At 38.9% G+C, this 239,620-nt stretch overlaps 2 protein-coding genes and 2 long non-coding RNA genes across 4 annotated transcripts; 1 reads left to right on the forward strand and 3 right to left on the reverse strand.

The window, feature by feature from the left end:
- Positions 1-30,217: 30,217 nt before the first annotated feature.
- LOC111195032 (uncharacterized) lies at positions 30,218-41,685 on the reverse strand. Its single transcript, XR_002651424.2, has 3 exons — positions 41,205-41,685; positions 36,631-36,770; positions 30,218-30,524 (listed from the first exon to the last, which is right to left on the reverse strand). It is a non-coding gene; the product is annotated as an uncharacterized LOC111195032 (long non-coding RNA).
- On the forward strand, positions 32,289-226,443 carry nlgn2b (neuroligin 2b). The gene is made up of 10 exons (XM_007231175.4): positions 32,289-32,974; positions 108,518-109,683; positions 144,805-144,858; positions 166,274-166,423; positions 202,979-203,164; positions 207,764-207,861; positions 209,826-209,993; positions 213,736-213,889; positions 215,308-215,674; positions 220,372-226,443. Exons 2-10 carry the CDS (start codon positions 109,212-109,214, stop codon positions 221,306-221,308), a joined length of 2,586 nt encoding a protein of 861 aa, XP_007231237.3. The 5' UTR covers positions 32,289-32,974; positions 108,518-109,211; the 3' UTR covers positions 221,309-226,443.
- LOC103026826 (uncharacterized) lies at positions 209,927-223,433 on the reverse strand. Its single transcript, XR_452860.4, has 3 exons — positions 223,348-223,433; positions 218,655-218,751; positions 209,927-210,010 (listed from the first exon to the last, which is right to left on the reverse strand). It is a non-coding gene; the product is annotated as an uncharacterized LOC103026826 (long non-coding RNA).
- Positions 226,444-231,244: 4,801 nt separating the features above from the next.
- LOC103036348 (gastrula zinc finger protein XlCGF7.1-like) lies at positions 231,245-235,003 on the reverse strand. Its single transcript, XM_049469020.1, has 2 exons — positions 234,879-235,003; positions 231,245-232,568 (listed from the first exon to the last, which is right to left on the reverse strand). Exon 2 carries the CDS (start codon positions 232,404-232,406, stop codon positions 231,480-231,482), a length of 927 nt encoding a protein of 308 aa, XP_049324977.1. The 5' UTR covers positions 232,407-232,568; positions 234,879-235,003; the 3' UTR covers positions 231,245-231,479.
- Positions 235,004-239,620: the final 4,617 nt, after the last annotated feature.

Genomic DNA, 239,620 nt, shown 5'->3' on the forward strand with positions numbered 1-239,620 from the left:
AATCCAATTTACACCAGATTTCTTAGTTAAGCTACGTTTCCTGAGTCCTTTATAATAGATTTACTGACACAGTGAAAAAAATAATGAGTAAAATTTACTTTACAAAAACATTAGAAACTTTCTGCATTTGCTTTTTTTAAGTAAATTTAATTTCAGAAAAAAACTCAGTTTCAAGACTTAATTTATTTGTGCTGAATCAATACTTTCTTTTAGTAACCTTTACTTAATTTATTTTTGCTGAATCAATCCTTTCTTTGAGTAACCTTTACTTAATTTCTGCATACAATATTACCTAATTACAATTACTTAATTTATACAATATTACTCAAATCATTTTTGATACATAATATATTGTAATTCCTGAAATGTAAATATTTTTTAGTTAAAACACACATATTACACTCTCTCAACACATGGATGGCATGTAATACATTCTTTTTACTAAAAAGTTTTTTAACTAAAAGTGTAAAATGTGTAATAAAAATATTTAAATTTCAGAATTATAATATATTACATGAATTAATATATTAGTCAGTTCACTTTTGTATTTACTCTATGTAACATTTAAGTCTTGAAACCGAGCTGAAGTAATTTAAATTATTTAAAATAAAATTTACATAAAAAAAGCAAATGCAGAAAGTTGCAAAACTTTTTTTAAAGTAAAATTTACTCATCATTTTTAGTGTATGACTGTTATCTGTAATATACAGGAAATTTAAAAACATTATTCTGCTATCTCATAAGAAACTGTTTATGGGTAATATAAAAATGTGCCAGTATTAGCACTGAGAAAATAGCTTTTGGAATAAGACACTGAACATAAAAAGACAAATTAGAGGAAAAAAATAAAATTGAAAACTGACTTTTTGCTTTGTCAAACTAACAGGGACATGACACTACAACCAGCCAGCAGACCTGGCTTCACTTTTTTGAGAGACACTGAAATATTTACGCTACTTTACAGTCATTGATTTAAAGACCAAAAGTAGATTAACGAAAATTAATAAAAAATAATGCCACAAATACCAATACCAAATAAATACACTGAATATACCAATGCATTACATTAGTTCCACAGTTCAGAATTACAGAAAGCGTTTAAGATGCTCAGCTACCCAGCTAATGTAGCTAAACACTGCAAGACACACTGGTATCTGTGATCATGTTTAAATTATGTTTTTAGCTACATGTATTTTACTCCATAACATTGAGTTATACAATGTCAGAAATCACAAAAGTAAATCAGAGTCAGAGAGCTAGAGATTACTAAACACTTCCACACAGTTTCAAATAAGTGTGTGATGATTTAGACGTGATTTAGAATTAGCTTTATATGCTAACCAATGCTAAAAGCTATGTACCAGTTATTAGTACAGCTACGTTAGCCTCGTAGCTCCAGTGAAAAGCTGAAGAAGCTATCATTTCAGAAACTGAACATGACTTCGCTGAGGGGGCTTTTTTAAGTGGAAGACGTGGTAAAGTAGTGATTAAAGATGAGTGTGTGTGAAGCTGTTAGGAGACTTTGAGAAGGTGGTTTCTGAGACAGAGTGTGTATGAGTTTATGAGTAGACACAGTTATGTAACTGGGACAGACTGGACCATCCAGCCACGGGGACCATTCCCACAAATCCTGTACGCTTAATCTGCTTATCCACGGCAGATTGAAGCAGTGCACAGTGTGTGTGTGTATGTGTGTGTGTTTTCTGTCTGCAGATTGTTTGTCCTTGCCATCCTTCCAATTCCAAGCCTTCATCTCCCACTTGCTTCTGTTCTTCCATCCATTTTTGTCAGTTTTTCATCTCCTTCACCAAGCCAACTTCATCTACTCACATCTTCACTACTTTATCTTCTGCTTCCTCATCCCTCAGTTCTCCTTATAGTGTTGAGTACTTTTCAATACTCTGTATAGTGTAAGATTTATTAATGTCAGTCTTACAGTGATACTTTTTTTTATTTGCTTAATTTTATTTTTTCTAGCTTTTCAACCACATTGACCTTCAAAGACCATCCAAACCCTGCTATGTGCACAAGCTTCTTTTGAGCTGGATTTTTAGTAGGTACATTTTACCCCATAGTCCCAATGCTAAAACCAAAAACACAAACTTCAAGAGCACAACATGACCCTACTGACCGAGTGAAATGGGCAAATGAATTGAGGTGGTGCCAAGATTGGGAGGAATGAGGTGGATTATGAATGTGTAGGGGAGCACCCAGCATGATTGGCGTTCACACTTGGGGTTGGGGTTTCTCGAGGGGGTTTGTTCATATTTTTATTACTTTAATTTAACTTTTGTTGTTGGTTATTTTTGTCGTAGCTGGTCAGATCTAGCATATTTCTGAGTAAGGGTCCATCAGGGGCCACAATATTCATAAAGGGACCAAACATTCTTTCACCAGTCACACCATATTTAAACTGTCGGGTTCGCATCAGAGAGGCGAGAAGGCAGACATAAGTGTGAGTTAATTTAATGAAAGAAACAGGAAACCAAAATATACACTACACTTGAGAAAACAAACAGATTGGGCTACAAAGACTAAACACGGAAAGAAACCAGGACAGGGAACAGGAAACACCTGGGGACAGGTAACAAGGGGACAGAGCTACAAATGAACACTGAAGGTGGGAGCACTGAAGACAGGGACAACACAGAGCCACGTGCAAGAAAGCACATGGCTTGGAAAACTGACAGGCACAGAGACAGGAAAGACCAGGAAAGACACAGAACAGGATGAGAACATGACACAAACCCTTGAATGTCATTTTAAAAAGCTGTAAAACACTGTAAAAATCTACAGAGTTAATTGTGTGCCAAAGTGTTTAGACAGAAAAAGTTATCTACAATCAAAAATTCAATCAATTTAAGAAGCAAAAGAAAAAAAGTGAATGTTGGTAATTCATAACAAAAACAAATAATATCAAATATCTATGTGTTTAATTCTACTTTTTTGGTTTAATTTTTGTATTTTCTGTTGATTTTGTTTTTCAAAAGTCTTTTGCTTTTGGAATGTCTTGTTTGCTTCTGCTTCATTTTTTTTTTTTTTTTTTTTTTGCTTTTATATGTATATAGTCTGCAATTTTGATTGCAGATTTTATATTTTTGTGCAAAACATTTGGCACAAAATTAACTCCATAAAAATATTGGTAACACTTTATAATAAAGGTACAAGTCATGACATTAATTAAGGGATTCATTAAGGATGAACTCATCAGTAAGTAAGGATGAATTAAGCAGGAACAAACATATTAATAACTGCAAGGTTAAATTCCTCACCATTAACTAATGTGTGTATGAATGAATGAATATTATGAGGGTAATGAAGGCTTTGTACACTATATGAATATACCAGTAATTAATATGTTAATTAAGCATGTGGTTTCCATTTGACATCCCACATTCCCTTACTCATATAATATGTAAAACATCTGCCTTTTTTAATGCACATGGTTTGTTTTTTTAGTTCCATCCTTTCATATTTTATAGAATGAAAACATTTAAAATCATACATACAAAAATACACTTATATTTTTGAGTATACAACACAGACACCTGCATGTCCATTCTGTCATCTTTTCCAGAATGCTGGCACTTCTATTACTACTGTACATACATACCTGTAGATGACTTACTGCTAATTCCAAGAAGATTATTTGGCAGGAGAGTTTAATACTCTTTATTGTTTTATTGTTATGTCATATTTATTTGTAAAAGCAACAAGACATCTGAGGCTGTTACATTGGTAAAAGGTAAAATAGCACATCCATTAGCTTGTTTTTATATGTGAGTGCATTATGTTATTTTCCCCAGTGTATTTGTAATAATTAATAAGTTATATAAACATGATTGAAAGTGACTGTAAATGCATTATATGTTAAGCATTTATTACTGATACTTCATGAGTAATATATCATGTTTGTGGACCCTAGTAAAGTAAAGTAATGAACAATTCCCTCTTTATTACTGATGAAATACTGCCAAATACAGAGTTTCTGTAGCATTCCCATTAGAATAATGGCGTGAGTCTTAACTGATGATTCAGTGACAATTTATTGCTGACAATCTTGAAGACAACTTGAAGAAACAACAACAACAAAAAAGTAAAACCAGAGTAAGAGCTTGTGCCTCAACGAACAAAAATAAAAAATAAACTAACAAAAAACAACATAAGAGCTCCTGCCTCAACAATCAGGGGCTAAACTGAGAGCTGAGCTTAGTGGCTGCTGCTTCCTGTTCCTGCTTTACCCAGTAACACTGTGGGCCTTCAAAATAAAAGTCCCGTTTTTACAAACTAAATAACATGCCTTAAGGTTCTTAGGAAATGCAATGCAACTCAGAAACAATACATTTTAATGAGGATAAACCTATTTATTAACTCAATAAATGGTATTAATACACCTTTAGGGTTATTCACAGTTTATCAGCACAGAGCTTTAAACACTCAGTTATTTATCATTTAATTTACGATTTTCTCCCCAATTTAGAAGGCCATGCTATTACCCAACCCACTCAGTAGAACTCATCCATTTGATCATCTCTCTCTGGCAAAGGACAGATGAGTGACAGGACAGGGGTACTTCAGGAGCCAATCAGATTTCAGCTGAGGCAATTGTCCATGAGGCCCCACCCCTAGAAATGCCAATGGTGCTGGTGGAGGGTGGATACAAGTCTCTGCTGGTGAGCCACCATCTTAATGCAGAACATCTGCTTAGTGGCAGTCATTTCATACTCTATCTCTGTTTAAATAAAGTTGCTTTACAGAAGTATGGCTTGGCCTCATTACTCTGTGCCCAGTGATGTTACAAACTATGTGATAAATATATATTGTTAAATAAAGTCAAATGTATTCATTTAGAGCTTTTTAAAACTGATGTTGTCACAAAGCAGCTTTACAGAAATATGTTCGCAGGACAGATAATCAGCGTAAACATTGAACATACATCTCAGGACCTACAGTGAACAACAGAGGCAAGGAAAACTCCTTCAGAGCTGGAGGAGGACAAAAACTTGGGTGAAACTAAGGCTCACATGTACCTTAAATTATCATATGTATCATATCTCTAACTGCAAGACTGCAACTAGGTTCTTTCTGAGATTATTTCCCATCATGCTTCTGGTGGAGTTTACATACAATATATATTACATATTAGGTTACAAATAATCAATCAATAATCAATACTATTCTTTATTAGAGACTCAGTTTATTTTTCTGTCACACTGTTAGTTCTTGATATTTTTTAATAAGAATACATTTTGTGTTCAGCTCTGATTATAAGCTTTTTCCCTCTTTTTTTGCTACACTCTTGTATAGCAAAGAATCACAGCAGTGTTTTAGACAGAATGAATGCATTAAAGAACATCATTCTTGCAAAACTTGTATTTATTAAACTTGTTTATTAAAAATAACACTGCACAATAAAGCAAAGTAGTGCAAAATAAAATAACTATAAATATAATGACTTTAAAGTGCTACCTGTGTTTAAATACTGTACATATTAAAGTAAGAACCATATAAGACATATTAACTGCAAAATGTGTTCTTTTTTAAATCGTTTGTACGTAAACAGTCAAGTGAAATAAGTTCTGGCCTCTTTCTGTAGCTCTTCTCCTATTGCCTGTTGACATTGTTCACATCACTATTTGCGTGAGTCGAGTCTCAAGACTTGCAATAATATTAAACAAGGTGGATTTTATCGCAGCTTCAGGATGCAAACTCGACTGACTAAAACTTTCAGTCGTAACCAACTCACACTGAACGATTGAGATGATGCGATCTCAGCTTGACTGCAGCTCGACTCTAGCCAGACTCTCGTGATTTTATCCTGACTCTGGAAATTTGTCTGCGACAGAGAAATCGCTTGAAAATTGTTAGGTGTAAGGTTGGCATTAGACAACTGGTTACATTAACACATATTTAACACATTCAGCCACACCAGAAGTGGAAGCAATTAGAAAATTCCTAGCTAGTGTTCATGTAAACTTTGAAAGGAAGAAAGATGGAATTAGTTTTGAGCTTATTATGACTCAAGCAGATCTGAATAAAACAGCCTAACTAAAGGGAGAGTGTCAGAAGGTAACATAGACACGGGGGCACCCTGAAACACTGGCACCACCCACTTCATCATCAGAAAATCCAACCATCAGAGTGATCTAGTACAGTGGGCAGGACAACAGCGCCAGCATCTCAGTTCACCACAATTCCCTATGTCCATGAACCTCTGGATCTGCAGTCTTTATTACAAACATCTGTTCAGATTTGTAGATATGCTAAAATGCTTCAATATAAATATGTACCTAATAATCAAAGTCAAGTCAAAGTCAAAGTGGTTTTTATTGTCATTTCAGCTATATACAGGGTACACAGTGAAATGAAACAACGTTCCTCCAGGGACCATGGTGCACATAAACACAGTGTAGACAGAACAATAAGTGCAACAGTACAAAAGTGCAGACAGACAATACAACACCATACAGACAAAGAATAATAAATAACAAGACAGTGTGCAAATTATGCAGTGTGCAAAAAAAGACCAGTGAGGTAGTAATTAACTCTATTACACAGTGTGCAATAGAGTCCAGTGAGGTAGTAGGGTTTTTAGTGCTTTCCATTTTCTGGGGTAAGTGGGGTAAGAGTGACAGTGTGTGCATGTACAGAAAAACTAGCAGTTCAGTCTCTGCAGTTGAGGAGTCTGATGGCTTGGGGGTAGAAGCTGTTGCAGAATCTGGTCGTGCTGGACCGGATGCTGTGGTACCTTCTTCCCGAAGGCAGGAGGGAGAACAGTTCGTGTGAGGGATGAGTGGGGTCATTCACAATGCTGGTTGCTTTGCGGATGCTGCGGGTGGTGTAAATGTCCGTGATGGAGGGGAGAGAGACGCCGATGATCCTCTCAGCTGTCCTCACAATACACTGGAGGGTCTTGCGGTCAGAGGCGGTGCAGGTCCCAAACCAGGCAGTGATGCAGCTGCTCAGGATGCTCTCAATGGTCCCTCTATAGAAGAGTGTGAGGATGGGTGGAGGGAGACGGGCCTTTCTCAGCTTCCGGAGGAAGTAGAGACGCTGCTGGGCTTTCTTGGCTGTAGAGCTGGTGTTCAGGGTCCAGGTGAGGTTATCTGCTAAGTGGACACCAAGGAACTTGGTGCTCTTAACAATCTCCACAGAGGACCCGTCGATGTTGAGTGGAGAGTGGGTGTGTTGTGCTCTCCTGAAGTCAACAACCATTTCCTTTGTCTTGTCCACATTCAGGTGAAGGTTGTTGACTGTACACCAGTCTGTCAGCCGCTGCACCTCCTCTCTGTATGCTGACTCGTCGCCTTTGGTGATGAGACCCAGCACGGTTGTATCATCGGCGAACTTGATAAAGCTGTTAGAACTGTGTTTTGCAGCACAGTCATGAGTCAGCAGGGTGAACAGCAGAGGACTCAGGACACTGCCCTGGGGGGCCCCAGTGTTCAGTGTGATGGTGCTGGAGGTGCTGCCCCCGAACCGGACTGACTGGGGTCTCCCCGTCAGAAAGTCCAGGATCCAGTTGCAGAGGGGTGTGTTGAGGCCGAGTGAGCTTAGCTTCCTGATGAGGTTCTGTGGGATGATGGTATTGAATGCTGAACTGAAGTCTATAAACAGCATTCTGACGTAAGTGTCCTTCTTCTCCAGGTGGGTGAGGGAGAGATGAAGGGTGGTGGTGATGGCATCGTCCGTGGAGCGATTGGGACGATACACAAACTGCAGGGGGTCCAGTGAAGAGGGCAGTTGTGTCTTGATGTTCCTCATGACTAGCCTCTCGAAGCACTTCATGATGATGGGTGTAAGTGCAACGGGACGGTAGTCATTGAGGCAGGACACTGTGGACTTCTTCGGCACGGGGACGATGGTGGTGGACTTGAGGCACGTTGGGACAGTGGCGCTGCACAAGAAGATGTCCGTGAGGACATCTGTCAGCTGGTCTGCGCGCTCCCTGAGCACTCTGCCGGGGATGTTGTCTGGTCCTGCAGCTTTCCGTGGATGACTCTGCGCAGAGTGTTCCTCACGTCCACTGCAGTCAGGCACAACACCTGCTCGTCCGGCTTGGGCATGGTCTTTCTCACCAACGTGTTGTTTTGTGCCTCAAACCATGCATAAAAGTTATTCAGGGCATCAGGGAGGGAGGCATCACATTCACAGGACATTGGCATTGTCCTGTAGTTGGTGATTGCCTGGATGCCCTGCCACATGCGCCGTGCGTCACCCGTGTCCTTGAAGTGGCTGTGGATTCTCTGGGCGTGTGCGCGCTTTGCCTCTCTGATGGCTCGTGACAGGTCGGCTCTCGCTTTCCTCAGGGCCACCTTGTCACCCACTCTGAAGGCGGAGTCGCGGGTCCTCAGCAGCGCACGTACCTCAGCAGTCATCCAAGGCTTCTGGTTTGGGCATGTGGTGATGGTCTTGGAGACAGTGACATCATCAATACACTGATGTAGCCAGTGACTGATGCTGCATACTCCTCGAAATCAACAGAATCGCCTTCAGTAGCAGCCTCCCTAAACATGTCCCATGCAGTGCACTCAAAACAGTCCTGAAGGGCAGAGATGGAGCCTGCCGGCCAGGTTTTCACCTGCTTCTGAACTGGTCTGGAGCGTCTGATGAGTGGCGTGTATGTTGGAGTCAGCCACACACACATGTGGTCCGAGAAAGCGAGGTGGGGGTGGGGCTCCGCCCGGTACGCGCTGGGGATGTTTGTGTAAACAAGATCCAGCGCGCTCGCTCCTCTCGTTGCAAAGTCCACATGTTGATGGAATTTAGGGAGCACTGACTTGAGATTTGCGTGGTTGAAATCTCCGGCGATAATAAACAGTCCGTCTCGGTGTTTGTTCTGCAGATCGCTGATAGTCTGATAGAGTTCACACAGAGCCTCTTTAGCATTAGCACCAATGCTAGCGCTAGGTGGGATGTAAACAGCAGCTATTACCAACGGAGAGCAGTGTTTGGCGACAGTCACAGCGTTGTTACACCATTCCGTGTTGATGTAAACACACACGCCTCCACCGCGGGTCTTCCCGGATAGAGCCGTGCTCCTATCCGCTCTGAACGCGGTTAGCCCGGCTAGCTGAATGGCGCTGTCCGGAATGTTGTCGTTCAGCCACGATTCCACAAAAACCAAAACACAGCAGTCTCTGAACTCACGCTGGGTAGTTCGCTGGAGTCGGATGTAGTCCAGTTTATTGTCGAGGGAACAGACGTTTGCCAGAAAGAGCGATGGTATAGCCGGCCGGCTAGGACTAGCCTTTAGCCTTGCGCGGATCCCGGCTCTCTTTCCACGCTTCCGCTTATGCTCGCACCGCTTGCGATGGCACTTCCGCTGGGCTCCGGCGTCAGGAAAAACCGCGGGCTGGCGGCCTGGGTCTCTTAGCAGGCTAAGCTCAAGTAGCGTCTGCAGAACCTCGTTCGGTAGTGTGTTTTCTGGCTGATTTCTCCACTGTAGTAGGGTCTGGCGGTGGTAGAACATGTGCACGGGTGTTCCGATGCACATATTTGCAGGAAATAAACGGAAAAAACGACAAATAGTAACACAAAAGCACCATTTAACGGACCCGGAGCGGCCGCTGCGTGTTAACGCGCCGCCATCTTGGGTGGGTTTCTTTATTATTGATACAGTTCTGTTTCTACAGTCTGTCTCTCTATCTCTCTCTCTCAGTTTCAGGTTCAGCTGCAGAGTGAAGATGAGCTCAGTAACGTCTCTAGGCAGCAGCAAGGACGACTGGACTCATTCAGAGATGCTGCAGGGAGATGTGTGTGTGTGTGTGTGGTTCTGGCCGGACCTGGTTTGTGCTGATTGTGTGAAATAGCATCCCCACACCTCCGCACGCCCAGCAGCGTCCCAGACCGGATCAAAGCCAGGAGAGCCAGGAGCTGCAAGCAGGAGGGCAGCCATGTCCTTAAGGAAAAGTCTCTCCATCACTTTCTCTCTCTCTTTCAATCTTTCTCTCTCTGTCTCTCGCTCTCTCGTTGTGCCTCTCTTGTTCTTTCTGTATCTCTTTCTCTTCTTGTGCTCTCTCTCTTTCTCTCTCTCTCTCTGATGGTCTTACTCACACCGTGACTATCACCCACCAACAGAGCAGCTGTGAATTAGCACACACACTCTGTAGTGCTGTGTGCACACACTGCCCTCTGCTTTTCACGGACGGTATCTGTCGTAGAGCTGTCTAGAAATCTTCATTCTGAGATCGCTCATTCTGTTAGGTCAGAGTCATCACCTAACAAGGAACTCTGGGTCTAAAACATCATCTTATTATCTATTAGAACAGTATCAAAGCATCTGTTAAAAAGTAGGGATGGGACGATCCACTTTTTTCGGCTCTGATTCCGATTCTGATATAAAACTAACCTTAAACTGACATAAAACCAATACTGATACAAATACCGATATTATTAGTTTATTATATTCATTTATTTGACACACTTTATGTACAAACACACAGTAGTTTTCTTTCAAATTAAATATTTAAATTTTTATTAAATATAAAAAAAAGTTAAATATTAAATATGTTAAATATTAAATACAGGGCTCTATACAATTTTTTTGCACTTGTTGCGCAGGAGACATTAAGAAGGTTAAGCTGCCATAGTTCAGTATTAATCCAGTCATGATTCAAAGGTGAAAGATTTCAGGAAGACAGGTTTTTCTAGTATACTTAGCCTCTTTAGCCTGATAAAGAATAATTTATAATACATTTATAAAAGCACTGCAATACTTCAGCCTGTAGATGTCACAATAGTACAGCAACATTATAGACTGAAACAGATGCCTAGTAGCATTGTAGCGGTTCAAAAAGAGTGTGTTGTTGCTAATCACCAGTGATGGGAGGGAATGAACAGTAGCAGCTAAATCGGTGGGTAAACTGGCCTAGCTAAAATGGAAAACAAAAAAAAAGAAGGTCTTTACTAAAGTCTTTTGTTATCGACAACAGTAATTTCAAACTTTTGATACTGATTGGAGAATTGGCTGCTGGTTCAGGAAGCTGCAGGTGTGTGTGTGCAGGAGCCAGCAGAGCTGTGTGTAATTAGTCTGCTGTGATTTTTCCAGCCATTGTCATCAGTGTTTATAGTCACTCCCATTACACTGCTGTGAGTAAAGCAAGAGAATGAATAGCCTCGGGATGATTAATCAACAGACAAGAGACAATAGAGAAGAGAGATGGCTCTCTGGGGCTTGTGAGAAATGTGTGTGTGTGCGTGTGTATGTGTGTGTATACACCATATGGACAAAAGTTTGGGGAGACCTCATTCATCAACAGTATTAAAAAAAAGAATTCAGCTTTTGTTGGTCTCTACTCTCCAAAGAGACTTTCTACAAGATTGTTGAGGATTGTTGTGAGTGTTTGATTGCATTCAGCGAGGTCAGGATTGACTAATCACCAGCCTACATCATCCCCAATACCCCAACTCATCCCAAACAGATGGGACATGTTTTTTTTTTATATACAGTACTTGATTTCTAGATTGACTTAAGTTTTAGTGCTGTCAATTATCATCAAATGGGATAATCACAACAGAATTCTATGATCACACCATTTTCTTTTTAAGAATAAGCTTTTATTCATGTGTATTTAAATGTAAATCTAACATAAAATGTAAATCTAACTTAAAAAATGCTCCAAAATAAAGTCAAAACATTAGTTTTGCCTGCCTAATACTGTGTAGCCCCCAAAATAGCAGTTTGTTTGTAATACACCTATTGAGTCCTGTAGGTTGTGAGGTTCTGCCTCCATGTATTGCATCAATGACTCTTAAGTGACCCACCTAATGTTTCAGACATTTTCTGACCCAGTTAGTCTAGCCATTACAGTTTGATCATTTTTGTCTATGTTGATATTAGCCACTGGGTTTCTGTGTGGGTTTGTGTACATGAGAATAAACGGCAGCTAGATTTCAGCGAGTCGCGCCGTGCTGCTCTCTCGCCGGCTCTCTGTCTGAGGTGAAAACGAATCTGTCAGACAGTGATATCTATTGGTTAGGATATCAGTGTAGTGCATGCTGAGTGGCAGTGTGTTAGCTGGTGAACCTATTCGAGGCTAATAGGACTTTCTCAAAACTAAACAGCTTTAGAGAACGTTTAGAAGGTTTAGAGTAGTCCAGTCCGGATAGACTTTGTTTCCATGGCTCCGGTGTGAGAGTATTTTGGCTTCAAGCCAAATGAGTGAGAAGAACCCATAGACTGTGTATAGCTGGAGAGATCATCGTCTCTCAAAAGTTCAAAAGTCTGAGCCACCACAGGTCAGACGCCCCCTGCTGTTCGGTTTCAGAAAGCTGTGTAAACCCACCCATCCCCATAGGTTTCAATGGAAAAACAGACAACTTTCAATCACGTTTTTTTCCCAATATACTGTATTTCTACCGCCATTATTTAAATGCAGCAGCTAGTGTAGCCTCTGCTTATATTGTAAAATTTTTATATACCCATAGAATTTGTTTTTTAAAATGTTATTCAGCTCTATTCAAAAAGGTGTGGTTATTATAAAAGGGCTGGGTTACATCTAGCCGGGGCGGGGCGGGACCAATGACCTTATGGGCGGGAGCATAGACTGTGTGAGCTCTGTGGAGGCAACCCTCAGGGGTGGGGTTATTTAAATGAGTAGGCTGTCTCTCCACAGTCTCTCTCCCTCCTCTGGTCTCTACTGAGCAGACTCGAGTTTCGGGATCGCCAACATGGTGGAAGATTTTGGCTTCATTTTCATTGAATGGGAACGGTGACACGGAGTCCATCTTTTTTACAGTCTCTAGAAGAACCCATCAACGCGAATGAGCCGGTATGTTGACTTGGTTTCAAAACAGTGGCATCAAAAGCTGAGATCTCAATTAAAGCACAACCATGCAGCCTAATTTTCTGAGCTGAGTATTGAATATGAATCTTGTTATCCCAGAAAGATACTGCCTTAAGCCCCACACGGTAAACATGCTGGTGTTCCTTGCTCTGAATTTGTCTGACAGTTACATTAAAAAATACATTTTTAGCAAGAGCTCTGGGCAAGAATTGAGGCAGTGCTGGAAAATAATGGTGGATTCACAATTTGGCCATTTTCAAGGGTGTACTCACCTTTGTTGCCAGCAGTTTAGACATTAATGAATGTATTTTTTTTTTACTGTTTAAAATTTTCACTGCTATACAAACTGTACACTGATTACTTTACATTGTATCAAAGTGTCATATCTTCATTTTGTCTCATGAAAAGATATAATATTTACATCAATGTAAGACAGGGGTGTCCAAACCTTTTTTGTTGGGGGCCAGAAGGAAAAATATATTTGAAGTCACGGGCCACAGACTCTGTAATAAAACAAATAATTAAATATACCACTTATAATAATACATTTTCCTGATTACTTTCAGCACACCATCTCTGCTTCTCTTTGGCCCGTTTTTATGCACTATAACTGCGCACTCTCTCCGCTTTTGGACTATTTTGCACGTTTTCCTGTGCTATAACTGTGCACCCTCTCCGCTTTTAGACTCTTTGGCCCGTTTTCCTGAGCTATAACTGCGCACTCTCTCCACTTTTAGACTCTTTGTCCCGTTTTCCTGTGCTATAACTGCGCACTCTCTCCGCTTTAGACTCTTTGGCCCGTTTTTCTGCGCTACAACTGCACACTCTCTCCGCTTTAGACTCTTTGGCCCGCGCTACAACTTCACTCTCACCGCTTTTAGACTCTTTGGCCCGTTTCTGACACCTAGCGTTCAAAATTTGAATCCCACATTATAAAAACCTGCTTATCAGCGGGCCAACTTTCATTTTATTTCTAAAATACCTCACGGGTTGCTCCAAAAAAGGAAACGGGCTGCAAATGGCCCGCGGGCCATAGCTTGGACACCCCTGATGTAAGAGATGTACTCCCTTTGTGAGATGTGTGAGTATATGTGTTTGTATCAGTAATGAGAGAAGTTCTAAAGAAAAAGCTCTTATTGCAGAGACAATAAGCCGAATGTAAAAATGTAATCAGCAGATGAAAATGTTCTGAAAATTGAAGTTTCTTTCTTGGCCAGTGCCCGTGGCTGTTAATTAAGACTCCCGTATTTTAAAGACTTTGCGTCACTGGTCGGCCCATTAGAACCGCTCAACCGTCTCTGTAGAGCCACACTTAAGCTCCTCTTTATCCCCTCCAGTCACAACAGATGTATTGAGTCTTTCTGAAAGCTGGATTGTTTTGGCTGAACTGAAGCCAGTTCTCACTAACACAGACTGCTCTGTAATAGACTTCCAAACAACACATACTAACAGCTCCTTCACTGATTCACTTGCTCGTACAGATGGCTGGATTTATACGCATGAGCTGTAATTGTCTGATGTCGTTTTGTAGTATATGGTGCATCTAATAAAGCATTCTGGTTCTAGATTTGCAGTCCATTTAAACTGGAATGTCGGATATTTTTACTTCCAAGTAAGAGATTTCTGGAACTGGAATGCCACCACAGGTCAACTTTCTTATTCAGAAAGTCAGGAAAGTCTCTCAAACCACAAGCTTTTACCGCAAAAAAAAAGAAAGAAAATAGAGCTCTTCAAAGAGCACTTACTCTCCTAACACCTCTAACAAACTAACTACTTAATCTTAACCTTATTCCCTTATATCCCTGTATAAAATTGTACCTATTATTAAATGCACATCATTATTGTAAGTTGCTTTGGATAAAAACATTTGCCAAATATAATGTAAAAAACTAAATATTAGCAACTAAAATGATCTAATTTCAAGGCAAGAAATCCTAATTTTCCCTTTAAGCCTTTTGTCTTACTAAGCATTTGTAAGTGTAAGATTGTTTTACTTATTTTTAGAAATAATGGTCTTACTTAGAATTTTCACCTTATTTTAAGTCATTTGAACTCAAAATAACAACAGATATTCACTGGTCAAATTATTCTAATTATTGTATACAAATTTAGCCTCAAAATAAGAGATTTTTGCTTGATTTAAGTCTTACTTCACTCATTTTGAGACTTTGTATTCTCTTTTTTTTTTTTTTTACTTTTTATTATTTAGCAATAACTATTAGCTAATTTCACATGTTATTAGTATATAATTGGCAGCAGTTTCATCTATGTGAGTTTGGTAAGGTCATGGCTGTGCTGGAGTTTATTGAGTTAATAAAAGCTTAATAAGTCACAAATAAATCAAGATGTGCACCATATTCTGAAGTGAGGTTCTGTTCATCACTAATTAGACACTAAAAAGAACTGAATAAATATTTAATCAATCACAGACCCCTAATTAAGCACCAATAACACTAACACAGAATAAAGCCTAAGTAGCATAAATAGTGAATAAATCATTTACAAATGTCTAATTAAGGATTTATTAAGCAAATAATAAGACATTAATAAGCACCTAATTTGTGTTCCTTAAAATAAAGTGTTACAGAAACAGGTTGATTGCAGTGTGACATGTGTACTGTTAGATAGATAGAGTTAGATAGAGCGCAAAAAAGAGACAATGGATTAAAAACATTTATTTAACATTGCGTAGGAAACTCAGATCATAAATGATCAAATACAAAACAAAATCACGTCCACAAATAACCCCTCTAACTGGCCATGCAGCAGTTAAATTGTCCAAATCATCAGTAAAACTGTAATAAACATGTACCAAACAAAGTCATCTAAGCACAAAACACATCACCATCAGAGCAGAACTAATTCTCTCAGCCAATTTGGCTACCCCATAGAAAAACTTTTTCCCTCTCAGAAACTGAGTCATCTCCTTTGTAAATAAATAAGCCTTGGTCAATAAAAACCTAAAATCTGCTTCCAAATGCAAGACAGCACCCCTGGAAAGGAAATCCATCAGCCTGTGTCCACCCTCCTGCACAGAAACAAACAGCACTGCAGTGCTTAGCCAATGCTGGCCTCTCCAAAAAAAAAAAAGTCAACCAGTGTCCTTGGTATTTCAATCAGTTCAGCTCTGTATGATAACTTGGGGAGCAACTGTAACTATTTAACAACTTGGCACTAACTTTCCAAACTAACCCATCCCAGTTTCTAGTTACAACTTTGCCAGTACCTAACTACACCCCTAAAAATGTTAGACCCATCCTACCCCCCCTGGAAGTGGTGTTAGAAGATTGATTCCAATAGTACCACACCAGAGAGCCTCATGTCTTGCCCCAATTTAGTCTAGAGTGAGTAAAATGTCAAAGGACCCTCCTTCATTTCAAAATTTCAAGATGGCGGCCAAAGACAGGCCCGCTCACCCATCACCCATTACCTGCTTGGTCAGATATGTAATTTTCCCTTTTGTTTCTGAAATAAAAGTGTGTCCCTTGTCCTCTTTTATTTTTTTGTGATCAACTCTTTATTGAAAGCATACAGTTAATCCTCATGTACAATTTGTAAATTAACATTTTTTCCCTTTTCAAAAAAAGGAAATAAAAATAAAACCCATACACAAACCTACAACTTAAAATGCCTTCGACCCCTTAAAACCCTCCTCAAAGCGACACGAATACCCCACCAACCCTTCCCCCCCACCAACCCGGATCGCTTGTCCTCTTTTATTAAATATGATTATTTTATTAAGCTTTTTAAACAAATAACTCAATCAACAGAATCAAAATACTTTCTTGATTTTGTAACCGAAGCCAAAACTCACAACCACACACTTTTTCAAAACACAACATATCCCTATGTCACAATATCAAGTACAGGTATTGATGCTGATACTGATCCAGGTGCAGTTACATTTACAGGTACAGACATAAGCAGACATGTGTAAAGTACTAGAGACTCAGACTTGAGTAAAAGAACAGGTGCTCTGTCAAAAAAGTGACTTGAGTAAAAGATGAAGTGTTCTTTAAACACCACACTTATGTGGAACTACTAAAGTATTCAACATCTTCTGTACTTATATATTGCAGCATTACTTGCTATTACTTATATAGTTTACTGTAAAATGTACTATAGTATGGTCTTATTTATAAGATCAGTAAAGAACCTAAAAATGAATGGTTGTGAAGTAAATGTGGACGTAGGAGAAATATATAAATAATACTTCAGTACACTTTAGTACAGTAGAGAATAGATATTTCTTACTATACATCTTTGGATACAGGTAGAGGTACAGCTTCAGATACGTGTATAGATAAAGGGACAGATACAGATACATAACCAGATACAGTTAAATTTACACATACAGATATAGGAACAGGTACAGCTACAGATAAAGGTAGAGGTACAAGTACAGCTACAGGTACTGTACATTTATAGATACAGGAAAAGGTACATTTACAGGTATATTTACAGGTAAGAGAGAGAGAGGGAGATTGAGGGAGACAGAGAGAGAAGAAGAGACAGGAAGAGGCCTAGCGGATGTTTTTCTGCAGAAGTTTAAATTCTTTAACAGGATTTCTTTTCGCATGGTTGTGGGAAGTGTGTGTGTGTGTGTATGTGTTTTCCTGGCTTGTTGTCTAAGGTTTTGCATATTTTAATGGATTGTATATCTAGCGCTGAGACAAATGCTGCACTGAATTAACTTAATTTAAACGTGCAAATTTTATCTTATGAATAACGGCTTACATACAGACATAAAGTAATTAATATAATAAACTGCACTCGTATCATTAACTATATTATTGCAAATGATGCATGGAAAAGGTAAGCGACTAAATGGTAAGGTAAAGTAAAGAAAGACAAATGATCAGATTGGATTTGCATGTCTCTACGTTTCATAGGTATTTTTGGCAGCAGTTAATATGAACGTTAAATAACCCAAACCCTCTTAGTCTGTTAGCAGAACAAGACATTACCCAGAAGCCCTTTTATTGCAGTATATTGTCATTATTGCGATTCATTGCTCTCATCACTGACCTCGCTTGTAAAGCCGCTGTTGTGCCGAATTCAGCACCCCTGCCAGGAAAAGCACCCCCTCTCGGGAGAGTGGGGACCCACATCTTCTTGGCTTTAACTTTACTTAGAAAATGGAAATACCCAAGATACTGTTCTAAGCTATGCTGACTCGTAAGAAATAACAAAAAAGAAACATCACCTGCAGTCTGCAGGGGGGCTCTTCCTGGGGGTTTGAATTCAGCACCATAGTAGTGGCTGAATTTGCACCCCCGCCATGAAGCACCCACTCTTGGCAGCGTGTACGCAACGTTTACTCGATAAAGGCGGAGAAGTAATAATTTTTTAGCTAACTTTACTAAGAAACGCATTCCCAAGAGGGGGTGCTTTTCATGGCGGGGGTGCAGATTTCGGCGTGCTTTTAAAATAAAAGTTTATTTTAAAACAATTTCGGCAAGTCAATTTAGGGAGGGGGATAAATCCACCTGTTTCTGATCTCACACCACCACCCAATGGGTGGAGCCCAGCCACAGCGCATAAGAGCACATGGTCTGTGCACATTTAACCCTCACTGAGGCCAGCAGAGGGAGACATTACAGAGTGGAAGAGTAAGTACATGCAGTACCACTGAGTAGACACACAAGTTTGGTGTTTCCAATAAAGTCGGGGCGATAAAGGCGGGGGTTTCTTAAATGGTGAACATTATTAAATATGGTTATCCAATCAAAAGCTCTCTAAACAGCTTATCTCGTTTTGTAGCTGTGCAGGATTACAGATGTATATAAAATGCATAGTACATGTATGCTTTTCGGGAATTAACATGGTGTGTCCCAATCTGTCACTTTAACACTCTCCACCAATAATAATTCCATCCTGAGGCTTTACAGAGTGACTGGGGTGTTTTACCTGCCAATTACTCCAGAGAGAAAGAAAGAGAGAGAGAGGGAGAGAGAGAGAGAAAAGAAATGACAGATTGGGAAATGAAGAGAAAGTCTCTCTCCACTGGAAGCATCTTCTTTTCACTTCCTTTGTGAAGAGAAGCCTCAGCATGGAGCTGTAAGAGAGCCTGAGAGGCTTAAAACTGTCACTCCTGATAGAGAGAGAGAGGGTGTGAGAGAGAGAAAGAAAGAATAAAGAGCTATAAGCCTCTCACACTCTTTGTCTTTCTCTTAGAAGTGATAGAATAACTTATGCTTTCACTCACTGGCACAGGAGGAGGAGTTACCTAAGGTAATTTGGCTCAATAATGCAACAGAAAATGTGATTTTTTTTTTTTTTTGCCTTGTTCTGGCTACTACCGCCCTTGTGCAGATCTCCGAATATGTGAGAGCTTCCCCTCTAAGTTCTCTGACAAAAATGTAGCTTCATGTAACCTCCTGTGGGACAGTGATGATCCGCACCTGCCACCTATCAATTCACACCCCCATCTACCCACAGCAACCTCTTAAAACAATACCCCTGCCCCACCCGCATGCATCAGGCCACACCCCACTTTAAACTACCACCCATCTGTAAAAACTACACTCTTGCTCCACCCACCCCTTATAAACGGGCCAAAGAGTCTAAAAGCAGCAAGAATGCGCAGTTGTAGCGCGGGAAACAAACCAAAGAGTGTATATGCGGCGAGAAAGTGCAGTTGTAGCGCAGAAAACGGGCCAAAGAGTCTAAAAGCGTCGAGAATGTGCAGTTGTAGCACAGGAAACAGACCAAAGAGTATATATGCGTCGAGAATGCCCAGTTGTAGCGCAGAAAACGGGCCAAAGAGTCTAAAAGCGGAGAGAATTCGCAGTTGTAGTGCAGAGAACGGGCCAAAGGGTCTAAAAGCGGCGAGAATGGGCAGTTGTAGCGCAGAAAACCAGCCAAAGAGTCTAAAAGCGGTGAGAATGCGCAGTTGTAGCACGGGAAACAGACCAAAGAGTCTATATGCGTGGTCAGTTGCAGGGCAGAAAACAGGCCAAAGACTGTAAAAGCGGCGAGAATGCACCGTTGTAGCGCAGAAAGCGGGCCATTTCATTGAGAACATTTCAGGCATGTTGGAAAAATTACTATTTTTTAACTGAGTTCAGAAGTGTATATGTTTAATTTGTGTGGAATCAGTTGCCTAATTAGTAGTATATTATTAGGAGACATTATGAAACAAAACATCAATTTAAATATCTTAGTTTACACAACACTGTCAAAAATAAATAAAGATAGTAATCAATAAAATGTATTATTATAAGTAGTATATTTAATTATTTGTTTTATTACAGAGTCTGTGGCCCGTGACTGCACATATATTTCTCCTTTTGGCCCCCAACAAAAAAAGTTTGGACACCCCTGCACTACACCCTTACACCATCCCACCCTCTATGAATCCCCTACCATTTTTAAAACTTCATCCCATCAACCCATTATTTATCCAATAAAACCACACCCTTTTCCCAACCTAGCCTCTAACAAACCATCACTTACCCCATAAACCTACTCCTTTACCCCAACAACCACCTAACAACACCCACCTACCCCATCAAAACACTACCCATCCCTGTAAAAGCACACTCTTTCCCAACCCATCACCAATCAAGCCATAACCAACCTTAAAAAATGACACCTTTATCCAACCCACCCCTTTTTACCCATCACCCCATGAATACCTCACCCACTTATGTAAGTCTACAACCATATCTCACCCAGATCTCATAATGCAGCACTGTTGCTATTAGCAACTCGCTACTGACTTAGCCCATAGCCTGCTCCGACTGGAAACTGGAGCTGTGGGCTGAAGCACAGTGTGAGCACAGTCGCTTTTCAGTGTGAATGCAGGGTTAGGCGCTCGTACTATCTCCCTCTCGCTTACTCGGTCTCCTTCACTCGCACGGTCGCGATCTCTCTCTCGCTCTCTCTCTCTCTCTAATGCTGATATTTCTTAAAAATAACTCAAACACTGAAATGCATCCAGTAATATATAAATATTTGTAGTTTAATCAGTTAAATAATGCTGTTGTTTTTGTCAAGCTCATTTTTTGCTTGTTCCAACAAGATCTAAAAGATGGAGCCTCTCATGATGACAGTAGGAGAGAACTCTGGGTTAAAGCATTTAATAAAAGAGCTTGAGCCCCGTTACAACATCCCATCCTAAAAAACAAAGCATGATTATAATGAAGATTCATTGCTATTATAAAGTTAACAAAGGTGAGGCTATAAAGAATGCCCAGTCTCTTTATTTTTTCCACCAACTGTACCGAAAATTAAATTTTCTATACCGTTACACCCCTACTAAACCCCCACCCAATTCCAACCCATCAACCCTCCAACCCAATCTCCTATCAGACCCAGCCACTCCTAAAAATCTACACCTTACACCCATCCTATTAAATATACACCCTACACCCACCCTATAAAACAACCTACCCAGTCCTATAAAACCCACTTTATCTCTATTTTATCATTTAACACTCTATAAACCTGATCATTTAGTACATATAATAACAGATGGCACATATGCTTTAGACTTGATGGCTTGAAGTGTATGAAAACAGTGCCACCATGTGGTCATTCGCTGTCAGTGCAGTGTGTGGCAGGCAGATTAAAATGCAGAGGTTGTGCTTTGGCTCAGTGTGTGTCCTTCAATAACCTCTAATCTTACCTAGCACATCCAGCCTGCAGCCTCTACAGCATCCACAGCAACATCCAGTCCATTCCTCCTCCTGCAGGAGAGAGAAAAGCAGCACACTGACTTTATACAGCCTTCATTCTTACAGCCTGGTAACTGAGAGACCAACCTGATATATTGATTTACTGATTAAATCAGTCGCTAAGGTTAAGCTTCCACAAATGACGGCATGACACTATGAGAAAGAGAGAGAGAGAGAGAGAGAGAGAGAGAGAGAGGTTAAGAATGAGAGAATGTAAGGCAAAAAATAATTCCAGTTAAATTTCAGTTTAAAAGCACTTAAAGGCAGTGGCATGCAGTTAATATAGTGGGTACCCCTTCTGCAACACCCACCGTAAACACCTATAACTACACATTCTCTGTCTTAACTTAATTATAGGAACCTAGTACACATTAACAGCCCACAAATACAACTACAAACTACAAAAGTATACAATAGACCCAACAATCAATGCTTAATTTCCCTACAAGCACAGCCGTTCAACAAAGATCACTCTTTTGCATGTCTACAGTACACCACAGCAGCCGAAACATTAAGTACACAAAAAACTCTCCAGTCAGGCGGCCTATTATTGTGATTTAGTTTTACATTGAAGGACAGCCTTTAAAAAGGCTATTTAATATAGTGTGGCACAATATCTGTCTGATTTGCAGTTGCAATTTCATTATCCAGCATGAGCGCCGTTTATGACTAACCAACGCGTAACACCTTCAGCACAGCGCTGAGAAGGGGTTAGACAGCCATGGCCCCGCCCCCGTAGTGAAAACCATGAATCTGATAGGTTAGATTGTCCTGTGACTTTGCTAACAGACTCATTACTACACCCTTCAAAAAATCTGCAGAAGGGTCACGCAGACACAAGGAGGCAGAAGCCATTTTAAAAAGCTTTGAATGGTTAGAACCGCTGTCAGTCAGATAAGAGTCCTGTAGCAACTGAAAAACACAGACTAATGCTTTGTATTAGTTGCTGTTTTTTATTTTATTTTAGGTAATTCATAAAATATATGATTATAGTTTAAAATAACTGTAATATATATTTCCTTATTAAATATTATGTAATAATTTATATGCACCTTTTGTTACCCCGTCTCTGAAAGGTTAGAAGAGCCTCACTGCACACCACTGCTTAAAGGAGAACCTCACTGTCACGATCGACCCTGGCAGTTCACCTCCAAGACACAGGAGGTCGCTCTCTCCCCAGTTTTAATTTGCTCTCCTGTTTTTAATCTGGTTCATTGCTTGCACTATTTAAGTACAGCGCACCTGAACAGTGGTGCAACATCTTGTTGGTATCTTTACTGCATTTCGAAGCATGTATAGTTGTCTCTGTTTGTTCTGGTATTTCTGACCCTGATCTGTTATTTTTTGACTACGATTTTTATATTTGCCCTTGCCTGTTTTGGTTGCCTGTTTTTTCAGAATTTGGATTCAATAAACTTGCGTTTGGATCCCACCGTCTGTTCTTGTGTGACACTCACTAACATTTCAGAATTGCTGCAGAGTGGGGTTTTATATGAATTTTTTGTTCTTTTATAGCAACATACAAACAAATCTGATTTAATTTTTGTTTAAAATTTTATCTGGTTTTGCATAGATGTAAACATAAGAAAAAAATTAAATAAATGAGCAAAAAGAAATATAGTAATAAATCTTAAATCTGGCAAACAAATGGCAAAAAAAAAACTAAATATTGACCAAACATACAAAAAAGAATGAAGCTTTAGCTTATTTTGCCTACACTTTTTCGACACTTTTAATGTACAATTGAATATATAATGCAGTGACAAATATAGTGATTGTCCACTTTTTTGATAGTAGGAGTAAATGAGGCATCACCATGACCTACAAATGCAGCTAATTTATTTACTATGAAAAACACCTAGTGAACTACATACGTCTTCTGATTTTTATATGGAATGTGGATGAGAATGGTAAAATAACAACAGCAGAAACAATGCTTTTTGGGGGGATTTTTTGTCAAAACAGTGTGTTCATAATCATGTTGTGTATTAAAAATTCTGTAAGATAGTTTTAAGGGCATATTTACAGTCCAGAGCATAAACCATAGTCTAAACTAAAGTTCATGTGCTTTAGTAACATTGTACTGCATATATTTAGTCTGGTGAGTTTTGGTTTCACTGAATCTGACTCCCTGATGGAATCTGACTCCCTTTGTGTGCACGCTCATTAGTGCAGCAGAATAAGTGTAAGAGATTTCTCTCCAATTCCTTTCATTTCTGTTTAGAAATGAAGGTTAATCTACAGATACAGTAGATACGGGAAAGACAAACTCATACTGTGCTGAGTTTGAGGGGAGTCAGCTATTGACACAGTACTGGTTCTTTTTCTTCTTCTGTTGCCGAACGGTTGATGATTGCCTGCCTGAATCTCTGGTAAGTGGTCAAAAAGTCAGAAACATCCTCGGAAACTTGGGGGGGGGGGGGTTGACGATAGGATTTCGGCTCTTGCTCATTAATATTCATACATGCAAAAATAGGAGGCTGCGAGACGGTTTTATAATGATGACTTTTACACTAATAACAGTCTCTGCAATGTTATATGTTACTTTACAACATGTGTAATGCCCTGCTAAGTACAGTTCAGCCGCTGAACTGACATAGTCTTAGAGTCTCTGTAAAATGCAAAATCCACCGGAGATCCAATGTAAACTACAATTACACAAAGCGGTGGGTAGCCCAGGTCCGTAAAGTACAAATCTACCCTGGAGTTTTGTTGGCTAAGCCACAGCAAAGCCTGGGGTGGATTTTTGCTTTTAACTAACTGTTCTGTAAACAGAACTGTTCTAAACATAAACCTACCAATATCAGTTATACTTAGCTGGTGGTGTTCCATAGACAGATTCTAACCATTTGTTTCTTAGCTCTGAATTACTGGGCAAAGCATATAAACAATGTGTTATTTGCCCAAAAAAACAGAAACGAACGACCATGTTGTTCCTAGCGCTGTTAGATCCTGACTGACAAGATGTGTCGGCTTCAGTTCTTTCTGTGGCGCGAGCCAAGGTGGGCGGGTCCATGAATACTAATTCACGATGTAGACACAGTGCTTTCTTCTAAATATTTTCTTTTACTAGCTACTGCAGACAAAGGAAGTTGAGGAAAAGTTTCATGTGCAGCATCATATACAACTTAGAGAGACTTATTGTATTTTACAAAGAACAAGAAAAAGTGGATTTTAGCGGAATGAGACCTTCAATGCTGAACTGTTTATCATTCAATTACAAAAGAAAAACACTGGAATTGACCTACATTCTGCAGCTTTATTTTATATTATTAACAACAAATACATAGTTTCATGAAAAACTCCACAAAAAAATAAATAAATAAATAAATAAACTGGAGTGTGAGCATGTGTGTGGACATGAAGAGCCGTGGTGAGTGGGTGTGTTATTGATTGTAAATAAAAAAAAAGCTCTGTGCTATGACAGCTGGAGTTACTCGTGTAAGGTGATAATTCCCAAATCAATTAATCCTGTTCACTCATCCTGTCAGCTGAATATTTACAAGCATCTGCTGATCTAAACACACGGCGCAGGACACACACTCTGATCTCATCTGTGTGAGCTTTCCTCAGCACATCATTCTTCAGGCCTGGCGGTGTCTGGACATCCCTACTAATGAATGTGCTCAGATGCTTAAAGTTGCACTTATTGCTGGCACAGATGTGCAAATGCAAACTACTGAGTGCAAAAGATTTTGGCACCATGCCTAATGCTAATTGTGGGCTAGATATATGGGTATAACCCCTAAAACCCCACTCCCTTCCTGCTCTTAGAAGTGGAGGAGTGATAACTATATAATCTGGAATAATGGCGCTCCATCCATTATTTTTGGCCTGAATTGGGATGATGGTTGTGGGGTGGGGTACACAATATCCGTGGACATTAGAGACAGTTACTGTCCAAAAGTCCCACTGCATGCGATCACTCAGATTTGTGGATGGTGGAGTGGGTGAATGCCAGTGTTTCAGGGTGCCTCCATGACTATGTTACCTTCTGGCTCTCTCCCATTAGTTAGACTGTTATATTCAGATCTGCTGGAGTCATTAGCCACATTCTGATAATGCTTCATATTGTCTTTCTCCATAAATCCAGTCAACGCTAATTCCATGTTTCTGCCTTTCTCCGAATTATTGACTGTGCACCAATGGATGTTCCACCCTCAGGTTCCCCTGTCAACTGTCCGGACAGACCAGAGACTGTAAAAAAGATGGACGCCATGTCGCCGTTCCCATTCATTCATTGAAAATGAATGACGCACATCTTCCGCCATGTTGGCGATCCTGAAACCAGAGTTTGCGCAGTAGAGACCAGAGGAGGGAGAAAGGCTGTGGAGAGACAGCCTACTCATTTGAATAAACCCGCCCCTGAGGGCTGATTGCTGCCTCAACAGAGCTATACACAGTCTATGGTCCCACTTATAAAGTCATTGATCCCACCCCGGCTAGGTGTAACCCAGCCCTTTTACAATAACCACACCTTTTTGAATAGAGATGAATAACGTTTTAAAAAACAAATTCTGTGAGGATATAAAAATTGGACAATATAAGCAGAGGTTACACTAGCTGCTGGATTTAAATAATGGAGGTAGAATTACAGTATATTGGAAAAAAACGTGATTGAAAGTTGTCTGTTTTGCCATTGAAACCTATGGGGATGGGTGGGGTTACACAGCTTTCTGCAACCGAACAGAAGGGGGTGCCCGACCTGTGGTGGCTTCACTTTTGACAGACGATGCTCTGTCCAGCTATACAGAGTCTATGGGTAAGACTGATGGAAGTCTCTGGAAGTCAGGCTTCCTCATCACCAACCACAGATCAGCTGCCCACTGTCCAGTTTTTGCCAACAGCCTCAGACTAGTTGCTCATTCTCCACTACCAATTACGTAATATATTAGATATATGTGGATGTATAATGATTTTTTTAACATTAATTTAAAAGTTGCCTGACCAGAGGAGGAAGGGTCCCCCCTACATATTAGCCTTGATAGTACATGTGATGTCCCATGTTTTTTTTTCCTCCTCCAGTTTTGAGGGAGTTTTTTCTTGTCTCTGTTGTTCACTGGAGGTTCTGGGTTGCATGTTTAATGTTTTGTCTGATTCTCTGTCCTACGACCACATTTCTCTAAAGCTGCTTTGAGACAAAATCAGTTGTAAAAAGCACTATATAAATAAGTTTGATTTGATTTGAAATGAAATTGATCATGCTGTCTTACTTCATGTATATCTTAAGTTATATATCCTCACCACACACATTTCTTTGTACCGTACCGGTACTGCACTGTCCTGTCTGTTAACTTGTCTCTTGTCTGCTGTTTTTATGGTATTTATTGTAGTGTTATAGTTTTATGTTGCACATTCGTTACACGTTTGCACTTTATGTTGCACCATGGTTTCAGACTAGCATAATTTTGTTGTTTTTTTCTTTTGTTCACAAATAGTTCACAAATAGTTTACCTTTACTCAGATTTAATGACAATAAAAGACTGTTGACTCTTGATGTATATATTAGTTAATTTATTTAACATTATATTATTATAAATCATTAATTTATATATTAAGTTGTTATGAGCTCATATCTTTAAATGAGACTAAACGCTGGTCAGAATGCTCATGAAAGCTGACGTGAATTATCAAATTGAGTTTGAGCAAGGCCTGATGATGGGTACCAGATCCATTTTTTAATTTTTGGGGAGTATTTAACATATATTTGATCCACACTGTCATGTTGTGTCCTGGGAATATGTCATATGTCAACAGTGCAGTGCAGTGATCGTGACCAGCTGCATCTGGCTAGAATTGCCCAAAATTGTCCAAAAAACAAGACTCTAGCAGAAATCACCTCCACATTAAATGCAGGTGATAGCACCACCCACTCCGCCGCCCTCCACACACACACACATATATCCCAAAAATCAGTGCAGTGTTTTTAAGTTTCCATGGGAAATGACAAAAGTAATAGGGCACAATATTAGTCCCATGTTCTATGACCGTTGGCATGTCCTTGTATGCCTTTACATTATGTAAATATGATTTTATGTCCTTTATGTAAAAATTGTAATCTTTAATCCTTTATTGTTCTCATTTTCTGTGTAAATCACTGACTAAAATAAAAATATATATTTACATTAAAGAAAGAATAGTTTATTTTGTTTATTTGTTTGTAAAATTCAGCTCCGGAAACAAATAAGAGACCACTTAAAAAATAACGAGTTTCTTTGATTTTACCAAATTAAAAACCTCTGGAATATAATCAAGAGGATGTTTGATGATCACAAGCCATCAAACCAAACTTAACTGCTTGTATTGTTTCACCAGGAGTGGCATAAAGTTATCCCAAAGCAGTGTGTAAGACTGGTGGAGGAGAATATTCCAAAATACATGAAAACTGTGTTTACAAAACAGGGCTATTCCACCAAATATTGATTTCTGAACTATTTATGAATAATTATGAATATGAACTTGTTTTCCTTGCCTTATTTGAGGTCTGAAAGCTCTGCATCTTCTTTTTTTGCTGTTATTTCAGCCATTTCTCATTTTCTGCAAATAAATGCTCTAAATGACAATATCTTTATTTGTAATTTGGGAGAAATGTTGTCTGTAGTTTATAGAATAAAACAACAATGTTCATGTTACTCAAACATAAACCTATAAATAGCTAAATCAGATGCAGAAACTGAAGTTGTCTCTTACTTTTTTCCAGAGCAGTATATAACTGTGCACATGCAATAGCCATCATTTTCCAGTAGATGGTGATATTAAATTGTGTTCTTTCTTTCTCTAGTGGCGCCTGTCCTGAAGAACCAGTGTTGCTATGAGTGAGAAACTACACTGTGTAAACCACCAGCCTAATACTGTGTAGGTCCCCTTTATGCTGTCAAAACAGATTTGATTTTAAATCCTATCAAGGACTTAATGGACATCACAAGACCTCTGAAGGTATCTGGTGGTATCTGATGCTCAGGTGTAAGCAGCAGATACTTGAAGTCCTATAGGTGGTGAGGTGGGGCCTTTATGTGAACATTATTGAGACTTTGGTCACCCAAATCACTGATTCAGCGATTCAACTGGTCTCTCTTTAGGGGTCTTTTGGTAGGTACCCTGAACATCTCACAAAAAAAAGATCACACACTCATTGGAGTGTGTGCAGTTCCCTGCATTGCAGTTCCCTGGGAAGATCGGCTGGAGGAGGCCCACGAACGGAAGAAGGCCAAGTATCTGGAGCTGGTAGAGTCCTGCAGAGACAATGGCTGGAGGACCCGCTGTGAGCCAATTGAGGTGGGCTGTAGGGGATTCCTAGGACAGTCTGTGCACCGTGCATTCAAGCTCCTTGGTATCAGAGGGTTGCTAGAGAAAAGAGCCACCAGAAACATCAGTGAAGTGGCTGAAAAAGCCTCAAGGTGGCTGTGGATCAAGAGGGGAGATGGATGGAGTAGCGCCCTGCTTGGACACAAACCGGGGATTGATCACCCTCGGTTGGGTCACCCAGGTGAGGGTGTCTGATGATTTAAGACCCGAAACACCCTATGACCCAGGGTTCATCACTGACGATGTGTCCAAGCTGCACCGGAAAGGTGTATTAATGAACTGGACCGCCTTTATTTTTGATTGTTTCACGCATTCACTGTGGCATTGTTTCAATAAGCTTCTGCAACATAACATAACAAGCTTTATTTCAATCCAGTGCGGCATTCATTTTTCACCAAGATGTTGCAGCAGCATTGATGATGGTAGAGTCTGACCAACCACTGCACAAAGCCTTCTCCAGCACATCCCAAATATTCTCAATGAGGTTAAGATCTGAACTCTGTGGTGAACAATCCATGTGTGAAAATTATGATCTCATGCTTCCTGAATCACTCTTTCACAATTCCAGCCCCATGAATCCTGCACTGCCATCTTGGAATATGGCCATGTCATCAGGGAAGAAAAAATCCATTGATGAAATAACCTGGTCTATATTCAGTATATTCAGGTAGTCAGCTGACCTCATTCTTTCAGCACATACTGTTGCTGAACAGAAAAGGGTTTGTGCATTGCATGGTTGAAAGTAAATCATGCAATCAGAAAAAAATCTAACCCTCATAGGGTTTAGGTATAGGTATAGTAAACGCTAGTTTAGACAGACACACTACTTTTTTCGAGTTTTATGACAGAAAACATGACTAGATCTTGTATCTGTGTTGTAAAAGACACTTCCAAACAAATCTGCACCAAATAATGGGCTGATTAGTAAAGTAAATACACATACCTGCACTAAAGTTTGCCAAAAGGCAATTGTGATAGAAAGGCAGATAAAAAATAAGAGATCACTTCCGTTTTTGAATCAGTTTCTCTGATTTTGCCATTTATAGGTTTATGTTTGAGTGAAATTAACATTGTCGTTTTATTCTATAAACTATGGACAACATTTCTCCCAAATTCCAAATTAAAAATATTGTCATTTATATATATATTTTTAATTTTTTTCCCATTTTTTTCCTAATTTACACGGCCAATTACCCAACCCACTCATTAGGGCTCTCCCATCACTAGTGATGCACCAATACCAGGAGAGTTTAGACTAGCACAAGCCTCCTCTGATACATGTGAAGTCAGCAACCGCTTCTTTTTAATCTGTCCACACTTGGAGCCCGGAACAAAAAAAATACATACATATATTATAATATGTAAATATTAGAAACATCTATACAGTCCATTACTTTATTATTCAATTAATCCTAAATCTAGAAGAAATATTGAACATTTGTTGTAAAACTGTAATAGCATTTTTTTATTATAGAATTAAAAAAAAAAAAGAATATGGGTATGAGGGCAAAGTATGTAAATTTGATAGTAAACTATTACTCTACTCAGTTTAGTGCGCCCATGTTCACCTAGGAAGGCAGTGCAGAGATGGGTTTGATGACTTTAGGCCCGAGGGAGGAACCTGGTGAAAGGTTTCTATCACTTTAACACTTCATCGCCATCCTGTCGTCATCCTGATGCAGTTCCCCCAAGCTGAATATATCACACCCTCTACATGCAGCCGAGTTCAGTGAGGACATTCCAGGAAATACTGTAAAAAAGTGAATTTTGACTGAATACATTTTAAGAAAACCATTTCTGAGGCAAGTCACACTTGTCTTTGTACTCCACTCCATGTTCATCTGGTTGCCGCCACACACGCTTGACACCATCTCAACAAAATAAGTTTATCTTGGTCTCATGAGACCAAAGGACATGGATCCATGGACCATGGTATAGTCTGAGCATTGAGAGGCTGACCCCCACCTGTTTAACCTCTGCAGCAATGGTGGCAGCACTCATACATCTATTTTCTTTACGTGGCCTAGGCCATTTTTATGTAGAGCAACAATTATTTTTCCAGGTCCTCTGAGAGTTCTTTGCAATGAGGTGCCATGTGACCAGTATGAGAGACCTGCTTCCCTTTTACACCTGAGACCTTTTAACACTAATGAGTCTACACTGACACTGGCTAATAATGCAATTTGGACATTTTCACTTAGGGATAACTTTTGTTGCCAGCGGTTTAGACATTAATGGCTGTGTTAATATCATGTCAGCAAACTCATTGCAGCTGGAAGTCTTCTGGGTAGGCTTTTCAGAAGTGCACTTCTAATGTCAGACACTGATGTTCCACAACAAATTCCTAGTTTGCAGTCTCCAAACAAATTTATCCTATGAAGTTGAGGTTAGGACTCGGCCATTCATGTCCATTCATTATGGACATTGCTTTGTGCAATAATGCACAATCCTGTTGGAACAATTATGGACCGTCCCCAAACTGTTCTGACATAGTTGAAAGCGTGAAATTGTCAAAAATCTCTTGGCATGCTGAAGCAATAAGAGTAACCAAAACACAACGCAAAATTAACAACAACACATCATAATCCCCCCTCCACCAAACTTTACAATTGGCACAGTAATGTCAGACAAGTATTGTTCTTCTGGAAACCACCAAATCTAGAATCGTTCAGCACAGTGCCAGACAGCGAAGCATGATCCATTACTCCAGAGAACAAACTAGATCTTGAGCATCTCCACTGCTCTAGAGTCCAGTGGTGGCATGCTTTACACCACTGCATCCAACAGTTGCATTGCTTTTGTTATTGTAAGCCCTGGGTGCATCTGCTCAGCAATGGAAATCCATTCCATGAAGATCTTGACACATGTTCTTGAGATAAGCTGAACACCAAATGCCCACTACGTGCTTCAGTATCTGCTAACCCTGCTCTGTCAGTGACGTGGCCTATACCACTTTGTGGCTGAGTTGCTGTCGTTCCCAATTGTGTCCAGTTTGTTATAATTCCACTGACAGTTCACTATGGATTACTTATAAGTGAGGAAATTTCACGACTGGACTTGTTGCACAGGTGCTGCATCCTATCACGGTACCACGCTGGAATTCACTGAGCTCCTGAGAGAGACTGTTGGTAGAAGCAGTCTGGTCTGCATGTGTAGGTGCTTGGTTTTATACACCTGTGGCATGGAAGTGACTGGTACACCTGACTTAAATGATTTTGTATATCTATAAGGACAGACAAATGGACTGACCGTCTGTCGGTCTACCTACTTGTCTGTCTATCTTTCTTTGATGAAGATAGACCAAGATAGACCAACAACCCATACTCAACTGGACCACCAGTGAGCTCCTCAAGCCCATCCTTATATGATGAAGAATCATTATTCTGCAGGAAAAGCAGTCACAAGGTGAAGAATCCAGCACTGCTTCCATCCACTATATGATAATGTAGAGGAGGAGTCACACAGAGAGAGAGAGAGAGAGAGAGAGAGAGAGAGAGAGAGAGAGAGTCAGTCAGTGATCTAGAGAGAGAGAGTCAGTGAGCTACAGAGATAGACAGAGAGAGAGAGAGAATCACTGAGCTACAGAGAGAGAGAGAGAGAGTCAGTGAGCTAGAGAGAGAGAGAGAGCGTGTCAGTGAGCTAGAGAGAGAGAGAGAGAGAGAGGTGATGGTGGATCGTGCTCTCGGTCTGTCTTTATTTTGCTGTGATTTTTTTTGCTCTCCGGATCTGAGGAGGAGCTGATGCAGCGGCTCTGAGCCACATCAGGAGGAAGAGGAGGAGGAGGAGGCTGAGGAGGAAGAGCATGGAGGAGAGAGGAGAAACGGAGGAATAAACGGGGATACACAGCCCACCCATTACCCCCTCCTCGCTACAGAGCACGGATGTCTCGCGCTATGTTGTGTTGATGTTATGGTTTTTGGAGGGGGGTTGGAGGTGATTGCTGCGCGCGGGCTGTAGATCAGTGGCGCGCGCGGTCGAGGCTCGCAGGAGGGAGCTGTCAGAACCGGAGAGAGATAGAGAGAAACGGTCAGGAGGGACGAGAAACGAGAAGAGGAGAGGAAGAGGAGGAAGGAGACAGAGGGACAGACACTGGGAGAATAAAGGTGAAGCGACGCAGGCAGGCAGGCACGAGCGCGCGTGCACGAGAGCAAGAGTCTGCAGCAGCTCCCCTGCATTATCCCCGGAAAGCCTCGCGCTCAGGTAAGGCTCTCGAAAACCAGTATATCTGTCCGGCATATGTGTGTGTGTGCGTGCGCGCGCGCGTGTGTATGTGCTTGTGCGCGCGCGGGTATGCACGATCTGTTGCTCAACACCAGCAGCAGCAGCAGCAGCTCGTGGATCGATCTGTGGTGTGCATCGTCACCGTCGCGAGGAACAGTGTTGTGATGAATCGAATAATCGACACGTTTTTGAATCGGCGTTTGCATCTGCCGCGTTCACTCCTGTTCAGTTTAAATCGAGTCGAATCGAAAAATGCATTGATTGCATTGGCATTAAATACATTGGTGGTTATAATGACATGTATTACAGTGGCCTGTATTGTATGCATTAGTTGCGTTCGTATTTAAATACAGTGGTGGTAATGGTCTGTATTAAATGCATTGGTTTCACTGCTAATTAAATACATTAGCTATACTGGGTCTGTATTCAATGCATTGGTTAGTTTGATATTTAAATACATTGGCTATACTGGATATGTATTCAGTGCATTGGTTGATTTGGTATTTAAATACATTGGCTATACTTAATCTGCATTCAGTGCATTAGTTGCATTGGCATTTAAATACATTGACTGTACCAGCGTAAATTAATTGTATTAGTTACATTGGTATTTAAATACTTTGCATATACAGGTCTGCATTAAATAAATGCATTGGTGGCACACGCTTGTGTCGGGGCACACTTGGCCACCGTCTTCAAATCATGCCGGCACACTCCTTGTGTTCGCTCTTTAAAAGCCCTATAACCTGAGAACATGACAAGCATGGCATTAGCATCTTAGCCACTGAGATGCATTGATGCCCCCTGCAGCCATTTATTAGACATTCAGGGCCCCAGTCAGTGCTTTTGCACTAGAAAGTCAAAAGACGATGAGCCACAGCCTCCCACCTCACTGCTCAATCTTTAATGCCATTTACGTAAGTGTGAAAGAAGCTAGAGCAACGCATGGAGAAGCTAGCAGCCCACCTCCAATGGTCCATCTGTCAGAGAGAGCACCGCAGGAGCCACTCCGCTGTTCACACTGAGGGATTTATCTGCGATGGACGCTGTGGACTCTGTGGACTCGTCATAGCCCAGCTAGCTCGCTCCGTTCCCTTGTTCAGCCACAGGGACATTTATATGCTAGGCTGGTTGGGCCACTGCTCAGTCAATGGCAGAATTCAGCGCAGACAAGGAAAGCTCTGTTCTGCCAGAGTGTGCTTCAGTGCGCAGTACTTCACTAGCCTTTCATATTTTGCTGTTTGCCCTGCGCTAACACACCTGAGCCTGCTAATCACCTAATTAAAGCACTCTTTTGGACAAGCAAATCTCATTTCAAACATCACACTCTTACCCAAAATCCCAACTGGCCCTAATCTAGACTTACTGATTTTTGACCCTGACATTTCTATAAACGTGGAGAAATCCAGGCTGCACGAGGGCCGCAGCTACTGTTTTAGCTATGCTAGCTAGCATACTTATTAAGTCCATGTTTGTAAATAACAGTGTGTTATACAGTGTATACACAAGTCTAAACAATTTGTGTACCGAACAAAGAGTTTGTATGATAATTAGGTGTGCAGTTAGCAGAATGCTAACCATACTAAAGTAAAAGTCCCATTACTGTTAATGTTATTGAGGATGAAGCTAATTAAGTAGTCTGTACGTCTGCATTTGGGAAAGAAAGTCTGCATGCATAATGTAGTAGTTAATACTGTAATTAGAGGGGTTGTTGGGAAATTGTGGCTTGTTGTAGAGAAACTTGTGCTGTATCCTGTTCGAGCTCGAATGTTGAACGTTTCTAGTAGAAAATTAAGAAATTTCACCTGAAGCGATTCCACAGGTCGTATTTTCTACTCGAAAAGTTGTGAGAGCATCAGCAACCCCAGTGTTCAGAATCCAAGATGTTTGTAAATAACAGTGTGTCACAAACCACATAAGTTAGCTATTTCTAGCTACTGTTTTAGATAACGGTGTGTTATACATTATCACAAACCACGTAATTCACACAAGTCTATTAAAGATTGTTAAACAATTTGTGGGATGAACAAAGAATTTGTATAATATTTAGGCGTGCAGTTAGCAGCATGCTAACTTCCATGCTAGCATCCTGAGTTCAATTACTGTTAATGTTGAGAAATTTCACCTGGAAAGATTCCACAGGTTGGATTTTCTACTCGAAATGTCAGGAGAGCATCAGCAACCCCTGAGTTCAGAATCCAAGATGGCTGCACTGCAAATTAACATTAGAAAAAGCAGTGGTATGATACTGTTTCTTAGCACCCTGCTAAAAATCTATCTGTTTATCCAGAGAAAACGTACCCTCTGCGCCTACCAGGATACAGTATGCTTTAGCTATGTATTATATAGTGTTGCAGACAACATAAAACAATTATGTAAGAGATTACTGTACAATTTGCAATGGTTTAATTTGTGTGATGAATTAAGTGGTGTGCAGTTAGCAGTATGCTAACCTAGTGATCAAAAGATACCGAGCCACATGTTTCTACCCCCACACATTCAGGGCTTTGTGGTTTAAACTGCAAAGTGACACAAACACACATACAGTATAAACGTGGATAGTGGCGTAAGGCACTCATGTAGGGCATGCAATAATATCGCCAACATTTTTGAATATCGTGAATGATATTACAACATAAAATGTCGTGCCATATCACCCACCACTATTTTTTTGCTGTTTTTAGTAAAAGAAAACCTCACAATGTTCTCATTTCCCATTATATATCTACTAGAAACAGATTGTGATATTCTGGATCATTGACTTCTGTTACAATCTGATGAAAATTCTTGTATGTTTTAATATCTCAGTAAGGGATGGGCCATATTATATTGTATGCAACAATAAAACTGAATTTTCATTTTGTTGCAGTAGTGTATTCTTAAAATTCAGTGTTTTGGTTATATTGCCAACTGTATCATAATAGGTTTTTGATTTGCACAAAATGAACAAAAATGCAAGATTCCATAACACTGTTGGATATTCTAATATTAACGTAAATCTCAATAGATGAAATTTACCAAAGAGAAGGCTTTACTGCAGCTTTACCAAAGCTTTACTGCAGTAAATGCAGTAAGTCATGAGTTTATACAGCTACAACAACTTGGTGTTTTTTCTCTGGTGTTGGGTTCTGAAGCTAAATTGCTAAGCTGTCCTCCAGTATATATACACAGAGTATTAGACAGCTCTGTAAATCTGTTTTTGATTAATTAACCTAAGTACAGATGACAAAAACATTAGCTCACAAGCTAGGCTATTGCTCTATATTAGCCACAGAACAGATATTTGGCATGTCAGACACATTATATTCATTAAATGCTGTTCTCCTTTGTAGATACTGTTAAAATGTTGTAAAAACAGATTTAATATCGTGGTATATGGTATTACCACCATACTGTCCAATCATATTATTTCGTAAAGTCATTACCATGCCTCAAAAGTTTAAGAGTAAGGCCTCAGCAGCCACTGTAAGGTCAGTCCATAGAATCTGATATGGGAGCCCTGCTGTAGTGTTAACTGATCATTAGTCAATCCACTGCATTTAAGTATTGAAGAGTTGCTGGCTGTACCTGGAGGTTTTTGTTAATGTGAGATGTGTTGCGGTCTGGTAACAATCAATGGAGCTTGTGGATCCTACCTGTGACATATTAGAACAAAGAGCTCGAGCCTGCTCGATATAGGACCACGCCAGCTTGTGCACACATCTCGGGGGATTCTGAGACAGCTGAAGGTGGTGCAGGAGACCCTGGTTGTGCTCTAGAGGCCTGAAGAGAAGAACTGTGAACAGATGAAATATCTCATGATACAACATGCCTTGGTGCCTCACAGTTTTATTAGTTTGGACTAGCTTAAATCCAGGCCTGTCTGAGAATAGAGAGAATCCCCTTCCTCAGGTGACTCCACCTTGCTGGTGTCAGTTAGAGACAGTAGATCATCTGGTGATGTACATAATGTGTTAGCTGTCCTGTAGCTCAGTGGTCAGTTTCTGACTTATGAGCCAGTGCCACATTGCTGCGCCTAGTACACTCATATACTCAACACCACACACACACACACACACACACACTATCATAGCACACTAATACTGTATCTGGACAGCAATGGCCCTTTGGAGAGAAACTGACCACTGATAACGGTTTCTAGTGTTTCTAATATAGTGGCCATTGAGTGGAAGCGTTGGGGTTTCCTAAAGGAAAGAAAAACAAAAAAGGTTTTCTCCTAAATATCTCTGTAGTTTCAAATATCCCACGTGTTTCCTCTTGAGGTTTAGTACAGATCTTAATGATAGAGGCAGTTTAGCAGTTAGAGCAGTGGTGGCTCAGTGGTTAGAGCATCAGGCCATCAATGATATGGTTTGATGGGTTCAATGCCCATGTTTGGTGGGGTTGCCAATGTGGGGAATAGGACACAATCATTTAATAAAGACAGGACTCTTAATACAAAGTTATCCTAAAACTAAGAGTCTTTTTAGATTTGATTTTTTTGCATACTACTGCATATTGCATTGTAAAATATTTGCTACTGTTTGAATTTTTATTTTTTTTTAACCAGGCATGTGATTCAGTTGTACATTGTACATTCAGTTATTTTAGTATGTGAAATTGTACTTACACTTCCAGTGTTATTTCTGCAATATGATTTGTTTTACTATGCAAAATAAGAATGAGGTAAAATAGATTGGACAGTTATTTGTGTTGTTTAAATCAAATGTGTTTAATTAGGGTTACAAAGGTTTGGTTCCAACCTTATGAATGACCTTAGGGCAGTGGCGGCTTAGTGGTTGGAGCACTGAGCTATTGATGACAAGGTTGTGGGTTCTAAAGAACCAATAGATCTTTCTAGATCTCATGTTTGTCTAAACCAGATTGTCTCTTTTAACCTCAGGTTAATCATGTGTCATTTTTGTCTAATGTTATTTCTCCTAAGTAATTTTAGGAGAAACATCTGTGACAACGCTAATCTCTAAATTAAATCTAAGTGAGAATCAGAAAGTCAGTTCTGATACAGTACCCAGTGTTCGGAAGCACAAATACAAAGAGGTTTCTAATGATGTGGCAAGTGAGTGGAAGCACAAGGTAGATGTTTACAATAATAAGTAACAATACAGGGCAGCCAGACTAAAGCTTTTTACAAACCCTATTTAAAAAAAAGTGTTTGCCCCCTAAATCTAATAACATGGCAAAAACTGGTAACAAGTCTTTCACATCTCTGTGGAGGAATTTTGTTACTCTCTTCTTTACAGAATTGTTTTATTCAGACTCATTGGATGATTTTCCACCATAAGCCTCATGCCACAGCCTTTTAATCAGACTTTGACTAGGCCACCCCAAAACCTTAAATTTGATTTTTTGAGCCATTCAGCCATTTTGTCGAGGTCAGATCATTGTCCTGCTGCAGAACCCAAGTACTGGGTATCTGAGCTTAAGGTGACAAACTAACCAGATAATTTAATGGTTACAACAATTACAGGACGTTTTCCAGGTCCTGAAGCAGCAAAGCAGGCCCAGACCATCATACTACCACCACCATGTTTTACTTTAAATATAAAATTATTTTCTGAAATGCTGCATTAGTTTTACGCCAGATGTTTTACTTTTTCACGACACTGTAACAGAAATATTTAAAAAAATTAATTATGGCTGTTTTGAGGATGTCATTTTACAATAATCAAATAAAATAAAAGGAAATACACAAAATAAGTCCTTTATGTCATGTGACCTGTAGTAGCCTAGATTAGCCCCCCCTCTTCAAAGCCCCTCTCCCAGATGGGCAGCCACTATACAGGTGTGTAATTTAGGGCTGCTGCTGAGTCATGCAGTGAAATCAGGCCAACCTGTCTTTATTAATCTTGGTAAACGCACCACGGGGCTTTTAAACGTACGGCCCAAAATGGCTCCAGCTTGGAGCGGTTGAGGGGGCCGTTAGGGGGATTTATGTCGTAAGCTGGAGAGGCGCTGGGAGAGGCCGCGGATAAGACTGGCCTCGGAACAGATAAATAATGCAGAGTAACGCAGTGTTAACTCGCTGATAACCCCTTACATGCACTTCTTCTGTACTGTGTCGTATGTACGTGTGTGTGTACGTGCATGTGTTCGAGTAAAAGAAAGTCTTGTGAGTTTGTGTGTGTGTGTGTGTTGAGGAGGACTTGCGTGGACTGCAGGCTGATTAAAGTTTAAAGTGTTTGAGCGGAGTGGGAGTTCTGCAGAGGGATGAGTTCTGCTCTGTGCCTCCGCTCTCTCAAACGTCGCAAACAGATTTCCTCACATCCCTTCTTCTCGGGCTTTTCATGTGGAGGACATCGAGTACGACCTGGTTTCTCTGAAACACATCCATCGTGAGGTGCTGCAGCGTCATGTTCTACTGGGACTGTCACGAGTACTAGATAAAACTCGATTAAACTTGATCAAACTCAATCAAACACGATTAAACCCTGATTATTAACTAATCACTGCTGACCCAGAGGGAACAGCAGTTATCATTACTGTGCTTTTCTAGGGACTCTTTAGTAAAGATGCTGGGTCTACCATGACAATTAAAATATGCATAAATGAAGTTCTTTCAGCACATACTGTTGCTGAACCTAGACCTGACCAACTGCAGCAATTCCAGATCATTTACTTGCTTAAATTCAGGTGGAGTATTTTTTTTGGCCAGGAAGTGTATCTACTAGAGACAGATTATATAGCTTGGATCCAGTATCATTTATTTTACTTCAGTCCTGGATATATGGAGATATATGGAGTGAATTATTAGTATTATGGCATGCTGGATCATTGATTCTGTTACAGTATCTGAAAATATTAATTAGATATCTTAAATACCTTAATCTCATTGTAAGTATATTCTGTGAAATAATATCACAAAAATAAAAAGAAATATTTTTATTTTGTTGCAATAGTGTATTCTTAAAATATATATATTTTTTAAATCAATGTTTTGTCATATCGCCAAAAAATATTGTTATCTCAGAAATACAGAAATACTGATATGATATACTAAACAGTATGGGTGGGCACTATGGCCCTAATATATCATCACAATATTTCTGAGTATTTTCGCATAATAATACTCTTGGCAATACATTTATTAAAGAAAATGAATGGAATTAAACAAACAATAGCAAATGGCAATTTTGTATACATTATAACTGCTCTAATTAAATTTAGCCATAGCAAAAAAATAAATGGAAGCTGAATTACATTTAGGGCACATATTTAGTTTACATATATATATTTTTAACTATGAATAAAAGTGCAATTTGTAACTTAAATTATCTGATTGCAGCAAACCTTTTTTTTTTTAACAAATGCCCTTCAATCCTTAATTTGTATATTTAGTTTTCAGTGACTTGATTTTTGTGATACTTTCACTTTATATATTATTAAACAACAAAACAAACAAAATCTGTAAAAAAAAAAATACTTTTTTACACCACTGTACTTGTTCCTAAACAAATGGAAGTAGCATTTAGTATGTAGCATTTCAATGATGAAATTAACCCACCTGTAAATGCCCACAGCAAGCTATTAATTCCTCATTAAATAAATACTTTTTTTTGGCATTGGTACAATTACTCAAATATACCATATTATACCAAATATACCAAATAAACTGCTGTGCTCTTAATTTAGCAGTTAAAACTGTTTAAGTGTTTTGATGCTTTTGACATTTATTGGAAGCTAGTATTTTGGACATTCCCACGCCAGTTTAGCCAGTTATATGCACGCACCAAAAAACAAAAGCATTTTGGGATTTACAGATGTTAAATACAGATGCTAAAAGACCAGTTTTCAGATAGCAGAGTTAAAAAAAAAACAAGTTCTAATTTGGTGTTGTTCTGTGCATATTTAATGTTTATATCTGAATTGCTGTAATGCTAATGCTAGTCAGTAGCATGAGTAGTATGCTACGCTAACAGTAGCGTAATGGAGTTTGCTGTACTGTAAACACAAGGCTGTTGAAGATTTAGCCATTAGCCGTTGTTGTTAACCCAACCACGTCAATACAGTAACATTTTAGCATTCAGGTTCATTTTTATGATCTTAATTACATCAAAACAGTGAAGCTGAGTCTTAGTGCACTCACGTTTCCATCCGCTATCACACCATAGGGAACTCCCTTACAGATATACCTGTGTCAGATAGTTCTGTGTGTGTGTGTGTGTGTGTGTGTGTGTGTATGAGTGTGTTTGTGGGAGAATTAGAGCTGCACCTGGAGTCTGTTGTCCCTGTAGTCAGTGTATCGCTGCTCCGCTGTGTGAGTAAGCAGAAACGACGTCAGCAGACGTGTGGATGGAGCTTTTCAGAGCTTTGCGGGATAATGCCTCACGTTTTTAAAACTCTGGAATCCTGAGATATGCCGAGCTGAATGCCACGGCCGCCACCGGCTATCTTGGTGGAGGAGAGAAAAGGCCAGAACACTGACTGATCCCGGGTTTTGCTCGGGTCGAAACGAGCCGCTAATCCTTCAATAAGATGCAGAGCCAGGCTTTATTGGGCTCATATAGCGGAAAAACAAATTTTCCTGTTTTTTTATTTTGTGTGTAAACACGGTTCAAGTTCACTCCTAAGTCTGTACCAATGACTTTAGAAAAGTATGGACAGCATAACATCTTTCAAAACTAAACCCACCACAGGTCTTGATCCTACAATTTCTGGCTGGTTGCAATAAATGGATGTATAACTCCACCCATCTCCATATATTTCAATTACAAACAACATTACAAGCAACTAGTGGTGGGCGGTATATTGGTTTTAATTTCAACCTCCGGTATGCATTTTTCACTCACCTTCATACCACTAGAGGTGCTATGGAGCACTATGTAGAACAGCACCAACAAAGAAGCATACTGGTATAGCTTACTAACTAACGCTAGCCAGTTAGCATAACAAGCTAACACACTTGTATTGGTGGTAACTCAGCTCTGTGGAGTCAAACGCTCGCCTCGCTCTGTCCTACCTGGAGAAAAATGAGAACAGCACTTTATCTGAGGAGCTCCTGCACAGTTTTGAGTAGCTTTTCACTTTATCTATTTAAATTAGACCAGATAAGGAACCTTCAGGAGTTTTTTTTTGGTAGACTTTTTTACAAATATTTTATCTCTTTATCTGCTGAAAATATATTTAAAAAGTCATTTTTAAACAAATGCCCTTCAATCCTTAATTTCTATCTTTAGTTTTCAGTGACTTGATTTTTGTGATACACTTTTCAGAATATTAAACAACAAAACAAATCTGTAGAAATACTTTTTCACACCACAGTATTTGTTTCTCAACAAGTGGAAGAAGTGCTTTAGCATGTGCCATTTCAATGATGGAATAAACCCACCTATAAATGCCCACAGCAAGCTATTAATTCCTCATTAAATAAATCATTTTTTGGACATTATCTGGTCTAATTTAAATAGATAAAGTGAAAAGCTACTCAAAACTCTGCAGGAGCTCCTCAGATAAAGTGCTGTTCTCATTTATCTGCTGAAAATATATTTAAAAAGTAACACACCTGCCCCAACACACCTGCTCCTTTTACATCATAGTTTGTGTGTCTGATTTTATTCGACGTGTGCTGAACACCCCTAAACCTCCGGTCCTTGAATCCCCCCTGCTTATTAAAATTATAAAAAAAATTATGAATCATGTCAAACTCACATAATCACTAAAGAGAGAGCGTTAGATGCTCTGAACTGTCACTGGGTTTGATGAAGGTGCTCTAATCCTTTGGCCTTTGACAGCTTTAGTTAATATTATAATAGTTATAGACCAACTAGTGATATTTTATGCTGAATTTGTTAAAATTGCTGTTTAGAATTTATTTTGGGTTTGTTTTGTGAGTTAATTTAATACTTCATGTAAATGTACTCTATCCTGTACATTCATGTTCATGTGTTTTTTTGCTACAGCCAAAGGAATTGAGAGGGTCCTTAATATGATAGAACATTTTCAAAAATAAACTACTTGCAATACTTAAATACAAAAAAATGGAATTCTTTAGTGTGAAGCTTAAAGACTGCTTAAACTTCTACTCAAAGTCACTTTTTTTGACAGAGTGCTTGTACTTTCACTCAAGTCTGGATCTCTAGTACTTTATACATGTCTGCCCGCCTGAAAATAAAATAAAATCTGCATCCACGCATGCATAAAGAGTAAAAGAAGGACGCATCGCAATGAGGCCAGATAGCAGCATCTGTTGGTTAATTATGTTACTAAGCCATCTTTTACTTATCTATTATTTTTATAGGAAAGACACTAATTATCTGCCAACTGGATAGCATACAACAACCCTCAATGGTAAATCACCAGCGTCACTACCACAATAATCCAAGCTGCTTGAGGTCTACTGTAAATTTTCTTCAATCAGTGATGGTTTGGGGAGCCATATCATCTGACATTTTGGTCCAGTTTTTATATAAAGTCTGATATCAGTGCATCTTTGTACTAAGATATTTTACAGTCATTCATGCTTACCTCTGGTGACAAGCTTTATGGAGATGCAGATTTCATTTTCCAGCAGGGCTTGGTACCTGCCTACACTGCCAAAAGTACCAATTGGTCTTACATAATATAACATTTTTTAGAGAGACCCATTTTAGGTTTTCATTAGCTGTACACCATAATCATTAGCATTAAAATGAATAAACACTTGATTTTCTCATTTTTTTGCACACCTATAGATCTCAAGCACTGGAGGAGCTCCATCCAGTACTTGTGGGTTGTGAGTAAGGTGGGGTAATTATCATCCAACCATCCATCCTGACCTCCTGACATCCAGGATCCTCACAGCCTCACGGCAGGTGTCAGATTGCAGCAGATTAGTTCCACTTACTCACTTTATGAGCAGTTGTAAGAAGTGTTTTAGCCTGAACTGCGCTTTTAACGAGACACAACATAAAAGCAGCCAATCAGAACAGAGAACATTTACTGTACATACTGTATGTGAGTCTTAATGGCGCAGTAACAAAGTAAAAGAGAGGGTGGGTTGTGTAAAACCACACAGAGGTTAGGAGTGGACATACAGGGAAAATTAAAATGCAATAGAAATGTCAGATATGAAGCATTTAATGTTCTACAAAAAGCACAGTAGTGCTCCCCTACTCCTCATCCAATCAAAACTAGCGAGTGAAGAATCGGCGGCATGTAGAGTCAGTGGTATGGAGTAAAAGTGTGGTTTTCAGGGAGTGAGCGCAGAACGGTGGGTTTGAGGGAAGAGAGTGATTCTGAGGCCTGAGAGCAGAGACAGTGATGCTCTGCTGCTCCTGCTGTTCTGAAAGCAGCTTTAATAATTCATTTGTTTAGAAACTCAGATCACAGCTGGACTTCACTGCAGCTGCACTTCACAAGTTGAGTGACTAGACTTGTCAGGGCTTTCAAACTAAACAAACATACAATCACACACACACACACACAGAGCACACTCATACACACACACACCAGCAACTGCAGTCATACAGACTTGCAGACTGACAGATGACAAATCGTCTCGAAATTACGGTTACTGAGTTTGTCTAATGGTCTGTCAGTCCATCCGTCTGTGTACCTATAGATCTCTATAGATTTGTTTGTCGTTATATGTGTCTATAGATCGATTTGTCTTCCTGTCATTCTATAGATCTAGCTTTCTGTTTAACTATATACAGGGGTTGGACAATGAAACTGAAACACCTGATTTTAGACCACAATAATTTATTGTCCCGATGGACAGTTCTCGTGGAAACAGGAGAGTTGAGGTGCACATTGAATTCTGTCGTGATTTGATCAGCCGTGGTTTTATGTTTTTTGGATACAATCCGGGTTAGCACCCGAACATCATTTTTAAGACAGCTTCTTCTTGCGTCCACAGTTAATCCTGTTGGATGTGGTTCCACCTTCTTGGTGGTATGCTGACATTACCCTGGATAGCATGGATCTTGATGCATCACAAAGACTTGCTGTCTTGGTCACCAGCAAGACGTGCACCAACAATTTGTCCTCTTTTGAACTCTTGTATGCCACCCATAATGTTGTGTGCATTGCAATATTTTGAGCAAAACTGTGCTCTTACCCTGCTAATTGAACCTTCACACTCTGCTCTTACTGGTGCAATGTGCAGTTAATGAAGATTGGCCACCAGGCTGCTCCAATTTAGCCATGAAACCTGCCACACTAAAATGACAGGTGTTTCAGTTTCATTGTCCAACCCCTGTATCTATCCATTCATCCATCCATCCATCCATTGATATACCTGTCTATCTGTATGTCTGTAACTAAATCAGTCCATCTATCTCTCTACCATCTATCTATGCTGATGGGTGTGGTTGTCTGAAAATAAGGTGTGTGCATCTGTCTGTCTGTCTTTAGATGAATCAGTCCATCTTTCTTTCTGTCTACCTAATTGTCTGTCTGCCTGTCTGTCTATATATCTATCTGTATGTCTCTTGCTCACTAGACCTATCTATCTCTATATCCATCCATCTATCTATCTATCCATCCATCCATTCAGCTATTCCCTTAAATGAGCTGGTTAGTATCCTCTGCTGAGACGCACTGTTAAGATATCAATGCGCCAAAGTCAGAGCGCGTCTAGCTCTCAAAGGGAATGACAAGAGGCACACTGATTGGTTTATTTCACATTGTGCCTTAAACACACCGCGTTTCGAGCTTACAATACCAAAAACATGCTGACACACCTTAAATCCAGCTGTGTGGTGTGCAATAGGGCTAAAATAGGGCTAAAATAGAGATATTAGATATTTAGATATTATAATTTACAGTTTTAAAATGGGCACAACATTATTATTGCTAAATAATCTGTAAAGACCTGGGTGTCCACCTCAACAACAAGCTGGACTGGACCGACAACACGGCTGCTCTCTACAGGAAAGGTCAGAGCAGACTGCATCTCCTGAGGAGACTCCGGTCCTTTGGCGTGCAGGGGAAACTCCTGATGACCTTCTTTGATGCTGTGGTGGCATCAGCCATCTTTTATGGAGTGGTCTGCTGGGGCAGCAGCATCTCCACCACCGACAGGAAGAGACTGAACAGAATCATCAGGAAGTCCAGCTCTGTCCTGGGGTGTCCTCTGGACCCAGTGGAGGTGGTGGGAGACAGGAGAATGAGGACTAAGCTTAAGAACATGCTGAAGAACCTGTCTCACCCCATGCACCACTCTCTGAAAGCACTGAACAGCTCCTTCAGTGTCCGGCTGCTGCACCCGCGCTGTGTGAAGGAGAGATACCGCAGGTCCTTCCTTCCACACGCCATCAGACTTTACAACACACCACACTCAAACTAAACACTAGTTTATTATCTCAGTACTTCATACAAACTTACATACTACTCAGTATAGCTGTAATGCTTACCGTGTGCAATATCTACCTCACTACATGTCACCTTATCTACCTTCACCATCTGTGCAATATGTTTAACGTGCAATATTTCTCTCACCTTTTTATCTACTATTTATTTGATATTTATTTACTGCTACTCTTTGTGCAATAATACTGGTCACACCCTACCATAATTATATCTCTATGCACTAGATGTATATATATATATATATATATATATATATATATTTCCTTTACTATATATAATTTTTTTAAAGTAGCTTTTATATATTTCCTGTAATTGTTTTTGTATATATAGATTTATCATTATTTGTTTTTATATATCTTTTTTTCCTGGCATGTTTCTCTGTCCTTTCCTCTGTACTGCTGTAACATTGTAAATTTCCCCATTGCGGGATTAATAAAGGATTATCTTATCTTATCTTATCTTATCTTATCTTAAGACAGAACACAGACAGAACAGTTCTTTATCCATGTTAAATAATGCATGTATTTGAATCCAGTACAGTATACGTACATATATAAATACACATACAGTATATTTCAGTGCGGATTTGGTAAGCCCCCTTTTCGTACCCACTGAGATAGTGCCAGTCTTCATTATTTCACCCTAATGGCATAAATTCAGTGTTATGAATTAATTACAGAATGTGTAATGTGTTCTATTTCGAGCACAGTAAGTCTCCCTGAAGGTGAGCATCTGGCTTAGTGAATTATTTTTCATGGTGGAACGAGCCCTCAGAATAATAACCCGGTGTCAGGAGAGCGCCAGCGCCGGGGCTCCTGACCGCCCTGCCAGACGCGCTGCAGAGAGGCCGCGTGTACAGAGGCCGTCCTGACGCCGTATTGACGTTCCGGCGAGTTCATTTCAAGCCAATTATGGATGAGGTGATGATTGTAAAATTGCATATCGATCTCTAATTTCAGCCCCCCTCTTACCCCCCACCCCAGAGACATGTGTTTAACATCTCACCGGGCCGCCCAGTAATCACATCAACCAGCCCCACTCTAATAAACCCTCACTCTCCCTTCATTACTGCATCTGTTTACTCTCTCTCTCTCTCTTTCTCTCTCTCTCTGTTCCTTTCTCGCTCTGTTTCTCTTTTTATCTCTCTGTCTCTCTGTCTCTCTCTCTCTCTCTCTCTCAGTTATGAGTGGGCTCAAGGATTGACGCATTGCCTGTATGGAATTAGTGCTCAAAATATTGGTGTCAGTATTTTCCAAAGAAGGCCTGTGATTGGTCAGATTGCTTCAGCGAGTTTAGAATTGTTTAGTTTATTGGATGTGTGTTTAAAGCTGAGCTGTAAGTGCTGCTGAAATAAAGAGATATCTGAAAGAGTTTGTTAGAATAATTTTGTGTTGATTCAATAGAATAAATTATTCATTTCCCACTGTAAATTATTTGATATATAGTATGAGTTATTCCTAAATTTCCTTCGCGATAAATAAAGTATCTATCTGTCTATCTATCTTATTCAGTTACTGCTATGTTTTATTTAGTATCCTCTAAATTATTTACCATATAAAATGCATTATTCATTATATTTTCCTAAAATATTTGGTGTCAAGCATGAATTATTGTGTGTCTACTATAATTTATTTAGTATCTCGTGTGAATTATTAATCATCTAGTATGAAATATTCAGTATCTTGTATGAATTATTAAGCATCTTGTATGAATTATTCAGCATTGATTATGATTTATTCATTTTCTAGTATGAATTATTCAGTTTCTAGTATAAATTAATCAATATCTAGTATGAATTATTAAAGATCTAGTAATTATTTAGTATTTAGTATGAATTATTAAGCATCTAATATGAATTAGTATCTAATATGAATTGGTGAGCCTCTAGTATGAATTATTCAGTATCTACTATGAAATATATAACATCTATTATGAAATATTTAGTATCTAGTATGAATTATACAGTATATAGTATTAATTATTGAGCATCTAGTATTAATTACTCAGTATCTACTGTGATCTAGCCAACATCGACTATAAAATATGTCTAGTATGAATTATTCATAATCTAGTGTCATGGCAATGTTGGGATAATAGGAAAAAACAGACATTGCAATATATTTCTTTTTGCAATGTTTTGCAATGGTTTTAAAAAATACAGGGCATTTTGTCAGATTTTGTCTGTGATCTAACATTTTATGGTATTAATATGCACTCTGTCTATGAAAGATTAGAGTAAAATAATTTTAGATAGGAATGAAGGAATTTATTTTTGCAGAAACTGAACGGGACAAAGGCTGAATAACACTTTTTTTTATTTTTCATTACTTTTTCCACTTTTTTACCATTGCATTAATCAAATAAGCCTAAATGTATTTTTTCTTGTTTTTTAAAGTAATTTTTATTGTTTAGTATAAATTAATCAAGGCTTTTACTTTACTTTGTTTTTGGCAAATATATCTGTGCATCTCTATTACTGGGTAAATATAATCTGCCTCTGGTAGAGAAATGAGAATAGTTTTTCATCTTTTTCCTTTTTTTAACAGCAAAAAATTGTAGTAAGATAAATATGAGTTATTTTACTGCACACCTTGTGATGTGACTATTGCATGTGCCGCCCAAATAAGGGGAAAAGGGGAACTAATGGAATGTGTTTGTAAGATTATATTTCCTAATAATATACACAGTAAATGTAATACTGAAGCTACAGAGAACACATGCAGAGAATAAATAGTGTTAAACAAACCGGAATATGTTTTGTACATTAGATTCTTCTCATTATCCACATTTTTCTCAATCTTAAAAAAAAGATTTGCGTCTTAAAGGGGTTCCTTGGGGTGCTGAACAATAGCTGCTGCTTTTTCTTCATGCTGTGAAGCTCCAGCTCATCCCCAAACACCTCAAATCATCATCTCAGTTCATCAGGTTTAGATCAGGGGATTGTGGAGAAAACACATTTTTTACAGGTTGATATGTAATTCCATATCTCTTATTTTTTTCATGTATTTAATATTAATCTACAAAGTAGAAATTAACTTAAATAAGGAAATAAATAAAGAAACACATTTATGAGAAGGTGTGTCCAGGCTTTTAATTGGTACTGTATGTCTACATAAATAATGTTAAATAATTCTGAAAAAATGTATCTGAGTTTTTATCTGTATTGGGAATTGTGTATCAGAAACAGATCGGGACTGAAATCGGCCCTTCACTAGTCATATATGTGTATATATGAATTGTTCGGTATTTACTATTCTACTATGAATAGTTAATTATAATTAATTCTAACGACTGTCTCTTATCTATTATTATCAGTATCTATTTTGAATTAGTCAAGATATAGTATAGTATAATATAGTATAGTATAGTATAGTATAGTATAGTTCTTTGCATCTGCTTTTGATTGTATTAATACTTTATTGTTTAGTTCATTAAGAGCATAGACCACAAAGCATTATATCTAGAACTGTTTTATTCATTATGGAATATTAATATATATATTAAATTGCGAAGGTATTCTCGTAACAGTAAGCTATCTCTGTAATGCAGAGTCCTAGTGAGGACTGAAGGATTGGGACGTGTCCCTGAAGGTTTGTGTCTGTTAGGGTGCTGTCATGCCTCTTTTGCTCTGAAAGCGTTTGACTGCTCTCCTGGGGCTGTAATGGTCATGTCCAGGCATCGAGCGGTCATGCATGTCTGACCGGCTGCTTTAAAGAGCCTCTATCTCCATTTCTATCGATCCAGGGACACTTAAGAAAGCCGAATGGATGTTGAGTCAACAGAGACTTTGGTTTACCCTGCCCTCAGACTCACAGCGCTGCATGCAGATCACTCTGTTTACTAGAGCTGGACGCTGCTGATACAATTCAGACACACAATATAATGGATTGGATTATATATTATTAACCGTATTTTTCGTACTATATGGTGCACCGGATTATAAGGCGCACTACGAATAAATGTCTATTTTCTGGTGTATTTTCATGCATAAGGCGCACCGGATTATAAGGCACATTTTATGCAATACTATTAAGAAACAGGTGTGTCGCCATTTTTTCCTTCTATTTCAGCAGGTCTCGTCCGACAGCGTTAAACTGACTAACCCTGAGTGTTGCGGTAAACCAGGGTGACGTTAGCTAGCGCTTTGTACCACGTAGATTGTTTTAACTCGGTAAACACACAGACTACAGGCTGATAATACTCACTTCTGCCTGGTGAAAGAGCACTTAGCGTGGTTAAGGCTAAGGGTAATGCTGCTGCAGCAGTCTAGCCAGGGTTAGCAGCAGGCTGCAGGCTGAAATACTCACCTCTGAATGGCGAAAGAGCGCTTAGTGCGATTTGCGGCTAATGCTAATGCTGCTCCAGCAGTGCTGTCCGGGGTTAAAAGCAGGTTACAGGCCGATGATACTCTCCTCTCAATGGCAAAAGAGCTAGCACTTAATGGCTGTTGCTAATACTGCTCCAGTCTCGTGCTGGAGAACTAAACCGAAACTCCTTTATATCGCTGTACTTCTCCTTACAACCTGACTGGTAAAATTCATATACAGCTCTGGAAAAAAAAAAGACTCCACTTCAGTTTCGCATTTTTTGGTATTTATAGGTATATATTTGATTAAAATTCATGCTGTCGTTTTATTCTATAAACTACAGACAACATTTCTCCCAAATTTCAAATGAAAATATTGTCATTTAGAGCATTTATTTTCAGAAAACAAGAAATAACAAAAATAACTGACTGAAATAACAAAAAAGATGCAGAGCTTTCAGACCTCAAATAATGCAAAGAAAACAAGTTTATATTCATATTTTAAGAGTTCAGAAATCAATATTTGGTGGAATAACCCTGGTTTTTAATCACAGTTTTTATGCATCTTGGCATGTTCTCCTCCACCAGTCAAACACACTGCTTTTGGATAAGTTTATGCCACTCTTGGTGCAAAAATTCAAGCTTGTTTTGATGGCTTGTGATCATCCATATTCCTTTTGATTATATTTCATAGGTTTCTACTTTGGTAAAATCAAAGAAACTCATAATTTTAGATGGTCTCTTATTTTTTTCCAGAGCTGTATAGGCACACTGGATTATAAAGCGCACTGACGACTTTTGGGAAAATTAAAGGATTTAAGTGCGCCTTATAGTGCGAAAAATATGGTGTAATTAGTAAAGCTGAAGAGTGTGCACTCAATAAATGCTACTAAAAGAATGCCACAACTGACACAGCTGACCGCAGTGTTAAATTATTAATATTATTATTCAGTAATCACTATAAATTATTCTTCAACTACAGTGAATTAAGCTGTATTCTAGGGTTGCAACGGTATGAGATTTTCACGGTATGATAACCGTCTCAGAAAATACCGCGGTATCACGGTATCACAGTTTGTTACATATATTATTAAGCTGACCCTTAAAGAAATTACAACAAAGGTTCTTTGTTCAATTAACTATTTATTGTAGAAACCTGGAACAATTATAATTTTAATGTCTCCTTAAAAAAAATAAACTGTACACCATCAGGTGAAGGAAACCAGTTTTTTCCACTACTCTTAAGGGCATTAAGAGTGTATATAAAAAAATATATATAAATATATATATATATATATATATATATATATATATATATTACACACATACACACACACGTTACACACATTACATGTCCTCTAAGAAGTAAAGATCCTGTGTTTAAACTATTCAGTACAATTATTTAAGTTTAAATTATTTAATATCTGATAAACTGAGCCTGGGTCAGTGTCTGATCAACAACTGTTTTAAACGTCCGTTTTACTGCCAAGTTGGTATATAACCAGATACTGCAGAAAGAGGGGATTTATTTCTGACATGATCCTCACAATAGAGATTTCTATTTTAAGGCTTTCACAGCGAGTCTGGTTTTAACATATGAAAAACAGGCACGTCAGAATTTGAAAATTAACGCATGTAAATGAATGGCGTCTTTCACATCCAGTCCGGCCAGGACCTTTACACGGACACGTGAATCCATCGTAGCACGCACTTCACGCCTGTACCTGGGTGCCCAAATTTTGGATAACTCAGCGCTTTTGCGGGCGCTTACTGCATGGGTAGTGCACGACTACAAAGAGGTTTTATTTATGTTCAGATTAAAATTATAAACTAAACACGTACTTTGCGCTGCACAGCGGGGTGGTGTTCTCGGAGCAGGTTTGACGTATGTCCACCTTTAGCTGTGACTTTACGGCCACATTGATTACAAATCGGATAACCATCCTCGGGTGCGTTCGGCGGGTATCCGAAATAGTCCCACACTGCTGATTTTAGTTTAGCCTTTTTTTAGGTGGACGGAGATTTGTTTATTCTGATGCACGTTCTGCTGTTCTCACCGCTGTGTGCTGAGCAGCTGAAGCGGAGCAGAGTTGCGCATGCGCGGGTGAGTTTCTCCGCTGGCTTGCGTTTTACCGGTAATAAGCAAACACACACGGTATGATAACCGTGCATTTTAATACCATGGTATACCGTGAAACCGGTTACCGCTGCAACCCTACTGTATTCACTATGACTTTTTTTCCTAAATGGCTTTAAACAGTTTAGTATCCACTGTGTACTACAATACACTTTAGTCTACTATTCACTATTTACTATTTATGTAGCTACTATGAATTAATTAGCATCTGCTAAGTATTAGTTAGTGTCTGCTATAAATAATTGATTACTATGCAAGAATGATATTTAATTATTAATATATGCTTTGAATCAGTCTGTAAATTCTATTATTTATTTACAATCTACTATGAAATTATGCAGTATCCACCATGAATTGTTCAGTATCTGCTATGAATGTTTCAGTAACAATGCATTATTTAGTATCCACTATGATTTATTCAGCATCCACTCTCAGTACATGCACAACCTACAGTACAGGAGTAGAGTGATGGTGTACAGATGTTTAACAGGTAATTTTTTTTTCTGTTAAATGAAATTCAGAACCTGATTGGTTGATTCCTAATTATGTTGACGTGATAGACCCTCAGTTCTACCTGTAAAGTCCTGACCAATAGGAGAGCTTGGTTTGGTGCATCTGCCCGGCTACCACTAAGGAAACAATCCTGATTGGACAATTTTTCCCCCATTTGTTTCGAGCAGAACTCAACAATGGAGTCAGACTTGTTCTATAAATCTGCAGAGTTTAAATAGTAATCTCTGAAAATACTGTATTATACTGATTAAAAAAATAAATTAAAACTAAAACTACACACACCATTTTTTTTTAATTCCCAGAATTCAGGAGATCTTCTCCGAAGGCCTAGAAAGCCCTGAGGCTTCTCCTCTGGATGTTTGGTTATGTAATGTATTTTAAGAAGATGATGTTGTTCCCCTGTCCTACAATGGCTCCCATCACTCTGCAGTTTGGTTCTCTGAATGTTAATGCGCTCTGGCGTACAGCAGGAACGAACATGTAGGTAAAACTGTCCCGGGACAAGAGAACACAGGGCATCGCTCTGTTCAGCCGCTGCCTCCAAAACGCCTGCTAAATATTACAGAGAAAGTTAAAAAGAGGCGCAGGTGCACCTCACGCTGTGATGAGACTCGTACTTCATTTTAACTCGCTTCCCTGAAGATGCAGCTCATAGGAATGTGGAGGAAAATCATTGCATAAGGCCAAATATCTGCAGTTTAAGTAAAGCCAATAAAGAGTGAGGTTATCTGTGTAGAGTTTCTCATAATGGTTCTAATGGATCCATATAATGGAGAAGCAGAGACTCTAATGGAGTTTGTAAGTAAACACACTCACTGTTTCATATGTGCTGAAAAACAGACTGCTGATATAATCCAGACACAGAATAGAATGGATCAGATGATGTTTTAGTTAGTATTAAAAAAGCTGATTAGAGTGTTCTTTATAAATGCTACTAAAATAATCTCAGAACTAGCTGGTTTTAACCATTATAATAATAACAATAATAATAATAATAATAATAATAATAATAATAATTATTATTATTATTATTATTTTTATTGTTATTGTTATTATTCAGTAATTACCCTCAATTATTCTCAAACCACAGTGAATTAGGCTGTAGCCCCTTTGATCTTTTCAATAATGACTTTGAACTACAATCTTCTATGTATATACTATTTACTATGCTTATTTATCAATCAATCAATTAATCAGTCAACCTAATCAGTCATTAAATGAAAACATTTAATAATAAATTAGAAATAATAAGGAATACAATAGTAAAAAATAATAAATAAAAGAAATACTACTTTTAAATAAAAATGTAATAGATATGAATAAAATATTTGTGTAAAAATAAGAACATTCTAATAGACCATAAAACAAATTGACACATAAAAAGCAAAGAATTTATAGAAATAAATGATAAAATAAAGAAAAAGATAATAATAGTAAAAGTAAACTAAAATGATAAGAATGATAAGAAATAAGGTAGCTACTATTAATTTTTACCATATGATAAATTCCAACATTTATTCAAAATCACCTATGAAATCTACTAATTCAATATTCAGTTATATTTTACAGATGAAATGTGTCCTGTCCACTGAAAATTAGAACCTGATTGATTCCTAATTATATTGATGTGTTTAGGTGCTTTTTTATGTTGCCTCTACTGAGTATTGATATTGATTGGGCTGAATACTTTTGCATGTTACACTTTTCATATTTTTATTTGTTTAAAAATGTAAAAAACGCATATTATTTTTGTTTCACTTCACATCTATCACTTCTTAATAAAAATGTCAATAAAATATAAGTTTGTGGTTGTAAGGCGACAAAATGGGAAAAGTTCAAGGAGTATAAATACTTTTGCAAGTCACTGTATATCTTAAGGATTCTGTTTGCTTGTATTCAAGACTGTTTAAAGCCTAATGGTTTATGTCCACTGACACTTAAGCTTTCTGTTTATTTCAATAGAAAGAGCCACCGCATGCATGCTGGGTTGCTTGCGTTGAGCACGGCCCCGCCCTCCGGCAAAAGAGTTCAGCAGAGCTCAACTTTATTTAAATGAATCTGGCGGCCACACTGCGTCCAGCCAATCAGGGAACAGCAGGCTGAGACGCCACACACATACAAGCCTCACACACACAGAAGAGCCGCCTTTCAACCAAGGAAGAGAAGTGGCAAAAATATGGATTTATAGAAAAAATCTGTTGCTTCCTTTGAATTCAAAAACCTCATAGACACGCCGACACGCCGACATGCGTTGAAGAAAAGTGCCAATGGACGTGTACCATAATAGTGCATACTATGAATTCTAATAGTATTAGAAGAAGAGGAGTATAAAAGCTCATCTTTGAGATGTAGAGTAGTAGAACTGTGTTCTGTGTTCTGAATTTATGGTGCTTCATTTAATTCTTTTTCAGGGATGAGTTTTAAAGTTGGGCATGAGGAAGGTCATTCCAACATGCTGACCTCAATAACTATCTGACAAAAACACAGAAAACTTTAAAATCACACAAATGTACGGTTGAAATGCAAGGAAAAATTTGAATATTTGGCCCTTTAATGTGCCTTTATACATAAAAAGTTGCAACATGTGCTTCAGTCTGTTGTCATCTGGGCAAACCTTCACTTTATTCCATACCAAGTAATGGAATGGAATGATACAATTATTACAGTCTATTATTCTGCACGTCATTAAAAAAAGTAGCGATATAATTCAGAAAAAAAAGACAAAGCATCCTCAAACTTTTGATGCAGGATGTGACGAGGTCCCGGGAGAAGCACGCAAGGTTCTTTCGGCCGCTCATCTTTCGGCAGCTCTCCCTGGTGGGCAGCGACAGATTGAGAGCGGACGTGTGGGCGTTCGAGCTCCAAAAATGAAATTAAACTTTCTTTCCTCCTCTTTATTCTCGCGGCCTGCGCGGCTGCCAGTCTTCCCCGAGCCGTGTGAGACCGTTACACAACACTCGGAGCCAGGAAACCAGCAAATGCCAAGCGCTTGTGTATGTCTGCTCTCAGATCCGAGCGGCGAGAGCGATGCACAGCCTGATTGTTTGACTTCTCCTTTCTATCTATCTGCGCTTCATCGCTTTGTCAACAAGCATGTCCGAGTTCCACTGGAAGATGTTCACGAGGAGTCGAAATCCCAAAATGCTGCTTCTCTGATCTTCTAATCTCATTTCCATATGCAATAGCATGATGTTCCGGATAGGCTTGGGCGATATACCGATATTATCGATACTGTCTTAGCATGAGCTTATTTTAAATATGCTATTTTCATTTTAGGCTGTAATTGGGCTGTAGGTGGTGTTAGTGAATTTAGAAGAACCTACTGTATACAGTATACACAATATCACCTCTACATTTTTGGCGACAGAAAACCACAGAATCGAAACACTGAGTACCACAGAATACTGGATACCACTAAAACACTGCATACCCAAGAAACAAAGGATACCACGGAGACACAGATATAGTATCATAGGAAGACTGGATGCCACAGAAACATGGGATATCATACAGACAGGATACCACATAAACACTGGGTACCACATAAACACAGTATATTATTCAAACCATGGATAATGTAGTACCAAAGAAACACATTTACCATAGAAACCCAGATACCCCAGAAACACAGGATACCAAATAAACACTGAGTACTACATAAACACAAATGTAGTACCTAAGAAAAACAGATACCACCAATACCACATAAACACTAATGTAGTACCAAATAAACACATACCACAGAAACACAGATACCACCGATACCACATAAACACCAGAAACAATAATGTAGTACTAAAGAAATACATACACCATAGAAGCACACATACCACAGAAACACGAAACCACAGGAACACAAATGTAGTACCAAATAAACACAAATACCACAGAAACACAAAACCACAGAAACACTAATGTAGTACCAAAGAAACACAGATACCACAGAAACACACAACCACAGAAACACTAATATCACATAAACACTAATGAAGTACCAAAGAAACACACATACCTCAGAAACACGAAACCACAGAAACACTAATGTAGTACCAAAGAAACACAGATACCACAGAAACACAGGATTACCACTTATACACTAATTTTGTACCATAGAAACACATATGGAACACAGGATACCACAGATACTGCCGAAACACATATACCATAGAAACACAGATACCACAGAAACACTAATGTAGTACCAAAGAAACACAGATACCATAGAAACACAGATACCCCAGAAACACAGGATACCAAATAAACACTGAGTACTACATAAACACAAATGTAGTACCTAAGAAAAACAGATACCACCAATACCACATAAACACTAATGTAGTACCAAATGAACACATATACCACAGAAACACAGATACCACCGATACCACATAAACACCAGAAACACTAATGTAGTACCAAAAAAACACAGATACCACCGATACCACATACGCACTAATGTAGTACCAAAGAAATACATACACCCTAGAAGCACACATACCACAGAAACACGAAACCACAGGAACACAAATGTAGTACCAAATAAACACATATAACACAGAAACCACAGAAACACAAAACCACAGAAACACTAATGTAGTACCAAAGAAACACAGATACCACCAATACCACATAAACACACATGTAGTACCAAAGAAACACAGATGCCACCAATACCACATAAACACTAATTCAGTACCAAAGAAACACATACCACAGAAACACACATACCACAGAAACATGAAACCACAAAAACACTAATACCACATAAACACTAATGCAGTACCAAAGAAACACATATACCATAGAAACACACATACCACAGAAACATGAAACCACAGAAAGACTAATACCACATAAACACTAATGAAGTACCAAAGAAACACAGATACCTCAGAAACACGAAACCACAGAAACACTAAAGTAGTACCAAAGAAACACAGATACCACAGAAACACAGGATTACCACTTATAAACTAATTTTGTACCATAGAAACACATATGGAACACAGGATACCACAGATACTGCCGAAACACATATACCATAGAAACACAGATATCATAGAAACACTAATGAAGTACCAAAGAAACACACATACCACAGAAACACGAAACCACAGAAACACAGGATTACCACTTAAACACTAATGTTGTACCATAGAAACACATATGCCATAGAAACACACATACCACAGGAACACAGGATACCACAGATACAGCTGAAACACATATACCATAGAAACACAGATACCACAGAAACACTAATGTAGTACCAAAGAAACACAGATACCACAGAAACACGTATACCACAGAAACACAGATATCATAGAAACACATATACCACAGAAACACTAATGTAGTATCAAAGGGACACATATACCATTGAAACACAGAAACACTTATACGAAAGTGACACAGGATACCACAGAAACACTGCGTACCACATAAACACAGGATTACCCATAACGCTAATGTTGTACCAGGAAAACATACCATAGAAACCCAGGAACACAAATATGACAGCTACACAGATACCACAGAAACACTAATGTAGTACCAAAGAAACACATATACCATAGAAACTCTGGACACTATAGAAAAACGTTCTGTAAATAATCATCTATAAGAGGTAATTGAAGAACAGGTAAATCGGGCGTGCTGCTGCTTCTTTAAGCTTTCATGGGGCCTCATGAAGCAGGATTTCTTGCTTAGCCAGCTGACCTCACGCTCTGTATGAGCTAAGACCGGATTTTCTGTCTCACATTGGTGGATCGCTTTTGTACTGAGATGTGTCGTCATGGCAACTGATGATGCACACCTAGCTCACTGCATCACTTTATGAGGAACACTGTCTTGTCGGCAGATCAGGTTATAACTTGTGCTTCTACAGCAAAAATAAAAATAGAATAGAAAAAAAAACCCTTCAAATTAATCAAAAACAGCTGATCAGCAGAAATGTAGTGAAATTATTTTGCTGCTGAAACTAAATATGATGCATTAGGCAGAACACAGAATATCAAAATTGGCACCTTATTTTAGCATTGAATAAATGACAAAACTACAATTTACAAATGTATTTATTAAACACACAAATCAACAAAGTATAAAACATTTTCCTGAACTGTGCTATTCTAGTCACACATTTACTTAGCAAAATGAACAGTGCTTTAAACAATGCACCTCAGTTTTACAATTTTAATCACAACATTACCTCAGTAGTGCCATTCTAATAAAAAAATGTTATACTAGTAACACATTCAGCTAGCTCCATACCTAGCAGTAATATCCTAATACCTTAGTAGTGCAATATTATTCATTTTCCTCAGTAATTCTTCTACATTTAACTAGCTACTGCAGCAGTGTTATTTTAGACATACATTTACCTTAGCAGTGCTATTTTAGTCATACATTTACCTCAGCGCTGCTATTTTTTGATGTACATTTACCTCAGCAGTGCTATTTTTTGACGTACATTTACCTCAGCAGTGGTATTTTTGACATACATTTACATCAGCAGTGCTATTTTAGTCATACATTTACCGCAGCAGTGCTATTTTAGACATACATTTACTGCAGCAGTGCTATTTTAGACATACATTTACCTGAGCCGTGGTATTTTTGACATACATGTACATCAGCAGTGTTTTTTTTGACATACATTTACCTTAGCGGTGCTAATTTTCGACATACATTTACATCAACAGTGGTATTTTAGACATACATTTACCTCAGCAGTGATATTTTTGACATACATTTACATCAGCAGTGTTTTTTTTTACATACATTTACCTCAGCGGTGCTATTTTTTAACATACATTTACCTCAGCAGTGGTATTTTTGACATACATTTACATCAGCCGTGCTATTTTTGACATACATTTACCTCAGCAATGCTATTTTTGACATATATTTACCTCAACAGTGGTATTTGTGACATACATTTACCTCAACAGTGTTCTTTTTGACATACATTTACCTCAGCAGTGCTATTTTACAGTTATCTCAGCTGTGCTATTCTGCCACTGCCTTTTGCTGCTGCTGAAAAATTCCTAAAATTAAAGTAAACACTGCAGGGTTTTTAAAAAAGTATATTTGTCTGGTATAAATTGTTGGGTCTTTTCAGTTATGTAACCTGAACAGCAAAAGTGCTTTTTTTGCCATTTTTGTCCAAAATATTTTAATTTGACAAATATTCAGTGGATCTGAGCAGCATTGGTCTAGGAAATATGATCTTTTATTTCTTTTTATCTACCATTAAATAGCCAAATTAGCATTAGCTCTTTAGCACACAGGCAGTTCCATTGCAAAAGACCACAGTAAAATATGAAGACTTCCTGCTGAGAGCCTTTAATGTTTATTTAATTAAACCTTTATTCAACCAGGAGATTGAGATTAAAATCTCTTTTTTCGAGGTAGAGCTGGCCAAGAGGGCCTTTACGAACTTTATGTACGACTATGTCAAACGCTACTAAACAGTGCAGAGTTGACTGTTGCTCTAATAGAGAGCGACTGTGGGAATGGCTGAGTTCCATGTTTTATGGACCTGAAAGCGTCCAAGTGCCACCAGATGGTCACATGTTTATCTTTGAGGGAACACATATTTGCATATTTGCATATTTTGCATATTTGACCACCACAGAGAATTACAACTGACACTGTAATACATGAGTAATTCACTGTGGTTGTGTTCCAATTGTGTATTACACTAATACTAATACTAATAAATACTATGTACTAATCTTAAAAATGTCAAGTTGGCAGGTTAATCCACAAATGGTAACATATTAATCTTTGGTTGTGTCCCAATTACATACTAATTGGTAATACTACCTTTTTTTTTTTTTTTCTTGAGTATGTAAATTGGATACAGTGTTGAAAGTGGGAATACTCTTATTTAACTGATTTTGAGTGTGGTTATGATAAAGACTATATTCCCACACTCAACTTTGGCACTTTTTTGTATACTACATACTTCAAAACTAGTAAGAGTTAGGGTAGTTTTTCTTTGGGTAGACTTATTGTTGTCGTCTTTTAAAAGTCTTAAAAAGGATTCCAATTATTATTATTATTATTGTTATTATTATTAACTTTATGTTTTATACAGATATTTGGCCGTAGTTAAAATAAACGTTAGATAAACCAAACCCTCATAGTCTGTTAGCAGAACAAGACATTATCCAGAAGTCGTTTTTATTGCAATATATTTTTTTATTGTTGTGATTCATTGCTTTTATTACTGATCTCGCATGTAAAGCTGGCGTCCAGTAAAGTGAAAGCTTGGGTCAGTGAAGCTGTTGACTGCAGGACATTTCTGAACAGGCATCTGAACTCAAGCCTAAACAAAGTGAAGGACCACATAACAACCAGAGCCAGTTGCTAACAACAAACAGCACGTGAAACCTGCTTTCAAAATAAAAGTTTATTTTAAAACCATTTCTGCTTTTTCTGATGTATCATTTTTGGTGGGGACCAATCTACCTATTTCTGATATGGGTCTCACCCATCTACCCCGGTTTCTACGCCAATAGCTGTAGTAATAATCTGGATAATAAATCAGATAAACTGCACCTGAACAGCCGTTTAGCTCCAATCTGAGAAGTAAATTTGATAGTTGGGTTGGATCGCCATCTGCCGAAAAAGGGCGCAAAGGTGCAAACAATCCAGAGTCTGTTTTAACTACAATAATTAGTGCTGGAGTAAAAACACCTTTAGAAATCAGCTCAACTGTGAAGAGTAGATGACTAGAGCAGATCATCTCTAAACCATGAGGTGGGTCTTGTTTGGAGTTAGTGATATCTAGTGGTCAATAACTACCAAATGAACAAAAGAACAGAAGGACAACCAGTGAACCCAGTACACTCAACTTCAAGGATTAAAAGGATCTGCTGCTGTTGTCTAATAGCCAAATATCACAGGACCTACCTTCACAGGTCTTGTGGAGTACAAGTCTCCATCAGTCACAGCGCCAGTCAGTGATCTACAAGTGAGAAATGACTTCTATAACATTTACTTTTGTTATCTCTGGTGAGAACTGTGACTTCCACAGATGAATGACATCAGTCCAGTTGACGATTTTGTCTCTGAGGGGGGTGTATCAGTTCAGCCCGACCTCACACCCCTCCGATCAATATGGACAGCCGTTCTGGTCAGGAGACACTCATCATCTCAGTGCGTGGGGCCTGTGGGAGCACTTTGCTCGGTGTGTGTTCCCATACGCGCCCGTGTCCCTCTTAACAGTGCTGAAAGACAAACACGGTGGAGAAGGCGTCGGAACATTCCCAGTAGATCCGTGTGTGATGTGAGGAGACTGTAGACTTCCGCACTGCACTGACACATACACACACACACACACACACACACACACACAAGCACACACACAAAGGAGGAGAGATTTCCCTTTTGCCGGGGGGAAGGGAGGAGGATGGTGTGTGGCTGTGTGTCTTACTTTTTGTGTGTTTGGCTGTTGGAATATTGCATGTATAATCTTTATTATTTATTTATTTATTATTTAAAATACTGCAGTGAGTATGTCTGAACCTACAAACATAACATACAGTGGAAAAATCACGATATGGAATTTTTTATATCATGATAACGATATATCATATATATCACGTTTTCAGTTATTCTTCAGTTATTCTATTAAAAATATGACAAAATAATATAATTGCTTACTTTTTTCCAACTTTATTTCAAAAAGTGCAGCAAAAGTGAAGCAATATGTATCTATAAAATGAAAACAGATGAGGTAGATTGTCACGACTGGCTCTAGGCCGTGACAAATAAATGGAGGACACACAGTGTTTAAATGGCAAAAAATATAAATTTAATGAAGAAATTAGAAAGAAGGTACATGTCCAGACATTTATAAACAAAATAGTGGCCAAAGAAAATCTAAGGATCAACAAAAACAACTAAAGCATAAAACCAAACAAAACTAAAGCAAGCAGGCCCAGAAACTCAGCTGCCTTCAGCAAACAACAGAACAAAAGGAAGTCCTTCACAGCACACCTACACAGGTGCATATATTGATTAGGTCTGTAGCCCCACCCCCTAACACCCAATCAGGGGAAAGGCACGTCACATAGATGAAGTAGCTAATTTAAAAAAAAAAAAAAAAACAAAGTGTCTCCATTGTTCAGCTCTCATGAGAACATTGGAGAACCAAGGAAATTGTGATAAACTGATAAACAGCTGCTTAAAAACTTTAATGCCTCTAATGGCTTCCGTAATAATATATTTTAAACTGATATTAAACTTATTCTGTCTCATTCAGAGCTTTTGAGAAATGTCAAAATATTTAAAATATTTAGTTTAGTAAAGGAAGTCGTGTTAAAGTTGTTGGCGTATCTCTTTTTAAGGTCTATTGTTTATATTCTTCAGCTGTTTTTCTGCTAATAAAGTCTGATTTCTTTATATATTGTGTAATTTTGTGAGCCAAAGTAAAGCCAATAATAATCAAAGCCTTAATGTAAAGTCTTACTGGTTTATATTATATGAACTACTAACAGTACAGTCACAAACTGTCACAAACCTATACTAAAGCCCAGTCATATAAAAAACTATAAATAAATAATAATAATAAAAAATACTGTAATATACCGTGAAACCGTCAGAATCATGCAAAATGCTGTGATAAGCATCATTGGTCATACTGTCCAGCACTAATGGCAGTTTAACTCCACCTCTTCAGCCTGCGACAGTTTAGCCCCACCCATTAAGCAGACAGCAGTTTAGCTTTGCCTATTTAGCCTATAGCAGTTTATCCCCATTCACTCATAGTAGAACAGTATAGCCTTGCACATTCAGCAAATGGCTATTTAGCCCCGCCCATTTTGCATACAGAAGTTTGTCCCCACTGAATTCAGCAAAAGGTTGGTAAGCTCTCACATATTTAACATATTCAGATTTGCCCCACCCATACATCATACAACAGATTAGCTCTGCCTGTTTAGCCTATAGCAGTTTATCCCCACCCACTAATCCAAGATCAGTCTGTAGCAATTTAGGCCCAAACATTAAGTATACAGCTGCTTAGTCCCCATCAATTTAGTCTACAGCAGTTTATCCTCACCTACTCAATCTAGAGCACTACACTCACCAAACTAAATAGCAGCACAGTTTAGCCCCACCCTTTCAAAACAATAATTCATCCCTCCCCATTTACCTGACAGCAGTTTATCCTCACCAGTTCATTTTACAGCAGTTCACCACACTATCTTAACCTATAGAAGCTTAGCTCTACCCATTTAACACTTAGCAGTTTAGCTCCACCCATTTATACAATAGCACTTCAGCCCCTCTTTAGCCAATAGCACTTTAGCCCCACTTTAGCCAATAGCACTTTAGCCCCACCCATTCATCATATAGCAGTTTAACCCTGCCCACTTAGCCTACAGCAGTTCAGCCTGACTCTCTCAGCCTATAACAGCACAGCCCAAACATTTCAACCTATTGTACTATAGATTACCGTATTTTTCGGACTATAAGGCGCACCGTATTATAAGACGCACTATCAAAGAACGCCTATTTTCTGCTATTTTTCCATACATAGGGCGTATCGCATTATAAGGCGCGTTAAGTGACACTAGAAAGGGTGCCTATATCAAAGTGAACAGGGGTGGCGCCATGTTTCCCTTCCCCCACCGGGGGTGGTCGCTTGCCGGTGGAGCGTCTCCGTATACAAATCTAGCTCTTTCAAAGTCAAACGAGTGCTGGATATTAATCTACACAGATTCCTCTCCTGAAAACTGTTTATTTGGGTGAGTAACGTGCTTCAGTTTATTTACAGTAAGCTTAGATTTCCAGATGTCCACTAAGGCTTGCTGCACCAGCGTTAGCATAGCTATCCGCTAGCACGCTAGCTAGTCACCTAAACTAGTAAAGTTAACCCAAACTTAAACGACAGCGTTACACTGAGTAATCCTGCGTGTTCTGGTAAGACAGTGAGATATTAGCTAGCGATTCGTCCCCCGTAGCTTGTTTTAACACGGTAAACAAGCAGATTACAGGCTGATAAAACTCACCTCTGAGAGAGTTAGCGCTTAGCATCTAGCTAATGCTAGCCAGGCAAAGCAGCACAGACTTACAGGCCGATAACTCACCTCTCAACGGTGAACGCTAATTCTAATAATACTGCTCCAGCAGTATTAAAAGTGCTAAATTTAGAAAATACTGATCTCTGAACAGTGAAAAAGCTAGCTAGCTAAGCGGTTAGCATCTAGCTAATGCTATTGCTGCTCCAGCCTCGGAGCGGCACGGCTCTGCACGGAGTGTGTGTTTACTGCTCCTTACACCTGACGGGTAAAATTTAGATAATACTGATCTCTGAACAGTGAATAAGCTAGCTAATGCTATTTGCTGCTCCAGCCTCGGAGCTGCACGGCTCTGGACTCTGTATAGCACTGAAACTCTCTATAACGCTGCACGGAGTGTGTGTTTACTGCTCCTTACAACCTGACGAGTAAAATTTAGATAATACTGATCTCAGTGAATAAGCTAGCTAGCTTAGCGGTTAGCATCTAGCTAATGCTATTGCTGCTCAGCCTCGGAGCTGCACGGCTCTGGACTCTGTATAGCACTGAAACTCTCTATAACGCTGCACGGAGTGTGTGTTTACTGCTCCTTACAACCTGACGAGTAAAATCCATACAAAAGGCGCACCGTCAATTTTTGTGAAAATTAAAAGTTTTTAAGTGCGCCTTATAGTCCGAAAAATACGGTAACTATTCACCATGGATCAGTTTAGCACCACCCACTCAAAACTTTTACAAAATTTTATCCCAACCAGAGTTGCCAGGGTCGTGCTTTTCCCACCAAAGTGAACTTGAAGGGGGCGCCGAGTGGTCCAGCGGTGTAATGTGCTGCCACTATGAGCGAGAGGTTGCAGTTCGAACCCCAGCTCATGCAGCTTTGCCATCAGCCGCTGGCGCTCAGAGGGAGCAAAATTGGCCCTGCACCCTCCGGGTGGGTAGATGGCGCTCTCTCCCCATCACACTTAAAGGTGGTGCCGGGTAGCTGACTGACTTCACATGTGTCGGAGGAGGCGTGTGCTCACCCGCATCCTCCGAGGGTCGCAGATACCACCGGTGATGGGGACGCACAAAAGGAGTGGGACCAGTGGATAACCAAATTGGGAGAAAATGGGGAAAAATCAGAAATAAAATTATATAAAAAAAAAAGTGAGCTTGAAAATCCAGTCGCGGGTTAAAATTCAGGGCTACTTTTAAAAATTATCACGGTCGCCAAAAAAACCCCCAAAAAGTGGGTGTTGCCTTTGATGTTTTGTCAACACGGCGGACAAACATGTAGAAGTCGACGCTGAAATCAGTCTTTCTTGATTACAACAAGCACCAGGAGAACATAACGACATAAAGCAGGAAAGAAAGAGAGAGAGAGAGAATCACAATGTACCCAGAAATCACAAGGCGATGAAAAAAAAATGTTAAGGAGGAGAGAAGAGAGTTCAGGAGGGGCAAGAACAAAAACAAAAAAGTAAAAGTCTGTTACTATTAAATGTTCTTGACTGGGATAAAAAAAAGTATAGTATAAAAGAACTAATAAAACACAAACGTTACAATATTTTTAATAATTTTTTAAGATAAATATTAATACTGATAATGAATCCCTTATAAACTCGTAGTTGTTTTGCCATTTGCTTCAAACTTGTGACAGACATATACAGCTCTGAAAAAAAAATTGGAGACCACTAAAAAATTTAGAGATTCTTTAATTTTACCAAATTGAAAACCTTTGGAACATAATTTAGAGGAATATAGATGATCACAAGCCATAAAACCAAGCTGAACTGCTTGCATTTTCCACCAGGAGTGGCATAAAGTTATCCATAAGCAGTGTGTAAGACTGGTGGAGGAGAACATGCCAAGATGTATGAAAACTGTGATTAAAAAACAGGGTTTTTCCATCAAATATTAATTTCTGAAATCTTAAAAAGTTATGAATATGAACTTTTCTTTGCATTAATTAAGGTCTGAAAACTTTGCATATTTTTGTTATTCCGGCCATTTCTCGTTTTCTACAAATATATGCTCTAAATGTCAATATTTTTATTGGGACTTTGGGAGAAATGTTGTCTGTAGTTTGTAGAATAAAACCTAAATGTTTATTATACTCAAACATAAAACTATAAATAGCAAAATCAGAGTAACTGATTCAGAAACTGAAGTTTAAGCTTTTAAAGGGCAGGTTTTAGACTGACTTCGAGCTGGATATTTTTTTTGTTGGTCCTGGCAACCCTGATCCTAACCACAGACTGTATATAGGAGTACAAAAGAAGTGTTCCATTCACTTAAATGGGATTGGGCAGGGTTAAATTGATCCATGTTTTCTCTTAACTTTTCCTAATAGATTCCTATGGCTTGATAATGGAATGTCATGAATGTAATGTGTAGGTGTCCCAATACTTTTGACCATATAGTGTTCATAATGTTCATTACAAATATCAATCATCAGCAAGGGACCACAGTTCCCACATCAGCACAGGCCTGATATAAAAGACGAGTCGACACGACAGAGGTAATGATGAAGACCAGGCTTTAACCTTTTTCAGTATAAAAGCGTGGCAGCACGCTGTAGGCTTGTGTCACTCTCTGGCCTGGTGTGAGTTAGAGAGCGAGTGATTTATAAAGGTTCTGAGGGACGAGTGCGGACCCCCGCCCCTCCTATTCTCCAATGAAGAGCGTCAATGCGTAATTACTTCAGAAGATGAATGAGCCCCATCCACGTTGGCCTGGACCTCCAGCTAAATCACCCTCCTCTTTCCTCTGTGTTCACACACACACACACACACACACACACAAACACACACTTAGCAGAGAGGCTGCCATATCAGGAAAGAGTGTGTACCCCATCCAGTGACTCGTGTAGCAGCTCTGAGATACACACACTCCTTCACTTACCTTTCTGACTCTGTATAACTCTGCTGTCTAATTCAGGCTTGCTAATTCTGCTACAATAAAGATTGTGGTAAACTAGAAAATTTGTATTTTAACCCATGATTTTAGATAAATAGGAGTCATACAGTGTAAGAAAGCATATATTCGAGCAGTGATGGTATAGTTAATTTGAAAAAGTAATCCGATTACTGATTACTCCTTTAAAAAGTAACTTAGTTACTTTATGGATTACTTGATTTTAAAAGTAACTAAGTTACTTTACAAGTTACTTTATTAGTTACTTTCAGCAGCTGCAGACACCACCTCCCGCCGCCTTAACATAAACATTATAACCAGTTTTGCCAATACTCCCTTTATTGGAAAATGCATTTTTAACAGCAACAATGTATCTCTAGACATTTAAAGTTGAACTATTACCTGAAAAAATAAGTTTTTTTTTTATAAAAATAAAAGACCATTTCTCTTGAACTACCTAACATATATATATTTTTATAAAAAATAAAATATGGTCTTTCTTGATTTCACTTAACATAAATACTTGTTTTTATAAAAAAATATATAAAATAAAGAAAGTCTTTCTTCACCTGACATATTTAACACTGTAAAACTGAATATTGAACCTGTTGTTCTCTGCAGGGCAGCAAGGAGTGGTTTTATAAAACAAAACCGTGTATATGGTCGAGGCCAGGGATCACATATAGGCGGATTGCGGTCCGGGTCCGGACCCAGACGTTGTCCAATGCGGACCCAAACCGATAAACTACTGAGAAGGATTTAATTTTGACAGCGTTCATTTAAAGCATCAGAACTTTTCTTGTCTTTATGGTATACGCGCTCTGCGGCACAGTAAACTTGCAGACCAATCACGTGTGGTGTAAAATCTTCAAAAACTCTCCTCTGCCAATCAGGTCTGTGCAGACCGCTGCCCTGGCTAGTGAATTGGGCAAGAGATAGGGAGATAGGGAGCCCGAGAACTGGTGGAAAAACGAGAGCGGACAGAAACTAAAGACACGCCGAGCGCGAGAGAGAGAGAGACAGGGGAGGAATGTAAAGTTAAGAGTGAAACAGGGGAGCGCGGTGAGTAAACCAATGGTTGTACCTCATTAACAGAAGAGAGACGCGTGTGATTGGGGGAAAGCGGAGGGGGGTGGGGAAGGGAGCGGTGTGTGTGTGTGTGTGTGTGTGTGTGTGTGTGTGTGTGTGAGAGTGAGTGAGTGAGGTGGAGAGAGAGAGAGAGTAACGCACAGTGACTTGGATGAGTAACTTTAATCTTATTACTGGATTGGAAATAGTAACGCGTTAGATTACTCGTTACTGAAAAAAAAGGTCAGATTAGAGTCGCGTTGTGTTACTAAGTAATGTGTTACTGACATCACTGATCAAAACTATGAATTAACACATGTGGAGTTTTGTTCTTAACAAAAAAATGAGCTGGCCTCCAGTGTCATCGGACCTGAACCCATTCCAGATGGTTTGGGGTGAGCTGGAGCACAGAGTGAAGAAGGCAAAGAGGCAACAAGTGCTAAAATACACCTCTGGTAACTCCTTCAAGACTGTTGAAAAACCATTTCAGGAGACCACCTCTTGAAGAGAATGATGCCAAGAGTGTGCAAAGCAGTAATCAGAGCAAAGGGTGGCTATTTTGAAGAAACTAGAAACTTTTTTTTTTGTTTTGTTTAGTAAAAAACTCCATGTGTTCATTCATAGTTTTGGTGCCTTCAGTGAGAATCTACAATGTAAATTGTCATAAAAAAGAAACATTGAAAAAAAAGGTGTGTCCAAACTTTTAGCCTGTACTGTACGTTACCTTCAGTTTGCTAATGTATAATTCCAGTCAAATGTTTTGACTTTCTCTGTCAATTTGTTTTTCCTACATTGTAAATACTGAATATATACTGAAGTCATCCAAAAATTTCAAGGAACACATAAAGAATCAAGTAGTGACTTAAAAGTGTTAAACAAACCAAAATACTCTTTTAAGTATTTAGGTGCTCTTATCTGGGGAGCTGTAAACTTGTGGTTTCTGAAGCTGGTATCTCTGATTATCTTATCCTGTGCAACAGAGGCATATTTTGGTCTTTATATCTTTTCTGGGGTGGTCCTGATGAGAGCCAGTTTCATCATAATGTTTTTAATGGTCCTTGCGACTGCACTTGAGGATACTTTCAAAATTCTTGAAGTTTTTTTTTGTTTTTTGTTTTATTTTGTTTTAGCAAGTCTTTATTATTGTTTAGTTATACTTTATTATTAATCTACAATGCAGAAAATGGAGGTAGTCACCTGGAATAGCCTTCAGTTAACAGCTGTGCTGAACTTGTCAAGATTTAATTACTTTAATTTCTTGCCTCTTAATGTGTTTCAGACCAAGTTTGTATACAGTTAAATAAAGAGAAAACAATGAATATAAGATGTATCCAAACTTTTGACTGGTACTGTATCTCATCAAAGTATTGGTTTAAATTCATAGAATTTTCAGTATGGAGTTTTTAAAGCCAATTGAAAGACAATTTAATAGGAAACTATTGAAACACAAAAGCTCCCTACAAATAAAGTTATAATTAAGTAAAATTACTATTTACAACACCAGAATACTGGACTCATCAAGTGTGTCAATAAATAAGCATCACAAACTCTTTAACACACAAACACATACAAGTTTTTCTCAAAAGACTTTGCTCTTTAGTTTAAACTCTCTCTTTTTAATCCCAACACAGACTACACAACATTTTTGTCTCTCGCGATGTTCACTTTGTTCGATGTTGTTTTTTGCTTGGGAAACTGGCAACACAATTTGTTTGAATCAGATTAATCAGCATTCACATTAGTGTGTGCTTTCGTAGGTCACTGGGGAGGAAGGTCAAAGAATCTGTCAATCGTGGGTTTAGAAGTGCTGTGCGTGATGATAGCAGTCTTGTTTTCTGAAAAGCAAAAGAACAGAAAGAAGAAGAAGAAGAAGCGACTGCAGTCAGGATGACATCATGAACTGTACATTCTTCAAAAAGAAATAGAGACATTTTAATAAAAACAGATAATACAAGGTCCTTACAAAGTCTTAAATTGTCTTAAATTAAAATCCGAGTAGTAAAGTCTTAAATTGTCTTAAATTTACGATACATTTGCTGTAGGTATTAAATTTTCAGATGTTGTGTTAAATGACGGTGGGAAAACACATGCTTACTTTAGTGGTGAGTTAGCTAACTATACAGGAAAGAGAAGTGAGGTTAGTGGAGAGCTAGCTAGCGTTAGCAGTGAGCTAGCTACCATACTAAAGTTAGCAGAGAGATTTATCTAGCTACATTACTGGGGAGAAAACTAAGGTTAGTGGAGAGCTAGATAACCTAGTAACATTAGCGGTGAGCTAGCTAACATGCTAACATAGTAACATTAGTGGCGAGTTAGCTACATTACTGGGGAGAAAACTAAGGTTAGTGGAGAGCTAGCTAACCTAGTAACATTAGCGGCGAGCTAGCTAACATGCTAACATAATAACATTAGCAGCAAGTTAGCTACGTTCCCGGGGAGAGAACTAAGGTTAGCAGAGAGCTAGCTAACATACTGACGTTGGCGGCAAGTTAGCTACCTTACCGGGGAGTGAACTAAGGTTAGCGGCAAGCTAGCTAACATTAGCAGTGAGCTAGATAACATAGTAACATTAGCGGCAAGTTTGCTACGTTCCCAGGGAGAGAACTAAGGTTAGCAGAGAGCTAGCTAGCATACTGACGTTGGCGGCAAGTTAGCTACCTTACCGGGGAGTGAACTAAGGTTAGCGGCAAGCTAGCTAACATTAGCAGTGAGCTAGATAACATAGTAACATTAGCGGCAAGTTTGCTACATTAAGTTTTGATTTCCGATAGAACTAATCATTTTCTACCAGCAAAATTATAATTACATCTTAAAAAGCATTAAATTTGATTTTTAAAATGACGCAAGAACTCTGAAATACACTATAATACTGGTTATTATTTGTAGTAAACATGTGTGCTTTAAATGGTTGGGTTTCTTAGTTAGCTCCTTCAAGATGCTGAGAAAATTATTCCAGGTAATTCATAAAGACACAGAGAAAAGACCTGTCATCATATTTATCATCAAAGCTAAATGTGGCTAGTAAGAAGAATCTTAAAAAATCTAAAGTATGAAACATATTCTGGTTAGTTTAACATTTTTAATTTCTGTATAGCTCTAATATAGTCTTCAATATTAAATTTACAATGTAAAACATCATAAAAAGACAGAAAACACACTGAATGAGAAGGGGCGTGTCCATACCTTTGACCTTTTGGTACTTTGGTATGTGTGTGTGTGGAGTGTGTTAATCAGAGAGAGAATGTATAACACATTAGATGGTATCTTTTTTTTTTATCTCTTTGCACTTTTCCTCTTAAGTACAATCAAGGCTCATTCATTGTTCAGAAACTATATTACAGGGGTCTGCAATTAAGTTTATAATATAGTTTTCAAATATTACATGGCATTACATGGCCACAAAAATGAAGTGTAATGGGATGGACTAGTACAGACTACAGACTAGAAGCTCTTCAGCCCATAGGGTTGTTGAACCCAATTGCAGAACAGTTGATCTCAAAGCAGGTAAACCCAAGAAAAAAGGAAAAAAATAAATAAATTAACACACCGCTCCTCACATAGAATCAAACCCATGTCATCAGGGTTGCGGTCTAATACACTACTGCTGCCCCGACTAGTAAATTGGGACACGGTCAGGAAGAAAAACGTCCTTATAAGGAGATAGGGAGCCCAAGAACGGGCGGAAAAATGAGAATGGGCGGAAACCAATGTCAGTGCAACAGAAAGACAGTGCAGGATTGTAAACAAAAAAAAACTTGCCAGAGAATCTTTTTTTTTTTTTTTTTTTTTTTTTTTTTTTTTTTTGCCGACCCCTGCTATATTAACACATGTTAATTGGTGAGGTTTATACTCAAACTGCTAGCGATCTATATTAGCCTTGTAGATAAAGAATTGTAGTTAACCTGAGACACTGAGCACGTGTGATGGAGTGTATTTGGGGTAAGCGTGTTAAAGCTGTGTGAATTAGATGTTTTGGTGAAGTATCGCTTTAATGTGGAGCTCCAGAGCTGAAACGCTTCCCGTCAGTGCACGTTACTGTCACGTCTGATCGGATCAGCTTCTTTGCGTTTCGGTGCAGGTTTGCTCCTTCAAAATGAGCTTTGTCTGGAGGCAGTGCAGCTGGCGTACACACACACACACACACACACACACACTGAATCTTTCTCTATCTGCTCTCGCTCACCCCTGGTGCTCTTTTTGAATGAACAGTAATTAGTGAATGTCCAGATTGCTCTGACTAACACACTGAAGGGACACACACGAACACACATGCAGGAAAACACACACACACACACACACACTCACAAACAGGGGCCTGTAGAGTGAGAGTAGAAACATTTGGTAGGGTTGAGCTGGACACAGGCATAAGCATACACACTAGGGGTGGACGATATGGCCCTAAAATAATATCACGATATTTCATAGTATTTTTGTGATTTCGATACTCTTGGCGATATGACAAAACACTGAATTAAATCAATTATTTCAATAATACACTACTGCAACAAAATGAAAATTAAATTTTATTATTGCATATGATATGATATGGCACACCACCAACTGAGATATTCGAATTCCATAAAGTGTTTTATCAGATTTGTAACAGAAGTCAATGATCCAGAATGTCGTGATACTAATAATGCACGCCATATATCTCCATATATCCAGGATTAAACTACAAAAAATTAGACTGGACAGGTATAATCTGTCTCTAGTAGATATACAAAAGGAAATGAGAACAGTGTGATTTTTTCTTTTGCTAAAAACTGCAAAAAAAAAGTAGTTCCCTGATGTGATAATTAGCATTCCAGCAATACAATGATTTTAGCCGATGCTCCCAACAGGCTTACAGTGCTAGTGATAGGGGCAGAGGCGTGCAGACATGCTAAAGCACCACCAACTCTGCCCTTTATCAACCAAAGTGCCCTTTTGAAACTTCGTTTTTAAAAAAATATATAGGTTATTATTATTAAGATTTTACTGAGGCCGGTTTAAAATGATCTTTTGAAAACCTGAGCGATTAAAAACGAGTGAAAACAGAATGCCCTGAAATCAGCTCACACACACCCGACCTCTCTCTTCCTCTGTCACGTGACCCCGCGCGGTCGCGTGCAAGGCACACTAGATACGCTGCAGCAGCAGTTCAGTTCAGCGAGTCTTCAGCACAGCACACATGCAACAGATAGGCTTTTTCTCCCCCGTGTCCCACCAGCCAGGTAATATACACATCAAGTAAAATCCTACCGTTTGCCCTCTAAGCCCAACGTGAAATCATTTTGTTGTGCAGTAAAATGTCTCATACAGCACCAAACTACTAAGCATCTTTAGCCGACTGGTCACTAAATAAACTAGCCGCTCTAGCCCAAATCAATGATAGATAACGTTTTTTTATAATGAAGTGTTCCAAGTGCGCTAAAAAGTGCCCTTTTTTCCCCCTGAGCACTTGTCCCCTAAAATGTCTGTGCAAACCACTGGATAGGGGCATAGTGTTACCCATGCAAATAAATACTTTTTACACTATTAACATACTTAACATAACAACTTAAAATAGCTCTACACTTCATTGGTAGAATTCTGAGGGCTCAAACATTAACGAGACACTTTAGGTGCCACTATTATGAAATTGTCACAATTGTCACAAGACTGTTCAGTTACCGAGTAATAAAACCTTTTAGCTGAGTTTATGCCATTTGTTGTATGATGCTCTTCATGCTTATCTAGACAGACACTAGATATTTTTAGCACTTTTCCTGACTTAAATTCAATTCCACCAGTTAAGTGGTTGTGTTCAGAGGGCTTCCCGGAGTTGTGCCGAATTTAGCGCCCCTGTCATGAAAAGCACCCTCTCTCGAAAGAGCACATACACACCGTCTTCTTGATAACAGTGGAGATAATCTGCTTAAATTACTTAAAAACAAAAAAAAAATCGCAGTCACGCTTACATATATAGCGAAATAGCACCTGCTACAGAGACGGGGTGCTTTTTATGGCAGGGATGCAGAATTTGGCACAAATCGGTTGATTTATAGCAGTAACTCAGTAACTTAGTGTCTCACTCTATTTTAGTTTGTCAGCTCTCCTCAGTTCTAATTCTGGGTTCTTTACTGAGTTTACTGAGGCGTGAATGAACAGGTGAAGACCAAGTAATCAGTTCTGATATCCCCATGGTCGCAGTAGCTCTTGTATCAGTGTATCAGTGTTTCATTAGCAGCACCACAGTCGCTCAGGTAACCAAAAGAAAGCTCTCATGGCTAGAAAAACTCCCAGGTGGACCTACCAGACCACCCTGATTTTAGGATGAATTCATTTGGCTTTGCTGATATGTTGTTGTCTACTACACAAGAAAAAAATACTCCTTTCAGTAAAAAAAAAAAAAAAAAAAAAAAATCATAAGGACTGCTGCTTTAACTCCTCTGATGTTTGGAAGATGTTAATTGCCCCAGATTATTTTAACTAGAGGATAACTGCTCATGCTGCTCTAGCTAGACGTTTACTACTCTGTGTGCACATCTAGCTGATGTTAACTAGATGTTAACTACTTCGGTTGAACTAAAGAAGAACCATACTTGCTAGTAGGCGTTAACTACTTCAGATGATGTTAGCTAGATGTTACTTACTCAAGCTGATGTTTTAGCTGGATGTTAACAACACAAGCTGATGTTTTAGCTAGATAATAAATACTCAAGCTGATGTTAGCTAGATATTAACTTCAATGGCTGATGTCAAGTAGAAAATAATCACACTGGTTGATGTTTTAGCTAGACGTTTACTAATCTGTATGATGTTTTCTAGATGTTGAATACTCCAGATGATGCTAGCTTGCTGTTAACTACTCTAGCTGATGTTAGCTAGATGTTAACTACTTCGGTTGAACTAAAGAAGAACCATACTTGCTGAGGTTTTAGCTAGACGTTAACTACTTCAGATGATGTTAGCTAGATGTTAATTACTCAAGCTGATGTTTTCGCTGGATGTTAACAACTCAAGCTGATGTTTTAGCTAGATAAGAAATACTCAAGCTGATGTTAGCTAGATGCTAACTTCAATGGCTGATGTCAAGTAGAAAATAATCACACTGGTTGATGTTTTAGCTAGACGTTTACTAATCTGTGTGATGTTTTCTAGATGTTGAATACTCCAGGTGATGCTAGCTTGCTGTTAACTACTCTAGCTGATGTTAACTAGATGTTAACTACAATCGGGTTAACTAGAGAATAACCATACGGTACTTGCTGTTGTTTTAGCTAGATGTTATCTACTCTAGATGATGTTAGCTAGATGTTAATTTCTCAAGTTGATGTTTTAGCTAGATAATAACTACTCAAACTGATGTTAGCTAGATGTTAACTTTATTGGATGATGTTAAGTAAAGACTGGTTGTTGTTTTAGCTAGATGTTAACTACTCAGTCTAATGGTAGCTAGATGTTCGCTTCTTCAGGAAATGTTCACTTAATGTTAACTACTGTAGATCTTTTTTTTTTTATTATTTGAAGGCCCCCTTTTTCGGATGGGTAGTTCCACTGTGGCTGAACTCAAGCTGATATTAACTACTCTAAGCTTATTTTATCTAGATGTCAACTACATTATCTGATGTTTGGTAGATGTTAACTGCTTTAGATGATTTTATAACTAGATGGTAAATACTCAAGCTGATGTTGTAGCTAGATAATAAATACTCGAGCTGATGTTAGCTAGATGTTAACTCCAACAGCTGCTAGAAAATAATCAAAGAAAATTGGTTGAATGGTTGAATTTTTAGCTAGATGTTAACTTCTCCAGGAAATGTTCACTTAATGTTAACTACTCTAGTGCTTTTTATTATTATTATTTGGAGACCCCCTTTTTTTGGATGGTTACATTAGGTTAGAGTAGTTAATATCAGCTTGAGTTCAGCCACAGTAGAACTCAAGCTGATATTAACTACTCTAAGCTAATGTTATTTAGATGTCAACTACATTATCTGATGTTTGGTAGACGATAACTGCTTTAGATGATTTTAAACTAAAAGTTAAATACTCAAATAGGGGTTTTAGGTAGATGATTAAGACTTAAGTAGTCAATACTAACACACATACACCCCTAAAGAAATGTATGTACACTCCTGTATCCGTTTTCTATCTGCACGATTCTACAGTTGATTACTGTAGCGATGCAGAGCTTAAATAAAGCTGAGCGCTTGGAGTAACTGGTGAGTCATAATACAGCCTGTGGGTGGACGGCGAGACTCAGCATCAAAAAGGGAACCAACGAGGCGTTCACTCAGGTCGCTCACATAAACTACACCCAGGTCTCTCTGTTTCCTTTTTGGCGCTGTGCTGGAATGACTGTGTTCCTGTAAACCAGTTTAGGCCAGTGGGGACGCTAGAGCCTCCACAGGGCTGACCATGAGGTCAGAGAGAGCGGGAGTGTTGGACAGGCACAGGCAGACTCAGCCTAATTTATCATATTTTACACACTATAAGGTCTTTTTTCTGGTCTATTTTCATACATAAGGCGCACTGGATTATAAAACGCATTATGCAACACTAGCAAGGAACAGGGGTGTCCACGTTTTCCTTCTAATTAATCAGCTCTCATCGCTAAGTGATAGTGGGGTGGGTAACTAAGTTAAGTAAAGCTTAGCAAATTTTTTTTTGGATGCACTGGATGTTAATCTACAAAGATTTCTCTCATGAAAACTGTTTATTTGGGTGAGTAAAGCACTTCTGTTTATTTACAGTAAGCTTCGATTTCCAGATTTCCAATAAAGCTAGGTGCAGCAGCATTAGCATTAGCTAACACCCTGAATGATCGGGTAAGCCAAGGCGTTATAAGCTAGTGATTCGACCCATGTAGCTTGTTTTAACAAGGTAAACACACAGGCTACGGATCGATATACTCGTCTCTGAACGGCAAAAGAGCTAGTGCTTAGCAGCTAAAGCTAATGCTGCTCCAGCAGTGCTAGCTAGGGTTAGCAGCAGGCTACAGTTCGATAGGCTCGTCTCTGAACGGCAAAAGAGCTAGCTATCTTAGCGGCTAATGCTAATGCTGCTCCAGCAGTGCTAGTCAGGGTTAGCAGCAGGCTACAGTTTGATATATTCGCCTCTGAATGGCGAAAGAGCTAGTGCTTAATGCAGTTAGCGGCTAATGCTAATGCTGCTCCAGTAGTCTTAGTTGGGGTTACCAGCAGGCTGCAGGCCTATAATAGTCTTCTCTGAACGGTGAAAGAGCTAGTGCTTAGCGCGATTAGTGGCTAATGCTAATGCTGCCCTTGCAGCGCTAACCTAGTGCATCCCAAATTTATCATTATTAACATTTTTAATAGAACATTATAATCTTTATGGCTTTTAGCAAAAATGTGTTTTGGGGAGGGGGGGGGGGGGGTTGTAGAGCACTATAGGACCCTGTGGTGCGGCCTAAGCTTTTGTCATTAATGGAATTTTTATTTCCTTACATTACTTTTATACTTTAAGTAGTTTAAAATCCAGTACTTTTACACTTTTACTAGAGTAAAAAGATTGAGTTGATACTTTAATTTCTACAAAAGTATTTTAATCTCTAGTATCTAAACTTCTACCTGAGAAATATATGGGAATATTTTTTGCACCTTTGCTGCTGGACATAATATACAGGGGTTGGACGATGAACCTGAAACACCTGGTTTTAGACCAGAATATTTTTTGTCAGAACAGACAGTTCTGGTGGAAACAGGAGAGTTGAGGTGCACATTGAATTCTGCCGTGATCACTTGAACATCCCTTTCAGACAGCTTCCTCTTGTGTCCACAGTTAATCCTGTTGGATGTGGTTGGTCCTTCTTGGTGGTATTGCTGACATTACCCTGGATACCGTGGCTCTTGATACATCACAAAAACTTGCTGTCTTGGTCACAGATGCGCCAGCAAGACGTGCAGCAACAATTTGTCCTCTTTTGAACTCTGGTATGTCACCCATAATGTTGTGTGCATTGCAATATTTCGTGCAAAACTGTGCTCTTACCCTGCTAATTGAACCTTCACACTCTTCTCTGCTCTTACTGGTGCAATTTGCAATTAATGAAGATTGGCCACCAGGCTGCTCCAATTTAGCCATGAATCCTCCCATACTAAAATGACAGGTTTTTCAGTTTCATTGTCCAACCCCTGTAGACCACCAACAGTGTCCTGTAACCACTGATAAAGGACTGAAGGGTGACCAACACAATCTGTACAGCAACAGATGAGCAGATTCTGTCTCTGAATGTACATCTAAAAAGTGTAGTAGTTAGGTAGGAGTGTATAATAGAGTGGAGGACACTGAGTGGACACAATGTTTAAGAGCTCCAGCAGCACTGCTGTGTCTGATCCACTCATACCAACACAACACCCCCATGCCAGAAGTATCACTACAGTGCTAAGAATGACTCCCCAACCAAATACAGTGATGAACATGTATTTGAACACCCTGTGATCTTAGGTGCATGACCACTGTGAGAGATATAATCAAAAAAAAATCTGGAAATCACAGTGTTTAATTTTTTAATCATTTATTTGTGTGTTACTGCTGCAAATAAGTATTTGAACACCTGCCAATCAGCAAAAAATTTGGCCCTCAAAGACCTGTTAGTCCGCCTCTAAAAAGTCCACCTCCACTCCAATTACCATATTTTTCGGACTATAAGGCGCACCGTATTATAAGACGCACTATCAAAGAACGCCTATTTTCTGCTATTTTTCCATACATAGGGCGCATCGCATTATAAGGCGCGTTAAGTGACACTAGAAAGGGTGCCTATATCAAAGTGAACAGGGGTGGCGCCATGTTTCCCTTCCCCCACCGGGGGTGGTCGCTTGCCGGTGGAGCGTCTCAGTATATATAAATCTAGCTCTTTCGAAGTCAAACGAGTGCTGGATATTAATCTACACAGATTCCTCTCCTGAAAACTGTTTATTTGGGTGAGTAACGTGCTTCAGTTTATTTACAGTAAGCTTAGATTTCCAGATGTCCACTAAGGCTTGCTGCACCAGCGTTAGCATAGCTATCCGCTAGCACGCTAGCTAGTCACCTAAACTAGTAAAGTTAACCCAAACTTAAACGACAGCGTTACACTGAGTAATCCTGCGTGTTCTGGTAAGACAGTGAGATATTAGCTAGCGATTCGTCCCCCGTAGCTTGTTTTAACACGGTAAACAAGCAGATTACAGGCTGATAAAACTCACCTCTGAGAGAGTTAGCGCTTAGCATCTAGCTAATGCTAGCCAGGCAAAGGAGCACAGACTTACAGGCCGATAACTCACCTCTGAACGGTGAACGCTTAGCGATTAGCATCTAACTCTAATAATACTGCTCCAGCAGTATTAAAAGTGCTAAATTTAGAAAATACTGATCTCTGAACAGTGAAAAAGCTAGCTAGCTAAGCGGTTAGCATCTAGCTAATGCTATTGCAGCTCCAGCCTCGGAGCGGCACGGCTCTGCACGGAGTGTGTGTTTACTGCTCCTTACACCTGACGGGTAAAATTTAGATAATACTGATCTCTGAACAGTGAATAAGCTAGCTAATGCTATTTGCTGCTCCAGCATCGGAGCTGCACGGCTCTGGACTCTGTATAGCACTGAAACTCTGTATAACGCTGCACGGAGTGTGTGTTTACTGCTCCTTACAACCTGACGAGTAAAATTTAGATAATACTGATCTCAGTGAATAAGCTAGCTAGCTTAGCGGTTAGCATCTAGCTAATGCTATTGCTGCTCAGCCTCGGAGCTGCACGGCTCTGGACTCTGTATAGCACTGAAACTCTCTATAACGCTGCACGGAGTGTGTGTTTACTGCTCCTTACAACCTGACGAGTAAAATCCATACAAAAGGCGCACCGTATTATAAGACGCACTGTCAATTTTTGTGAAAATTAAAAGTTTTTAAGTGCGCCTTATAGTCCGAAAAATATGGTATTATTCTGAATTTTAAGTACCTGAGGTTTGAGGTTGTTAGCTGCATAAGAACACCTGTCCACCCCACACAACCAGTAAGACTCCAACTACTTACATGGCTAAGAGCTGTCCAAAGAGCTGTCCAAAGACAGCAGAGACAAAAGTGTAGACCTTCACATGGCTGGAAAGGGCTATGGGGTAGCTTGGTGAAAAAGATCAACTTTTGGAGCAATTGTTAGAAAATGGAAGAGGCTTAAAATGACTGTCAATCTCCCTCAGACTGGGGCTCCATGCAAGGTCTCACCTTGTGGCGAATCAATGATCGTAAAAAAGGTGAGGAATCAGCCCAGAACTACACGGGAGGAGCTGGTCAATGACGTGAAGAGAACTGGCACCACTGTTTCCAAGGTTACTGTGGGTAAAACACACTAAGACACAAGACGTCATAGTTTAAAGTCATGCATGGCATGGAAGGTTCCCCTGCTTAAATCAGCACATGTCCAGCTCGTCTTGAGTTTGCTTGTGAGCATTTGGATGATCCAGAGGAATCATGAGAGAAAGTTCTGTGGTCAGATAAAACCAAAATTGAACTTTTTGGTCTTATTTCCACTCGCCGTGTTTGGAGGACGAAGAATGATGAGTACCATCCCAAAAACACCATCCCTACTGTGAAGCATGGGGGTGGAAGCATCATGCTTTGGGGGGTTTTTCTGCATGCATTGCGAGATTTTGGGAAACAACCTCCTTCCCTCAGTCAGAGCTTTGAAGATGGGTCTTAAACTTCGTGTTTCTCAACGACCTGTGTTGAGGAATGGGCCAAAATCCCTGCTGCAATGTGTGCAAACCTGGCGAAAAACTACAGGAAACTACAAGGCTACTGTACCAAATATTAACATTAATTTTCACAGGTGTTCAAATACGTATTTGCAACAGTAACACACAAATAAATGATAAAAAAATCATACATTGTGATTTTTGGATTTTTTTTGTTTAGATTATGTCTCTCACAGTGGACATGCACCTAAGAAGAAAATTTCAGACCCCTCCATGATTTGTAAATGTAGAACTTGCAAAGTCACAGGGTGTTTAAATACTTATTTTCCTCACTGTAATACCTGCTCCGGAGGAGTCCTGTTGGGAACTCGTACTAAAAACCTTCATTGTCATTTTATGGATTTTAATTGGCAGAGAACATAGCTGGAGTAACTTAGAATGTAGCAAGGCTTTGGCCTTTTTTTAGTGGTGTTTGTTGTTTTTTTCACACACCTTCTCTCTTTACTGCTGTTTTATGTCCTAACTCTCCATCCCTCCCTCTCTCTCTCTCTCTCTCTCTCTCTCTCTCTCTCTCTCTCTCCCACTCTCTCTGGTTAACATCTTCCCCTCCTGCTTCGTTAAAGGCCCCTTAATTGACATTTATTTGATTATTCATGAGCTTGTTTATCTGATTGTACTTCTCTCACGCTGAGAGTTGCAGCGAGTGTGAACTTGACCGCCTCCAGCCGTCTCGTCGGAGAGCTCGCAAACTTCTGCCGGTATTGATTGGCTGGGGGGAGGGGGTGCATAAACATTAAGTTTGGAGTTAGACTGAGGAACACGGCTAAAGTGAGGGTTCGTGTTTCACACTACTAATGTCATAACCGCAGCTCACACTTCCGTTCACATGCTTCCAAGTTGGAAACATGATGGCATATGGAGATAGCTGTAGCATGGCTAGCTGTGATGGTTCCATTATTTCAGCCTGAAAGTAGATTAAAAACACATTAATGTCTAGGCGTGGATCAGCTTTTAGCTTTTAAATCCTGATGCAGTTCCGTTCCTTACATTTGTTGGAGAAGAGCAACATTAGCGTACATGATTCTCAGCTACCACAGTGAGGAACTAGCTTTCACTGTGAGTTGTTAGTGAAACTACCACCACTATGTTTGGAAGCTGTTCTTTAGTCTGGCTAGCTTTCACTGTGAGCTGTTAGTAAAACTACTTCCACCATGTTTGGAAGCTGTAATTTAGCATGGGTAGTTTTCACTGTGAGTTGTTAGTGAAACTACCTCCACAATGTTTCAAAGCTGAACTTTAGTCTGGCTAGCTTTCCCTGTTGATTGTTAATGAAACTACCTCCACCATGTTTGGAAGCTATAATTTAGCCTTGCTAGCTTTCACTGTGAGTTGTTAGTGAAACTTCCTCCACCATGTTTGCAAGCTGTACTTTAGCTCGGCTAGTTTTTACTGTGAGTTGTTAGTGAAATTACTTTCACCATGTTTGGAAGCTGTACATTAGACAGGCTATCTCTATTTGTTGTAAAAGTGTTTTTTTTTTTTTTATATTTAATTTCTGATTTTTCCCCATTTTCTCCCAATTTGGATATCCAACTGTCCCACCCCTTTGTGCGTCCCCATCACCGGTGGCACCCGTGACCTTCGGAGGATGCGGAAAAGCACACGCCTCCTCCGACACGTATGAAGTCAATCACCCCTTTTTTCGAGCCGCTGCAGACCAATCATTGCCTGAGCAGCTAGCGCGCTCGGAGGAAAGCACAGCGGCTGGGTTCTGATTCATCCGCTCACAGACGCCTCGTGCCTCCCAGCGCCACCTTAAGTGTGATGGGGAGAGAGCACCATCTACCCACCCCAGAGGGAGCAGAGCCAATTTTGCTCCCTCTAATCACCGGCAGCTTGATGGCAAAGCTGCATGAGCGGGGGTTCGAACCTGCGACCTATAGAGAAATATATAAAAAAAAAACTGTATAAATTGCACTGTTGCAAAATATTTGGATACATAAAATGGGTCTATCTATCTATCTATCTATCTATCTATCTATATTCTACATTTTAGATTAACATTAAAGACAACAATTTTATTAGAGACATATATGGAATTATGTAGTAAACAGTAAAAAAGTGTTTGTCCTCCACATTAATCCCCTGATCTAAACCTGACAAACTGAAATGGTGATTTGAGGTGATTTAATAAGGATGAGATGGAGCTTCACAGCGTGAAGGAAAAGCAGCAACTATTGTTCAGCACCTCCAGGAACTCCTTCCTTCAAGACGCTGAGAAAACTATTCCAGGTGACTCTCCCTCGTGAAGACACTGAGATTAAAATCTCACCAAGAGTCTGCAGATCTGTCCTCAAAGATAAATGGTCCTTTGTAGCTTTAATATAGTCTTTAATATTAAATCTACAATGAAAAAATAGCATAAAAAGAAAGAAAACACATTGAATGAGAAGTTTTCAGGAGGTGTGTTCAGTCTTTTGACTGGTACTGTACTGTACAGCATCTCTGGGTGTAAGGCTGCAGTTAGCAGCGTGCTTATTAGTGTGCATATGATTCTTGATAGGCTGTTAGCTAAATTTGTCTTATGGATTCAGTACAAACGTCTTGCTTCTGAATGGAGGGAATAGCAGGGGGAGCTGGTGGACGATGACAGCGCTGGAGCTCGGCGTAATTACGAGGTCACCACGAAATTAACACCGTAGCGAGAAATAACATCCGAAAATGATTATTCTCTCAGACAGCTTAACCTCAGCGAGGACTCGGCGGTCCAGAACAGATCGGCTAAGAACGAATTCAACCGCAAATCACTCGTAGGGTGGATATTACACAGTGAAGTAGATTACCTCGGAATAGATTAATGATGAATGTCATAAAAGAGTCGAATTGCCCCACGTCCAGTATCGCTGTAAGCAAAGTTCCAGTGTGTGTGTGTGTGTGTGTGCGTGTGCTTGCGTAGGTGTATTTCTGTATAATCAGCACTTTAACTGTGCTCTCCTTGCTACTCAGCATTCGATATGTGCGAGTGATTTTCTGTGGGGATATCTGTCCCATACACACAGGCTCTCTACAGTTATTTACACACAAACACACACACACACACACTGTATCACAATTATAAACTGAAAAAAAGTAATCTAGCTGTGTTTCTGACACATACGAACAGTCTGTCTCATTGGGTTTGGTGATTTTGTGAATGGAAAGTAATGTGTAAAACAGGTGCCAGTTTCACATTTCAATGCTCAACATTTTAATTTTAAGCATAAAAGAACATAAAAGATGCACCAAATATTATTCCCACTTTTGGTGTTCATAAAAAGGTTCAATAATTATACTGAACAATGATTAATATAATTTAAGTTATATTGGTGTTGTCAATGTGTTAATGCTTTTTTCTTTCAAAGTAAGACAGAGATGCATTTAGTCTGTTTAATTTGAAATGGCACATGGCACGGTTAAAGGGGACATATTATGCAAAACTCTTTGTGTAATATTTTACACTCTTTGTGTATTCCCACTTGGGTCTCGACTGCCACTATAAACACTCCATGCACAAAAAGCATGATCAGTTGAAATACCTGCTATTTCAGTTATTTTATCCTCAGAAAGTTCACAACAGGATAAGCCAGGAGACTTCGTCTGAGGGAGGGATCTGTACCTACTGCCTGTGTCACGTCTGCAGATGGATCTTTATGTGAGAGTGATTTTTTGACTGAACCCTGCTCTGATCAGGATCATCAGTCTTATCTGCATCACCGATCTGATCAGCATCACCAGACTGATCTGCATCACCAGTTTGATCAGCATCACCAGCAACATTCTTAGAACAATGTTTTAATGTTGTGTTTAGTAATAGTATTATTCAAGCTGATAATAACATTTTTGATGCAAATCGTTTTTATGTCATTTTTACAAAACATTCCAGGAACATTATTTCTACATCATTAAAGGCTAACCTTTCTGGAACCTTCTCAAAATGCTGCTTAACATTATTATAAAGTTCTACAGGGGTTAGACAATAAAACTGAAACACCTGGATTTAGACCACAATAATTTATTGTGCCAATGAACAGTTCTGGTTGGAACAATAGAGTTAAGGTGCACATTGAATTCTGCCGTGATTTGATCAGCCGTGATTTTATGTTTTTTGGATACAATCCGGGTTAGCACCCGAACATCCCTTTCAGACAGCTTCCTCTTACAGCGTCCACAGTTAATCCTGTTGGATGTGGTTCGTCCTTCTTGGTGGTATGCTGACATTACCCTGGATACCGAGGCTCTTGATATGTCACAAAGACTTGCTGTCTTGGTCACAGATATGCCAGCAAGACATGCACCAACAATTTGTCCTCTTTTGAACTCTGGTATGTCACCCATAATGGTGTGTGCATTGCAATATTTAGAGCAGAACTGTGCTCTTACCCTGCTAATTGAACCTTCACACTCTGCTCTTACTGGTGCAATGTGCAATTAATGAAGATTGGCCACCAGACTGCTCCAATTTAGCCATGAAACCTCCCACACTAAAATGTAAACCAATCTGATTGATTGTCTTCTACAAAGCTAACCTCAAATAGCTGGTTATTACTATATAGTAGCTATACAAACCATCTGCTATAAACCAATTATCAGCCTGCTCATGATATGCTTAGATACTTGGATCCAGCAATTAGCTAAATGTAGCAATGCAGAATTTTTATATTTGCATGATAAAATTCATGTTTTTGGGAAAGTGGGAGATCAGACTGAATTGTGGGAGTTTCTCGTCCAGTGTGGGAGAGCTGGCAGCCTAAAAGACTGATAATATTTTCCATCAGTTGTTCCTAACAGGAAGGAGGACTGTATAATTATTATGTTCTGCAGTGGATTAATGAATGCTGCTGCACGGTTCTCTCACCAGCACCAGAGTTGGAGAGGAATGGCAGTGGACAGCTGGAGCGGAGTGTGTGTTTACAGGCTGGTTGATGATGCTGCACGTGTGTAAATGCCTCTGCTCCGCTGTGCTTTCCCACGCTCCACTTTGAGGACTTGCACAGCCCGGAGTTTTTGTCCCGTTTTGTGTCCTGGGGCTGCGCTGTTATCAAAACCCTCCTCCAACTTCAGCGGCAGGCCAAAAAGAGCCGGAGGGCAACTGGAGCCACAGCACCCCCGACATGGAGCTAACTACGGGGTCAGAGAGTGACTCCAGGGTGAGACGGGCCCAGATGGACACAGCCAGCACTCTTTACACCCCCGCTCGCAGGTCGGACACATTAATAAGGCGTTTTGGCAAAAAATCTAATTTACACTTCCCCCCTCATTAACCCACGCATGCATTACACTGTAGCTACAAAGCTAATAGCTTCCAGTGCTAAAACTACATAAGCAAAAAATACACAAAAAAAAGGTTTTTACTGTTTTAAAGTAACACATAATTGTGAAGTGGAACGAAAATTATACATGTTTTTAAAAATTCTAATCAAAGAAAAATCTACAAAATGTGACTCTGAAACCACTACATAACAAAACTGTGCAATCAGCTGCCTTCAGAAGTCTTTATTAGTTAATTAGTTAACTAATTTCCAGCTGTGTGTAATTTGGTCTCAGTATTAAGACACCTGTTCTGTGAAGGTCGCAGTAGTTTGTTAGAGAACACTAGTGAACTAACAGCATCATAAAGACCAAGAAACTAACCAGACAGGGTAGAGGTAAAGATGTAGAGAAGTTTAAAGCAGGGTTAGATTAAAAAAAATATCCCAAGCTTTGAGCATCCCAAGGAACACTGTCCAATCCATCATCCAAACATGGAAAAGGTATTCTTCAAATGGAAACCTACGAAGACATGGCAATGGTCCACCCAAACTGACAGATTGAGCAAGGAGAACACTGGTCAGAGAAGCAGCCAAGAGGCCCATGGTCACTCTGGAGGAGCTGCAGAAATCCACAGCTCAGGTGCATGGGAGGATCTGTCCATAGGATGACTATAAATCACAATCTGGCCTCAATGGAATAGTGTCAAGATGAAAGCCACTGTTGAAAGAAAGACATAAGAATTGCAGTTTGCCAAAAGCCATGTTGGGGACACAGCAAACATGTGAAAGAAGGTGCTGTGGTAAAGTTTGTCAAGTTGAACACTTTGGCCTAAACCAGGGGTGTCCAAACTTTTTTTGTTGGGGGCCAGAAGTAGATATACATTTGAAGTCAAGGGCCACAGACTCTGTAATAAAACAGAGTCTTTTAGACTCTTTGGGCCGTTTTTCTGCGCTATAACTGCGCACTCTCTCCGCTTTTAGACTCTTTGGCCAGTTTTTCTGCGCTACAACGGATCACTCTCTCCGCTTTTAGACTCTTTGGCCAGTTTTTCTGCGCTACAATGGAGCAATCTCTCCCCTTTTTTCGACTCTTTGGCCTGTTTTTCTGCGCTACAACTGAGCACTCTCTCCGCTTTTAGACTCTTTGGCCCGTTTTTCTGCGCTACAACTGAGCACTTTCTCCGCTTTTAGACTCTTTGGCCCGATTCTGACCCCTAGCCTTCAAACTTTGAATCTCACATTATAAAAACCTGCTTAACAGTGGGCCAACTTTCACTCTATTTCTAAAATACCTTAGGTATAGTTTATATACCTTAGGCCGTAGTTTGGACACCCCTGGCCTAAACACAGCGATATGTGAAGCAGAAAAGTAACAATGTTCATTATCCTGAATCCTGAATTATCGTAATCATTTCCACCCACTGCTCTGTCCACTGTGGATGGCAATGTATTCTACAACGTATTATGTATCGAAGAACCTCAGAAATGAAACATTCCATCCATCTGGCACCAATGTTCAACTTTACATACACGTCAACACCTCATAACTTATAAAGGTGTGGGCATTTTGGTAACACTTTACAGTCATATGAAAAAGTTTGGACACCCCTATTAATCTTAATCATTTTTAGTTCTAAATATTTGGGTGTTTGCAACAGCCATTTCAGTTTGATATATCTAATAACTGATGGACACAGAGTCGCCTGAGGTGTGCTTTTTGCTTTTGGATACCTCAGGGGACTCTGTTTGTGGCGTGCTTGCAGAAATGGCTTCTTTCACATCACTCTCCCATACAGATTCTCCTTGTGCAAAGTGCGCTGTATTGTTGACCGATGCACAGTGACACCATCTGCAGCAAGATGATGCTGCAGCTCTTTGGAGGTGGTCTGTGGATTGTCCTTGACTGCTCTCATCATTCTTCTTCTCTGCCTTTCTGATATTTTTCTTGGCCTGCCACTTCTGGTCTTAACAAGAACTGTCCCTGTGGTCTTCCATTTCCTTACTATGTTCCTCACAGTGGAAACTGACAGGTTAAATCTCTGAGGCAACTTTTTGTATCCTTCCCCTGAACAACTATGTTGAACAATCTTTGTTTTTAGATCATTTGAGAGTTGTTTTGATGAGCCCATGATGCCACTCTTCAGAGGAGATTCAAATAGGAGAACAACTTGCAATTGGCCACCTTAAATACCTTTTCTCATGATTGGATACACCTGGCTATGAAGTTCAAAGCTCAATGAGGTTACCAAACCAATTTTGTGCTTCAGTAAGTCAGTAAAAAGTAGTTAGGAGTATTCAAATCAATAAAATGATAAGGGTGCCCATACTTTGGCACCGGTCAAATTTTGGTTTAATGCATATTGCACATTTTCTGTTAGTACAATAAACCTCATTTCAATCCTGAAATATTACTGTGCCCATCAGTTATTAGATATATCAAACTGAAATGGCTGTTGCAAACACCCAAATATTTAGAACTAAAAATGATTAAGATTAATAGGGGTGCCCAAACTTTTTCATATGACTGTATAATAACTTTCATTAATATATTTTTGACTAATGATCAGTAGATGTGACAAAGCAATAGTTCATCAGAATAATATTGAATATTAACAAATGCTCACACATGACACATATTTATCAGCATGGATATTCATATTAAAATGTTAGCAAATCATTAGCTCATCAGAATTTGAACATTAATAAAAAATCGCTAGTAAATACGAATTTTAAACCGGGCAAATGCTTATCAATTGCAATTTAATGTTGCCAATGTGTTCATTCGTATTTACATATGATAGCAACTAAAGTTTTAATTTCTAAAAATGTGACAAATAACAGTTATTAATCCTTAGTTAATGGTATGTTAATGAAAGTTATTAAAAGTGTTACCGACATTCCTACACCATCCACTATGGAAATGCTTCATGAACTCAATCAGCATTATACACTGCTGTCCCATCACTTTTGGCTATCATTGTAGTTGTACTACTTTTTCACCATATGTTTTGAGGCCACTCTAAACTTCAAGCTTGGTCAAGTTCGTCCAACCACCCAAAAAAAGAACATATTAATGGGTAAAGTCTGATAAAGCTGGCTCTTTAGCGGTTCCTCGCTGTTCTCCGCTGCCTGTAGACACAGGTGGGCCGCGGGTGACAGCGGGGGTCTCGGTGCAGGCTGGATTGATGGAGGCAGGGCGAGGTGTTCGCTGATTAAGCAGAGGGGCAGTAAATCCTGTGTGTGGGGGCAGTGCTGGGCAGTAATGGCTGTTTGTGGACGTCGCAGGGCGCGTGGCAGCGAAAGGTGAACGCTGCTGTTCCGACAGCAGGACGATGAAGTGGAGTGAAGAAGACGCAGGTGGTGGGTGTTTAATGGAAGAGTGTTTGTTTTGTTTGCGCTATAATGGCGCGGGCTGATGCGATATGTAGGTTTATGGACCATGTCTTGCCTTTAGTCATGCATTAGTCAAAGACAGACAGAGACGCTGTTGCCTTTTCCGGATGGAGCGAGTTAGCAGCGGCCAGGAATCGCTCAGTGGGCGAGAAATATGGAGAAAGAGAGGGAAGGAAGGGAAGGAAGAGGAGCATCATTGAGTACGTCTGTTAAAGGTAGAGATTCAGCTGCATTCATTTTAGAATAATGATTTTAAATAGATTATAGTTTTGGGGTTTTATAAAACATGCATTCTGTTTTGCATTAATTCTAGTTTTCAAATGTTAAAATGAACAAAAGTTTGATGTATTATATGTTTTTTTAGTTGATAATGTTTAAATGCCATAACTGTGAATTGGTTTATTAAATCCAATAAAAAAATATTGTATTATTATATTGTATTGAATCGGGGAACTTAAAAGTCTCCTTTTGCTAAAATCTACTTGAGACTTGAAACTCTTCCTCAACCTCCATTGTCTGCAGCAGCTAATAAAAGAAAATATTCATAAAACGAATCGATCAGAAAAAGTATTGTGTCTACTTCAACAAATTAAATAGTATTTATAGCTCCGCCCACCTCGGCTCAGGACCGCCCACAGACAGAGCTGAAGCCGGGCAGTGACACTTCTTGTCAGAAAGGAGCTAACAGCGATAGGAACAACATGGCAGTTCATTCCTGCGTTATGTGTGCAAATAACATTAGTATTATTAGTTGATGCTTTGGCCAGTAGTTCAAAGCTAAATAACAAATGGTTAGAAAACATGCCAAAGAGTCTAAAAGTGGAGAGAGTGCACAGTTGTTGCACAGAAAAACGAGCCAAAGAGTCTAAAAGCGGAGAGTGTGCTCATTTCTAGCGCAGAAAAACAGGCCAAAGAGTCTAAAAGTGGAGAGAGTGTTCAGTTGTAGCGCAGAAAAAATGCAAGTGTCTAAAAGTTGTCGTAATTAAGTAGTTTAATAATTAAGAGACATCATGAAATGAAACATCAATTTGAAAAATCTTAGTTTACACAACACTGTCAAAGATAAAGATAGTAAGTCAAGTAAAGTGGTGAGTAACATCAAAATAATCAGGAAAATCTATTATTTAAAGTGGTATGTTTCATTATATGTTTTATTACAAAGTCTGTGGCCTGTGACTTCAAAATATATTTCTCCTGCTGGCCCCCAACAAAAAACACACTGATATAGAGTAATCAAAAATCTTCAGATTTTTTCTGATCATTTATTTAAATAATATAATTAAACCAGTAAATACATTTGAAGCAGTACATTTATTTGTATTCATTGAATAGATTTAATAATTGCACTGAATTCAGTGAAAATACTTAGAACATAAAACTGATTTGCTTAGTTGGATCTGTTAACTGAATCTTTAAATTCATTGGATTCTTTTAGATGACTGAACTGAACTGAATTATTGAATCGAATCATTAAAGTAATTCAGATCACTGACTTTAATCATTTAATGTTCAATTGACTCCAGTTGAACTGAATCACAGGATTGATCTATTAAACACTGAATCATTTACTGAGGAATCTGGGTTAGAGGAATTTACATCAGTACTACAGCACACACACACTCTCTCTATTACTGTAAGGTCCCCATTACTCTCTTCTGCTCTGAGTGCTTTACAGCCGTATCCAACCAGACAAGACTACATCTGTACTGCTCCCTGAGGGGGCTTTCTGCTTAATCACACACACACACATGCACACAGACACCACCATGTGAAAGTGCAGTAGATGTACCTGAACCTTTAATATTTTACATTATGAAACAAAATGAATTAAAAAGTAAGTATTAAATCAGTTTTTCATTCATTTTTTATTTACTTTTCAGGGTCAAGGTCACAGAATGCGCTTTTCCACCAAAAGAACTCAGCCTGCATTTCCACCAGTCTTAAGGTCAAAAATACCCCTAGGACATGGTGCTTGTCCATTGCGCACACACCTGTTCACACACACACACACACACAGTGCACTATGTGTCTCAGCATCTGCTAGCACTGACAGTTGACTGTGGAATCTTCAGTAGTGAGGAAATTTCACGACTGGACTTGTTGCACAGTACCACACTGGAATTCACTGAACTCCTGAGAGTGACCCATTCTTTCACTAATGTGTTAGCAGTCTTAGTAGTGGAAAAGTGCTAAGAGAGACTGGGGCTTAACCAGAAACCCTGTCTTTAGGTCATAAATACCTAGAATATGAAAAATAGGTTGCTAGTCCATTGCACACACACCTGTTTTCACACTCACACATCGGGGTGTCACATCTAGACAATGGACCTATTATGTGTTTTGGGAGGTGGAAGGACACTGCAGTACCCAGAGAAAACCCACTCACACAAAAAAAAACACAAAAAAACTCCTCACAAAGTGGGATTTGAACCAACAGACACTACCTGCTGCACCACAACACTAACCACAAACAATATTCCATTCATATTTGTCCAGTTTCTGTTTGCTATTACTTTACTGCATTTACTGAATTGCATGGACCAGCCCCAATCTTTTATCTATTAGGTCGTTGCTGCAGCTAACTAGGATTGCAACTAATGTTAAGTTTGGTAGCCGACTAATCTGATAATTATTTTTCCGATTAGAAGAATTAGTCAACAATTATTTCTGCCAAGTCCTCCATCTCTAAAAACAATAGAAAGGGATTAGATTTAAAAGGCATTTAAATGTTTAGATGTTATTTAAATGTTGAAGTTACTGATGTTAAGTGATTAATTTTTTATTCTGTTGGATTTGGGCACTTTTGGAGACACATACTAAGTTATGTGTAACCTGTATGAGTTAGCGTAAGCAAGGTATCGTGATATCATATCGTAAGATGCACTGTGATCATTATATCCCATCTTAATCTTACACAGGTACCATCTAGGCCCCGTGCAGTTCAGTAAAAAACCCAGATAAGGCCCATGTTTAACCCTTCCTGGTCCCATCACTGATATCCATTAATGAGGCCATCATGGAACCCATGAATAAAACTTCTACGTTCCCAGTTGGACGACCACTACAGATGCCCCCCTATCAGCATGTGATCTGGACATTTCTCCCAGATTATCCAGAACAAATGTGAACGCTTCTGTATGCGAAATGATATCAGAACTAAATTGATGTCCGTGCACAGACAGGGTTCATTATTTTTTGCTTGAAGGAAAAAAGAAAATTGAGCTGCCAGTGATGTGATACTTCAACCACAGTTACTTCAAATGAAAAGTAGAAAATTCCAGAAAATAACCTAAATCATCTTAATAACGCTGCTGTAATCGCTTCATAATGAGAGATATTACACAGATCGACTTCACTGAAGACTCTGAGACTGCATTCTTCTCCATACACCATCATGTTGTGAGCCCAGGACTAATCAATGGCCTTCTTCCACTCAGGCAGCCCCCAGACACACACACACACACACACACACACACACACATACACACACACCAAGGCAAGTACACGTGTCTATTATCTGAGAGTGATTTACGAGCTGACCTTATTGTGCACTGATACAAATAAACCCACCCTTGGTAGATTGTTAGTGTGTGTGTGTGTGTGTGTGTGTGTGTTCGTGTGTGTGTGTGATTTGGACGGCCAATCGTGCATGCCGTCCCTCCAGCATTAGTAAACACGCCTCTGCTCTTATTGGAGATGAAATATGTGCGTCTCCATCCCGATCGATTTTGTGTCTGTTTTTCTTTGTTTTTGTATTTTTTTGTGCTGAAACAAACAATTCAAGTGTCATTCACTTCCAGCCGAGATCTGCCCGTGAGTATCTAATGACCGCTGCTCATTTCGAGCACTCAGTCTCGGCTTCCTAACATTGCGTCTCTAGAGAGGTGTTGACATAAACAGCTGTTTACAACCACAAAAAATCACAAGTACGAAAATGTATTGTACTTATTTTCCCCTTTTTACTTAAGCTGTTCAAGGTCTTTAGTATTAGCACTGGAGATACAAAGCTAATATACACTGCCTGGCCAAAAAAAGTCTTCACCTGGATTTAACTAAGTAAATGATGTGGGGTTGATGCTGCGGGCACATGTCACCCCGCTGCTCATTGAGCTCCATTGGCTACCAGTTGCTGCTCATATCAAATACAAAGCTCTTACAATCACCCACAAGGTGATGAGAGAACAGGCTCCTTCCTACCTGCACTCACTCCTGAAGGCTTACGCTACCTCCCGGCCGCTGCGCTCCTCCAATGAATGTCGCCTCGCTTTACCAAACAAACATTCACACAAAGCAATCTAGACTGTTATCAAAAGCGTCTGCCAAATGTAATGTAATGTAATGTAATGCAGTTGGTCAGGTCTAGGTTCAGCAACAGTATGTGCTGAAAGAATGAGGTCAGCTGACTACCTGAATATACTGAATATAGACCAGGTTATTCCATCAATGGATTTTCTTCATATTCCAAGATGACAATGATTCCAGGATTCATGGGGCTGGAATTGTGAAAGAGTGATTCGGGGAGCATGAGATCATCATTTTCACACATGAAAATCAGGCTAGAACACTCCTTATAACATCAGAAAGTTATGAACTTTAGGGGGAGTAGGCGGGGCTAAACTGCTGCAGGCTGAATAGGTGGATGTATTGTATGTAAATGTGTTATCTTTTTGTGACATCCATCACAAAAAATAATAGATTAACAATGGGCTGTTTTTGCAGTTCAGATTTCAGTTCATTTGGAACAATGTTTACACACTACATCAAACAGTTTTTATTTTAATATTAATATTTAATCTTTTTTTATGTCTGTTCTTTACTACTTTACTTTCAAGCTAGTATCTCCTTTCATGTTATTTTTGTATATGTTTAGAAGTTTTGAGCTAATGGTATTACAGTAGTGTGTGTGTGCGTGTGTGTGTGTGTGTGTGTGTGTTGGGGGGTCAAAACAAAACAAAATGAAAAAATGCATATTTATGAAGTCCAATTGCAGCTGCCAGCAACGGATGAATCTCTGGCCTTAATTGTGTCTCATAAATATGCATGTATCAGGACATTTCATCAGAAACACACACACACACACACACACACACACACACACATACAGAAGTGCAAATTAAGGAATTTCTCCCTGTAATAGGATTCTGTCTATCTTTCTCGGAGATGTCGTAGATTCATTTGGATATACTGAAGTGAAAATTATTCATTTACCAACCTGTGAATTCTCTGCTTTGCAATTTGTTGTATTTCAGCTCTCTCATTAGCATGATTTGCATCATAACTAATAACCCATAAGTCATCAGACTGTGCCCTGCTGTTTGTGTTCAGAGCGCAGGTTAATAGTGTACTGATGGTGACGATACAGTACATTACAGTTATATTACACACTGAGTGCAAAACCAGTCGAATGTGATCTTGGTGTTTACGGTTTCACAGTGCACCACAGTCTTAAAATCTCCAGATTTCACCAAATAAAAATCACTCAAATATTCTACCTACTAACCTCCCACCTCGTCATTCACTACAGTGCCATGCATGAATCTCTTAGCTCACTTACACTGCCTGGCCAAAAAAAGGTTGGTACCTGGATTTAAGTAAGTAAATGACGTGAGGTTGTTGCTCCAGTTGGTCAGGTCTAGGTTCAGCAACATGGTGTTCGGGTCTGTGGGACCCGTTTTCATTTTTCATCAAATGATACTAAAAAAATATTTTTTCTAACTCAAACTCATTGGCATTGGCTCATTTTTTGTGAAAAACATATATCAAAACACATTTTCGATAAACACACACTGTACAACCCCCCCCCCCCCCCCCCCTACACATTTATATTACATACAGTATGTTTGTCCAAGGGCTAATAAACATTGCTTCATTTGTAAATTTGAAACTAAACAAATTTTCTACTCATATTTTGAGTTAAATTAATTTTCTTTTACATTTTATTTAAAAACATAAAAAAAGGGAAGCACTTTTTGAAAGAAATGTAACATAAGAAAGGTAAAGGGCAAATATTAACCATGTAAGCTGTTTATATTGCTTGTAATTTAGGTGAAGCAAGCATGTGTAAAGCATTTTAATGTAAAATTTTGCTGAATTGAATACAAGTAACAAAGTAAACGAGTAACAAAAATATGAACACCACACAAGGGTTAAATTAACTCCCACAGAGTTGATTTTAACTCTTTTTCAGGGTTTATATAGCTCCACACTCTTTGGAGTTAAATCAACACTTTCAAAATAGTTAAACATTTAACACCTTGCCAGAGTTCCTTTTTAACTCACATTTGTATTTCTTTAACTTTCTAAATTGTTACACTCACGCTGGAAAGAGTATAAAAAATTATAAATGAGAAGAAGATTAGTCAATTGATATGACTTTTTATTATTTAATTATTATTCAGGACAGGTTAGCGTGCCAGTATTGATTGGGTTTAGTGGGATTAACACTGAAATATTTAACTCCATTTAGATTTAAATGTGTTAAAATTACACTTTGAGAGTGAAAATCAACTCTTAGCTGTTTAACTTTGAAATTTCAACTCTCCTGTTTTTGCTGGGTATGTGCTGAAAGAATGAGGTCAGCTGACTACCTGAATATACTGAATATAGACCAGGTTATTCCATCAATGGATTTTTTCTTCTTTGATGGCACGGCCATATTCCAATATATCCTTTGAAACAGAGAGGATGTTAACATGTTTATTTGTCTTATTTGAGCCACAAAGTGTTAAAGGAGAACTCTGGTGTAAAATAGACTTTTGGTGTAGTAAAACATGACAACTTGAATAGCCCACCTGCGCTCTCTCGTAGCTTTCTGAGATGCAGGTGCTTTTTGCCCAGCACTCTGTACAACGGCCATATCGGGGCATATTTTACCCAGATAAATCGCTTTTTACGCCGTTATCCAGGTTCAATATATATATATGTCTATGACATTATCAGTACAATGATGGCGGCACCCGGAGCTACAAAGAAGCGCTATGGGATGTAAACAGTGTTTTTTTAATAAGCTTCTTGTGCACTTTTAAAGTCATCATTAATGCTTCAATTTAAATGTTAAAGCTCTCTGGATTCTACCAAGGAGGTGTGGACCTACTTTGACCCTAGATAATGATGTAAAAAGCCCCCTCCCCCCCCGATACCAGTGCTGGGCAAAAAGCACAAAAATACTGGATCTCAGAAAGCTGTAGGAGAGCGGAGGTGGGCTATTCAACAAAGTACTTTTTCTCATGTTTTACTACAACAAAAGACAATTTTACACCGGAGTTGTCCTTTAATGTCAGATTTGATCAGCCTGGTTAGCCTGACTCTGCACTTGTTCACTGGAAGTAGATGCGAGATTAGGCATCCCCCGACTGAACAGCGATGTCATTAAAAAAACGTACACTTTCTGTCCTGACCTGATGAAAACCTCGTCTCTTACGTGTCCTCAGCGTCGCGTCATTAAAGGGTAAGTTTGGCCGTTTAGAGCCAGATCACTTTAATAGCTCAGGCTCTCCCAGTGCAGATGATTCCATGATTGAGTCTGTATTGACCGATTGGTCACAACACACAGCTTCTTCTTGAAGCTTTAATAGACTGGAGAGCTCTCGCACACACACACGCACACACAAAGCCATAAAAGTTCGCAGATATACCATTTAAAAAAGTGCCACAGCTGCAGTTTCTCGATGCACATCCTGAAACGGCTCACATATGAAATAAGTACCGGCTGAGTCCTGAGCAACACTGCGGCGCTCCTGGTGCTTATCACTTTCTCACAATGGAGGTTTCAGCCATGCTGAGGATATTAGCCTATATTCCTTCCAAAAGAGCGCTTGTCCATCCCTCAATATCTGTAAAAATGAATACATCTCTGGGTTTTACAGATATGTAGGCCTGGAGAAATTCCTAAACTTCCTGTTTTTTGTGTTGAGTCGAGATTCAGCTGTCAAAACACAAATTCTGATCTTTTACACAGCAGGACACACATACGAAAAACAATTGATGAGAACCCTAATCTCCAGTTCTGCAGACCTACTGCTGTGATCTGAGGTCAGATGAGAGAAAAGGTCCTACCAAATACACTGCCTGGCCAAAAAATTGGTCACCATCTGGATGTAAACAAGCAAATAAGCAAGAACCTCCTACTGGATATTTACTGCATGGGTGATTATGTTTCAACTGGCAACAAGTTATTTAACCCTAACTGATGCAGTGAGTAGCTTCTCATTTGTTAAACACCCATGTGGAAAGACACTGTGATCCTTTGTTTGTAGAAAAGATGATTATTGGCGTGTATAAATCAGAGAAAACTAAATCTAAAGAGATTTCTGAAACTATTAAAATCAGGTTAAAAACTGCCCAAAGCATTAATAAGAAGTGGAAGGACAGTGGGAAAACATCATCTTAAAGGAAAGAATGTGGTTGTAAAAAAGAAATCTTGAATGATGGTGAGCAGCGATCACTTGAAGGTTTGGTGTAGCCAAATCGTAGAAAACCAACACAAGAACTGTGTTTGGGATGTGTTTAATAGTGAAAGTAAGAGCATTTCCACATGCATAATACGAAGAGAACTCAAGGCATTGGGACTAAACAGCTGTGTAGCCTTAATCCTAGTCCTAATCAGTGAGGATAAATGAAAAAACAGCTTTAATTTGCTAGAGACTCTGGAGCAATGGAAGGTCATGTGGTCTGATGAGTCCAGATTGACCCTGTTCCAGAGTGATGGAGCATCAGGGTAAGAACAGAAGAAGCTGAAGTGATGCACGCATCATGCCTGTGAGGACATGGCTATGATGTTGGTTCAGTATGTGCTGAAAGAATGAGGTCAGCTGACTACCTGAATATACTGAATATAGACCAGGTTATTCCATCAATGGATTTTGTTCTTCTCTGATGGTACGGGCAAATTCCAAGATGACAATGTCAGGATTCATGAGGCTGGAATTGTGAAGGAGTGATTCAGGGAGCATGAGATCATCATTTTCACACATGGATTGAGAGAGTTCACCACAGAGTCCAGAACTTAACCTCATTGAGAATCTTTGGGATGTGCTGGAGAAAGCTTTGCACAGTGCTTCAAATCTCCCATCACTAATACAAGATCTTGGGAAAAAATAATGTAATTCTGCACAGAAATAAATGTTGTGACATTGCAGAAGGTTGTGGAAATGATGCCACAGTGAAATATTAGAGTGTGTGATATATTTTTTTTTTGGCAGTGTATTTTTTATTAAAACCGCAAATGATTCCCAGAGCTTATCCATTTCCACTGTAAAAAACAAAAAATATTCTTTTTTAAAACAAAACAAGCTTAATTTCAAATGTAACCAATTTAAATATTTTCAAATTCCACACAGAACCATTTCTTTTTTTTTTACATTACAAACACAACAAAACTGTAAACTAAATTATTTCAAAATTTAAAAAGGAATTTCATATTTTAGAACTGTAATTTCACACAAATTAATTAAACATTCTAAACAGGAGAGTTCACATATGAAACTTTGCAAAATCAGTTTTTAGTTGTTAGGGAAAATCTTAAATGTAATATTTTACATTCCAAAACAAATCTGTTTTAACTAGCACTTTTAAATGTGGGGGCATGCAAACAGTTTAGCTTTAAATTTCAAAGAAAAATATTTGTAAACAAAATCATTTTAAAAAGACCATTTATTTGTCATTTATAATCATTTATTTAAAATCTCACAATGTCTGATTCCAAACAAACATTTACATCCTAAAATGTTTCAGTGAAAAAGTTAAAATCCAGGTAGGAAGTCTTTTTGTCAAATATATTTTCATATTTAAAATGTTGGTGCTGAATTTAGTCAATTCTAACTTATTCACTAACAATAATGACACATTGTAAAATGTCTTTTTGTAAAAATTGTAAAAATGTCATGTCATAAATATGTCACATATTCGTATATGTGAGTACTGATATACTGTGTTACAATCTATATATAATCTGCTGGACTTAATTGGAATTGGAAACTTTTTTACCCAGAAAAACTAAAGCTGTGTTAAGAACCCCCCCCCCCCCCCCATATTACAGAAATAGAGCACTATATATACTACATATGCTAGAATTTCCAGTGTATACTATAATGCAGTGTTGTGTATTGTGTCACATGTCCTCATAGCGGCAGAAGCATTGATAGTTTTGTTGTTTCAGTTCACTGTATAGCAAATGTATATAGTGAATTTTGTGCCAAAAGTTTTACACAAAAAAATAAAATCCGCAATCAAAATGTTAGGAATCAAAAGCAAAAATTATATGTTACAAATTCAAAAGAGAAAAAATATATAGCAAATATATATTTTTAAATATACTTGGTTATTTTATTATCCTTTGCAGTTATTTGAAAATTATTTCAGTTTGGTCTTTGCTTTTATTTTTGTGTTTTTGTGAATTTTCTGTGGATTTTTTTGGATTTTTCTGTTAAAGACTTTTGCTTCTGGAATCCCTCTTTTGCTTCTGCTTCAGTTTTTTGCTTCTGAGTTTTGGCACAGTTTTCACGGGTGGGCGGGGCTTAGAAGAAGGGGTTCCCCTTGAATCTCCATTGGTCAGCTGGTTCTGGACTGGCGGGTTCCCTGAACCCTCGTCTGAGACTGACCACGCCCCCAAACACCCCGCCAGCTTCAAGCGTCCTTCCAAACACGGAGTGAACAGCAGCTTCCAGCAAACAGCAACAGCAGCAGATACTTTTACAATTAAATATTATACAAACGTTATGTTCACAAGTCACATTAGCGAGAGTGCTAAATATTCATGCTGAAAGTAGGTAACTACCTAACTCACTAGCTCAATGACTAGGTAACTCACTAGTTCACTGACTAGGTAACTCACTAGTTCTCTGACTATGTAACTCACTAGTTCACTGACTAGGTAGCATTCTAATTCATTAGCTCATTGAGTAGGTAAGTAGCTAACTCAGTAGCACACTTACTATGTAACTCACTGGTTCACTGACTAGGTAACTCACTTGCTCACTGAGTAAGTAACCTGCTAACTCATTAGCTCACTGAGTAGGTAACTCACTAGTTCACTGACTAAGTAATTCACTAGCTCACTGAGTAGGTAACTAACTCACTAGTTTGCTGGCTAGGTTGCTCACTAGCTCACTGAGTAGGTAACTAGCTAACTCACTAGCTCATTGACTAAGATAACTGACTAGTTCACTGATTAGGTAACTAGCTAACTCACTAGCTCATTGACTAAGATAACTGACTAGTTCACTGATTAGGTAATTAGCTAACTCACTAGCTCATTGACTAGGTAACTATCATAATTTGCGCGTGAATATTTAGCACATCTTGCTAATGTGAGCTTTTAAATGGAGTGAAACAGAGAATAATATAACATAATATAACATTAAACATAACGTTTGTATAATATTTAATTGTAAAAGTATCTGCTGCTGTTGCTGTTTGCTGGAAGCTGCTGTTCACTCCGTGTTTGGAAGGACGCTTGAAGCTGGCGGGTGTTTGGGGGCGTGGTCAGTCTCAGACGAGGGTTCAGGGAACCCGCCAGTCCAGAACCAGCTGACCAATGGAGATTCAAGGGGAACCCCTTCTTCTAAGCCCCGCCCACCCGTGAAAACTGTGCCAAAACTCAGAAGCAAAAATCTGAAGCAGAAGCAAAAGAGGGATTCCAGAAGCAAAAGTCTTTAACAGAAAAATCCAAAAAATCCACAGAAAATTCACAAAAACACAAAAATAAAAGCAAAGACTGGCAAAATCCAAACAGAAATAATTTTCAAATAACTGCAAAGGATAATAAAATAACCAAGTATATTTAAAAATATATATTTGCTATATATTTTTTCTCTTTTGAATTTGTAACATACAATTTTTGCTTTTGATTCCTAACATTTTGATTGCGGATTTATTTTTTTTGTGTAAAACTTTTGGCACAAAATTCACTCCATACAAATGCTGTATAGTGAACAGTGAATGAGTTAATGAATGAAGCGTTCCAAACATGGCAGAATTCGCCTCGTCCTGTCTCGCCCGATTCCCTCACGCCTGCAGCTTGGAGCTCTCGGTTCAGCTGAGGGTTGTGTGTTACAGACAGTCAGTGGCGTGTTCAGTACGGCCGTTAGCATGCCTAAATGCCCCCATCTACTCTAGCGAGAGTTACATTACGCCTGGCCTGCCAACTCGAGTAGAATAGAGACGAGGCGGGAACCAAGAATCTGGAGCTGCAGGAGAGGGGGAGCGCTGAAAATCAACGCACTGGTTCATAACATTTATCAGTTACTAGCATACCGACACTTTCACACTTTACACAGCTTTCTCTCACGTGTAGTCCAGCCACAATGTGTCTGTTGTTAGAATTTTTAGTAGTTTTTAGTATTGTGGCTAATGTAGAGTGGTGGCCAAAATTACACAATTACGACCATTTCAGTCAAAACATTGGCAATCTAAAACTGTAAATAAACACAAGCGCTCTACTCACCCAGGGTTCATTTGACTTTAAAAGTAAAAATTATTTTTTAGGAATTAACTAATGCTTATTTAGGCGATAGCCCCGATAATAGGGGGTCACACATTAGCTAACAAGTAATAGAAACCTGCAGTCCAAACATTTACACTAATGTTAGCCAGATAATGTCTGGCTAACATTAGCTAATTAGCAATAAAGCAGCAGTGCTCTCCCTTTTTCCAGTGTTGGCTTCTGCCAATTTTCTTCAGGGGGAAAATATTATGATAATATTATTTTTTGGTGACCACAGTATTAACAGCTATCCAATTACACAAAAGTGAAATTGCACTTTGAAAATTAATCAGCTAGTTCTCAGCTGATCTCAGCCTGGGACCCGCATTTTCTCATAGTCATTAAGTTGCAACCCACTTTTATAGAATACAAACCAAACAAATTTATTTTTGAAAAATATCTATACCTATTTTGGAAAAAAAGACTATTTAAAAATGCATATACATGTAAAGTGAAATTAAGAGCAATTTCCTTAAGAAACTGAGGAGGAACATGACAACTATATGTATAAAATTTACTACAGTAAAATTAAATATCAAAACTGCACAAAATAAATAAGGCCACAAAATTAGATATTTCAGTTCTTTGCATTCAGAGTACATTAGAAAAAAACTGTTACACTGACACAGATGAGCATTAAAATATTTTTATTTATTTTATTTTTTTATGTATTAATTGTTTTTTACAAGCTTTTTGCGGCCCGCCTAGAATGTGTCCACAACCCATTTTTGGGTCCCAACCAACCAGTTCAGAAACGCTGTGATAGGACACATAATCCTATTTAATCAGAAAAGTAACTTTATGAAAATAAACTTGCTTGCAGTGTATGCACTAACTACTCATACATATTATCTAACTAACACCATGACTGCTCATCATAGCTTTTTTCTGCTAGTTTAGCAAAATGTGTAAAATTTTGGGAAGCAAAGTCCTGCAAAAGTTCCCCCCCAGTCTGGCAACATTGTGAGCCGGTGTACGCTGTAATTTTACATGATACACTGTTAGTTTCTACATGTAGTTCATTAATGTGAGGATTATGTTTCTAAACAGCATTCAAGTAATGATGAGCTTTATGTACTTTAATTACTCAGCTTGAGTGTTTATAGAGTTTTGAACACAGTTTAGCCGTTCACGTGTGTTTAAGTGGCTAGTATTAAAGGATGTTAATGATGAGGTAAGGATTCATTTGGGGAGTCACAGTTTCAGTCACAGTTCCTGTTTTTGCTGTGGAGTGACACACTGTCCCAACAGCTGGTATGATCTCGGGAGCCATCACATATAGTAGTGATGTGAGGAACACTAACAGCTCAGTGATCTGTGCAGAACATCCTGCAGAACATGTGGGTTCATGGCTTATATTGAAGGGCTTTCAACTGAAATTTTTCAGCAGGATAGTGCTCGTCCACACGCAGCATGGAGAGTAGGGCTGCCACGATTAGTCGACTAGTCACGATTATGTCGACTATTAAAATAGTCGACGACTAATTTAATAGTCGATTAGTCGTTTTTTTTTTTCTTTGTTTTTCTCTCCAAACTGCTGCGACTGCCTTTCTGTCCTGGACGCACATGCGCAGTAGTGGAAACCGGGGTAGGTAGTGGACGACATCTCAGGACATTATACAGACAGGCTCTGGTTTCATGGCTACCCCGCTACAGAACTCAAAAGTGTGGGATCACCAAGAAAATAAAAGTGAAACGCGTGCAATGCAATATCTGCAATGAAGAACTTGCCTTCCTCGGCAGCACAACCGCGATGCACGAGCACCTGAAAAGGAGGCATGTTGTGGCTGATTAAATGACGAAGAAGCTAAATTGCTATTTAGCTGCTAAAATTAGCGTAAACAGAGCGTTAACTTAGTACTTAACTTACTCATCTTGATAGCTTTAAAACAGAGGTCACTAATAGGCGGACCGCGATCCGGATCCGGACCCAGACGTTGTCACAAATGCCGTCCCAAACCGATAAACTACAGAGAAGGATTTCATTCTGACAGTGGCTTCTGTTTTCAGTGCTTTTCGGTGCAGTAAACTCACAGATCAGTCATGTGTGGTGTAAAATCACCAAACGCTCTCCTCTGCCAATCAGATCTGTGCAGACCGCTGCCCTGTGTACGGTAATGTACACAATATCTGGACAGAGAGGCATTTTTTATTAATATACTTTTTTTTCATAATAGTTCAAACAACCTCACGGTTGAGATGTTTCATAAATGCCAGTGCCTTATCCTTATTTTACACAGTTGTTTACACTTTATGCTAAACAGTAAAATAATTGTCTGTTACAACAAGCTGCATATTTCATTAAAGGTTTAATGAACTATGATTTTAATTGTTTTTATTTTTAGTTAGCATATAGCTGAAATCTAATGTTGGTTGTATAATAGCAGCTGCATTCTATTGTGATAAACTGTGTTTTATATTCAATTAACGTATGATCCGATTAGTCGACTAATCATAAAAAATAATCGGTGATTAGTCGACTATAAAAATAATCGTTTGTGGCAGCCCTAATGGAGAGCATTCCCAGGAACTTCACTGCTAGATTGTGACACCTTCTTGGCCTGCTCGGTTGCCAGATTTATCATTATTAATCATGTATTTTTGGGATCAGCTGGGACTCAAGGCTTAGCAATTTTGTGAGTGTGCAGGATGTAACAGTAGATTAGACCACTTCAGTTTCTGAATCAGTTTCTCTGATTTTGCTATGTTTGAGTAAAATGAACATTGTTGTTTAATTCAATAAACTACGGACAACATTTCTATCAAATTCCAAAAAAAATAAAAAATAAATAAAAATTGTCATTAAGTGATCATTTGTTTGCAGAAAATGAGAAATGGCTGAAATAACCACCTTAAATAATGCAAAGGAAAAAAAAATAATATTTATACAGTTTTAAGAGTTCAGAAATTAATATTTGGTGGAAAAAACTCTGTTTTTTAATCACAGTTTTATGCATCGTGGCATGTTCGCCTCCACCAGTCTTACACTCTGCTTTTGGATAACTTTATGCCATTCTTCGTGCAAAAATGTATGCAGTTCAGTTTGGTTTGATGGCTTGTGATCATCCATCTTCCTCTTGATTATATTCCAGAGGTTTTCAATTTTAGATTTTCAAGATCAAAGAAACTTATCATTTTTAAGGGGTCTTTTATTTTTTTCTAGAGCTGTTTTGTTGTATTCATACATATAAAGATTTATTCGATTACAAAAACTCTTTTCTTTTTGGTGCATTATGTTTTGTCAAGGAGTTTATTCAAACACTCAATTATAGTAGACATTGTTTACATATATAGCTCTACTATACTGCTAAGTACCGTGACCGTTACCGTGGGTAAAATGTACCGTAACCAGAGAAGCTCATCCTTTGTTTCTTTCCACCTCTAGTTAGCGTATCCTGTCAGTAGGAGCTTGGCGCTGTCATCTGCTCCGAAGAGGGAGTCAATTAGGCTGCATGTACAGTATTTCACACCCTACACGTCTACACCTCCGCTACTGACAGTGTGCCAATGTGCCCCGGCAGGTGACAGCCTACACTGAAAGGTGCTGCATTGCATTTACTTGAGTCAAACATGTGCATCAATTCTTCGTGAATGAAATGTGTTATAGTAGCACAGTTTTGGATTTCTTTTAGACTACGTCAGTTTAAAGTGTGGACGTTCTTGTCAGGTTGTTTTAAAGCCAAAATAGCATGAATAGATCACAAGGTCACAGATTTAACCCCTAATGATGGCCATAGCCCTCTGTTTCCCTGCTCTTTTTCCGGGTGGATCAGATAAGGCGCACTTAAAACCCTTTAATGTTCCCAAGAATGGACAGTGTGTCTTACAGTAAAATCTAGTGTGCCTTCTGTATAAATTTTACCAGTCAGGTTATAAGAAGCAGTAAAGCCACTCTGCTGAAGTAAAGTGTTATACAGGAGTTTCAGCATTAGCATTAGCCGCATTAGCACCGCAGCGCTAGCTCTCTCACTGTTCAGACTCAAGTGTTTTGGATTGTAGTCTGTGTGTTTACCGTGTTAAACAAGGATTACCAGAACACTCAGGGTTCCTTAGTGTAGCAGTAAGCGCTGCTAACCGCGGATAGCCCTGCTGCTAACCACGGATAGCGCTGCTGCTAACCATGCTAAAGAACTGGAAATCTAAGCTTACTGTAAACAAACTGCAATGCTTTACTCACCCGAATAAACAGTTTTCAGGAGGCAAATCTGTGTAGATTAACATCCAGTGCTCGATTGATTTTTAAAGAAATAGTTTTTTTTTTTTTTTGGTGTTACAATTTTGTTTACTTAGGTCCCTACCCTCTCAGCAGCGAGAGAATTGCTGAAGTAGAAGGAAAACATGGCGACATCCTTGTTCCTTACTATTGTCGCTTAAAATGCTCCAAATGTGTGAAAATAGACCAGAAAATAGACATTCATTGATCCATAGCCCATAAAGTATGGTAACTGCAAATTCTGGCATTCAGCTAACAGATGTCCACATTGGCTAGCATCACCTATGTTGAGTAATGGGGGAGAAAGAATGCGAAAAATACATTAATGTTCTCCTTTAAGGTTGTAGAGCTCCAGTGGAGTCTCCCTGCTAACTAGTTAGCCTCAGTTCCTTTACATAATTCAGGGCCAGTTTAAAAAACAAAGTGAAATAGAGTGTTTCTGTAATACATAGTTTTATATTTCACTCTTAACTAAACTATTTTATTCACTGTTTTGTTTGAAAATTAATAAAGTGGGGAGGCAACTGGAATGAACTAAACAGCACTGTATTCTTCTGTAGTTTCTGAGCAGTAGTGGAGGTTTTGTGTGTGTGTGTGTTTAACGCAGATCTGGGGATGATTTAAGGGAGATAGATTACACGTGTCACCGTGGCGATTATGATGCTTAGCGAAAGGATGGGCTTGTTTGTTGATGATGCTGCTGCAGAACTCGGGGCGATGCTTTAATTGACTCTTGACCTAAAGTGAGTTTTTTGTATGGGCTCTGTCTCACAGGTTAAAATCTAACATTTTCTCTCTTTTTTCTCTCTCTTTCTCTACCTCTCTCTCTCTCTTTTCCTCCTTTTTTATCTTTCTATATTGCTCTCACACTTTTTTTCTCATTCCTTTTCCCTCTATCTCCATATATCTCTCTTCCATCTTCCATCACACTTCTTTTTCTTATTGTATCCTTTTTTTTACCTCTCTCTAACTTTCTCTCTCTTCACTCTTTTCTTTTCTCTGGTTCTTGCTCATTCTCTTTATCCCATCTTGCTATCTCTGTTTTCTCTCGCTCTCTCTCTCTCTCTCTCTCTCTCTCTCTCTCACACCCTTTCCCTCCATTTCTCTCTCGTTCTATCGTGTCTTCTCTCTACCCCTTTCCTATCTTTCACTCCCTTCCTTGCATTCCCTATTATTCCTCCATCCTTTCTCCTCTCTTTCTCTCATTCTCTCCCTCTCTTTCCCCCTCTCTCTCTCTCTCTTTCTGCAGGAGGAAGCTGATGAAGAGATCACGAGAGGATGGATGGTGCAGTAACGTCAGCATGAAACTCTTCAGCACTCTGCGTCAGGCCTCTCTTGTGCGCCGCTAGGGACACACACACTCACACACACACACACACACACACACACACCACACACCCCCACTCCTACCCCACCCCCCTCACCCCTCACATACTCACACATACTCCCTGTCTCTCTCAGTTTCAGCAGCGCTGCCCCCTTCTTCCCCCTCCATACCACACTCAGTTTAACCCTGGAACTCCCACACTTACAAGACGGACACATGCGAAGTCATGGAAGTAATTATTATTTAATAATAATTTAACTAATTATGTTCTTTTATGGGTAGAATTTAATGGGTTTAGTCACTTTCCAAAACCTAACACTACTTTTTTAGTTTCTCATCCTTCGCTTTTTACTGCTAGGAACTTTTCCCAGGCAGTTTTTTGTTGCTAGTCCGTTACATTTTGCTGCAGCACCCTGTTCTAGCACCTCGTTGCTAGGGAACTATTCTCTGCTTATCCCCCCTAAAGCTGAGCCTGCTAGGAACTACTTTCCACCCGCCCCTCCAGTCTCCAGTTTCCAGACTATCACCCCTTAAAGGGGCATAAAGGAACATCTATCTTTTTTTACCTTTGCTTCCGTTTTTGCTGCAACACCCCACGCCCCCGCAGGACCTGGTCATGCCCCTAGGGGGCGTCAGTGGGTGCGTGCGGGCGGCTTGCCCACGCCGCAGGTTGCATGCTTGCCTGGTGTGGTTGGCATTGAGGCTGGTGCTCTCCTCGTGCCAACGTGCCGCCGACCTCAGCGGCCCGAAATATCCCATAGTCACTACGAGTTACGGAAAAGTTCGGGGGATACGGAAGGAGCTGAATAACGAAATCCTCGGGCCGGTGGATGAGTACCTGGGAGTGCCGTACGCCACCGCACCGGTGGGTGAGCGACGTTTCCAGCCCCCCGAGGCACCAGGGTCATGGCAGGATATCCGGAACGCAACACAGTTTGCGCCCGTGTGCCCGCAGAACATCCACGGCGTCCTGCCCGAGATTATGTTGCCCGTCTGGTTTACGGACAATCTGGATGCCGCCGCCGCATACGTTCAGAACCAGAGTGAGGACTGCCTGTACCTCAACGTATACGTCCCCACAGAGGACGGTGAGTACACAATCAAATACACACACACACACGTACACACTGTATTCGGCAACACACAAACAGGCTCCTCCCGCAACTTATTGCATTTTGTTTTATTTGTGTTTTAAAATCTGTGGCCTTGGTTGTGCAATAATGGAGTACATATATACGTAACTGTGATACATAATCAGCATGCGAAAAAATTATTTAATTAATTTAAATTAATATTAGGGTGATTCCTAGCAATGATTACATTGCAGCCTAAACAGATCACTGCTGTAACCGTGTCTGTTTCTTACCGAGTGAGAGCTCCTGTGTTTGTGAAACACTGATGTTGATGTTCATCGTGATTTTTTTATTCTTTTTTAATGACAAACACACACACTCTCACTCTGAGCTATCTGAATGCTTATGGTGCCCCTGTGGACTGTTTCAAGCTTGCAGGTGTCGTTTCAGCCTGGCGACGGTGTTAATTACGAAAGATGATAAACATAAAAAAAAAAATTTCGAGGTTTTTGAAAAGCAAAAAGAAAGAAAATACAACTGTCTAATGTAGCAGTAAATATTCTCTTTAATTCTTTTTAAATATTCTCTTTTAAATTTTATTTAATGAAAATTAACACATTAACTACATTTTTTTATTACTATTAAGGAAACTGCTGTCTCATCATTTTGGGATACTAACTCATTATTTTGAGATTGTTTTAATGTCTCAAAATAATGACTTACTATCTTAAAATAATTAATTACTATCTCAAAATAATGAGATAGCAGTTTAATTAATAATAAGAAAATATATATATATATTTTTTTATTTTAGGTGGTAAGTTTGTACCTGATGGATAAACTTATGAACATGGAATCAATGCAGGTCTAAAGCTGTTTGTTTCGGCAGGATGTTTATGTTTATGTTTATGATGAGACGCCAATACAGTACCAGTCAAAAGTTTGGACAAACCTTAAATTCAGTGGATTTTTTATTATTTAAAAGGTTCTGTATTGTAGAATAATACTAAAGCCATCCAAACCATGAAGAAAAACATTTGGAATTATTTGTTAAACAAAAAAGTGTTAAACGAAATATGATTTATATTTTAGATTCTTTAGATTCCAATGTAGCACCTCTTGCCTGTTTTTTCTCAGTCAGCTTTATGAGGAAGTCACTTGAAATGGCTTTCAGTTAACAGCTGTGTCTCGTCAAGAGTTAATTTCTTGAATTTCTTTAAGAAATGAAGGTCAGTCAATGTGAAAAATTTCAGAAACCTTGAAAGTATCCTCAAGTGCAGTTGCAAAGACTATCAAAACCATTATGATGAAACTGGCTCTCATCAGGACAACCCCAGGAAAGGAAGAACAAGAGTTACCTCTGTTGCACAGGATAAGATCATCAGGGACACCAGCCATAGATGAGAGAACAGCTCCACAGATGAGAGAACCTAAATGCTTCACAGAGTATTTTGGTTTGTTTAACATTTTTCTCTGTGTTCCTTCATTGTCTGGTTGACATTGATGACTGGATGACTGGAGTACTCATTTACAATATGGGGGAAAACGAATAAAAACATTAACTAAATGAGAATGTGTCCAAATTTTTGATTGGTGCTTCTGTAATTCAAAATCATTTAACATTAACTTTTTACAATTTTTTTTAATTGTTAGAATTTTGAACTTTAGAGATTTTTTCAATTTTAGAGATGATGTTTTGTTTGAGATGGTATATGTAATATAGTATGCCAAATATTGTCTTTAAGAGGACTTAAGACTGTTTGATGTGTGGGCATTGAATTTTTTGTATTTTGTGGAGACACACAGGACGGTTTCCTGTATATATATATATATATATATATATATATATATATATATATATATTTTTTTTTTTTTTTTTTTTTTTTGCTTAAAATATACAACAAATATAAATGTAAAGGAAGATAATTAGATTAGTCTTTTTATATATAGTAATACTTATAGATTATATTATAAGTACATTTTTTTCAGGTAATCAGTAATCTGTACCAGAACACACTAAAAAGTAACCCTGCCTACCATAGCAAGGTCAAAAGGTCAGTAAGTTCACAACCTCTTTTTGAAATCCCACATGTACTATCAATCTATTATAAATAGAATCCAGTCTGAAAGAGAGCACAGTGCTGCACAGCCAGTCACAGCCAATAAAGTGTAGAGCTCTGTGTGAAGCTGCACTCTGCTAAAGAACAAACTCAGCAATTAGCATAGAGGCTAATGTGTCTACCATCAACAGTAAACCGCAAAAGTTAACATAATTATCCTATTTAATTATATACTGTACTCACGACTACATTATATAGCACTGCATACAGAGTTTTAATTAAAAAATGTAAATATCTGCTATAGTTTGGCTGCACTTAGCCAAGAAAATAATATAGCAATTAGCTAAGAGTCACAAAAATAAAAATCATAGAATCTCCCAACTGGCTGCTAATGTTAGCACTTCTTATAAGGTGATCCTATTTTTTTTTTTTAAGTAACACAGTGACATACATATGTCAAAATGTCTTTCTTAATTGGGACATCTCAAGTAGAAAGTGTCTTCAAGTAGCCCTAAGTTGTAGGAACCTAGCAGTGTGCATGTAAGGGCAGGAGCGGGATCTGTGAAGTGTCATGCGATTAGTCATGTGAGGGAGTGAATGGGTGTCGTATATGTGTTGCATTCTGTGCAATTGATTCTGAAGCTGTGAAATAACTGGTAGACACAGGTGCAGGAGGAAAGAGAGTAATTAACTCTTGAGGAGTTCAGCACAGCTGTTAACTGAAAGCCATTCCAGGTTCTGATCAGAAATATTTTTTGTGTAGGAAGAAGACAGTGTAACTTCCTGTCACTAACTTCCTGTGCCCTATCCTACATCCTGCACCATTGGCTGATTTTAACCCTCACAATGTTTATTGCTTTTTCGGCAACGCAGGTGCTCTATGCAAATTCAACGTGCACACACCCCCACTCTTTACAAACACAAGTTCATGCTGCAGTGCACAAGCCCAACATTTACATCAACAATAAACAGAATATAAAATAAAATAACATTACTGTTCCCGTAAATTACCTGCTCACACATCTTCAGGTCAGTTTCCTTTGCTGAGAAGCGCAAAAGCTCTGCACCACTAAAATACCAATCCACCAAAGTCAGAGTGGTCCTGGCTCTTAAAGGGAACAGCAAATGCCACGCTGATTGGTTTATTTCACGTTAAAACCAAAACACACCCATGATTAATTAAAAGAATTAGTACATTTCGAGAATTTGCTTATTTCAAGCTGTACAAGGTGTACTGTTCCCGTCGTTACAATAGCAAAGACACACTGACATGCCCTAAATCAAGCTGCACAGTGTGCAGTTGATGGCTCGCCTATAGATCGCTAATATAGCGCCCCAAGTCTTTATTGCTGGCCTGGCCATTTAGAAATCAGCTCAGCCATTGCAGCGCCACTGATGGACGTTTTTACATGGCGAATCACATTGAATTGAGTGTAGTTTTACTGACACTAGTTAGCTTGACTGGGTATTTAATGTTTACTGATGCAATTGAGCAACTTCCCATTGACCTCTATTATTATAGCTGAGCTTGGACTCTCATTTCCAGGAATTACACTAAAGCGATTGGCTCTTGCTGATTAGCCATATGCTAAAGATGCAGCCGATAGAGGTCAGGTGGAAAAGCAGTGAAGTATCTCTTTAAGGCCGGTGATGTGAACGTAGCCTCCTCCTGTCAGCCTGAGCTGCCGTCGTCCTGCTTTTTTAATCTCCTCCCTGAGGAGGGATACTCCAGGGATGACACTCTGGCTGGAGTAAATGAGGAGTTTGCTCCGTAATGTCTCCCAGGGCTTATTCTGATGTTTTGTCATAGTGGAAGTGCGTGTGTGTGTGTGTGTGTGTGTGTGCTGGAGGAGAATCACTCGCCGGATCTCTGGAGATAAAGTCTGTCTGTCATCAGAGAGATGAGAGCTTTTTGCTCAGGAGATTTCCACACAAAGATAGCACTTAGCCACACTCGAGTGTACTAGCCTGTGTTTATGTGTGGGTCTGTGTGTGTGTCTGTGTGTGTATATGTGCTTCCATAGTCATAGATGTGTTTAATTTTTCATGTAAAATCCTCCCTCCATCATTTGTGGACCTACATTCTGAAGGTGGTTGTAGAGTTATGGAGAGACGTACCTGTTTTCTTCAGTTTTATCTGACAGATCAAAAGATAACACATCATGACTCACATTCATTAGGTTCTATTTCTTTACTTTTTTCTCTTTGACTGCACGAGGCAATCACTCTATTGTTTTTAAGTTTTATTATTATTTTTTTTTTCTGTAATACTCCATCTGTTTGCCACTTTATGCCACTGCAGCTCTTACAGTTCTGACACGTCCGTTTTGATCTAGAATATGATCATATTTTTATATTCTAGAGATGCACCAATATGATAGTAGGATTGCAGATATTGGTACCAATTAGGTTTTGAAAGTTAATTGAATTGATTAATTGAATTACTGTTTTAATGCGATTTTCAAAAGATGAACATCATATTTTATATTGTAACTATGAACTCCAGTTATAAGCTTTTTAAACATGCTCTATCTGTATCTCCAGGATCAGCTCGCCGACCAATCAGCTCACAGCAGCAGTAATGCAAGTTCTTTACAGTGTAAAACCTGTTTTCTGTAGATAAACTGAAATATACAGGCACGCTTTCTTTGCATTTTTTTAATAAAATACATTATTCTACTTCTACTTCTAAAATTAATGTAATATTCAGAACAAGTTTATTTAAGATTTTTAGCTTTTATCTCCATTCTCCCCATTTATTGAGCACTCACTCAAAGGCTCCTTCTAGAGTTTAACAGCCATTTTATGATATAACAGTGGGAACAGAAAGGGGTTAGAATCTCTGTTTTGGACCCGTGGTTTTGTCTTTCTGTGGTCCCATTGGCTGTAGCTACCTCCAACCTGAATTTTTGTCGGTGATCAATGAAAAACTGATGGCGACTGAAAAACTGGGCTAAAATCATGTAATATGAACCTGGCATTAAGTGTTACAGTTATCTGTAGTGCCCCCTATAATAGGGACAGATTGTCTGGCTTTGCCAATAGTGAAAACAATGCCAATGGTATAATCAGCCATCTTGCTTTAGAAGGACAACACTGCTCCGTAGGTATCTTGTGTTATTCATACATTGATTAAGCATTCTGAAAAAAAAAAAAATTGCTTTACGTGGCACAAACTCACATAGCTTAACTTATGCTTAGCTTAGCTTATGTGAAAGGCAACAAAAGGGAACCCCCCTGTCTATTTTTTCTTAACACTGACGTCAGCTTTTTGGCTTTTTTTTTTTGTCTTTGAAACGAACAATATGCTGCTGCTGCTGTTAGACTGTAATATAACGTAAAATAAGTAGTTATGCTGTATAATTTATTTGGCATTTTTACTTATTTGTCCTTGTTTGTTTTTTTATACTTTATTATATTTTACTCAGAAATGTCGCCATGTTTCCCTTAATTCATTCTAATTCAGCAGGTCTCACCAGGGCCTAGGTACACAAATCTATATTTCTTAAAAAAATAAAAAAATCTTTTAAAGTCAAACGAGCACTGGATGTTACTCTACACAGATTTCTCTCCTGAAAACTGTTTATTTGGGTGAGTAAAGAACTAGCCAGCCACAGTTAGCAGCGCTAACCAGACACAGTTAGCAGCGATGGCCAGCTACAGTTAGCGGCACTAGTCAGCCACAGTTAGCGGCGCTAGCCAGCCACAGTTAGCAGCGCTAACCAGCCACTGTTAGCAGCGCTAACCAGCCAATGTTAGCAGCACTAAACAGCCACAGTTAGCAGTGCTAGGCAGCCCCGGTTAGCAGCGCTAGCCAGCCACAGTTAGTGCTAGTAAATGCTGCTCGATAGTCGTAGACTGAGAAACCCTAAGTGATCTGGTAATCACCTAGCGGTTTCTTCCATGTAACTTCCATGTTTTAGGACAGTAAACGCACAGACTACAGTCTCATATACTTACCTCTTGTTTTGCTTTTTTTGTTGCAATTTTTAAACATATTCTGTGTATTCCAATTTTTCAACCCACATCCTGTCCAGAAATCCTTTATGCTTTTTACGGTTTGTACCTTTACTTCACTGCGTTCTGAATGTATGAAGTTATTTGTGAGCATAAACACCATGAATGCCCTTCTTTTGCCCCAACAAGAGATGAAAAGAAAATCTGGGGCAGCCTAACAAAGACAAAGTGTGTTTTCGCAATTATACAAACAGATGACTTGATTTGCGCACACAAAAGAGCGAGAGCCTGAGAGTGTGTGCGAGTGTGTGTGTGTGTGTGTTAATGCAAAAATAACCTTTCGTGCACATGTATGAGCACACAGATGGCTCATAGAGCCTCCATTCCTGAGCTCACATGTATTCCTGTTCTCTATTATTCCATCGGCAGTGCTGTATATCTGCAACACACACACAAACACACACACACACACACACACACGCATACTGCAAACCTGTCGTTTCTACAGTATTTCAGGGAAAATGTGTCTGCATGACAGTGTGAGTAATAGATCAGGCTTCGCTGAGGAGTATACATCTTCACACACACACACACACACTCTCTCTATAGTGCCGAGAGCCAGAGCTCTGCCTCCAGGTTGTATCTCTGGATCTCTAGCCCACTCAGTCATTCCTACAGAATAGAAAATGACCGCTGTATTTTTGCTCACCTTGTCCAGCTTTCTCTGCAGATTAGGAGAGAAGAAGCTGTGAGCTTTCACACTCTGCCCTGCGGCGAGCCCCTTTACCATCCGACGTCAACGCTAAACGCAAATCATAACGCCTTCTCCTTCCATACAGTGACGTATGGGTGAAACACAGCACCAGGCAGGAGCTCTGAGCTCAGCTCTTAAACACTGTGATTTCAGGCTCACTTTCAGCTCTACAGTTCCCTGATGCAGAATTCAGATTTCACACATACAAATTATATTTAAATTAATTTATATTATTACACAGTCAACTCAGTTCTACCCACGTATAGCAGGATTTACATGAGAACAGATGTAAGTGTAGTTTGTTAAGTGCCTTGCTTAAGGGTTCAGAAGAGGCAGTTATCAGCTGTGTATCAAACCCACAACCATGTGAATTAAAAAATTACACATGTATATATAAACGTATATATAAACGTGTATTTTCTGGTCTATTTTCATACATAAGGCACACTAGTAAGAAAGCCTGAAATTAAAAAGGGTGTCGCCATGTTTCCCTTCTAATTCTGCAGGTCTCACCGCTGGGGGAATCGCTTAAGTAAACAAAACTGTAATTCTTGAAAAAAAAAAAAAAAAAACATTTTCTTAAAAAAAAAAAGTCAAATAAGCACTGGATGTGAATCTACACAGATTTCCTGAAAACTGCTTATTAAGTTGAGTAAAGGGCTTCCGTTTATCAAAGGTTAGCAGCGGTTAGAAGCGCTAGCCAGATGTGGTTAGCGCTAGTAAATGTCGCCAGATAGCGGTAGGCTAAGGAAACCTGACTGTTCTGGTAACCAAGCAGCTAGTGATTCATCCCATGTAGCGTGTTTTAACATGGCAAACACACAGACTACAGTCTGATATACTCACCTCTGAATGGCGAAAAAGCTAGTGTTGCGATTAGCAGGTAATGCTAATGCTGCTGCACTGGATAAACTTAACTGGAATTTTTGTTTCCTTTTTATCATATTCACATTTTTTGAATTACAAGATTATTAAACAAAATTTAATATCAAAGCACAGGGAAAGTCCATTTGTGACCTTAAGCTCAAGTGTACTTGGGTTCTGCAGCAGGACAATGATCTGAAGCACATCACAAGTCCACCTTTGAATGGCTTAAAAAAAAAAAAAAATGAAGGTTTTGGAGTGGCCTAGTCCTCCTGGGCTCCTGGATGAGTTGTCCATGCCCTTTTGGAGTAATTTTAGGAGGCCGGTCAGTCCTGTTATATCCATTTGTGAATAATAGCTTTAGCTTTAGAAATAACTTTTTTTTTCAGCAACTGTTTTTGAATTTCTTCAGAACGGGACATAATGTGCTGCTACATGTTGTCAAACAAGTTTTATATAAATTATGTCTTGATTCTACAGGCCTGGTTGTGACTAGTGAAATTGTGATTCACAGTAATCACAGTCAGCCACCTTGGTTTGGATTGCTTTTTTCACTTAATAAATGAAATCATCATTTAAAAAACCTGCTTTTTATAGTTACGTAGGTTATATTTGTATGATTAAAAACTTTGCTTTTTATTAAAAATGTAAGAAAAAACAAAATAAATCTGTGATTTAAAAGTGAAATAAATATATATTAATAAATATGTTTATGCCCACACAACAACATTTTGATACCTTTTTTATTACATATGGTGTGGCCTAAAGCAGAAATGAGTGTGTGATTAGCAGCTAATTTAAATGCTCTGATGTTAATTGAATGCGTACAGAGTGTAGTTTAGACAGCCAATGAGCAGTATGGATTTGGGAAAAAGCATGCTTATTGGCTTATGGATCAGACTGACTGCCTATTTTAGGTACTGAAATTTGGTTTTAAATGATGTATTTTTTTAATAGTCAGTATTATTTTAGTAACAGAATTAAAATCAAAGCCAGATGAGTGAATATGCACTCTGTGAATGCGTGTTTGTGGGCTACAGTGTTTAGGGATAATTTTGAGAGTTGTAAATCTCTCTCTCTCACACTCTGTTTACTCTCTGTTGATAGGTTAGTTTGGAGCTAATAGGCTTTGATTTCCCTCCCTAATTACTCGTTTAGAAAATAAACTCATCCAGTCAGCTTATGTCTTTGAAATGAGACTAATCAGTTAAACCAGCTCCAGTGATTGTATTCTGACTTTCCAATTAAGAGATAATCAGGAACACAGCTACAGATGGGTTCACCTACCACCTATAGTATGTCTGCTGCTCTGTGTAGGGCTCTGTGATTTCTGCTATGTGGAAAACACAGACGAAATTGCAGGATTGAGTCATTAAAACAGATTTCAAATTAGAGGTTAGACCGGGCCAAAAAAATCTGACCCGACCCAGCCCGAGCCCGTGCACGTTCTGCCCGAGCCCGACCCAACCCGAACCATAAACTGTCATTATGAGCCCGAGCCCGACCCGATCCGCCCCATAAACTGTCTGTTTTTGGGCTGTTTGAATGAGCGAAATATGATCAGAATTATGTTAATTAACACTGTAACATAGAAGCATAGAACTAATATTTAATCAAAATGATTTTTAAGAACAGCTAAACACAGCGCTGCAAGTCAAACCCGGAGGAGTTCACGGGCGAGAGAGAGAGAGAGAGAGAGACAGAGAGAGAGAGAGAGAGAGAGAGATAGATTTGCGTGTTCTGGTGTATGAGCTACTCACAGGTAAAGGTTCTCACATACTGTATCTCCTGTTTCTCTTTTATCTCCCTCACGCTCATATTCTAGTCCCATACATAATTCTGCAGCTCCCTCAGTGTTTTCTGTTGTTTTTTGCGGCTAGCACGAGCATTTACAACTAACACCGCGGACTGCAAGGTGCCGCTGTTGTGCCGAATCCGAATCCCTGCTGAATCCGACTCCCACTTTGCGGACAGAATCGGCACAACACCCCCCGTTGTAGAACTGTGGGAGTGAAAACAGCGCTTATAAATAAATTAGTTTTTTCACTTTCAGTTTTTGTTATTTGGTTCGTTTTTAAAAAACAGATGCCTACATCTCAGGCTATTTTCTGGAGCCCGACCCGACCCAGCCCGAGGAATGTGGTGGTAAACCTCGGCCCGAACCGACCCGATTTCAGGTCGGGCCTCGGGTCAGGTCGGGTTCGGGCAGACAATCTAAGCTCTATTTCAAATAGACCGAAATGCTGGGAATAAGAATAAAAGACATGTATTCCACAAACATGTAAACACAACACATGCATTGATGCTTCTGTCTCTGTACACCAGTGGCATGCAATTAATATAATGGGTACCCCTTCTGCAACATTCACCACTGTAGTGAAAATCATGAATCTGATTGGTTAGATACTTAAGACATGACACACATAACCACCACATGAAATCCAAAATATACCCGAAGATCAGGGTCAAATTAAGCTCAGTGAATCTGCCCTTCCAAATAACAAAATTACAAAGTCATCAGCCGCAACTTTTTTAGAGTTTGTGGAGGATTTTACTGCTGTGAGTTCAGAGTCAGACATATCATTTGAACAAATGAAGAATATACATCCTTTCATGATGAAACGCTGTACAGATGGAGCCGCACTGCCAGAAAACGAGAGCAATCCTCGACAGACTAACTTCCCCAGAGTTCTGGAACACATGGACGCAGTTCTTAGAAAGATTTATGACTCATGTCAACTGCAGACTACTAGTTTGTGCTTTTATAGATGAATCCAACTGATAATCTAAATAAATGTAGTCTTAACAAGGATTACTGTTGTAATTTTGCATTGCAAAAAGTGTTTTGTACATTTGTTTAGGGTTAAAAATAAGCTTGTTTGTTTGCTGGTGTATTTCACTGATTTTCAAATGGTGCACACCAAAGCCATGAGTGCTTCTTCTGCACTATTGTGGAGAAACTGCAAATTTAACCTATAGATGTGTAAGTGTATAATTGTCTATACTACACCCCTAAATGTCCAAATTGAGCACTGCTTGTCATTTTCCCTCCAAAATGTCATGTGACTCGTTAGTGTTACTAGGTCTGCATAGAGAGCAGGTGTGCTCAATTTCGCAGTTCATCTCTCTAACTCTCTCATACTGGTCACTGAAAGTTCCAACATGGCACCTCATGGCAAAAAACTCTCAGAGGATCTTAAAAGACGAATTGTTGCGCTACATGAAGATGGCCAACACCCTGAACAGTTTGTTGAAGACATGTCAACAAAGGACATGGATTACTGGAATCATGTTCTATGGTCTGATGAGACCAAGATTAATTTGTTTGGTTCAGATGGTCTCAAGCATGTGTGGCGGCAATCAGGTGAGGAGAACAAAGATAAGTGTGGTGGGAATGCCATGGTCTGGGGATGCATGAGAGCAGCAGCTGTTGGTAGGTGGTGGGTAGGGTGTTAATAGGTGGTTGTTGTGGTATCCCAAGGAGTTCATAAGCTATTGTTGAGGGTTGCTTTCATAACTCAGCTAAGATCCAGCAAAGATATCTGTGAAATGTAAAAGTGCATCATACTAATTATTATAAAAAATATGAATATACATTACAAAACTGTAAGCATAATAGTCTTTAACGGCTCTAATTTGAGTAAAACAGGAGTAATTTTTTGATGGTCACAGATTTTTAGTATCTTCCAAATTATACTAATATAATAAAGTTAGCCTGCTGTTTCTACAGAGTATTATATTATTACTCCTGAAAATTATAGAACAGCCATCTAAGCATTGGTTTATCAGGTGATCACTGATCCACTCCTCCCTCTTCCCCATCGCTCAACATCAGTGATATTAGCCACTATAAATATATAGATATATATTTACCATATTTTTTGCACTATAAGGCGCACTGGATTATAATGCGCCATGGATAAACATTTATTTTCTGGTCTGTTTTCACACAAAAAGCACATTAGATTATAAGGAGCATTATGTGACACTAGTAAGGAACAAGGGTGTTGCCATGTTTTCCCTCTAATTTAGTAAAGCTAAGCTAAGTTAAGTAAACTAAACTGTAATTCTTAAAAAAATAAACAAGTCAAACAAGCACGGGATGTTAATCTACACAGATTTCTCTCCTAAAAATTGTTTATTTTATTCCGTTTATTTACAGTAAACTTAGATTTCCAGATTTCCACTAAGGCAAGTTGCAGTTAGCAGCTAATGCTGTCCTACAGAGCTACAAGACGATATTAGCTAGTGGTTCATCCCATGTAGCTTGTTTTACAAGGTACACACACACAGGCTACAGTCCAATATACTCATCTCTGAATGGCAAAAAACTAGCACTTAGCGCTTTTAGCAGCTAATGCTGCTCCAGCAGTGCTAGCTGGGTTTAGCAGCAGGCTACAGGCCGATAATACTCACCTCTGAACGGCAAAAAAGCTAACGCCCCAGCAGCTAATACTAATACTGCTCCAGCCTCAGTGCTGGAGAAACTTCACTATAACTTCTGTATAACGCTGTACTTCAGCAGAGTGGCTTTACGGCTCCTTACAACCTGACTGGTAAAATTCTTACACATAAAACGCACCGGATTATAAGGCGCACACACAGATTAAAGGATTTTAAGATAAAAAGCAGGATAAGTCAGATGAGTGGGAGCATCAATTTTGTTCACGTTTTAGAAAAAAACAGAAAGGCACCATCTGAGCTTACCTTTCAGTCTTAGTCTTAGATCTAAATTACCGTTCTATTAATCCGATCAATACGAGTGACAGCAAAAACAATCAGACGGTTAGTGTTCAATAGTCGTTTCAGTCTGGAGAGTGTAATATAAATGTAGATTTGTGTGATACTGCTGGGTGTGCACTGGAAGGTTGTTGGGGGTTGATGGGGGTTTATGAAGGGGTTGAAAATAAGTAAGTAAGTAAGGAAATAAAAGACAGTGAGTCGACTCTGCAGAAGAAGTATCGTGTGAATTGCGTTTGATGCAAGAACAAACCTCAAACAAATTATTCTATTTTTTGCTTTCCCAGCAGCCTCCTTGATCTGATGAAAAAAATGGATCAGGATTCTTCTGTGGGGGGAAAATAAAGCGAGAGAGTGTGTGGAGTGAGCAGAAACATACACTCCTGTCTTTTAATTAGCACAGAAGCTTTGCTATCTCTCTAAATTTCATACACACACACACATGCGTACATGATGTCCTGGGGGAGCTGCTTGCTGTATGCTGCAGGCTGGGAAGGGTGGGTGTAAGCGAGTGTTTGACAGGGGACATAAAATACCCCTCCCCCCATAATCAATAAAAATCAATTACACCACTGATTGATGCCCTCACCATCCTTCAGCACCCATCAGCTAGCATGTGGTTCTTAGGTAGTTTATAGGTGGTTGCTATGGCATCCCAGGTGCTTTAATGCTTCGTTAGGTGCTGATAGGTGGTTTATATGGTATCCCAGATGGTTTGGTGGTTCTTTGATGGTTCTCACAGCGGTGGGTAGAGTTTTACTGCATGGTTGCTATGTTATATCAAGTGGTTCATTGGTTTTCCAGGTGGTTGGTAGTGTCTAACAACATAGTTAACATGGGATCCCAGGTAGTTTAGGTAATAGAGAATGATAGCGGTTGCTATGGTATTATAGGTAGTTGGTGGAGTGTTAGTGCATGCATGCATTCTGTGGAATCCCAGATGGCTTGTGTTTCTTAGGTAGTTGAATGGTGGTTGCTGTGATTTTCCCATAGTTGGGTAGAGTTGAACTGCGCGGTTGCTATGGAAAGTGATTTGTACGCTGTTAAAAGGTGGTTGATGCGGTATTCCCAATGGTGGGTAGAGGTAAGTAGATGGTTGATGTAGTATCCAAGCTAGTATGAAGGTTCTTAAGGTATTGATGAGTGGTTGCTGTGGTGTTCAAGGGAATAGGCAGAGTGTAACTTCATGGTTGCTGTGAGGTGGTTGTTGTGGTATTTAGGTGTTGATAGCTTGTTACTACATAATCACTGTGGTATTTCAGGTGGTTTGATGGTTTTTAACGTGTTTAAAGTTGGTTGTTGTGGTATTAAGTTGTTGGTAGTTATTACTATATAATTGCTGTGGTACCTCAAGTGGTTTGGTGGTTTTTAACATGTTCAAAGGTGGTTATTGTGGTATTTAGGTGTTCATAGTTTGTTACTACATGATTGCTGTGGTATCTCAAGTGGTTTGGTGGTTTTTAACATGTCCAAAGGTGGTTGTTGTGGTATGCAGGTGGATGGCACTTTGATACTACATTATTGCAATGGTATTTCTGGTGGTATGATGGTTTCTAATATGTTCAAAGGTGGTTGTTGTGGTATTTATGTGGTTAATGCTTTGTTACTACATATTTGCTCGGGTATCTCAGGTGGTTTTGTGTTTTTTAACGTGATTAGATGTGGTAATTGTGGTATTTAGGTGGTTAATACCATCTCAGATGGTTTGGTGGCTTTTAAAATGTTCAATGTTGGTTGTTGTGGTGTTTAGGTCGTTGGTACTTTGTTACAACATGATCGCTGTCCTATCTCAGGTGGTTTGGTGGTTTTTAATGTGTTCAAAGGTGGTTGTTGTGGTATTTTGGTGGTTAATACTTTGTTACTACATATTTGCTCTGGTATCTCAGGTGGTTTGGTGGTTTTTAATGTGCTCAAAGGTGGTTGTTGTGGTATTTAGGTGGTTAATACTTTGTTCCTACATAATTGCCTCAGGTGTACCTCAGGTGGTTTGGTGGTTTTTAACATGTTCAAAGGTGGGTGTTGTTGTATTTAGGTAATTGGTAGTTAGGTGTTTTTTAATGTATTGGAAGGTGGTTCCTGTGATTACCCAGGCAGTTGCTACTGTATCCTCCATGATGGCCAGGTCGTTGCCTAGGCAGGTTGTATCAGTCTGTATTCAGACATACACACATGATGTGTAGAGGAAGCTGCTTGCTGTATGCAGATGGCTGAGAGGGGTGGGTATGAGTGTGTGCGAGCAGGGGCTGTAAAATACGGCCCCCCGTGATCAATACTAAATCAATTACCCTGCTGATTGATGCCCTGGCCATGCCTTCAGCGTCCATCGGCCGGCTGCCAGCACGCAGGCTGGCCCTGAGTAATCGCACTCTAATGCAGTGTTATGAATAAGCATGAACCTGCTCAATATGCACGGAGGTAGCTGCATACATAACGGGAAGGGTGCGTACACACTGGGGGCTGATGCAGGGTCAGAAACGCTAAAAGTATTTGGACAAGATTAATATACATTTTGTTTATAGCTCTGACTGTAGTAGCTTTAAAACAGGGAGCACAAATGAGTACAAATGCTACAGCTTACCTTATAGGTTTACCTCATAGGTTTACTGTAGTTTTCACACTATAAGGCGCATCTAAAATACTTTAATTTTCCCAAAAAACTCCTTATAATCTGGTGCATCTTATGTGTGAATTATATTAGTCAGGTTGTAAGGAGTTAAGTACAGCATTATACAGGAGTGAGTATTATCGTCCTAAAGCCTGCTTCTAACCCCGGCTAGCACTATTAGCAGTATTAGCATTACCCACTAAACGCTAGCCATTCGGATGTTCAGAGGTGAGTATTATCAGCATGTAGTGTACTGCTAATCCCAGGTAGCACTGCTGAGCAGCATTAGCATTACCTGCTAACCGTGCTAGCATTTTGGCCATTTAGAGGTGAGTATTTTACATTACATTACATTTGGCAGACGCTTTTGTCCAAAGCGACTTACAACAGTAAAGTTCCAAAGTAGTAGTAGTTAAAGGTAAAAACATCTTTATATATGGCCTAAAGGAGGTCAAAGGGAAATAATAGGATAGAGGAGTGAAGGAGGGGAGAAAGGAGTGCTCTTTGAAGAGCTCTGTCTTCAGGAGTTTATTAAAGATAGCGAGAGATTCTCCTGATCTGGTAGTAGAAGGTAGTTTGTTCCACCATTGGGAACTCTGTATGAGAACAGTCTGGATTGCTTTGTGTGAATGTTTGGTAAAGCGAGGGGATTTTTTAAAACACATTTACCGTGTTAAAACAAGCTACGTGGGATGAACAGCTAGGTAATGTTGCCCTGGTTTACTGGAACACTTAGGGTTTCTCAGCGTAGCTCTGTCGGTTGGCAGTTATGCGTCATTTGCGTTTAGCCACTAATGCTAATGCTCCAGCCTGAGTGAAAATCTGGAAATCTTAGTTTACTGTAAATAAACAGAAGTGCTTTACTCACCCAAATAAACAGTTTTCAGGAAAGAAATCTGTGAGGATTAACATCCAGCTCGTTTAAGTTGTCTGACTCATCTGAAAATAACGCAAATAACCCAACCACAAGGCTAAGCTACTAACTACAAACACTTTTACCAATAGTTACAGGGGTCCTTGAAAGCTTGTGAACCTAAAAGTAGCTTGTAAGTCCTAAAAGTTGATAAAGAGAACACTTGTTATAACGAAGTTATGTTAAGAGACAGCCACATGCTATTATTTTTATTTATACCAGAAGATACTCAGCTGCTCAAAAATGTCATCATTTGACATGTATATGCTTCCAGAATTTGCAAATCTTTATAAAACTGATCATGTTTTGGTCGAAATTTACCTAGGGCTTGTTTTTTTTTATATATATATTTTGGAATGTACAGACTTTAAATTAAATCACACAAGAGTTTTCTTTTCAGTAAAAGCTAGTTTACAGTGTGTATAAGTTGAAAGTTTAAGGACTTTAATGATAGTTCACTACATGGCTTATTAGTGTGACAGAATATACATGAGCAGCACCAGGCAGATTTTTTTTTTTTTTGGACTATCAGCTGCTTATAATGAAAGAATACAGCATGGACATATGAAAATAAGCCTATTCTTTGGGTGTATTTCACAATAGATTTCTCAAAAACACTTCAGTTTAGTGTGAGGTCAGTGCTATTTTTAGAAACAGTATGGTTCCCTGTTTGTCACAATGTAGGAATCATGTTGGTGCGTTTGACCCAATTTGCAATGGGGTTCTAAGGGTTAAACAAACCATACATTTATTTATTGAGAAAATTAATATTACGTATTTGTAAGCGGTAAAAGTATGTAAACCTCTAGGAGTAGCAATTAGTTTGAAGGTAAAATTAGAGTCTGTTATTTTTTGTCAGTCAATAGGATCAATCAATGTATTAGCTTTATGCTAACACTTTATCCACAAGGCCTTAACCTAGAGCAAACATGCTAATTGCAAGCTAATGCACTAGCCACAAACATGAAGACTTTTTAGATGATGCAGTAAACATAAAGTACCTTGCTTATTGCAAGCTAAGGCTCAAACCCTGAGGTAACACTGCAAGCACAAGCTAATGTCTTAGCTTTGAGCTGACTTGGCTACTGGAAACTGTTAGAACCCTAACCCTGATCTACATAAGTAATTCTGTAATAACTATTCACGGCCCTAGCCCTCAGCTAGTACTCTTTAATTAAAAGGCTGATGTATTAGCTTCATGCTAAAACTTTATCCACAAGATCCTAACCTTGTGCTAACATGCTAACTGAAAGCTAATACACTAGCCACAAATGTAAAGACTTTTTTTAGACGATGCAGTAAGCATTAAGTACCTTGCTTACTGCAAGCTAAGGCTCAAACACTGAGGTAACACTCAAGGCAAAAGCTAAGCTAGCAGAGGCAAGCTAACACTTGAACCACAACCCAATTCCTAGTCTTGAGCTCACTTGCTTACTGTAATCAAATACCCTAGCCCTGAGCTAACATTTTAACCAAATATTAGAGCCCTAGCCCTTATCTACGTACACAATAGTGTAAACACTAGCCGAGACCCTGCCCTAAGCTTACACTATAATCAAAAACTAATGTACAAGCTTTATGCTAACACTTTATCCACAAGGTCCTTACCATGTGCTAACATGCTAACTGCAAGCTAATACACTAGACACAAACATGAAGACTTTTTAGATGATGCAGTAAACATAAAGTACCTTGCTTAATGCAAGCTAAGGTTCAAACCCTGAGGTAACACTGTAAGCACAAGCTAATGCCCTAGCCTTAAGCTAACTTGGCTACTGGAAGCTAAGGCTCTAGCCCTGAGGTAACACTCTAATGAGCTATGACACAGTTCTGAGGTAAATGGATAACCACAAACATTCAGTCCACAAGCTAATACAGTAATGCAGTACTTAGGTATGAGCTAACATGCTAAACAAACAAAAAAAAATAAGTACAAGCATCAAGCTAACATGTTAACTACAGCTCAGTCTTTATCCCTAAGCTAATATGCTAAAGTTAATATGTTAACCAAGAGCAACAACATTTGCTCGACTCTGTTGACTGTATTGTTCGTGTCGCCGAGGTCTGCCTGCATATGCCCTAATCTGACCAAGCAGCTAAGCGGCACCACGCTGCAGCTCCAAAAATAAAGCACGGGTTCTCAGGAGAGTGTGCAGCTCCTGAGGTGCTTTGCAGTTGGAGTGTGTTTGGACTGTTATGACAGCTGTGTCTCGGACTGTACGGATAGCAGGAGAAAAATGAACCCCACGCTGTTCACCAACAAACACGCATCCACAACCGAAAACATCTGCCTCAGACACTGTGGAGCTCATAAACAAAAACCAGCCTACAGGACTCTGGACCCCTGTTTTAGCTATCAAATAGCAAAAAGTGGCTTTATTTCCATTTATTTTAAAATAACTTGTGTGTTTGAAACTGGACTAATCATTAATGTTTATATACTAACTGACATACAGCTCTGAAAAAAAAAAAAAATTAAAAGACCGGTTCAGTTTCTGAATCTGGTATATGTTTGAGTAAAATGAACATTGTTGTTTTATTCTATATAAACTACAGACAAGTTTAAATAAAAATATTGTCATTTAGAGCATTTCAGAGCTTTCAGACCTCAAATAATGCAAAAAAAAAAAAAAAATCTGAATAATCTGAGTAAAAAAGTAAAAAAAAAAAAATAAAGTGTTACAAGCCATGGGGTGTTTCATATCTGAAAATATATTTGGCAAATATATCATTCAACATATTGTATAACATGCATACGCACAAATATACACACAGACATGTGCATGTGAACATATATTTCATAATGTATACATGTACAATAAATTTGATATATTTACACAGTATTTTTATACATTGTGAAATATACAGCTCTGGAAAAAAATAAGAGACCACTTAAAAATGATGAGTTTCTTTAATTTTACCAAATAGAAAACCTCTGGAATATAGGTAGAAAAAGCAGTGTGTACGACTGGTGGAGGAGAATGTGCCAAGATGCATGAAAACTTTGATTGAAAACCAGAGTTATTCCAAAAAATATTGATTTCTGAACTCTTAAAACTTTATGAATATGAACTTTTTTTTGCATTATTTTAGGTTTGAAAGCTCTGCATCTTTTTTATTTCAGTCATTTCTTTAAATGACATTGCTTTACATGACAATAGTAGTTATTACATAGCAAAATCAGATTAACTGATTCAAAAACTGATTCGGAAATCTTTTCCAGAGATGTACATATTCCTAAACTGAAACAACATTGTCAAAATAATCCATTACTTTTACTTTTTTATTTTAATCTTAAAGAATGAACTGTACTTTGTTATTCAGTCATTCTTTTCTGGGTATTTTTGTTGTAAATGACAATAATATTTATTGGTTGGCAGCTTATAGCAGCAGGGGCTGGAACTTTAAACCCACTGTCCTATTAATCACTGGCAAATGCATTTGTGTCATGACAGCAGTAATGTATTTTACCCTGATGCAGATATTAATTCCATATAATCTGATATTGGTATTGATTACAGGTAGCCAATTTGAATATTAACCCTTTCAGACCCTGCATCCATTACAATAGACATCATGTATTTTCTTTATTATTAAATGTTTTGTTGCACAAAACACTATTTAAGAGCTGTTGTCCATCAGAATAGACCATGAACCAGCCAATGAACAAGTTTATAAACCAATGAACCAGTAGCCTGACCCCACCCACTGCACTGGAAAAAAAAAAACAGTAGCACTAGCCATTAGCCAGTAGCCATTGAGGCAAAGTAACAGCTATTTTCTTACTAAGTTAATGTGAATTAGAACACTTTTTAGTCATGTTTATTTACTGTTTAGAGATGATTTATGAAATAAAAAGGTTGATATGAAATATAAAATAGTACACACAAGCTTTCAATGCAATGCAAAAAAGAAGATTAAATATTTTAGTTAATTAGATTTATTTGCTATGTAGATTTTATAGTAGAATATTAGAGACTTCTTTCCTGTGCATTACAGACAACAAGAAAAGAGCATTTCCTTATTTTTTCCATCACTGGAGATGATTCAGGCCTGAAAGGGTTAAGCCATAGGTAATATTATGTCTTTCATTATTTTTGTCTATAGCATACACTGACATGCCAAAAGTCCTTGGACAGCTAAATGTAAATTGAGACTGTCTACTTAAATTAGTTATACACCTAAAAAATGAAAAAAGGTAAGAAAACTTCAAATTTCTTTATTACACTAGATTTGAGGCCACATTTAGAAGAACACCACCACTAGTTGTGTGAACTAGAAATCTTTAGTTTAAATAATTAATTTTTCATATGTATAAAGGCCTCACCAGCTTTAAAATTCACTTTGTATTTAGTTGGCCTTACTTAAGTTCTATGAAATGTGTATTGTAAGATCTGCTGTCTATCTCTTTGGATCAACTAAAAGCTGTCCCAAGCTGTCAATGAAATTTGCATCTGGAAATTTAGGACTATTACAGCATATAGTCAAACTTTGCAACACAAAACTTGCTTTTATAGCCCCTGCAGAATTCCTCAGTAGACCTCGATCGACAAAGAGTCACAGTGAGCATGTGCAGAGTAGTTGACTTGGCTTTATCTCGGGTTCAACTACATTCTACCAACACAGATTATTTAGTTAGACCAAATTGTCTTGTTATTTACATACATTTATTTTATTTTATTCCCATTTTCTCCCAATTTAGCAAGACTAATTTTCTCACCCATTTAGCTGCTACTGTATATCCCCCATCACTTCACCACAACACAAGGCACATGCCTCCTCTGACACATGTGAAGTCAGCCACCGCCTCTTTTCAAACTGCTGTTGATGTAGCATTGCAAAGTAGCATCGCAGTGTGCTCGGAAAAAGGAGCAGTGACTTAGTTTGGATACATCATTCAGCTCACAGATGCCTTGTGCTGATCGACATCACCCTTTGGAGTGATGAGGAAAGATAGCGCTATCTACCCACCCAGAGAGAGCAAGGCCAATAGTGCTCTCTCAGAGCTCTGGCAGCTGATGACAAGCTGCATGACTGGGATTTGAACCAACGATCTTCCGATCTTAGTGGCAGCGCCGTAATCCACCCGGATCTTCCCTAGTTAGACCAACTTTTAACAAGAAACTTAATGTTAGTTAAGGCAATTAGTTTGCTATAGTTTACGGTGAAATTCAATATTTTTGGTTCAGCTGACTCAAAAATCACATTAAGTAGAAGATAATTTCACATCTCTGTGAAGGGATTTTGGCCCAGAATTGTTTTAATTCAGCCCCATAGGAAGGTTTTCCAGCATGAACAGCCTGATTAGGATCATTCCACAGCATCTTAATCAGACTTTTGTTTTTTTAAGCCGTTCAGAGATGGACTTGTTTGTGTGCTTTGGATCATTGTCCTGCCGCAGAACCCAAGTACACCTGAGCTTGAGGTCGAGAACAGTGCTAACATGCTAGCTAACTAAATAACTAACCAACAAACACCTTTACCAACAAGGACTACTATAGAGAAAGGACAAACATGCACAGAAAGAGAGAAGTGTGCATGTGTATCTCAACCGAGTCAAATTAGAAAAGGCAAATCGATTCATTTGTTCAGAATACTTGGTTTACATTATTCCTGCCACTCCAGCCACGGTGTGAATCCGTTTTCTTATTAAGTGAATCAATTGAATCATGCTAATTTGACTCCTTTGAAGCTAGTAACTGGGCTTTATACAGTATTGAAAGCATTGAACAAGTCAAGAACAACACACTAGGGAGGCTTATGTGTCAGTATTTCAGTATTTGTATGTGTGTGTGTGTGTGGGTGTGTGTGTGTGTGTGTGTTTGCCCACTCTGGGACTTTTTCCACCCCAATTCCAGAAGGAGGATCAGATCTCAGTATTATTGACATGTTTGGAAATCGCTATCCAGTTTACAGTCTTTAACACATACACACACACACACACACACACACACACACTGGCTCTGGCAGGCCTAAGATACTGTTTTCTAACACAGCAGAAACTAATACTGTTGATCACATACAAACCTCTCTCTCTCCTTCTCTTTCTCTCTCTCTCTCTCTCTCTCTCTCTCTCTCTCTCTCTCTCTCTCTCTCTCTCTCTCTCTCACTGATAGAGTAATTGGCTTGGAGTTTAGCTGCATGTGCTTTTTCCCCTCCATTCAAATTCCCTTTAAACAAAAGCATGGCTGACCCCCCTGTTACAATATAGAGTGGACACTTGCCAGACTCAACACACACACACACACACACATTGGCAGTGTTAATCCCAGCTATGACCTGTTCCTTCATGCAGTGAGGCCTCGATGGCCCCACACTGAGCCCCACCACAGTCTAATACCCAGAATTCTTCACTTTTATCACCTCCGCAGCATCCGGTTACTGTCCACATGCTTTATTAAAACACATATTTCACACTGAGGCTCACTCGGAGAGAGAGAGAAACAGGAGTGGGGGCAATCGAGCATGTGGATACAGTGAGTTTCAGCCTCAGATGTCCCACAGAGGCGCATGCACCATCTGATGTACATTGTACCATAAGATGGTCACAGCTGTCACATATTATTTTCACTCATCATGGTCAAGAACTGTCCGTGCTGTCCTATAAATAAAATAAAATAAAATAATGAAAAAATAAAATGGTTAAAGTTTAAGAATGTACTAAGAATATGGATACTATGTCGGAGTAATTTTTAAATGCATTGCTTTTGTGTGTATCAAATCTTTATGCCCATCTCTATTAATCTATAACTTTATAAACCCATCAATAACACCCATACTCATACCAGCCTATGCCCTTACATACCCATAGTAGTCTACACAAATATTTACCCTTTCATACCAGTAGATGCCCATGGATTCTACCAATGTTCGCTTTTCCCTACCTTTCCCTACCTACCCATGCCAATCCCGAACCATCCCATATTGACCAATATTCTGTACCCAAACACATCTCTACCATCCATATCCTATACCATTTATACATTATTCTTCATACCAAGAGCCATCTCTACTCATACCCATCTCTAGCCATCTGTACCTATTCATACTCATTCTCGCCAAGCCTTATTCATCCATACCCCTCTATACCCATCTATACCCATATCAATCCTTATTCATCCATACCTCTCTATACCCATCTATACCCATATCAAGCCTTATTCATTCATACCCATCTATACCCATATCAAGCCTTATTCATTCATACCCATCTATACCCATTTATACCCATATCAATCCTTATTCATCCATACCCATCTATACCCATATCAATCCTTATTCATCCATATTTAATCTGTACCCGTCCATACCAGTACCCAGGCATGTGGGTGAATACACTTTAAAGGGAAAAGGATGAAGGAAGAGGAGCTTATTTAGACATGGTAGCTTTTAAAGACTGTGATTTACACTGAAGCGTCTCTTCGGCCTGCTTTTGTTCTGCTCAGGTGTGAAGAACGGAGGTTGGCGGGGATGTGTGTGTGGTGTTAAGCACTGCGATCCTGGCCCTTTCATCGGGGGATAATTCCGCTTTCAAGCCTCTGGGGCAGCTCTCTCTCTCTCTGTGTCTCTCACACATACTGCTGTACTGATTGAAAGAGCAAGAAGGAGAAGGACAGAAGGAATATGTTTAAAAATGAGAGACATATGTACTGTATGTAGCTCTGCCTCAGTGTAGATCACAATATGTACACCAATCAAGTAACATCATGACCACCTCCTTGTTTCTTTATTCATTATCCATTTATCAATTCCACTGAGCATATGCTGTACTAGTAATTTGTAGTTCTGTAATTACAGACTGTAGTCCTGTATCTGTTTCTCTGCATACTTTATTACATATATTATTATCCTCCTTTTATTCTGTTCTTTAACAGTCAGAACCCCACAGGATAGACCACCACAGAGCAGGTATTATTTGGGAGATGGATCATTCTCAACACTGCAGTGACACTGACTAGTACTGTGTGATCAGTAGAGCAGATGAATAATGGATGTAGAAGAAAGGAAGTGGTCATAATGTTATTGTGTTATGAATATACTGCAAACAAATAATAAAAATGGTCTATTGACCTTTGAAAAAAAGGCAAAAACTGTAATTATCTGGCAACAGAGTGCAACAGAAAATATATCTTAAATAAAGTAATTTTCTTGCACCCTTCTCCCACAAAGTTGCCATTTTTCACTGAAAAATTAATAGTAAATTATCAGAATACACAATTTATTAAAATGTGTCATGTGATCTCATAACAAATTCTGTATGTATATTGTTGCTGTCCAATGTGTGACGCCAGGTAGAGAGGAGTGACGCGAGCCGAATTAAAAGTACAAACAGGTTTATTAGCAGGCAAGCTAACAGATACTGCTAACAGGAAAGCCAGGCAAACAGCGATCTCACCGTTAACAGAAGACGTAGTCAAAAATACAGTCCGAGTTCGAAACCGAGAAACAGTCCAACCGTACAACAAATCCAATAAGGGCAAAACAAAAGACATAAACCGATAATCCGAAAACTGGGTCGTAACGAGAAAGCAAAAACAGAACACAGGAAAACGCTTAGTATGCAACTTGAGTCGGCAATACCTCGCGGTGTTTGTTTACAAACGAATGCCTTAAGTACAGGAGCTAGACAAGAATGAACCGGAAGTAATTCAGAATACAGGTGAATCAGAGCGTCTGAGCGTAACGCAATTGGGTGAAGGTGAAAGGTTATTATTGATGTCATAACCAGGGGAATTCTGGGAAATGGAGTCCGGTAGTGTGGAAGGAGAACAAGGCTGCGTGACACAATGAAAAACATGTATGTCCAAAATAGCAACTTTACAGGAGAAGGCAAAAAAAAGAAATGCTGTGAAATTTGATAGGAAGTCGATGTTATATAAGAGCTTTTACCAGTTATTTTAGACCATTAAATTGGTCTAATATTCCAGAATTATGGTGAACAAAAACAACTAAAAATGGACAAAAATTGAGATATTATTTTTGTTGGACAGCAGGGATATGTAGAGCACTTTAATTGATATTTATTTTTAATTTGACCAAAAGTTACTGTTGTTGAAATGGCTACCAAACAAAACTGCTAAACTAAAGTCAGAGTTCTTGAGGTTTACCAACAATTAGTGTTGTAATGCTGATGTACACTGTTTAAAAATGCATAGCAACAATTAAACAACTGGCAGAAACAGCTACCAAACAAAACTGCTCAATAAAAGTAAAATAAAATGAGAATAGGATGCTGCCCAGAGGATGCAGTTGGTGGACTATTCTCAGTGGTGTTAAAAAACTCCAGCAGCACTGCTGAGTCTGATCCACTCAACCATACCAACACAACACACACTAACACACTACCACCATGTCAGTGTCACTGCAGTATGGAGAATGAACCCACAACCCACACAATACCTCTTTTGTGGTGGTACGTTGGGGTTCTGACCAATTAAAAATGTATTCTGTTTTAATTTTACCAAAAATCACTGTTGTAATGCTGATATACACTGTTTAACAAATGTGAAACAATGATCAAATGATAGCTAACAAACAAAAACTGCTAAATTAAAGTCAACTCATATGAGACTGGAGTTCTACCCCAGTTTATAGCATAATACTTTTGCAGTTATGCAGGGAAATTTTACCATCTTTTTTCCCCCAGGCCATACAGATATGCAGTAAATAAGAACATATAATACTAATGTTTTATCCATTACTCTCCACGCAGAGCAGCAGGATCAAGTTTTCCCTCCCTCTCTGCTCCATCAGCAGAGATGTGGATGTGTGTCTATACTCTAATGGAGGCCTGTAGACCACATACACTGATGGAGAGCTCTATTTAAGCAATTAAAGCACGCTCTCCTAACGCTCTAAAACACTGCTAAAGTGCTGATGTGGTCAGGGCCTAATCTATCCCAATCTATCGCTCGCTCTCTCGCTCTCTCTCTCTCTCATACACTCTTCTCAGTAAAGTTTTGATTGTGTCTAGCTGTCTCTTCCTGAGTGTTTACTGGAATTTGTGGGCTGAGATGGTGAACAGGCTGGAAATCAGTCCAGCATTGATTGCACTTTGCTCATAAGAGCTTCTTTGAATGGGATCCTACTCACGAGACGAATGTATGTACATTGTGGAATGGCATATAGACTGTTACATATATACTAGACAGCCGTTATAACATGTTGATCTGGTTTTGTTGGCACCTATCAATGTACGCCATTGCCATATTAGCTAGCAAGTGAAAAGTTTGTGAAACTGAGAAAAACTATGTTGGAAGCAGGACAAAAGTGAGACAAAAGTGGGCAAAAAGTTAGAATCTGAGACACATTGACAAAAAAACGCATTGTAAAAAACAGAAGACTGTATTTAGAACATCTTCAAAACATGGGGCAAGTCCTGTGAGTGGTTCCCTGTATGCTAAGGTCTTGTAGGATCAATGCCTCAATGGATCAGCCAGCTGAAATATGAGTCAATCATTAATACAGTACATATATACATATACTATAAATATATGTCTAATGCAGGGGTGTCCAAACTACGGCCCCTGGGGCCATTTGCGGCCCGTTTCCTTTTTTGGAGCAGCCCGCGAGGTATTTTAGAAATAGAATGAAAGTTGGCCCGCTGTTAAGCAGGTTTTTATAATGTGAAATTCAAAGTTTAAACGCTAGGTGTCAGAAACGGGCAAAAGAGTCTAAAAGCGGAGAGGGTGCGCATTTCTAGCGCAGAAAAACGGGGCAAAGAGTCTAAAAGCAGAGAGGGTGCGCATTTCTAGCGCAGAAAAACGGGGCAAAGAGTCTAAAAGCGGAGAGAGTGTGCATTTCTAGCGCAGAAAAACGGGCCAAAGAGTCTAAAAGTTGCCGTAATTAAGGAGTTTAATATTAAGAGACATCATGAAATTAAACATCAATTTGAAAAATCTTAGTTTACACAACACTGTCAAAGATAAAGATAGTAAGTCAAGTAAAATGGTGTGTAAATGAAATAATCAGGAAAAAAGTATTATTTAAAGTGGTATATTTCATTATTTGAGTCTGTGGCCCGTGACTTCAAATATATTTCTCCTTCTGGCCCCCAACAAAAAAAGTTTGGACACCCCTGGTCTAATGGGTCTTGGCACAAGAGAGCATAACACATATCCCCTACTGTTCTAAAAAGGCTCTCGGAGGCTACTTTTGGGTAGTGTACCTCTTGGTAAGAGATCATTGACTGCTAGACATGCCTCTATAATGCACTTAAAGACATTTTTCTCAGTTGACACACTTTAGAAGGGACATATATTTGGAGTGAGAGGAGGAGGATGGTCATTTTGACAAATAAGACCATTCATCATCCAAGTCAGCGTTGCTTTTTTTTGCGTTGTCGTTGTTACATATCAGTCACTAACAGCTCAGTGATACTGTGTGTATGTGCAACTGTCAATATTTTATTTAGTTAATTTTTTATCCAATTATCTACCCGATCACTAAAAAGGCAAATTACCTAACCCAATCATTAGGACTCCCCCTATCACTAGTAATGCCCCAACTCCAGGAGAGTGAAGCCACCACCTCTTTTCAAACTGCTGCTGATGCAGCATTGCCGAGCAGCATCACAGCACGCTCAGAGGAAAGCACAGCGACTCGGTTTTGATACATCAGCTCACAGACGCCTCGTGCTGACCGACATCACCTTTTGGAGTGATGAGAGAAATGAGCGCCATCTCCACACCCAGAGAGAGCAAAGCCAATTGTGCTCTCTCAGGGCTCTGGTAGCCGATGGCAAGCTACATAAACAGGATTCGAACCAGCAGTCTCCCGATCATAGTGGCAGTGCTTATTTCCGCTGGACCACTCGGAGCGCTAGCTTTGGCAACCTATGAGTGTGATCACTTATATTTGTTCATATATAAAGTACGCATATATTTTAATTCCAACAATCCATTGCTGTTTTTTGTCAGTGAGTGTAGGCTCTATAAAGAGCTTTAAAACTGTGTGTGTGTGTGTGTGTGTGTATGTGTGTGTGTGTGTGTGTTGGGAGGGGGTGGCTGGGCCTGGTACATGACTGTGTGTTAGCACGATATGTCTGCTGTCCACTCCGATTAAGAAAGACAATGATGGAGATGGGTGTGTGTGTGTGTGTGTGTGTATAACAGTGGGAGTAAGTGTGTTATATGTGCTGTCCATTTGAATCACTGCAGACATTGATGGAGAGGGGTTTGCAAGTGTGTGTGTGTGTGTGTGTGTGTCTGTGTGTGTATTTTACATGGTGTCGTCCTCCCAGCTCAGTCGTGGCAATGATGGAGAGGCGTGTGTATATAGCTGCCTGTGTGTGTGTGTGTCCGTGTGTCCTGACAGATAAACGGGGTAAATAATGAAGCGGATTGGTATCGGCCCCTTTACAGCGGCACCGCCGTGCACACACACACACACAGGTCAGTCTGATAACACCCGTTAATAGCTGCCTCAGACCCAGCAGCACTTAGAGCTGGAGCCAGGTTTCGCTAATGCTAACGCTAATGCTAGTGCTAATGCTAATGCACTGTCCGTGAAGCATAGTGCACGCTCACAAAGGTGCTCACTTGCAGTCTTATGCAAAGGTTTGTGTATACTCAACATTTTTTATTTATTTAGTTTTAATTTGCATTAAAAAATCTAAATCATCAAAAGTTTGGGCACCCTGAACACTGCAAGCTTGATCACTTTGATGACATGCTGATCCTGATCTGGTATAGTGTGCATAGTGTGTACATCTTTTGAAAAAGTTTAATTGTGTTGGCATAGTTAACACCTGAATAGGATTGCACAATGATATCAGAATCACGATAACATCGCGATAACAATTTTTGGCGAACGATTTTTTTTCCCAGAAATTATTGCGATAAATGATATTGTTGGCATTTTTGACCACTAATTTGCCACTCATAAAACAACAATATCAAAACAAAGGAATTAACCCTTTCAAAGACAATAAACTTTCCATTCTGTTTACACACCTAATTTTGGAACCTATATATATATATATATATATATATATATATATATATATATATATATATATGGGTCTGTCCCACACCATGACATGCAGCCCCGGTCTGTCCCAGCTGGCTCATGTTGAACCGGCATAAAGACCCTGCCTCAGCCTTCACTTAAGAGGTACACTGATGGTGAATGGAAAGCTGAGGCAACATAAACCTAAGACACTAAATTTAAGCCACACTATGTTTCTTTAAGTTTGTTTTGAGGGTGGGCATTTTTTCTAATAAAAGGTATGTTTTGAGTTAATTCACTCCCTGTGTCTGTGTCTCTCTGTGCTTCCACACTACTGGGTCACTGCAGCCACGTCCATAGTCACAATATTTGTAAGTGCAAACAAAGTGGATGATATCACGATTATTAAAATGATTGAGGTCATGTCCATTTATTGAACGATAAGTCGATAATGTAGTTATTGTGACAGGCCTAGAAACTAGATTCGGCAGATAATTGTTTAATTTTTTAATCATCAGCATCAGGATGATGCCTAGATTTGGTCGATATTTTAAACCGATACTTGCTGACGTATTTATTGTATGCCGGTTCTGGCTGCTCTACTACAATTGGCCAACACTGGCTTTTTTATTTAACTTGTTAATTGAATTAAAATAGAGTTTAAAGCTGTGCCCACTCTATGTTAGGACTAGTTCGCTAAATAAATGTGAAACCAAAAACTTTGAATTTATTGTTTGCACACAGTTGGTTGAAAGCTACAATATATCAGTATTGACATTGGCAGATACATGTTAATGTAATATTGTAATATTGGAGATCGGCATTGGTCAAGAATTCCCTATACATATATTCCCTATAGAAATGACTGGTGGAATGTGCAGACATTTAGAAGAGCACCTTATCAACCACCATAGCAAAAAATTAGCCACATCTTACCAACACTAAAGCAACCACGTAACAACCACGTAGCAACACCATAGCATCCACTTCACAACACCACAGCAACCACCTAGCAACACTATTTCAACCACAAAGCAATTGCTTAGCAGCACCAGAGCAACCACCAAGGCATCACAGCAACCACCTAGCAATAGCATATCAATCACTTAGCAATGCATTACAACCACCAAGCAACACATACAACCATGACATTATCAACCATCTTTAATCTTTAATTTCATAACTATTAAATTATGCTTAATCAACACTTCAACATTTGTATGCTGGCAAGACAGGCAAATCAAAACCCTCATTTGACTGCCAAAAAGCTGCAGGAAGGTTTTGCTGACTCAAGAGGGTGGTGCATCATTCTACTGTGCAGCATTGCTTTCACAAATTAAATAAAACACATACACATACAGTGGTATGAATGTGAACCCCTGATAATTTTCATGATTTTCCGTTATTGGTTGTTCTTCTGTACAAATCATCTCCAGTTTCTCACTGATTCTTAAACATTGTTCTCAAGAATCTGCTGATATTGACTGAAATCTATGAGCCCCTCAACTTTAAAAAGGTTCCCAGTACCTGCACTGACCACACAGCCCCACAGCATGATGGAACCACCACCAATTTTTACTGTGGGGAGCAGTAAAGTGTTTGTCTTGGGATGCTGTGTTCTTTTTCTGTCATGCATAAATAACCGCCTTCCATATCACTCAATTTTAGTTTCATCAGTTCACAGCACCTTATTTCAAAATGAAGCTGACTTGTCTAATTGTGTTCTAGCTTTAGCATACCTCAAGCGACTCTGTTTGTGGCGTGTGCACAGAAAAGGTGTTTAGAGCTGGTCACCCTCCTTCTCCTCTGATTATCTGAGATTTTTCTTGGTCTGTCACTTCAGACCTGAACTAGAACTGTGCCTGTGATCTTCCGTTTTAACTCAGTTAAAATCTCTGAGATGGCTTTTTGTATCCTTCCTCTAAACCATGATGTTGAACAATCTTTGTTTTCAGGTCATTTGAGAGTTTTGTTTTGAGGCTCCCATGTTGCCACTCTTCAGAGAAGATGCCCAAAGGTGCCCAAACTTTTTCAAAGCACTGACAATTTTTTGTCTTCATTTAATTTATTTCTACATTGTAGATTAATAGTAAAAATATATTTTAAAAAATAAAGGACACATTAAAGGATTACATAGTAAACCAAACAAGTGCCCCAAAAATCTCCTGACCTAAACCCAACTGAGAATCATAAAAAGAAAGACAAGCTTCTAGACAAGTCAGATAAGTTTCCCAAATGGTTCTAGACATACATGAAACTTTGAAACGCTTTAGAACCTTTACAATCTTTGCTGGTTCTTCATACTAGCTTTAGAATTTGTTTTTTGACACAGATTTGTGGTTCCAAGAATCACACTTACACATCTCATTACCAAAACGTCTTCTTTACACAACCATCTGTTGGCTCTCTAAACCAAATGTGGTCTTTTTATGGCAGTGTTCCAGAGAATCCTTTTGGGCATCTTTTTTATAGTTGTTTTGTGTGTGTGTGTGTGTGTGTGTGTGTGTGAGGAAAAGGTAAAGCAAGTGCTTGTGTTTGCCAGATCTTGACAGATTGCTAAATGTTCTCCCAAAAGCAGTACAATGTGAAAAAATAGGTTTTTAGGAGGATTAGTAGTTTAGCAGGGTTACAGTTAGGTGCAGTAGGATTAAAGTTAAGATTAGGAGAAGTAGCATTAGGTTTAGCAGGGTTAATGTTAGATGTAGTAGGATTAAAGTTAAGCCAAGGAGGATTATCATTAGGTTTAGCAGGATTAATGTCAGGTATCGTAGGATTAAAGTTAAGATTAGCAGGATTAGCATTAGGTTAACCAGGGTTAATGTTAGGTGTAGTAGGATTAAAGTTAAATTTAGTAGGATTAGCATTAGGTTTAGTAGGATTACAGTTAGGTGCAGTAGGATTAAAGTTAATCTTAGGAGGATTAGCATTATGTTTAGCAGGGTAATGTTAGGTGTAGTAGGATTAAAGTTAAGATTAGCAGGATTAGCATTAGGTTTAGCAGGGTAATGTTAGGTGTAGTAGGATTAAAGTTAAATTTAGTAGGATTAGCATTAGGTTTAGCAGGGTAATGTTAGGTGTAGTAGGATTAAAGTTAAATTTAGTAGGATTAGCATTAGGTTTAGCAGGGTAATGTTAGGTGTAGTAGGATTAAAGTTAAATTTAGTATGATTAGCATTAGGTTTAGCAGGGTAATGTTAGGTGTAGTAGGATTAAAGTTAAATTTAGTAGGATTAGCATTAGGTTTAGCAGGGTTGGGGTTAGGTGTTGTAAGCTTAGGTTTTGGTTTAGCAGCGTTAGCATAAATCTTACTAGGATTTAGATTATGCTTAATAGGTGTTGGGATTAGAGTTAGGCTTTGTAGGGTTAAGATTACTAGGTACAGTGTTAGGTTTAGTATGGTTGAGGTTAGGTGTAGTAAGCTTAGGTTTTGGCTTAGTAGGGTTAACATAAATTTTAGGATAATTTGGATTAAGGTTAGTAGGGTTAATCTTGCTTGATTTAAGGTTAGGTTAAGAGGGGATAGGGCAAGGCTAATGAGTATTAGCTTTCGTCTTAGTAGGATTGCCAAAATACTTTGTTGGTTTTAGATTGAGCTTAGTAGGAGTTAGGGTTAGGCTTTGTAGGGTTAAGCTTATTAGGTTTAAGTTAAAAAGCGTGATAGAGCAAGTCTTTTTATGGATTAGCATTAGGTTTAGTAGGGTTAAGGTTAGACATAGTAGGACTAGAGTTAATCTTAAAAGGAGTAAGGTTAGGCTTAAAGGGATTAGGTTTGAGATTGGTAGGGTTGACATAAGACTTTAGATTTGTCTTAGCAGAGGTTGGGGTTAGGTTTAGGCTTTGTAGGATTAAGCTCACTAGGTTTAGGGTTAGGTTTAGATGGATTAGAGTTTGGTTTTTCAGGATTTGCATTATGTTTATTAGGTTTATTATGTTTGTTAAGTAGGACTGGAGTTGATCTTATTGATTATGATGATTATATTTATTTATTAAGACTCAGGATTTAAACAGTGTTAGTTGAATTATGACGCTTTGAGATTATTAGGATTAGGGTTAGTCTTAGAAGTGTTAATGGTAGGTTTAAGAGAATTAGCATTAGGTATATTAGGGTTGGGGTAAAGTGTTGTAATCTTAGTTGGGTTAGCATAAATCTAAGTGGAATTTGGATTAGGTTTAGAAGGGTTAAGGTTTAGTTTAAGAAGGGATAGGGTTAGGGTTGTATTGGTTTTAGATTAGTACAGGTTGGAGTTAGAGTTAGGCTTTGTAGGGTCAAGCTTGCTAGTTTTAATGTTAGGTTTAGATGGCTTAGAGTATTTTCAGGATTAGCAGTAGGTTTAGTTGGGTTAAGTTAAGACCTTAAGTTAAGACTTTACCTTAAAAGGATAATGGTTAGATTTAGTAGAATTAAAGACAGTGTTAGTTGGATTATGAAGCTTCAAGATTACTAGGATTTGAGTCTTAGAAGTGTTAATGTAGGCTTAAGAGGATTAGAGTTAGTTTTAGTATGGTTGAGTTTAGGTGTTGTAATCTCAGGTTTTAAATTAGTAGGGTTAGCATAAATCTTGTTTGATTTGGATTAGACATAAGAGGGTTAAGCTTGCTAGAATTAGAGTTAGGCTTCGAATCATTAGCTTTGGGGTTAGTAAGGTTGGTATAAGGCTTTATCGGTTTTAGATAAGGCTTTTATTACGATTAGGCTTTGTAGGGTTAATCTTACTAGGTTAAGGGTAAGGAGTAGGAGGGTTGAAGTTTGTATTTTTAGGATTAGCTTTAGGTTTGGTAGGGTTAAAATTAGGCATATTAGGACTAGAGTTAATCTTAAAAAGATTTTGTGTAGCATTTCAGACAGTAACTTAAGTGGGATAAACTTGGTGTAACCCACTTAAGGTTTAAAGTTAGGTTTAGATGGGGAGTATTTTCAGAATTAGCATTAGTAGGGATAAGGTTAGACATAGTAGGACTAGAATTGATCTTAAAATGATTTTGTTTAGACTAAGTAAGACTAAAGACGGTGTTTGTTGGATTATGAAGCTTTAAGATTACTAGGATTGGGTTTAGGCCTAGAAGGGTTAATGGTAGAATTAGGAGGATTATCATTAATATTTTCAGGCATGGTAAGGTGTGGGTAAGGTGTTGTAAACTGTAGGTTTTGGCTTAGTAGACTTAACATAAATCTTAGTAGAATTTGGATTAGGTTTAGTAGGATTAAGATATCTTAAATTAGGGTTAGGTTAAGAAGGGCTACAGTTTTAGAGGTTTAAGAGGATTAGCTTTGGGCTTGATAGGGTTGGCATACGGCTTTAAATTAGGCTTAGTAGGCCTTGGGGTTACGGTAAGGGTTTATAGTAGGGTTGGGGTTAGGTGTGGTAAGCTTAGTAGTGTTAGGCTTGAGTTAGGAATAAGGGTAAGGTTAAGAAGGGATAGGGTTAAACTTTAGGGGCTAGGAGGTAGTATTTTCAAGATTAACTTTTGGTTTAGTAGAGTTAAGGTTTCGTACAACTAGAGTTCATTTTAAAAGAATTATGTTTAGACTTAGTAGGATAAAACTGTGCTAGTAGGATTATGATCAATCTTACAAGGATTATGGTTAGGCTTAAAGGGGATAGAGTTAAGTGTAGTAGGCTTAGTGTTAGTTTTAGGAGGACTTAGGAGGTTATGTTTATTATGGTTAGAGTTAGTTAGGCACATACGGATTATAGTTAACTGTAGAAAGAATAGTTTTAGGTTAAGGATGGTTATGGTTAAGTGAAGTAGGATAAAAAATAGGATTAAGGCTATTAACTGAGTAAGTTTAAGAGTAGGTTTAGTGGGTTTAAGTGGGGATAGGCTTATAGGAATAAGTAGTAAGGCTAAGTAGGGTTAATACGGCTTAGTAGGGTTAAGTTTAGTAGAGTTTAGATGAGGCTCAGCAGTGTTAGTATAAAGCTTAAGAGGATACGTTTAGGGTTCACAGGCTTAGGAGGATTAGTGTTATGCTTAGCAGCGTTACTTAGTTACAATAAAACAAAAAACAACAATTGTCGTCAGTAAGTGATAGTGTGGGTCTGTGTAATGTGTGTGTGTGTGTGTGTGTCTGTGTGTGTGTGTGTCTTTAATGTGTCTTTGCGTTTCCGTTTCCGTTGCTGTTTTCGAGTCTTTTGGAAATAAAAGCGAGTCTTCTGCCTGTTTGTCGTTTTCAGCCGTTTCTTGTTTTTCTGTTTGGAGTATTTTTGTGTTTTTTTTATTTTTTTTAGCTCAGTAAAAATCCTCTTTTTGAATTTTGTCTTTTCTCTTCCCCCCTTTTTTGTCTTAACCCCAGGTCCGCTCACAAAAAAACACGATGAGTCTACGATGAACAGGCCGAGGGACGAAGGTATTTTTCTTGCATGTCTTTTTCTCTTTTTTGTCGTATTTTTTAGATTCTTTTTCGGGGGGATGCGGTCGCACTTTAATGCTCTCTTGATTGTTATTGTTTGCTCCTGTATGATTTACTCTGTGAACACACACATATACACAGATACACACGCAAAATAATACATTCTGATTTAATATGTGTTCTAATATTTTCTGGTACTTTGATCGTCTGGGTTCTGGATTAGTTCAAGCATTCCTTGGATCTGAACACAAAAACAGCTAGTGTAGCCTTTCACACTAAATTTCCCACAATTCTCCTCAAAGGGAATCCTCTGATTGGTTGACATTCCGCAGCTGAAGCATTACAGATATTTCCTGCAGTAATGTAGAGGCAGAAGCAAAAACTTTGGCACCCCTGGTAAGTGTGCCACAACCATTAATGAGACAGCTTCTCATACTTCACATTATTATTTTATTAACTGTTTAACACACTGTTCTAGGCTTCGTAACTCAGGTTTGGAGTAACCTACAGATATAATATGCATCATATTGAACAGCAAGATTTACTGTGTTTAACATGCATTGACCTCTCATCAACTATTAGTGAGTAATCCAGCTCAGAAAAAAAAAACAGATCACACCATCTGCTGTGTCTGCTTTAACCCAGGTGCTTAGCATCGCAGCTAACCCACTATTCTGTATGTTTAATAATCCATAGTCAGAGTATCCTACAGAAATGATATATATGTATACAGGTGCATCTCAAAAAAATTGAATGTCATTGACAAGTTAATCGAATTATTTTAGTAATTCAGTTCAAAATGTAAAACAGTTGGACCAACACCAGCAGATGACATGTCTCTCCAAACCATCACTGACCATCAGTAAATTCTGCATTTCATTCGGGAATCAAGGAAGCAGAGTCTGGAGGAAGAGTGGAGAGACACACAGTCCAAGCTGCTCGAGGTCTAGAGTGAAGTTTCCAGCAATCAGTGATGGTTTGGAGAGACATGTCATCTGCTGGTGTTGATCCACTGTGTTTTATCAAGTCTAAAGTTTCCCAGAAAATATTACAGAACTTCATGCTTCCCTCTGCTAAACACTTTTAGGGAGATGCAGATTTAATTTTCCAGTAGGCACACTGCCCACACTGCCAAAAGTATTATATATATATTGGTCTTATATAATATTTAAATTTTCTGAGATACAGACCTTTGGGTTTTCATTGGCCATTGTAAGCCATAATTATCAATAATAAAATAAATAAACGCTTAATATAGTGTTTGTAATACATTTATATAATATTTATGTTTTACATTTTGTACTGAATCACTAAAATAAAGTACCTTTTCACTAATATTCATTTTTTTTAAGATGCACCTCTATATATAAACAACAAAACCTTCCTTATCTAAGTAGTTCACTGTCTTGAAAAAGTGGCTAAAATCATATCACATACAGTGATGCTTAAAAGTTTGTGAATCCTTTTCTTTCCATACGCAGGTTGTATATGGAATATTGAATGTTGATGTTGATGGCTAATGTGTTTAAATATATTTTTTTAAATCAGAATCACTTTATTTTGCCAAGAATGTTCCACATACAAGGAATTTGGCTTGGTGAGAGCAACTCATGTTTAACATGTAGCAGTTACACAGACTACTGACAAACATCACACTACAAAAAAGGTACAACAAACAATAAATAGAATAAGAATACAGAATTAAAGAAATAAAGAGCACTGAAGAGCAATAGAAGCTTAGAGATAAATGAAATAAAATAGAATAAAATTGAAATCAGAACTGGACACATATGAATATTATTGTATCCAAAAAAAGTTTGAGGTAGGTTTATGTTAAATATTGTTTAAAGAAAGTTGCATTTTGCAAGTTGAAAGTATACATTTGTACAGAACATCTGTACAGTTGTGCAAATAAGCAAAGTGCAAGTGACTGAATTGTACATCCAATCAATAAAGTTCAGTGAGTGAGGTTGAGGTTGGAGACTGGGGTTGGAGGTGTCCACTGGGGTTAAGGAGTGCTACAGCTCTGGGGAAGAAGCTGTTAGCGTGTCATGTTGTGCTGGTTTTAAAGAATATATGTTTTGTCACACACTGTATGTCTCCCTCCACCAATTTGGAGGGAAATGTATGTTTTAGATCCCAAATCTTTTTGATACTATGGTGAAACGGTGTCTCAGATATCAGGCAGTTTGTTCATTATGTCCACCTGGATATCGATCCATCGTTCTGTGTGTGGGAGCTTTTAGAAGCATCTAAATGAATGAGAAAACGAGGTGGCTTTGAAGAAAAAAGATTGTAATTGCTAAATGTATCATAGTTCATTTTTGTTCAGTTGCTTGAGTTAAAGCTGAAAGCCGATGCTTCAATAATATCTCATTTGTTTAATTTCAAATCCAGTGTGGTGGCATGCAAAGTCCAAATTATATGAAGGTTGTGTCACTGTCCAAATATTTTTGCACAATGCCTAATGCTAGAGAAGTATAAAGCACCCGAGCATTGAACTGTGGAGCAGTGGAACTGAGTTCTCAGGAATGATGGTGCTTCATCCAATACATTTAGGATAAGATGGGGGGGTTGGGGTTAAGGTGTGGGTTAAGGTTCTGACCTCACTAACACTATTATTGTTGATTAAAATGAAATCATCAGAACAGTGCTCTAGAATCAGAGTAGGTGTCCCAGTACTTTTGTCCATATAGTGTACATACACACAGACACACATTATTGTGTACTTTGTGGATTTCTGTCTATATTTGTTTATAACACTTTTAACTGTATTATAAGTGTGAATAGTGTGTGTGTGTGTGTGTGTGTGTTTATACGATCCTGTGTGCTTCATTGTGTGTGTTGATATGATCCTGTGTGTGCTTTATTGTGTGTGTGTGTTTCTTTTTTGTTTTTGTGCGCCCCCCCGCTGCGCGCATGTGTGTGTGTGTGTGAGGCCCGTTCTAACACACACCGCTCTCAGACTGCTGCCGTCTCTAATTGCTGAGGTTTAAATAGAGACACATCCGGCTAATCCAATTGTGTGGCTCAGAACGCTGGAGATGGAGGAGAAAAAGGAGTGCTAGAGGAGGAGAGGAGGAGACCAGAGATGAAAGAGAGAGAGAGAGAGAGCAGGAGAACGGAGGAGGAGAGAAGACACCGAGCTCCAGCGGGAGGAGATACGGAGAAACGGAGGGTGAAAAATATAGTGGGGTGATGAAGAGAAGTATATGATGATGAAATGAAAGGAAGGGAGGGAGGGAGGAAGAAGGGGAGAGGAGGAGAGACGAGGGTGCGTGGGTGGGAGGCAGGGGAGGAGGAGATCGAGAGATGGAAAGAGAGAGAGAAAGAGAGAGAGAGAGAGAGAGAGAGAGAATGAAGTCCCATAACAAGAGAGCAAGGAAGCAGAGATGAAGGAAGAGAGAGCAGAGGAGGAGGGGGATCAGAAGGAACGTGGGAGGGAGGAGGGAGGGAGGGGGATAGAGAGAGAGAGGGAGTGACAGGCTTGAAGGAGAAGAGACAGAATAGTGTTCTTGTGTTTTGGGAGGATTTGAAGCAGAATAGTGAGGCCTCTGTTGGAGCACTCTCTCACTCTCTCTCTCTCACACTCTCTCTCTTTCTCTCTCTCACACTCTCTTTCTCTCTCTCACACTCTCTCTCTTTCTCTCCTTCTTCATGCTAACCTTCTCTTCTTTCCAGTGCTCTTTCCTAGTTTTGGTTGGTATATGGGAGTATAGGGTAGTATAGGGTATAATAGCTAGTATAGGGTAGTATAATGTAGCTCAGGGACTACAGGGTAATATAGGTGTACAGGGCATATAGGGTAGTATAGGGTGGTAAAGCGTAGTAAAGGGAATGTAGAGTAGTATAGAGTAGTAAAGCATAGTATAGATAATATCGTTTAGTATAGAGTAGTAAAGGATAGTATATGTAGTATGGTGTAATATAAGGTAGTATAGAGTAGTAAAGCATAGTATAGGTAACATAGTTTAGTATAGACTTGTAAAAGGTAGTATATGTAGTATGGTGTATTATAAGGTAGTATAGGTAGTATGGTGGTATAGCGTAGAATATACTGTAGATCAGGGAGGACTGAGAGAACAGTGTAGTGTAGGAAGATAAAAAGATATAGTATAGGTATTGTATTGTAGTATCAGGTATTGTTATAGGGTAGAATGGAGAATATAGGGTAGCATAGGGAGTATAGGGCATATATATAAAGCATAGAGTAGTGTAAGGTAATATAGGGAAGTGTAGAGAAATGTAAGGTAGTATAGGATGTATAAGGTAATGAGAGGTAGGATAGGTAGTGTAAGGTAGTATCGGGTATCTCAGGGAGTATAGGGTAGTGTAGGAAGTTAGGGTATATATAGTAGTATATAATAGAATAAGGAATATAAGGAAGTATAGAGTAATAAAGGATAGTATAAGGTAAGTAAGGTAGCACAGAGAAATTTAAGATTAAGTAAAGTTTAGTAAATATAGAGTAGTATAGAGTAGTATAGGGAGTATAGAGTAGTAAAAGGTAGTACAGGGAGTATATAGTAGTAAAGGGTAGTATAGGGAGTATAGAGTAGTATAGGGAGTATAGAGTAGTAAAAGGAAGTATAGGGAGTATAGAGTAGTGAAGGGTAGTATAGGGAGTATAGGGAAGTATATATGAATAAAGGGTAGTATAGGGAGTATAGAGTAGTATAAGGAAGTATAGGGAGTATAGAGTAGTGAAGGGTAGTGTAGGGAGTATAGAGTAGTGAAGGGTAGTGTAGGGAGTATAGAGTAGTGAAGGGTAATATAGGGAGTATAGGGAAGTATATATGAATAAAGGGTAGTATAGGGAGTATAGAATTGTGAAGGGTAGTATAGGGAGTATAGAATAGTGAAGGGTAGTATAGGGAGTATATGGAAGTATATATGAATAAAGGGTAGTATAGGGAGTATAGAGTAGTGAAGGGTAGTATAGGGAGTATAGGGAAGTATATATGAATAAAGGGTAGTATAGGGAGTATAGAGTAGTGAAGGGTAGTATAGGTAAGTATATATGAATAAAGGGTAGTATAGGGAGTATAGAGTAGTGAAGGGTAGTATAGGGAGTATATGGAAGTATATATGAATAAAGGGTAGTATAGGGAGTATAGAGTAGTGAAGGGGAGTATAGGGAGTATAGGGAAGTATATATGAATAAAGGGGAGTATAGAGTAGTGAAGGGTAGTATAGGGAGTATAGGGAAGTATATATGAATAAAGGGTAGTATAGAGTAGTGAAGGGTAGTATAGGGAGTATAGGGAAGTATATATGAATAAAGGGTAGTATAGAGTAGTGAAGGGGAGTATAGGGAGTATAGGGAAGTATATATGAATAAAGGGTAGTATAGAGTAGTGAAGGGTAGTATAGGGAGTATAGGGAAGTATATATGAATAAAGGGTAGTATAGGGTATAGAGTGTAGCAAAAAAAATAGTATAGTTTAGTATATAGTAGTAAAGGGTAGTACAGAGTAGTGAAGGGTAGTATAGGGAGTATAGTGTAATAAAGTGTAGTATAGGGCATATAGGGTAGTATAATGTAGCTCAGGGAGAATGAAGAGAATACTGTTGTATGGGGAGTAAAAGGTATATTAAAGTATAGTATAGGTAGTATTCCAGAAAGTATAGGGTATAGAGTGTAGAATATATAGTAGTATAGAGTAGTATAAAGGTCAGTAAAGTTAGTGCAGGGCTGTATAGAGTACTATGGGGTAGTAAATTGCATATAAATTAGTACAGGGAGTATAGGGTAGTATAGAGTACTATGTGGTATGGCGTACAGAGAAGTATAGGGAGTATAGAGTAATGGGAAGATGGAGATTTGGCATAAGTGTAACAATTGCTCATTGTTGTTTATATCAAACTAATAATAATATGGTACATCGTATTATCAGGCAGACTGAACGCCCTTATGACCTAATATGTCATACTATGTTTACTACTCTATACTAGGCAATACTTCCCACACTCCCTATACTAACCTGTGAATCCCTATATCACCCTCTACTAACATATGCTATCTGTATTACCCTATACTACTCACTATACAACTCTTTAATACCCAGTGCTTCCTACACTACCCTGTTCTCTTACCACTTCCTGTACTATACTTTATTACTCTTTATTAATGTATGCTCCCCATAATACTCTATTCTGCCTATATATCTACCTGTAATTCACTGTAAAACCTTCTACTAATATACATATATTACCTATATAACCCTATACTACTCTACACTGCCTATACTCCCTGTACCACACTATACGTACTGTACTTCCCTACAGTATCCTGTTTTTTCTATACTACCTTATACTTACCTATACTCGCTACACTGCCCTATACTACCCTATACATTCACATATTTTCCTATATTTAATCCAGCTTGTATAAAGAAATGGAAATTCGCAGTTTATCAGTTGTCAAGTGGAAACAGCAGTGGCTTTAGACATTCTGAAATACTAATTCCATCCTCTGTACTGCTTTTACAGAACTGTCTGGTGTGTTTGTGCTCCCAGATGTGTGGTGGACATCATCAGGGGAGCTCAGAAATTTCAGTACTCAGAAATTTAAGTGGGCCACCGCACATCCTGCCTGGTGACAGCTGCAAATTTGCAAATTACTGTGAAGACGCTTCTGCTAAAAGCAAATTCTGCTTATTTTGTATTCTACCACAATTTTGTAATTACGTGTACAATTTTGGGAAAGGTTTGGTTGGGATGGGCTTATCTTTCTCTCTCTTCTCTTTCTAACATACACTCACATACACTTCCTCTCTCTCTCTCTCTCTCTCTCTCTCTCTCTTTGCCATCAATTCCTCCCTTGCTAGCCTCTCTCCCTTTCTCCCTTTTTCCTCTCTCTCTATTTTTCTCTCTCTCTCTCTTTTCCAGAGGAGCTCATATGCAGCAGTGTCACATGAACCTTACACAGGGCAGATTCTCTCTGTCTCCTTCTTTCTTTCTCTCCTGCAGACACACACACACACACACACACACACACACACACACACACACACACTGAACACATGCGCCGAGCTGTCCCAGATAAGATGTCGGCGGATTCTCGGCTCCGTCAGGCTGAGGGAGAAGCGAGTGTGGAAGACCCACTTAAAGCCTCATTTTCTGCTTCATCTACAGCTCCTCCTAATTCTCACCGCTGAGAGCCGACACGGTTCTCATATTAACAGCGGTTCTGCTGCGTCTGGACACTCATTCAGAACCGCTACTGATTGCTTTTGTACCATTTGGTTCTGGGTGTTTAAAAAACGGCAGCTGGGCCAGAGTGTCCTGGCTCCGCCCATATATGCTGTAGATATTTTCATACGTTTTATTCACCTACAGCACCATCATGTACCAAAACAAGGCTGTGGGGGACGGAAGTAGCGTTGGAGCACTGGATACTAGCACTGCTGCCTCACTGTTATGTTCACAAATGCATTTATTTAAAAAGAAAGAAAACGTATACAGGTCAATCCTTCTATAGTTTCTCCAAAGGTCCCGTACTTCACCATGAATGGATTCACTAAATCAGTAGAGATCGCAATTTCAGGTTAAGAACTTATGTTTATGTTACTGTACCAGCTAGCTAGCTAAGGCTAGCCATATTAATATTACCCAGCCAGTCAATCTAGCAAGATGGCTAGCAAAACCCAGTCCTCCGGCTATGACTGGATTAACCCTGACTTGGTTATTTTCTCGGTTTAACATCAAAACAAGTGGGGGGTAACGTTAGTCAAGCTCTACTTTTCCTGTAATGAGCACCTGATTGCATTGGGCTCCATGAGAGCATTCTGACATTGTATGGAGAATTATTTCTGCCACTCCAGCTCCAATATCACATATTGAAGTTTTGGATGGAGGTCCTTCACTACAGAAAACCCTACAGTCCAATGCTTGGGTCCTCATACAACTCTAGCCCACTTCTAACCTAAGGGCATTTGGCACAGTGACCTTGGGGTCATAATCTTACTCTGGCTGCTCCAGAGTGTTACATTCTAGTAGCTAGCTACTCTATGTGTGCAGCTGTGTCAGCAACAGGTGCAGAGTAATGGATTCACTAATATAAAGGTGTGTCCACAAACCTTACAACCACAAACTTAAATGTGTATTATTGAGATTTTAAGTAAAAGACCAACACAAATTAGCACATAATTGTGAAGTGAAACAAAAGTAATAATACAAGGTTTAGAAAGTTTTAATCAAATAAAAATCTGAAAAGAGTGACGTGCAAAAGTATTCTTCCCCCTTAACTCTGAAACCCCTAAATAAAATCCCGTACAATTAATCAAATTCCCTTCAGAAGTCACTTATTAGTGACTTAAATACAGTCCAGCTGTGTGTAATTTTGTCACAGTATGAATACACCTCTTCTGTGAAGGCCTCAGTGGTTTATTAGAGAACACTAGTGAACAAACAGCATTGTAAAGACCAAGGAACTCACCAGACAGGTCAGAGATGAGGTTGTGGAGATAAAGTTGAAAGCATGGTTAGGTTTAAAAAAAAAAAACATATCCCATGCTTTGAGCATCCTAAAGAGCACTATTTAATCCATCATCCAAAAAATGTAAAAAGTATTCAACAACTGCAAACCTACGAAGACATGGCCGTCCACCCAAACTGACAGAATGAGCAAGGAGAGCACTGGTCAGAGAAGCAGCCAAGAGGCCCATAGTCACTCTGGAGGAGCTGCAGAAATCCACAGCTCAGGTGGGAGAATCTGTCTGAAAGTTGTGCACTCCACAAATCTGGCGAGAAGAAAATCATTGAAAGTCGAAAATCGTTGAAAATTGAAAATCATTGAAAGAAAGGCATAAGAAGTGCTATGTAGGGGACACAGCAAACATTGGGAAAAAGGTGCTGTGGTTAGGTTGCACGACAAGCTCTTAAAAGCTATGATGCATCATGTATGATTAAATAGTCTTCTCTCTGTCTTTATTCCTTCACATCATATTTCCCCCTTTAGAAGGACACCCTTTGGGACACTGTCTAGAAGGTATGGCATAAAAGGCAACTTAAATGACGCCCTCTTTTATTGTAAGGACAGAAGGGCACCCATAGATAGGCACTCTTAAGCCACATTATCAACTTTTCTAGATCAAGTGGTCACATCATTATAATTTGTTGTAAAAGAATTAAACCCTACCACCAAATAGGGCACTCTGTCACTTAGACACATTTTAGCAACGTTTCTTTTAACCATGGGCGCACCAGGGGGGTGGTTCATGGCCCTTCACGTCCAATCAGGTGAAGGCAGAAACGTAAAGTGAATTTCAGCATTACTGTCGGCCGCCTAAACAGAGCCGAAGACTTTATGTCAGAATTCCCGCTGTAATTCCAATCCTATTTAAGGTTGAGTCATAATCACTCTCCAAAACTCATAAATCTCATGAACGTGCTGAAGTGAAGAGCGGAACCTAACGAGCTTTAAATGACCAACTTCACTGATCTCCAGCACATCAGGAGCACAAACCACACAATTAGGATATTCAAGGTAATTCTTGTGTGTGTGTGTGTGTGTGTGTGTGTGTGTGTGTGTGTGTGTGTGTGTGATGCTATGGTAATACCAGGATAATTGAACTTGTTTACATCTCCTCTGGGAAATCAGCAGTAGTCTGGAATTCTCTGGAGAGAGAGAGAGAGAGAGAGAGAGAGAGAGAGAGAGAGAGAGGGCAAGTGAGAGAGATGGAAAGAGCAAGAGATATGAGGACAGAGAGATGAGGAAACAAGAAGAAATAGTAAAATAGGAAGAGAGCTAGAGGTTTTGTGAAAAGACAGGAATCAATGGAAGGACTGGATGTAGAAAACGACAGTGAAAGACAGAAAAAGAAGAGAGAAAGATGGAAAGAGATACTGGAAGGAGGAGTAAGAGAGAGAGAGATAGGAAGGGATTGAGAGAAAGGTGTAGGCATTCAAGTGGGAGTGTGAAAGAGAGATGGGAACAGAAAGACATCAGAAGGTAGTTGAGAGAGAGAGAAAGGGGGGGAAACAAAGTGTGTGTGTGAGGGAGAGAAAGAGGAAGTAGAAAAGAGACAGGAATAGAAGTGGTAATAGGAGAGAGAAGGAAAGAGAATGAGATAAAAGAAGGATGGGAAGAGAGAAGAAGAAAAGAAGTGTGTGAGAGAAAGAGAGAGAAAGGAAGGAAGTGGGTGTGTGAGATGAAGTGGAAAAGAGATAGGAATAGAAGTGGGAGTGAGAGAGATATAGAAAGGAAGGAGAAGAGAGAGAAAGGAAGTGTGTGTATGTGAACAAGAGAGAGAGAGAGAGAGAGAGAGAGAGAGAGAGCAAGTGAGAGAGAGATGGTAAGAGCAAGAGATATGAGGACAGAGAGATGAGGAAACAGGAAGAAATGCTGAAATAGGAAGAGAGAGAGATAGAGGTTTTGTGAAAAGGCAGGAATCAATGACGGACTGGACACAGAAAACGGCACAGTAAGACAGGAAAAGAAGAGAGAAAATGGAGAGAGATATATAGGAAGGAATTTGAAGAGGGTGACAAGACAGAGAAAGATTTGAAGGAGGAGTAAGAGAAAGCTAAGAAGGGATTGAGAAAAATATGTAGGCATTGAAGTGGGAGTGAGAAAGAGAGAGATGGGAATAGAAAGACATAGGAAGGTAGTTGAGAGAGATAGGTAGAAAGTGTGTATGTGAGTGAGAGAGAGAGAGGAAGTGGAAAAGAGATAGGAATAGAAGTGGGAGTGAGAGAGAGATGGGAAAGGAGAGATAGTGGAAGGATAGGAAGAGAGGAAGGAAGAATGTGTGAGAGAAAGAGAGAGAGAGATAGAAAGGAAATGTTCGTGTAAGGACGAAAGAGAGAAAATAAGGAAAAGAGAGAGAGATAAAGGAAGAATGGTGAGGAGACAGGAAGGAAGTGTGTGTTTTTAAAAGTTAGAGATAGGAAGGGAGAGAGAGAGGAATTGGAAGAAAGAGGAATGTAGGTGGGAGTGAGAGAGAAAGAGACAGGAAGAGAGAGATATAGAAGAAAGGGGAGAGAGGAAGTGTGTGTGTGTGTGTGTGTGCGAGAGTGAGACAGATAGGAGGAACATTGGGGAGAGAGGGAAAGGAACTGTGAAAGAGAGAGAAGAAGGAAGTATTTGGGTGAGAGAGACGGGGTAGAGATAGGAAGGAAGTAAGAGAGGCAGAGGAAGGAAGTGGGGAAAAAAGAGGAGGTGCGAGAGAGGGGATTATATATTTTTTGTAAATTTGTAAAATAGTCTTTATTTTAATTATTGATATTTTATTCACTACTCTTGTCACTTATTAATTAATTATTGTTGCTTTTATTTTATCGTAATTATGTTATTGAACATTGTTCTATTACAGTCATGACAATACAGCTTCTTTGAATTTTAAGAAAGAGAGATATGGGAATAGAAGTGGAGGGGAGAGAGAAAAAGAGAGAGAGATAGGAGGAAGTGGGACAGAAAATAAGGAAGTGGGAGAGAGAATGGGAAGAAAGGGATAGGAAGGAAGTGGGAGAGAGAGAAAGGGCAGAAAGGAAATCGCTCGACATTTAAAACAAAGTCACTCACCTGTGTGCATAAATGTTGCGCTAAGTGTGTGTGTGTGTGTGTGTTTGTGTGTGTGCGTGTGTTGTATATGCTGCTCGCGTCCTTTATGATCACATTTGTGTAAGTGTACGTGCAGTCGTGTTCATATGCACGGTTGAGTGTGTGTGAGTGTGTATGTGCGGGTGTGTGTGTGTGTGTGTGTGTGTGTGTGAGTGTGTGTAGTCGTGTAATGCATTTGTAACCCGAGATTCAGGTGGTGATGCAGGCGGGTGTGCAAATACGTGCGTAGAATTTGTTTCCGTGGCAACAGGCATGAGTGAGTCAGTGCTGTGGAATGGCTGGTGAGCCTCTATTAGGCTGCAAGAGGCAGTTTCCATAGCGACTCAGCATCACAGCTGTGTGTGTGTGTGTGTGTGTGTGTGTGTGTGTGTCTGTTAGCTTTTGTGTGTCCGTGAAAGGACCTTGGTTTTTGTAACTTTTATTTTCTTTTTATAAACCACTTCCTTTTCACCTCTCTCTCTCTCTCTCTCTCTCTCTCTCTCTCTCTCTTTTTCTCTCTCTCTTTCTGTCTCTCTCTCTCCTTTTAGTGTCTCACTCGGCTCTCAGTGTCTCAGTTTCTATTAGTCTCTCTTTATCAGTCTCTCTTGCTGTTTTTCGTTCTGTTTCTATCAGTTTCTCTTAGTATTTCTCTCTTTCAACTCTTGTCAATTGCTGAACATTCGTCAAAAATGCACTTAAAGATATTTTGCCACATTTACAGACTTTAAAAGGGGGGTACCACTTTAAAATAAGACTACCTTTATAAAGGGTTTATAAATGGTTTACAACTAGTTTATTAATGGTTAATAACTAGGTTGTAAATGCCTTAAAAATCATTAATAATCGTTTATAACACATACGTAGAAAGTGCAACAATATAGATGACTGTGGGTTCACTATTTGGCAAATAACAGGTCATTGTTGCCCTTTCTATGCATGTGTTATAACTGATTATTAATGATGTTTAAGGCATTTACAACCTAATTAGTAACCATTAATAAACTAATTGTAAACCATTTATAAACCCTTTATAAAGGTAGTCTTATTTTAAGGTGGTACCAAAAGGGGAATCATCGCCTGGATTGCTATGAACTAGAACCATGTCATCTTTACCAATTAATTCAAGTTCTGTTTTGGATCCAATGAAATTCAGGTTTGAGAATGGAGGCCTTGTGGTGATCACCACACTTCCTGCCTTTGCTCTGGAATAACATTACCACAACAGGTGTGTCTGGGAAGACATTACATGCATCAGTCTGTCACCCCAGTTGTGATAAGAGGGACATCAAAATGTGCTAATCAGGTAATTATGGGACCGGACCAGCTGGGATGCCAACTGTGGCAACCTACGAGTGTGCAGGATCTACAGGCCAAGCTGCAACATATGTGTGCAAATGTGCTGCAGGAAACAGTAACCAACTTGTATATGTCCATACCTTTCTCTCATTTTCTTCTCTTTTTTTCTCTCTCTCGTTCAGTCTCTCTTAGATGCTTTAACTTTCACTTTCAGTCTCTCTTTTTTATCTTCCTCTTTCAGTCTCTCTTAGTCGCTCTTATTTTTACTCTTACTTTCAGTCTCTCTTACTTTCAGTCTCTTAGTTTGTCTCACTTTCACTCTCACTTTTAGTCTCCCTCTTTCAGTCTCATTTAGTCTCTCTCACTTCTCACTTTCAGTTTCTTAGTCTGTCTCACTTTCAGTCTCTCTTAGTCTCTCACTTTTACTCTCACTTTCGTTCTCTCTTAGTCTGTCTCACTTTCAGTCTCTTAGTCTGTCTCACTTTTATTCCCCCTTCAGTCTCTCTTTTTATCTCCCTCTTTCAGTCTCTCTCACTTTTACTTTCACTTTCAGTTTCTTAGTCTCTCTCACTTTCAGTCTTTTAGTCTCTCTCACTTTCAGACTCTTTTAGTCTCTCTCACTTTCAGTCTCTTAGTCTGTCTCAATTTCAGTCTTTTTAGTCTGTTTCACCTTCAGTCTCTCTCACTTTTACTCTCAATTTCAGTCTCTCTTAGTCTTTCTCACGTTCACTCTTTCTTTCAGTCTCTTACATTCACATATAAAGTTGCTTATACTTTTGAGAGTCTCTCTCAATTTTGTCTCTCTTCATCTCTCCCTCTTTTAGCCTCTCTTAGTTTCTCTCTCATTTTGGCTTTCTCACATTTAGTCTATCTTCATTTTCTCTCTTTTAGTCTGTCTTTGTCTCACCTTCTTTTAGGCTTGTAGTCTCTCTTACTTTCGGTCTGTTTCAGCCACTCTTAGACGCACTCACTTTCAGGCTCTCTTAGTCTCTCTTACTGTCAGTCTCTTTTTGTCTCTCACTCTTTTGGTCTTTCTTAGTCTATTCCTTTTACAGTCTGTCTTAGTCTCTCTCACTTTCAGTCTGTCTAAAGTATGTTAGTGTCTCTTTTTCAGTCTCTTAGTCTTTTCCAGTGTCGCTGGCTCTCTTTCTGCTTGCTCTCTCTCTCTTTGTGTGTCTCTCTATCAGTATTTGTCTGTCTGTCTCTTGTCTCATCCTCTCTCTCCAGAAGCTCATCAGGGTAAACAGATGCTGTGGCTGTTATTTGTGTTTCCAGTTGGTCTGGCTTTCATATGAATTATCCACACGTCCTGCACACGGCACACACACTGGCTAACTGGGCAGCTCAGTCTACCTCACGCACACACAGACGCACACACACACACACACACTCACACACACTGCAGAGAGAGAGAGAGAGTGTGCAGAGGGAGACAGGTTGAACCAATACAGCACACGTTGGAGGGGGGCTAAAAGCAGGAATGCTCTAATGTAACAGAGATAAAGGGGAGCGTGAGAGACAGACCGTACCAAACAACTGCAGAGAGGGAGGCAGAAGCTACAGCCCAAACCAGACATGAAGCGGGAGGGGGGGTGTTTCAAAGAGACGTGATGGAAAGAGAAGACTCACCTGTGAGACACACACACACATACACACACACACACATGCTTAGACTCAAAGCAGGGCTCTAATAGACTGCCAAAGCACAGACATGACTAGCAGAGCAAAGGCACAAATGCTGGAAAGGGAAGTCCACCGATTTTCCAAAATTTGTATGGCAGGATTCCCCTTGACCGCAGGCAGGTATGTGCGTATCGAGAGAGAGAGAAAGAGCGCGAGAGAGAAAGAGAGAGAGAGAGAGAGAGAGAGAGACTGGGGAAAGAAAAAAAGAGCAATGGCATTTTACTCTGTTTGTAGTGTCTGTCTGTACTTACCTAAAGGGCAATTCCACCAACTTTTCAAAATTTCAGTACAATTTATTAATTGAAAAAAGTAAATAAGAGATTGTGTTCGATGACTTCACACCAAGGCCCAATCCCATGTCACGCCTTGCCCCTCCCACTTCTTGCACTTGAATAGTTCTACAAGTCCCTCCAAACTGAGCCACACTCCAAACAAGGTTATGAAAATGGTGGGAAGATAATTATCTAGCACTCCTTTGGTTAAAAAATAAAAAATAAAAACTATTGCATTATCTTACTTTAATGCAGATTCAATGTTTTATGGCCAGAGATGTTTTGAATGAGGAGACCAGCAGCCACTGACTGCAATATGAACGGGATTTCTGGTAATGCTAAATATATAGCTTGTTTACGAATAAAATCCCATTCTGATGGTCGTGAAACTGGTGCTATTGGGAAACCAAAAGCAAGCGCATTAGCCATTAACAATCCATAGACTGTGTATAGCTGGACAGAGCATCGTCTCTCAAAAGTGAAGCCACCACAGGTCGGGCGCCCCCTGCTGTTCGGTTTCAGAAAGCTGTGTAACCCCACCCATCCCCATAGGTTTCAATGGCAAAACAGAACAACTTTCAATCACGTTTTTTTCTAATATACTGTAATTCTACCTACTTTATTTAAATGCAGCAGCTAGTATAACCTCTGCTTATATTGTCACATTTTTATATCTCCACAGAATTCATTTTTAAAACGTTATTCAGCTCTATTCAAAAAGGTGTGGTTATTGTAAAAGGGCTGGTTATGGGCGGGACCAATAACAGACCATCAGTTCCGCTCCACTTCGCTCTGCAGCCTGTGACCGCCAGGCAGCCCTCAGGGGCGGGGTTATTTAAATGAGTAGGCTGTCTGTCCACAGTCTTTCTCCCTCCTCTGGTCTCTACTGCGCAGACTCGGGTTTCAGGATCGCCAACATGGGGGAAAATTTTGGCTTGATTTTCATTGAATGAATGGGAACGGCGACACAGCGTCCATCTTTTTTACAGTCTCTGTAACAATCCAACAAGAAAAATAATGCCCAGACGTGTTGCAAACATGACCACGGAATGAACAGAGTTGGCTTAAAGGACCATATTTTTCTATCAAGAAAATATATTTTCTGGTCTATTTTCATACATAAGGCACACCTGGTTATAAAGTGAATTATGTGACACTAGTAAGGAACAGGGGTGTCGCCATGTTTTCCTTCTAAGTCAGCAGGTCTCACTGCTGGCTGGTGGTGTGTGTGGGGTGGTGGGTAACTAAGTTAAGTAAAGCTAAGCTAGGCTAAGTAAACAAAACATATATAAAAAATATATTTGGTAACACTTTCTATTAATGTTATCTGTATAAGACTCTATAAACATACTCATAACACATTATAATGCGATCATAAGGCATTATTAACATGGCTATACATATTTATTAAAATGTATAACTCATCATAGCCATGTTTATTATGCATCATGAACTTTGATTATAATGCATTAATAGCTGTGTTTATAACAGGTTTTACGTCAATACCAAGAAACAGCATCTCTTTTTTACAGTAAGCTTAGATTTCCAGATTTCCAATAAGGCTAGGTGCAGCATCATTAGCATTAGCAGCTAACTGCTAGAGCTAGCTGCAGTTAGCACTAGTAAATGCTGCCTGACAGTGCTATACTAAGGAATTCTGAGAGCTCTGGTAGGCCAGGGTGATATTAGCTAGCTGTGCGTCCCACTTAGCTTCTTTTAATATGGTTAACGCGCAGGCAACACTCCGATATACTCCCCTCTGAACGAAGAAAGAGCTGACATGGTTAGCGGCTAATGCTAATGCTGCTCCAGCAGTGCTAGCTGGCGTTAGCAGCAGGTTACTGGCTAATAATTCTCACGTCTGAACAGAAAAGAGCTTGTGCGTTGTGCATTATTGAGTCAAACACAACAAACTGTTTCTAAGGTTTTATCGGGTTTTTGAAACGGTAATCTGACCTTTCGTTTCCAGTATTAAAACAAGGGTATGGGTACAAAAGAGAAATGAATATTGATAGATAATTATGGTTTGCAATGCAATCTACATTATTATTTGATTTTAACGATTTTTTTTTTCCTGCAACACCATAACAACAGCTTAGCACCATCTTACAAACTGCTCAACAACCCCATTAGTGACAACCGTTACCATGGCAACTGTTACATTTTTTCTCTGTGATTGCAGACTGTTCCTTGCTCTCAGGCTGTGATTTTTTCAATAAAGCTGCCAAATGCCTTCAGCCAATCATAAGTTTAACAAGTTTTGACCAATGGAATTCTTGCAGACGCTCCTCTCTTGTCTTGCTAATAATAATGGTTCACCAAGTTGGTCATCGTGGTTGACTAGTTTGGTCATGCTGGTCAATTGGCATAGTCATACTGGTCATGCTGGTTGACCTGCTAGGTAATACTGGTTGACCTACTTAGTAATACTGTTCATGCGGATTGAACTGCTTGGTCATTATGGTAATGCTAGTTGACCTGCTTGGTAATACTGGTCATGCTGGTTGACCTGTTTGGTAATATTGGTCATGCTGATTGGCCTGCTTGGTAATACTGGTCATTCTGGTTGACCTGCTTGGTGATACTGGACATGCTAGCTGACATGCTTGGTAATACTGGTCATGCTGGTTGGCCTGCTTGGTCATACTGGTCATGCTGGTTGACCTGCTTGGTCATACTGGTCATGCTGGTTGACCTACTTTGTCATACTGGTCATGCTGGTTGGCCTGCTTGGTCATACTGATCATGCTGGTTGACCTGCTTGGTAATACTGGTTATGCTAGTTGACCTACTTGGTCATACTGCACATGCTGGTTGACCTGCTTTGTAATACTGGTTATGCTCATTGACCTGCTTAATCGTACTGGTCATGCTGGTTGACCTGCTTTGTAATACTGGTCATGCTAGTTGACTAGCATGTTTATGCTGGTTCACAAGCCTAGTCATTTATGCTGGTCATGCTGGTTGATTAGCTTAGTCAAGATAGTCATGCTGTTTGTCTAGCCTGGTCATGCTGGTTGATTAGCTTAGTCAAGATAGTCATGCTGTTTGTCTAGCCTGGTCATGCAAGTGTACCTGCTTGGGCATACTGGTCATGCTGGTTGACCTGCTTGGTAATAATGGTCATGCTACTTGACCTCGTTGGTCATATGGTCATGCTAGTTGACTAGCATGTTTATGCTGGTTCACAAGACCAGTCATTTATGCTGGTCATGCTGGTTTGCTCAAGAACAGCTAAACCATCCAACACAATACATTGGGCACAGCAACATTTTAGTTTCTGTTGAGTGTTTGAGTGCAGGTTAGGAACTCTGAACTCTCCTGTGTGAAAAGCTTTAGTAGTTCTCTCTGGAAAGCGAGTGGGAGTTACACTAAATGACTGTATTCATCATTTGTGAAAGAGCCAGCACATAATAAAGGCATTCATGAGCATTCCTCAAAGCACAGAGTGGAGAAACCCACCCAACCTTTCCTCACATGTTCTCCTACTTGTAGAACAAATAGTAAAAAAATACATTTATTAAATATTTGAAAAATACATGGAATTTCCCTGGAAAAGATTTGATCTCAAAGGCAGCATATGGTCTACAATCTCAAAGTACTTTTCCACATTCATGCTGCCATCACATAAATATATTGACACCACCCCACATACCACCCACAGCCTTGGTGCTCATTTCCATCTTTGGGCTGGTGCACTTTGCATCCATTTGTTAAAGGTCTCTTTCCGCTAAAATCCATTTTTCTTGTTTTTTTTTTGTGCAATTAGGTCTCTCAGAGCTATAGGTCTCACAGAGCTGTATACGCATGTTGCACATAAAACTCTTCCTCTACCTCCATTGTAGCTAGTAAAAGAAAAGGTCTGGAAAACGGGTTGATCAGGAAAAGCACCTGTGTCTACGCCAACCCGTGAAATAGTATTAATGCCCTCGCCCACCTTGGCTCGGGACCACCCACAGACAGAGCTGAAACTGGGCTGCATTAGAGCCGACACTGTCTCGTTAGCTAAGGAGTTTACAGCTCTGTTTACAGCAGTTAGTTAACGTTAGTTATCTTGTTTAAGTAACTGTAGGTTTAAATCGGATCTCCGGTTGATTCTGCGTTTTACAGAAACCTTAAATATACACTACGGAAGCACTGTTTAATAAGGTAGCTCAACCCGACAGAACACTGGTCAAAGCTGGTCCGTTTACATCAAATTTAATGATAAAGTGGACTCTGGGGCTTCAATGTGGTAAAACTGCCCAAGCTCCGAATCACCAAGTCTGAGTAAGAGTTTAGTAGCGTTAGTTTAGCTGAAAGAAACATTATCAATGCCATGGCGTTGCCTGCGGGGTTGATGTGCAGGTAAAAAGCCATTGCCGAGCTACCCCCCGCCCCGGTGGCTGAACAGCGCTGAAAGTCTGATGTTTAGCGAAGTTTAAGAGTTAACGTTACCCAGCACTCAGTGCTGTATCTTTACTGAAAACTAAGGCTGTATCTCTGAAAACATTTTGTCCTTTGAGTTTTAGAGGCGAAGGCAGGTAAGCGTTCTCCGCTGCAGTGCTATTAGCCAATCAGAGGCGATGTATTTGCATGAATGGCATCTTTTATCCATGTGGTTCTATTGTTTAATGACTATTCTTGATGCAGTTCTGCCTGAGGAATTAAATAAAAGTCTATTGTTTGTTTCAACTTTTTTTTTTATATGAGTTTGTTGAATCATGTGACTTCTACATACAGTGCATCAGATACACATACTATGGCTGCAACTAAAATGGATCTGTACTCCCTCATTAGCATTGCACTATATAGGGAAAAACTGTTTAGTTTAGTGTTTAGAGTAATGGTAGGAACAGAAATTAATTAAGACACTTCGTCATTGTGAATGGGCCATGTTTTGGATTGTTATGTTGCTTAGCAACCTAATCCTACTGTTAACAAACTACTGTATATTGGTAAGTATCTGAAATTTGCTACATCCATTGGCTCATATCTATGTCTTGATATCACTATAATGTAATTTCACTAGCTGTTGCTTGAAGGCTTGCAATGCATTTTGGTCCATATTCAGCTGATGTAGTGAGCTATGCTGTTTTTTATTGCAAGTGTTGTAAGAGCTTATAGTGTCTTCATAATCACATTTCTATTCCACTTTTTGATTCGTGCACTAAAAAAAAATGACTCGTCCACATACTGCTGAAGTTTTAACAGCTTGCCTTGAAGATACAGATGCTATGCCATATCCAGCCACGTCACCAGTCACTCATACGGAAAATGTGTGGCATGATTTTAGACTTTCCACCCCTATTACTAAATCTGAAGGCAAATTTGAGCTGTATGAAATGGATTATAGCAGGACACCATTAGGAACCTCTACAACTCCATAATGAGATGTCTGACATGTTGACATGCCAGACAAATGCATTATAAATATTGCCCCTAACAGGGCCCTATTATAAACCCTGCGCAAGACGCATTACGATGCTCATTACTATCTTACACCCCGTCAACGGTCTAATAAAGAAAATGGCAAGTGATACACTGATAGCTTTATTTTATGGTTACCACTTTAAAATAAGACTACCTTTTATAAAGGGTCTATAAATGGTTTACAATTAGTTTTTTTAATGGTTACTAATTAGGTTGTAAATGCCTTAAAAATCAGTTCATAATAATCATTAATAATCAGTTATAACACATATGTAGAAAGGGCAACAATATAGATGGCTGGGGGTTCACTATTTGGCAAACCACGGGTCATTGTTGCCCTTTCTACGTATGTGGTATAACTGATTATTAAGGATTTTTAAGGCATTTACAACCTAATTAGTAACCATTAATAAACTAATTGTAAACCATTTATAAACCCTTTATAAAGGTAGTTTAAAGTGGTAACATTTTATGTTACGCCTAAATAACACCCATGATTAATTAAAAGCCTTTTGCGCATTTAGAGCTGCACAAGGCATGTATTTCTTCTTTTTGCACCCTCGCGATACCAAGGCACACCGACATGCTCTACATCCAGCTGCGCAATCTGCAGTTGGCCGGTGCACTATAAATTCGCTAAAATAAAGTGTTCCATCTATTTAATTTATTGCTCCTTCTTACCTCTATCTTTTTTCTAAACAGCACTGCAATCTGACAATTCCTTCTAGGTACAACAATTGGAAAAAAAAAACTCCCTTTAAAAAGAGATTAATTTCAGTCACGGCCCATGAAAAAGCACTTTAATGGTAACAAAATGTTCCCGAAGCAATGACTCCCACCATTCTTCACACCAGTCGGACAGATTTTTGTCCAGATTTCCCTTGACGGCTGTTTTTCTCAACTACTCCCCTCCCCTAAGGTGTTAAATTGCATGTACATTTCAATTTATTGACAGCTGATGAGTAAAGGTGAGGCAATTAGCCTCAAGAACACAGTTAACACAGTGTCAGCTGTTAAGCGTGGTGGTGGTAGCATCATGTCTGGGGCTCTTTTGAAATGGTTGTATTGCACAGTGTGGATGGAATAATGAAGACCTCAACGAAATCTCAAACCTTTAGACTGTTTTACATTTTTCAGAATTAGGAATAATTAATACAAATTTACAGCGTTCAATTATTTATGTGCATGTGTGTTTTTCTTGCAGATATCCGAGATCGTCGGAAGAAGCCGGTCATGCTGTTTATTCATGGTGGATCGTACATGGAGGGTGCAGGGAACATGTTTGATGCGAGTGTTCTTGCTGCATATGGCAACGTCATCGTGGTCACCATGAACTACAGGCTGGGGGTGTTGGGTAAGTGTGACATCACCTGAATTATAGGAACCTTTTCCATTGTGTTTGTTTCCCTCTAATAGTTTACTATAGAGTGAAGTTACACCTATAATCTATAATGACACTACGATATGGTGTAGAAACCCAGAAGATACCATAGCAACTGCTTAGCAACTGATTAACAGTAGCATAGCTACCATCTAGCAGCTGTGTGGCAACAGCAAAGCAACCCCATAGGATACCATATCAACTGTAAACATCATAGTAACCACTTGTAATTGCATTGTAACCAAATAGCAATTACATAGAAACCACTTCAGACACCACATCAACTTCTTAGCAACATACAGTTACTAGAAAAAATAAGTAAGTGAACCCTTTGGGATTACTTGGATTTCTGCATAAATTGGTAATTAAATGTGTTTTGATCTTCATCTAAGTCACAACAATAGACAAACACAGTCTGCTTAAAATAATACCACACAAAAAAATCATATGTTTGCAAGGATTTATTAAACACAACATGTTAACATTCACAGTGCAGGGTTAAAAAATATGTGAACCCCTAGTCTATTGACTTTTCTAAGAGCTAATTGGAGCCAGGAGTCAGCCAACCTGAGGTCCAATCAATGTGATGAGATTGGATGTGTTGGTTGAAGCTGCCCTGCCCTGTACAAAACACACACCAGTTTTGAGTTTGCTGCTCTTAAGAAGCATTGCTTGATGTGAATCATGCCTCGCAGAAAAGAGCTCTCAGAAGACCTACGTTCAAGAATTGTTGACTTGCATGAAGCTGGAAAGGCTTACAAAAGCATCTCTAAAAGCCTTGATATTAATGTGTCCACAGTAAGACAGATGGTCTACAAATGCAGAAAGTTCAGCACTGTTGCTACTCTTTCTAGGCGTGGTGGTCCTGTAAAGATGACTGCAAGAGCACAGCGCAGAATGATCAATGAGGTGAGGAAGAAACTTAGAGTGTCAGCTGAAGACTTACAGAAATCTCTGGCACATGCTAACATTTTTGTTGACAAATCTACAATAAGGAAAACATTAAACAAGAATGGAGTTCATGGACTGTGCACTGTAAATTTATTTTTTTGTGTGGTATTAGTTTAAGCAGACTGTGTTTATCTGTTGTTGTGATTTAGATGAAAATCAGAACACATTTAATGACCAATTTATGCAGAAATCCAAGTAATCCCAAAGGGTTCACATACTTTTTTTTTGCAACTGTAGGTAGCAACTGTCTAAAAACCACCTAGGACTCCATACCGTCTAAAAGCCACTTGGAATAGCATAGCAAGCGACTTGCTACCCCATAGCAACCATCTAGGATACCATGTAGCAGAGCAACCAACAAGGTATTCCATGGCAACAACTAGGAAACCATGCTAACTGCTTAGCAACAAAATAGCAGTCACTTGGAAATAGAAGTGCAACTGCCTAGCCACCCCTTAGCTGCTACCTGAGATATCATACCAGCTACTTACAAACAAGAAATCAACCACCTGGAACAGCATAGCAACCAATTAATCAAACCACAGCAACCACCTTGGATACAATAGCAGATGTTTAGCAACAGCATAACAGACACAGACACATATTTTTCAATGTATAAGCAACTGCCAAACCACCCCATCCTATCAACCATGTGAGACAACTTACCAACTACTTTGAAAGAAGAGAGTGTCCACTTACATAGCAACCCACTACCCAAATTAGGGTGGCCAGATTTGGGTTTCTAAAAAGGAGGACACCTTTTTTTTATATATATTACTTTTATATTTTTTACACTTACTTTTTAAGTTAAATGATCATTTATCAGTTTCAGTTAAAATCTGTTATTTCACTTGTTTTAGTGCTTTTTAAAAAATGTTGAACCACAGCATAGAGGCTACAAAACTCAAACTATGCAGCCTTTCAACACACCTTTAACCTAAATATCTAAAATAAAATGATGTAGCCTAAAATACACACTTGCTGCTCATCCAACACTTCTCAGTCTTCACCGTTTGCTATTTTATCAGCCGTTGCTCAACATTCTCATGTAATAGAGATAACGTTACCTCCATCACCTCAAAGTCCCTGTGTTATCCTAACTTTACTAACATTACCTCCATCACCTCAAAGTCCCTGTGTTATCCTAACATTACTATCGTGTTCTCCATCACCTCAAAGTCCCTGTGTTATCCTAAATTTACTACCTGTTTATGTGCTACACATTCCTGCTCAGTCTGTCCCTCGGTTTCTCCGTCACAATCCTGCTCTCCCGGTCTGCTGCTTCTGTCTTCACCTACGGAGGACGCAGAGGCTACAGCAGCGAACATGTCTGTGATTTTTACACATGCATAGTAGATAGATTTGAGGAAAAGGGCGTGACTAATTTGCGATACAGAGAAACCCGGAATGGAGTGGAATGGAACGGCGTGGCAATTCTAATCACATTGCACTGTACTGTACCTAGGTTTGAGGCAGTCAAACAAAATCCCAGACGATTTCGTCACCAGCTGGAATACCACAGCAACTGTTTAATTACATCATTTACAACAGATCTAGTAAAATCTTGTAAAATACAATACATCAACTGCACTTTTACTGTTACACTTACTGAACAAACTGGGAATCCGCTGGAAAATATCAGATTTTCTATTAGCATTTTAGGGCGTTTTCACACCAGCACTATTTGGTCTGGTTAAAACGAACTCTGGTCCGTTTGTAACTTTAGTGCGGTTCGATTGAGCAGGTGTGAAAACAGTAATCGCACTCGGGTGCGGATCAAAAGAACCGGACCGAGACCAGCTAGAGGAGGAGGTCTCAGTCCAGTACCAAACGAACTCTGGAGCGGTTCGCTTTGGTGAGAACGTGATCCGGTCTCGATCCGACCCAGCTATTAAATATAGTCCATTTATTTGAGCTAAACGGCTGATAAGACGCAGTCTAAACTGATATATTAGCCAGATAACGCTAATTACCACAGCTAAGAACAAACACTGTGTCCATGCGCGCGGTCTGTGCTGCATTCACAGCTCACAGCTGCGTGACTCTGTTTACTATGTTTACATCTGCGCTGCACATAGAAACGCTATGTTTAAAAGCGCAACGCTTCAGCATTCAGTGTAAAAACACATATATGCGCTGGAACACAGAATCTTCTCGCTATATTTACTTTTTTTTTGTATATGTATATTTACTTCCACGCCAGACCACGCTCTGACCAATCACAGGACACAGCCTGCTTGCGTGTTTATTGGTGCGCATTTTGGTGCGTTTACATTTATGCCTGTGTGAAACCAGACTAAACAGAGGGAGAAAACGCTCCAAGTAAACAAACTCATCAACTGATTCGGACCAGAGAAACGAACTACAGGTGTGAAAACGCCCTTAGGCTCCACTCTGAACTCAATAAAGGCAGTCTGAGACACTTAATCTGTGGGTAAGGAAGGGGTCTACCAAAGTAGTGTGCAAGTCTGGCTCCGCCTGTGGTCTCTACTATGCAAATCCACGCAATATACAGTCACAGCTCAAACTGAACAGAACTAACTGAACTGTGGTGTGAAGCAGAATTCTGTATGGTTTAATGAAGTACAGTATATTAATAAACAAAGCTGCAGCACTAATAAACAAGCAAATTAAATAACATACTGTAGGGGTTTTAAAGCAGATAGATTGCTGTGTTTAACTGCCGTAACGGTGAGAGTGTATTAAACTGTGGGAGGTGTGTGTGTGTGTGTGTGTGTGAGTGATTAGGTCAGTGTGAATCTGCATGGTGAATAGAGTGTGAGCTGGAGTGTGTGAACCATCGGCTGTGTGGAATTATCACACACTGCTTCCTCTGGCTCCTGCACCAAACACTGGCCTCTCTCTCTCTCTCTCCATCTCTCACTCTCTCTCTCTCTCTCTCACACACACACGCACACACACACACGCACACACACACACACACACACACACAGAGCAGGTGGTGCTGAGCTGTGAAGGGGGGATGATGCGGTGCCCTCAATTCTTTTAACACGGTTCAATGTTTTTGGTATTGAGTAAACCACTCTCTCTTCCTTTCTCTCTCTAGTTTTATCACTCCTTTCTATTTCCACTTTTTATTTCTGTGTAACTCTCTCTCTCTCTCTCTCTCTCCCTCTCTTTCTCTTCTCTGTTTCTTACTTTTTTTCTCTCTTTCACACTGACTTTTATTCTCTCTTGCACTTCTGTCTCTTTTTTTCTCTCTCTCTCTTTCACTCTCTCTTGCTCTTCTCTGTCTCTCTCTTTTTTCTCTCTCTCTTTTTTATACTCTCATTTGTTCTCTATCTCTTTTCTCTGTCAGTCTTTTCCCCTTATCTCTTTTAAACTCTCACTTTTTCTCTCTCTTGCTCTTCTGTCTCTCCTGCTTTTCTCTTTCTCTTTCACATTCTTACTCTTTTCTCTCTCTCGCTCTTTTCTGTCTCTTTTTCTCTCTCTTTCAAAGTCTTACTTTTATTCTCTCTTGCTCTTATATGTCTCTCTGTTTCTCACTCTCTTTCACACTCTTTCACTATCTCTTGCTCTCCTCTGTCTTTCGCTTTTCTCTCTCTCTCCATCACACTTGCACTCTTTTTTGTCTCTCACTTTTCCTCTCTCTTTTTATACTCTCACTCTTTTTCTATCTCTTGCTCTTCTCTGTTTCTCTCTTTTTCACACTCCCACTCTTTCTCTAACTCTTGTTCTTCTTGGCCTCTCACTTTTTCCTCTGTCTTTTTCATACTCTCACTTGTCTCTATCTCTTGCTCTTCTATGTGTCTCTGTCTTTTTCTCTCTCTCTCATTTACACTCTCACTTGTCTCAATGTGTTGCTCTTCTGTGTCTCTCTTTTCTCTCTCTCTCTCTTTCACACTCTCACTGTTTCTCTATCTCTTGCTTTTCTCTTATTTTTCTCTCTCTTTCAAACTCTCTCTCTTACTTTCTCTCCTGCACTTCTCTGTCTTTTTTCTCTCTTTTGCAAACTCTCACTCTTTCTCTCCTGCTCTTCTCTGTTTCTCTCTTTTTCTCTCTCTTTCTCATTCTTCTCTCTTGCTTTTCTCTGTCTCTCACTTTTTTCTTTTTCTCTCTCTTTATACTCTCACTCCTTCGCTCTCTCTTGATCGTCTCTGTGTTGCTTTCCTTTTCTCTCTCTCACACTTTCATTTATATTTATATATTTTTTTATCTTTTTAATAAAATCACTTTTTTGTATCTCTTGCTCTTATCTGTCTCTCTCTTTCTCACTCTCACAGTTTCTCTTGGTCTTCTATGTGGCTCTCACTTTTTTTCTTTTGCTCTTATTTGTTTCTCTCCCTTTTTCTCCCTGGTTCTCTCTCTTTCATACTTTTTTTTCTCTCTTGCTCTTCTCTGTCTCTTTTTTCACACTCTCTCTTCTCTATCTATTGCTCTTCTCTGTAGGTCTCACTCTCTCTCTACAGGGTAAAGAGCTTTTTGTACAGCAATGAAGAGGATTATGTGTGTGTGTGTTTGTGTGTCTGTGTCTGTGTGTGTGCACCATTCCCTCACTCTGGATGGGGCACCACCAACAATTGAGGAATTACAGCACCACTGATCTACACCTTGGTGCTATGAGGGAGGGGGAGGGCTTTATACCTCAATACCCCTAGAAAAGCTGTGCATTTGCACATCTGTGTCAGCAAAAGTGTGAGAGAGAGAAAGAGAGAGAGAGAGAGAGAGAGAGAGAGAGAGAGAGAGAGAGAGAGGAATATGCAAAGAGAGAGACCGTACACAGTAGACAGAGAGAGGGGGAGAGATAGGCAGAGAGAGAGACAGAGAGAGAGAGTGAGAACAGTAGACAGAGAGAGAGACAGAGAGAAGGAGAGAGTGAAAGACATATAGAGAGACAGAGAAAGCGGTAGACAGAGAGAGAGGGAGAGAGAGAGTGATGGGCAAAGAGAGAGACAGTAAGAGGGGTAGACAGAGAGAGAGGGAGAGAGATAGGCAGAGAGAGAGAGTGAAAACAGTAGACAGAGAGAGAGACAGAGAGAAGGAGAGAGTGAGAGACATAGAGAGAGACAGTGAGAGCGGTAGACAGAGAGAGAGGGAGAGAGAGAGTGATGGGCAAAGAGAGAGACAGTAAGAGGGGTAGACAGAGAGAGAGGGAGAGAGATAGGCAGAGAGAGAGAGAGAGAGAGAGAGAGAGAGTGAGAACAGTAGACAGAGAGAGAGACAGAGAGAAGGAGAGAGTGAGAGACAGAGAGAGACAGTGAGAGCGGTAGACAGAGAGAGAGAGGGAGTGAAAGAGAGAGTGGGAAAAAGAGAGAGTGAGAAAGAGAGGGGGGGAGGAGGAACAGGCTAAAAATAAACCATCAGACGAGCTTTTTTGAATCTGCAGTGAAGCAGAGAATTCATTCAAACAAATGATCATGCAGAATGGCCCCAAACACACACACAGGCGCACACGCACACACACACGCGCACACACATACACACACACGTATTTGTACATATACAAGCATTCACATATGCAACCTTGGATATTCAGGCTACGCAAACACACACACACACACACACACACAATTCTGAATACCAAAAAATATGTTTTTACACACACACACACACACACACACACATTGTTTGTGGCACCTGACCCATGCAGGATGCCAGGCTGACCTTCTGTCATTTTCTCAGTCTTTATGAGCAAACCAGAGATACAGATGCATGCAATACACACACACACACACACACACACACACACACACACGGGATGTCTAGAGAGAGCACTGCAGTCTGTCTGTGTCAGTGTTCACAGCTCGTTCTTCTGCTGCATATCTGTGCAAAGCTCTCTCTCTCTCTCTCTCTTTCTCTCACTCTCTCTTTCCTTGTCTCTCAATCTAGCTCTCGCTCTATCTCTTTCTCCCTCATTCTCTCGTTCTCTCTTCCTGTCTCTTTCATACGTTTACACCTTCTCCTGATCATTTCTCTCTCTCTCTCTCTTACTCTCTCTCCACCTAGCAGCCCAGAGCTCCAAAGAGCTGCTGATTTGTGTGGCACAGCCATCTGTTCAGACTAATTAACTAATTAACTAATTAATGAACTCTAGGGAAGATGCCTCTGCGCTTCGGCCGTGTGAACGAGAACAGCTCTCTCTCTCTCTCTCTCTCTCCCTCTCTCACTAAACTACGGCTTTTCCGCCCTTCGAACTCATCACCTCTCTCTCTCTCTTTCTATCACCAGATACTACCTTCACCTTAAGGGACATGATGTACATCTGTCTGTATATTCACACACACACTGCTCTTCAACCATCATTCTCCATCAGATACCACCATTTACCTGCACTCATCATTCTCCACCAAACATCATAATACTTCAGCATCATTATTTTCACCAAACACCATCTTTCTCTCCATTATTTTCATTCACCTCCAATCACAGCCTTGCTAACATAATACTTCAACTCTCATACTGTTGTTCACCACTAATTGCCATAAATTTGACCTAAGCACTATTCTTCTCCAGCCCCATTTCACCAATCACTACAATTCTGAAACAATTCCTGGAATAGTTTTCTCAGAATCATAAAGGAGTTCCTGGAGGTGCTGAACAATAGTTGGAGGAGTTCCAGCTCCAAGCTCCATCTCAAATCACAGATGATCAGGTTTAGATCATGGGATTTTGAAGGACAAACCCTTTTATGCTGTTTATTATGTAATTAATGCCATAATATGTGTCCCTTAACTGTTTTGATGACTTTAATGTTATAATACAGTTAATGTTAACTGTATTTCTCGCTATTATTCCTCACCAAACACCAAAAATCTCCAACATCATCAACCTTTTCCAATGTCTTCATTCTCCACCAAATGCCAACATTCTCCACTAAACGCCAACATTTTCTATCTCCATTGTTTTCCGCTAAACACCACCTTTCTTTACTGAGAACCATCGTTTTCAACAGAAAACCACCAAGACCAAACACTGTCTTTCTTTCTATTATTCCCGACCAAACATCATTATTCCCCAACACTATAATATTTCAGCATCATCTTTCTCCACTAAACATCATCATACTTCAAAATCCTAATTCTAATCATCATTCACTCTTCAACATCATTCTCCATCTCTGTCCTCCAAACAATATCATTCTCCAATAACAACATTCTCAACAAAACACCATTTTCCACAAAATTCCACAAAATACCAATTTCCACAATCACCATTCCAACCACACATGATCATTCACAAATCAAAACACTCTGCAAAAAACACCATTATTATCCATCATCATCATCATCATCATCATCATTCCTCAACAAATTCCCAAAGAAATACCATATTCTTCACTGTAATTCTTCTTCAAACACCTCTAAACATCTTTCTCACCGTTAATCTCTGTCCATTACTCACTCCATCATTCCATATAAGTCCTATTACAATGATGACATCAGTCTTTCTACATATTTAACCATTTCTCCATCTTCTTTTTTCTATCGTCCATACCTTTCTATTAACCACCAGAGACCTCAGTTCTACTCAGTTCTTCTTATTCCTCCTTCACTTTGTTTCTTCATCTTACTCCACCCATATCTCTCCCTCTCTCTCTCCTGCTCTCGCTCCGCATCTCCGTCCCTTCATCAAATCCGGCCTATTTGCAGAACCAGATTACCCTAATTAGGTTCCTAATTCCATGCGAGACTTTTCCGCTGGTTTGTGTTTTTCTCCCCGATGCTACCAGTGAGCTCAAAAATCCTCAAATTACGATTCGGCGTGGAGCACGCTCCTCTCAAGCTTGTTTGCTTTGAGGTATTTATATTTCAGCAGAGAGCTCCTCACTTCTGATGTGGCCTCTAATCGCCTCATTATGAATTCTAATTTAAGAGGAAACAATGAAAGTCTGCCGCGTTGGCATTCCAGAGTCAGGAGACAATGCTGTTTTTTTTTTGGGGGGGGGGGGGGGGGGATAAAAATAAAAAATGTAAATGCCATTTCATATCTGGGTGTCAGGAGAAAAGCGTGATGAGCGTCATGACTTCGTATCCGCCTCCGGCAGTAAATGAAGGGCCCGATTCGACAGAGCTGCCATACAACAGCTGCTACGGCTACATCATATTAGCTCCCTGTGAACACCATCATCTGTCCATCGAGTTTAAGTCGGATTTCATATTAATGTCACTCCACCATGAGGCAGAGGAATCGCTCTCCATTAGGGAAATAGGGCAGAGTGCCGGCGCGTCTGCTGTCCTGGAGTTGTATTCAGATTCTTCTGTAATTCTGCCTTTTTTATCAACTCAGGTTTCAGTTCCACTCACATATCCCTTTTTAAGCTTAAACAACACTCCATAACTGGTTTGAACAATTGTCCAAAACTTTTCACTAGGGCTCACTAATTTTAATTAATTATTCACGCTGATTTACAGCCTTTATGGATGCTCTTTGACATGCGAAGGCATGTGTTCTTACTCAAATCACACATGATCAGGTTTAGATCAGGGGATTTTGGAGGACAAACTCTTTTATACTGTTTATTATGAATTAGAATTATGGGGCTTGGTGGAGAATGAAGACGATGGAGAATGATGGTGCTTGGTGGAGGTTGGTGATGTTGGAGAATGATGGTGTTTGGTGGAGAATGTTGGCTTTTGGTGGAGAATGAAGACGATGGAGATTGATGGTGTTTGGTGGAGAATGTTGGTGTTTGGTGGAGAATGATGGTGTTTGGTGGAGAATGTTGGCTTTTGATGAAGAATGTTGGCTTTTGGTGAAGAATGAAGACGATGGAGAATTATGGTGCTTGGTGGAGTATGAAGACGATGGAGAATGTTGGCTTTTTGTGGAGAATGTTGGCTTTTGATGAAGAGTGTTGGCTTTTGGTGACGAATGAAGACGATGGAAAATGATGGTGCTTGGTGGAGGTTGGTGATGGTGGAGAATGTTGGCTTTTGGTGAAGAATGAAGACGATGGAGAATTATGGTGCTTGGTGGAGTATGAAGACGATGGAGAATGTTGGCTTTTTGTGGAGAATGTTGGCTTTTGATGAAGAGTGTTGGCTTTTGGTGACGAATGAAGACGATGGAGAATGATGGTGCTTGGTGGAGGTTGGTGATGGTGGAGAATGTTGGTATTTGGTGGAGAATGAAGACGATGGAGAATGATGGTGCTTGGTGGAGGTTGGTGATGTTGGAGATTGTTGGTGTTTGGTGGAGAATGTTGGCTTTTGGTGGAGAATCAAGACGATGGAGAATGATGGTGCTTGGTGGACGTTGATGATGTTGGAGATTTTTTGGTGAGGAATAATAGAGAGAAATACAGTTAACATTAACTGTATTATAACATTATAACAAGTCATCAAAACAGGTAAGGGACACATATTATGGCATTAGTTACATAATAAACAGTATAAAATGTTTTGTCCTCCAAAATCCCCTGATCTAAACCTGATCAACTGTGATTTGAGATGAGCTGGAGCTTGGAGCTGGAGGAAAAGCAACAACTATTGTTCAGCAAGAACACATGTTCTTACTTGCAGGTAACATAGTCCGAAAGAAGAGAGCAGCATTCAAATTTGATAACATATGCAAGCTTGTTTGTCTTAGTAACTAGTTGAGAGAGATGAAAAGCTGGTTTATATGAGATGTTTTGTGAAAGCAACAGCCATCCTGAGGAGTTGGGGATGAACATAAATCACGCAGCTGAAAGAATTCTGCATGGAGGAGTAGGAAAACTTTCAGTAACACTTTATAATAACTTTAATAACTGTATATAAGTAATATACTATTAACTAATGATTAACAGCCATGAACAAATTATACATAAACTAGTATTTGAACACTAACAAATGTTTACACATGACAATACATGTAGTTACTAGTGTAGGCATTCATATTTAGTTTTTTTTTTTTTTTTTTTACAAATAACTTCATCAGTATTTAAACTTTAATAAACCCCTAGTTAATGAGAATTTGAAATCTAGTAAAAGTATATAAACTACAGTTTATGTTCCCAAATGTGCATTAGTATTTACAGACATGATTAGTTTAATTTAATAACTTAACAGGACATTAGATTGGGATGAACATGCTTCATGCATGTTTCTTGTCCCAGAACTTTATTTTCATAAGAACACCAATTATATAATTATATTATACATATATACAGTGAGGAAAGAAATCCACCTGTGTGTAATCAAGTCTCTGTATAAGTGCACCTGCTCTGTGATAGTCTCAGAGTTCTGTTTAAAGCGCAGAGAGCATCAGGAAGACCAAGGAACACACCAGACAGGTCTGAAATACCGTTGTTGAGAAGTTTAAAGCCAGATTTGGATACAAAAGGTTTTCCAAGCTTTAAATATCTTAAGTAGCACTGTGCAAGAGATCATATTGAAATGGAAGGAGTATCAGACCACTGCAAATCTACCAAGACCCGGCCGCCCCTCTAAACATTAAGCTCAAACAAGGAGAAGACTGATCAGAGATGCAGCCAAGAGGCCCATGATCACTCTGGATGAACTGCAGAAATCTACAGCTGAGGACAACAGTCAGCCGTACATTGCAAAAAAAAACAGCCTTTATGGAAGAGTGGCAAGAAGAAAGTCATTTCTCATAGATATCCATAAAAAGTATTGTTTAAAGTTTCCCTCAAGCCACCTGGGAGACCTGGGACACCAAACATGTGGAAGAAAGTGCTCTGATCAGATGAAACCAAAATCAAACTTTTTGGCTACAATGCAAAATGTTATATTTGGTGTAAAAGCAACACAGCTCTTCACCCTAAACACACCATCCGCACTTTCAAACATGGTGATGGCAGCATCATGGTTTGGGCCTGCTTTTCTTTAGCAGGGACAGGGAAGAGGGTTAAAATTGATGGGAAGATGGATGGAGCCAAATACAGAACCATTCTGAAAGAAAACCTGTTGGAGTCTGTAAAAGACCTGAGACTGGGATGGAGATTTATCTTCCAAAAAGACAATGGTCCTGAAAAAGCTGAAAACTGCTGTTCATAAACAAACGCTCTCCATCCAACCTTACTGACCTCCAGATGTTTTGCAAGGATGAATGGGCAAAAATGTTAGTCTCTCGATGTGCCAAACTGATTAAGACAAACCCCAAGCGACTTGCAGCTGTAATCTCAGCAAAAGCTGGCGCTTTAAAGTATTAACGCAAGGAAGGCGAATAATATTGCACGCTCCAATTTTCAGTTTTTTATTTCTAAACAAAGTTTAAAATATCCAATAAATTTCATTCCATTTCACGATTGTGTCCCACTTGTTGTTGATTCTTCACAAAAAAATGCAATTTCATATCTTTATATTTGAAGCCTGAAATGCTGTTCAAGGCACTGTATGGTGTTTTACTGCCTTGTTCCCAGTGATTTCCAGGTTGGTTTTGGAACCTTTTGACCATTTAGATGGAAGAAGATGGATTTTCTCCTGGTTGTTTCCTACAAAATCCCCTGTTTCGCTCGACTCTGCCAAAGAAAGCTGTGTGTAGTCTTCTACATTAGCAGTTCGCTGCTCGCTGCTCCACATGATGGACGACATAAAGACGCATTTCATACACCAGCATCTGCTCCAGCGCCATTAGCCCTATTGATTTCATACCGCTGTTACACGGCAGCCTGATTGGATAAAGGATCCATCACGGGCCAGGATCTAAAAGCCTTTTTGATGCCTTAATGTGGTGGAAAGACAACCACTCTGCTCATCTGTGATTCTTTTTAGTTTTTTTAAGGACTTATTTCCTTTATATCCCTTGTGGACACCCCTTTAAATAAATATAATCAGCTACTTCACACCCATTGCTGACAAAGGTGTGCAAATGCATACATCTTGCATACAGCTTGTGTGGACTGATCTGCTGGCACCATGTCTAATGCCAGTTCTGGTCTAGAGGGGTATACATCCTTTCAGCTTTACTGAGCTGTAAAGCAGTAGGACTGTGTTCTCTGGAATGATGGAGCCATGGCTTTGGTAGTGGGGGCAAAAGTGGACCTGACTACCCAAGGCCAGAGTAGGTAAAGGTAGAGGCCCATGCAAATCCTGATTTAATTTTTGCTTACGTTCCTTGTGTACTGGTATGGATAGGGGTCCACTGACATTAAGAGTGTACAGGGCCCAGAATTTGCTGCTACACCCCTGGATGGAGCTACAAACCTTACTTTTGGGATGAATTGAGATGGGGATCATCCAACAGCCAACAACAGTAGAGACAGTAGAGATTCCAACAAAAGCAGCATAAACTCATTTTTAATAGCTTTGATTGAGAAAGAAACAATGAATAAGGAGGTGTCCCAGTCCTGTTGCCGATATAATGTACCGTATTGTTCGCACTACATTGCCGCCAAACAGCACTACATTGAGGAACCCTGAGTGTTCCAATAAGCCAGGGCGATATTATCTAGCAGTTTCTCCCACATAGCTTGTTTTAATGCGATAAATATGCAGGCTACAGTCCAATAATACTCACTTCTGAATGGCGAAAGATTAAGTGCAGTTAGTGGGTAATGCTAATGCTGCTCCATCAGTGCTAGCTGGGGTTAGCAGCAGACTACAGGCTGATAAAACTCACCTCTGAATGATGAAAGAGTTAGTGTGGTTAGCAGGTAATGATAATGCCATTCCAGCAGTGCTAGCTGGGGTTAGCATTAGAATACAGGCCGATAATACTCACCTCTGAATGATGAAAGAGCTAGTTTTTATCACAGTTAATGTAGCAGATAAGGTTAATAGTGCTTCAGTCTCATGTCCCGGTGCTGGAGAATTCAACTGAAACTCCTGTATAATGCTATACTTCAGTGGAGTGGTTTTACTGCACTATTAAAACTAGTAAAATTGTAAAATTGATACATAGGGTGCACCAGATTATAAGGCGCACTGATGATTTTCAGGAAAATTAAAGGATTTTAAGTGCGCAAAAAATATGGTATGCAATTAAGCTCTGTTATGAATTGAGCTCTGTTATAAATAAAAAAAATAAGTATAGGCATGAACAGACAGAGGTAATCTGGGCTGATTAATAAGGTAATATCATTTAGGCAAATGTGGTGGATTTTTGTGACATTACAAAATACAAACAATGTTAAAGTCATATGTGACACAGCCAGGAGAGAGAGCTGTACACAAAGCTCTGGAAAAAACATTAGACCACTTAAAAATTATGTTATTTTCAGGGTTATTTCAGCCATTTCTCATTTTCTGCAAATAAATGCTCTAAATGACAATATTTTTATTTGGCATTTAGAATAGAATAAAACAACAATGTTCATTTTACTCGAACATATACCTATAAATAGCAAAATCTGAAAAACGGATTCAGAAACTGGAGTGGTCTTTTAATTTTTTCCAGGGCTGTATATTGGACACTTTGTATACCGTAGTATATCAAGTTATTTTTGTTTTACGCAAAGAAAGAAGGTTCAGTTTTTTGAGATATGAGCCCTTTAAGAAGAAGCGCTCTCAGTAGGAGCAAAAATGTTCCATCAATAAGGGTGAGAGTGAAATGCTCAGGCTTTCACATTTAGACTTCCTGGCCCTATGTAGTCGATTACAAAACACTAAAATAATCAAAACCTCACGGCAATGCTTCAGAATGTAGTGGAACACCTGTTCTGCACAGGAGAGACAGTTACCCCAACAAAAACAGATTTTTTATTTTTTTTTTACTTTGGAAGTAACAATAAATAAGTAGATGTCTAGGTTAAAATAATGTTAATAAATGTGGTGAGTTTTGTGACATCACAAAACAAAAATTATCCTTTAATTTCCCCAAAAATTGTCAGTGATCCTTAAAATTCGGTGTTCCTTGTGTATGAATTTTCCCAGTTAGGTATTAAGGAGCAGTTAAAACACAGGAGTTTTAGTTTAGTACTCCAGCAGCATTAGTTCTACTCGCTAACCGTGCTAAACGATAGCTCTTTGGCTGTTCAGAGGAGAGTATCTTCTCCCTAAAGCCTGCTGCTCACCCTGGCTAGCATTGCTGAAGCAGCATTGCCATTACCCGCTAACTGGGCTAAGTGCTAGCTCTCAACGTGTAGTCTGCTGCTTACCCTGGCTAGCACTGCTGGAGCAGCATAGGCATTACCTGCTAACCACGCTAGCTCTTTCGCTGTTTAAAGGTTAGTATATCGGACTGTAGTTTGTGTGTTTACAGTGTTAAAACATGCTTCGTGGGTCGAACCGCTAGATAATATCGCCCTGGCTTACCAGAACACTTAGGGTTCACTGTTGGGTAGCATTAACCGTTAATTCTAATGCTCCAGATTTAGTGGAAATGTGAAGATTTAAGCTTACTGAAAATTAACAGAAGCACTTTACTTACCCAAATAAACAGTTTTCAGTAGATAAATCTGTGTAGTTTAACATTTAGTGCTCATTTGTCTGAATGGTTTTTTTTTTATAATTACAGTTTTGTTTACTTAACTAAGCTTAGCTTGACAACCCTCCTGTTACTACTACTAGTTGCTAGTCTTGCATAAAATGGGCCTTATAATCCAGTGCGCCTTGTGTATGAAAATAAATCAGAAAATTTACATTTATTAATAGTGTGCCTTATAATCCAGTGTGCCTTATAGTGCGAAAAATACAGTATATTTAAATGCTACATCACCATGGAAGTTAACTCTAAATATACACTTTTTATGTACTAACTCAGTCTCCAATTGTTTCAGTCAGAGGAAGAGCATGTCAGGTTTCCGTGGTTCAGGCCCTTTAAGAACAAGCGTCCTCATTAGGGGCAAAAATATCCCGTCGATAAGTGCGACCCCAGCGCAGGTGAAGCGCTCAGGCTTTCTCCTTCAGTCATTCGGGCTCCGTGCAGTCGAGCACAACAGCCTAATATTGTTCATCCTCATGGATTATTGATGATGCCTACAACGCCTGATTAGCTATTTTGGAGAACAGCGGAGCTCACCACTCTTTTTATAGAGCAGGAGCGACGCTGCTGCTGCTGCTGCTGCTGCTGCTGCTGAGAGCAGAAACTACAGGCTCCTTTTCTCCCAGCGCAATAAAAAGGACAAACAGGACTCCGTGTTCCAGTCAAGGAGTCTCTAATAACTTCATGCTCCTCTTCATCTCCGTACCGCTCACTCTTTTATTCAGCCCATCCCTCAACTCTCACCACTCTGGGGTGAACACAAGATCTGATTTTTTTATGTAGCAATGTTTCTGCTACACACAATTATTGCTGCCACTGCTTCAGAGATGTATAAAATATCACTAAACCACAATGACAAATCTCTGCACTGTTGAGCTTTTTAATTGTGCTGTCAACACTTACATGTTAAAGCATTTGTTTGACATGTAAACTACTGTATAACGCATTGATTGTATTAGTGCAAATCATAGACTGTGTATAGCTGGACAGAGCATCGTCTCTCAAAAGTGAAGCCACCACAGGTCGGGCGCCCCCTGCTGTTTGGTTGCAGAAAGCTGTATAACCCCACCCATCCCCATAGGTTTCAATGGCAAAACAGACAACTTTCAATCACGTTTTTTCCCAATATACTGTAATTCTACCTCCATTATTTAAATGTAACAGCTAGTGTAACCTCTGCTTATATTGTCAAATTTTTAAATCCCCACAGAATTTGTTGTTTAAAACGTTATTCAGCTCTATTCAAAAAGGTGTGGTTATTGTAAAAGGGCTGGGTTACACCTAGCCGGGGCGGGACCAACGACTGTATGGGTGGGACCATAGACTGTGTGAGCTCTGTGGAGGCAGCCCTCAGGGGCGGGGTTATTTAAATGAGTAGGCTGTCTCTCCACAGTCTTTCTCCCTCCTCTGGACTCTTCTGCGCAGACTCAGGTGTCAGGATCGTCAACATGGTGGAAGATTTTGGCTTCATTTTCATTGAATGAATGGGAACGGCAACATGGCGTCCATCTTTTTTACAGTCTCTGGTGCAAACTAATCAATGTGATCATAATACATAAATTCAGTGGAGTTATTACATATTTTGTTGTATCCATATCAACTGATACTTTATACGTTATATTTTTTAGTAGATAAAATAAACTGGCATATCATGGGATAGTAAAAAATATAGCTGGGCTTTAAATAAGTGCTCTCAACATTTAATTAGCACCGGGTGACATATTAGCAGTTTTATTTAACAATGTATAAACAACTGGTCTGAAAGACACACAAGACTAGAGTATTATTTTATCTCCCAGAAACAGAGAAAAAACAGCATTTAATTTTTTTATAATTAATCACAAAATATTATTTTGATTAATAATTTCATAAATGATTGACATCAATAATATAAACATAAATCCAGTTTGCCATTTGTACCTTCATTCTTTTATTTACATTTCCAAACTCTGGAAATGTACACGAAGCTTGCACAGGTTGCCAGATTGTAACACAGTGGCAAGCGAAAACACGTCTTACTTTGTAGCTGATCATTGAATATATAAGTTTCAATGTCTAAAACTGTGCTAGCAGTGGTGATAAATTACCAAGCTATAGTTAGCAAACTTTACTGAAGCTCAGTGATTACCTGTTCAGCAGAAAAAAAGCCAGCTCACCCATTTCCATGGCTCTAGCACACTGTTTGCATGCTGTTGTCTTTATCTGGCAAGGCGCACAATCAATAAACGTCTATTGTTTGGTCTATTTTTATACATAAGCTGCACCGGATTATAAGGCGTATTTTATGCGACTGTAGTAAGGAACAGGTGTGTCGCCGTGTTTTTCTTCTAATTTAGCAGGTCTTATCGCTGGGTGGCGAGACCTGTACAGCTAAACTTAGTTAAGGAAACAAAACTGTTATTCTAAAAAAAAAACATTTTAGATGAGTCAGACAACTCAAATGGATACATATATATATATATATATATATATATATATATATATATATATATATATATATATATATATATATAAGATACATATAAATACAATCAAACAAAAAATAGAATGTACAATGTAATAGTACAGTCTTTAGTGTGTGTGTGTAATGTAGAATGGAGGTAGTGCAGTTGAACACAATAGACAGTGAACACCAGTTGATGTGCATAAAGTGAGGATAACTGATGTCAGCCATACAGAAAGTGCAAATACACAGTTATATAATAATTTAAATTTAGCAGTGCAAAAGATACGTAAACAGTAGATGAAAGAACTAGTGAAGGAACTACTAGTGCAAAATAGAGTAGAACTATAAAAATACTGTTATAGGCATCAGCAAGTCTGAGAGTGTGTCCATAGCTGGGGGTTTGTCCATAGATGGGGGTGTGTCCATGGTGTGGCCAGAGTTACCAGAATGAAAAAGTGTCACAGAGTCTTTAGTTTGCTGTGCTGAGAGGAGTTGAACAGTCTTATGGCCTGAGGAACAAAAGACTTTCGGAGTCTGTCTGTGGAGCAGGACTGGGACAGTAGTTTGCCGCTGAATGAGCTCCTCTGCCTGGTGATGGTGCTGTGAAGAGGGGGGTGAGCATTGTCCATGATGTTCAGCAGCTTGCTGAGTGCTAAGTGCTAGATGTAAATCTACACAGATTTCTCTCCTGAAAACTGTTTATTTGGGTGAGTTAAGCACTTCCATTTATTTACAGTAAACTTAGATTAAACCCAGATTTCTCTAAAGCTGGAGTATTAGCATTATGGGCTAACCGCTCCAACAGTGTTAGCCAGGGTTAGCAACAGGCTACAGGCCAATAATACTCACCTCTGAATGGGCAAAGAGCTAGCGCTTAGCGAGGTTTGCAGGTAATGCTAATGCTGCTTCAGCAATGCTAGCCGGGGTTAACAGCAGGCTACAAGCTTTTGATTAATTTATTGAATTTATTTTTTAATTAACTGACACCACTATTTTTAATTTAAAGCAACGGATATAGGAAGTGCAGATGTGATGACGTCCAACTCAGGATGTTTCTCAATACTGAGAGAAACTGTGAGAAGATATAATAAAGCCCCCTCTCTCTCTCAGTTTAGTTCTGCATTGCTTTTTTGTTTGTATGTGAATTGCCAAAACAGTTGACCAACAGAAATATAGTGGGAGTAGAAACAGAAAGAAGTGCATTATTTACAACACTATTTATCATACACAAGAAAAAAGAGCTCTTGTTTAGTTTATTAGTACATATGTTGGAAAAATGCATAAGTTCAGTGGAGTTAATAAATATTTTGTAGTATTCAGAATAATTCATACTCAATACTTTATATTTTATAGTAGATAAAATACACTAAAAAAATTAATTAATGAATCATTCTATTAAGCTATCATTAAGCATTACCTCAGTGGATGGTTTGGAAATTATCACAACTGTATAGGTTGTGCGGTGTTATCTTGTGAGTGAAGCTAAACACTGGCCAACAGGCTCTTGGCAAGGCAAGTATGTGAATTGTGGGAGTATTATACAAGTATTTAACATTCCTCGAACCACAGTGTCACATGTGTACTGGGAATACATCATATGAGAACACTACCACCCACAGTGGACAGTGTAGTGAGTAGTAGTGATCGTGACTAATGGTCAGTGCAGCATTCTTTAGCTTCCATGGGACAGGTCACAGGAAGCCACAGGGAGCAATACTAGTTCCAGTCCCATGACTTTTGGCATGTTAGTGTGATTTAGTATAATTACTGATTAATAACACAGACACTTGAAGCCGATTGGTCTTTACCCTGAGGTGCAGCTCCTGAAGGCCTGTCCAATAAGGAGAGCTCGTTTGTTTGAATCTCTGCAGAAACCACTGATGAGCTTTGTCCATCATATTTTGGAGCTTTCTTTGGTATTGTGTCAATTCTCTATTTCCCTTTCTCTCTGTTTCGCTTCTCTCTCTCTCTCTCTCTCTCTCTCTCTCTCTCTCTCTCTCTCTCTCTCTCTCTCTCTCTCTCTCTCTCTCTCGCGTCATTAGCTGAGGCTGCTGTTGAATATGCATGAGCCCGGCCCCTAAACTGCACCACTCAGCACTAAAGTCAGCAAAGAGGAGAGAGAGGGAGAGAGAGAAAAAGAGACAGTTCATGGAGAGAGGGAATAAAAGAGAAAGAAAGAGAGACATTAAGGAAAGAAGAGCGGGGGGAAAAAGGGGGATATAGAGGGCAAATAAAATAGAGAAAAGGGAAAAAAAGACAGAGAGATAGAAAGATAAAGATAGAGAGAGCTAGAAAGAGAGAAAGATACTATGAGGAAAGAGCAGTCAAGAGAGAGAGAGACAAGTTATGAGACACGAGAGAGAGAGAGAAAAATAGGAAGAGAGAAAGATAAAGAGAGAAATGGGCGAAGTGAGGAAAGAGAGAAAGAAAATGAGACAGGAAGATAGAAAGAAAGATAAAGAGAGATAGGTGTTAAGAGAAAGCAAGGAGAGAGAAATAAAATAAAAGAAGATAGAGAGAAAGATACATAGAGAACAATGTGTTAAGAGACAGTGAAGAGAGAAAGAAAATAAGAGGCAGGGATACAGAGAAAAAGATAGAGAGAGACAGGTGTTAAGAGACAGTAAGTAAAGAGAGAACAAAAAGAAAAGACAAAAGAAGATAGATTAGAAAGATAAAGAGAGAGGTGTTAAAAGAGTAAGGAGAGAGAAAGAAACAAGAGACAGAAGAAGATAGAGAGAAAGATAAAGAGAGAGAGGTGTTAAGAGACAGTGAGGAGAGAGAGAGATAGAAAAGAAGAGATAGGAAAATAAAGGGAAAGATAAAGGGGGGAGAGACATTAAGAGACGGTGAGGAAAGAGAAAGAAAAGAACAGAGAAGATAGAGAAAAAGATAAAGAGAGATGTGTAAAGAGACAGTGAGGACAGGGAAGAAGAGATAGGAAGATTAAAGAGAAAGATAAAGGGGTGAGAGAGTATTTAGAGACGGGGAGAAGAGAAATAACAAGAGACAGGAAGATAGACAGAAAGATAAAGAGTTGTTAAGAGACAGTGAGGAGAGAGGGAGACAAGAAAAAGAAGAGGCAGAAGAAGATAGAGGGAAATATAAAGAGAGAGTGATGAGTTAAGAGACAGTGAAGAGAAAGCATGAAAAGAAGAGACAGAAGAAGATAGAGAGAAAGATAAAGAGAGAGTGATGAGTTAAGAGACAGTGAAGAGAAAGAATGAAAAGAAGAGACAGAAGAAGATAGAGGGAAATATAAAGAGAGAGTGATGAGTTAAGAGACAGTGAAGAGAAAGAATGAAAGAAGAGACAGAAGAAGATATATAGAAAGATAAAGAGGGAGAAGTGTTTAGAATAATTAAGAAAGTTTGATGTGTTATGACAGTGAAGAGAGAGAGAAAGAAAAGAAGAGAGAAGAAGATAGAGAGAAAAAGAACAGATAGGAAGAGAAAGAAAGATAAAGGGGTGAGAGAGATGTGTTAGAAAAAGGCAAGATAAAGAGAAGAGAGAAAGATAAAGAGAGAATGATGAGTTAAGAGACAGTGAAGAGAAAGAATGAAAAGAAGAGACAGAATAAGATATATAGAAAGATAAAAAGAGAGTGATGAGTTAAGAGACAGTGAAGAGAAAGAATGAAAGAAGAGACAGAAGAAGATATATAGAAAGATAAAGAGGGAGAAGTGTTTAGAATAATTAAGAAAGTTTTGATGTGTTATGACAGTGAAGAGAGAGAGAAAGAAAAGACGAGAGAAGAAGATAGATAGAAAAAGAACAGATAGGAAGAGAAAGAAAGATAAAAGGGTGAGAGAGGTGTTAGAAAAAGCAAAGACAAGATAAAGAGAAGAGAGTGATGAGTTAAGAGACAGTGAAGAGAAAGAATGAAAAGAAGAGACAGAAGAAGATAGAGAGAAAGATAAAGAGAGAGTGATGAGTTTAGAGACAATGAAGAGAAAGAATGAAAAGAAGAGACAGAATAAGATATATAGAAAGATAAAGAGAGAGTGATGAGTTAAGAGAGAGTGAAGAGAAAGAATGAAAGAAGAGACAGAAGAAGATATATAGAAAGATAAAGAGAGAGTGATGAGTTAAGAGACAGTGAAGAGAAAGAATGAAAGAAGAGACAGAAGAAGATATATAGAAAGATAAAGATGGAGAAGTGTTTAGAATAATTAAGAAAGTTTTGATGTGTTATGACACAGTGAAGAGAGAGAGAAAGAAAAGAAGAGAGAAGAAGATAGATAGAAAAAGAACATGTAGGAAGAGAAAGAATGATAAAGGGGTGAGAGAGATGTGTTAGAAAAAGACAAGATAAAGAGAAGAGAGTGATGAGTTAAGAGACAGTGAAGAGAAACAATGAGAAGAAGAGACAGAAGAAGATAGAGAGAAAGATAAAGAGAGAGTGATGAGTTAAGAGACAGTGAAGAGAAAGAATGAAAAGAAGAGACAGAAGAAGATAGAGAGAAAGATAAAGAGAGAGTGATGAGTTAAGAGACAGTGAAGAGAAAGAATGAAAAGAAGAGACAGAAGAAGATAGAGAGAAAGATAAAAAGAGAGTGATGAGTTAAGAGACAGTGAAGAGAAACAATGAGAAGAAGAGACAGAAGATAGAGAGAAAGATAAAGAGGGAGAAGTGTTTAGAATAATTAAGAAAGATTTGATGTGTTATGACAGTGAAGAGAGAGAGAAAGAAAAGAAGAGGGAAGAAAAAGAAAGATAAAGTGGTGAGAGAGGTGTTAGATAAAGCAAAGACAAGATAAAGAGAAGAGAGAGTGACGAGTTAAGAGACAGTGAAGAGAAAGAATGAAAAGAAGAGACAGAAGAAGATATATAGAAAGATAAAGAGAGAGAAGTGTTTAGAATAATTAAGAAAGTCTGATGTGTTAAGACAGTGAAGAGAGAGAGAAAGAAAAGAACAGATAGGAAGATAAAGAAAGATAAAGGGGTGAGAAAGAGATGTTAGAAAAAGCAAAGACAAGATAAAGAGAAGAGAGAAAGATAAAGAGAAAGAAGGGAGAGAGAGAGGTGTTAAGACAGATGGACTGTTATAGAGTTTGGTAGTTTTTTGTTATAATTACAGGGATTGTGTTCTTCAGCGTATGATAATATTACGTGGTTTTATTTCTTGTTTTTGTGGACAGTCTCTCCTGATCAGTTTATCATGTAAAATTTACACAGTGTAAACAGCAGCTGCTGGTTTCAGACGTCGTAGGGAATTACTGAATTACTGAATGCAGAATAAAAGGAATAGGGCAGCACTGGGTGAATTTAAGCCGTTTCTTTTGCGATTCGATGCCATTTCTGTATTTTTATTGAGAGTCTGGGCAGGGCGGAGGCGTAGGCGCTGACAGGAGGGGTACGATAAAGTCATAATTACATTAAAACTCAAACAAAAGTGTTTTTGGACATATTCCTATTCTCTGGAAAGGTCTCGGAGTGTACCTGCGTCCGTGCAGCCAGAGAACGCAGCTCTCTGATATTGGCAGTGGCTGGTTGCCAGGCAACAGCAGCAAACAGCTCCGGAGAAGGTTAATGCGATGGCAGACGGTTTGTGTGTGTGTGTGTGTGTGCATATGTGTGTGTTTGTGTGTGTGACACCATGCCAGAATGCACGGCTCATCAATCAATATCTCTTCCAATGGCTGAGCAGCTCCATTCAAACTGCCAATCATGTCATCAATCAGCGAGGGCGCTGCTCACACGACCGGCCGACCTGTCATTAGACATTGCCTCAATCAGGAATCGGCCTCGGAACAGCGGCGGCGAGGGGCCGGCTTGTGTTGTTTGAGGTGTTCTCTGCAGTGATGTCTTCATCTAGAGATGGACAGGGGGCGGAGGGCTGGGGGGGCAAAGGAAATGACTAAGGGGGCACGGCTGAGGTTACTGAGGGTATCTTCACCGACCGAGCAGCTGGAGATATTGGCTATCAGGTGAATAGGTTGTCTTTCTATATGTAGGTTCCAGATATTCCTGAAATTTGATAAGACTAATTCAATCTGAATCAGATAATATAATTACACTATATTTCCAAAAGTGTCCACTCGCCTTCTTTCGTTTGGTGATGTAAAGCTTGGATGGAGTTTCTTGGCCATGGCAACCCACTACATGAAGCTCTCTACGCTCTTAAAGGGGACATGAAACATTTCAGTTTGTACACGTTTTCTAAGAGATTAAATATAATGGAATTTATTTGGGGGGGAATTTTTTATATCAAATGTTTACTCACTAAGTTATAATATATTTATGTTTGTTACGTTTGAGCTAGGGCGCCGCCATGTTGCCCGTGCAGCGCTGGTGACGTCACGAGGTTGGTTGGTTGCAGAGCCCAGGTACATAACTAGTGGAAAAGGGCTTATTGTTTGTGGAGATTATGGATGAAGGCGAAGCTGAACTAGGCTAAAGTGGAGCATTTACTCAGAGATATTTCCTGTATAAACCTGAGCAGAAGTTTTCAAATGTTTTTCTGAGAGAGAGAGACGTTTTGGGGGTGTTTATTATCTCTACGTGAGGTCCGTGCAGAACCCTGCAGCAGCCAGTCAACAGCAGGTACTGCCATCGCGTTAACTAACTTGTTTATATACATTTAGCATGTAAAGTCCAGAGTTCATTAAGACATGAAATGTACATGATTTAAGTGGATATTGAAACACCCAGGCGGTGTTTGGTTGATAAACCGTTCAGTTTAGAAGTTAGAAGGCTTACTGGGTAGCTAGCTTCATCTAGTTAGCGTTAGCTAGTTAGCGAGCGTTGTCTAACTATGGTAAGATAGCTAGATAAGTAGCTAACGGTAGCTATGTTATCTTTAAACTGTCAGTTTATCTGAGCTGTCGGTAAGTTAACGTTAATACCTCTCGCTGCTCTGCTGGATGAGCGCGTTGTTTGGCTCGTTCTCTGCGGCTCGTACAGCTGCTGCTCTCATAGTGATGTTACTCAGTCGGACAGTCTGTACATCCCAGCTGATCAGAGGAAAAAAGTCTCGGATTTCAGCTTATTTATCCGGCACTAAAGCTCCTGACTCAAAACCCTCTCCTTCATATAGTCCTGGTCTAGAAAGTGCTCGCTCCTAACCCCTAGCATTGCAGCTAACCGGAGGATTCTCACGCTTCAGAGCTGCGAGCCCCCGCTGAAGAACAGCTGTCTGCTTTAGAGGCGAGATATGAAAGTGAATTTTTCTCATTCCTCACACTATTAAATTTCACTACTCCCAGTATTACTACACCCAGGGGCAATACAAACGTGTTGCATCGCTTTGCAACGATTTTTGGTTTGGCTTTTATTATTAATTGAGGAACTAAAGTTACTGTAGGCTCATAGGTTATAGTAGTGAGGCGTCCGAGAACCAACCTCGTGACGTCACTTTCAGCGCTGAGACAAGATGGCGCTGCCCGTACTTGAGATTACTTACTTAAATGAGATTTAGATTGGTTATTATTTTAATTCTGTTTCACTGACAGCTGTTAAACTTATCAGATTTGTTAGAGTGAAAATACATCTTGTGAATTATACTAAATACTTGAAGTGTTTCATGTCCCCTTTAAGCTATGGTTCTTGAGCGAATCTAAAGGTCATGTGATGTTCGGAGGTCTGTAGCCAATGACTCGACAATGACAACGAAACATTTTATGTTTACGAGTGAATTGCTTTCATTCCCAGTCACTTCCACTGTGTTATAACAGCACTGACAGTTGACTATGGAATCTTTAGTAGTGTGGTGTATTTTCACGACTGGAGATGTTGCTCAGGTGCTGCAGCCCATTAAGACCCATTCTTTCGCTTATGTTTGTAGAAGCAGTCTGCAGCACGTCATGTTGCAATGTTTTGATTCTTGACACAAGAAGTAGTAGATACACAGTGTCGTCTCTGTGTCTGTGTGAGTGACAGGCTGCTGCTGCCTGAGAAGCATTAGGGGGAGGGGGAGCACAAGGGGGTTGCAGGTAACTGCATGGACTTCCATCCACATGGCTAAACACATGCTTGTAAACACACGTGTCGAAAGCTGTGCACCTCAGACCAGCACAGTTTTGCGCAGATATTTTCAGTTACAGCAGAATTATTTACACTCTTATTTACCTTTTAAAAAGGGCTGATTACTGTTGTTTTGCTGTTTTCCTCGGATTTTGAGTTCTCAGCACAGACTCAGCTCTTGATCGTTCCAGACACTAGACAGGGCGAGGGTGGGGCCGGGGCTGGTGATGTCATGGACCTTGCATTGTTTAATATTGCAATAATTTCACTCATGCCTAATATTCTTTACATCCATTCTTGCATTTCAGGCCCGCAACACATTCCAAAAAAAGCTGAAGCAGTAAAATAGTTACCACTTTATAAAGTTTTGATACAGAGGATGAAGTGATGGAAGTGTATCGGGTGTAATTTTGTCATTTGCCATTTTTCTTGCAAACACCTCTCAAGGTTTGAAACAGTATAGAGTCCCCATTGTGGCATTTCAAAATTCTCTACAAACAGATCTGGAGACAGACAGGCCACTAGGCAAGCTAATCCACCACCCGCACCCTCTTCTTATGAAGCCATGCCTTTTTATTATGTGCAGCATGTGGTTTTGCATTGTTTTTTTGAAAAAGGTATGGGTGACCCTGCACTGTAAACCCTAGTAAGTTAATTAAGGTAATTCATTGCCTCAAATGAATTAAGTTTTCAAAACTGGAGTTGAATGTGGCATAGCTGAAACTTAACTTAATGTGGTGTACCTAAAAGTAATTACTACACAACTGGTCTATCTTACTTGTTTGTAATGAACTGATTACAATCAGTAATGATTATATTAAGTTCTTTTCACTCAACATATGCATATTGTAGTTGTTTTTACATCCAAAAATTCTAAATTAAAGAGGCACCACTAAAAAAAAAAAAAAACTAAATAAACAATGACATCAAAGTTAAATTGATTTAAAATAGACTCTTAACAGGATGCAGTAAACAAAACAAGCTAACATTAGAAATCTGTTCTCAAAAAGAGTGAACAATATTGTGAGCACAGTGAGAACACAGAGTTACTGCAGCTCATTAAATGATGCTTGTTCTCACAGCCAACAACACAGAGGCCAAGCAGTTAATCATAATATATGATTTACAGGGTTATCTATAAGGTAGTCCGGGGGGAATCACTACACACTGATGGTGAGTGTCAGAAACTGGGGGACACACCCATTATGCAAATAGATTGTGCCAGAATAAACCAGGATAAACTCAGTTGTTTTAAGTTGGTTTAACTCAAAATTTGTTTGATTGTATATGTGCCCACAAATGTTAACTCAAAATAGTTGAGTATTGTTTAGAAAATTCAATTTCTATGTATAACAGACTTAATTCATTCAGACAACTTATGGGTATGGGCACAACTTGGTTATCTAACTTGGTCTGAATCGGGAAAACTGATTCGTCTGATCACAGTGCACATTTCCACTGTGTGATGGTATATCCTAGACACCTCTGAGGCAAGGGAAGACCATGGTGCTTCTGGACATGGTTGCAGTGAAGCAGCATTTGTGAATATACCTCCATATTATTGTGCTTGACAAAGGTTTGTCAATTAATTCCCTGCCAGTGGTGTGGTTCTATAAGATGTTGGTGAATGATGGCTCTTGATGCAGTGCTGTCTGAGGGATAGGAGATCACAGGTGTTTAGATTAGCCTCGTGCCCTCACATTTTACACTTGGAAATTAAATTCCTCACGATTCCTGGAATCACTCAATGATATTATGCAATGTAGTTAGAGAAATATGCAAATTCTCTTTCAATCTTCCTTTGAAGAATATTAAAGCATTTCAATCTTTGCTCCTAAAAGACTCAGATGTTCTCAGATACTGATTCTGTACCAAATTACAATCACCTGCTGACATTACATGTTGGAAATCACCTTATTATGAGTAATAAACTGCCCCCATCTCAACAGCCTGAGATGCAGCAATATAATACAAGAATGTTTATTAATACAAGAATACAAGAAATTAAGTTGAGCAGACAAAATATGAAATATATTGAGTTCATAAAGTTTACAATAAAATAATCGTCAAAAAAGACCAAAGTGTGAGAGTAAGAAAGTATCAGTATCAGAGGACAAGGCTAAAATTGTAATAGCAATATCAAAAAGGGTCATACACAGAAAAACAGGTAAGAATAACACAGTAAGTATGTGACAGATGGAACCAGAACAAATACTTGGTGAGGAGTGTATGTGTGTGGTGAAGGAGAATATATAGTGAGTGAAACAGGTGAAGTCAATATTCAGGTGATGGAGGTCAGGTGACATGTCATGTAACGGAATAAATGAGTGATGTCTGTGTTTAGTGCATTCTGGGCAATGGAGTTCGGAGATGAGGGATCACTGGTAGACACAGGTGTAGGAGGAGGAGGTGTAGAACAGGAGGTATGACACTTATTATTTGTAGAAAATCCAAAGTGGTATAAAACCTTTAGTTAATAAAGTGTGATCTTCTCTTAGGATAATAGACACAAGATAAAAGACATAACTTTTATTTAATACAAAACAATACTGTGCCAAAAAAATGATATCAAAAAACATATCCACTTTAAGGTGGCACAGCCTGTCAGTCTGGAATCAAAAACAACCAGGTCAGAACAAGAATTCCATCTGAACAAGAATTCCACTGAAACTGCATTTAGGTATAAGTAGGTCAGATCAGCATGGCGCTTCTTGTGTTGCAAAAAAGAAAAAAAAAATCACAGAGGTTGCTGCACACACAGCTCGTTAATTCTCACCAAACCGACTCCAGAGACAAAAAGAGTGTGAAGGAGATATTTAATCCTAATAAACTTCAACAAAATATATTTGTACATTGAAATGTGCTCAGATGTTTGGCAAAGAATTGAGTCTATTTAAAGAACTTATGCAAGTTTTCATGTCTGTTTAATGTAACCAGACCATAAATGTTTTTAATATAGTTTTTTTAAATATGATTTTTTTCTATTGTTACTATATCACTGATTATAACCATGCCATTAGCCTTAACATTTAATGTGTACATTAAATGTTTAGCAGAACCCACTTACCTTAAATTTTGTGGACAGATCTAGATGTTGGTGTTTAAGATGCTTAAATAAGATACAGGTGTTTCCTTCTTTCATTTCAAATGCTCTGTTTTACATCATTTGAGAAATTACTCTTACCTATATACGAAGACGGCAGTAGTTTTTGGTACCTTCAGTCAGGTTCTTTTACAGTGCTCCCCTACTGCATGCATATTCAGACTGCACACAGTAAAAAAAATCTATGTATAAAATTAATAAATGCGTTCTGTGTTTCATGTTTCTATAGCTGTATTTCTTGTTGGATGCACTATGATTTTCTTGCTTGTTTAAACTGCAGTTTTTATTGCTATAGAAATGTATGAACGTTCTCCACGCCGTCTCCAGACTCTGTCATGTGTCATCTGTGAAGAGCACAGGACGCCAATGCTAATCTGCCAGTCTTACTGTTCTCTGGCAAATGCCAATTGCTCTGCACGGTGTTGGGCTGTAAGCACAAGCCCCACTTGTGGACATCGGGCCCTAATACCACCCTCACGGAGTCTGTTTCTGACATTTCAAGCAGAAACATGGATATAAGTGGCCTGCTGGAGGTCATTTTGCAGGGCTTTATACAAGGAGGAGGTAGCGGTCCTGCTGCTGGGTTGTTGCCCTCCTATGGTCCCTCCATATCTTCTGGCATCTTCTTGATGCTCTGGACACTGTGGTGACAGACACAGCACACCTTCTTACAACAGCTCGCACTGATGTGCCATCCTGGATGAGCTGCACTACCTGAGCAAATTCTGTGGGTTTTAGACACTGCTTTATGCTACCTCTATATAAGAGAACTGACAAAATGCAAAAGTGACCAAAACATCAGCCCGAAAGAATGAGAACAGAGAAAAGGTCTGTGGTCACCACCTGCAGAAGCGTTCTGTTTCATGAACTGGTTCAAAATTAGTTTGTCGCGTTTCCACCAACAAAAGTAGGTTCCGGAACCGGGAACATTTATTTTCAGCGGCAACAGAAGAATACTAGGTTCTTCAGTGCAAGCTGTGAGCACTTCTGTTCACAGCCGTTGCGCAACACCCACTGCTGATGACGTATATGTGGAAACACAGGCTGGCTTGCTGAAGAGCACTATGGTTCTTATAACCCAAACGGAACTGGTTCAAGAACCAGAGTTCTTTTAGTGGAAAAGTGCTATATGACTGCTGCTATAGTGCTAGGGTGTTAGCGGCCGTTACGTGTAAACTACATTAGCCTCATAATTCTAGCGCTAAAACTAAAGAAACAAGGGTGCCGAGTGGTCCAGCGGTCTAAAGTCACAGGTTCAAATCCCCGCTCATACAGCTTTACCATCAAGCTGCTGGCGCTCAGAGGGAGCAAAAATGGCCCTGCTCCCTCCGGGTGGGTAGATGGCGCTCTCTCCCCACATCACTCCTGGGATGATGTCCACAACACAGGGTGTCTGTGAGCTGATGTATCTGAACCGAGCCTCTGTGCTTTCCTCCAAGCTCGCTGGCTGCTCGGCAATGCTGCATCAGCAGCAGTTTGAAAAGAAGCGGTGGATGACTTCACATGTATTGGAGGAAGCATGTGCTAGTCTTCACCCTTCTGGTGTGTTGGGGCATTACTAGTGATAGGTGGAGTCCTAAGAAGTGGGTTGGGTAATTGGCTGTGTAAATTGGGGAGAAAATGGGAAAAAAAATTAAATAAAATAATAAAACAAAACAAAAAATAACTAAAGAAACAAACTAAAGACGTTGAACATGTCTTAGCTGGTGACATTATGACCTGTCGCTTTAAACCCAGTTCTTTGTTTCAGTGTAGTTTTAAGTTTATGTGGTTTAGGCATTAGCCTGCTGTAGCCCTGCTCACAATAATATATCAGACTGCTTTACCTGACATGTCTGCCTGTGTCCTGACCCCTGCTATGAACCTGGACTAAGACCAGTGTCCACACACACACACACGCACACCTGCATCCTGACTCTCCCACCTCTCACGCTACAGCAGGCCTGTGTGTGAACCGCAGGACCCGGATCATGCCGGGCTGGTTATGTGACTCGTTAGGAGGAAATGAAGGCCTTGTATTTCAAACGACCTCTCCTGCCCTAAAGCAGGACGTTTAGAGTGCTTGGGAGAACTGGCCGATAGTATTGCTTGGAAATCAATGCTGCTTAAGATATGACAGACCGTTCTGCAGCCAAGGACGCTCGGCTGAGCTATTATTATTGCATCAGAGCCAGATGGAGACATGCTTCGCCGCTGTAATGTTCCTGACGTCCAGGACCGCTGGACAGTGGCTCAGGGGGCTTTTCTCTCATTTTATTAAAGTCATGTCTCCACAGCCCCCTGGGGATTTGGAATGGCAAGTACTTTATCTCAGCTGCAAATCATATCAACAATATAAATGTGCCCCTACAGTATAGAGAGAGAGAGAGAGAGAGAGAGAGAGAGATAAAGGCTGTGGATTGATTTTAAAAAAGGTTATTAATCGCACAATTTGTTGTGTAAAATAAAAAAAAGACATTTTTATATTCAAATATTTGTTTAAAATAACTATACACAGATTGTCCTTTGTGAACTATGTTTAAGTACCAGTTGCATTTAAACAGTGCAAATCAGTGCAAAATATGAAAAATTTATATGAAATCAACTATAAGATAAACTATTAGATTAAACAGGCAAAAGAAAGAGTGTGTGTGAGAGAGAGAGAGAGAGAGAGAGAGAGATAGAGAGAGAGAGAGAGTTAAAGAGCGAGATTAAGGTTGTTGATTGACTTTAGAAAATATATATTAATTGCACAATTTACTGTGAATAATGATAATTAATGACATTGCTGCTTTTTAACACTGATTTTTAAATGTAAAATAAAAGAAGCAATGCGATATCATCACAGTGACATTTTATTTTTATTCAGATATTTGTTTATAATAAATATACACAGATTTTCCTTTTCGAACTATGTTCAAGTACCAATTGTTTATGAGCATCAGTGTAAAATATGGAAAATAAAGAAGGAATCAGCTTAAACAGACAAACATGTGGATTAAACAAGCCAAAGAGTTTATATAGTGTGTGTGTGTGTGTGTGGAGTTAAACAATACGATTCGCTTAGGTGCAAAACTCAACTTGTATTTATGTATCAAGGAGATGTGTAAATAATTACACACATGGTCTGATTAGGCACTGGGTCTTGCCACAAGAGATTGTAAAATTGCATTACATTAAAAAAAAGTAGCTCAAGCTACTTTTGGATAGCGTACTTCTTGGTGAGAGATTGTGGACAGCTACACATGCCTCTACAACGCACTGGCATTTTTTTAGCAGGATAATTTTCAACCCACAAACAGCATGGATGGATGGATAGACCGTTAAACACAGTAAAACAACAATCTTAATTAATTGCACATTGCACCAGTAAGAGCACAGTTAGCAGGGTAAGAGCACAGTTCTGCTCTAAATATTTCAATGCACACAACATACCAGAGTTCAAACCAGAGTTCAAAAGAGGACAAATTGTTGGTGCACGTCTTGCTGTCTTTGTGATGTATAAAGAGCCACAGTATCCAGGGTAATGTCAGCATACCACCAAGAAGGACGAACCACATACAACAGGATTAACTGTGGACGCTGTAAGAGGAAGCTGTCTGAAAGGGATGTTCGGGTGCTAACCCGGATTGTATCCAAAAAAAAACCATAAAAGCACAGCTGCCCAAATCACGGCAGAATTCAATGTGCACCTCAACTCTCCAGTTTCCACCAGACTGCCCATGATGTCTAAAGAATGGGTCTGATAGATTTCAGCATGTCTGTAGCCTTCCTTGGTTTAGAAAACCTGGGTCAGAGTGCAAGGTCAGTCACACTACAGCGCCCCCTGGGGCAGACAGGGTTAAGGGACATGCTCAATGATCCAACTGTGGCATCTTAGCAAATCTTTAACCCTGTCATCAAGAGATCTTCACTTTATCCACTGAACCCAAAAATAAAAAAAAATGTCTTTTTATCTTTTAATGTATCAAATGATGTAACACACACACACACACACACACATTCTTTCCAGTCACCCACCCCCTCTCACTCATACTTGGATATAAGGTCTGAAGGGCAGAGAGCTTTTAAGTTCGCTTCTATTTTTGCATCTCTTTCCCCCTTCTTCCTCCATTTCCCTTTTCTTTTCTCTGTCCTCATGCTGTAAAAGCACATGCCTGAAGAGTGCTTTCTTAGATGGATAAATTTGCTGGAAATTCATTCCTTTCTCTCAGTCTGTCCTTATTTCATTCAATCAGACATGATGGTAAAAACGGTGACTAGCATAACTCACTTAGCGTTCCTATTTTTTAGAGCGTCTTATGTCATTAAAATGACAGAATGGATTCTGGTATGAATACTTTTGTTTTATATAATAGATAGTAGTGCTGTCAACATTAACGTGTTAATGCACATGATTAATCTAGAAACTTTAATAGGTTTTAATGCTAATTAATAATTTTACCAAGTTTGGCCTCTTGCCATTATTAATATTTTTTACTGAGCCTGTTAATGTTATAGTGTTTTTATTTAGCGATGTATACATGCATTGCTGCTGTCAAGTTGAGAAGGTAGATTACGTTTTTTATATTCATGTTGAAATTTGGATTAAATCTCATAACTCACTCTAACTCTCTTACACATCTATTTCTTTTGTGTTCCTCTCTCTCCATCTCTCTCTCACTCTCTATCTCTTATCCTCTCTCTCTCACATTCTCACACAATTTTCCTCTCCTACCTGTTAAATTTGCCCGTTTAGCTGTCAAAGAAATTCAGCTGGTACCTAAACACAAAATTCAAGTACACAAAAATTACACATTAAACAAACATATTAAACTGAATATAGTTAAAGCCCCATTGTGTTACTCCCAGTTACAAGCAATGCCCAACATCAGGAGGGTGAAGACTAGCACATGCCTCCTACGATACATATGAAGTCCGCCAACGCCTCTTTTCAAACTGCTGCTGATGCAGCATTACCGAGTAGCATCACATCGCAGCAAATCAGTTCCGATACATCAGCTCACAGACTCCATTTGCTGCAGACATCACCCTTTGGAGTGATATGGGGAGAGAGCACCATCTACCCCATCTACCCAAGGCCAGTTGTGCTCTCTAAGGGCTCTGACAGCTGATGGCAAGCTGCATGACCGGGATTTAAATCAGCAATCTACTGATCATAGTGGCAGCACCTTAGTCCGTTGGACCACCTGGTCCCAACTTATTAAAACTTTTAAAAAGGAAAAATGATATTAATTGTGAGTAATTACAGAAAATGTACTAATTCATTTATAATCGATAAATAGCTTTACATTGTTTTATTTGGGCATAAAATAATATTCCTACACAGGCATTCTAAGCATGCTGTTGGGTCAAAAGCATTTATTTTGGTCCACAGGAACCAAACAACCCCATTAATCTAAATTACATTTACATTAGATTAACATCCCATCGGCAGTATGTTTCTGACCCACCTAAAAAAATGTCTAAACAGCAGCTGCTATAATTGTATAAAACTAGGAGTGTTTTCTTGTAACTTACAGAAACAACATGTGAAACTGCCTCCACCATGTTTGGAAGCTTTAGTCTGTATCACTGAGATTCTCACTGAGTTGTGCAATCTTCTTCAAAACACTGCTTTATTACAGCCACCGAAAATACTACAGGAGTGAATTATGTGAATTCTACACACGACACCATCATCAAATACATTTACCAAGAAAAAAGATACTTTATGGTACAGAAATAGTCCTCGGGGGAAATCTAGAAAGATGTCTGTCTGAACAAGGTCAGAATTGGCATGTGAGGTTACTATGGGAACATGCGATGACGACGAGAAGCACATTCTACTGGAACCTGTTTTACTACAGAAAACCAATATAGTACATTTTACCTCACTTTAGGTTCTGCCGTCAATCATCAGTGTTCCCATTTAGTGGATTTAAAGCCATATTTTTAAAGCTCCTAAACCCAGCCCTACCTCAGCCCATAAAAGCAGGCTGCTCTGTATGCGTATGACACATTTACTAAAGCCATTAGGAGCTACAGGAAGCGCAGTAAAAGTGCAGCATGCATTAAAAGCCTCTTATTATAGGCTGGTGTTAACCTATAGAAGAAAAGAGGTGAGGTTGTTTTGCAATATATTTAGTTTACCTTGTTTAACTGTGTAAAAAATTAGGAGACCCCCTTAAATTATTTGTCTTTTTCTTTTAACATACACCCATTGACAGAAAAATATCACACTAAAAATGGAATGGAAATGGGAATGGGTGTCGGTGAAAAAAATTATGGACATTCCATGTCCTTTATTACAAAAACATTTGTAAATGTAATAAATACAAGACAATTTTCTTGTGAGAAAAAATTAGGACATTTTGTCCTAGTATCTGGTCACTTTTCTTTTGGCTCCCTTCTCCCAGTCTCTGATATCATCTGAAAGATGACAATTTCTTTCCTACTCCTTCATGCAGAATTCTTTCAGTTTTTTTCAGTTGTTTTTAATTGTAATAAATACAAGACAATTTTCTTGTGAGATAAATTTAGGACATCTTTTGTCCTAGTATCTGGTCACTTTTCTTTTGGCTCCCTTCTGCCAGTCTCTGATATCATCTGAAATATGATATAGTGGATCTATGATGGAAAGCTTGCCAGATCGTGCTTCGACAAAGCAGCCCCAAACCATGACATTGCTACCTCCAAACTTCATGGTTGGTGTGAGTTTTGTGCTTAATGCTGTGCTTGGATTGGTCAAATTATGCCTTCTGTTTTACTGTGTTAAAAAAAAACTACTTTTTAGATTCATCTGTCCAAAGCACACTGTTCCAGACATTCTATTAAATAAAATCTTTTTAAATCATTTTAATAAAATACGTAAATCGCACTTCTATTACATTCATTTCACCAATGATTTTTAAAGACATTTCTACAGTTGTTTGTGTGTTTAATGATATTATCCCTCTTTCTTTCATTATTGTTCTAATAAAGATCAAATGTCCATAAGTTTAAATATGTTGAAAACAACATGTGAAATGTCTTCATTGTGTGCCCTAACCTTTTTACAACTTTAATTAGGCCTACAACAATTAAAATGAGTTACTTCTTTATTTAAATAGCATTCCTATTATATTCACAGGTCTGAGACACAACTCAAAACATCAACTCAAAACATCTCTTACAATAAGATGCACCTTGTTCTGAGCTCGTAGCATCGACCAATAGAAAAGGGATGCTCAGGAGCAGCCATGAGCACATGACCTTAAGGTCACCATGCCTAATGCCGAGTGTAGGGTTCTCTGGAGTAATGGCACTCCATCCAATACCTCTGGGATGTGTTGGAGTGGCAGATCTAATCATCTGCCACTCCATCTGCCACTAATCATAGGTACCTGACCCTTATTGATGCTCTGGTGTGGCTGAATGCAGTCAAATCCTCCTCACAGCAATGTTCCAGCATCCAGTGTAAAGCTTTCCCAGAAGAGTGGAGTCTGTTACTGCAGCTCTACACAAACGGCAAGCAGTGGAAAGTAGATAATAAGGACAATGGGCCAAGAATAATAGACAATAGAGACACATATACAGTCTCTAGCAACAATGGATGTGTTATAGTAGTTTATGAGGTTGGACAGTGGCACTGTGTCTTTATTATCTTGTCTTATTTTAAAGCTGGAGTTTTCCTCCACATCAGTATCAGCGGCCTCCCTGTTGTACAGTCTAATTCTGTGTTGTTTTTTCTCTCTCTCTCTCTCTCTCTTTCTCTCTCTCTCTCGCTTTTCTCCGGCAGGTTTCCTGAGCACCGGGGATCAGTCGGCTAAAGGAAATTATGGCCTGTTGGATCAGATCCAGGCCCTTCGCTGGCTCAATGAGAACATCGGCCACTTCGGGGGCGATCAGGAGAGGATCACTATCTTTGGCTCTGGCGCCGGGGCGTCCTGCGTCAACCTGCTCATCCTGTCCCATCACTCTGAGGGTGAGCACCTTCTTCTTCATTATAGATACCAACACTGCTGTGAGAAACTGTGCCGTTTTAGTCAATATATATATATATATATATATATATTAAACAAACATTTCATTTAGTTCATTTAGTATAAATATTACTGACACTCCAAATGTGTTTCATGGTTGTTGTGGCGCAGTGGATAACACCACTTCCTGCCAGTGAGCTACCACATCATGTGGAAGACTGGGGTTCAATTCCCAGTGTGGGTGACTTTGCTGCACTACACTGATAAGAGTCATTTGGCAACACTACATGGTCCTAACACTACATTGATGCAGATCTGGGTAAGAGTGTTACAAATAAGATAGATAACATGGAGCTACAGTCTCTGGTTAGGGTAAATTTACAGTACTGTGCAAAAGTTTTAGGCACCTAAGCAAATTACACTAATTAATTTATCTTAGCAATAAAAGTGTTTTGCCTGAAAAATACACTACATATGATTTAAACAGATGCAAATAAACAGAAATACAGTAAAAAGTAACAAGAATTTCTAATTTTTAGGTAAGTAGGTTGTAGCCTGAGCCAAGCTGTAGAACAAAGTTTAGTTCCTCTAGTTTAGTTTCTCCTGGATGCCCTCAACCAAGGTGTGTATATGTTCACTTCCATCAGCAGCACACCTGATTTAACATCAGTAAAATTTGGATTACCAAACCAGGTGTTGATATGTTGAGAACTAGAAATAACACTACTAAACTTGGATGAGGAGAGAAAAGGAGATGCTCTGCTTTTGTAAAATTGCTGTTTGTATTTATTGTGATGCTAGTTTTTTTTTTCTGAGCTAATAAACACTTACTGCTTACATTTTACTTAAAATCCCCACAGGTAACTAAAACATTTGCACTATACTGTATATAAAAACACTATAAATGTAGGTATTGTGAATTAAGGTCATGAATTTGATTTTAACCGTTCTTTAGTAAAATGACTTGTATGATTAGGGTCGTTGTCTTGCTGAGTGACCCACGTTCTCTTTGCTGGTATAACTCAAAATTCATTATTCTATTATGGATGTCAAGCTTTTCTGGCCTACATGCAGCAAGACAGACAAAAATCATAACACTACCACCACCGTGTTTCATAGATGGGTTAAGTTATTTAATGCTGGAATGTCCACACATAACGCTCCTCATATTACACTGCTTGCTCTTGCCCTGATCTTTGTTGGTCAGCCACTTCTGGGAAGTGAAATAATGGTCTTATATTTTGTCCTATATTTTTTTTTACACATGGTTTATCTGTCTGACTGCGGATTGGAGGAGTCCGAGCACTTCAGATAGGGGGTTGGCAGGCAACCTTATTTAATGATGAAGAGCATCATGTTTTTTGTTTTTTTCATTCTCAAACATGCAAACTTCAACAAACTTTCAGGACAACCACTTTAGGCATTGTGATGTACATTTGTGAGCAGAGCAGTTATATATATAAGTTATCAGTTATCATCCTCATTAACACAGCGACAGCAGCACAGACTGCACTACACCACCTGCCATCTTCATTCTCACCCTCTTTTCCAGCAGTTCTGTAATTATCATCATCATGGTCATTCTGAACTCCCTGTAGTGCATGAGTGTGTGTTTATGTGTGTGTTAGTGAGTGTGAGTGTGTGTGTGTGTGTGGCTAAAGAGACGTGTCTGAATAGGGCTAATGACACTGTAGATTAGTGTTGGTTTAACGCAGCGCTGTAATGAGCGTGTAGCGAGCGCGGTGCCTGCGTTTCGGACACATGATGAGAATGTGTGTCGGTGAGACTGATTTATGACATGTTGGTTTGCGTGTGTGTGTGAGTGTTTGTGTGTGTGTGTGTGTGTCAGATGGAGGCTGATTTATGGTGTTATCATGAGATCACACAGGCGGCTGAGTTTGATACGGGTTTATAATGAGAAGTGTGTGATAAATATGGATGGGTGTGAGACAGATTCATAATGAGGAGCATGTAAATATGGATGCGTGTGAGTGTGTGTGTGTGTGTGTGTGTGTGTATGGAGAGACTGAGAATGGTGCAGAAGCATTCAGCTGTAGCTGAGCTGACTCTTAATTGATTTCATAGGGATAGGAGCTAAGTGGGGAAAAGGGGGAGGGGTGCGGGGGGGGGGGGGGTACACTGTGTGTGTGTTGTAATTTCTACACCATAACTGAACAGTGTTCCATCTATGACTGTATCCCTGTGAGGGGAGTGCAGAGAAAAGTGCATGGGTGCAGTAAGTAAGTGAGTGTGTGTGTGTGTTTTTTTTTTTCTATGTGTGTGTGTGTGTGTGTGTGCGTGTGCCAGCAAGAGGGGGGTTGGCTTTTAATAATTAATCGCAGAATCTTCAGAAAACATGGGGACATGAAGGCACTTTACATAACGCCAGCGCTGCATGTAGATGCCTCGCTCTGTGCCATCCTGATCTAATGCCAACAACAATGCCAGCTAGAAAGAGGGTACAGCTGGCGCAGGCCTGCTTATATGCTGCCCTTTATGACTGAAAGCTAGCATTTTACACTACAGTTCATCCTGCACACTGTATAGGATTAATTCCACTCATTTACGTTTTCTGAACCAACCAGTGAACTTGCACGTTCTAGTGTAATGAGTAATGAAACAAGAGGTAGCATCGTGTCCCATGACTTTTGCCTTTTCAGGTGAAAACTACATACAGTGAGGAAAATAAGTATTTGAACACCCTGCGATTTTGCAAGTTCTCCCACTTCGAAATAATGGGGGGGTCTGAAATTTTAAAATCTTAGGTGCATATTCACTTTAAGAGACAATCTAAAAATAAAATAAAAAAAACAGGGGCAATCGCCAAGCAGCTTGAAAAAAAAAAGATCAATTGTCAATCTCTCTTTTGGAATGGGGCTCCATGAAAGATCTCACCTTGTGGCGTATCAGTGATCCTAAGAAAGGTGAGCAATCAGCCCAGAACTACACAGGAGAAGCTGGTCAATGACCTGAAGAGAGCTGGCACCACTGTTTCCAGGGTTACTGTGGGTAAAATACACTAAGACGTCAAAGTTTAAAGTCATGCATGGCATGGAAGGTTCCTCTGCTTAAATCAGCACCATTTGGATGATCCAGAGGAGTCATGAGAGAAAGTTCTGTGGTCAGATGAGACCAAAATAGAACTTTTTGGTCATGATTCCAATCACCGTGTTCCGAGGCCAAAGAATGATGAGTACCATCCCAAAAATCACCATCCCTACTGTAAAGCATGGGGTGGAAGCATCGTGCATTGGAGATGTTTTTCTGCGCATGAGACAGGACGACTACACTGTGTTAAGAAGAGAATGATCTAGGCAAATGCATTGCGAGATTTTGCGAAACAGTCTCCTTCCCTCAGTTAGAGCACTGAAGATAGGTTGTGTCTGGGTCTTCCAACATGACAATGACCCAAAGCACACAGCCAGGATTACCAAGGCGTGGCTCCATAAGAAGCATATCAAGGTTCTGTAGTGGCCTAGCCATTCTCCAGACCTAAACACTATAGAAAATCTTCGGAGGGATCTCAAACTCTGTGTTTCTCAGCGGCAGCCCAGAAACCTGGCTGATCTGGAGAAGATCTGTGTGGAGGAATGGGCCAGAATCACTGCTGCAGTGTGCAGTGCAAACCTGGTGAAAAACTATAGGAAATGTTTGACCTCTGTAATTGCAAACAAAGGCTACTGTACTAAATATTAACATTGATTTTACAGGTGTTCAAATACTTATTTGCAGCAGTAACACACAAATAAATGATTAAAAAATCAAACATTGTGATTTTTGGATGTTTTTTTTTTTGTTTAGATTATGTCTCTCACAGTGGACATGCACCTAAGATGTCAATTTCAGACCCCTCCATGCTTTCTAAGTGGAAGAACTTGCAAAGTCACAGGGTGTTCAAATACTTATTTTCCTTACTGTGAAGCTGCACTCATCTGCAGGAATTGCGTATAGGGTCTCCCGCATTGAATGCATATGCAATTTCTGCCAAAATTACTTGTCTGTTTGCATAGACAATTATAGAAAAAAATTGTCTAGTTACGATTCTTACCATCTACTGCACTGTCCACTGTGGGTGGTACAGTCATTTACAGCAGATGGAGTTAATATGTTAATACAGTTTTAGGTGCAAAATGTATTGGATAACATTTATTCATGCTTAAAAACTTTTATACTTTATCCCATTTTTCTAGGTTCATAACAATGTGAAATTCTGTGCTCAAAAACCAAATAATCAAGTCTACTAGAGATTAATGAACCCTCCCACATGGTTTGAGAAGAATGCATTTAGGCATGCAATTAGCACCATGCCTTGCCTTTGCTAGTTAGCCATGTAGACAGCAGACCTTGGCTGATCGACTGACTACGATATATATGATGAAACTGAATTTTCCATTGTAGGCTTTATGAGCGCGATTCATAGTTACGTGAAAGTAATTCATTAAGTCGTTCACTTCAGTGCAACCAATAGGTTCCCAGTGGTGATGACCGCATCATGCAGAGGATATTTAAAGGGGAATTTGCTGGCGGACCCTAATATAGACCTATTAAAATAAAAGCACTCAGCATAGAAAGTGCCTCATTATGTTTGCCGTTTTCCTCAGGACTGTTCCAGAGGGCCATTGCCCAGAGCGGCTCTGCCATCTCAAGCTGGTCCGTTAACTACCGACCGCTCGACTACACCAAGATCCTGGCCAAGAAGGTGAGCTTTTGGGTGTACAGTGTTGTACGGTTTGTTTATCACCCACAGCCAATTTGCCAGTGTTAAATCAACTCTGTTAATGTTAATTAACACAGTGAGTGTTTTAAAACTCACAGATTTAACACTGGCAAATGTGCTGTGATACTATAAAAACAGTTTAATGTACCATAAGCCACACTTAAAATCCTTTATTTATTTATTTATTTTTTCTCAAAAATTGACAGTGTGCCTAAATAATCCGGTGCACCTTATGAATTAATTCTACCAGTCGGGTATTAAGGAGCAGTAAAGCTTCGTAGAGAGTTATAAGGGTGTGTTTTTGGTGAAGTTTCTTCAGCACTAATGCTGGGTGCAGCAGCATTAGCGTTAGCCACTAATCTCAGTGCTAGCGTTTTCGCTGTTCAGATTTGAGTATATTGGACTATGGACTATAGTGTATTTGCAGTGTTAAAACAAGCTACGTGGGACAAACCACTAGCTGATAGTGCCCTGGGTTACCATAAGACTCAGGGTTCCTCAGTCTAGTTCTATTAGGTGGCATTTAAGTCCCATTAGCACTGCAGTTGGTAGCTAATGCTAATGCTGCTAAAGTTCTAAAGAAACTTCACTAAAAAAAATTCACTGTTAGAAAAAGTTTTGGAAATCTAAGCTTACTGTTAATAAACTGAAGCGTTTAACTCGCCCAAATAAACAGTTTTCTGGAGAGAAATCCATGTAGATTAACATCCAATACTTTCTTTAGAATTACAGTTTTGTTTACTTAGGCACTTCTCCATTCTATTTGAAGAGGAACATGGCGACTTACTAGCAACATGACTTACTAGTGTTGCTTAACCCTTGTGTGGTGTTCGGGTCTGTGGGACCCGTTTTCATTTTTCATCAAATAAAACTAAAATAATATTTTTTCTAATTCAAACTCATTTGCATTGGCTCATTTTTTTGTGAAAAACATATATCAAAACACATTTTCGATAAACACACACTGTACACCCCCCCCCCCTACACATATATATTACATACAGTATGTTTGTCTAAGGGCTAATAAACATTGCTTCATTTGTAAATTTGAAACTAAACAAATTTTCTACTCATATCTTGAGTTTAATTCATTTTCTTTTACATTTTATTAGAAAACTAATAAAAAAAGAGTAGCACTTTTTGAAAGAAATGTAACATAAGAAAGGTAAAGGGCAAATATTAACCATGTAAGCTGTTTATATTGTTTGCAATGTAAGTGAAGCAAGCATGTGTAAAGCATTTTAATGTAAAATTGCTTAATTTTGCTGAATTAAATACAAGTAACAAAGTAAACGAGTTACAAAAATATGAACACCACACAAGGGTTAAAGTGCCTTATGTATGAAAATAGACAAAAAAAAGACGGTTATTGATAGTGCGCCTTACAATCAGATGAGCTTCATAGTCTGAAAAATCCGGTATATTGTCATTATACTGTATTTTATTCACTCCAGCACAGTGAATTACATTGTGAACACCCACAGTATGGTTTGCATATACAGTGTATGTTTAAAATAATGTTTTGAGTGGACCAGACTACCCTCTCATGTGTGAGCTTTTTATATGGGCAATTTATATTGAATTGTGCGTGCCTGGCCTTAGTGAAGGTGGTAGGAGCAGCTGCTCAGTGTGGCTGGTGTGTAAATGATATCAGTTTGGCTGAATATTATCATACAAAAGTGTTTTATGAAGTTCCAAAATTAAATTTTTATGCTGAAAAAACACAATTAAATGATGTAAAATCACTGTGCACAGTACACAGATAAATTAGGCTTGATTAAAATGTGTATGGATCCTCAGTAATTCCGCAGCACTGATCAGCTTCATTGATCATAAAATGACATCATCATCCAATGTACAGTAACTGCACAGCACCACTGTCAGCTTACTGTCTGACATCTCTTTGAATCATGAACCTGTGTATGCGCTCTATCACCTGTCCTCAGGTGGGCTGCAGCAACAGCGACACGGCCGACCTGGTGGACTGTCTGCGGAGGAAGAGTTTTCGTGAGCTGGTGGATCAGGACATCCAGCCCGCCCGGTACCACATCGCCTTCGGACCCGTGGTGGATGGAGACGTGGTTCCGGACGACCCAGAGATCCTCATGCAGCAGGTTTGATATCAGTCTCTCTGTTTAATATACATAATCATTAGTTATACACAATTATGCAGCTGTAATTTTCAACAGTCTGATCGATCTACTGACTATTGGTTGCTAAGCAACAGCAATCTGTAACTGTAAAATAAATGAAATAAATAAATCATTATCCACTATGAATTATGCAGGTTTTACTATGAATTAATTAGTATACATAAAGGAATCTTCAGTAGTTACAGGGATGTTTCAGTATTAACTATTAATGATGTTACTGTGAATTATTTTGTTGTTACTATGAGTTGTTTAGTGTCTACTATGAATTATTCAGTATGCACTATGAATTGTTCCGCATTTACTACAAATGATTTAATATGAACCATTAATTTTTCAGCACCGACTAAGAATTATTCCAAATCTACTATTAATGATTAGCACAGCAGTGACAATATTACACGTTATAGCACAAACTTCGAGTGTATTATTGCGATTATACCACAGAAAATACGATCTGTTTGGTTATAAATACCCCACGAGTTAAAATAGTTACATTGCTGCTCTGTTTGTAGCTGCACTCTTTGGCTGGTAAGCGCTGCATCGTTGCACGCGTTACTAAAGCCGTTACTTTTTTCAGTAATGATTAATCTAACTAATTACTCTGACAGTAACTATAACGCCGTTACCATTTCCGACCCCGTTACTGCACGTTACTTTAAACGCTCAATTATTGGGTTTTTTTTTGTTTTGTTTTTTTTTTACAAAAGTGTACCTGTCAAGTCTCCCCTTTTGGCCCGGAAACTACCGTATTTAACCCCTCTTTCCCGCTGTCCTCCCGTATTAGTATTTTCTCGTAAATTTCCTGTATTATAACAAAAACATATTATTGAGAGATTATTATATCTCTTAAAGCCAATCATGGTGCCAGTTCAAGGAGAAAGTCCCACCTTTCAGGAGAAACAGCCAATCAGCTTGTTGATTTTGCGGAGCGCAGGGAATGGTCAGTGTGGGAAAGCCCCGCCCCCTCTCTGTGAGTTCAGGCAGCTAGTCGGGGCAGCTGACGTTATAACAGATCTGGATATACGGCGATTTTTCTAAAAGAAAGGTAACGAAGCTAACCATGTAAACTGTGACCTGCCCTGATGTACCTGATCAGCCAGTAACTAATTATTTGTTTTTACTTGTATTTACTAATTTAGGATTGCAGGACCTACTGTAAGCTATAATAAACAAATTCATTTAGCTAACTAGTTTGCTAGAAGCTGGATGTTGGTGGTTCACAGGTGGTTATTTTAGATTTCTTGTAAACTAGTCTTAAAATGTAAGAGATACTGAACCTCAGTTGGGCTGGTGGGACGGCTCAAAGCGGGCGGCGGAAAATGTCCCTTATTTTTAAATTCAAAACTTGACAGGTATGCAAAAGTAACGCAATACTTTTGTAGTGGAGTAACTCAGTTAGTAACTTTTTGGAGAAGTAACTAGTAACTATAACTAATTACTTTTTTTTTTTTACACTGATCGTTGCTAGGTTACCAGTATGTGGTGGAGTAATACGTGGAGAGCTTCGGTTACAGTGCATTACCGGCTGATAATGGCACTCATAGAACACCTCTCAGACAATCACATTGCAGGGTCGGAACTAACTGTGGTATAATTTGACTTATGCGATTGTTACTATTAATTCTTCTGTATACACTGTGCATTGTTAAGCGTCTACTATAAATTATCCAGTATCATATACAAATGATTCAGTATCTATAAAACTAATATGTAGATTTTGTAGTTCTGAGTGTAGAATGTTCAGACACAGATACAGTATATACTCTGCTTGATTCTGTAACACTATAATAATAAGGAATAATTACTAAACTAAAGTGAGAGTGAGCTGTTGTTAAAGTGTTTCAGTCTACAGCAGGACAGCCTGAACTTCAGTTTGACTCTTCAGTGAGCTGTTCGGTGTGTGCCTGGTCTGTATGCACGCCTGAAAGTGCCTTTGCTATTTTGACTGGAGGCATTATTAGTGTCACACTGTAGTTTTCCATACAGTGTCTGCTATCTGGGTCAGTGTCTGGGATGCATATGTGTTGTCCATACGCAGATTTGACTGCAGGCGCTGCTCATGTGTGCAATACTGTAGTTAGCAATATGTGGGTCGTTATTTCTAATTTATATATGTTATCTATAAATAGTTTTGACTCGCGGCTCTGTTAAAGAGTCAGATTAGGGTAAGATGGTATGAAAACTTGGTAACACTTTAATTTAAGGCAACATTTCTTGTTTACCATGTCCCCTTATAGAAAGAGAGGGTTTGTAATGTTACACATTTTCTTATTTAACTTAAATTAGATGAATAAAACCATGTTAAAACTAACCAGACTGATTTTATTTGTGGTTAGCCTGTGGAGAACATAAATTAGAAAACTGAAAGTGGGAATTCTTCTGAAACTGATGCACAAGAAAGTCTGCAAACAGGTAGTTGAAGACAAGCAGTCCAAGAGCATGGATTACTAGAACCTTTTCCTGTGGCCTTAGAAGGTCAACGTAAATTAGCTTGGTTCCAATACTGTCCAGCATGTGTGGCGGCGCCATAGTTAGAAGTACCAAGGCAACTGTCCCTTGCTTACAGTGAAACATGGTGGTGGTAGCATAATGGTTTGGGGCTCCATGCCTAAGAGAGTTACTGCACTGCTGGAAAATAATGGTGGTCACTCAAAATATTGTTACTTTGTGCCTTAATTTGGTCATTTTTACCTAGCGGTGTACTCACTTTTGTTGCCAGTGGTTTAGACATTAATAGCTGTGTGTTGAGTTATTTTGAGAGCACATCATATTTACACTTTGATACAAGCTAAAATAAAATATTTAAAGATAAAAAGATACCAATGCCGATACACACTTTTACAGCTTACAGAGAGACAAAATATGTTGAGATCATTTTATAATTTAAAAACAAGTAAAATAAATTAACTTAAATCAATAATTTTAAGTTAGCACAGCTTTTTTTGGGACTACAATAAATATTTCAGTAAGTATGGGTTTGAAATAGTGGCCGCTAATAAAAAAAAATGGGTTAAAATAAGACTACCTTTATAAAGGGTATATAAATGGTTAATTACAATGAGTTTATTAATGGTTACTAATTAGGTTGTAAATGCTTTAAAAATCATTAATAATCAGTTATAACACATACGTAGAAAGGGCAACAATGACCTGTTGTTTGCCAAATAGTGAACCCACAGCCATCTGTATTGTTGCCCTTTCTATGTGTGTGTTATAACTGATTATGAATGATTTTAAGGCATTTATAACCTAATTAGTAACCATTAATAAACTAATTGTAAACCATTTATAAACCCTTTATAAAGGTAGTCTGATTTTAAAGTACCAAAACATGTATGTAGATAACAGATGGTTGTTTTCATTCTTTTAAAAAATAAAAATCGGCTCTAGAAAAAAACTCTAGACATCTCTAGACAAACTCTAGTCATCCCGCATCTCTCAGCACACTTAACTTCACTTAGGTACACTAAAACTTCAAAGTGCAAAATATAAGCTCCTCACCAATTAGGAACTGAAACAATCAAAATATAACTTTAGGGAGTGAATACATTTTAGTGTTTAACCCTTGTGTGGTGTTCGGGTCTGTTAATTCTGGTCCAGATTAATATATTTTTATATATTTTTAATATATATTCTTCTGTTTACTCTGTGTGTGTATGAAAGTGTGCACAGTTGTGTGATTAATGTTTGACTGTTCCTACAGGGAGAATTTCTGAACTACGACATCCTGCTGGGGGTGAATCAGGGCGAGGGGCTGAAGTTTGTGGACGACAGTGAAGGAGAGGACGGCATCTCCGCGGCCTCGTTCGACTACACCATATCTAATTTTGTGGACAACCTCTACGGATACCCAGATGGTGTGAATTCCTCACAGACAGACACACTTTCACACACACACTTTCACACACACACACACACAAACATTTGAGCACTTACAGTATTCTCGTATAGCCATTTCAGGGTAATGTGGATAGTGTTACTGTTCTCTCTGTGCTGATGAAGGTGCTCTGTATTCCGTAAAAAAAAAATATATAGCTTACAGTGAAAAATCTTCAGTTTTGGATTTCTTGGTCTCTGATAGGGGTGGGCGATATGACCCTAAAATAATATCACAATATTTTCTGGTATTTTCGCGATAACGACATTCTTGAAGATATGACAAAACTATACTATATGACACTATACAATGCAAGAAAATATAAAAATATTTAATTATTACATACAATATAATGCTGCACACCCCTAAATGAGATATTAAAAAATACAAGAATTTTATCAGATTTGTAACAGAAGACAATGATCCATAATGTCATGATAATAATTGTAATGCACTCCAAATATCTCCATATATCCAGGATTAAAGTAAAATTAATGATACTGGACAGATATAATCTGTCTCTAGCAGATATATAATAGGAAATGGGATGGGTGATATGGCGCAATATTTTAGGGTATAATATTGTTTACGATATTTAATTTTTTTTACGATATTATTGTGTACGATACGATATGGCACACCATAAGGCTAATGCTAATGTTTATTAAAACAGATGGATTTTAGCTGTTTTTCTTCTGGAGTGCACTGGTTAGATAGGGTGTTGCTGTTTGCTATGATATATGTATGATGTCTATAGGTTTTCTGAACCCAAGTTATGAAGCCTAAAAAGCCATGATGCTAACTGTTTTTTTTTCTAAGCTGGATTACTTGCTGATAGTTAGTGGCAGGTTCGGGGCACTGCACTAAAATAAAAAAAACCTAGAGTAGCAGGTTAGTCATAAAGCTAATAGACATGTTCAGCTGGGTTAAAACCATAATGCTAACAGACACAGCAGCCAGTCCTGGCAGGGTTAGAGTTGGTTAGCCACAATTATCCACAATGCTTATACTCTGGCTCAACAGAGTTGGAGTTGCAATGTTAAGTTTTGCTGTTTTTATGATATGTACGGCATGTCTGTGGCTTACTATGAACCTTATGAGTTATAAAACCAACAATAGAGTTAGCCAAAATGTTAAGAGCCGGGTTTAGTCAAGTTAAAGCCACATTGCTAACAGACACAGACTGTAGCTCTTCTAAAACTGTCTGGAATTAGCAGTTAATATTCTCCTCCAAGAATGGTGAGCTCCAGAGGGGTTGTGTTAGTGGCAGTTAGGGGTATAAATGATTACCCTAAATGTATCTTTGGTTAATCTTTGGTGCATACTTTTTTTCTCAACAGCAGGAGAGCCTTTGGCTATAGCCTACTGGATCCACTGTTTTTGTTTTCTCTATCTCAGGTAAAGACATCCTGCGAGAGACCATTAAGTTCATGTACACGGACTGGGCTGATCGAGACAACGGCGACATGCGAAGGAAAACGCTTCTGGCACTTTTTACCGACCACCAGTGGGTTGCACCTGCAGTTGCCACAGCGAAGCTGCACGCAGAGTTCCAGTCCCCAGTCTATTTCTACACCTTCCACCACCACTGCCAGACAGAGGCGCGGCCGGAATGGGCCGATGCGGCACACGGAGACGAGATCCCATACGTGTTTGGAGTGCCCATGGTGGGCGCCACCGACCTGTTCCCCTGCAACTTCTCCAAAAATGATGTGATGCTCAGCGCCGTTGTGATGACCTACTGGACCAACTTTGCCAAAACTGGGTTAGTACAACATAATGTCCAAATGTTTGTGGACACCTTTTAATAAATGCATTAGACTAGTTTAATTTGCACCAAAGGTGTCAAAGGTACTCCCATTCATTAGTATAGATACTAGAGTTTAAAAATACTTCTGTGGAAGTTGAAGTATCAACTCAATCTTTTTACTCAATAAAGAGTCTAAAAGTACTACTTAAGGTATAAAGGTAAAAGCAATCTAAAGGAAAAATTGCCATTAAGGACAAAAGCTTAGGCCGCTGGTCCTATAACGCATAAACCCCTGGTCCTATAACGCATAAACCCCTCTTCTCTCAGAAAAAAAAAACAAAATCTAAAAGTCATAATGACTATAATGTCATAATAAAATGTTAATGTTAAAATAAATAAAACTAGGCCGTGTGTATATATACAATTCTGTATATATATATATATATATATATATATATATATATATATATATATATATATATATATATATATATATATATATATGCCGATTAAAAATGAATGCGTTTTAGTACAATGTAAATATAAACCAAGAGTCATATAAACCAATAGTGTTGGAATGGTATAATGCAACTAGGGGTGGGCGATATGGCCCTAAAATAATATCATGATATTTCATGGTATTATCGCGATAACGATACTCTTGGCAATATGATAAAAAAATAAAAAATACACTACTGCAACAAACCAAAACTTACATTTCATTATTGTATATGTCACGGCCTCATTATGTTTCCCTGTGTTTTCCCCGTTTCCTAGTGTGTCTCTCCTTTAATTTTCCGTCACGTGTGTCTTATTTGTAGCTCCGCCCCTTCCCCAGGTGTTCAGTGTTTCATGTTCCTATATATAGTACACTTTAGTCCTTTATCCGTCGGTCTTTGCACCTTCCTACGTTGTCTGTCTTATCTCGTTATTGCTATTGTTTGCTACGTCACGTTATTGCTCTTTCTATGGTCTTGTATTTACACGCTATTGTTTATTTCTAGTCTGTTATTTGTCACGTTTATTTCTTATTTATTTATTTATTTATTTATTTTTTGTATATTATTCACTTATTTATCCCTGTATATATCCCTAGCCCTGTTTGTTAGTATCTGTTTTACTTTACTCCCTGTTTGTTTGTTTATGTACATATATATCTGTTATTCCCTTATTTGTTTATTTGTTATTTATTAAAGTCTTGTTCTTACCCGCATATAAATCCGCCTCCCGTCTGCTCCCATCGTTACAGTATACAATATGATATGGTACACCTCTAGCTGAGATATAAAAAATACAAGAATTTTAGCAGATTTGTAACAGAAGTCAATGATTCAGAATGTCATGATACTAATACAAATAATAATTCAAATATCTGCATATATCCAGGATTAAAGAAAAATAAATGATACTGGTTAGATACAATCTGTCTCTAGTATATATATAATAGGAAATGAGAAAAGTGTCATTTTTTCTTTTTCCTAAAACAGCAAAAAAGTAGCACCCTGATGTGATAATTAGGGGTGGGTGATATGGCACGATATTTCAGGGTATAATATGGTTCACGTATTCAAAAAGTTTGGCGATATTATTGCGTACGATATGATATGGCACACCCCTAAATGCAACCATAATTAAGTCCACTTTAAATGTGTTTTACACTTGGCAACCTAGGGTATGGAAATTGGACTGGCAGTAGGCAAATTCAGAGGCTACAACCCACACATATTATGATGACACAGTACTAATAAGAGAATACTGGCTGAAGCTCTGCTGAGCAGAGTGATCTGTGCTTTAACTCAGCATGTTTCCTTAATATCTGATGATACATCCTGATCATTTTATGAGTTCTAACAGAAAATATAACCCCTAATGGTCCTTTAAAATAATGCTGAAAACAGCATTAGAGCATGAGCCACCTGTATTTGAGTCCTGTATTTAGGTCCATGTGTATACAGTAAATATCCGGGTGCCCTTATCCAGAGACCCTTACAAAAGTGACTTGTTTGCAGCAGTGTAATGTAAAAAATACACTGAACGCATCACTGAAACAGCTATATTTTAACACTCTCAAACTGCACTATAACACTATAATACGTTTCTTTTCACACGTAGCTCTTTTGAAGTCAGCGGACGTCTGATACGCGCATTAACACCTGCTTTTTAAACCTTTGTTTTCAAGTACAGTCCAATCAGATTTTTCTCTTACATCCAGAGAAGACTTGATCTTTCCTTTGAAGTCTAAACATCAAAAGGTAACGTCCAAACAGATCTTTTCTATTCTGATTTGGAACACGTTCAAACGCATCAATGCAACGGTTTCGTCGGAAAGGAAACCGCTGATGGTGTGACTAAACACGTAAATCCGATCAGGTAAAGCTGGGAAAACAATCTGAACATCTGAATATTTAACCCTCTTATTGACATGAGCCTTTCACAGCTGCCCTCTTTGGAGGCAGGACCACAGCTTAGAAGAAGCAGGGGTGTGCTTACCTGATCTTATCTGATATAATCTTATATATTCTGATACAATCGATTGCATTTTAACTCATTAAACTCTGTATAGGGTCTGTATGAGGGCTCAGTCTTCAGTATCAACCTTACTTTCTTAACTAAAGAGCTCACACATTATGTTTTTAAATTGTAGATACTTAATAGGTTATAGTGTATCGTAGTGTACAGAATAATTCATAACAAATACTGAAAAACCTATAGTGGATTCTGAATAATTCATATTAATTATTTTATAATTTTAATGGACATTTAATAAATTATTGCAGATACTCAGTAATTTATAATACATACTTATATCACAGACACTAAATAATCTATACTGAATATTTAAACACTCATTACATATAATGCCTTTAGTTGACACTAATGTTGATAAAGTAACCACTGTACATTATAAATCCATCATGATAATGGCATATTTAAAATAAAGATATGTAAAGCATGTTAATATATATATAAGCTATACAAAACATATTTGCTTTACCAAAAAAGATGAATCTCCTGTACGAAAGACGAAACTGTGTTTTACGGTATCTGCGTGCACTGCAGAGCTGGGGGAGAAGCTGCTTCTCGTGCAAAGGCTGAAATTAAAAAGAAAAACAAGTTTTACATCTTAATAAATATAAACAACATATACAGTACACCAGAAACATAGACTTCTCGTGCAAAGACTGAAATTAAAAAGGAAACTAGTTTTACATCTTAATAAACATATACAACATATACAATACACCAGAAATATAAACACTATCTATCTGTAGAACAGTATAACATTTTGGAGATGCAGACCTTTCTCTTACTAAAAATATAATACCTCTGTTTTTATGTTAATTACACTTTATTTTTAAATTAAAATTTAAAGCCTTATTAAAGAAGAAAATCAAATGTTTAAACATCAAGTGTTATCAGTGACAACACCTACAGTCATATGAAAAAGTTTAGGCACCCCTATTTCAGTTTGATATATCTAATAACTGATGGACCGAGTAATATTTCAGGATTAAAATGAGGTGGTCTGTGGATTGTCCTTGACTGTTCTCACCATCCTTCTTCTCTGCCTTTCTGATATTTTTCTTGGCCTGCCACAAGAACAAGAACTGTCCCTGTGGTCTTCCATTTCCTTACTATGTTCCTCACAGTGGAAACTGACAGGTTAAATCTCTGAGACAACTTTTTGTACCCTTCCCCTGAACAACTATGTTGAACAATCTTTGTTTTTAGATCATTTGAGAGTTGTTTTGATGAGCCCATGATGCCACTCTTCAGAGGAGATTCAAATAGGAGAACAACTTGCAATTAGCCACCTTAAATACCTTTTCTCATGATTGGATACCCCTGGCTAGTAAAAAGTAGTTAGGAGTATTCAAATCAATAAAATGATAAGGGTGCCTATACTTTTGCACCGGTCAAATTTTGGTTTAATGCATATTGCACATTTTCTGTTAGTACAATAAACCTCATTTCAATCCTGAAATATTACTGTGTCCATCAGTTATTAGATATATCAAACTGAAATGGCTGTTGCAAACACCCAAATATTTAGAATATTATATATATTTAGAATAATATACTAAAAAGGATTAAGATTAATAGGGGTGCCCAAACTTTTTCATATGACTGTAGGTCATTTTCCATTGTATTAATCATGTAAGTTTCATTATACTATTGTAGAAATTTGGAGTAATGGGATTGCAAAATTTGACAAAATGCCCTATTTGATTGTATAAACTCTTACAAAATTAGAAAAATAAAGGATTATAAAATTACACCACTGAAGGTCTGACGAGCACTTATAATAGTATTCATGTCAGATTTTTTTTGGGCTATTTGGTTGTATATAGACCAGGTTGGAGTCCTATAAAACTTGAAAATCAAAGGATTATCGTATCACACCACAAAATCTGCAATTATCTCATTCTCATGTATTCAATATGTATGTTTCAGCTTATATAGCATTTTTGAGTAATGGGAAGTCAAACCTATGAAAATTGTCCATTCTGTTTTACAGTTCTAAAAACTAAAAATCAAACTGTTTTCAAATGCCTTGAAGAACCCTTTACATATTATTAATGACATAATAAGTATCAAGCTATATCACAATAGCATTTTGGAGGTCAAACTCTGGAAAAAAGCACTGGCCCTGATAATGAATCATTCAAATGGGTAATGTCTTCCTTTTTTAATTTTTTTTGTCTTTGCAGAGATCCAAATGTCCCGGTGCCACAGGACACCAAGTTCATCCACACTAAACCCAATCGCTTTGAGGAGGTCATATGGACCAAATTCAGCTCCAAGGACAAACAATACCTCCATATCGGCCTAAAGCCTCGAGTCCGCGATAACTACAGGGCCAATAAAGTAGCATTCTGGCTGGAGCTGGTGCCTCACTTGCACACACTGCATGAAGAATTCTTCAACTCCATTAACACCCGCACACCGCCCGGTAGTGGTGGGGGTAGGTTCCCAGGGAAGGTTCCTGTGCCGGGTCCAGGGACACGATCCACAAGGCACCCAGTGGTGTCCACCTATCCTCCAGATCCAGATCCGGAAGGTTCGGAGCGTCCGAGGATCTCTCCGTTTCCTGAAGCCACTCGGGATTATTCGACTGAGCTGAGCGTGACGGTTGCTGTAGGAGCGTCGCTGCTTTTCCTCAACGTCTTGGCCTTCGCTGCACTCTACTACAAGCGCGACAAGCGCCACGAGCTCCTCCAGCGCAGACACCGACGCCTGTCTCCTCAACGCGGTGCCGGTGGGCCGACAGGGGGCATTGCAGGCATAGCGGGCATGGCTCCACCTCACAACGACCTGGCGCTTAGCCAAGAGGAGGAGCTAATGTCCCTCCAGATGAAGCAACAGAGGGTAGAGTTGGACCACGGTACCCCATTGGCGCCACGCAGCCTCCACGGCGACCTGGAGCCCCTGCGTCCACCTGTGTGCCCGCCGGACTACACGCTGGCGCTGCGGCGGGCGCCCGAGGACGTGCCGCTCATGACGGCCAACGCCCTCTCCATGATGCCCAGCACCATCACTGGCATGCAGCCTCTCCATGCCTTCAACACTTACCCCCCCGCCCCAGCCCCCAGCTCCAGCCACAGCAACAACGCCCTGCCCCACCAGCACTCCACCACCCGTGTATAGTAGTAGCGCCTCCAGAAAGGGGCAAAGCACCTCGACCTCTGTGAAGTCGGCCCACCAGCATGATTGGGAAACGAACAGATGCGTTAAATTTTGTTTTGTGTTTGGGCTGATTTGTGCTGCTTCAAAAATCTGAATTTGCGGTGATGTTTTTTTCTGAGAATTTAAACATTACGTGTTTAGTGTTTTAATTAGTGCCCTAATTACAACACCACAGTCTGTATACATTACAGAGACAAATTACGGTAATCAGACTTTTCCTTGCATTGTGTTAAATTAACTAGTTTCATGAACACTGTTAAAGATTAGAAACATAGAAACGGTTTACTTTTTTTGTAAATGATCTATACATTTGTTATATAGGCCTATTCAGCCTACACCAGTTAAACTTCGCCATTTGCACTTTCAGACCATAACACACTGCAGCCAATGTCAAAACAGCTCATTTGCATAAGTCAGTCTCACTCTGGAAGTAAACTTTTTTTTTATTAAGAAAGTTCCAAACCTGACTTAGTGAACTCTTAAATAATTGCTAAAATATTTGCTAAAAACTTAAAAATTGCATAACAATATTGCCAAATACTTCTCAAGAATTGCTATTTTTTAAAATAGTGTAAAACCCTCAAAAAACTTTTTAAATAAAATCAAATGTTTAATTTCTCAAAAAAAACACAACTATTACAGTAGCTTAAATCAGCTCAAATGCAGCTTGTATTAATCAGAAGTGTTCGTTTTCCAATTGTACAGGGTGCCAAATTCATGGTGGCAGCAGCTCGCTTACCCTCTGGACACAGACTCTGCAGAGATACAGTCCACACACACACACACACTTACACACACTTCTCCTGTCCTTTTACCTCTGACCCCACTCTTCTCTCCCGCAAGCTCTTCAGCCGGAGAAAGAAAGAGTTTCTTGCTGAGAATCGGAAGAACGACTCGGCCGACTCACTCCGCCCTCACCTCACCGTCCGCTCGTGTTCTTACCTCTGTGCGCTTCCTCTCTCTGCATTTTTCTCTCTCGCTCGGCCACGCCCTCTGCTCCTCCCCTTTGTTGTTATTACTTTGTCTTTTTTCTTGTTTTTTCTTTCAATAGTCTGGGTTTTTAAACACAGAACTCAGTTTTTGCCAACGTCAAACATTTTTATAACGAGCAAAACGAGAAAAAATTAATATGTATTACCAAGACACTCGTATATGAATGATATTAAGACAAAAAATGGAAAAGAAAAAAAAAAAAACAAAGATTCCGATATCGTTTTTACCAGCATTTCTGTGCCAAGTACTGTGATGATAAACCGTCCAATCAGACGCTGAGTCTGCTGGGCTGACTTGGAATTGGAGCGGATTGCCTGAACCGGATGACATTTAAGGAATTTGCGTTAAGAAAAAAAAAGTGCCAAAACCTTGTTTTTGCATTTCTTTTCTGTCTTTTTTCGTTTTGCTTTTGTTTGTTTTCTCTGGTTTTGCACTGTCGCTGGTCTCTGCTTATGAGAAGAGATATATGAAAATATAAGAAGAATATCTATACAAAAAGTCTATAGAATTATAAAATTTATATCTTGTTTGCTCTCTCTCTCTTTCTCTTTCTCTCTGTCTCTCCCTCTCTCTCTGGGAAATTTGCATGATTTATTTTCTAAAAGAAAAAAGAGGAAAAAATGGACATAAATGTTCCGCACTCGAGATTCAAGACATCTTTTCTTGTCTTGTTTTTATTATCGCTAGTCTTTTTTCCCTCTATTTCTCTCTTTCTTCTCATTTTTTCTTTTTTCTTTTTTTACATCTTCTCTATTTTGTGCACTTCATTCAGAGATCATTTTTCTTCTGTAGATACTTAAAAAGCATATCAGGAAAATGAAAACTGATCATGATCACAAATTAAAAAAAAAAATAAAGGATGAACAGATCCCTTCTTTTTTCCTCCACTAAGCATTGTACCTGTGCGACCTGTTCCCCAGACAGACTTATCAATCCACATCCCCCTCGTTCTCCTTCTTTTCACACCATTTTATCCCCATTTCTGCTGTAAATTCCACTCTACTCACCACACAGTTGCTTCATTTGAGCTAAAACGGTCAGGACTCCCTCTTTCTTTCCTCCTGTGTTCTTGCTCTCTCTCTTTCTCTCTCTCATATTCAGACGGCCAGCCCGCTCCTGCGTTCTCCCGCACCTTCATGGCACCGAGGAGGCCACAAGGCAAAGAGAAGAGAAGAGACAATGGGTGAGGAAAACAGAAAACAGCTCGCTGGGCCGTAAGGTCAAGCTACGGGTCAGCCTGGTTGGGTCACAGCATCCAGTCTAACGCTAGACTATGCGACTGACTTCTGCGCCTGTATCGGACGTAACGTGACACGACCAAGGCAAGGCCTGAGTGGAAGAAACTGTCGTTAGCTCCTCACACACACACACACAGACACACACACACTCATCTGGTATCTGATCCACGCCAGTCATCATCATTTTGCCCACACCCAGCGGACAGATGGAAACTGCTTTCTACTGGACAGAAAGATACAACAACAAAACAAAAAACACAAAATGTACTCTTTTTTTTTCAAGATATAAAAGAGAAGACTTGGTCTTTGTAAATATTATGTTTATGGTTCGGTTTACAGGTGGACGGTCCAAAAACATACCCTTTGTGACGGCAGGTGCAAGTTGCGATTCACCCAGGAAGGGAGTAGCTACCGCGGTCGGCCTTTCCTTCATCAATTTTAAGATACTTTGTTGATTTTCTGAGCAGTATTTTCAAATAGTCTGGAGGCAATTTAGAGAAACACATTATGATCGGCCAGTTGACACCTACCCTGAGCATATGTTTAGTGGCCATTTTATTAAAAATACCAATTCTAGAAGTTATTTTCCAGTTTTTTTTTTGAGTCTCATTCCAGTAACAAATGCTTAACAGTTCTTCATTTAAAAAAAAAAAAAACACATATCTAGTTTGACTTTTTTCCAAAATACAATAGACTTGTTTGGATGTTCCTTTAAGAATCTTCTGCTAGGCAGCTGTTTAAAGGAGCCCGTGGTTGGGGTTGGAGCTTGCTGGTTGTTGGGACATGATTAGGGTATTTAGAGTATTTATGAAGTCTTGAAAATTTGCCACAGCCCTAACAAGCTAATTAGGGTCTGAGGCTGAGGTCCTATCTGATAGCTTAAATCTCATGCCCAAAGCTTTAATCCAATATGCATTTTTAATGTTTACTTTGTACAGATTTCATCATAGGAAGCCTAGTTTTAAAAGACAAAAGAGTAAATATCAACCACATCAAAGTTTTAATGATTAGCTACATTTATATGTAAGCCCAAACATTTAATATCGTCAAAACCTACAGAATGAAGCTGTATGGTGGGTGGTTTCTAATAAAATGAGCAGTGGGTGTACAGGGTATGGGTTTCCAATCACATTTGGGCACTGGGGTCATTCTGAACATTCAGGTTGGATTGAATTACATCCCTGGCACTGCTGGGACTCTACGATGAAGAACTGCTAATGCTGCTGACATGGAATGTAAGCCAGTTTGCAAATGTTTTGTTCGTAATGCTAACAGTAGCTCTTTGCTTCCATTCATTGTTTTCAACATTAGCATTATTGACTGAGAATGCTTTAAAGAGGAGATGTCCTTCAGCAGCCAAAGAGGGACACTGTTTAAAGCTGCACTCTTAAAAATAAAGGCTATAATTTGTTATTGTAATGGAATGGTTATGGAATTGGCTAATTAAGTTTTATTTTCCTTAAACATTAGAAAAGGTTCTACACACCTATGTTCATACATATATTCTTTAAAGAACCATCCATTAAAAAGTTATGAACCAAAGTGGTTCTACTAAACAAGCTTTTGTCTCAGTTACCCTGTAGAGGTTAACATAACAGTCTTTCAAAAATCTTCTAAAATTGATATTCTTTATAACCATTATTTTTGAGAGTGCTTAGAACCTCAACCTTATGTGGAAGAAAATTTTAAATGTTCTGCACACCCACATTTGATTTACAATAATGGCTCTCTACAGAGCAATCAGTTAAAGGGTTGAGAACCAAAAGTCTTTTTGTGAAAACCCTTTATTTTAAACATTGCATAGAATTGTCTATATTATTTTGAAGTTATTTGAACTGAAAGAGCCTCTACACACTTACTCATCTCATTTGCAACGATGGTTGAACCATCCAATTAAAGATTCTAATCCAAATGGTTCTTCTTGGATGCCTTCTATGTACCTTTATTAAAGAGTGTGCAGAATCTTAACATCATATGGAAACACACCACAAAGAGTTATTAAAGAAATAAAGAACGTTTATGTTTTTTTTTTTGAGTGTGGGTCAGCTGATGTTCAGGTTTTTTTTTTATCAATCTAAAGTGATATTGGCCACCTTTACTTTACCTTGGAAGAGCCTTTTTATTTTTCATCTTAATAAAAAGGGGCTTCATTTTTAAACACTTACGTAGGGGTCATCACTGTTCGAGCGGCCCGCTCTCAGGGTCTTGCTATTGTGTGTTTTATTATTCCCAAGTTATTATTTCTCCAATTGCCTAAATGACACTGTGGGTTTTAACTGCTACTCGAACCGGTCGTGAGTTTATAGAGATTTAAACTAAACTGACCCATCAGAGATTAGCTGGGAGGGGCTGTGATTTCTGGCTTATCTCTTTTGCTGTGAATTTGAGCTGCATATTATATTTCAGAATAGAGAATTTAAACTGTCCATATTTTTCTAAAGAGCAAAAACGGGGCGATCGTGGAGAGCGTCCAGTGTGGCAGCGGCCAGACATGCGAAGCACACTTTCACCAAGGGTTTCATGGTGATCCTCTAAAGTCTGCCGTTGCCATGTATGTACTAAAAATAGTATGGGGGTTGTGGGGGGGTGGGAGGGATTTAAAAAAAAGAAAAAGACAAAAAAAGACAAAGGTATTTACTAAGTGCAACTGTTCTATTATTACTGCTGGGTTGCCAAAAAATACACAAATAAAAGACTTGCACCTGTTGGTTTTGCGTTTTGTTCAGTTTCAGCGAAAAAGTGCTAGAGAAGAGAGTACAAAGGGTTCGGAGAATGGCGTTAATATTTCTATTTCATATAAAGGCTATTACACACTGTATGTTGTGTATATGAACTGGAGATCATTAAAAGACATTATTAAACAGACTGACATCTCTGCTTCCTCACTCACCTGCTGCTGAAAGCAGGTATTTTTTTTTTTACACTTAGAAAACAGTGACAAAGAATGTTACAATTTCTGAGCTTAAATGTCATATATTCATATTGTCAAATGGTAAATCATGGTCAAATATGGGTTGCGGTTCATTTGAACTGGGAAATTCAGAATGTCCCCAAGGATGTCTCCAAGTTGGGGACCCAAGACTTCTGTTTATTAACACTTATATATATATATATATATATGTGTTTTGTAAAAATCAATAGTACACGTGTGGACATGTTTCCATTCCCTGTTAAAAAAATCCAAGATCAGCTCAAGACCAGCAAACAAAAAAACATATCTATATATAACTTGCTTTTGAACAGCATAGGGTATGATTTTTCTACATTGCCAGCTGGTCTTGAGCTGGATTGTGTTTGCATAAAATACAGTATAATGCATTGTTATCAACTTGTATTGCAAACAATGCACACAACAATAACCTGGGATGTAAAAACATAAAAATAGGGAAATATTAATTTGAATATTGACTGAATTCACCATAAAACACCAGTAAATGTGTGTCAAACCAGTTGTGATGAACTGGGATACAAATTTAAAAATGTAAAAATAAAATAAAATAAATAAAAATAAAAAAAATTGGCTGTTCTTAGCTTGCTACTAATAGACATCCTCGTCTTTTTGACCCCTCCCGCAATGACAACACCACAATACAAATAAATAAATAAACCTACACATACTGAGCTATCATATATACCTAAAAACATACTTTAATTTCAGTTCATTAGCTAGTTTACATGTGAACAGTCCCATTCTTAAAGTAAAATATGGTAAGATAAGTCAGCTACTTAGCACAGAGGCTGTAGTTATCTAGCTAGCAAGCTAACTCCTAAATGCAATTAATTCATTTTACACACTAAGCACAAAACAACATTCATGTCCACCTAAATTAGCTAATGTTTAGCTATTAATAAAAATAAATTTTATAATGTTAATAATTTGTACCAGCCACCAGAGATTCTGACACAAATATATCTAAGCTAGCAAGCTAAATGTTAGCAAGCTCATGCTAATCCTGTCACAAATGGTACATGTGGAAACTAGAAAAATATAGCAAATGCTAAGGAATTTACTTACTGTAAAGTCATATCTTAACTTTTTGTTTATACCAAATTATGTGTGAATTAATAAATTTTAAATTTATTTTTAATAAATTTTTTAAAGATTTCTGTCTGGGTCTCATTCCAACAGTTATTTTCACTGTGCTAATGTAGCCACATTTTTATTTTCCCCTAAAAATCATTTACAAAATGTTATTCTAATATAGTGTTGTCCTGTTGGTCGCATTAACTGAAACTCCGTATATAGTTCTTTACAGTTTGTTTTGGAAGTCTAAGGTGAGAATAAAATGGCTGATGTGATTTAGCCTATGGGTTAGCTGGGTAGCTGGCAAATACCATTTAAAACATTATTTTACTACTATTTTTTTTTACCTAAACCCTTAGTGAGTGACATTTAGTATTGTCTTAACATGAAAAAGGATGTATTCAGTTTATATCTCACCAACTAGACATTCATTCTGTTATATGTTAAGTAATTCAGTGTACAAGTTATACCTCCATCTGAAACTGTGGAAGTTAAAACTGACTGTTTTTTTTTGTACCCTTGGTGTAACTCATTTGGACATGTGAGTAAACAGTAACCGACAAAACAAGTGCACAGAGACACAACAGAAGGAGATCCGGTTCTAAAGTTATAAAAGATAAGAACGCGATCCTGTCTTCGACCCAATTATCAAATATACTCCTCATGTTTAAGCTAAACTGCTTTTTAGGTGCAGTTTAATCTGATTAATTACTCAGGTAATTACCACAGCTATGAACAATTGCTGTCTCTCCTGCTGCTCCAAGCTAAACAGTTTTTACACTGAACACTGTATGTGCAGCACTTCTCAATTACATCTGTGCAACTCTGTTTACCAATGCCAATACAACTATACACTCTGGTCTGGAACACAGAAGTTGTTAAGGTGCATTTTTTTGCATTTAGGTTTTTACCTCTATGAAAACAAACCAATCCAAGGGGGAAAACACTTGTACTGTGTATTTTATGCACTATAAGGCACACTGGATTATAAGGTGCATTATGCAACACTAGTAAGAAACAGGGGTGTCCTGTGTTCCTTCTACTTCAGCAGGTTTTGCTGCTGGGTGGCGAAACCTGTAAATGTAAGCTAAGTAAACAAAATTTTCTTTTAAAGTCAAACATACTGGATGTTAATCTACACAGATTTCTCTCCTGAAAACTGTTTATTTGGGTGAGTAATGCGTTTAATAAGTTTATTTACAGTAAGCTTATATTTCTAGATTTCCACTAAGGCTGGGTTAGCGGCTAATGCTAATATTGCTGGAGAACTAAACTGAAACTTTTGTATAACACTGTACTTTAGCAGAGGTGCTTTACTGCTCCTTACAACCTGACTGGTAAAATTTATACGGTGCACCTGATTATAAGGCGCACTGACGATTTTTGAGAAAATTTTCGAAACACCTTATAGTCCGAAAAATATGGTAAATATACTCATCAACTGATTAGAACCAGAGAAGCAACGCCCTTAGCAGTTCCTTTCAATGGAAAATCTCAATTCAAAAGGCTGTGTAGACCAAAACTAAGATTAATCCCTGTCTGGGAAACTGTTCCACAAAGCTCTGAAGAGATTTAATAAAGAGCTTTTGTGAATGTAACCGTATTCATCTGATCATTTCTATTACTGTAACATAGGATACATTACTGGAACAGAGACCCAGTAATGAGTGTATATTTATTTAACATTACTGGCTGAAATTAATCGAGTGCCCACAAGGGTGTTCCTTCTTGCTATAAATAATGATATGCTCTTTACATCGATACATTTTGGTAATGTGTTTAAATAAGTGCCCATCTATGGGTTTCCATAGTAGAATCTTTTCTATGCCAATCCTAATAAACAGTCTCAAAAGGGCGTCCTTTTCTATAGACAAAACTAGAATCTATGGAGTTCTCCTACAGATGAGAAAAAGTGCTAAAGTACCAAGGCTCCCCTCGACAGGTGTCACAAGTGTCCCACCAGTGGAATAAATGAAATGTGTTGCTTTATAGGTGCCCTCAGATTGGGATAAACTGTATTTGATGGTTAAAAAAAAAAACAAAAAAACAAAAGTAAATTGTCAATAATGTCACAAAAATGTAAAAATATATATTCTTAATATATTCTTAAAACATTCTGTGTCTATTTATTTTGTCAGGTTTAGCCTTGCCCCTAATAATGTACCATTTCTTTTTTTGTTGTTGTTTTATCAACCCTGTCCTTCAAACAGTCTTTCCGCCACTGCTGGAAAGGCTGATGTTGGCCGATATGAGACCCCGTGGTCAGAACTTTTGACCCTCTGCAGTTAGCATATCAGGTTGGCATTGGAGTGGATGATGCAGTTACCCTAAATCTAAAGCTTCTTCAAATGCAGCACAGGCTGGAGCTAAAAGCACTGGGAAATTTTGCATCCTTCAAAAATATGGATGACACAAATACACTTATTACACCACACAAACAATACAGGGTATCACTGTAACCACTGACCAACTCTTAAGCAACCACAGCAAACACCTAGCATGCCATAGCAACACTCAAGCAACCACAAAGCAAAATAATGGCAACTGCTTATATTACCCTTCCTTGTGACCACTTTCTTCTCCAGGAAAATTTTAAGGCCTATATTTTGCTTTACACCACGTTAAACAAACATGTGGAGCCCGCACTGTAATGGGGATATGGATTCAAGAAAACTTTATTGTCCTTCACATCACATGTGGTACATGAGGTGAAATGAAATTGTATTTTCAAGGTCCAGTTACACCCAAAGAGCAATTGTTAAAATAAGATAAATAAAAAGATAAGATAAAATCAATTTAAATACAATAGATATAAAGATAAATACACAAAATATAAAGGAGAGTAGGAAAGTAGCAGCAATATAAAGTCCAGAGTGCAAATTTGCTATAGCAGCATGGATATGAGCATGTCACTAAACCAGCCTCTAGAGAGCACATGCTACTATTTCTCTTGTGCCAGTCCCAAGCCCGGTTAAATGATGAGGGTTGTGTCAGGAAGGGCATCCTGCGTAAAAAATTTGCCAAAACAAATATGCGAGTACATCTAAGTCAGGGGTGTCCAAACTACGGCCCGCGGGCCATTTGCAGCCCGTTTCCTTTTTTGGAGCGGCCCGGGTATTTTAAAAATAGAATGAAAGTTGGCCCGCTGTTAAGCAGGTTTTTATAATGTGAGAATCAAAGTTTGAACGCTAGGTGTCAGAAACGTGCCAAAGAGTCTAAAAGTGGAGAGAGCGCGCATTTCTAGCGCAGAAAAACGGGCCAAAGAGTCTAAAAGTTGCCGTAATTAAGGAGTTTAATATTAAGAGACATCATGAAATTAAACATCAATTTGAAAAATCTTAGTTTACACAACACTGTCAAAGATAAAGATAGTAAGTCAAGTAAAGTGGTGTGTAAATTAAATAATCAGAAAAAAAAACTATTATTTAAAGTGGTATATTTCATTAATTGTTGTATTACAGAGTGTGGCCCGTGACTTCAAATATATTTCTCCTTCTGGCCCCCAACAAAAAAAGTTTGGACACCCCTGATCTAAGTGATATAGAAGACAGAGGGAGATGGAGGAAGATGACTCGCTGTGGCAATCCCTGAAAATGGAAAAGCCGAAAGAAAAAGAAGAAGAAGAGGATATGAGCATGTAGCTTAGGTATCTCTTCACGTCCTTTTTATACATTCCTTTTGGTCAAGCTCACGACATTTTAATTCACATTTTCTTTCCAACACAGAAAAAGTGTCTTTAAAATGCAGAAAACAACTCCAATCTATATTCAAGTTTTTGTATTGACTGTATGTGACACAGCCATATATATAGAGATATATATTAAAGATCAGAAATCACTCAAGAATATACATTTGGAAAACAATTAATGCAGGACCTTTAGGTCGGGGTGTCCTCACTCCACTTTACGATATGGTCTGGGATCAGGGATGCGTTAATGCCCACTCCTGTGACTGATGTGCACTTATGTCTCTGAAATGTAATGAAATGTCTGAAGTTCCTCCCACAGTCTGAGCAGTAATGCGGTTTCTCTCCTGTGTGAATGCGCTGATGTGTATTGAGAATACTCAGTTGGCTAAAACTGCTCCCACATTCAGAGCAGTAATGCGGTTTCTCTCCTGTGTGAACACGCTGGTGTGTTTTGAGAGCACTCAGTTGACTAAAACTGCTTCCACAGTCTGAGCAGGGATACGGTTTCTCTCCAGTGTGAATGTGCTGATGTTTGTTGAGATCACTCTGTGTAGTAAAAGTCTTTTCACAGTCTGAGCAGTGATGCGGTTTCTCTCCTGTGTGAACACGCTGGTGTGTTTGGAAGGTACTCAGTTGACCAAAACTACTGCCACAGTCTGAGCAGTAATACGGTTTCTCTCCCGTGTGAATGCGCAGGTGTGTTCTGAGAGCACTTTGTGTAGTAAAACTCTTTCCACAGTCTGAACACCGATGTGGTTTCTCTCCTGTGTGAATGCGCTGGTGTGTTTTAAGATTACTCCGTTGATTAAAGCTCTTTCCACAGTCTGAACACTGATGTGGTTTATCTCCTGTGTGAACACGTTGGTGTATTTTGAGATGACTCTTTGTTGCAAAACTGCTTCCACAGTCTGAACACAGGTATGGTTTCTCTCCTGTGTGAATGCGCTGGTGTATTTTGAAAATACCTAATTGACTAAAACTGCTCCCACAGTCTGAACACTGATGTGGTTTACCTCCTCCGTGAACGCGCTGGTGTGTTTTGAGGGAACTCTTTGTTGTACAAATCTTGCCACAGTCTAAACAGTTAATTATGTCTTTGCCTGGACTTGGCTTCATTTTTCTGTGAGATACAGCAAACAATGTTTACCAGTACTAGAAATTCTTCTGGATGCCTTGTACTTAACCTCTTTCAGCAGCTTAACACTGATCTATGTGAAATATCTTCATTGCAGAGATGAACTTCAGCTGGAGAAGCATTGGAACAGGACAGCATTCATTCTGAAAGAGAGACAGAAACAAATATGTAAAATTACAACTTAAAATAGGTAACTGCTCAGACTCACTTAAAGGAACAATGCATTTTAGTTTCTGTATTAACTCAAATGATCAAAATGATAAGAATATGTAATCAAATATTAAGAAAACATGTCAAGTTTAAGCATTGACATCTCTTGACAGCTGAGCTTCAGCCAGTACATTCTTCTTTAAATTGTCTGCTACAGAGCAAAAATCTGTTTGTATTTTAATCTCTGATCCTGCCCATTCCCCAGTTCTATTTCCAAACTCCAGGTTGCCAGTTACGGAAAACAATAGCAAGCAAACCGTGCGCTGCAGCCTCTGAATCTTTTAAAAAGCTTCATAAGCAGACAGAGAAAAACACCAGTAAACTGGTAATGGCAATGAGTTTGACAGATACTTGATAGATAAAAGAAAGATGCTGAACACTAGTATGGATGGTGCTTTCAAAGTCTTTTCAACATTTTAAAATTAACAGTTTTGGTTAATGCAGCTAGCAGATAATATTATATTATGTATTGCGTCCCATTCTGTATTCAAAAATAATATAATATGGAGTTGGTGTCCCCTTTGCAGCTGCCTGCCAACACAAAATGCATTTAGCAGAAACGCTGCAGCTGTTCTTTATTGTATACTGTTGAAATGCTATGACATCTCACTTTACACTACTTTACTCTTACATTTCATACTTATACATATTATTCTGTACAAGATCTTTCTATTTATCTTTCTCTTTCAACATTTTCTATTTTTACCATATTATATACATTAAACTGCTATAATACCTGAATATCCCCTCTCTCGCATATCTATTTTTATGTAAACTGTTGAGATTAATTTAGGGTTGCAACACAGGATTATTTTGGTAGTCTGCTAATAATTTTTTTGGATTAGTTAATTAGTAAACGATTATATCTCCCATGCAAAGTAGAAGTAACTGGAGTCAAGGCATGTTTTTGTACACCTAGATCAAATACCACAGTACATAAAAACGACTCATTATAATCGGTTTAGACTTCTTTAACAGGAATAACTGTATTTGTATTGCAGCCAGGCAATATATATAAACTGGACCCAGGCATCCCACTGTTTTCAGTGAGGCCAGGTGAGGCCAATCACGTTGCTTCCTGATCAGCTTCTCATGGGGCATTAACTGGGAAAGTGAGAGACGTGAACAACTGTACTGTTTATAGAAGCTGAAAACAACAATTTACCCAAAAAGTGTTAAACACTGTAAAATACATTTATGATATAATAAGATATATAATAAATATGTGATAAAATAAGCAAAAGTTTTAATTATAAACCATCATTCTCCATGTGGCTTGAAGAATTGGTCATTGATAAATTATGTAAATGTCAGATTCTGTTAGTATTGAAGGTGTCCTGCAATCAGAACCTCTAAAAACAAGAGGTTCTGATCTACAAATAACAAAGTTATTACCCACATAGCTATGGGTCTGAGATTTGTTGGAAATCTCCCCATTGTGGGATTAATAAAGGATTATTTTATCTTAAAATTAAATATCATAAAAAGAGTAGACAAATATGTGCAGAGCTTTGTGTGTCAAATAATAGTCCTCAAAGACAAATAATTTGTCCAGGCCCGTCCAGACGTATCCAGATATTTTTAAAAACAGTAGTCTGCGGTGCTAAACACCAGTTTCTGTGATTAAAGCAACTTAGCTTAACTGTTTGGACAGTCTGACTGTGTTTTGGTGCTTTAGTTGAAATGAAAAAAAGTCCTGCACTCAAGAAATAAAAGTTTGTGGATTTTAAGATATTATAATACATCTACCCTAAGATATTATAATACAGTTAAAAAAGGATGTGTGTGGAAAAGGAAAAGGAAAAGTGACTGGCACCAATAATACAAATCTAAGTCTTTTTTAACACTTAATTATTAGTTTATTCACAATTAAATACCCATTGTTATTAAACGCATTTGATTTATTATAGACAAATGCTTAAACAACAAAAAGTGTGATTTATCATTATTAATTATTGGAGAACGACTGGAAAACACCTTTATTACTGTTTTTAAAAAACAGTGAAGAGAAGTAAACGGACAGGAAAGCTATATAATATTGGTCCTCTGGTGCCTCGGCAGCTCGTCCTGCGGCGGCGGCTCGCTGTGGAGGCGAGAGCCGGGGGCTGAAGCAGCCTCTGATCATTAAGCGGCTCCGGGGTGAAGCTGCAGCTCTGCACGGGTTTAAGTGCTGGATTCTGTGGTGTTGGTGTGTTTGTGTGAGTCTGGGAGTGAATGTGAAGTGTGGTGGAGCTTCTCCATACCTTCTACACTTCAACTGATCCTGTTCCTCCAGAGCTGCGCGACAACAGAGCTCCAAAACACTCCAGACTCCACACTCTCAGCTTTATAGAACCCTTATAGAGTCTTTTACAGAAACTCAGACCCTCAGGAGAGTAGGGAGCTACCAGAGCCGGTTTTTCCTTTTCTCTTCTTCCTTCAGGTTTATGGCGAATGGCAAAGAGACTGAGGGTTATAATTACCGCCTCCTACTGAGCTGGAGTGTGATTCTTTTTACTCTGAATCTAAATTCATGTATTTAATAGGGGTGGGAATCTTTTACTATCTCACGATTCGATTCGATTCCGATTTTGGGGGCCACGATTCGATTCAAAATCGATTTTTGATTCAAAACGATTTGATTTATAAAAATTTCTGCTTCTGGCTTATGAATCTTATTGAAAAAAAGCCTCCATAATATACACTGGTCCTGGAGAAGGTAATGTGTTACAAAAACAATAAAATGTGCAGGAATGTGGGTCTTCAGTGACAGAGGAATCACTGGGATATCACAATGACGTTAATGAACAATAAATAAATAATAAATAACACTGCTTTATTACCAGGCTACTAGCGGTGGTGTGTAGGTGACGCTGCTGGGCTGATGTGATGATAGCAGTGGAGCGCTAAAGTTCAGGAGCAGCTGCTGATTAACTAGTTAATTTTAGGCCGTTGTATTTCTTCAGAAAGGGGGCAGGAGGTGGAGAAATTAATTCATATTGTCCATTCCTTAATTCCTCTGTGATGAGGAGCTGAAATTAGCTCTGATTAGCTTATTGTTATTTTTCCGTTCCGCCTTAAATGCTGCAGCCCGCTGCCACCTGTTGCATTATTTAAGGTGGAACTGGAAAGTTAGCTAGTTAGCTAGCTAACAGAAACGGAAACTAACTACTAGCGATCTTTTTTATGCTTGTTATGAAGCATTCTGCCATAAAACATTAAAACTACACGTTAATCTAAGGTAATATAGTGCTTGTTCTGCCATCTTACCGGTGATTCTCATACACCTACGCTCTGTGTGGGTCTGACGGTAAGTTCAAACTGCAGCGGCCACTTGTCGCTTTGGGCAGTGGGAGGCGGAGCGAAAAACGCTTCGCTTCAGTGTGAACTTACCGTGAGGGGTAGGGCCAAGGGAAGAAATGGGATTGGACCTTAGAATCGATTTTGGGACATTTTAAATCGATTCTGAATCGTAGTAAATGAGAATCAAGATTCTTATGTGAATCGATTTTTTGGCACACCTCTAGTATTTAACTATTCAAAACATGTACTGATCAAACTCAGACAGCTTTACTTATTTTTTAACAAAGTTTCTAAGCCAAATATGGTTATATTTTTCTCAGTCCTGTTAACAAACTCATGTGACATTTAAAAAGCATGTTTAAAACGCTAATTCTTTAGATTTTCTCTCAAGAAAGTCTTTATTTACAAAATATATGGTTGACTGCATGTTCAAATAATTAATATGTATGACTAAAAAAATCACTCATTTTCCTGGCACTGTTACTGGTACTCATTTCTGTTACTTTTTATGTTTTGAATAAGTAACAGGAAGGAAAGTAACAGGAACAAGTTTTTAGCAAAAACATAATGGAATTAGCATAAACATGAAAAGTAGCTAAATGGCGGCTATGCTAATAGCATGAGGACACTGAGCACAATCTAGTGATTTTCCCAAAATTTGTATTTTAAAAATAAACAAATAGTATCTCAGAATTAATTTAGATAAAAGGAATGAGTGTTGAGATTGACCTCCTCAGTCATAGTTACAATAAGATCAAATATACAGAAAAACAAATGAGAGAAATTAATTTTGGTCTTCCCGTGGTCTTCAGAAGAACCAACTCATGTAACGTCCTGTTGTAGATGTGACTTGTTGTAGAATGTTCCAGATGTTTTAGATGGAGTAATGTTTTACAGTAACAGGAATGAGTAAAACCCAGGGATTAAAATGTGTATTTTAACTTAATTATTACGAATTTATTGTGAAAAAATAAAGCATAGATGGGATTTGAACTGAAATTTGATAAATAAAGTTGAACCTGTGACGGCCCTGCATAGGCAGAAATTACCACATTTCAGATATTAATGGAAAATATATGGTTTAGGGTTTAGTGTCTCTGTAATGAGATCTACTTTTTGATTTTTCTTTCCTCTGGTTTGAAAATATCTTAAGACAGTTCATTAATTTTCTCCAAAATCAAAAATGTATCCTACTTTTGTGGAAGCAGCTGTCTGTACTGTACTGTACTTTTTGGACAAGACGATACGTGACATCAAAGCAAAATAGACCTCACTGACATTTATCTACTTTAAAGCCACATATGGGACATTCTAGGATTTTGGTACATTTCCTGACCCACCACTTACATTTCAAATGTACATATCCAAAACATCTAAATGACTATTTTTTGTGAAAAATGTACTTGTTATAAGACAAACTGTAAAATATGGTGGAAAAATAAGCTCCTTAGATATTATTCAAAAGACCGAATACCTTTGGATCACCTCAAAAATGGCCGTTTTCTCTTGTCCCACACATTGGGTGACCAACTCCTTTGGCAAATTTAACAATTAAAATAAGCTCTAAATAAATGACTTCATCTTGTATATTGTTGATATGCATTCTTTGGTCTACATTGTATTGCATGTTTCAGTTTTTATGCTATTAAGTTGTGTCCTACAACATGCGCGCAACCCTGTTACCATAAGGAATTTTACCTGCAGAGAAAGAGTTACAAATATTTGTCTACTGTCACAAAGGAAGTTACATCACAAGGGCATTTTCTGCCCACATGGCAAGACCAAGAGTAAGTGCTCTAACATTTTTCAAGTTTTTTTTCCAAATATGTTTGTCCAAGTTGTGTGTGTCACTCAGTGAATGCAACCCTGTTACTCATATTGTAAGACTAATAATGAGTCAAAATTTACTTTATATACTTATATAACCATGTTTGTCCCTGATCTTGCATACATAGCTAAATTTTAGTTAGCATCTGTTCCTGGGGTAAACCACAACTTAGCCTAGATTTGTAAACCCTGTTACTGTAAGTTACCAAATATATTGCATAATCTAATTTAAAAAAATGCTTTGATACCTGAGCTTGACGAATCAAACTTTTTGATAGTCTAGTACCTGTATGTAATAAATATATGACTAAAAATGATCAAATTGAAGGTCAAATTTTCAGAAGTGACAACCCCTGAAATGTACCAAAATCCTGGAATGTCCCATATACTGGCTGAAATTCACTGAGATTAAACCTGACACTCAAAACAATACAAACATCCACTCAGGAGGATAAGGATAGTTCTTAACCAGTCTCAGTTATCTTGTCTCTGCACTTTGCAACACTAGATTCATCCTCTAGATGGCAGAAGTACATTTGATTTTTTAGCTCAAGGCCATTTTCTACACAGAGTGCTGCATAGAACCAGACAGAACTCACAGAAAGGCAATGTACAGAGAAAACATATAGAAACACAAACACACAGATCCGCCCACCATCTAAACCCACCCCCACACACATATGCATACACTGTATGTTGTAAATGTTTTGGGACATCTCCTATTTTATTGTTTCTCCTGAAAATAAAAGTATTACAGAGTTTATCAGGCTTTTGTTTTATAGATTTCCCATCTTTGTTGTAAGAATTTAATTAAATTCAGCAACAATTACGGGCATTAGCGAGGTCAGGATGTTGGATGATCATCACCCAGCTTATCCTTAATGCCCCAAATGGAACACCATTATCCTGAAGAATAGTGGGGGGGCTTTATACTCCTCTAGCTCACACTTGGCATTAGTATTGTTAGAATTGTGCCAATAGGTCCATGTTTATCTGTTCCAGAGAGTTCTATTATATTGGCAGTTCTTTTCTACAGGGACTGAACTAGCTGTCTGTCCATTTGCACATCTGTGTCAGCAATCGGTACAACTTAAGCCAACCTTACACCAAACGATTTTCAAGCAATTTCACTGTCGTAGACCAATTTCCAGTGTCGGGATAAAATCATGAGAGTCTTACTATAGAGTCGAGATGCGGTTGTAAGTCTTGAGTCTTGGCTCACGCAAGTAGTTACGTGAAAAATGTCCACAACCGATAGGAGAGCTAAGGGAAGCCGCAAGGCAACCACAGGAGCTTCTGCGGAACTGGACACCCTTGAGAAAAAAAGTATACTTATATTATTCTGAAGTAGGACTGTACTTAAGTTGTGTTATTTTGGAACCACTAATTTGTACCTAATTACTACTTATTTGTAATTAAAATGATATTAATTTGCACTAAATATATACTTAGTACACTAGTCATATGTTATTTTCACCAGTATTTAATACAATTTAAGTATAGTTGTGTGAGCTGTCCAACTGAACATATATATTAAAATTATATTAGTAGTGTGAATAAAATATAGATTTAACGGCACATTTATTTTTGAGAAGTGTATATATCTCTCATTGCTGCAAGGATCAGCTGCTAAAGTTATTTTACCTAAACCAAACTAACAAAAGTAAGCTTTTTAAGTATAATTTTAATACATAAAAGTTCATCATCACAGTTTTAATTTGTCAACACAAAATAAAAGTTTTGGCAGCAAATTCTACTGAAGTACAGTTTATTGCAGAAATATAGGCTCCCGGGACACAGTTTTATATAAAAAAAACACAGTTTTATAAAACAATACTAAGCATATATTTTTAGTAGGTACATCACCATTACAAAA

Source organism: Astyanax mexicanus, chromosome 20 (assembly GCF_023375975.1).
Source record: "Astyanax mexicanus isolate ESR-SI-001 chromosome 20, AstMex3_surface, whole genome shotgun sequence".
NCBI classification, from domain to species: Eukaryota; Metazoa; Chordata; class Actinopteri; order Characiformes; family Acestrorhamphidae; genus Astyanax; species Astyanax mexicanus.

Excerpts from the sequence above, each read along its gene's own strand:
- nlgn2b (XM_007231175.4), top strand. The coding sequence starts at position 109,212 with ATGCCCCTAGGGGGCGTCAGTGGGTGCGTGCGGGCGGCTTGCCCACGC. Across the intron at positions 109,684-144,804 it reads ATACGTCCCCACAGAGGACG|GTCCGCTCACAAAAAAACAC; the intron begins GTGAGTACACAA and ends TCTTAACCCCAG. Across the intron at positions 203,165-207,763 it reads CCTGTCCCATCACTCTGAGG|GACTGTTCCAGAGGGCCATT; the intron begins GTGAGCACCTTC and ends CGTTTTCCTCAG.
- LOC103036348 (XM_049469020.1), bottom strand. The coding sequence starts at position 232,406 with ATGAAGCCAAGTCCAGGCAAAGACATAATTAACTGTTTAGACTGTGGC.